Source organism: Schistocerca americana, chromosome 4 (assembly GCF_021461395.2).
Source record: "Schistocerca americana isolate TAMUIC-IGC-003095 chromosome 4, iqSchAmer2.1, whole genome shotgun sequence".
Classification (NCBI taxonomy): domain Eukaryota; kingdom Metazoa; phylum Arthropoda; class Insecta; order Orthoptera; family Acrididae; genus Schistocerca; species Schistocerca americana.
This window is the reverse complement of record NC_060122.1, coordinates 270530534-270818891: the sequence shown is the minus strand read 5'-3', so window position 1 is coordinate 270818891 and position 288358 is coordinate 270530534.

Sequence of the window (288358 nt, the reverse complement as noted above, 5' to 3'; positions counted from 1 at the left end):
CCAAGTTACCACTTAGAATGTCTGTTAATTCATTACACAGTAGTGCTGATAATCTATGCTCATTCTAACTATTATTTCTCAGTTTACTTTGGAGCCTAGTGTTATGTTTTTCACACGCCATTATTGTCACAATATTTCACATGATAACACAGAAAAGCACAATTTGAAGAGCAAAATAAGAAAACACATTAACATAGCACTGAAAATAATAACTAGTTAATTGCAAGCGCAGCTGCAAAATACTTGGTGCAAATCTACATGCATGCCACAACTGTATTACTGTACAACAATGAAAAACTACAACTACAAAGGGAATTCTCTCTATAATCATGTGCTAGCAATAAACAATAGCTACACTAATTACAGAAACTACAAGGAAAAAATCAGAAGATTCCAGTAAGGTATCCTGGCAGGGTCGCCATATAAAACATCCCCTTGGGAAACTTAATGAATTACTATGCAGATAAAGCTCTTACATTATTTGATTTTCAAACAGCAGAGCAGAGCTGAACGTAGTCAGACATTTCTCTCTTTACTTATTCTGATCAACAGTAAACTGACACACAATATTTTTGGCGCAACACAATCTGACTTTCAAAAATCCCTACAAAAGAATAGCCCTGACTAACATTAACCTATACCTTTCACAAATCACTTACCTCACAAAAATCTTCGTTACTCGGACTACTGCAATACAGCGAGCGCCAATACTGCTAGCTAAATAAGAGATTCTAACTACTGAAGGCACTAACTACTGATAGGCATAGTTAGCAAATGAGAGATTTTGATAGGGAACAAGCAATGTATTTACCTTAATAGTGTTCAAAAGTCATAATATATATATCAGTCCATAATATCCAATACGACAAATTCACTCTTTCTGATCAAACGTCCAGATCGGCCGCTCTCAAAATTCCGTCATCTCTCTCCCCACATCCACCACTATTGGCGGCTCACCTCCAACTCTGCAACGCTACGCGCTGTTAACAGCCAACTGCCCAACACTACAATGGCGAATATTACTCCAACAATGCAAACCAACCACAGCCTTCACGCTCAGTGATTTTCATATAGAGCGCTACATGGCGTTACCAACATAAAAACCTAAACAGCCTACTTATATCACTTCTTCAGAAGGCACCACATTTTTACTCTGGGTCGTCTTTCGCTTCAAGGCTTCTCTTCTGGTTTCTTGTTGTCTGTCTTCTTTCCTTTACAAGGTCTTCAACTGACTTTTCAGCTGCAGAGACGCGCTGTAGATCTATTTTTCTCAGGATGTCTTGAGTAAAATTTCGTATCTTTAAGCCATTTCTTTCTAATAGCTTCAGCTTCCCTACGTTCCCATTATTAAATACAATAACAGCATCATAAGTTGCAATTCTGAGAATTGTAGCAGATGCAGATGTGTTTTTTGGGCATCGTTTCCATATGAGTGAGTTTTGAGACGCATTTGGATTTTGGATTTTGCCATGAACACACTTTCTGAGAAGTTCAGTATCGGCCAAAGATGATCTATAAAACCCAAGAGTATGTATCACGGCCTTCTAGACGTACCCCGCACACGTTTGGTTGAAAGTAATACACAGAATCCTTGTTCACTGAGCAGGTATTGAAGTTCTGCTTGAAAACGTGGGCTTGGCAGGGAGGCCGCGTCACACTTTTAATTAATTTTCAGGCACTTCTGATGCGATTTCAACATTGAAACTTGCGAACTTATTGTCCGTAAGTTGTACTAACAAATAAGAAATAAATCGAAAATTGACATTTTTGGTCAATTTCATCAACGTCCCCCCCTCAAAGTGATGCAACTCCCAACTGTAACTGTCGTATGGCAGCGAAACTCTGATGCGTTAATAAGAAACAGATTTACTCTGGAAAGAAATTAATTCCAATTTTGGACACCAGGTGCAAATCTGACACTTAAATGCAAAAGAGGCGCACAGAAATGTTTCCATATGTAATGGATTAGGAAAGGGACATGGGAAGGAAATGTCAAAAAAGTGAGAAAGGTATAATGTTGAATTTATTATTAACCGCCGCCTACACAGTTTGTTCAGTATAAGTACCGGAGAAGTCGATCCGTGAAACGTCGTGGTCAGGAGTTGCTCGCATCAGTTCCAGCCTTCACATACGTAGAGGCCGACGTCAGTGACTTACACACAGCTGCGCTCTTCCAAGGGAAGAATCATATGCTGTACAAGGAGAAGTCGACAACTGCAGACTCACGGTACACCTGAGAGGTCCTTTGGGTGCGTTCTCTTCAAAGAAGAATAGATCGAAAATAAAGATGCTTGAGAACGCACACCACACAGTCACATACGTCGAGTACAATGGCTCTTCGTGCACAACATGCAAATTCGGTAGTTCTGTGTATTCACTAGATCCTCTGGTGTAAAATGTGCCTTGTCTCTCCACAGAATATTTCGCGGCCACATGTCATCAAATTCGATCTGTGCGAGAAACCCAAGAGCAAATTCAGAACGTTGCTGCGGATCATGAGGTGTCAGTTGCTGCACCGTCTGGACCTTGTAGGTGTATTAGTATGAAATAGACCGCAAATCTTACCGTGCTGTTGATCATAGGATGGACAACTTTCACGACACTGCATGAACACTAGTACTACCCGGGGCAAGCACTGCACAGTCAGTAACAGCAACAGAAACTTCGTCAATAATTTCCGCTTGGATAGGACGCCTTGCTCTTCCGAATTTCGTTATCATCTTCTTCAAACCGCTTAGCGACATCGGGCCTCTCCTCAGACTTTTTGGTCTCCGATACTCTCTCAATTCTGCACCGTAATAGCAGCCTTTCGCATGACACAGTTTCTCTTCTTGTTAAATTTTTCGCTCATGTTATAGCTTGTCAAACGACAGAGTGGGTGTCATAACGGCGAAGAAAAAGCGTAGAGCGCCGGATTTGCACCTGGTGGCCAAATTAGGAACAAATTTTTTCCGTATTAAATCTGTTCCGTATTAATACCTTAGCGTATGTACAAAGTTTCTCTGCCATATGATAATTACAGCCCTCACAGGACCTCCTCGAGTAGCTGCATTTTAATTACAACCACCTGGCACACAGCGTGAAATTACAGTGTTTCCACAAAATCGGTGCAGGGAAACTGAGTTGCAGCTAGCTCTTTCAGTCGCTAAATAGTGAGAATACAGGAAGAGTAAACATAGCTACTAATATTTCGCAAGGTATCACTACTTCAGAAACACGTGCAAGAAGGAGAAGAAAATCAGTTATTATTAGTTTTCCCTCTAGGGCTGACTGCAATTTATTTGAAGAGAATTCCAACAAAACTTTTATTTATAGAGCATCTTCCGTGGTTATTCAGCAAGATTCACACATGCACTAAGCAATTTTTGCCATTCTGCAATATTTCTTGCTCTGCATTATTTACACTTCACTTTTCTAATTTGAGTGTTGCCAACCTGTGGAACTACATTCTTAAATTTTCTTTTTAATCGTTTGTAAGTCTGTGTGTGTGTGTGTGTGTGTGTGTGTGTGTGTGTGTGTGTTTGTGTGTGTATGTGAGTTGGAGTAAATTAGTGACATTTCTTGTATGTGAAGCAGAAATGTGAGAGAAGGTGGTGATGGGGGGGTTTGATTGCAAGATTTATTTAATGTGTGGCGGAGGCGGGGGAAGGATGGGCCTGGATGGTGATTATACCTGTTTTTAGACAATACTAACAAACCTCCCTGGTATCATTAAGTATCTATAACTGGGTGACTTTTCTGTCTTTCCTATAATTTCGTTTACAAATAGTTAAAATGGCAAGGGGCACTATGGGACTTAACTTCTGAGGTCATCAGCCCCCTAGAACTTAGAACTACGTAAACCTAACTAACCTAAGGGTATCACACACATCCATGTCCGAGGCAGAATTCGAACCTGCAACCGTAGCGGTGGCGCGGTTCCAGGCTGTAGCGTCTAGAACCACACGGCCACTTCGGCCGGCTTTTCGTTTACAGGTCACCGCATAGAATAATGATCAAAATTCGAGGAGCAGCATAATCACTTTCATATAACTTAAGCAGCACACACAAGGAAAATTTTCCGGAGGCACGAATGATATCTGCTCCACCTTTCATTGGTGTTTGGAGTGACGTCTCATGGCTCGACGCCACTTACTCTGCCAGTCGAGCGCGCGATGCCGATGAGTGCGGACAACGGAGCGCGCGCGTCCGAGACAGCCGGCTGGGTCGCGCCGGGGCCGGCAGCTGGCCGGTCAGTGGGGCTGCCCCGCCGGCCGTCCCGGCGGCCGCTCCCCACAGGACGGATACAGTGGCGACGACCCCTGCAACGAGAACGGATTCTGAAAGGCAACACAATGAGGACAGGACCACGACGAGCGATATGCGAATGCAGAGCGGAGGACAACATACGTAAACCCCTGTGACGAGAGAAATCAGCTAACACAGAACGATCAGCAACAACGGGAACTAAGACGTGAAATACAACACATGATTCTGCAAAGTCAGCAAGTATACGACAACCGCACTAGCGCACTAGTACAGTTCCTACTTCACAGCCTGAAGAACAATTTTCTCCACCAGAAGACGACGACGAAATGGAGGGAGTCTCCTCTGAAGAAGTTTGGACCATGCAGCCCACCGACGGAGAGGGCGATTTTACACTAGTTCGCCAAAGAAAACGACTCAACGCTTCTCCTAAGCAGAACAACTCTCAGAAGCGACAACGCCCAGAAGAACTGAAAACTTCCAACAGTTATGCGGCTATTGCGACGGAAGATAATACGGATGCTCCAGAACGTATGGACCACACGAGTGATGTCAATCTCGCAGCAGATAAAGAGGGGACAGATGGCTCTGGTCGGAACTTACTACGCAAAGTACCGCCCGTTACTATTTACCATGTCAAGAACTACATGGAACTCAACAAGGCGCTGAAAGCGAATATCGACGGCAGTCTTAAGGCCATCTACCAACGAGACAGGATCAAATATCACTTCGACTCCTATGAAGATCAACGGCGGGCCATCAATTTCTTTGTGTCGAATGACATCCACTTTTTTACACATCAGGCCGCAGAGGACAAGGACCTCAAAGTGGTTGTCAAACGTCTACCTGCCGAAGTTACGGAGGAAGAACTGAAAGCCGCTCTGATAGAGAAGGGTTTCCCCGTCATCAACGTCCACCAGTTTAAAAATCGAGACGACCGCACGAAGGAATTACGACCTCAAGATGCTTACTGTGTCACGTTGCCAGCCCAAAAGGAAAACTACAAGATTTACGACATCAAATACCTTCTATATACTAAAGTCGTTAATGAAACCTACAACAGACAAGAAGGACCTGTTCAATGTCGCCACTGCCAGCGATTCGAACATACGGCTAATTATTGCAGCTTGCCTGCTGGCTGCATTCGATGTGGAGGGCAACACCGATCTTCAGCATGTACTCATCGCCGAGGGGCTCCGCCGAAATGTGCTAACTGTGAAAAGGACCATCTTGCCACATGGCGTGGTTGCCAGAAATACCAGGAACTTCTCAGGAAATACAGACAACGGTCTTCGCCGCAGCCCTCTCAACGGAGGACTCGTGTCATACGGAACTCCAACCTGACGCCACACCCTCCGCCCCACCGGCAGCAGAAGCCACAAGAACAGCCGGCGGCGACACGGCAGCCAGTAACACAGCCTCCTCCTGAAGCACTTCCACCTCGACAGTACCGCCAGCATTATTCATATGCCCACGCAGCATCACCACGCCGACCGGAACCGGAAACCTACGTCCCACCAGCTCATTTGATGTATTCTATAGCTCCAGCCCTCTCTGATGTCGCCAAATTTCTCACCGCCGTGCAGCAACAACTAATGGGGATACTTTCTTTAATCGAAAGTGTATTGAAGGCCTTTGGAACATCTTAAGATGGATCGCCCTGGGACCACGAGAAACCTGAAAATCTGTATATGGAACGCCAACGGAATGAAACACAAGAAAACAGAATTCACTGAATTTTTACAACGTCACAAAATCGACATCGCACTTGTCTCTGAGACGCACCTTCGTCCAATAACTGAGCTCAGATTTCGTAACATGTACGTCTATAGAACGGACAGACAAGGCCAACTAGGTGGAGGGACCGCAGTTCTGCTTAAAAGGGAACTGCGGCACCATCATGAAACGTCACCACACCTCCAACATCTGGAGGCAACAGCAGTAACGGTTCGATCGGCGGCAGGCAACATCACTTTCATTGCCGCGTACAACAGCCCCGGTAAAAACCTGGTGCCAGACGACCTAAGGAGTATCTTCACCAATTTTGACAAAATCTTCCAAGGAGTTGACCTTAACAGCAAGCACGTCGCGTGGAATTCCCGGCGTACGAACCCTCGTGGACGAACTTTGATTGCCATGGAAGAAGAACTGGGCATCACAGTCCATGGCCCACGAGAGCCCACACGGATTCCTTACGTCGATCGACAAGAAGCAGACGTCCTAGATATTGCAATCATCAAAAATATCGAGACGAACCTCCAGCTCCGCACTGTCGACGATCTTTCGTCTGACCACCGACCTGTTATCAGCATAGTGGAAAACGCAACGGCCAACCTTCCGCCCCCAACCTCACAAACTCGGAACTGGGGTCAATTTCGGACATATCTTGACAACAATATCTGCCCGACGCAGGACGTTTCAACACCGAAAACCATCGACATCGAGGTACAAACTTTGACGCAGAAGATAAAGGTAGCCAAACGGGGGGCAACTACTCACACGGTCTACCCTGTAGTAGCTTTCGACGAGTTCCCGCCTCTACTCCTAGAACTGAAGACACAGAGAAACAGGAGCAGGCGACGTTGGCTCCCCTACAGAAACCCGATCGATCGACGAGAAACACACGTCTTAACACGAGAACTGCACAGGAGAGTAGCCGAGTGGCGACAGCAGGTCTGGGAAGATAAGATGGATGAATTCTTACTTCGAACCAAGAACGAATGGCAGGTAGTCAAGAACATACGACACCAGCGGCCACCTAAACGAGCCATCCGAGGACCAGATGGCCTCCTCTATGACGAACTCGCCCAGGCGGAGCTGTATGCTACGACTTACCAAGAACAGATGTCTACACCAGCGGCCCCCGTGAACGACGTCCGCCTGCAAGAACAGGAAGCCATCGTTACAGCAGAATGGACTGCTTTTCGTACTGCGCCTGTGCAGAGCCGCCCACTACTCACCACACCAGCAGACATACGTAAAATTATCCGGAAGACTTGGAATAATGCGCCGGCCAACGACTCCATAAGCAACACCGATTTGAAACACTTGCCCAGGAAGCCAACTGTGCTCCTTACCCGAATTCTCAACAGCTGCCTTCTGCAGGGATATTTTCCTACGGCGTGGAAGACGGCTCGAGTAGTTCCAGTACCCAAGCCAGGTAAAGACCCAGCAGAATCCAACAGTTACCGGTCAATTAGCCTCTTGCCGACCCTTGGCAAGGTGCTCGAGAGAGTGCTGTTGAAGAGGCTCCATGACACGCTTACAGCGCATGATGTTATACGACCCGAACAATTCGGTTTCAAGGACAAGTTATCTGCCAAACTTCAACTTCTGCGGGTCACCGAACGGATACAAGACGGATACAACAAGCAGCACTTCACGATTGGTGTCTTCCTCGACATCGAAAAAGCTTACGATAAGGTGTGGCGGCCCAACCTTATCGTCAAAATGCATCGCACTACCCCTATTGCGGATTGTTACATTAGACTCATAGACAGCTTTCTGCAGGACAGGAAACTGTATGTCCGAGTCGACGATAGAAACTCCGAAATGAAACTGATCTCCGCAGGAATTCCGCAGGGCTCTGTCATTTCGCCTCTGCTTTTCAACTTATATATAAATGACATCCCAACAGTCCCCCTTGTTACGGCGAGTTTTTATGCGGACGATACGGCCTTTCTGGCAACTGGACGACACTTGGACCAGCTAATCGCTATGATGCAACGGCAACTTGCTGTAATGGAACGCTGGGCGCTGCAAAATAAGATAACTATCAACCCGACGAAGACGGCAGCCGTTCTATTCACACGGAGAAAACCAGTTCTGAACGACAGACTCCAAATAACTGACCAATTTATCCCATGATCGCCGGGAGTGAAGTATCTCGGTGTCTACCTTGACAAAAAATTACTCTTTACACAGCATATTGACGACAAGAAGACGGCAGCCCAGAAGATGGCCAGGTCATTGATTTCGTTCCTGAAGAGTAAGGATATCAACCCTAAGACTAAACTCATATTGTATAAGGCATCGGTGGAACCCACAATGTTATATGGCTCCACCTCGTGGGGAACTACGTGCGTCTCCAACCACAACAAACTGCAAGCGCTGCAAAACATTTGCTGTCGATGGATCACAGGAGCTCCATGGTGGACAAGAAACGTCGACATCCGCACCGCACTCCACGAGACCACTATACAAGAGAAGGTCCATGACAAGGCTCTACGAGTTTTTGACAAGATCGATGCCCTTAGGGACGAAGTTCGACAATTAGAATCGGTAGGAGCGGTAAACCCTGCAAGATGGCACAAGTATAGAGTACCGAAGTCAATAACGTTTCACCCCCTATAGGCAATCTGTCATAACACGAGGAAGCAGTCACACATAACAGCCTTGACACATTTCACCCTCCACAAGAGATAGACATCACCAAAGACAGCAGGCTAAAGGACCCATTGCGTGTCCAAGCCTAACTGAATGTGCAATAAATAAAGTGTTTTCCTTTTATCCTTACATCCCATCCTAGAAGAATAAGTCATCAAGGATGATCTCTTCAGTCCACACTACACACTAAAAAAAAAAAAAAAAAAAAAAATACTCTGCCGATTGCAGCGCCAGTTTACCGCGAGCTACGCCCACTTTCCATCCAACCGTCCGTCTACAGCGCCAGAACGGCGCAATCCACTAGAACGCAACGAAGTTCATTGTGAGCCATGGCCACTTGCCAGCTACCCGATTCCAACACTAATCGGGACAAGTTACATTTTCTGTGAGACCATCTTCTGCATTTCCTTCCACACCTCGTAAACAATTAAATGTAACCGGAAATGTCTGTTCTTATCACCTTTTTGTATGATACATCTTGCGTGACAGGTTATTTAGGATGTCGACCTAAGCTCGCGCCGGGCTGGCACTGCAGTTGAGCTGGCGCTAAGTCTGCCTGCTGTGCCCATAAACCTTCCTTATGAATCAGTCTGTCTGTTAGTGATAACCGCATGAAAAGTCCTACAGTAGTTCCTGAGATTAGCCTTCAAATACAGAAGGAAAAACGCGCTGGTGGCTTTAATTTATAATGTGTACAGTTGATTCCAAGAAGTTCTGTCATCCACTGCTAGGTGGCAACAGCATCTGTTCACAGCGCTGGAGAACTTTAATTCATCGTAAATTACACAATTCACACCAAATATTTACAGCTTACATACGCAAACTTTACTGCTGAATCAGTCTACAAGTGAAAACGGCATCAAAATACCCACAGTGTTTTCTGTCATTTGCCTGAACACAGGCAGAAGAAATGGCGAGGAATTTATATACGAGTACTAGCTGACAAACCCGACATCGCCCGGGCCTTCATTTCGCCAATTTTCTATTCGAAACTTAAACAAACAATGAATTGTGTTTAGTAAAGTATCGAAAAAATTTAATTCCTTTTATTCGTGAAAACATCTTTCAAATTATAAAACTGTTGTACAAAGAAATATGCGTAACGTTCAAATATATAAGTGTAAAGCCGGAATTAAATAACGTGGACATTTTCTATACGCTGGGCGCAGCTGCTTGGGGTCACTTCATCGAAATTTTTTCAGCGGCATACGTGGATACACTACACGAAATATGTTGCGAATAGAAATAGTAACAAAGAAGTAGCAAATTTAAATGTCATTTTTGATGTGGCAGTTTTTCATGCAGTTCAGTGTTTACGACGTCATATCTCCTGATCTACGTGCCATGCAACGATGTAATTTTGTAGGTACCCTCAGCGACATGTATGGAAACAGTAAACAAAATGACCTCCGAATAGATTTAGCAGAAAAACAGTAATAAATGTAAACGAATTAACAATGCGGCTGTTCTTCACGCCACTCATTGTTTATAACATCGTATGTCCTGAACTATATGTGGTACTAAGACATACTTTTGTAGGTGCATTAAGCGGCATATGTCGATACAACCTGCGAAATTTATTGCGAAAACAGTACCACCGAATAAATTCCTTCAAACTTCGTGCATGATGTAGCAGATTTTCAGGCATCTCGTTTTTTATGACCTCATATTTCCTAAATTATGATAGGTAGATGGGCACAGCGTTTGTTGCCTTATAGTAAGTGGTATGTGAACTAAGTTTGGTTGAAATCGGTCCAGTGTTTTAGGAGTAGATGTGGATCATACACACACACACACACACACACACACACACACACACGCACACACACACGTACATTAATGGGTATTGCCAAACAGGTTGTCAGGGCATTGACATATCTTAGCAAGCAATATTGGCTACTGAGCTTCATTTTCACCCACCTTTTATTTCCTTTCTTTCTGTTTTGCTTTTTGGTATTCCCTTCTCACAGTGCATGGTTGATGCTTCATTTGTAAGACTGTTTCTTTTCCAGTGTCGGAGTGAAAAACTATTGATTTTGTACATATATATTTGTCTAATTATTGATTATAGGGCCTATTGGTATATTCTATCATTATGGTTGCAGATTTGCTAGCCATAATTTACATCTTATGTCAGACACACATTTTTTCATGGGCGCTCATAGACAGCACTGTAACACCCCACCCATCACTTATCTGGTTTTGGTGTGTGTTCTCCTCAGGTAATTGACTAACAGATCAACAGAGAGTGCAAAACTGCCGCAATGTAGGATAACGCAAAGAAAGTAATAAGGCCCTGTGACTCCTGATTGAACTGTGGTGGCAGTGTTGACATTAATTGGTTCATAATTGATCCCTTTTAACTAAAAAGGGGTGCACATTGATGTTATATTCAGCTATTGAACACCAGATGCAAATGTTGAACATAAAATTAATTAAGAAAGTGACATGGGATTTCAACTACTTGATTGAAAACAGATGCAGTCGATTAGCATAAGATTTATTTTTTAACTCCCGACCTTCAATCATCACATTACAAGACTCTCCTATCAGGCAGTGGTAATAAATTGCATTTGTGTGGAGTAAAGTGCGACAACTCAAAAGTAATTTCTATCGACTGACCTAGGCGTAATGCGAAGTGTGAGAAGAATTCTATGATACACGGCCCATGAAATCCTCGTGGAAACTTTGCCAACGTGATTCAACAAATTAATCAGTGGCCAGAGTGGGCGCAATATCACCGAATACAGCGTGGCAGAGCGGCGTCATTGTGTGGATGTTGGCTGACCTTGTGGTGCTGCAAGGCTGCGCTCGTCTATTCACTCCTAGCTATCTTGCTCAGTACATAGCTGAACCAAAACTTTCTATCTCCAAGCTCAATCGTTCCATTTGCTAAGTCCTAAACTGCAGAGATGCTCACTCTTTCTCAGGCAAGCTGAGTAAAGAATGCCACGTCCGCACTCTAGGCAAGCTGGGAATGGAAGACCTCTATGGAGACTTCTCACAGTCCGCTCTTCGCCTCAGTTTCCCTTCCAGCAAAATCACTTACGCCAATTGCAGCGCAATTCACGTTAATTATGCATCGCTTCCCAGCGCCGACCAATACCTGCTCTGGGAAGTGAACAAATTCCCACAAAATTTCCCTTCCTCTCAACTTCTGTTATTTAGCTCCTCCCAGGCCACCCACCAAGGTTAGCATCTGCACAACACCAAGTTTTCCGGAATTCTGACTCCCAGGAGAGTACTTCAAATTCCTTGGTCCTACGTTCCCATCAGAGGCTGGCGTATTTCATTCTGTCGCTCTTCACCTGATTTGCTTCAGACTCTGTGGACAGTGAATTCCGCGTGAAGTTGCTATAGTCAGGAACACGCATATTTTGACCTCTGTTGACCGCTCCACCGTAGCTTTGTGCGGCTTTCTCACATGTTTCACAGAAAACGGGATGACGTACATTTGTCAACAGGCATATAAGTTCTCTGTCTGTTTCCCGGTACACCAGCATGGAGTCAGGGTCAACCACCCACTCACTGTCACTATTCTCAAGGCGGCTGGATGCCGTGCCCCGTTACCGCTTTCTCAGAGTTTGAGCCGCCCTAAGCAGCCTATTGTTGCTTCCCTTAGCCGCTCCCCCGGTGGCCATGGTCAATTCTTAGTACTTCCCTGTGGTAAACTAGCCTCCAGTTAATCGACGCATTTCCACAAAGTTTCCATGTCGTGTGAATTACTTTAAAACTATCACTCGACATTAATTATTCCAATACGTCCATACTATACCCTCTACAACATGCATTGTGCCTTGTCAGTCATTTTTGTTCAGCCCTACTGTTCGCTCAACGTGAGTTAGGTGATCTTTAATGACTTCATGTAAGGGGCATAGTTCTTGCCATCTTACAGCAGACCGCGCCAGGTACACACGGTGCTCAGGGACCACAGCACAGCTACGACACCTGCAGATGGGCTTATAACAGTCTAAAACCAGCCATGTGAAAATAATTTACAACTGAAGCGGTATTTTCAACCTCTGCTCATGGGATTTAGTTTCTAAGCTGCACATTCCCTAAAGCACGTCAGTCATTCAAACAGAGCCCCCACCACTACCATCATCCTCTCCGCTACATAGCCATGCGCGCAGCTATAGGGCACACTACCCATCTTGTGAGCGCAGTGATAATGTAAGAATGGAAAAAATTCATGTTTCCAGAATTTATTCGAACATATGCAAACATGCATAAATTTGAAAGGTGAATATTTTGAAACAGAAATTTGGAAATTTTTGTGGTAAATTCCCATGGGACTAAACTGCTGAGGTTAACGGTCCCTAGGCTTACACACTACTTAATCTAACTTTAATCAACTTACGGTAAGGACAACACACTCACCCATGCCCGAGGGAGGACGAACCTCCGACGGCACGAGCCGCGTGAACCGAGCAAGGCGCCTGAGACCGCGCGGCTTGAAAAAGAATAAAAATGGTGTAGTGGCTACGATACCTCCCTTTCTCCCATGAGTCTCTCATGAGTCCTGGATTCGATTTCCAGTATAGGTACGTGATTTTTGTGCACGTCACCAGCTGCACAGTCAGTGAGGCACATTGCTAACTGAAGGGACCCGGGTTGCATCCCCAGCTGGGTCAGAGATTTTCACTGCTCGGGAATTGGATGTTGTGTTGTCCTGACATAAAACTCGCCTGTATGGCGTCAGATGGCAAGTCTATGCGTGTGTAACTTCATATCAGTATTGAGCTTGACCCTGATGAATATTTTGTATGTCCATCCTTTTAGCAGGAAGTCTCTGGGACGACGGCCGTTTACTATTGTGAAACGTAAATAAAAACACCTATAGCCGTCGTTATGATTTTATTTCATTTTGTCGCTACCAGTTTCAACTCTTCATTGCGTCATCTTCAGGCTGTTTTTGATGCGATACTGGTTGATATGATCCCCATGCATACCACATCTGTTGCCAGCATTACTGGATGCACAGATAATGTATCAGCACTTGGTTGGCAGTTGATAGTTGGAGTGCTGACACATCTCTGCATATCCGGTAATGCTGGCAACAAAGGTGGTATGCATGGTGTCATATCAACCTGTATTGCATCAAAAACAGCCTGAAGATAACACAATGAAGCGTTGAGACTGGTAGCGACAGAATAAAATAAAATCATAAGGACGGCTGTAGGTGTTTTTATTTACTTGTCACTGATGAATATTGTCGCATCTTCTAGTGCTGAGATGCCTATATGGGCGGAATTAAATTTATGTATACAGGGTGTCCCAGCTATCTTGTCCACCCAAAATATTTCTGGAACAATAACAGCTATTGGAAAACGACTTTCACCGGTATCAATGTAGGGCTGGGGCCCATGAATTTACATATTTGGAAACATTCTAAAACGAAAGCATATGTGTTTTTTAACACAAACTTATGTTTTTTTTAAATGGACCTCCTATATTTTTTCTTCAGCAATCCATAGCATGACAAAGCACAAACACAGTGGCGTTGATTGAATCGCAATATTCCCATTACATCCCGAGATATTGAGACGCGAAGTTGACGCTTGAAATACCCGACATGTGCTGCTAGCGCACGTCCTGAGGCTCAGGCGTGAACCCCATGCTGCCCGTAATCGCAATGTGATTGACATGTGTAATCACATCTCCATACTTATCAAGAGGTCCGAAACGAATAATACCGTCTGCTGCCATCAACTCTCATAAGCACATAATGGTTTCCCTCTTGCACGTTTTACGTATCTACGTACACAATATGAACCAGTACCGATCGGTGTACACCCGTCAGGTTGTCTTATTTATCCTGCACACCCAAAATAAGGTTTATCTAATGCGTTATATGACCCATTGTGCGTGTCGCGCAGGGCCTGGCTCTACCTAGTCTAGTGTCCAACGTAGTTCCCACTACTGCCACAGTTACCACTTCGCCTTGTTTATGATTTGCGACCCATGCAAACTCCTGTACTCCACCACCCTCCGAGCATCCCATTTGTGTTGCTTTGGCGTGCAGTACACCGCTTGCCAGTGTAGTCGTGCATCAGAGTAATCTAGTGAGGGCACGGAGCTAGTACACATTGTGAATAAACGTTGTGTTGTGGAACTTATACTATACAGTATAATGTACACACATAAAGATATGGTAGAAATGCTGCTGATCTATGGAGAATGTACGTTGACGGGAAATACGTTATGAGATTGCTTGTTTGTTGATAGTACTGTTAGCGAACATTATGATTATTAAGTTAATATGTCTGTTTTCTACCCTACTCTACATACTTGTACTGTACCCTGTTGTAGGTGGACGAAATGCTGTTCAGGCAGAACGACTGTACAGAAGACGATTCCCTGACAAGCCATCGCCTTCGCGCCGGATGTTTGGTCGTCTCACATCTCGTCTACGTGAAACGGGAAGCTTAAATCCAAGACCTCGACATCGTCCTAGAACACGCACAGATGAACGTGCTGAAGTTGCTGTGCTCGCTACCATAGCTGTGAATCCTCAAATCAGCACACGTCAAATTGAACGTGAAGTTGGTGTGTCTATATCAAGTGCACAGCGTATTCTTAAACGTCACAAATTTCATCCATACCATGTTCATTTACACCAGAATCTTCATGGAAATTACTTCCGCTATAGGGTAACATTTTGTCGGTGGGCTCAGCAAAGACTTCTGACTAATTCAATTTTTTTTGCAGATGTTCTCTTTACCGACGAGGCATCATTCTCCAACAAAGGAATTGTCAATATGAGGAATATGCATTATTGGTCCGCAGACAATCCAAAATGGCTCCGTCAGGTAGAGCATCAACGTCCGTGGAAAGTTAATGTTTGGTGTGGGATTATTGGAGATACCATTATCGGACCTTTCTTTATAAATGGCATCCAAAATGGCAGACAATACTCCAGATTTATTCGACACAATCTTCCTGCTCTCTTGGACACCGTACCTCTGAACCGGAGAGTGGTCATGTGGTATCAGCATGACGGATGCCCTGCACATAACGCCTTACGAGCACGACGACTTCTGAACCGGAAGTTCCCTGGTAGGTTGATTGGACGAGGTGGCCCAGTTAGGTGGCCTGCCCGATCTCCGGACCTTACACCGCTGGATTATTTTCTTTGGGGAGCAGTGAAGGATGCTGTTTACCAACATGAACCAACAACACCAGAAGACATGAAGCAACGCATTATTGATGCTTGTACAGCCATCAAAGAGGAAACAGTAGCACGAAGTAGGGCATCCTTCATCCGCAGAGTGACCCTATGTATGCTAGCCAATGGGCATCACTTTGAGCATGAGATGTGAACGCTATGTTTAGTATGTAGTGCTGGTATCACAGTGGAAGTTTCTACAAAGGGCCATTTTACCCAGTGATGTTAAGAAACATTTGTTGGCAACAATTTGTCATTTAACGCATTAGATAAACATAACATTGATAATTATGTGTAATAAAACTAATTGGTTAAACATGTTTACATTCATCTTCTATGTACTACCTGAACTTCCCAAATCAAAACATTTTTACCTAAACAACGGTAAAACTTTTAGTCCACTTGCTCGTTTCACTAAAACCATCAACATGAATTTTACTATTACGAGTGAATGATTAACTGTCACTTGCGCTAGATCTACAGTAAAGTAAAGTTTTAACGTAGAACGGCATTACCTTTTTAGTAACGGATTAACGATAAGCGAAGTTAACTTTGTGACTAACGTTGCGGTACACAGATATGTTACAGAACCGCATCACCCCTACCCTATGGGATAAATACCTGCTGGAGTGTACGACGTTAATGCAGGATGGCAGCAGACCGTATTATTCGTTTCGGACCTCTTGACGCATTCGGGAGGACGACGGCTCAATCCCGTCTCCAGCCATCCTGATTTAGGTTTTCCGTGATTTCCCTAAATCGTTTCAGGCAAATGCCGGGATGGTTCCTTTGAAAGGGCACGGCCGATTTCCTTCCCAATCCTTCCCTAACCCGAGCTTGCGCTCCGTCTCTAATGACCTCGTTGTCGACGGGACGTTAATCACTAACCACCACCATCGGACCTCTTGATAAGTATGGAAGTGTGATTACACATGTCAATCACATCGCGATTACGGGCAGCATGGGGTTCACGCCTGAGCCTCAGGACGTGCGCTAGCAGCGCATGTCGGGTGTTTCAAGCTTCAACTTCGCGTCTTAATATCTCGGGATGTAATGGGAATATTGCGATGGAATCAACGCCATTGTGTATGTGCTTTGTCATGCTATGGATTGCTGAAGAAAAAATATAGGAGGTCCATTTAAAAAAAAACATAAGTTTGTGTTAAAAAACACATATGCTTTCGTTTTAGAATGTTTCCAAATATGTACATTCATGGGCCCCAGACCTAAATTGATACCGATGAAAGTCGTTTTCCAATAGCTGTTATTGTTCCAGAGATATTTTGGGTGGACAAGATAGCTGGGACACCCTGTATAATTAACGTTAATTCCCTGTTAAAGAAAGCGTTAACGCACAATCAATTTTCATGGTACTTTTTTCTCTTCTTCTTCTCAAAACCTCTCATATATTCACTGTGTTTCTTCTTTCTCTCTTCTGTCCACTTCTTTCCAGTTTCCTTCTCTTTGGGTGCTTCGCAGAAATGTCTGATTTTTTTTTTTCTCTGTATTCTTCCCTGTCTGTCATGTCTTCTGTGGAAATGTTGAATTTCTTGAGGTTTCCCATGGTTTCCTTCCCCTTGTCGGATTTTACTGTATTACCAGAATGAGATTTTCACTCTGTAGCGGAGTGTGCGCTGATATGAAACTTCCTGGCAGATTAAAACTGTGTACCCGACCGAGACTCGAACTCGGGACCTTTGCCTTTCGTGGGCAAGTGCTCTACCATCTGAGCTACCGAAGCACAACCCACGCCCAGTACCCACAGCCTTACTTCTACCAGTATCTCGTCTCCTACCTTCCAAACTTTACAGAAACTCTTCTGCGAACCTGGAGAACTAGCACTCCTGAAAGAAAGGATACTGCGGAGACATGGCTTAGCCACAGCCTGGGGGATGTTTCCAGAATGAGATTTTCACTCTGCAGCGGAGTGTGCGCTGATATGAAACTTCATGGCAGATTAAAACTGTGTGCCCGACCGAGACTCGAACTTGTTACCTTTGCCTTTCGAGGGCAGGTGCTCTACCATCTGAGCTACCGAAGCAGGACCCACGCCCCGTACCCACAGCCTTACTTCTGCCAGTATCTCGTCTCCTACCTTCCAAACTTTACTGAAGAGCTTCTGTAAAGTTTGGAAGGTAGGAGACGAGATACTGGCAGAAGTAAGGCTGTGGGTACGGGGCGTGGGTCGTGCTTCGGTAGCTCAGATGGTAGAGCACTTGCCCCCGAAAGGCAAAGGTCCCGAGTTCGTGTCTCGGTCGGGTACACAGTTTTAATCTGCCAGGAAGTTTTACTGTATTAGTTGTCAGTGTATATATAGTGAAATGTCTGTATGGGTGAGATCCAATAAAATTTATTGCTTTTATAAAAAATTAAAAGGCGGTCCTCAGACGGTCGCGGGTTCGAATCCTGCCTCGGGCATGGATGTGTGTAATGTCCTTAGGTTAGTTAGGTATAAATAGTTCTAAGTTCTAAGGGACTGATGAGCTCAGAAGTTAAGTTCCATAATGCTCAGAGCCATTTGAACCATCCTCGAAGGTTGTCACGACTTTCTCCTAGCAGCTAGCGTTCCGCAGATGACACGTGAAGCAAAGAGTGTAAAGAAAACGGGAAGAATTAGCTTCCCCTCACAGGCCGACATGCAGTATCTGCGAGCGTCTCCGCAGCCGCCGCTTAAACCGTAGGGATAATGAAACTGGGCGGCTCACAATATTATCGCTGGCCGGCCCCGGCGGTTCCTTTGTCCGAGTCGGCGGATTTGTCTCCGATCCGGCGCGTCCATTGTAGACGCACGCACGTGCTGGCGCGCGCATGCGCAGACCGCCGCCCGCTGATTGCTCGGCCAGCTCGCTGCCTACGCTAATTAAATTGCCTCCGCCTAAGCTCGGCGTGACCCCCGCGAGGTTCTGAAGATTATTATTACATCCTTTGAAGGGATCGCATTAATAACGTTCGACGCACAGTTGTTGCCTACTCCGGCCGGCGACGGGCCGATCTCGGGAGTTATAATTAACCGATATGAAATTCTGGTCCCACGGCGCCTGCGGACAACGTTTTGCCCGCTCTTACGACACAGTCGGCAGCAGAGGCTTGGCCAGAATACCGTTTACGTCGTTGCCAACACGTTCTCGCGTTTAATTTCGTATTTCAAGCACTCGGCTATTGCGAGCAGAGCCGCTGTTGGTAGTGACTCTCGCAGACATTCCAGTGGCATCGAGGTTTCTTTTTTTTTTTTAATTTTTTTTGGTATTTTATAATCGATAACATGTGACGCGACTCAGTTTATGGGAGATGTACAGGTGATTAGTGTTAACATTAAGGAACACACTTTTCTAGTCCTTCTCATGTAACTACACTCAAAAACAACATTTCTGTTACAGGCTACCAGTCAGATTAAAAATTTGCGTTGCTGACTGTCAAACATTTTATGTTATTCGGCAACTCTAGTAATGGGTCATAAGGGTCAATTTTCCTTCTAGTGTTGTAAATATGGATCTCACTGTCATTCTCAAATCGTAATGGAATATTTATGACGAATTTCGATCGTGATATTTAAAACGCCTAGCTGATCGAATAGGTCCGTGGGTTAAGGACATACATTATTTTATTCTTATTGCTCGTTTTTATGCGATCTCTGCTTTCTTTCAGAGTGGTAATACTCCAGAAACTTAGTCCATCAGACATTACTGAGTGGAAATATGCAATATATGTCAGGAGTACGATTAGGTTGTTTCCAAAATTATCAGTGACACCAAGACCAAAAGTAACCTAGCTTAACTGTTTGAGAAAGTCAGTAATATACTTCATCTAGTTCAACTTTTCATCAATAGTACACTCGAAAACAGAGCATTCTACTCTGTTTACTGACTTCGTGTTTTACATCAGTTGTTTTTTTTCTTCTTTCTTTTCAAAATATAGGAAGACTTGATGTTTAGACAACCATTCAATAATTCTTTTAAAAACATCATCAAAAATCTCTTATGTTGGTGTCTCTCCAACACGTTTTTTTTTTTTTTTTTTTTTTTTTTTGTATATGTAACACTACTATTGTCTCTAAAAGGTGCCAATTCTTCTCGTTGAGTATTAGGCTGAAGGTCATTCAAGTATATGAGGAATAGCAGTGGACCAAAAATTGAGTCGTGAGCGACTCCCTGTGTGATTCTTTTTCCCCAGTCACTAAAGTTTTCCACCCTTCCAGAATTGTTTGAGTTACTGAACACAGGTTTTTGAAATCTGTTTGTTAAGTATGGTTCAAACAAGCTGTGTGTAAGCTGTCAGTTCCACAAAACTCTAGTTTTTCTTGGAGAATAACGTGATTTGCAGAGTTAAACGCCTTGGAAAATCTCAGAAAATACCAACTAGTCGTATCTTATTACTTAAGTCTCGTACAGTATGATGAGTGAATGTATAAACAGTTTTCTCAGTCGAGCAATCGTTCTGGAATCCAACAGTAAGTAAATCCTTTCTAGGCATGTGTGTTTCTACTCTTGGGTACATTACTTTTTCGAATATATTGTAAAAAGATATCAGTAACGAAACTCGACGATAATTGCTCAAGTCATTCTTGTTACCCTTCCTATGAAGAAGTTTAACAACTGCACATTTTAACCGGCCTGGAAATATTCCAGCCGGCCGCAGTGGCCGAGCGGTTCTAGGCGCTACAGTCTGCAACCGCGCGACCGCTACGGTCACAGGTTCGAATCCTGCCTCTGGCATGGATGTTTGTGATGTCCGTAGCTTAGTTAGGTTTAAGTAGTTCTAATTTCTAGGGGACTGATTACCTCAGAAGTTAAGTCCCATAGTTCTCAGAGCCATTTGAAACATTTTTGAAATATTCTATTTGCGAGTGATGCAATACATATATCATTAAGGATATTGCTTATTAAATTGAAACAAGTTTTCACGATTCTGTTTGACATTAACACCAGAGGGTCACTCTCGACTGGGGGAAAGTTAGTTGCAAGGCCCCAGGCGGCTGTTTGCTATCTATTATTAATAACTTTCATTTTGTTGATATTGGTCAGAGACGTAAGTGGAGCATCCTTCTGCTAAATAATAATAATAATAATGCTTATGGCCAACTGCCAGGTGCCAGTCTTTCAATCGGACGCCACTTCGTGTCCCTGAGCCAACACCACCTGGCGTATGCAAACAATCGCCAAACGAACAAACAACTGGTCCTGACAATCAAAAGTAGCTCTGAGCACTATGGGACTTAACATCTTAGATCATCGGTCCCCTAGATTAGAATTACTAAAACCTAACTAACCTAAGGACGTCACACAAATCCATGTCCGAGGCAGGATTCTAACCTGCGACTGCAGCAGCAGCGCGGTTCCGGACTGAAGTGTCTAGAACCGCTCGGCCACGGTCCTGACATTCATCTGCATATGGTGACAGGGAGAGAACCGATGTTTCCAGTGTGGCAAGATCGTTGACAGCCTTCAGGCCTTCAGGTGGCATAATAATATTTGTCTAGAGACAAATCTCAGTTTGTTTAGGAACAAATGGAAAAATTTTAATTAAAATTTCATTTACTGCTGAAACTGAAGCAGACAGTGCAGACATTTAGCTGGTGGTTAAAATGTTCCCACACAAGGATGCCGATTTCGGGATTGCTCATGGTCGTTGTCTCACACGTCAGTGCTCAAGAGTTGGGTGACATGCAGGGGTGGTTCCCAGATGCCGCTCGATGTGTTATGAAATTTCAGTTGCTGCGAGTTAATGCGTGAAGCGTGGTCGTAACGTTGACTTCGCCCTCAAGTGGCCATTTGAGATGTATCAGATATCCATTCAACATGGATGTCAACAAGAGTCCTCCCGTTTCCGTGAAACTTGAGAAATTTAGTATCGGGTATCCATTCAACATGGATGTCAATAAGAGTCCTCCCTTTCCGTTTCCGTGAAACTTGATAAATTTAGCATCTTCTCGTCAGTATCTCATGTTTAGCCAATCCTTAGTATTGCCTCCTAGACACTGTGTATGCTTCGTCAAGCAGTAGTAAAAGACCTGTCAAACTCGATATCAAACACAGAAATCGTTGATGCTTATTAGTGCACCATATCAGGGAAAATTTAACAGCTATTCCCACTCTTTTCATGCTTCTTTGTCACGTTGGCTACTAGCATGACGTCGCCCCTCCAGCGGAGTTCGGGCTGAGAACAAAGAACTTGGTGTTTCTATCAGTCTTTTCCTGGGGGTCGTCCCGTGGGATTGCGATTCGCTTTCTAGCTAGTGTTCCGTGCTGACTGATGTTTATGTCGCTTTTTGCTATAGCATGAAGTGTTAGTTTCATGTCTCAGAGTCAGTGCTCTGAGTAGCTCGCATTTATCTGGTTTCTTGTGCAGTTTGGATGAGGAGTTCATTAGGTTATTTTTCTAGTTTTTTGAAAATGCGAGGTACGCAGTTGAGGAGCTCTGATTCGTTCTTCTTTCAGTCACCCTTACGATGTTGATCGAAGTCTCACGTGATTAGTTTCAGTTTTTCATGTTAATTTTCTTTGTTTTGATTTTCCAAGAGCATTATTGGAATAAGATTCCGCGTGTTTAATAAATTTGAATAAAAATTTAGTAATTTGTGAAATCGACTTCCTTTGATGAAACCTACTTCCTGCCAATTCTTACAGGATATGGTGACCAAGCGTATATCCTCGTATAAACCAGATGTTAGTACAAAAACTTATATCATTTACAATGAGCGCTATGAATCAAGTTCCCTAACGAATTTTTTTTCTCTTAGTATCATATCCGCTCCAGTTATATCCTGTTAAGGAGAATTACACAACGAGAATCCAGCGCAGACACATTAGAAAGTTCAAGCCCATCTGAAATATCTCACATACGCTTATTTTTGTTTTATACACAACCAAATAATATAACGATGATAACGGGTTCAGACACATGATGGCCTTCTCCTGTTTCTACTACAGACAAAGAAGAAAAAAACCTACATACAAAATTTGACTGAATTTACGACTTGTGAATCTGCAGACGTTAACTGTCTGTTACACAGTATTCTTTCTTCAGCGACGTTTGCGTCTGTACACGCTATATTAATTAGCTTCCAAACATCTGTCGTGCAACAACTGCAGAGTATTCCACACACGTGACGTTGATGGCACTAAAACTGTGTTAGTGTTTCAATCCGCTTTTATTTGATTTCTATGTTTCAACATAGGATAATTCTCTTCTATGACAGGCTAACGCTCAAGATAAATCTCTGAGCTACAACCTAGGAATATACAGGGTGGTCCATTGATAGTGACCAGGCCAAATATCTCACCAAATAAGCATCAAACGAAAAAACTACAAAGAACGAAACTTGTCTAGCTTGAAGGGGGAAACCAGATGGCGCTATAGTTGGCCCGCTAGATGGCGTTGCCATAAGTCAAACGGATATCAACTGCGTTTTTTAAAATAGGAACTCCCATTTTATTACATATTCGTATAGTACGTAAAGAAATATAAATGTTTTCGTTGGACCACTTTTTTCGCTTTGTTATGGATGGCGCTGTAATAGTCACAAACGTATAAGTACGTGGTATCACATAACATTCCGCCAGTGCGGACGGTAATTGTTTCTTGATACCTTACCCGCGTTAAAATGGACCGTTTACCAATTGCGGAAAATGTCGATATCGTGTTGATGTATGGCTATTGTGACCAAAATGCCCAACGGGCGTGTGCTATGTATGCTGCTCGGTAAGCTGGACGACATCATCCAAGTGTCCGGACCGTTCGATGGATAGTTACGTTATTTAAGGAAACAGGAAGTGTTCAGCCACATGTGAAGCGTCAACCACGACCTGCAACAAGTGATGATGCCCAAGTAGGTGTCTTAGCTGCTGTCGCGGCTAATCTGTAGATCAGTAACAGACAAACTGCGCGAGAATCGGGAAGCTCAAAAACGTCGGTGTTGAGAATGCTACATCAACATTGATTGCACCCGTACCATATTTCTATGCACCAGGAATTGCATGGCGATGACTTTGAACGTCATGTACAGTTCTGCCACTGGGCGCAAGAGAAATTACGGGACGATGACAGATTTTTTGCACGCGTTCTATTTAGCGACGAAGCGTCATTCACCAACAGCGGCTTAATATGCACTATTGGGCAACAGAAAATCCACGATGGCTACGACAAGTGGAACATCAGCGACCTTGGCGGGTTAATGTATGGTGCGGCATTATGGGAGGAAGGATAATTGGCCCCCATTTTATCGATGGCAATCTAAATGGTGCAATGTATGCTGATTTCTTACGTATTGTTCTACCGATGTTACTACAAGATATTTCACTGCATGACAGAATGGCGATGTACTTCCAACATGATGGATATTCGGCACATAGCTCGCGCGCGTTTGAAGCGGTATTGAATAGCATATTTCATGACAAGTAAATTAGTCGTCGAAGCACCATACCGTGGCCCAAACGTTCACCGGATCTGATGTCCCCGGATTTTTTTCTGTGGGGAAAGTTGAAAGATATTTGCCATCATGATCCACCGACAACGCCTGACAACATGCGTCAGTGCATTGTCAGTGCATGTGAGAACATTACGAAAGCCGGACTACTCGCCATTGAGAGTTGAAATGGTTCAAATGGCTCTGAGCACTATGGGACTTAACTGCTGAGGTCATCAGTCCCCTAGAACTTAAAACTACTTAAACCTAACGAACCTAAGGACATCACACACATCCATGCCCGAGGCAGGATTCGAACCTGCGACCGTAGCGGTCGCGCGGTTCCAGACTGTAGCGCCTAGAACCGCTCGGCCACACCGGCCGGCCGCTATTGAGAGGAATGTCGTTACACGTATTGCCAAATGCATAGAGGTTGACGGACGTCATTTTGAGCATTTATTGCCTTAATGTGGTATTTACAAGTAATCACGCTGTTACGGCATGCGTTCTCAAAAATGAAAAGTTCACAAAGGTACTTGTATCACATTCGAGCAACCGAAATAAAATGTTCAAACGTACCTACGTTCTGTATTTTAATTTAAATAACCTACCTGTTACCAACTGTTCGTCTAAAATTGTGAGCCATATGTTTGTGACTATTACAGTGCCATCTATCAGAAAGCGAAAAATGTTGTCCAACTAAAACATTGATCTTTCTTTACGTACTATATGAATATGTAATAAAAGTGATGGTTCCTATTTAAAAACACGCAGTTGATATCCGTTTGACTTATAGTAGCGCCATCTGGGGGGCCAACCAGTGCCCCATCTGGTTTCCCCCTTCAAGCTAGACAAATTTCGTTCTTTGCAGTTTTTTCGTTTGACGCTTATTTCGTGAGATATTTGGCCCGGTAATGATCAATAGACCACCCTGTATACAAGGGGGCCTTCTTAAAAGTCGCTCGTGTTTCGGCAGATACTTGTAATTTAGTTTTCAGAACGTGTAACTGAAGTCAGCCCAAAGAAATACCGCTTATCAAGTCTGTCATGTAACGCCCAGCGTCGGTTGAAAGCGTTCGTTTGTTTCCCGTTGCAAACAAAGTGATTTTTAAAGTGGAATTTTACGTGTCCATTCGACAGAGAGGTTCAACATTAGTCTAGCACGATATTCGTTTTATCGATCTGTATTAAGAGAGACAGTAAAATGTGAATAAAAACCAAAACTCCAGCAGCCACAGCTACCGACAACCGGAAGGGCAAAGAAGTCGCTCCTGGAGTGTTTTACTGCTCCTGTAAAATAAGTATAAAAATATAATTTTTCACTGACAGTATGAGAACTGAAACGTTTCTGCACCCAGTTAACATGGAAATAGTTAAAAAATTTCGAGATCGAGTCGTCGTTTGCTCTCTGACTCCATTCCGTGGTTTCTCTCACTCTACAGTCTTTCCCAGTGCACCCATGAAGAACCTGTGCCATTTCTCAGTAGTTTATGCTAATAGGATGTTTCGTATGTTAGCCTTCGTCATACCTTGTGTTCTTATCTGATTTAGGGAATAGAATGGGCGTATATAGAGTGTCTCTCCTATGGATCGTCAGGCGCAATTCTTTTTTTTTGTGTTTTTGACAGGTATTTGAAATCTGGTTTTTGCAACGTTTATCTGGAGTTAGCCCACAAAAATCACTCCTTCATACGACAGCCAACGTCCATCGAATGCGACGGTTTGTTTCCCATTATAAAGAAAATTATTTTTAAATCGAAATTTTGTGTGCCCATTCGGTAAAGCGGTGGAAAATCTGTGTAGTGCGTTATTTGCTTTTTTTTTTTTTTTTTTTTTTTTTTTTTGATTCATCAGTCTTCTGAGTGGTTTGATGTGGCCCGCCAATAATTCCTCTCCTCGCTCTACAGCTCCCTCTACTACCACGGAAGGCATCGCCTGATGTCTTAACAGATGTCCTATCATCCTGTCCCTTCTCATTGTCAATGTTTTCCCCATATTCCTTTCTTCTCCGATTCTACGCAGAACCGCCACATTCCTTACCTTATCAGCTCACCTAATTTTCAACATAACTCTGTAGAACCACATCTCAACTGCTTCGATTCTCTTTTTTCCGATTTTCCCAGAGTCCATGTTTCACTACCATACAATGATGCGCTCCAAACGTGCGTTCTCAGAAATTTCTTCCTCAGATTAAGGCTTGTCTTTGATACTAGTAGACTTCTCTTGGCCAGAAGTTCCCTTTTTGCCAGTGCTAGTCTGCTATTGATGTCCTCCTTACTTGGTCCGCCATTGGTTATTTTGCTGCCTAGGCAGCAGAATTCCTTAACTTCATCTACTTCATGACCATCAACCCTTATGTTATGTTTCTCTCTGTTCTTATTTCTGCCACTTCTCATTACTTCTCTTTCTCCGATTTACTATCAATCCGTATTCTCTACTTATTACACTGTTCATTCCATTCAGCAGATAATGTAATACTTCTTCACTTTCACTAAGGATAGCAGTTCATCAACAAATCGTATCATTAGTATCCTTCACCTTGAATTTTAATTCCGCTACTGAACCTTTCTTTTATTTCCACCATTGCTTCTTCGATGTACAAATTGAACAGTAGAAACGAAAGACTACATCCCTGTCTTTCACCCTTTTCAATCCGAGAACTTCGTTCTTGGTCATCCACTCTTATTATGCCCTCTTGGTTCTTGTTACATATTGTATATAACCAGTCTCTACCTATAGCTTACTCCTATCTTTCTCAGAATTTCGAACATTTTGCACCATTTTACGTTGTCGAACGCTTTTTCCAGGTCGACGAATCCTATGTTTTTCTTTAGCCTTGGTTCTATTATCAACCGCAACTTTAGAATTGCCTCTCTGGTACCCTTACATTTCCTAAAGCCAATCTGATCATCATCCAACACAACCTCGATTGCCGGCCAGTGTGGCCACGCGGTTAAAGGCGCTTCAGTCTGGAACCGCGCGACCGCTACGGTCGCAGGTACGAATCCTGCCTCGGGCATGGATGTGTGTGATGTCCTTAGGTTAGTTAGGTTTAAGTAGTTATAAGTTCTAGGGGACTGATGACCTCAGATGTTAAGTCCCATAGTGCTCAGAGCCATTTGAACCATTTTTGAACAACCTCGATTTTCTTTTCCATTAGTCTGTATATTATTCTTGTCATCAACTTGGATGCATGAGCTTTTAAGCAGATTGGGCGATAATTCTCGCGCTTGTCAACTTTTGCAGTCTTCGGAATTGTGTGGATAATATTTTTCCGGAAGTCAGATGGTATGTAGCTAGACTTATAAATTCTACACACCAAAGTAAATAGTTGTTTTGTTGCCACTTCCCTCAATGTCTTTATAAATTGTTCAACCATTTTTTGGTTTTAAGTCCCCCAAAGCTCTCTTCAATTCTGACGCTAATATTGGATCCACTGTCTCCTCTAAATCGATCCCTGTTTTTCTTTCATCACATCAGACAAATCTTCCACCTGATAGAGGTCTTCAGTGTACTCTTTCCACCTATCTGCTCTTTTCTCTGCATTTAACAGTGGCATTCCCGTCGCACTCTTAATATTACCACCCTTGGTTTTAATTTCACAGAAGGCTGTTTTCGCTTTCCTGTATCCATCCGACAGTCATTTCTTTTTCAATTTCTTCACATTTTTCATGTAGCCATGTCGTCTTAGCTTCCCTGAACGTCCTGTTTATTTCATTCTTCAGCGACTTGTTCCTCTGTAGTCTTGAATTTCCCTGATCGTTTTTGTACTTCCTTTTTTCATCGATCAACTGAAGTTTTTCTCCTGTTACCCACGGTTTCTTCGCAGTTACCTTCTGTGATTGCCCTTTTTACAGACGTCCATTACTCTTCACCTGTACTACCTACAGGACTATTCCTTCTTATTGCTGTATCTATAGCGTTAGAGAACTTCAAACGTATTTCGTCAATCCTTAGTACTTCCTTATCCCACTTCTTTGCGTATTGATTCTTCCTGACAAGTCTCTCAAACTTCAGCCTACTCTTCATCACTACTACATCGCGATCTGAGTCTGTATCTGCCCCTGGGTACGCCTTACAGTACAGTATCTCATTTAGGAATCTCTGTCTGACTGTGATGTAATCTAACTGAAATCTTCCCATATCACCCTACCCCTACCAAGTGTACCTCCTCCTCCCGTGATTCTTGAACAGAGTATTCGCTATTACTGGCTGCAATTTATTACAGAACTCAATTAGTCTTTCTTGTCTTTCGCTCCTTGTCACCAGCTTATATTCCCTTGTAGCCATTTCTTCTGTTCCTTCCCCTAGATCTGCATTCCAGTCTCCCATGACTATTAGATTTTCATCTCCCTTAACGTACTACATTACCCTTTCAGTATCTTATATACTGTCTCTATCCCTTCATCTTCAGCTCGCGACGTCGGCCTGAGTACCTGAACTATCGTTGTCGATGTTGGTTTGCTGTCGATTCTGATAAAAGCAACCCCATCACTGAACTGTTCACAATAACACACTCTCTGTCCTACCTTCCTATTCATAACGAATCCTATTCCCGTTATACCATTTTCTGCTGCTATTGGTGTCATCCTATATTCACTCGACCAGAAACCCTTGTCTTCTTTCCACCTCACCTCACTGACATTTACTGTATCTAGATTGAGCCTTGGCATTTCGCTTTTCTGATTTTGTAGCTTCCCTATCACTTTCAAGCTTCTGACATTCCGCTCTCCGAGCCGCACTACGTTATCCTTCCGTTGATTATTAAATCTTTCTCTCACGGTCACTACCTCCTTGGCAATCCCCTCCCGGAGATCCGAATGGGGGACTATTCCGGAATCCTTTGCCAAGGGAAAGATCATTATGACACTTTTTCAATGGCAGGCCACATGTCCTGTGGATAAACGACATGTGTCTTTAATGCAGTGGATTCTTCCGGCTTTATGGGCAGTTTTCCGCGCGAATAGCAAGACAGTGCCCTGAACATCTGTCCGCTCTTCCGCCATCTTTGACAAGGCCGTTGCGAAATGAGGGTGACTTTTTATGCCGGAATCCTTTGGCCGCCGGTGCTCATTATTAATCAAAGCTTTAGCTGTGGCAGGTTTCGAACTCGGGACCGAGGACGCTTTGATTACCAATCAAAGACGCTACCCCTAGGCATCGGGTGCATGTGTCGTTTCATCGAGACATCGAGACTATTAGTTACCGTTGATTGGATGTTGAAGCACCCTGTATTCTGTAAAAGATTCATTACGTTTATTTCAGAATACTGTGCACATCAACTCCAATCAACGGTTACTAATCAATCTACATGACTCCCACACTGCTGCAGACAATTAATATATGCACCATCTGATGATTAATCGCTAGGCAGTTTGAAATCGGTAATGCAACAATAAAAAAAATTGAAGAACAAAACAAAAATCGACTGGTTGCAGTAATTTTAAGACACTTTTATTCATCACAGTCAAAGTGGATGAGCCATAATGGACAAAAGATGTATTTACTGTTCTTCTGAGACATAACAATAAACTAAAATGTGATTTTTTTGTATGGCAAGGAGCAGTGACACTTTATCTACTGTACAGACAGTACACACACAGTAAAGAAAACAGTACAACTCACATACATTATGTTCAAAAAACAATGTAACTGCCACATATGGAGTGCAAAATAACAATATAACTCACACACATGGTATGCAAACAGCATACTCACCCACTTACATAAACATTATGCAATCACAAACCACACACACACACACACACACACACACACACACAGACATGTACTCACCAATCTACATCTACATCTACATCTACATGACTACTCTGTAATTCACAAATAACTGCCTGGCAAAGAGTTCATCAAACCACCTGCGAAACTATTTTTCTGCTTTTCCACTCTCGACCAGTACGTGGGGAAAACGAAAATTTAAATATTTCTGTGCGAGCTCTGATTTTTCCTATTTCTTCATATGCGGTTGGGCGCCAAAAATATATTTACGCACTACGAGGAGAAAGAGGATTCTGCCACAATGTAAAACACCTCTGTTTTAATGATTCCATCGTAATTCACATATAATATTTGTGATACTCACTCCCGTACGAGCTGCCTTGTTTTAAACAATTTCGATGTCCTCCGTCAGTCCTGTGATGCAGATCCCACATTGCACCGCAGTACTCCAGAAGGGGACAGACAAGTGAAGTGTTGGGAGTCTCTCAGGTTTAGTAGACCATTTGCATCTTCCAAGAATTCTGCCAATAAGTCACAGTCTTTAGTTTGCGTCCGCCACAACGTACCTATGTGATCATTCCAATTTAAGTTACTCTTAACTGTAATATCTAAGTATTTAGTTGAATTCACGACCTTTAGACCTATGCGATTTATTGTATAACCTAAATTTAATAGATTCCTTTCAGTGACTTCACACATTTCATTATTTAGAGTCAAATGGTTCAAATGGCTCTAAGCACTATGGGACTTAACATCTGAGGTCATCATTCCCTATTTAGAGTCAACTTACACTTTTCGCGCTATGCAGAAATCTTGCCAAAATCTTTTGCAATTGGATTTGACTATCTGATGACTTCACAGGATAGTAAATGACAGCATCATCTGCGAACACTGTAAGAAGGCTGCTCAGACTATCTCCTAAATCGTTTATATAGATCAGAAACAGCAGAAGGCCTATAACACTTCCATGGGGAATGCCGGATATCACAATGACCTTCCATCAGTTACTTTCTGACAGGAAATCACGAATCCAGTCACACAATACTGAGGTCTGTGCTATACAATCTATATCATCTGTTAACAACTGCTTTGTGATGCGCGAATAGAACATCAATCAGAACATAATTAAACTATATTGATAACTGAAGTTGTACGCAACACTAACCTAGCGATGACTCCAGGTAGCAACAAGATATACACCAATGGAAAATGTTCCATTCAGTTACACACAAATCTTTGGTATAATTATTATAATTCGTTACCTGCACACATGTCAGAGTCCTTTACAGTTCCCCCTTTTTGTAACATTACAATGATATACACTTAGAAGTGCTGTATACAGAAGAAGTAATTGGAATTTCCAACAGTAGTTGTAGTCTTTTAATGTAAACTACAGATGTAAAATAGAGATGAGACAATATACGAGAACTTCAATAGACGAATGATGAAACATTCCAAGTTATATAACAAATTACATAGTCCATAGTTCAAATAAATGATGTAAACGTGAGTTGCCAAATAATATTACGTTACTTGGGAACCGGGATGACGCCGCATACCAATATTTTAAAAACGAATGATGAAACATTCTGAGTTATACATCAGATTACGTATTCCTTGGTTTGAATGAATGATGTAAGCATCGCCAAATAAAATTATGCTTTAATGTAGAAGGGTGATGACAACACATATGTGAGTTTTAATAAATATACGACACTAAACATTTCCTACACGGGGAGGGCGGGAACAAATAACAAACTTTCTCTTATTTCGTTATGATTACTATTTTTTCCTATGAAGGAGAGGTTCATCAAAACAGTTTTGCATTGTTTTAATGATTGTCATCCCTCGGTACTCTACCTCCTGTATACTCAACCTCCTGTACAGATACATCCAAAAGTTATTTACAAGCAACCAGGTTTCTTATCGTAATATGCAAGATGGTTACAAATGTAGCGTCTTGAACAAAAATATCATTTTTACCTTTCTACCCAAAATAAACAACATTATTTCCATGCCTAAATTATCTGTATTAATCTGTCAAAAAACTTACATCAGAGTCATTCACACTTTATAATGTCCACATGCTCGGGTAATCTGATGTTGACATGTGGCCAGTAATACCCTTCATATGGTCTATACAGTTACTGTGTGGGATGTAACGTTCACTTGAAATGACATCTTTCATTAAAATGAAATTAATACCGATATTTTAATAAATATACAACACTGAATTTCAGCTTAAGTTACACTGTGAGCACAAGAAATACAAGCATGTTGCTTGTGTTTCCAATCTTGTAAAATGCCCTTATATATATCTTCCTTACTAAAGAGTATTAGGCTGCTGTTTATAACTTCATGGAGGTGCTAGGTATTTTTTGTACTAATGTACAATATTTTTGCAATGTACCCCATTCCAGATGCTTCTTCAGAGTTCTGTTGTTAAGACAGACTTGTGCCACATAGCTCCATTACAACTGTTAACGCGTGCTTTGTGTTGTGGGAATAGCAGTCCAGAGGCAACTTGTACACCCCATTAACCTAGTAATGACTCGAGGCCACAACGAATACAAAGCATGGAAAACATCTGATTTCACAAAAGTCTCCGCAACTTAACAACTTCAATTCGTTGCCTACACCCATTACCATGATACCTTACAAAACTTTCCGTGTTAGTAGTATTACGCTGATTTATAGGTAGAGTAGGGAAAGTTAGTATACAGACGAAGTAATAATATTTTACAGCAGAAGCTGTGGAGCCTTACCTAACGTAAACACTACATAGACGAAGGAAATGGCACTCTATATCTGTACTTAGTGCTAAAAATTTCCTCGATCTGCTGTGAAGTACACGACAAAACTTAACCAGAGATGTATTAAGATTTCAGAATTATGTCCTAAAGAAAATATTTCTGATCGGATCATCTCAAAATCCACGGCTATGTACCAAAGAAGCCGATCTTGTGTCTAAGTAGATTTATACAAACGATTTCTTTAGGATTTTCTGTAGTATTCTCAGTTACAGTAAATCAAACAGAATTGGGACAATTTACTCCATACAACGCTATGTTACAGCAAAATTTTAAAAAATTATATGCTGGTAGTAAAATCATGATGTGTAGTAGAATACTACACCAGCTGCAAATTAGAACTGCATCGCTGTCTGTTGTACGGATACTGTGTGCCGATGGTAAATGCAAGGTTTTTAAGAATGAAAAACAGCAGCATTGCCCTTTTTCTTAAAACTGAAGTCACTATCGCTTTTATAAGCAAAAGAATCAGTGGCAGTGTGACAATTCTCTATAAATAATTAAGTCGGGAACGGCTTACGTCGCTTCCTGCAAGGAAAAATCATTCTTTAGTGAAAGTTTTTAAAATATGCTACGTAGTCCAGAATATGATTCCGAGACCCGGAACTCACCACAAGTCTTTATAATTTATTCACCATCCGGGGGCACTCTGTCAGTCACTCAATGCAGTATGGATGTCTAGCTACCATATAAGTGTCACTTTAACATATATACATCGCTAAATTTCCTCCCTAAAACACACACAGGTTGCTTACCGCAGTATGCACGTATGAGGACAGATCTCTGTACATGAACGAAAAAAAAATCGATGCTGTATCAGGTAAAATTGTCTGTGTTATTATTAATCAAAATACATAATATTTCGAATGGAAGACGCATGTGGTACTATTGTCATAAGTTATTTGTTTATAGAAGTAAAATATTACACATGTATCACATATTGACACTACTGATGACGAATTGCATTATGTAATTGACTGATAGAAGCTTACCCTCGTCTAATCCATATAAATATAAATGATCCACTGGATGATGTCGGACGCTAAATGAAATAGGTCACAGATGATATAAGTCACCTATAAGAAGGTGGCGAAGCTGGAAGACTGTAGTGGAGTGCAGGAAGGAAGAGGATCAGTAATTGGCAGTGGACCTAGAAGTCGGACTAGATGCAAGTAAATATAACGTACTCTGGATAACCAGTCAAAAACTACTGATCTGTACAGATACGGAAGCAACTGCATTCTACAGTCACAGCGAGATGTACAAGAGGGGAAGTCTCTTCAGAAATGTGGATTGACTATTACGGTCTCTTTTCTTAACCATGAGCTGAAGTATTTCTCAGCCAACCAGTCTCAGATGACAAGAAGAAGAAGACTGGTGAAATCAAGAGGACTTAACTTGCTACACACAGATCAAGACAATATTGCCATGTCGTTGAAGCCATGTTGTTGAACACAGAGTAGAGGCGTGTGATTATTTTGAAGATGATTCTCTTTTATATATTTAAGTGTAAGACTTACATCGAAGAAATGCAATTGTTACACCATTGTGTTCTGCCATGGCACCTTAAAGTATTATAAGCAATAATGAAATCAAAACTTTCGGTAAAATACAGGAACGGAATGCCATTGTTACAGTTGCCAATTTATAATTTTTGCCATGATATCACATGACTTTTTTTTACGATATTCGTATTATAGCAAGAATTACACAATAAGATGAAAGGTTCTTTGAGAGAAATGAAAACAAGATATTTGCTTTTGAAAATCATTCAAAGCTAGCTGAACATATCCGAATGATTCATGCAAATGAGAACATGTGAACATTTAAATGTATCTTTTAAAGAAATATTATCATCGTAGATCTGATTTACAGATGTAAGCTGCTTTTGTCAAAAAAAGCAAAAGTTTTTGTATTGCAATATGTTACTTTCATTCATATGTATGCCTTTAAGACGTTTAATCTTGATAGTGGAAAACTGCATTTAGTGAACACGTTCGTCTTTGCTTGTCACCTCCTCATACGTGGTCGTTATGAAGATGCTAAACAACATCCAGTGGTAGATGCACACAAGAGAAGCATTGTGCATCACGGGAAGGTTTAGTGTTGAAAAAAAAATTCTAAGAGAGTTCGTTCCAGGCATCATATTACTTTTTCGAACTTGCAGTTCATGAAATTACCATAACAAGAAATTAGAGTTAATACAGTGTTTGCCGACAATAACTCCTTCCACATGAGTGGAGCAAGGTGGGACCTAGATGATGGAAGTACTCTCCACCATACTTCATGAGATGCTATGAATGTGTTACGCATCCGATTTTCGGCAGAGTCCTCTGACTGGGAGAAACTTTGTGGTGAGTAGAAGACCATCTATTGGAAACAGTAGAGAGAGCAAAACCGTGAATTGGGTGGGGATGCGGGATAAATTGTTCATGTCATTCTCTAAGCCTAAGGGATTAGTGAATTTTGTATGTACTTTAGCGGTTTATTTTTCTAATTGTGATATCGGTCTCCACAGGCAGCGACAGATCGGTGGTCGAAACAGCTTCCTGTCTAAAGGAATGGTACTGCTGCATTGTGGTTTGATTCTAAGGGAATCACCAAGAATATTATGCCACATTACATCGAAATAGAACTCTTAAAATGCATAGAATATCATTTATAACCCTGAGACTAGAAACCGAAACCTGTCCAGGAATTATTTGGATATCCAAACAACTCACAGGCTGACCTACGTACCAGAAAAATTGTCGAAAATTTCATGTGATTGCCTCAATCTTGCCAGCCGTGATTTTCTTTTTCAGTGATCATCGGTAAGCTTGCTACTCCTTGACGAAAGACGAAAACCTGCATCGTAGTCATCCATATAAAAGATTCCACTCTTGAATGGCCTGCAGGAAGAATTAACGGGCGTGTAACAAACCAAAAAAAGTTCGTATCACACTCTTTCTTTAAAACCGGCATCATTATTGCCTTTATAACCCACGAAATCATTTTCAGTGTGACAATGCTTCATAAATAACAACCTGAAAGACATGCTGAGCAGCTCATGATTGATTGCTAATATGGTACTCTGTAAAACATAATTGCTGATGCGTATTGCACATTAGATATATTGAGAAAGCATGAATTTTAGGAGAATTACATGTGACAGTGATCAAAGCCAGTACCTAACAACACTACCGTTTGTGGAAATTGTAACACCAAGAAGGAAACGCATGAATTCAATTAACAAATGATTACCTTTTCAAATCTGTACATATCCTTTGAGCCCTACTATTCAGTATGTCGTGTGGCCACCATGCGCTGCAGTTAGAGCTGCTATACGACGTGACATTGAATCAATAATGTTCTGAATATGTTCCTGAGGGATTTTCCTCCATGCAGTTTGTATCCGAGCCCACAAATCCGTGACACCTGTTACTAGAGGACCGTGACGCACCAGGTGCCGACCAACCATATCCCAGACATGTTCGATGGGTGACATGTCCGGCGAACGTGCAGGCCAGGGAAGCAATAGTAATCGTCGCTCTTCGAAGAAGGCCTGTACATTCCTCGAAATATGTGGCCGGAAATTGTCCTGTTGAAATGTGGCCTGTGGAGATGCCTGAAGCAGGGGGAGTACCTCAGGCTCAACAGCCTCCGTTAGGTACCGGTTGTTGTTCAAAGTGCACGTAATACGTACGATGCGAGATCGGTTGTTGTAATCAATGGCGCCCCAAACCATCACACCTGTTGTTTGTCTGCTTTGCCGCTCCACAATGCAGCCCCCCCAGGTTGCGCTCACCACGGTACCGCCGGAAACGTATGCGGCCATCACTGTAGGCCACTTTGAAGCGGGACTCATCGAAAAAGATTGCAAGTTGCCACTCAGCACCCCAGTGACGGTGTTCACGTGCCCATTGAAGTCGGAGGAGCTTTTGGTTTCTGGACAATGGAAGCCGATGTAATGGCATGCGTGCAACCAGTCCAACCTGCAGCAGACGGCGACGAACCGTCGATGCAGACAAGTTCACACCTGTAGCAGTGCTCCAGCGACGAGTTAACACTGTGGATGGCGCTGTACGGTCCATAATGGCCATGCGAACAAGATGACGGTCATCCCGTGCTGTGGTCATGTTCCGAGGTCCAGTTTCCCGTTCGCCGCTGCGTACGACCTTCCTCTATCCACTGCTTCCCCACACGCATCACTGTCGTAGCAGCATGCCCTGTGCGAGGCGAAATGTCACCCCGTTCGAACTCGCTCACATGCCGATATGGCTCCCTTTGACGTCGGCGAGGCATACTGGCACTCACTGTATTGTTTCCACCTCGTGTGACAGCTCTGCACCGACTACACTAGGCGCAGCAACGACCCTGTTGGACCGACACGAGAGGGCTCTGCTCGGCCTTCGTGTACCCCATCTCGCTGCAAAACGTATCACGTATTGCTTACACACTCGTCGCCAGTTCCACCACAGTGGCGCTGTTCGCGTAATTCCTTATCGGTGTTGCACTTTTCAGAAACGGTAGTGTATTTCAGTGAAGTCCACGACCTCAATGTCATCGTCAGAGTAAGGATTACCCACCAATAGTTTATTCCTACAAATCATGCAGAAGTATCTTGTAAGGCTTGACTGCAGGACCTGGCAGTGGCGATATGAGTGTCGGCGGTAGCTAACTTGAAGATATTTGTCTGCTACTGGTGTCGAGTAGAATGATTAACGTGTTTTCATTCAGCTGTGCTACTATCAGCTCCTCCAGTCTCACGTGGTGCAGCTGGGCCACGTGTCCCGGCAGTGCACTCTCGGCTCCAGTGACCTGCTCATGACGGTTTGGTAGCACAGCGATCGATTTTTTAAATTTTTTATTAATTTTTTGTTTTTCTTACAGGATGTAGCCAATTATAGTCTGTTTAGAAACCTAACACACAGGTACAATCTTTCTCTTCTTACTTATTTTACCAGAACGTTATATGTTGGCAGGTGGCATGTCTCTATTCATCTGATTTACCCTCCTGGGTTGTGAATTTTGTTGTTGAACAGGACTTTTTGCTATATTGATCAGTTGCCTGAAACGTTCCCTCTCCTTTATGGTGTCTTCTGTGACGTTAAGTCCCATCTTCTCTCTTCCAGTTATCCCATGGTGTTTTCAATTTGGAAATGAAATTAAAATATTTTCTTCGTTAGACTGTTGTCCATCATTCTGCAAATATGAGCCTAAAAATTTAAACTACACTTTCTTATTGTGTCTGTGTTTGTTTCTATGTTTCTGTGTAGATACTCATTTCTCCTTTTCGTCCAGCTGTTATCTTCGTTCTTTTGTGGTTCTAAATTTTTTCTGAGTATTTTTCTTTTTATCTTTTCAGTTCTTCTTGTTAAACTGTTCCATTCGGTGTTAGTTGTTCTATTGCGTAGTGTTTTAGTTTTGCCTGGAGTGATAGTGATCTTTTATTAGACCTGTTTTAGGTGAATTTGTACGCTAACTCAATTTTCTTGGATCTAACCCATTTGTTTCCATTCTCCCACATACTTCAACTTGTCAACTCTTTTGATGTTTTCATGTTGTGTATGTATATATTTTTATCTCTTCTGTTCGTGTTCGGTGTATTACGTTTTCTCATATGATATTTGTAATCAGGTTTTACCTGCTATTTCGTGAAGTGCTAGCGTCATTATTTTTGCCTCTGTTTTTTTTTTTTCTTTAGATATTACTGTAATATTACCAGAAAAAGCGAGGTATTTCACCACGTATCTTCCTCTTCCTTGTCCTAGATGGATTTCTTCGATGTTTTCCTCTTGAAGTTCTTTATCCCCACTGTCTCATGACCTTGTCCAATACTAGACAAGAGAACCTTAGAGCCCATAGCTCTGCCAGGCATCTGTAATAATTTTGAAGGGTTCAGAAACTTCTAGAAATTTAACTTTATTGGTTGTTTCTGTTCGACCAGTTGCGTGGTGGTTTTGTCGATACCTGCTCCTTCCATTGTTAGCGGTACTGTTTGCCGGTCTACAGAATCGTAATCTTTTTTTTAAACTAATGAATGACACAAGTGTGTTAATGTTCCGCATTGTGCTGATCCTCAGGATAGTTATCAGGCTAAAAATTTGCCCTGGGCACTATCTGTTTTTCCTGAAGACTTCTTGGTAGTCGACAGTTGTGTGTTCTGCTTTATCTTCTGTCTTATTCAGCAGTGCTTTGGATATAACTTCATAGTGACTTGAAGCAGAGATATGCCTCGGCAATTGTTGGTGTTTGTCTTGTCATCCTTCTTATTTAGAGGATGGATTACGGCTTTTTTCCACAACTCTGGTATTTTATCTCTATCCCAGCGATTATTAATAACCTCATAAATTGTTTCAGCTGCACGCTTCCTTCCCAATTTGCACTTCTCAGCTAATACCCCGTATTCATCTGGCGTTTTATTGTTTTTCAGCTGGCCAATGTATTATTTAATTTGATGCAATGATGGTGTTTCCGAAGGTGTGTTTTGTATTGAGGCTGTCTAAAAATTAGTCGTTGTGCTGGTTTCTTCAGTTTAGAAGTATTTTGAAGAATTTTGCTAGTGATGCTCAGTTATCTTTGCTGTTAGTAATCATTTTGCCTGTAGAATCTTTGAAGTGTAGGCTCATCTCCTTGTGTCCTGTTACTTCTTCTTTGAAAACTTTGTAGAAGTCGCTAGTGTTGTTCCATCTGTTGTTCTCGTTTTCTGTTGTATTTCCGCTTCTCTGTTCGAATAATTTTTTATGTCTGTTTTCTGATCTCACTGAATGTGTTCCAGTCTCCGTTCTTTTTGAAGAGTTCTATTTCTCCGAAGCTGTTAGCCTATGCTCTATCGCTTCATCATATATGCTTATTCCACCACCTATGTTTCCTTCTTCTTCGTAGTTTTTCTAATTCTTTCACCGTTTCTATCATCGTTTCTCTAATTTCATCGTAATTTTCCGTCTTCTTTGTGTGAAGCTTCTTAGCGGATTCACTCTTGTTGTCTGACAGAAAATTGGCATCAATTCTATTGACTTCTTTAATTTTGGTGTTTGGTTTTTAGATTGAAACATGGCTTTGATTTCTGTTAAAAAGTTAGAATCTTTGCCTACTCTTCTGGTCCATACATTCATGATTTCTCTATGGTTTTGTTCGGTTATTGCCCCATGATCCAGTAGATCTCTTTGGTAACTTTCTGAAATAATTTGACATTAGTTTTAAGTCGAATTATCTGAAGAAGTTGATAAGCCTTTCTCCATTCTTATTGATGCGTTTGTATCCAGGAAAATTTTTCACTATTCCTTTGCATTTCTCTTTTCTGCTGATCTGTGCGCTGAAATCTCCTACGAGTAGTTTCATGTAGTGCTTTGGTATTTTTGATGTCTCATTTTTCTAGTGTTTCCTAAAAATTATCTATTTCTTCTGGATTCTTTTGTTGTCCTTGTTAGTCAAAAAAAAAAAAAAAAGTTTCAAATGGCTCTGAGCACTATGGGACTTAACATCTGAGGTCATCAATCCCCTAGAACTTAGAACTACTTAAACCTAACTAACCTAAGGACATCACACACATCCATGCCAGAGGCAGAATTGGAACCTGCGACCGTAGCGGTCGCGCGGTTCCAGACTGAAGCGCCTAGAACCTCTCGGCCACACCGGCCGGCCCTTGTTAGTCGGTGCATGGGCATTTATGATGGTATAGCCCTTGTTTGCTGACCTAAAAGAGATAAGTTATATTCGTTCAGATGGGGACGTAAAATTTTTGCAGATTACGTTCGATTCCATTTGATCATGAAAGCAGTTCCAAGCACATTCTTTCTGTTTATTCTTTATTGATGGTTTTCGTTTAAAATTCCTGAAGTCCTCTGATTCAAATTCGTTCTCATCACCGCATCTGATTTCATTAAGTGCTAGCGCGAGTATTCTGCGTCTCTTTACCACATCCGTCAATTGTTTAAGTTTCCCAGTCTTTGTTAAGGTGCTGAAGTTTAATGTTCCTAACAGATGTTTCCTCTTAGGCCATATGAGAGAAGTACTAGAAAGCTCCGACTCTTCCTTACATGATGTTCTAAGCTCTCCAGAATCCGATGGCCTAGTTGCATCATTGTGTCCAGTGATGAAGGATTGTTCACATCCTGGACTAACTACCATCCTGTCTTGGTTGAAAGTAAAACAGGAATTGGATGTTACATCTGTGATCGAAACGCCAGATGTGCCTTAAACAGAGCATCCAATATGGAAACAGACTCCCTTCGTAACCGATCGCTTTGCCAACAGACACCGCAATCAACATGAAGACAGACACTGAGCACATAGTCGATTGTTGCATGTCAGACGTGACGTGGATTTTTGTTCTGCTTGATGAATTACCTCCTCTGCTAGATCCGAAGTACTGAGGTCCGGCCTCTCCCCTTTTACTACCGCTGAGGTATCGTTGTCAAGAGGAAATGACTAAACCGCCTTCTTTGACGTTGAGATTAATATCTTCATACACCTCAGAAGCCATTGATCCTCTTCACCTTGTCTCCCACGTTGCTGACTAATTGGCTTCGTTTCACCTCTCACCAAGCTACCAGCTATTAGAAAATACTGCCCAGCACTCGTCGTCTGGATCATTCAGTACTGAGCCCGCCTCCACGTCAGGGCTTAGTCCTTATAGAAAAAAAAGAAAAGGATTCATAATTGTTTGAATGATTCGTACGAAAATGGTGGAACTGCACGTTGATTTTAAGCACAGTATCATGGGATATCAGTGTAGTTTGTTTATCCAGCTCCACAGTGTAATAAAGAGATGCAATGTGAGGAAGCTGCACCTTGTTTTTAATGTAATACTACAACATACATGACTGGAGCGAACCAGAAACATTCCTACACATATAGGGCACGCTGTCTCACTTGGAATTCGTTTAATTTTATGAAATTCTACACATTCAGTGTAATGTCATATTGAAAGACCTATCTCTGGCAACCTAATAGTGATGTCATGGTTTGGTGACCATATGGGGTCATAAATTATACTCATTTTAACACAAGACTATCTTGGAAAAACATCATGCAGCCATATTGAGTCGCAAAATATAGCGATAAAGTTTAAGGTGACATGAATTAGCAACAGCATACTTGGTAGCATTAACAATAATTAATTGGGTAGTAAATTAATACCTAAATAAACATCATCACCTTCTTTCCAATCAATAGGAAGCGTCTCAGTGACATAAATTAGATCCTAAACAAACAGAATAACAACACAGGTGGTCTGCTTTGAGATGGTGAGGAGAGGAGGGAGAAGGGGCTGACCTCAAAAATGACAGCTGCAGTTTGTTTGCATACGGGTCTCTCTTGGTCCTACTACTGAGGCGAAGTAGTTAAGTTACGAACATCTTAGGAAAACCTGGGAAGATGAAAGCAGTCTGTTCACCTACATCTGCTGTTGGCAAGAAGTCATGTATTAATAAAGAAGACCACTGTGTTTCGTTCCAGCGGTTTTTCTGAATCCATGCTAGTTCTTTGTGAGAAGCTAGGTGCGTCATACTTTTTGACTGTCGACTGTAGTGACATATTTCCGGTCCCTTTGTTAATCCAGCGATAATTAAGTTGCGTAGAATTTATCTTCGTGGACACTCTGCAAATACAGCGTCGTAAACTTCATTAGTCAATGGAGATATGTAACGATCATTCAGCACTAGCAGCATGTATTTTGGCGAAACATCCGCTACGAATACAAATATTTAGACATATCTGATGAGAGTAAAATTTTCTAAAAGCCTCAAAGATCATGCGACTCTCATTTCCCAGTACTCATTTAAGACTGCATTCTCGATGCCATTTCGCAGCAAAAGGAGTTATTTAGCCAGCCCTTTCAAATGCAGCTTTGAATCGTGCGTAATCTGTCCTAAGTCCCTCTAGACATTTGCTATGACGTTTCACAGAGAGATTGGAAGCTATCTAATGTCACCTCAACCTCGGAAGCAAATGTTACTCACGCTAATACCTCGCAGCACACCTAGTAGCCGAGTTTCTGAACCTCACATCAAGGAATGAAACTCACTGTTGTAAATATTCTACAGCATCTTTTGTAGGAACAACCGCAGCTGTAAGCAGACATCTTGAATAATAGCCGCTTGGCGGCTCTTTTAAGTACCTCTTTGTGAGTTACGTCAAAGACGGGAGGGTCCCCAGTTTAGAACTCAACATTGGTTTAAATGTGGGCCAGATGAGCTTTGAGACTTATTGAAAGGCGACCACAACGGATATAGTCATTCACAGAAAATCATGTCACCCTATTCAACATAAGAAAGCCGCCTTTAGGTATCTGTTACATAAGACCCATTCTCTACCCCTGTCTAAAAAAATCTTCGGGAAAGAGTAAAAGATTATTTTCTTCATTGCTCTTAGAAATGGCTATGATAGGAAGTTTGTTGATGACATTAGCCTTAGTACGGCTAATTTTACAAAAAAGAAGAAGGTCATTATTCCATACACTAACTTTGAGTGCGTATGACAAAAGAAATGAAAATATAAAAAAAAGTACGCCTCACAAGATCCCTTATTTGGTACTGCCTCAGGAAGAATAATTGGTCAGTAGTTGCGCGGAAAAATATCTAACTTTACTTTTTTTCGCTAATAAAGTAGGTGACAGGTAAATGCATTGAGAACACTCTACAAGTTCTAAATTCAATGCAACACGCTTGTACGGAATTGCGTGTAACGAGCGTCAAAAATGTTGCATAGGTTGCAGACCGGCACTAAGTGCCCACTTTCGGGAAAAATGCAAACAGCTATGGATCTGACGTCAAACTTGTACATTTTGCATTGAGAACGTAAGAGGAACATATTTAACGTCCTTGACGAGGTCAGAATTGTGAGGTCTATTATGCAATATCCTGAGCAGACACTAAACATACTACTGGAGCTACTTCAGCGTAACGTTCTGGAGAATTTGTTTGTCTTCCTTTTTTGCTAATAGAAGTGTCAGTTAAGGGTGACTATATCTGTACTTCGTAGTTTCCTTAGCTATGGATAAATGATTACATATTTTCATTGATTCAGTATACCTTACTTTATCGCTTTATGGTTTGGACTTCGGTATCACTGGTTTTACTACAAACTATTTTTAGCAAGGGCTGTACTGTTTAAGCAATATGTTTCCGTTGTCCACTAAAATGTTCAGTAATATTCTTGATTTAATTATCAATTATTTCCTATAATATGCTCTAGCAGGCACGCTGCAAATAATAATTTATACGTTTATATTCTGATAATGATCTTTCCCAGTATTATTTTCAGTAGGTGCTTCATTGACATACGACAAATAGTATTATTTTCTGTTCATGGTATTTGTCATTTGTAATTATTCTGGTATGTTATTCGTAGCAGGATCCTAACACGTTTTTCTACAAATGGGACCAGCCACGCAAATTTTTGTAGATCACATTGCTCCACTGCGCAAGCACAGAACCGATTTTCGGCACCGACACGGATTATCACTCAGTCCATAGCTGGCCACTTTCCCGCCTCCATCTACATGCACTGCGGTATGCTGGATTTATGGTATGTCGTTTTCACACAAATTTACCCACCACTTATAGTCTTCATAGTGTTTTCATTTGTAACATGGGGAGAGCAAAACTTAGGAAATTCAGGTTGGAATGATGGTTGGTTGGCTCTTAGCTTACTTAAACGGTGTTATCCTGTAGCAGCAGTAAAATGCAAATTCCCAGAAAAAAGGTATCAAAGTTTTACATACACCGCATAAACGGCAGAACTTTTGTAAAAACAGCTCATTGGCAAACTGCTTGGATTTTAATGTGTTGATCCAGCTTCAATCCCAGCTTCCACCAAAAATTTTTTCTTTATTTATAATGAGAAGGATTTTTAGATCAAATTAATAACCAAAACTATCATAAATAAAGTCAATAATGATTTCATTTTATATATGATGCAACTGTTTGTTAGACCTAATGAAACGATTTAAAACTAATATTGAATTTTAAAACCGTTAAATAAAATTTTATTCCAGTTATAACAGATCATCTGATAGAAAAAACATCTTTACTTTACAACTCCTTTGCGTCTTTTTACATACCAGAACGTGAATGATAACTATCATAAAAACTATGCAGACATCTGGCATTATTTACAAAAGATGAATTTTTGCATGAACAAAGCTTTATAAATTATCTACGAGAAAGTACACTTCACTGACATTCGTAAAAATTCCTCTTTCATCAAAAAGCCATACCGGATCATTTCATTAAAAGTTAGCGACGATGTTATACTATTGACATTATTTTTATACAGTCCTCACGACAATTTATTTCTCTGTGATTTTCAGTGAGATAAGTACAATTTTGTGTATGTTTTGTTGGATTTTTTACTTGCGGATAAAAGTAGACGTCACAAGGATGAACAAGAGTACATTTAGGGTGGGGAATAACTTTAGTTGTGCCACTTGGTGACCTTTCCTCATCTCGAAAGGCCTCATCATATGATTCAGGCTTTGTTTGTCCACTCCAGGAATCGATAACCAACATAAATTTTTCTTTCCCATATAAAGCATCAGACAACCGTTAAGGAAGTCGACGTACAATCCTGTTAGCTTTCCAGATTCCGACGACATTATTATAACGTCTGTATATTTTTGGCAATATTCGTTTACTGCTTGCTGAGCTCAAGAGCCAAATTTACCAGTTGGTTCATGAAGTGAAACAAATACTATGGACAGATATTTCCCAGACAGAGTTAGAGAATACTGCGCAGCGTAACTATGTGTAACTTAATTCCTTTCATGCCTCTGTGTAATGACCATTTTCGTTCCTTTTTTCGCAAGAATTCTTTTGTAGACTGACTGGCACTGACATTCTCTAAAGGGAAATCATAATAAATATATTTTATTGAGGCTGAAAAAATAGAGCAAAATTTTTAAAATAACCTGTGGTAATTTATCTGTCTGGTCAGTCTTAATACCGAAATCTTTATTTAAAGAAGGTATTAATTTCAATGTCAGCGTTCGAATAACTCCTGCAGGTACCAAGATTTGTTCCATAGTTGTGGTTTTGTTTTTTTAAATAAATGTTGTCACTTTCCGTTGTCGAATCCCATGCTTACATTTGAACTTCTTGACCCATATTTCAGAGGCTTTAAATCCAAAATATGCAAATTGCCCTGCTGCTGTCAAGGCCCACTGTTGTAAATCCCATGTAGTCACTTGTTGACAATTTTCTCTAGCTTACAGAACACGATTGTATATCCAAGAATGACTGCATGCTTATCAAAATGATTCCCACTTTTTTTAAAAATTCTCCTTCCTATTTGAATACAAATTCCTTCTTTTTTAAGAGGCTGCATAATTTTTTGGCAGTGTTAACAGATTGCGTGTAGGATGAGCTTTTACAATTTTTAGAACTTTTTTATAATCTAGAGAGAGATATGCTGGCACTTTCCTTTTTTCCCTTCTGGTTCATATTCATCTGATGGTCTATTATGCCGAATTCCTTCGAAAGGTTCACCACAGTTCTCATTTTCGTGGATGAGTTCTTGGTCAATAACAAACATTTTTCAGCCAATATGTCCATATATTTCCTCACCTACCAACACTGTTTAACGAGAAATCTAAGTTGAAGATTGTGGTGCAATGAAATTATCAGTCAAGAAGCCTATGTAACGAGCAACCGCATTCCTCGACGGTAACTTCGACTTTTCACTGTGTAATTAGTCTTGAGTAGTTTCATTTCCTATTCCTGGTTTCCTTATTAATAGACATATTTACATGTGTTCATCAACAACAGATCAACAGTTAAACACTTTCACGAATAAACTTGTTATAAAAGATCCAATGAACAAATTGCACCCATTCATATATAACAATAATTTTAAAAACGATAATAATTTTTTAATGACAACAGTGCTGCATTAATGCTTACCTCTCCTCTAAAAATGGATTTACCACTACCTAACTATTTTAAAATACAGTATTAATTTTAAATCGTTTGATTAGGTCTAACAAACAGTTGCATCGTACATAAAACAAAATCATTAATGATTTCCTTTAACACAGTTTTCTTTATTCATGTTATTCAAAATTGCTTCTAATTACAACTAAAAAAAATTGTGGAAGCTGGGATTGAACCCAGATCAGCGGATTAAAATCAATACTTACAGCCAATGAGCTATTTTAACACAAGTGCCTGTGTTTATTAAATAGAAAAATAAATGATGGGTAAAACTCTGAAACCTCTTTTCTGAGAATTGGCTTGTCAATGTGTTTTACTACTGCTACAAGATAACACCCTTTAGGTAAACTATAAGCCAACCAAGTCTCATTCCAATCTGAATTTTCCGAGACGTGCCCTGTCCTCGTAAGTAGATTCTTGTCGATACCTCCCACATTTTCTTCAATTTTTAGGCACTCTGGATGGATTGTGCCCTCATACCTAATGCGTAACCGGTCATGTTCGGCCTACTGTCGTCCGTTTCGGATTCAAGGTAGGTGTTTTTAATTTATGATGTTTGGGTGTTGTAGCCTTTAACTGCTTTAACTGGTCTTTTCTCGAGGAACCGTGGACCAATACTTTCCGCGTACCCGACGATCCGCTAATTGCGTCATTTACTCATAGAAAAGGAATGTTCGGTACTGTCCATGTTGCTACTTTAATGTCATGATTCATCATGTAAGAAATTTTCTCTATTTCCCACTACTGGTTGTAACTATGTTCGACCACAATTTGAGCGAACGCTTTTTTTTTTTTTTAATTTAACAGATATAACGTAATGATCCGACTTCTAGGCTACGAAAGTGGTCGTTAAATAAATTATCTACAAGAGCAGCCAAGCGGTTTATTATTCAGAATTCTATAGCAGATAAAACCGTTTCTAACAGTCTTTGGAATTTTGCTTCCCTCTCCACTGTATTTTTTTCCTGTTTTTTCACTGGTTTGACGCGGTCCGCCACGAATTCCTCTACTGTGTGAACCTCTTCCTCTCAGAGTAATACATGCAACCAACGAGCTCAGTTATTTGCTGAATGAACTCCAATCTCTGTCTTGCCCTACAGTTTTTAGCTTCTACAGCTCTCTCTAGTAGGATTGAAGTTATTCTTTGACGTCTTAACAGATGTCCTAGCATCCTGTCCATCATTCTTGTAAGTGTTTTCCATATATTCCTTTCCTCAGAGATTCTGCGGAGACCTCCTCATTCCTTATCTTATCACTCCATCTAATTTTCAACATTATTCTGTGGCGCCACATCTCAAATGCTTTTCGATTCTCTTCTGTTGCAATTTTCTCACAATCCATGTTTCACTAACATCAGTGCTGTGCTCTAAACGTACATTCTTAGAATTTTCTTCCCCAAATTAAGACCTATGTTTGAAACCAGTAGACTCCTCTTGGCCAGGAATGCCCTTATTGCCAGTGCTAGTCTGTTTTTTATGTCTTCCTTGCTCTGCCCTTTATGCGTTATTTGCTGCCTACAATAGTAGAATTTCTTGACTCGGTCTACTCCGTGACACCCAATTCTGATGTTAAATTTCTCCCTGTTCTCATTCCTACTGCTTCTCGTTAAGTCTTTCTTCGATTTACTCTCAGCCCATATTCTGTAGCCATTATACTGTTCATTCCATTCAACAGATCCTGTATTTCTTCTTCATTTTCATCGAGGATAGCAATGTCATCGGCGAAATTTACGTCACCAGCGAATCTTATCATTATATCCTTGAACGTTTCCCTTATTTCCGTCATTTTTTCTTCGATGTATAGACTGAACAGAAGGGGCAAAGACTATATCACTGTCTTACACCGTTTTTAATACGAGTACTTTGTTCTTTGTGTCCCACTCTTATTTTTCCCTCTTAGTTCTTGTACTTGATGTACATTACCCGCCTCTGCCTATAGTTACCCATATTTTTTCCAGAATTTTGAACATTATCGAATGCTTTCTCCAGGCCGAGAAACATATGAACATGTCTAGATTTTTCTTCAGTCTTGCTTCCATTAATAACCGCAAAGTGAGAATTGCCTCTCCGGTGGATTTATCTTCCCTAAAGTCGAGCTGCTCGTCACCTAACAGATTCTCAATTTTCTTTTCCATTCTTCTGTATATTGCTCTTGTCAGTAACTTGAATGCATGGTCTGTTAAACTGATTGTGCGTTAATTCTCTCGCTTGTCAGCTCTTGCTATCTTCTTAATTGAGTGAATGATGTTTTTTCCGAAAATCCTACATTCTACACACCCACGTGAATAGTCATTTTGTTGTCACTTCCCACAATGATTTTAGAAATTCCGATGGAATATAACCTTCTGCCTTGTTTCATCTTAATCCTTCCAAAGCCCTTTTTAAATTCTGTTTGCGAACAGCCTGTTTGTGATCACTTTCAAAAATTAAATTTTACATGTTCATTTTCTGTTCAGTATATTCTATATGATCTACAACATAAAATCCTTTTTTCGCTATCTATCATAAACGTGTCTGTCACAGACATTTGTTGTCGTGCGTGGCTTATCTAGCGGTTCCCAGTGGCAATATTTCGCGTAATTATTGAGCGAAAGTAAGATATCTTAATCTACACCTTAAGAGCAAAAATCTTGCGTTGAGTTTAACACAACACCAGAACTACAATACAAACAGTGTATTTGTGTGAAGCTGATGGCGCACAAACAGTGTATCTATTCGAAAATGATAACACTTAGCGACTTCCAACAAAATTCACAAATAATTTCAAACGTTCGCTTAACTTTTTCTCGTTGACACTTCCCACAAAATGATGGAAGGAAAAAAGTTTACCTCTTACTTCGTTTTGGCTGTACATGCGGTCACACTTCCGCATCTGCTGTGACGCTTTTATTACTTCATTGTTACTAACTCTATTCGCAACGTATTTTCCATATAGTACGGTCATATATCACTGAATACACCTGAAAAATCATATCACCATACAGCACATAGTTCAGATGGAATGTCGTAATAGACACGTAGACGCATCAGAAACTAGCTTTTGCTTTCAGTGGCGTGCAGTAGAACATCAGCATCTGTCATTTCATTTCAATTTATTAATTCTTTACTACTAATGCTACTCCCAACACATTTTATATGTATTATCTACATATCTTATTGCATGCACCTGTAACGGTATATCTCTGTACAGCAAATAGTTCAGGAGATATGACGTCGTAGATAATGAGAATCGTCAAAAACGCACTTCTACCTAAAAACGGAGCGCAAATTTCCCATTCTATAATCATCCAGTGTTTCATAATGAGAGCACTTAGCGATTTCCAACAAATCTTAAGCATAATTATTTCAATCCTTCACCAAGCTTTTCCTCACTTATCGGCAAGAATAACGGTATCAGAGCGCTATTACGTGTAAAATAAACGTAAATCGTGAATGTACTGCACGTATTATGGATGTTATACATGAAAACGTGAACTCGAAATTTAAGTAATATGATAAATGTAACTTCAGTACAAAAACAATATTACCGTGTGAGTTTGCAAACCATGATCGAGAGAGCAAATTCTTATATATTGTTTTAGTACATATGCCTCACCTTCTGTATGATGAACGTCCCACCGTGATTTCTGCAGGACCTGCTGCTGTCGCAGAGTACAAATTAATAATTAGCTGCGTAACCGGTCGTTCAGCATCGGCGCCCCCGTGAAGCCGGCGCCCGTGTGCGGTGCACCCCTTGCACCCCAGGAGAGGCAGCCTCTGCATCTAACTGTAACACCCTTTGAAAATCGAAGACAACCTCGAAATTTTACACAAAACAGGAAAAATTAAAACAATGGACATCATGGAAGAAATGGAAATTTTCATACATAACACAAAGCATGGAGATAACATTCTTAATGAAATAACCGAATTCAAAAACTCAAAATTCTTCAACAGTCTTAAGCCAGTTCTAACTCAATAGATTCAAGAAATGTCAATGTAAATAACTGACTAGAACCAATAATATCGATACAAAACTTCGATAATCGATACAGACTCACATGCTACAGTTCGCCATCTTGTGTTGTATTCATAACATCGAAGCAATTTGTGCAGTGAATTACGTTGGCAGTCAGTGACAAAATATAATGTGCAATAGTGTAATGTCTACAACAGCTCCGCCATTACACCAGTGATGCAAGTGAAGCAGCAAGATGATGAAATTGTAAGTGATCAACTGTCATATAAAAGCCTTTCACACTATATTCGTAACACATAACTGATGCAAATATATCTGCATCCGATACAGGCTGTGATATACATAGTCAACAACAAAGAAGAAAACCAGCAGAAGACTTCGCTGATTTCGATTTCTAGATATACACTGCCCCCCCTCCTTCCCCCCAACTGCCACACCAGCAGCTACAGTAAAAAACAATGGACAAAGTGTTCTAGATTAATCTAGTTTAAGACTGTTTATCTTTAAGTAACATTTCTCTATGTATGTATAAACGCTTGAAGATGAACAGAACATGTTCGAAACGCGTTGCATTATGTTAGATTAAGCATAAAATAAAAAGTGACTGCTAGCATAAACTTGAAATAAATAATTATCCCACACAGTCACGGTTTGCAAACATAGCCATTATGGCTGAAAATAACACTAATTTGGGCGCCTCACCAGCTTTATACACAATATGCTACCCTTTCCATCTCTGATAAATGTTTTCTTCAGACCAATGAATCACGCGATGTGAACTCGACTTACACAAGCTATCGTTGTACGAGAATTAAAACAGTATGTACATTTTCTCTAAAGTTACACAGTTGATTGCGATGTGCTTATGTTCTCGTTGTTTCAGCTGCATGACCTAGCCACTCATTCATGATGCTGAAATGTAAAATAAAACTGTAAATCTGTTTTCCACGTTAGTTATCTAGCACCATATAAATGTTTGTATATATGTATACTTCCGTGCTGTGCATTGTATAAAGACCCCATACTACATCGCGCAAAACAGACGTAGAAACACAGTAGTCAGACATTCACAGTTTAAAATTTTCCCATTTTCTTGCAGAACGCTGTTCCAAGAAAGAAGATCGTCAGTTTGTAAGATGTGAAACGGTAGGAGTGGAACTGATTCCAGCGTGGGGGCTCTTGCACAGAAATCTGAAGTGAGCGTAATAGTTTCTTTTTTTTCCTTTATTGTAATTTCATGCCTCATACGAGGCACGCCTGCAGCGGTCTAGATACGCCGCTCTTCGGCCAAAAGTTACAACAGATAGATATAGAAGACAGAGATCTTTAAAATCATGGTAATATATGATGAACATTACATGACGGAAGGCACGATACGCAAAGGTGGTCACTAGTAGAACAGACGAAGACATTCAGTGGGAGACACGAACGTAGGAGGACACCGAGGAAAACACTGTAGCACAAAATGGAGAAACACTGATGCACGGGAACACTGGTGACGATGAGCGTAATACTGAACTTAACTTTAGTATCAGACAAACTTAAAATCTACAGAAAGAGAAACACCACACAACGATTATTTTAGCTTGACTCGGAGCTGTACATTCCCACTGTACTTCTGTTTCTGGTACCAAGCGACAATGTGGAAGTGGTCATGACAGTTCGCCTACGCTGATCAGCCAGAAAATTATAACCACCGACCTACTATCGATACAGACGGCCGGCCGGTGTGGCCGAGGGGTTCTAGGGGCTACAGTCTGGAACAGCGCGACCCCTACGCTCGCAGGTTCGAATCCTGCCTCGGGCATGGATGTGTGTGATGTCCTTAGGTTAGTTAGGTTTAAGTGGTTCTAAGTTCTAGGGGACCGATGACCTCAAAAGTTAAGTCCCATACTGCTCAGAGCCATTTGAACCATTTGATACAGACTCGCTCAGGCGACATCAGCGTCACCTGGCGAGGAAAATTTGCTAGTCAGACTCACGCATGGTGATTGTAGTATCAGTGAGCGTGCTATACGTGTATAGAATGGGGAAGGCGCGCTGCCTATCGGAGTTTACCGAGGGCAGATAGTGATGGCCCGGCGACTCGGCACGAGCATTTCGGGAACTGCACGGCTTCTCGGATGTTCGAGGAATGGCGTGGTGAACGTCTTCAACACGTGACGAAACCAGGGTAAAACCACATCCAGACGGCGCGTGGTTGAGCGGCCACCCCTCATTACACAGGTCGGACTTGGTAGACTGAGAAGACTGGCAAAATAGGACATGCGGCGAAATGTGGCGGAATTAACATCAGACTTTAATGCTGGGCAGCGTACGTGTCTGAACACACAGTACGCCGAGCACTCCTATCATTGGGCTTCCGCAGCAGACACCAATGCCTGTTCGAGTCCTCCCTCGGGCATGGATGTGTGGGTTTGTCCTTAGGATAATTTAGGTTAAGGAGTGTGTAAGCTTAGGGACTGATGACCTTAGCAGTTAAGTCCCATAAGATTTCACACACATTTGAACATAAGATTTCACCAATGCCTGTGCCAATCTTAACACCACGATATCGGCAACTGCGAATGAAATGAGCACGTGACCATCGGCAATGGACGTTGGCGCAGTGGCAGAGCGATGCAAGGTCTGATAAATCCCGACACCTTCTCCGTCATGCCGACGGGAGGGCGCAGACCCCTTGTCTTCCAGGGCAACAGCTCCTAGACATCTGTCTGTACTGCTGACAAGCTGGCGGCTCCATTATGCTCTGGGGAACATTCACGTGGGCATCCATTGGTCCACTGGAGCTCGTGCAAGGCACCATGACATCCAAGGCGTATGGTACACTGCTTACAAATCACGTACGCTCTTCATGACGATCGTGTTTTCCGTCGGCAGTAGCACTTATCAACTAGATAATGCGCCGTGTCAAAAGGCCAGGAGTGTTATGAAGTAGTTCGAGGAACACAGTGGCGAGTCCCAATTTATGTGCAGGCTCCCCAACTAGGCAGATCTGAACCCGATCGAACACATCTGGGATGCGACTGAACGTGGCGGAATTTACGGGAATTAGGTGACTTGTGTGTGCAGGTGTGGTACCAACTCCCTCCAGCACGTACCATTCATTGCTTCCACGCCACGAAGCGTCGCCGCTGTTATCAGTGGCAAAGGTGGACATACCGGCTGTTAGGTAGGTGGTGATAATGTTCTGGCTGGTCAGTGGACATTTGCGAATGGTTGACCTACCCAGACTGCATGCAGCAAGAGAGAGTGTCAACTGTCCCTCTGGCTATACTGTATTAGCATTATTGTAGTTTCCCCAAAACCACTTACGGCGAAAGTTTGAATCGTTTCATGGTCAATATATTACCCATTTGTGTTTTAGCCCGAGATTGTTCTCCGTCTGTAACGATGTAGTCATCGATGACTCTTTCTCCCATCGTTCTTGGCAGAAGACGGAAACAAATCACCTCTTCTATATGGTAAGATTTTGTATTCGCTAAGACATTTCATGGATATGGCTTCTTCGCAATGCTGCGGACGATGTTCTTTCCCTTCCTTCGCCCAAAGCAATGACATGGCTGTTGAAATCCAGCTACGGGGAGCATAAGTTAGCACACGGGACTCGCATTCGTGGGGAACACTTCAAATCCTTGTTCGACCATACTGGTTTAGGTGTTTCGCGACCTCCCTAAATCGGCCCAGGAAAATGTTGGAATTGTTCCTTTGAAAGGGCATGGTCGATTTACTCGACAGTTCTTGAAACGCTCCGAGCTTGTGCTCCGTCTCTAATGACTTCAATATCGACGGGATCTAAAACCATAATCTTCCTTCCTCAGGTGCTGGATGTGCAATAAATGCAACTTCTCATCCCAGATGATGTATGTTTATAGCGCTCGCAGTTTCACAGATGTGTTATCTTTTTAAATCAAGAATTTCCTGATGTCTTTACTGCACATCGCATTTCCACTTGTATTTCCCACGCGCTCGTGTAATGCTTGCTTCGACCGCAGGAAACACTCCCTCTAATAGGCTGCCGCAATGGTGCATTTGAGTCTGGTTGAAGCAAACAAGCGACCATTGTGCTCGTCATGACTCGCCATAGTTAATAAGGTAGAAGGGAGTGGGGTCCGTTACGTACGGAGCGGATTGGCAAAAGGAAGGATGTAGTGGTAAATTGTGCGGCTGTCATTATCATAAACAAGACGCGCCGTAACAGCTGCAATTGCGTTTACTCGAAGTGTATGCAGATGAGAGGAAACGTCGGAAAACCAAGTTAATGAGCGTGTTTGCGCTTCCGGTCCTAATACTGATAGCCATCTATTCCGAAATCGGTATTTCAATTAATTTCCTCCCACTTCCCTCCCTCCCCACTGCCGATTCGCGCTCCGCCGCTGCTATGCAAATGGCCTCATTTCGTGAATCTTGTCGAGAGAGTTTCACAACAGAGGCGGACGCATTGTCCGTGGCTCATGTTCGCTTTAGTGCGCATTCGCAGAGTGCTCGGGGAAGAGGGTCGTTATTTCGGCCAACTTCTGCGCGCCTTTCGATACGGTGGACCATTAGCGAAGAGCGGCGTCTGATTTAAATGCATAAGATCCTCTCAAACGTCGAGTAAAAATGAAATTCGCCTCCTGGCTGTTGAAGTCGCTGGGAAGAGCACAAGACCGAATTACTTGGAAGGAATGAGGACAATCGATATTTACCGAGCGAGGTGGCTCAGTGGCTAAGGGCAATGTGCTTGCTTCGCTGATGGAGATATATTAAAATACCCATTCGCTCACACTGTTGTAGATTTTTCATTGTTTCTCCACAATGACCTCTGACGGTTGAATACAGTTCACCTAAGAACGACACAGTAAATTTTTTCAGACATTTTAGATCAAATGAACTAGCTGCCACCTCTTGATCTCAGTTTCCACAGTACGCCACCCTCTAACATTCATTCCATTTCATTACTTACATCTATAGCACTTACAACAAGATTTATTTGTGAATATGGAATTAACAGCTTATACCAGCTTAGTCACTTTAATGGTGGTTGGGATTCGTGGCTCTGGATGAAGTTACTTGAAGAAATACAGCAACCAGCCAATCTGTAGATGGCATTATTTACGTCAAGACGAGTTTTCAGTTTCCAAATATCTTCAACTAGGATAATGCATTTATACCTTCTGCAATGTAATGTTTTCTTTCGGCTGCATTTTCCACGTTGCATGTGCCTTACATTCTCTATCTCCATTTCTGCACATAGATGTATTGCAGACACGCTTCTAGTTTCAGTGATGCATCAGGTCAACATATACAGTACCCTCCCCCCCCCCCCCCCCCCGCCCAAAAAAAAAGAAAAAACAAAAAAAAAAACCGACAGACTTAACTGATACGTTCCTTGTAAAAATGTGTGGTGAAATGGGTTCTAAACTCCATACCTTGAGAGGTATGAGCACAAATTCATCTTCGATATTATGACACAGATCTCTTCTCCTGCGAGGTCTTTTCTTTCTATATTTTGGGTGGAGGTAGTATTGATAAAAACAAGAAAAAGGTCTAGTAAACACGGGGCCTAAACTGCATACTTAAGCTCTATGGGAATTTGTTCATCTTCGCCAGTGTGAAACACATCTCTTCTACTAAACGTGTGCTCACATCCTTTAAGGTATGCGCTATAGAGCCATTGTTTACCAGACTCTTTTTCTTGTTTCGTGTAAGAAACCTGTCCCTAAAGTATGACGGTGATTTTGGGGACATCCTGCAACTTCATTAAGCCAAGTGGCGATTTGTAAAAGCCTTAAGCTATATAAAAAGTCACAGATTACAGTATTTCTTCAACTAACATCATTAATCCCCCCATAGTTACCCCTCGCCCCCAGCCATGGCCATCCCTAAACGTTAATGATCCTAAAGGACAATTTAGAGTATGAGATGTAATTTCAAATAAACCAGGTCAAATGTGTAGGAACACTATCGTAAAAAAGAACTATTTCATCATCGCCAATACATTAAGTAGGAGAATAATCCCTCGTACAAATTTCCAGGAGAGAAGGTACGTATTGCTTCTTCTAGTTATTCGTGAGACTGTCTGCCTTTGCAAGCTTTTTATTTGATGCCACTAAAGCATTTAAGCGTAGGAGCGTACGGCACCTGCTTTTCAGGATTTGGCAGATTTTGTTTGTAACTTTGCATTAGGATGCCCTTCCTGGCGCCACAGAGGTGAAGCTATAGTACGGCCATCTGTCAGTGAATCGTGTAAATTGTTTTCTTTGTGATATCGTATTTTAACTGTTTGTGTGTCGTATTGTCTGCGACGGAATTTGCTGACCAGTCCAGTATTTGCTGAACAGGCATGAGAAACTGTCTAAAAGCCAAACAGATGAGTATTCTGACATATTTTTAACTTGAGAGACGGAGGAAAGAGTGAATATTCGTTCCTCTCGGTTATCACCAAGATTACCGCTTCCCGTTCACACCCGATGGAGTATCGTCATGAACATTGCACCCTTCCCTCCATCCATATGTATTTGCAGAGACGTTTGAAATTTACATAAGATTATCATCTCCCCTCTTTTTAGTCAATCATTCGGGACATCCCGTAATTTGTCTTCACCTTCATTGAGGACTGGAATGTCATCAGCGAATCGTATCAGTGATATCCTTCGACGATGAGTTTTAATCCCATTCTTTAACCTTTCCTTTATTTCCGTCACTTCTTTTTCGGTTTACAGATTGAATAGCAGAGTCTTACATTCCTTTCAATCCGACCACATAGTTCTTAGTCTTCCAGTCGTACTGTTCCCTCTTGGTTCTTGGACATGTTGTATATTACCCGTCGTTCCCTACAGTTTTTCCCTATTTTTATCAGAATTTCGAGCATCTTGCACTATTTTACAGTGTCAAACCCTTTATCCAAGTCGACAGATCCTATGAACGTGTTTTGATTTTTTTTCACTATTGCTTCCATCATCAAGCGCTACGGCAGAGCTGCCTCTGATGGCCTTACCTTTCCGAAAGAAAACTGATCATCATCCAACAGATCCTCAATTTTTTTCCCATTCCTCTGCATATTAAATTTGCCAGCAACTTGGTTGCAATAGCTGTTAAGCTGATTGTGTGGTAATTCGCTAGCTATTCGCCTCTTCCTACGTTCGGAATAGTTTGGATGCTTATTTTTCCAAAAGTCGTATGGTATATCGTTAGTCTCATACATTCTACACACCAAGATGTCAGTCCTTAGTTGGCACTTCCCCAATAATTTTAGAAACTCCGATGGAATGTTATCTATACTTTCTGCCTCATTTGATCACCAGTCTTCCAAAGCTCTTTTGAAAAATGATTGTAATATTGGATCCTCGATCTCTTCCCTGTGGACTCCTGTTTCTCCTTCTATTACGTCATCAGATATGTCGTCTCCCTTATAGAGGCCTTCAGTGTACTCTTTTCCTCCTATCCGTTCTCTCATGAGCATTTAACAGTAGAACTCCCATTGCTCTCTTAATGTTACCGCCTTTGCTTTTAATTGCACCGAAGGTTGTTTTGACTTTTCTATACGCTGAGTCAGCCCTTTCGACAATCATTTCTATTTCGATTTCTTCACAATTTCATGCAGCCATTTCGCCTTATGCTCCCTGCACTTCCTATTCGTTTCATTCCTAAGTAAGCTGTATTTTTTATACCTGATTTAGCTGACCATTTTGGTACTTCCTTTTTCATTGATCAGCTTAAGTATTTCTTCTCTTACCCATTGTTTCGTCACAGTTACCTTCCTTGTACCTCAGTTCTTCATTCCCACTTTGTAGCTGACCTTTTGAGACGTGTCTGCTCCTCTTCCACAGAACTGCCTAGTGAGCTATTCAATCCACAGTATCTATAGACTCCGAGAATTTCAAGCGTCTCTCGTCATTGCTTAATTCATTCGTATCCCAATTCTTTACGCGTTGATTCTTCATGCCTAATCTTTTAAACTGCAGTCTGCTGTTCATCATTACTAAATTGTGATCTGTGCATATATTTGCCCCTGGGTACGCCATTGCATCTAATGTCCGATTTCGAAATTCTGCCTGACCACGATGTAATTTAACTGTCTTCGCGTATTTCCCAGCCTTTTCCAGGTATACCTACTCATCTTGCAATTATTGAACAGAGTATTCCCTATTACCATCTGAAATTTACTGCACAACTAAATTAGTCTTTCTCCTCTCTGTTTCTTACTACCAAGCCCAATTCTTCCGTAACGCTTTCTTCTACTTCTTTCCTCTACAGACCAGTTTCCCCATTTCTATTATATTTTCATCTGAATTACCCGCTCATTATCCTCATATACACTCCTGGAAATTGAAATAAGAACACCGTGAATTCATTGTCCCAGGAAGGGGAAACTTTATTGACACATTCCTGGGGTCAGATACATCACATGATCACACTGACAGAACCACAGGCACATAGGCAACAGAGCATGCACAATGTCGGCACTAGTACAGTGTATATCCACGTTTCGCAGCAATGCAGGCTGCTATTCTCCCATGGAGACGATCGTAGAGATGCTGGATGTAGTCCTGTGGAACGGCTTGCCATGCCATTTCCACCTGGCGCCTCAGTTGGACCAGCGTTCGTGCTGGACGTGCAGACCGCGTGAGACGACGCTTCATCCAGTCCCAAACATGCTCAATGGGGGACAGATCCGGAGATCTTGCTGGCCAGGGTAGTTGACTTACACCTTCTAGAGCACGTTGGGTGGCACGGGATACATGCGGACGTGCATTGTCCTGTTGGAACAGCAAGTTCCCTTGCCGGTCTAGGAATGGTAGAACGATGGGTTCGATGACGGTTTGGATGTACCGTGCACTATTCAGTGTCCCCTCGACGATCACCAGTGGTGTACGGCCAGTGTAGGAGATCGCTCCCCACACCATGATGCCGGGTGTTGGCCCTGTGTGCCTCGGTCGTATGCAGTCCTGATTGTGGCGCTCACCTGCACGGCGCCAAACACGCATACGACCATCATTGGCACCAAGGCAGAAGCGACTCTCATCGCTGAAGACGACACGTCTCCATTCGTCCCTCCATTCACGCCTGTCGCGACACCACTGGAGGCGGGCTGCACGATGTTGGGGCGTGAGCGGAAGACGGCCTAACGGTGTGCGGGACCGTAGCCCAGCTTCATGGAGACGGTTGCGAATGGTCCTCGCCGATACCCCAGGAGCAACAGTGTCCCTAATTTGCTGGGAAGTGGCGGTGCGGTCCCCTACGGCACTGCGTAGGATCCTACGGTCTTGGCGTGCATCCGTGCGTCGCTGCGGTCCGGTCCCAGGTCGACGGGCACGTGCACCTTCCGCGGACCACTGGCGACAACATCGATGTACTGTGGAGACCTCACGCCCCACGTGTTGAGCAATTCGGCGGTACGTCCACCCGGCCTCCCGCATGCCCACTATACGCCCTCGCTCAAAGTCCGTCAACTGCACATATGGTTCACGTCCACGCTGTCGCGGCATGCTACCAGTGTTAAAGACTGCGATGGAGCTCCGTATGCCACGGCAAACTGGCTGACACTGACGGCGGCGGTGCACAAATGCTGCGCAGCTAACGCCATTCGACGGCCAACACCGCGGTTCCTGGTGTGTCCGCTGTGCCGTGCGTGTGATCATTGCTTGTACAGCCCTCTCGCAGTGTCCGGAGCAAGTATGGTGGGTCTGACACACCGGTGTCAATGTGTTCTTTTTTCCATTTCCAGGAGTGTACTTTCTCTATCTCTATATCTTCTGCTTGCGACGTCGAGATGTACAACTGAACTATTGTTGTCGGTGTTGATTTGCTGTCGATTCTGATGGGATCAACCCTATCACTGAATTGTTCACAGTAATCGCTGTCTGCCCTACCTTTCTATTCATTACGAATCCTACTCCCGTTTTACCATTTTATGCTGTTGTTGATATTACACTATACTCGTCTGACTCGAAATCCTTTTCTTCTTTCCATTTCACTTTACTGACACACATTGCATCCAGATTGAGCGTTAGCACTCGCCATTCTAGGTTTTGAAGCTTCCCTACCACGTTCAGACTGCTGAAATTCCACGCATCGAGTAGTAGAACGCTGTCGCCTCGTTGGTTATGCAATCTTTTCCATTGGTCTTCTTCCTACTGGCAATAGCCTCCCGGAGATCCGAAAGGGGGACTAGTCCAGAATCTTTTGCCAGTGGAGAGATGATCATGACACTTTTTAGTTACAGGTCACATGTGATGTTGTACAGATTATGTGTCTTTAATGCACGGATTTCCATTGCCTTCTGCATCCTCATGCCGTTGAACATTGCTGATTCTTCCGGCTTTAGGGGCAGTGTCCTGAACCTGTCGCCAGTCTTGCGTCGTCTTTGACTGGCTTTTGGCAGAGCAAGGGTGACTTCTTACGCCGGTATTCTTCGGCCGCCGTTGCTTGTGACTTTTATTCGAAATTTAAGCAGTGGCAAGCTTCGAACGCGGGTACCAGGACATTTTAATTATTAGTCATAGACCACAGGGAGTCCATGCTAGTAGAACCTTAAGAAGAAGGAGGAAAATACTTCTGTGGTGAATAAAATTCTTCCAGTACAGATCTGACCGCGCTCAGGCTGCTGAAAGGCTGCCAAAATCCATCCGCCTAGAGGTTCATTCCGACGAGCAATGCGTAGTGGTTAGTATGTGCCGTATCACTTGCAATAAAATTCGTAGTTACCTTTTCACATCAAGAAATGGTGTATTTTCCTATATTCATCTTATACATCAATAAATCTCGTTCATATCAGTCTTATCACGACTTCAGAAAATCATTGAACATACACTCCTAGAAATTGAAATAAGAACACCGTGAATTCATTGTCCCTGGAAGGGGAAACTTTATTGACACATTCCTGGGGTCAGATACATCACATGATCACACTGACAGAACCACAGGCACATAGACACAGGCAACAGAGCATGCACAATGTCGGCACTAGTACAGTGTATATCCACCTTTCGCAGCAATGCAGGCCGCTATTCACCCATGGAGACAATCGTAGAGATGCTGGATGTAGTCCTGTGGAACGGCTTGCCATGCCATTTCCACCTGGCGCCTCAGTTGGACCAGCGTTCGTGCTGGACGTGCAGACCGCGTGAGACGACGCTTCATCCAGTCCCAAACATGCTCAATGGGGGACAGATCCGGAGATCTTGCTGGCCAGGGTAGTTGACTTACACCTTCTAGAGCACGTTGGGTGGCACGGGATGCATGCGGACGTGTATTGTCCTGTTGGAACAGCAAGTTCCCTTGCCGGTCTAGGAATGGTAGAACGATGGGTTCGATGACGGTTTGGATGTACCGTGCACTATTCAGTGTCCCCTCGACGATCACCAGTGGTGTACGGCCAGTGTAGGAGATCGCTCCCCACACCATGATGCCGGGTGTTGGCCCTGTGTGCCTCGGTCGTATGCAGTCCTGATTGTGGCGCTCACCTGCACGGCGCCAAACACGCATACGACCATCATTGGCACCAAGGCAGAAGCGACGCTCATCGCTGAAGACGACACGTCTCCATTCGTCCCTCCATTCACGCCTGTCGCGACACCACTGGAGGGGGGCTGCACGATGTTGGGGCGTGAGAGGAAGACGGCCTAACGGTGTGCGGGACCGTAGCCCAGCTTCATGGATACGGTTGCGAATGGTCCTCGCCGATACCCCAGGAGCAACAGTGTCCCTAATTTGCTGGGAAGTGGAGGTGCGGTCCCCTACGGCACTGCGTAGGATCCTACGGTCTTGGCGTGCATCCGTGCGTCGCTGCGGTCCGGGCCCAGATCGACGGGCACGTGCACCTTCCGCCGACCACTGGCGACAACATCGATGTACTGTGGAGACCTCACGCCCCACGTGTTGAGCAATTCGGCGGTACGTCCACCCGGCCTCCCGCATGCCCACTATACGCCCTCGCTCAAAGTCCGTCAACTGCACATACGGTTCACGTCCACGCTGTCGTGGCATGCTACCAGTGTTAAAGACTGCGATGGAGCTCCGTATGCCACGGCAAACTGGCTGACACTGACGGCGGCGGTGCACAAATGCTGCGCAGCTAGCGCCATTCGACGGCCAACACCGCGGTTCCTGGTGTGTCCGCTGTGCCGTGCGTGTGATCATTGCTTGTACAGCCCTCTCGCAGTGTCCGGAGCAAGTATGGTGGGTCTGACACACCGGTGTCAATGTGTTCTTTTTTCCATTTCCAGGAGTGTAGTAAATTGCAAATTGACTTTCAACAGTGCATCAAATTAGCTTGATACCAGAACTCATTACATGTCTATTGACTCACAAACTGGCACCATAGTGTCCTTTCCTCATTCGTTGATCGCTTATTAGCGAAGTCAAGAGAGAAGGGCTGCGCGCCACAGAGCGCATAATTTCTCTATCGGTGTCGTAAATCAGCGATTGTCCGTTATATACTAACTTAATTTAATGATTTCGAGAACTTCTCATTGTCGTGCACATCTCACATTGTTCCGGTGTAACGTGAAGTGCCGGCACGTCGAACAGGAACGTTACAGCAGAAAGGGCTCTGAGACGACGTCAGCCAATGGCACCATAACGGACCCCTCTCTAGGACGACACCGAGACAGGTGCGGCCTCTACAAAGAAAATGTAAGTGCCGCGCCGCCTACGACGGCCGGAGTCAAAGACGAACCGTCCTCCGAACGCTACAGCAGTGACTTATGAACTGTATTGTTTTGCTTGGCATTGGAATTATATATACCGACTATAATAAACTCCATCAATACGGCCGGCCGAAGTGGCCGAGCGGTTCTAGGCGCTGCAGTTTGGAACCGTGCGACCGCTACGGTCGCAGGTTCGAATCCTGCCTCGGGCATGGATGTGTGTAATGTCCTTTGGTTAGTTAGGTTTAAGTAGTTCTAAGTTCTAGGGGACTGATGACCTCCGCTGTTAAGTCCCATAGTGCTCAGAGCCATTTGAACCATTTTAAACCATTAATACGATTTGCTTGAATTGTTTTCCTAGGCATCCTATGTTAGACGAGTGGGCAGAATACAACACAACACAAATTGTTTCAAAAATAACATCGTCGCCTTGGAACTTCATTAATAGAAACGTAAACTTTACTGCTTTAAAAGCTGTAAATAAAGCTGCAATGTTGCAATGGATAAGAGAATGGCTGAGTGCACCTCGCTTGCCAACAGAGCTCGGCAGACGGGATGGTCACCATCCAAATGCTAGCCCAGTTCGACAGCACTTAATTTCAGTGATCTGACGGGAACCGTTGTTAAAATGATTAAAAGCTGTAGTAAAGAGAAGAGTGAGATGCTGCTCGTCGGAACTGAGGAATACCTAGGTGCAAGGGATATGAATTATCGAGGAGTATCGTTTATGACGATAAATGAAACAAGGATCTTGTAATAAGCAAATAATTAACACTTTCTTTAACAAACAGAAGTATTGGTAAGAAATTGAAGCAGAAGTTTTTCCTATCGTTGAACCAAGGCATTGCAACGAAGCGCAGATAACCGCAAATTTGATCAGAACGACTAAATTTGCGTCATTTAAAGTATATTAAAAATTAAGTCTGTAGTTTACGAAGTAAAGTAGTATTGCAAAAAGAAAGCTAGAAACGACGTATGTGGAAAATCCTTTTACATGAAAGGGCAGTTTACTGAGATGTCCAGGACATTGGAAGACGGGACGGAATACTGAATCGAACTGGGTAGCAAATTGGTCGCGTACTTTTGAAAGTAACCATCGCCACATTTGACTTTGGCGATTTAGAAAAACCACAAAAGACCTAAATCTGCATGGTCAAATGATGATCTGAGCCGTCAGGCTTTGAAAGGCGAGTCCAGTGTCCTATCATTTTGCCACATCGTACATTACCAAAAGAAAAACTATATGAGCAGACCACGATTAAAATATGAAAAACGTACGGGGTAGACGAAAACACGAAACATCACAAACTCAACACGTTGCCATGTCTAATACGGTGTAGGAAAACACGTAGCGTTCAAAACTCCTTCTGGTCGTCTCAGAACGGATAAATAAGGTTTCTGTACAGTTTTTTAAAGAAGCCTACACCAGTCATCTTGCAAAGTAGTCGTAAGTTAGGCCAACGATATGGAGGTACATAGAGAAAATGCACCCTTCTGTCCAAAGCAGACCACCAAGCCAAGAGAGATATGACACTTCATTCTCATGCTTCCAAATTCAGTCCTGGCCAATGCAAGTTCTGTAAACAGGGGCCAGTCATCTTGGAACATCCCATAACCATTGCGGAACATACGTTGTACTACGGATGGGCGTGATCAGCCCAAATGGCCAGATAATCTTTGTCAGTAATGCGACATTGCAAAGTTTTGCGGCCCATGGAATACCACGATATATCTGCCATATCATCAACGAACCCACGCCATTTTTCGCTCTTGGGACGTAAACTAGACCAGAAACTCAAAACAATATACGACAAGACTCATCCGGCTAAATGATTATCTTCCATAACTCCATAGTCCAGGTTTTAAAACATCGGCGTCACGTTTTTCCGTTACTGATATTTGCATCATTTATTTTCGAGTTTTGCATTTCAGCTCGCCTTTCAGTTCCCTGCTCCTGGACTTGTTTCACGTTGTTTTGGCGCCGATAGGATTCGTGAGTGCGACATTAAGTTTTGCAATGACATTTGCTCCTGCGTCCTTTTGTTTTTTGTCACAATCCTCTTCAATGACCGTTCGGTATGATCACGTCAGAATCCCCTTGAATGACCGTCCGCTACGATCACTCAATATTCTCTTTCCTCCGAGCTGTGACTCAGTGGATCAAGTTTTTACGATTTCCCTGCATGCGGTATGAATATCCTGTACTGTGTCTCTCGGAACACCAAACACTTGGGCTGCCTTGGTTACGGAAGCATCCACCTTATAAACACCAACAATTTGCCCACGTCGGAATTCACTTATCTCCAACATAATGCAATAACAGGCACACAGAATACTGTTCTGGTCACGACTGACACTTGTAACGTACTGAGGGCATTCCATAGGCGCCTTTCGTTATCAAATACAATAGCTCAGTCTGCGGGCTTGAGTAGCATTTGCATTTATGTTCAACCTTTGTGTTACAGCGTACGTTCTCTGTACACAGATACTAAAGATGTGATAAAAAAGAAGACTGAGACGGAGAATTCAACTGAACAATCCCTAAGACTGGCTGTCTCAAAAAAACTGAAAGCAAAAAACAAAAACAAAAAGGTACAAATAGCTCTGAGCAGTATGGGACCTAACATCTGAAGTCATCAGTCCCCTAGAACTTAGAACTACTTAAACCTAACTAACCTAAGCACATCACACACATCCATGCCTGAGGCAGGATTCGAACCTGCGATCGCAGCGGTCGCGCGGTTCCAGACTGTAGCGCCTAGAGCCGCTCGGCAACCCCGTCCGGCAAACTGAAAGCAAGTTTTGTATAATAAACCTTCCAACAATCAGGAAACAGGGTAATATAATGTTCCGAATTTCTACTCTGTGACTGTTTGCTACTATCCCGATAACAAATCTATTAAAACACAATTACTCAAATGCGTTTCTTTTTTTAAAAAGGGTATCTCTTAATATAATTTGTCTTAAACATTTACAGAACGTGTGGGGTCGGCTAGTTGTTGGAGTGAACATGTGCTTAGTGACATTACACAATGAAAAAACTCAAGTCGCATCAGACACTAATGAAGGGGCAAATATGAAGAGTCGTCTGCAGAAGTGGAGAGCCTTCTATTCCATCTAACAGCGCCGAACACTTAGGCGAATGATACAGCGCATAAGAAATGCATTAAGTATCTGCGACCTCTTTTTAGAGGCGAAGTGGCAGAGCACGTCTGTTCGGCAGACGCCGCGACGTCGTGGGAGAGAGAGAGAGAGAGAGAGAGAGAGAGAGAGAGAGAGACAGCAAGAGAAAGAGATAACTGTCCCATCAGGCGCGGGAAATGTCACCGTCAGCACACGGCCTTGTCCCACATAGTCACTCTGCACTCTTACAAGTCGCAGCGTTCACGAGAAATCACTAGCTACCAACACGTTTTTTCACCTAATCGGTAGTCTTCTCACTGTACTTTGCGGACACGTCAACAGGGCTTCCCACCAACATTAAACAGACAGTGACGTGAAAATTTTTAACTAGTGTATTTCCGTCGTCCACAGTGCGAGCAGATACTGTATTCTCGAACAAAACACATTCAGTAACGACCTCAGTTATTAGAGCTTAAAACATTATAACATACCACCTCCTCTTCTCTTCATTGTCCATGCGCCATCCGGTTAGCGCGAATACGCTGTGGTATCTGGGTGAAAGACATACGAGGGCAGTTCAATAAGTAATGCAACACATTTTTTTTCTGAAACAGGTGTTGTTTTATGCAGCATTGAAATACACCAGGTTATTCCCCAATCTTTTAGCTACACAACACTATTTTTCAATGTATTCTCCATTCAATGTTACGGCCTTACGACACCTTGAAATGAGGGCCTGTATGCCTGCACGGTACCATTCCACTGGTCGATGTCGGAGCCAACGTCGTACTGCATCAATAACTTCTTCATCATCCGCGTAGTGCCTCCCACGGATTGCGTCCTTCATTGGGCCAAACATATGGAAATCCGACGGTGCGAGATCGGGGCTGTAGGGTGCATGAGGAAGAACAGTCCACTGAAGTTTTGTGAGCTTCTCTCGGGTGCGAAGACTTGTGTGAGGTCTTGCGTTGTCATGAAGAAGGAGAAGTTCGTTCAGATTTTTGTGCCTACGAACACGCTGAAGTCGTTTCTTCAATTTCTGAAGAGTAGCACAATACACTTCAGAGTTGATCGTTTGACCATGGGGATGGACATCGAATAACCCCTTCAGCATCCCTGAAGACTGTAATCATGACTTTACCGGCTGAGGGTATGGCTTTAAACTTTTTCTTGGTAGGGGAGTGGGTGTGGCGCCACTCCATTGATTGCCGTTTTGTTTCAGGTTCGAAATGATGAACCCATGTTTCATCGCCTGTAACAATCTTTGACAAGTAATTGTCACCCTCAGCCACATGACGAGCAAGCAATTCCGCACAGATGGTTCTCCTTTGCTCTTTATGGTGTTCGGTTAGACAACGAGGGACCCAGCGGGAACAAACCTTTGAATATCCCAACTGCTGAACAATTGTGACAGCACTACCAACAGAGATGTCAAGTTGAGCACTGAGTTGTTTGATGGTGATCCGTCGATCATCTCGAACGAGTGTGTTCGCACGCTCCGCCATTGCAGGAGTCACAGCTGTGCACGGCCGGCCCGCACGCGGGAGATCAGACAGTCTTGCTTGACCTTGCGGCGATGATGACACACGCTTTGCCCAACGACTCACCGTGCTTTTGTCCACTGTCAGATCACCGTAGACATTCTGCAAGCGCCTATGAATATCTGAGATGCCCTGGTTTTCCGCCAAAAGAAACTCGATCACTGCCCATTGTTTGCAACGCACATCCGTTACAGACGCCATTTTAACAGCGCCGTACAGCGCTGCCACCTGTCGGAAGTCAATGAAACTATACGAGACGAAGCGGGAATGTTTGAAAATATTCCACAAGAAATTTCCGGTTTTTTCAACCAAAATTGGCCGAGAAAAAAAATGTGTTGCATTACTTATTGAACTGCCCTCGTATTTTATTGATGGACCCGGATTCATCTCTTACAGTCCTAAGCTTGTAATTTTATTTTCATAACCATTGTACGTCTCAAATTGATATATGAAACGTAATGAATAAGTCGCAACTCTGCATCTATCTGACTGTCTCAATTACTATATTATCTAGACCACACTTACAGCTAGAGTCATTCTACTTTTATTCTATTCATTTTATGATTACAGGAACTTTGTAAAACAACGGAACGTCATGCTAATGTATGCCCAGTGTTACTGCGTGGGAAACAATGTAGTTGGTACCTCTGGAAAATTTAAGGAAAAAGTAACTAGAAATGGGTAGTGAAAGCTGGTTGGAATGGATATGCCCCATCTGTGGTTTGCGGTGGAGGAGAACATGCACATTACGTGAACAAACAGTGTTACCACAAAAATCACACACAGTTCTCGTAATATAAATATGAAGTTCTAGCAAGAGCATCAGTGAAATGTCTCGTGCCATTTACCTAGTGGAAAACGAAGTATACAAACCAACAAACCACAAAAAGAAATATCGACGAGTAGTGACCAGACGCCCTTTAAGCTGTGAATACATTAGAGGAAACGCACATTTTGGCAGGCAGACGAATTACTAACATAGTTACTAAAGACGTCTTTAACACAAAATTGCAAAAACCGGCTGGAAAGTAAATAAATACCACAAAATTCCTGGGATATTAAAACTGTGTGCTGGACCATAACTCGAGCCTGGGAGCGTTCGTTTTTCACGGGCAAGTACACTATCGACTGAGTGTCTTCTTTTTTACTGGACAGAAATACAACGAACTGCAGCATTTTAGAAATGTTGATGCGTAGCTTAACCATCATCAATACATGCTTGAAGTCATTTACATTATCTATGGATTTTGTATCCACAAGAACACTTTATTTATAAACAAATAATATGAACTGTATTTAAGTTCTTCTTGCAGAACATTTTCTTTATGCCTTATCAATATACCGTCTCAATTACTTTTAGACGTAAATAAGAGAAATTAAACAACAGAATAGCAACAAGTGCTGAAGTATTTAGTTTATTCCTGAAACAAGAAACTGACATGTACTTCAAGAAATTAAATATGTGATATTTATGTTAATGTATATATGACTGATTAAACTTTTCTGTAGGAGAAATTGTTTTGTCCAGTTCTTGTTAATTAAAGTTCATACGCAATAAAATGAGACATGTGACACAAAACAAATCACTTTCTTCTCGAAGACTTAAAGAAAAAATGATTTAAAAGTAAAAAAACAACACTAGAGAAATGCTTTGTCTTTGTTAGACTCTCGTATGTTGTTTCAAAACAGTCTGCAACTTAAGCGTAATTTTTGATAATTCTAATAGCTGTTTTGCTCCATCAAATGATTGTCTTAGTGACTAGAATGGGTCATTTTCAGTTCTAAAGCTGCCTCGAGAATGACAGTCAGATAATTGCGCAGTGTCAGTCCACATTTGTCTCCTAGATGAGATTTAGGGGGCCAATGTTCTAATGAAAAATACTTTATGAATTCCTAAATATCATTATCCTTTATTTTACCGAGAAAAAAAAGTCAGGTGACCGATAAGCCTGGCAGGCAGGGTTATTGTGATTAGTGTCAGCGAAAAATTTCCATTCTATTCGTAAAACTCAGATTTTCTTACCAACAGCTATGTAGGTTGGTTGATGACGTATAGCCACAAAGCTCTAATATTTGTGGGTAAAACCTTTGCCCAATGATTTCTGCAAGCTTGTGACCAACAGTACGAGTGTGATTGATTCCTTTGGAGCGAGCCGAATTAATTGTTGATGGACTCTCGCAGACGATTGCTTCTATTTAGCCATTCCTTCCCTTGCTATGCAACTCATTTCCATGTAATAGAGTCAACCAGATGTGTAAATTTTGCATTCTGCACTGATGTAAATCGACGGCCTTAAATCTAAGGGTCGGATCATTTGGAACCTCTTTTCAGTGACGCTTCTTGTGCCTTCCCTTAATATCTAGCTTCTGTGCTTTAGAAATGCGATAGGGAAGTTCTATGTACTGACTTTGCAGAAAATCTAAGAAATTTTGGTCTGATGTTAAAGCGGTAGGTGGATCAAAACAAAATGTCCAGACACTCTGTGACCAAAATGGTACTGAAACGGAGGATGACAGACTAAAGGCCGAAATACTAAATGTCTTTTTCCAATGCTGTTTCACAGAGGAAGACTGCACTGTAGTTCCTTCTCTAGATTGTAGCACAGATGACAAAATGGTAGATATCGAAATAGACGACAGAGGAATAGAGAAACAATTAAAATCGCTCAAAAGAGGAAAGGCCGCTGGACCTGATGGGATGCCAGTTCGATTTTACACAGAGTACGCGAAGAAACTTGCCCCCCTTCTTGCAGCGGTGTACCCTAAGTCTCTAGAAGAGCGTAGCGTTCCAAAGGATGAAAAAGGGCACAGGTCATCCCCGTTTTCAAGAAGGGACGTCGAACAGATGTGCAGAACTATAGACCAATATCTCTAACGTCGATTAGTTGTAGAATTTTGGAACACGTATTATGTTCGAGTATAATGACTTTTCTGGAGACTAGAAATCTACTCTGTAGGAATCAGCATGGGTTTCGAAAAATACGATCGTGTGAAACCCAGCTCGCGCTCTTCGTCCACGAGACTCAGAGGGATATAGACACGGGTTCCCAGGTAGATGCCGTGTTTCTTGACTTTCGCAAGGCGTTCGATACAGTTCCCCACACTCTTTTAATGAACAAAATTAGAGCATGTGGACTATCAGACCAATTGTGTGATTGAATTGAAGAGTTCCTAGATAACAGAACGTAGCATGTCATTCTCAATGGAGATAAGTCTTCCGAAGTAAGAGTGGTTTCAGGTGCGCCGCAGGGGAGTGTCGTAGGACCGTTGCTATTCACAATATACATAAATGACCTTGTGGATGACATTGGAAGTTCACTGAGGCTTTCTGCGGATGTTGCTGTGGTATATCGAGAGGTTGTAACAATGGAAAATTGTACAAAAATTCAGAAAGATCTGCAGCGAATTGACGCATGGTGCAGGGAATGGCAACTGAACCTCAATGTAGACAAGTGTAATGTGCTGCGAATACATAGAAAGAAAGATCCTTTATCATTTAGCTACATTATAGCAGGTCAGCAACTGGAACCAGTTAATTCCATAAATTATCTGGGAGTACGCATTAGGAGTGATTTAAAATGGAATGATCATATAAAGTTGATCGTCGGTAAAGCAGATGCCAGACTGAGATTCATTGGAAGAATCCTAAGGAAATGCAATCCGAAAATAAAGGAAGTAGGTTACAGTAAGCTTGTTCACCCACTGCTTGAATACTGCTCAGCAGTGTGGGATCCGTACCAGATAGGGTTGATAGAAGAGATAGAGAAGATCCAACGGAGAGCAGCGCGCTTCGTTACAGGATCATTTAGTAAACGCGAAAGCGTTACGAAGATGATAGATAAACTCCAGTGGAAGACTCTGCAGGAGAGACGCTCGGTACGGGGTTTTGTTGAAGGTTCGAGAACATACCTTCACCGAGGAGTCAAGCAGTATATTGCTCCCTCCCACGTATATCTCGCGAAGAGACCATGAAGAGAAAATCAAAGAGATTAGAGCCCACACAGAGGCATACCGACAATCCTTTTTTCCGCGAATAATACGAGACTGGAATAGAAGGGAGAACCGATAGAGGTACTCAAGGTACCCTCCGTCACACACCGTCAGGTGGCTTGCGGATTATGGATATGGATGTAGATGTGCTGATTTCTCAACCACAAAAACGGAGATGATGCTTGGGGCGGCTTGGAGCTCAGTGTGTTGAGAAAATCGAGTTTGAATGAACTGAACTTCCATACATGGTACGCGGCCACGGAAAGTTCGTAGGGTCCCCTTGTGAGCTGTACAACTACACAATCGTCTACGTTGAACAAAAATAAGGAAGGCAAACTCACAGCACATTACCACACCTACTATGGTGTAGGATACCCACTGTCATTCAAAAACACTTTCAGTCATCTCGAAAAGGGTAAATATAGCTCCTGTGCGGTTTTCAGGGGAATCTTATACCATTCTGCCTACAAAATACCGCCAAGTGCCGGTAACATAGATGGACGTCGATATCGATCACGTACCGTTCTCTCAAAAGCAGGCCACAAGGGCTCTATAGTGCTGAGTGGTGGTCGCGAGGGAAGCGACAATTCATCCTCGTGCTCATGAAAGCAATCCTGCAATATGAAAACTGTGTGGACAGAGTCCCTATCGCCTTGAAACACAGCATCACCACTGGCGAGTAAACACTGTACAATGGAATGAAGCTGATCAGTCAAAATGATCATATAATCCTTGGCAGAAAAATCATAGGTCTCACGGAATACTACGATATGGCTGTCCGTATCATCACCGAAACCCAGTCATGCTTCACTCTTTTGACGTAACCTCAGCCACAAGTTAGAAATAGTGTCAAATAAAACTCATTCGACCAAATGACTTTCCTCCATTATTCCACAGACCAGGCTGTATGACTTCAAATGGTTCTGAGCACTATGGGACTTAACATCTGAGGTCATCAGTCCCCTAGAACTTAGAATTACTTAAACCTAACTAACCTAAGGACATCACACACATCCATGCACGAGGCAGGATTCGAACCCGCGACCGTAGCGGTCGCGCGGTTCCAGACTGAAGCGCCTAGAACCTCTCGGCCACACCAGCCGGCTATATGGCTTCGGCACGATATTTTCTTATTATGATTATTTGTATCACTGATGTGCGGATTTGGAATTATAGCATGCCACGCAATTCCCTGCTTCTGGAGCTTCGTTGTGATGTTATTGTGCTGGCAGGGTTCATCAGTACAACATTCAGTTCTGCAGTAAGTTTCGCAGCTGTTGTCCTCTTTCTTTTCGTCACAATCCTTTCCGATGACCGTCTGTCACGATAACACAACACACACTTCAGTACGCGTTGGTAAATCTTCGAAACGATGCCTCTTGAAACACTAAACATTTCGGTTATCTTGGTTTCGGAAGCATCCACAATATGAGCACCAACAATAATTCCCACGTTCGAATTCACTTAGGTCCAACATAATGCCCTCACGCCTGCACAGAACACTGTTCTGACCACGAACGGCCCTTGCAGCGTATTGAGGTCATTGCCCTGGTGCCGCTTGCGGTCATACGCAACAGCGCAACCTGCAGATTTGGACAGCACCTGCGCTGATGATCAAGTATGTTTTTCTCGCGGTGCTTCTGTATTTTTGTCCAGTTCCTGTAGTGCTTGTCCTGTCTCGATGCAGCGTTTGAGCACATGTGCGGGGATGTTAAGCTTATCGACGACTTCTTTTGCAATGATGACAGTTGTTACATCTCGTAGGGCTCACAATTTAGGGTATTACTCTTGGTATCCTTGGCTCGCATTACACATCCAAAATTGCGCAGATGGGTCGGTAAGGTAAGGGAGTTACTTAAATAACAGGTGGGAGTCTCATGGGAAAAAGTTTGTGTAGTCTTTCTTGTTCAGTCTGGACGGGGTATGTACGTTTACGCGGGTAACATCATTTAAGACTACTTTATCCACGCAGCCGCCAGGATTAAACAGAGGTTGTCTCATTTCCCGACCTCCCTTTGTTAAGACAGCATCACTGCGTCTATTTCCTCCCACATTATTGTGGATATTATATGCTGATGTAACTATGATATACTGATTTCATCAAGTTTTACGAATTTCCCAAAACTTCCCATCTGGACGAGGTGATAATACCCGAGGTATTGAGAGGATTGTAATAAATCGATAGACGTTCATATAGGAAATGATTTACACTGTGTGATCAAAAGTTCCCAGACACCCCAAAAAACATACGATTTTCATATTTGGTGCATTGTGCTGCCTACTATTGCCAGGTAATGCATATCAAAGACCTCAGCACTCATTAGACAACGTGAGAGAGCAGAAGGGGGCGATCCGCGGAGCTCACGGACGTCGAACGTTGTCAGGTGATTGGGTGTCACTTGTGTCATACGTTTGTACGCGAGATTTCCACACTCCTAAACATCCCTAGGTCCACTGTTTCCGATGTTATTGTGAAGTGGAAACGTGAAGGGACACCTACAGCACAAAAGCGTACAGGCCGACTTCAGCTGTTAATAGACAGAGACCGTCGATAGTTGAGGAGGGTCGTAATGTGCAATAGGCAGATATCTATCCGGACCATCACACAGGAATTCCAAACTGCATCAGCATCCATTGCAAGTACTATGACAGGCGGGAATGAGAAAACTTGGATTTCATGGTCGAGCGGCTGATCATAAGCCACACATCACGTCGGTAAATGCCAAACGACGCCTCGCCTACTGTAAGGAACGTAAACACTGGACGATTGAATAGTGGAGAAACATTGGAGTGACGAATCACGGTACACAATGTGGCGATCCGATGGCAGTGTGTGGGTACGGCGAATGCCCGGTGAACGTCATCCGCCAGCGTGTGTAGTGGCAACAGTAAAATTCGGAGGCGGTGGTGTTATGGTATGGTCGTGTTTTTCATGGAGGGGTCTTGCGCCCCTTGTTGTTTTGCGTGAGTGCACAGGCCTACATTGAGGTTTTATCTTGCTTCCCACTGTTGCAGAGCAATTCGGAGATGGTGACTACATCTTTTAACACGATCGAGCACCTGTTCACAATGCACGGCCTGTGTCGGAGCGGTTACACGACAATAACATCCCTGTAATGGACTGGCCTGCACAAAGGCCTGACCTGAATTATATAGAATACCTTTGGGATGTTTTGGAACGCCGACTTCGTGCCAGGCCTCACCGACCGGCATCGATACCTCTCCTCAGTGCAGCACTCCGTGAAGAATCGGCTGCCATTTCCCAAGAAACCTTCCAGCACCTGACTGAACGTAGGCCTGCGGGAGTGGAAGCTGTCATCGAAGCTAAGGTTGGGCCAACACCATACTGAATTCCAGCATTACTGATGCAGCGCGCCACGAACTTGTAAGTCACTTTTAGCTAGGCGTCCGGATACTTTTGATCATATAGTGTATGAGTCATGATCTAAATATTCAGGTACATTTGCAGTTTGTATCTAGATCAGTTTAGCGCTTATTTCTGGCACCGGTACACGTGCATCTTCTAGATCATGCTGTGTCTGATCATCCTTAGTTTTGCCCTGTTGGAGTTGGCTTCTTTTGGTGGGTACAGTGGGTCCTCTGCTCAGGTTGCAATCTTTTCTTCACCAGCCGTTCTTTACAGCGCATGGAATTGCTTGACATGCAACACAGGTTGGCACGATTTCATCGACCTTTCCTTACCTTTTATGTTTGTTTATATTCCAGAGATGAATTTGCATTTTTTCTTCAGCTTTTTCGCTGCTAGCCGCGCGTACTATTATGGTTTTGTACCTTCGAAATGAGGATTCTGAAGATAGTCGCTGTGTAGAAGATTATTTGTTACTACACCTACAATACTAGTGTACGGTTTTCGTGAAGTGATGCCTTCATCGATCAGAGATTCATCGTCGCATTGATTCTCACTATTTTGAGAATATCTAGTTTCACTGTTTTCCAGATGTACACTGTCTTCACTAACGCCATCTACACATTTCTTCCATTGCTTTAGGTGAATTCCGATGTACCTTATCATATCCATTATTTATGACACTGATAGCAACCTCGTAGGTTGACTTACTTTTGTTGTCGGCTTTATCGCTCTTCATTCCATTCCCTTCCTCTTCGGCCGTAGTTTCTGTAGCTTTCTCATTTACATTTCTCTCGTTTCCAGCTCCTGATGTACACATAGTCGAGTCAGCCCGCCCTGACAGAATGTCTAAATACTTCATTATTCCCGACTATCTTTTTTCAGTGGCAATAGTACACAGTCACATAAGAGCGTATGATTTTTTTTCTAATTTTAGTTTAGATGTTCGATTGCTATTTAGTTTGCCATGCCAAATCTTTTCAGACCACACTTCTTCTCTGATATCGTAAACTCTGGCGTACAAATGAAGCCCATCTCTAAGCTTTTCGAGTAGCTCTTCGAACGATAAATTACTTACCCCAACACTTGCACAGGTCATTAATTCTGTGCTGACAGATCTGTCATTACGTTTAAGTTTTACTCTACCATCAGTGTTCCTGACTATTCTCTCATAAACTACCTCATAGAAAATTCACAGCATCGTAAATTTGGATACCTATCACTTCGTCATCGAGAAAATTTACATCATTTCAGAATAGCGAGGGGAGTAGGATTGTCAAAATTAATTTTTAGTGTCTTTCATCGAGAAAGAAATGTTACTTACAGTTAAACTGACACTTTCTTGGACACAGATAGCACTCCGCACTAAACAAGCCGTCCGCTGCACACAACTGCATCGTACTTCCGCACGCCACGGCGTCCAAATACGACCTTCCCTGTCCAAGTGCAACTCGCTAACCGCCCACACAGCCTCGCTTCTGCCAGAAACTCATCTCCGAAGTAGCAGAATGACAGCTGTGTGGAGACGCTATGTCTCACTCTTGGATAGCTCAACCGGCAAAGTAATTGTCCGTGATAGGCAGAGAGCGCAGGTTCGTTATCTAGCCGGAACACTGTTTTATTCTGGCAGGGAGTTTCGAACCAGCACACACTATACTGCAGACTTAAAATTAATTTTCTAAATAAGTATTAGATTGGAAAAAAAAGCTTTTGAAGTTGTAAAACGAATATTTATATATTTGCCGCGGAAAATGACAACACCGATAAAGTGATTATACGTAACCACTCACTCAGTCCACTCATCATCGACAAGAGATATTTTTTTCTGTTTGTGGTATTTACCTCTCTCAGATCGTTCCTTTTACTGCAGAAGTTCTTCTAATCTGTTCTCTCATGTCTTCATCAGCCAATCTCGTCCTCTCCCCCATCTGTCTCTATTCCCCTCATAACATTTGACAGGCAAACTTTCCACGTAATCAGCACATTATCACAAAATGTTTATCATATGTTCACAATTTGCTAGAAAATATTCGAAAAGTTACTAATTAAAAACAACAGGAAGTTGGAAATGAGGACACTCTTCGTACTTGAGTCACAATATAGATCCTTTTATTGTTGATGATGTCAAATGGCTCTGAGCACTACGGGACTTAACGTCAGAGGTCATCAGCCCCTAGAACTTACAACTATTTAAGCCCAACTAACCGTAGCAGTGGCGCGGTTCCGGACTGAAGGGCCTAGAACCGATCGGCCACCGCAGCCGGCTTTTATTGTTGACCGGTTTCAAAAGTCTTATGCTGCCTTCTAAGGGAAGACGTGAAGGTAAGGGGGGGCGGGGGAGGGGAGAGAGCGGGCTTGGGAGGGGTACACTTCTTACAGACGTACCATGTTATATTACATGAAATCAAAGCACAAAAGGCACTCCATATATATACATATCTTGATTAAAAAACAAACATTTGATAAGATGCGCCCAGCTGATAACGTCCTCGTACCATCCATGCATACCGGCGTCGGACATAACCCTCCCGAGCGCCAGCCGGAGTGGCCGAGCGGTTCTAGGCGCTAAAGTCTGGAACCGCTAGACCGCTACGGTCGCAGGTTCGAATCCTGCCTTGGGCATGGATGTGTGTGATGTCCTTAGGTTAGTTAGGTTTAAGTAGTCCTAAGTTCTAGGGGACTGATGACTTCAGAAGTTAAGTCCCATAGTGCTCAGAGCCTTTAACCCTTCCGAGCTTGCTGCACAACACTACGCTAAAGGCGCAGAGTTCACATAGAGACGGCAGATCCGCTATGAAGTTACCTGTCTTGCCGTTGGGTGGCGTAAGCACCCTACGTTAAATGATCACATGCTTAGGTTACAAGCAATGAATAGGGGGACACCAGAAATAAAGCTGGATATTTCAAAATGCCCGATGTAACAACACGGAAACCCGACTGACCATACATTTAAAATTACCATGGACTTAAGCACCATATAAAATCTATAACCACACAGCCGGCCGGAATGGCCGAGCGGTTCCAGCCGCTACAGTCTGGAATCGCGCGACCGGTACGGTCGCAGGTTCGAGTCCTGCCTCGGGCATGGATGTGTGTGATGTCCTTAGGTTAGTTAGGTTTAAGTAGTTCTAAGTCTAGGGGACTGATGACCTCAGAAGTTAAGTCCCATAGTGCTCAGTTCCATTTGAACCATTTTATAGCCACACATATTGTTTGCTTCCTGTACAGTGAGGAAATTACAGTAATAATCAAAAAAATTTAAGAATTTAAAAGTAAATCTTCAGTTAACCAAGCAAGATGGCGAGAAAACCGCAGTTATCAAATTTTACACTTTATTTTTACCATTTCTTGAGATAGGAATATGTGTGGAGCGCCTTTCCTGCTTCGACTTCATATAATGTAACTTAACACTAATAACAAGTTCCGTAAGGCACGTGATAGTTTGTATTTTATATAACAAGAGAAATTACTTGTTGTCTGTGCCTACCGCCCCCTCTCCCCATCCAATCCTTCATTTTCTCCCACTACATCAGACAATGGTACCGTAAGACTGTTGAAACCGGACACCTTGGAACAAAAAAGTTTCTATACTGCTAGTGCGGCGTACGAAGTGTGCTTTACATCCAGCCATACAGCACAACACGTGTACTTCGCAAAACTACAGAGAAAGTGGTGGGATTTTTTTGTTTAAATTACATTTGTCATAGAAACAGAGATATAGTCGTGAGAAAATCCGAAAGCAAATTACATAGAAGAATATTTAACTGTACTCGGTTACTGCTCTTGTGGCACGTGTGCAGTGATGGAACAAAAATAAATTATTACGCCATGCATTAAGCGAGACTGTGATCGTAAAGTAGTTCGTTTACCGTTTTCGCACAGCATCTGAAATAGGACTCTTGATTTTTTTTAAAATATCGGTGGGCCGATATATAGATATTTTAGTCATGTCATCATCGGCCCCCGAAATGCCGAAGATGCGTGTCGACATATCATTATGTCGGAGGGAAAGATATTAACCTAATGGTCTATAAAACTATCGGCTGCACATTTTAAATATACTGCCAGCTTCATCAAACATCAACATACAGCCATCAACAAGGTAGCAGCGTGCTTATCCCCTTTAGAGCAAGATTTGAAAGGAAAACGATCGGATTTGTCTGGAATACTTCATGTCGGCTTCTCTGTTTTTTCCCATTTTTGGAGACGCCAGCGACCTAGCACGTATAGTGTCAAAATTGCGTGGTGAAATTAAATGTTGCAGTTTGTGGTGATAGCGCCGAGCGAAGGTTACGTCAGCTATTCCCGTCACACATCTTCGCAGACCACAAAGACCAGTTTCGTCGTTTAGACCTTTGTTCACCATTTTCAGTAACTGTTTTTGAAGAATACCGAAGGGACGAAAAGCACGCTAGTTGGGTTAAAAATTGTTTTCTTAACGGAACTGGTGTGCTGTTTCTTCACATCGGAAATCTTGTTATTCCAGTCACACCGCCTTCCCCCAGTACTGTCGGACTGCTTCTTTGTGATACCTGTACTTGTTTCACACAGTCAAAGACGAAGACTGGACGTGATGAAAGCTCAAAAAGTGATAAGACTCCTACACACAGTGAAAGCAAAATTACGTTTTACTACAATTTCAAAAGAACAGTTTCAAATATTTACCGAAAACTGAGAGAAAATACAATATAAAATTAAAATATCGGCTCTCAGTATTACGATTTTACATCAATATACTGGTAGAAAGGCCGTCGAGATATATCGATGTCATTGGAAATAAAGTAGGTATACCGATATTTTATAAAAAGCCATAATTTGAAGGATGAACGCGATGTCTGTAACTTGTCTGCTCAGTTTTGAAGGGTGACTGCGAGGGGAAGGCACGATGACGAGGAATCTCAGTAGCTGTTCAGATTCCAGCTAAACAATGTTTGTTTGACACTAATAAGAAAGGGACAAGATTTCGCAGCTGTTCACGCCCCGTTGTGTAAATTACTCTCTGCTGTGACAGGAGAGAGCCGCGAGATGGCAGTTTGTTATCACAGGACACCCTCGAGAGGCGAGAACGCAACAGAGGGGTCCCCCTGCCGTAAGGTTTCGCGCCCCGTTCGTCGTTACACAAAGCGACGCCAAATTTCTTTGAGCTGCGCGAGCAACGTTGGCGAACGGAAAGGGGGGGCTACGTTAAGCTCGGTCAGCCGGCTGTGTTGTGGCGAGAAAATCCGAAAGCAGATTATAAAGAAGCATATTTCGTGTCTGTATACCCAATCAGTCAAAGTGGGCGACCCCGAGGGAAAAGCTGTTTATAGGGGTTGCGATAACAGCGTCGCGGTAGAGCAGTGGCCGCCATTGTCGTGAGTGAGGACCGCCGTCGGAGGAATCGTTCCCATTGAACTCGCAGTGGGGCAGCACGCTTGGATAATCCCTTATAAAGTAAATATTATCTCCGCCTGGAGGATTATATTTCTGAGGAGCCTCCAGCGTTCCGAAGAGGGAAGATACCGGCATTGTGCGTGTCTTATAAACGTCCAGAGCTTCGCGGGAAGCATTATGAAATGAGAGAGGCTTCTAGTTCCCATCATCAGTGATTACTCAGATAGGAAATATTAATAAATTTGTGCACCTGGAGCGGTGAACAGGATTCTAATCAAGTCAGGAACGAGAAACGGTGGAGCAAGCATGGCATCCAGGGCGTCTACTTCACAGCGTTTCGATAGAGGAACTTTAACCGAGAAGTAAGAAGTCAGTGAAGCGAAGCAGTAGTTTCTAAAGATCAATAGACATTCAAATGAAAAACATCAATGACTGAATCTCTAAAGTTATTACAATACTGAAGAGCACCGGAAACTAGCATACCTGCTACTACAGTGTAGGTTCCCCGTGAACACGCAAAAGTGCCACAACACGATGTGGTATGGACTGGACCAATGTCTGAAATAGTACTGGAGGAAACTGACACCATGAATCCTGCAGGGCTGTCCATAAATCCGTAAGAGTACGATGGGGTCGAGAACTCTTCTGAACAGCAAGTTGCAATGCATCACAGATATGTTCAGTAATGTTCTTATCAGGGGAATCTGGTGGCCAGCGGAATTTTTTAAACACAGAAGAGTATTCCTGGAGCCACTCTGTAGCAATTTTCGGTGTGTACGGTGCCGTATTGCCCTACTGGAATTGCCCAAATCTGTCGGAACGCTCCTATGTCGATGTTGAGGGGCCCAGGCGAGGAGTAAAACTGTGTCGTGCAGTCATCAAGGGTACAAGAGTGGGCCTTCGGCTCCGAAAGCCATCTACGGATTCGGAAACAACCTCAGGAATCCATGGACTTTGCATGTCAGCAGGGGACTGTTCAAGCCGGCGGGGGGTCTGTAATGGTGTGAGGCGTGTGCAGTTGCAGTGATATGGGACGACTGATACGTCTAGATACAACTCTGACAGGTCACACGTACGTAAGCATCCTGCCCGATCACCTGCATCCATTCACGTTCATTGTGCATTCTGACAGACTCAGAAAATTCCAGCAGGACAGAGCGCCACCGTACACGTCCAGAATTGCTACAGGGTTGCTCCAAGAACTCTCTTCTGAGTTTAAATACTTTCGCTGCCCACCAAACTCCCCAGACATGAACATTCTTGAGCATATCTGGGATGCCTTGCGACGTGCTGTTCAGATGAGATCTCCATCCCGTCATACTCTTACGAATTCGTGGACAGTCCTGCAAGATTCCTGGCGTCAGTTCCCTCCAGCAGTATTTCAGAGATTACTCGAGTCCATGCCACATCGTGTTGCGGCACTTCTGCGCGCTCGCGGGGGCCCTACACGATATTAAGCACGTGTAACAGTTTCGTTGGCTTTACGGTGTATGTCACCAAGAAAAAGCGCCCATTGTAATCGACACTAATCAAAATCTCGATTTTTTTTTTAAATTCCAAAATTGTTTTGTGTTTAATTTCATTATCTTCTGTTATCATGTAAATAGTATCTATTTCAGATAAATTCATGGCAATTGACGTCATGTCTCCGGAGGATGTTATATATATTAAAATATATAGCTTAAGTCCGTCCGAATAGTCATTAGAGAATTGTGTAAAAATTTGAATCAAGTCGGTCAAGAAGTTTTCATGATTTTTGGTAATACCTTTCCCCTTTATGTACTACACATGTATTCGAACACAATGTTCTGGCGAAATTACGAAGCAGCTGGTGCAGAACATTCGTAGATGAACGATTTTGTGCATGCAAAACAAACACCATCCGAACACACCTTGAAGGCTCAAAGGTACCAACCGGCCGCCGTGTCATCCTCCGGCGGTAGGCGTCACCGGACGTGGATACAGAGGGTCATGTGTTCAGCCCACCACTCTCCAGGCCGTTATCAGTTTTCGTAACTGGAATCGCTAACTCTCAGTCAAATAGCTCCTCAATTGGTCTCACGACGGCTGAGTGCACTCCCCTTGCCAACAAATGGCTCTGAGCACTATGGGACTTAACTTCTGAGGTCATCAGTCCCCTAGAACTTAGAACTACTTAAACCTAACTAACCTAAGGACATTATACACATCCATGCCCGTGGCAGGATTCGAAACTGCGACCGTAGAGGTCTCGCGGTTCCAGACTGTAGCGCCTAGTACCGCTCGGCCACCCTGGCCGGCGCTTGCCAATACCACTCGGTTTTGTACATGCAAACATTTACATTTTTACTTATACAGATTATAGCGCAAGCTGACAGTGAATAAAAAAGACTGGTAACGGCTTATCAGAATTAATCAGGTAATCTACAGTGAAAGCTCCATATCATGCACTACCGTAAACAAAAACAGCAACTAATTGTTGCATTGATTCGATTTCGAAGAGTGTCAAAATCTTCTGATTCTCTCTTGAGGCAAGTTGGTCCACAACTGTTCCAACTGGTCGTTGATGTCCTGGCTACTGCCACTGTTACGGCGCTGGTCTCGCACATGATGCGTCAGGGACAGATCTGGAGATCTCGCTGGGCACGGGACTCCCTCAGTTTCTCTCAGACAGTTAATAGAGACACTTGCCACGTGTGGAGAATCAGTGCCGCGTTCAAAAATGGCATCATGATGCTGCCCCATGAGAAATCACTCATGAGAGCGCAGGGTGTCTGTGACGTACCGCTGCGCCCTCAGAGTTCCGCCAATCACCTTCAGGCGTGACCTCAAGTGACACCTGAACCTTACTCACACCATGTTCTTAGGAGTAACACCGCTGTGCCTCTCCAAAACACTGGAAGAATGGGGTCTCTCCTGGGTCGCAACCAACTCGCCGACGATGGTCGTCCAGGTAGTGGGGAACCGCGATTTCGCGATTCACCTCTTCACACATGAGACGTCATTCATCAGGAGTCCATGCTTCCAAGTCACGGCACCACTCCAAACGGAGGTGTTTACGCCGTGCTGTTAACGGCAACCTATGCATGGGACGTTATTTCCCTAGTGCGCCTACTTCTAACCTACAAGCAACGGAACCAGATGACGCAGAATCTTATAGGGAGGACTTTACTTGTTCGCTGATGACAGGGACAGCCGGCCGGGGTGGTCGAGCGGTTCTAGGCACTACAGTCTGGAACCGCGCGACCGCTACGGTGGCAGGTTCGAATCCTGCCTCGGGCATGGATGTGTGTGATGTCCTCAGGTGAGTTAGGTTTAAGTAGTTCTAAGTTCTAGGGATCGGATGACCTCAGAAGTCGAGTCCCATAGTGCTCAGAACCATTTGAACCATTTTGACAGGGACAGATGAAGGGATTCTGATGTGCTTGGTGCACAGTATGACGGTTCTCCCTTGTGGCGGGCAGACAAGGTCCACTGGAACCTATTCGACGAGTATGCCTGCTCTCACGTTCCCAATCAGTCCAACATCGGGCCACCTCTGTATAGCGCACGTGTCGACCAGCCGGCTAGTTGGAGACCCGCTGTGATGCCCGTTTCAAACTGTGTCTAGTACTATCAACGCTCTCCCAGAAGAGTACGCTGTATCTTCGTGGTCCTCACATTGGTCATTCAACATCTGACGCTGTTCACGCCCATTTATACACTCTACGAGGCCTGAAACTACAGTAAACATGAATCAACTAATGCACTTTAATGGCTGTTCCACCTTTCACAAGGAATTGCAGCTCTAGTGATTTACATTCCCACCAATGATGTGTATTTGTTTCATCTTACACTGATTCCGACCATGCCTTCTGTGTTCTTCGTTTTCTTTGTCAAGCAATATATATCTAATACACAGAAATTTCTGAGACAGTGCTTTCAAAGCATGTACGTGAGGTATGGTGATAGGTGTCTTGTACACACATCAAAAAGAGTTTTGAATCATCTGTGTTCCCAGACGTCCTGAAGACAGACGTTGCCTGTGTATATTGTATCAATATTGTATCACAGACATCACAGAGATGTCACTAAACCCGCCCAAAGATGTAAACAACCATGGATGAGCAGCGCCTATTAGACGGAGGGCGTCCGACAGAATATCAGTTCCAGTCATTCCACGAGCAAGGAGCAACCTGGCTCGTGTTGTCTGTAGTTCAGCCAAGCCTAGACGGTCAATACCGCGGTTCGATCGCGTCCGCATTGTTACTCTGTGCCAAGAAGGGCTCTCAGCAAGGGACGTGTCTAGGCGTCTCGGAGTGAACCAAAGCGATGTTGTTCGGACATGCAGGGGATACAAAGAGACAGGAACAGTCGATGGCATGCCTTGCTCAGGCCGCCCAAGGGCTACTATTGCAGTGGATGACCGCTACCTACGGATCACGGCTCGGAGGAACCCTGACAGCAACACCACCATGTTGAATAATGCTTTTCATGCAGCCACAGGACGCCGTGTTACGATTCAACCTGTGCGCAATAGGCTGCATATGCGCAACTTCACTCCCAACGTCCATCGCGAGGTCCATCTTTACAACCACGACACCATGCAGCGCGGTACAGATGGGCCCAACAACATGCCAAATGCCCCGCTCAGGATTGGCATCACGTTGTCTTCACCAATGAGTGTCGCATATGCCTTCAACCAGACAATCGTCGGATACGTGTTTGGAGGCAACCCGGTCACGCTGAACGTCTTGGACACACTATCCAACGAGTGCACTAAGATGGTTTCCCTGCTGTTTTGGGGTGGCGTTATGTGGGGCCGACGTACGCCGCTGGTGGTCATGAAAGGCGCCGTCCTCCCAACGATAGTGCAACCATATTGGCACCATGTTGACGAGACATTCGTCTTCATGGACTACAATTCGCGCCAACATCGTGCACATCTTGTGAATGACTGCCTTCAGGATAACGGCTTCGCTCGACCAGAGTGGTCAGCATGTTCTCCAGACATGAACCCTATCGAACATGCCTGGGATAGAATGAAAAGGGCGGTTTGTGGACGACGTGACCCATCAACATCTCTGAGGGATCTACGCTGAATCGCCGTTGAGGAGCGGGACAATCTGGACCAACAGAGCCTTGATGAACTTGTGGTTAGTATGGCCTACGAGTACAGGCATGCATCATTGCAAGAGGACGTGCTTCTGGGTATTAGAGGACCTCTAAAGGTCTCGTTGTATGGCGGTACAACGTGCAATGTAGGGTTTTCATGGACAATAAAAAGCGCAGAAACGATGTTTATGTTAATCTCTATTCCAGTTTTCTGTACTGGTTTCAGAACTCTCGGAACTGAGGTAACGCAAATCTTTTTTGAAGGGTTTATAATTTTGGTATTTAAATCGATTTTGAGAGCGAGCAGCGATGCTGTAAAGCTGTATCGCAGAAGTTAAGTTAGTATCTCTGATGTGCGTGAGGGTAGTGGACCAGACGATGTTTAGTTGTGTTAGAGTGTGGAGCAGACAATATTAAGCTGTGTTAGAGTGAAGAAGAAATGGCAATATTATGTTCCAAATTCAAAGTTTCAATTTATCAATTTGTTCTATCAGCATGATTATATCAAGATCGTAACGAATACTGGTTTTTCAAGGAAGGAGTCTAATGGAATGACAGGTAAATATTATAATGGTGTTACTTTTTTTCACTACTGCTGCGTCATGCGACTAACTTGGCTTGTACAGAGAGTTTCTAGATTTGAGAGATAGGAAAGTGTATTGTTTGGATGTTGAGAAGTTCATTAAATTTAAAATCTTCCTCGAGCACTATTTCACAGTATACAAAGAAATTAGTGTTGTCATTTATGCACATATTTCATTTTTTAACCAACCTTTCTCTTACAGTTTTTGATGGATCGTGGCACCAAGTGGGTTCTAAAACCAGTTCTATTTGCAATTAACAGAAAACTCGTTGAACTTCTCGAGTGTCGCTGTGTAGATACAGTAATTTGCAGCTTTAGCGTAGCGGCGCCAAAGACAGAGCAGTACTGCAGACCGTTATCAAAATTTGTGCAGAATATAGGTAAGGACAAAATATTTTAATTTTTTTTATTTATTCAATCATGGCCGAGTTATGTTATTCAGAAATAGTTCTGTGATCACTCTTGCAAAACCAATTATTATAGGTTTCATGTCAAAGTTCATTATTTAGGCAGTTTATACTGTTGAAAATTCTTGCAGTCAGATTAATATCTTTTACAGTATGAAATACTTCCCTTTACATTACGACAGTTAATTACTATTACAGTGCAGCTTTGCTTTCTCATTACGACAGAACAAGTTTCACTACGACAGTTCATTTGTTACTTCAGCTCAGAGCTTATAATCAGAAACAGAGCTACAGTTACTTTTTTTATTATTTAAAAGAGAACTTTCACTAATATTTGTAATTATTTTAAAGATAACTATCAACGGACTGAGGGAAAACCGGATAAGAAGAGATTTGAAGCGCTTGAGATGTGAGGCTATGGAAATATTTTAACCATTAGAAAATTGGATGGTCAGATACGATATGAAGTGAGAAGGCTCTCTGCACAATCCGAGAGAAGAAGAATATGTAAAGAACATCGACAAGAGGAAGAGACGGGACGATACATGTGCTAAAACATCGCGGAACATTTACCGTTGTCACAATCTGGGACATTGTCTCGAATAAAACAGTGACCCGAATATAGAATAAATTACCTTTACTTTACGTCTATGGTCACAAACTTTTTGTCAACAGATTACAGGTTTCGGTCTATAATGACCATCTTCAGATCTGTTTTACAAAAACAATGTCCTAATGTACTGCAGCCATAGTGGAATCGTCAAATGTTAATCGCAAAATCAACACCAGAATCGTCAAGTATGTATAAATAACAGCAGATGCAGGAGTCATCTTGTCAGCAGCACTAGTGCTAACCTGCCGCCTCCCGCATCACCTCACACCGCGGAGAATTAAGTAACCTTGTTTAAGGTTTCTTTCGCAACAATTGTAATATTTTTGTTTCGTTTCATATTTAAAAAATTGTCGTATTTCGTGTTGTAATTAACGTGAGATTAAAGAGTCTCACTCCGCTTGGTTAATGTTTTGGATGGTCCTGGACGGCCATTGGCAGGGTTGTTATAGTTCCATAAATTTTATTATTTGGCACTGCCAGGTTTAAACTTTTGAAGAGCCGAGATTGGCTGTTTATTAATTTCTTAAATTTCTTAAGGTTTCATTATCCGACATTGTCCAAGTTATCTTATTTAAAGGGGCTTTTAGATGTAGAGGCAATACTTCAATTGGATGCATTTATAAGTAATTGTCCTTACTATTCATCATGTTCCTGGTTTTACTTTAGTCTGGATCCCATTCGTAGATCTCAGTTTTGGTATAAAAATCTAGAATGACAGCCGTCCTCTTTATCAGAATAATTACGCCGCATGTTGACATTCATAGTTCTTTTCCTCTTCCTAAATACTTAAACTAAAATTAGAGGAAATTTTGTATATTCAGAAAGTCTGCCTGTTGTGAAATTTCATGTTTGCACTTTATAATATTTTGTAATAAATGTCTTTCAAATGATGAGTGATGAATGGTTAGCCGCCCCGGTCCAGTCCTTCCACACAATTTATCCTGAGTACCTGGGTGTCATTTGAGAGTATAGAGCTCTTCAAAACTCATGCTCACAAATGAACTTGCATCATCATGTGCCATTTCCAAGGGTGCATTACCTAGCTGTAATGTTTGGCATTGGAACAATCTCTTATCCTGTTCTTTGTACACTGCTCCTATAATCCCCAAACCAGTTATTTGCATTGCAAATGGAAGTAAAATGCTCCGTAACCTGTCTGAAAGTTATTATATTTAGTAGCCGCAGCTTGGAACTTTTTTCCCAGCTGTGTGCCAAGCGCATTTAACAACAATGCGGAAGTGCCACACTATGAGAAATAGTTTAATTCAGAGGCAGGTCAGTTTTCAAAGCCTTCCATAAACAGAGAACATTACGTTAATTAGGTTAGTAAGTCTGCTCCAACTTACAGGTACCCAAAATGAGATGTAAATTAAACCAATTTTTGTGGAATTTTGAATATTATTCGCTGGAATATTTAAAATCTGAACTGAAATAAGATACAATATTTACCACTATAATCTACCTATCGCCTTGTTTTAACACTTCAGTTATAAATTACAATTAAATGCCTGCCTCAATTTTCGATAAATGAAAATTATTTATTGTAACAAAAACATACGATGTAAAGAAATGCCAGATATGTCACTGTACTAACTAAAAGGAATGTTATGGGGTCCGGACATTTCCTACTTATGTAGCTTACATGGCAGCTCGCTAAATTGCGAGACAAGGAGGTGATACAGATGCAGATTGAATCCGCGCGGCGTACAAACGACCGTTGATCTGATACTTCCGCTAACCTCAGTGTGTTTTTTCAGGTGGTTTTCCACACTCAGCAAAGTGAATGCATGGCTTGTACACTATTCCTGCCTTAGTAGATACAACATACGAACAAATAAAATACGGTAACGTACAGAACAACGTTCTCACTATTTTCAGACAGCTGGTGCACACGACTTCCCTCCTCAGCTAACTGTGGCAACAGGTAGGGCATCCGCCCACACAAAGTTGAAAGTGGACAACTTACGAAGGAATAAACTCTACTAAAGAGATATTTAGCTTACTTGGTTTAAAGATTGTGATTGCCTGAAAATGTTAGAAAACTGAGGATACCATTGGGTAGTGAATAAATTGCTCATCGTAGCTGGTATGTTGTATTTACGTATATGCAAGTAAGATTTAAACACTTCATTCTGATTTTTATATAATTATTCATGAGCGAAAATCAACAATTATTTGTGTTTTGTATAGCGTGATGTCGAAATTAATTACAACATAAGCATAAGCCAGTTCTGTATATCACACAATGTGTTAAACGTAAATAGAAAAAGTTTTTATAATTTCATTTACGCAAATGACCTTTATGTAACAATCGGTGACCTCAGAAAGCCATGAACATTTAAGAACAAAGTTTCATCTCACATCGAAGCATATTATGGAGCGCCTTGAGTGAGATGATTCAGCTGGTAAAATTTCACGAACGTGCAGAGATATATGAAATTTTCTGACAATAAACTTAATGGTGTTATCCCATACACCGATGTTACTACAGAAATGTGTGTTCAAACTCTTTAGCTGAAGTCGTAGATGGACTTCTGATTTGTTGAAAAATAGAAGTAGTACTGCCTACAGGACTGTAATTTCAGGCTGAAGTAGGGACTAAAATTTGACCTAATATTTGATCGGAGGTGCTAGTCTGTGACATCAAGAGATGGGAGGGTTTAACGACAGAAATAAACTGCTATATATAGTCTGTTCGCAGCATCACGAGACAATTATTTAAAACAACTACACAAACAGATTTCTTAATGACACTAGCACTAACCTTCGAGGTACATCTTTCCGTATTAGTCTTTACCGGGACCAACCCTTTTACTGTCGTATTAGATTGATCAGCCGCTTTACGCTGCGTTGCTTCTTGCCTCAAATTGCCCCGTTACAATTAGCTTTATTCACACAGCCAGTCGTGTTCCACAGGCGAAATAGCATTTCCAGAATCAAGCAACGCAAGACTGGCTCATTACTAACAGTATAACAAATGAAAGGCAAATTCATTAGCTCGCCTTCCCTCAACGCTAAAATTACCTTTCCTTCACCCTCCTTTTGTTGCAGTAATTGTCAAATCTCCTGATTCAATTACATACTATTATACACAGTCATATCGCCAATTATTTTACATTTCATGTCAACACCTTTACCACGCACAAAAACACAAACATTATCATCACGACCAAGCTTACAAGACCTACTAGTTCTAACACACAACGGTTTATCAATAAAATAATTTGTCGATGTTTCTTCAACACCACGAACTCGAGACAGAGTGATCATAAAAGTTCTATAAGCAAGAACATCACGTGGAGAAAGCTGCTCCAATGACGTAGCTTATAGAACTTTTATGATCTCTCTCTCTCTCTCTCTCTCTCTCTCTCTCAAGTTCGTGGTGTTGGAGAAACATCGACAAATTTTTTTATTGATAAACCATTGTGTGTTAGAACTCGTAGGTCTTGTAAACTTGGTCATGATGATAATGTTTGTGTTTTCTGTGTCCCAGTTCACCAGACCCCCAAAAACACTATTGCTTTCTCCTCTTTCTTCTGAGAATAAGACCCAACCTCTGATGTATGGGTACAGCCTCTACAGTGATGGCCTGTACTACCACAACTGAAACATTACAAGTTCCGACTGCCTTCATTTTCCTCATCTCGTTAACTGATTATCCAGCCCAAAACATGCATCCCCTACACCCTTCTTAAATCTACATATTCCATTAGTTGAACATTTCGTACCAACTTCTCCAACTGTGCCAAGGCCTCAGGAATTTCCATGTTACAAAATACTGTTGATTGTCTGCCTACGAGCGTGAAACAGTGGAGGATGTGTTGGACATTTTTTTTTTTCAGTATATAGCAATCACAACGCAATCACAGCGCCAATGCGTTTTTTTCTGACTCTCTCCGCATATTTAACAACAGGTTCGTGAAAAGCTCCTTCTCATATTAATCGTAAATGAGTTCCTGCAAAACCCGAGGAGGCACAGAGCGGGCAGCACGTGGCAGCTCCGGCGCGCTGCAGGAGCGAGAGACGTCGGGTGGCACGAGGGACCGTAACCACGTTTTAAACTGTCGCTTCTGCCCTCCTGGAAGTGCCTAGGATCCGTCATTGCTTCCACTTCATATCCAAAGATCGCCATCATGCCCTGTTTAGGGTGTAGCCTTTGTCTCGGTTTGTTTCAGTTTATTCTCATCTCGGCCACCTGCTTTATAGCGGAGTCCCACCAGCAAATACCAGTTGCTTAAACAGCTGCTAACTTTAATACCTCTAGATCTTTGTCTACTGCCCGGATTTTCTGTTCCGAATACGCAGACACAAAGAACGAAAGATTATTTTAATGAAATTTAACGATAAAACAATGAAGTTCTTGCAACAGGTTCAAAAACTTCGCGAACAAATTATCTGGGATCGTTGACCACTCTCCTACTATCCCACTACACCAATAGGCTCGCTTATTGCTCTAACCGTACAACGGACTCACTCACTCTCATTTTACGAACCCTTTAATATGTTCCTTCTCTCACAGGTCCACATACTACAAGTCCTCTAATCGATCTGTAGCCGACGTTTTGAATGGAGTATGGTCTTTGCTCGGGGCTGTGCAGGCGTGGGCATATTTTATAAAAGCATTCAGTAGCGATGTAATTATTGGTTCAAATGGCTCTGAGCACTATGAAACTCAACTTCTGAGGTCATTAGTCCTCTAGAACTTAGAACTAGTTAAACCTAACTAACCTAAGGACAGCACACACATCCATGCCCGACGCAGGATTCGAACCTGCGACCGTAGCGGTCTCGCGGTTCCAGACTGCAGCGCCTAGAACCGCACCGCCACTTCGGCCGGCGATGTAATTATTCTCACACAAACTCAATGATATGAAATGAACAATATTCTGCCCAGAATTAACGCTAGAGTAATAATGGACATACATAAAAATGAAAAAAAGAAAAAAACAGAAATCTACCTAAGCAGTACAGCACAACTGAAGACTGTTTCTGTCCTGTGACACAAAAGCTGGCACTAATCAACAACAACACAACAGAAGGCATAGTGCATAATAACCGGGCAATCGTATAAAACTAGTAATATAAACGAATTTAATCAGAATATGATATACCTCTACTACCAAGGTCCTTACCAGCGCTGATTACTGCTACGTACCATTGGGTTACCAAATCCACCTAGTCAAAGGATATAAATCGCAACCTGAAATTTGGGAAACTTATAGCTATATATAACAACATGTGGTGTCACCGCCAGACACCACACTTGCTAGGTGGTAGCCTTTAAATCGGCCGCGGTCCTTTAGTATACGTCGGACCCGCGTGTCGCCACTGTCAGTGATTGCAGACCGAGCGCCACCACACGGCAGGTCTAGAGAGACTTACTAGCACTCGCCCCAGTTGTACAGCCGACTTTGCTAGCGAAGCTACACTGACCAATACGCTCTCATTTGCCGAGACGATAGTTAGCTTAGCGTTCAGCTACGTCATTTGCTACGACCTAGTAAGGCGCCATTACCAGTTTATATTCAGTGTAATAATGTCTAAACAAGAGCGATGTTCTCCAATTGTGGATTAAAGTATTCCAAGAACTACGTTCTTTTCTTTATAGGATAATTACTTTACCTTGTTCCAGACCTCACGCCAACCTGCGTGAGCTTAACGCGTGCCTTTTGGCTACCTCCGAGTGGCTTGGCTGTCTTGCCACGCCACTACACAACATATAAGCTTTCGGCGTGATTACTAACAGAATATGGAACTCCCTCGTACAGCAGTAGAACACGTCCTCAGAATGGCACACTCTTACACCCCGACGGCCGTGCTGTGTAATATTCAAACTTGCAATGGACACGTAATATTCAGAAGACTTACTCCAGCCACTTGCTGTACCCACTGTACACTCTATTCGCCGTGCAATAATCCCAGCCTGACAACTTATCAGCTACCCACCAAACACAGCAGGCCACAGAAACACATTTTCTAATTCTCTGTGTATCACAGCAGAAACAGAACCAATGTTCTCCCTATTTGGCTGAGTTTTTCGTCTTCTTATCCACCGTGTAAAGACACACCCGACCTTCAGGTAGACGATGTCAGTGACAGCTATGCCGCACACTGATTCCCCCCCCCCCCCCCCCCCTACGGATCCAGGGGTTAGAATAGGCCCAAGGTATTCCTGCCTGTCGTAAGAGGCGACTAAAAGGAGTCTCACACTTTACGGCCCAATAAATTCAGGTCCCATTTCATGGTTTGACCTGCCCTTTCCAAATTCTTCAGAAGTGCGGGCCGTTTGGGGAAGGACTCCTTACTTGGGGCATGAGTTATCCATAGTGCCCTTAGATTCGATCTCCTGAACCACTTGTCGTCATGGGTTTGCACTTCCATCTGCCATTCAACTATTTGGGTGAAGACACTTTCTGGGGTATGACATCTTGTGTAAAATCTTATGGGAATTAACTGCTAAGGTCATCAGTCCCTAAGCTTACACACTACTTAACCTAAATTATCCTAAGAACAAACACACACACACCCATACCCAAAGAAGGACTCGAACCTCCGCTGGGACCAGCCGCACAGTCCATGACTGCAGTGCCCTAGACCGCACGGCTAATCCCACGCGGCTATGACATTGAAACGTCCCCTTAGAAAAATTATACATGACTTTGCTTAAACTGACACACAATATTTTTTAGCGCAACGCAGTCTGACTTTCAATAATCCCTACGAAAGAATGGCCCTGACTAAAATTAACCTATACCTTTCACAAATCACTTACTTCACAAAAATCTTCGTTACTCGAACCACTGCAATACAGCGAGCGTCACTACTGCCAGCTAAATAAAAGATTCAAACTACTGAAGGCACTAACTACTGAAAGGCATAGTTAGCAAATGAAAGTTTTTGATAGAGAACAAACAATATATTTGCCTTAAAAGTGTTCAAAAGTCATAATATATATCAGTTCATGACATCCATTATTACAAATGTACTGTTTCTGATGGACACACGTCCAGATCATCCGCTCTCAAAAATCCGCCATCTCACTTCCTCACATCCACCACTGCTGGCGGCTCACCTCCAACTGCGCAACGCTACGCGCTGTTAACAGCCAACAGCCCAACACTGCAATGGCAGACAACAATGCAAATTAGCCACAGACTGCACACAGCACAGCCAGTGATTTTCTTACAGAGCGCTACGTGGCGTTACCAATAAGAAAACCTAAACACCCTACTTACAACATCTTCATCCGTTGTCTCCTGTCCCCTTTCGCCCCCATGATAGTACTGGATTTCTCTGCGCCCAATATCCAACATAGAAGCCACTCGGTTGTGGTGGGGCCATCTTGTACCCATTTGGTGCTAGCATCCTCACAACACAGGGATCGCACTGCTGATGCCTGAGCTGTAAACTCCCCACGTATGCCAAGGAGTAGATGCCTATCTTTCTGGGGCATCAGAACTCCCAGCAACAGCCATTATGCCAGTTGGCCTTTGCTGTGGCTGAGTGGCGCCCATGGGGAGAGTCCCTGATCGGAGTGGGTGGCATGAGGGCAGGTGTCCCGCAATGAAGCGGACTAAGTCATCTCTTGCTGGTGACCGTACGGCGCCAGCAGTGTCTAAGAAGGGCAAGATCGAGTTCAATGCTGACAGGTATGACCCTAAATCGCTTCCCTCCCTCGCTACACCATGGGAGGAACATAGGGCTACAGAAAGAAGAGAGCTATGTTAGCCTCGGTATTTAGTATGTAGCAGAATGTACAGGGACTCCTTTCTATCTATGAAGCCTCAATTTTTTATTGAACATCTTGAAGATAAGTTTTGTCCAAGCTGTCCAAGATGAGAAGCAGTGCAGTCTTGATTCAGACAGCATTCCCAGCTCAATCCCAGGCGTTACTCGTTTGTGACTGCCTGGGGGATATTCCTGTTTCCGTCACTCCCCACAAAAGCCTCAACATTGTGCAGGGGATTATTTTCCATCACGACTTCCTCTTTCGGTCTGACGACGAGCTCAGCGCCAATCTAGAACAGCAGGGTGTTCATTTCATCCGACTTGTTTGCAGGGGACGTAACGACAACAAGGTTGCTACCAGTGCCTTCATCTTGGTCTTTGAGGGTGATTCATTGCCTGAAAAGGTCAAGGTGATGGTTTACCGCTGTGACGTTAATCCATGCATCCTTCCCCCTGTGTGGTGCTTAAGTGCTCGAAACTTGGGCACATGGCTTTCCACTGCACTTCTAGCGCCACATGTCGAGACTAGGGACTCCACTGCATCGAGATACTCCATGTGCACCTCCACCCATTGTATCAACTGTGGAGAGCTGCACTCTCCCTGCTCGCCAAACCGCACAGTACTACACAAGGAGAGGAAAATCATGGAGCACAAGACCCTGGATCAGTTGATTTACCAAGAGGTTACGTGTAAATATGAACTATTACAACCTATTCGGTTGATATCCACATATGCTGTAGCTACGTTACCATTGCCATCAAAAGTACCAGTCATACCACACTCTGCACCATGAACAGTGGGCCGTCCAGGCCTCCAGAATACACGTGCCCCCTTGGTGGTACGGGGAAAATCTCCTTCTGTTCCTCCCAAAGTACCTACTTCGGGAGCAAGGCTCCCCCAAGTGCAGGGGACATCCATCTCCTCCCCCAGCTAGAGAAGCAACAGCCTCGTCCGGCTCCTCTCTTGTGAAAGGGGTCTGTTGGGACCCTCTCTCCCAAGGTCTCCACTAATGCCACAATGGACACTCACCAGCAAGCCCCTAAAGAGAAGCGAGAGGGCAAGCAAACAAAGAAGAAGTCTGCTAAGCACAAAGACCCTCTGGTGGTTCCAACACCACTACTCCCTACCAATTCTGCATCTGAGGATGAGGTGTGGATGTTAAGTGTCCCCTGAGGACCTGGATCTCACCGATGCCTCATCCACAGTAGGAATGGATACACATATTTAATCGGTGGCAGCAGGTGATCCTGAGGCATAACCTGCCTTCTTGCAAGCTTCATGCCTTCCCAGCCTCATGATAACGTGATCTTCCAGTGAAATTGCTGCGGTTTTTCCACCACCTGGTTGAGCTACGGCAACTGTTGAAGCTCTCCACATGCTTTCTGCATTGCTCTCCAGGAAACGTGGTTCCCAGCAATGTAGACCCCTACCCTCCGAGGCTATAGGGGATATTACAAGAACCGTAGTGACTATAATAGTGTGTCAGGTGGAGTTTGTGTCTATGTCCTGAACTCAGTATGCAGTGAACCTGTGCCCCTTCAAAACCCTCTTGAAGTTGTGGCTGTCAGGATAAGGACGACGCAGGAAATAACTGTCTGCAACATATATCTTCCTCCAGATGGTGCAGTATCCCAGCATGCATTGACTGCACTGATTCATCAACTCCATAAACCTTTCCTACATTTGGGAGAGTTTAACGTCAATAACCCCTTGTGGGGTGGCACTGTGCTTACTGGCTAAGGTAGAGATGTCGAAACTTTACTGTCTCAACTCGTCCCCTGCCTCTTAAATACTGGGGCTCCCACACATTTCAGTGTGGCTCATGGCACTTACTCGGCCATTAATCTATCCCTCTGCAGCTCAGGACTTCTCCCATCGGTCCACTGGAGAGCCCACAATGACTTGTGTGGTAGTGACCAATTTGTCACTCCCCCAGCGCCATTCCTCCCAATGTCTACCCAGATGGTCCTCAAAACTAGGTACACTGGGAAGCTTTCACCTCTGCTGTCATCGTTGAATCTCTCCCACATGGTACCATCGATGTGGTAGTCCTGCGGGTCACTAGAACGATCGTTTCTGTGGCGGAAAAAAAGATCCCTTGTACCTTGTACTTTGATAGTCGCCGGAAATCACTGACGCCATTAAAGAGCGTCGGCGAGCTCTACAGCGCCATAAGCGGCACTCTTCGCTAGAGCACCTAATAGCCTTTAAATGGCTGTTTTCACGCGTTCGCCAGCTCATGGAAAGAGGAAACAGGAATGTTTCGAGAAGTACGTCTCGACCATTGGGTGCCATACGTCACCTTCCCAAGTCTGGACGAAGATCAGGCATGTTTGTGGGTACCAGACCCCGACAGGTGTCACTGGCATTAACATCAATGGCGTGTTATCTACCGACGCAAACGTAATCGCTGCGTCGTGGAATTATCCGCCAGCCTTTCGCACCCTCAAACAGCGGATGCAAAGAAAAGCCCTCTCGTTCATTGAACGTCATAGTGAACCCTATAATGTTCCATTTACAGTGTGGGAGCTCCTCAGAATCCTTGCACATTGCCCCAACACAGCTCCTGGGCCAGATCGGATCCACAGTCAGATGATCAAACGTCTCTCGTCCGACTACAAGTGACATCTCCTCGTCATCTTCAACGAGATCTGGTGCAGTGGCGTCTTTCCATCGCAATGGCGGGAGAGCACCATCATTCCAGTGCTCAAACACGGCAAATACCCGCTTGATGTGGATAGCTATCGGCACATTAGCCTCACCAAAGTTCTTTGTAAGTTGTTAGAATGTATGGTAAGTCGGCGGTTGTGTTGGGTCCTGGAGTCACATGGCCTACTGGCTCCATACCAGGGCGGTTTCCGCCAGGGTCGATCTACCACTGATAATCTAGTTTCCCTCGAGTCTGCCATCCGAACAGCCTTTTCCAGACGCCAACACATGGTTGTCGTCTTTTTTGATTTACGAAAAGCTTACAAGACCTGGCGACATCATATCGTTGCCACATTATTTGAGTGGGGTCTCCGGGGCCCGCTCTCGATTTTTATCCAAAACTTCCTATCGCTCCGTACTTCCCGTGTCCAAGTTGGTGCCTCCAGTACTTCCCCGCATATCCAGGAGAATGGGACCCAGCAGTGCTCTGTATTGAGTGTTTGACTGTTTTAGTAGCCATTAACGGTCTAGCAGCATCTGTCGGGCCGTCCGTCTCACCTTCTCTGTATGCAGAGAACTTCTACATTTCGTACTGCTCCACCAGTACTGGTGTTGCTGAGTGGCGCCTATAGGGAGCCATCCACAAGGCGCAGTCATGGGCTCTAGCCCACCCCTTCCAGTTTTCAGCCGCGAAGTCGTGTGTCATGCACTTCTCTCGGCGTCGTACCGTTCATCCGGAAAGGATAGGAGTGATAAGAATATTATAAATTTAATTTCAGTTTTTATGTTTCTCGCCGAGTTTATTTGGTTTATAAAGAACAAACTTATTTGCTTCGATAGTAAATCTAAAAATAATATTAGTAAAGAATAAATAATAAAATATAGTTCTCAAATGTTTCCTCTAACGACCTTAATGACGATCCTCTCACTGTAGTGGAGACATATCGATTCTTAGAACTGGTTCCGACGCCCGATTGACGTGGCTTCCTCGTCTTCGTCAGCTGAAGCAGAAGTGATGGCAGCACCTCAATGCTCTCCACTGCCGGAGTAACACCAACTGGGTTGCAGATCTCTCTACGCTGCTGCAGCTCTACAGAGCCCTTGTTCAATCCAGCCTTGACTATGGGAGTGTGTTTTATGGTTCGGTGGCACTCTCAGCATTACCTTTACTCGACCCAGTGTCCCACTGGGCATTCGACCGGCGAGTCCGGTGACCAGCATTCTGGTGGAGGCCAGAGTTCCTCCACTGAAGGTTAGGCGTGCACAACTGCTCGCCAGTTACGATGCACACATTCGTAGTTCTCCTGAGTATCCGAGTTACCACCTCATTTTCCCACCCACGGTGGTTCATCTAACGCATCAGCGGCCTGGGTCAGAGCTTACGATTGCGGTTCGTGTCCGATCTCTTCTGTCTGAAGTGGAGTGCTTGCCTTTACCACTGTACTCGAGGCTCATTCACGTACATCTCCATCGTGTACACCTAGGCCGAAGCTTCGCCTGGACATTTCACGTAGCCCTAGGGACTCAGTTAACCCCACAGCTCTCCATTCGCACTTCCTCTCGATTCTTGACACGTACCGAGGCCATTAAGTGGTTTACACCGAGGGCTTGATGGCTGACGGTCACGTTGGCTTCGCGTATGTTCATGGAGGGCATAGTGAACAGCACTCCTTGCCAGATGGCTGCAGTGTTTTCACAGCAGAGCCGGCGGCCATTTCTCGTGCTCTTGAGCACATCCGCTCATGCTCTGACGAGTCATTTTTCCTCTGTACTGACTCCCTGAGCAGCCTACAAGCTATCGACCAGTGCTACCCATGCCAATCTTTGGTAGCGACCATCCAAGAGTCCCACTATGCCCTGGAACGGTCCAGCCGTTCCGTGGTGTTTGTGTGGACCTCAAGCGACGTCGGAATCCCAGGAAACGAACTTGACAAGAGGCTGGCCAAACAGGCTACACGGAAACTACTTCTGGAGATCGGCATCCCCATAATTGACCTGCGATCATCATTACTCCACAAAGTTTTTCAGCTTTGGGGGGTGAAATGGCATAATCTCAGTACGCACAACGAACTGCTTGCCATTAAGAAGACAACAAATGTGTGGAAGTCCTCGATGGTGCCTGTTGCAGGGACTCTGTGGTTCTCTGATGGCTCCACATTGGCCATACGTAGCTAACATATGGTTACCTCCTCTCTCGCGAGGACTCACCTCGGTGTCATTGTGGCTCACATATGATTGTCGTCCACATCTTGTTCGATTGCCCACTTTTAGCCCCTCTGCAGCGGATTTTTAACCTTCGCAGCACCCTACCTTCGGTGTTGGGCAACAATGACTCAACAGCAGATTTAGTTTTACGTTTTATTCGTGAGGGGGGTTTTATCGTACCATCAATGGGTGGGCATTTAGCCTTCTCTCAGAGGCCATCAACCCTCCCTCCATTTTAACTCTGTCGCCCTGTCGCCCGTCGCTCTAGCCGCAGCATCTTCTGGCAGTGACTGAAGCTGTAGTCATCGGCCGCTGTGACCGAGCGGTCCTAGGCGCTTCAGTCCGGAAGCGCGCTGCTGCTATGGTCGCAGGTTCGAATCGTGCCTAGGGCATGGATGTGTGTGATGTCCTTAGGTAAGTTAGGTTTAAGTACTTCTAAGTCAGCGGGACTGATGACCTCAGTTGTTAAGTCCCATAGTGCTTAGAGCCATTTGGCCCATTTGAAGTTGTAGTCACCGCATCTCCATGTTCTGCTGACCGACACACATCCAGGCCACCTCAGCCACCACGCCAAGCCCAGGCCTCGACATGCCACACGCTAGACTGCCGCTTCCATAGTGGAGGTGGCCTTGGGGTCTATACAGTGTTGTCGTTACCACTCGCTGCAACTGTCTCTTCCTCACTGCAACACTTCAGGCCCGTTCTGCCGTTACGTACGCCTTGAACGCCTCGTCAATCCGGCGTCTGGCGATGCGCAGCCGTCTCGCCCGCCGCTACCACTGCAGTGACGGCGCTGTCCTGCAGAAGACGTTGTCGGTTACACTTGCTGCAGCTGACCATCTTCTTCCGTCTGGCGCCGAACGCCGCTGTTGCAACTCAAGACACCACCAGCTGCCCCTCTGGCCAAACTATTGGCGCTAGACTAGCCACCGGCGGCCGGAGGGGGAAGGATGACAACTGCATCCCACGAAATTCAGTCTGAGGGCACAAACTCCCTCCCCTCCCCCCTCTCTCACACCCCAGCAGTAAAGGGAAGACAAAAACAGATGTCACAATAATTACAAACACCAAGCATAACAGTACAACCACGACAAGCCATGACAGTAATCTGTCACCCCGACAGACACACACTTAAAAAAATGCAACCAATGTGGCGACTATGAGATGTGGAAACTGATTGTGCTTTCCTAGTCCAGAGCAGGGAACAACATCCCGCACAGCACCCAAATGAGAACAACAAAAACCCAACAGGTAGAGAACCGAACAGCATACTGGCATGGATTCTGAGACCTCAACTATTTCACACTACACCCCTTAATACAATATAACAAACCATCCTGGAAATCAGTGCAAATGACTCAAACAAAGACAGTGCCTACCAGCACTTTAATTCATTTACAGCGTGCCCACTTTCTCCTTGCTTCATTGAAAGTAACTGATAACTACTACGAGAAGGTATGTGTCTTTCAGAAAACAGTAGTATCACTTCTATGAGTAATGATTTGCGTGAATTTTTTTCTTCATGGTGTTAATGCAAATGTGAAATCTTTTCTCAGAGAAGGAAATTTGTAACATTTGAACTTTCTATTGACTTTCAAAAACAAATTTGTTGAGGGCATGTTCACTAAGGCAGCTGAGAATGGGAAAGTAGAAAGTTCGTTAAAGCGTGAAGTTGTGTAGTATATAGGAAAGAATCTTGTACTTAGAAAAATCTGTTCCACATTCTGCAATCCACGGTCAGGTACACATATTATGGTTTCATCGTGTCCCATTTGCCTAAGGAAGGTGGAAAGAGTGACTGAATAAACGCCTATGTGCGTGCTGTAACTAGCTTTATCTTGTACTTGTGGATGCTACAGGAGTGATACGTGGGAGCTTCAATATATTCCTACATTTGTCACATAATGCTCGACCTCGAAACGTTGTATGCAGGCGTCCACAAGATAAATTGCAGTCTTCCTTCAAGTGTCGGCCAGCTCTGGTTTTGCAGAATCACTGTGCAGCTGTCCGGTGAGTGAAAGAAACATGTGACTATTCGCGACACTTGTCTTATCATGCGTTAAATATCCCCTCTTAGTCCTGATTGATATGGGTACTAAACATTTCAGAATTATTTAAAGATAGGTCACACGAGTAGTCTCATTTCAAAACAGATTTATTCCAATATAAGAACGTGACAGGCAGGTGGAGACACCGTGCTAAGTGAACGGCAGCGTGATAGTTCCAGCGTGACGGTGATCACACAAAGGCAGGAGGGAGTGATAGGTCGGAGAGGTGGCAATGACTGGAGTGTGCTCACCGTCGAAAGTGAAATCACGTCGAGATGCGACAAAGGCGTGTCATGAATGGATAACTGGCTGAGAACTGTGATTACCTGTTTCCACCAGAATGTCTAACGTTATTGATGTTTTTCTATCTTCTTACATAATTATCGTAAGGAGTGTAACCAAAATGTAACAATAGCGAAGCCATAATCACAGTACATAAATCCTTTTCCTTAAAATGAAAGGATAACATAACCGGTTTCAGCGAACAGCGTTGTCATTTTCAAGTGTAAACATCAGTTGGAGAATATACAGGGTGTTACAAAAAGGTACTGCCAAACTTTCAGGAAACATTCCTCACACACAAAGAAAGAAAATATGGTATGTGGACATGTGTCCGGAAACGCTTACTTTCCATGTTAGAGCTCATTTTATTACTTCTCTTCAAATCACATTAATCATGGAATGGAAACACACAGCAACAGAACGTACCAGCGTGACTTCAAACACTTTGTTACAGGAAATGTTCAAAATGTCCTCCGTTAGCGAGGATACATGCATTCACCCCTCCGTCGCATTGAATCCCTGATGCGCTGATGCAGCCCTGGAGAATGGCGTATTGTATCACAGCCGTCCACGATACGAGCACGAAGAGTCTCTAGATTTTGTACCGGGGTTGCGTAGACAGGAGCTTTCAAATACCCAAGTAAATGAAAGTCAAGAGGGTTGAGGTCAGGAGATCGTGAAGGCCATGGGACTGGTCCGCCTCTACCAATCCATCGGTCACCGAATCTGTTGTTGAGAAGCGTACGAACACTTCGACTGAAATGTGCAGGAGCTCCATCGTGCATGAACCACATGTTGTGTCGTACTTGTAAAGGCACATGTTATAGCAGCGCAGGTAGAGTATCCCGTATGAAATCATGATAACGTGTCCCATTGAGCGTAGGTGGAAGAACATGGGGCCCAATCAAAACATCACCAACAATGCCTGCCCAAACGTTCACAGAAAATCTGTGTTGATGTCGTGATTGCACAACTGCGTGCGGATTCTCGTCAACCCACACATGTTGATTGTGAAAATTTATAATTTGATCACGTTGGAATGAACCCTCATCCGTAATGAGAACATTTGCACTGAAATGAGGATTGACACATTGTTGGATGAACCATTCGCAGAAGTGTACCCGAGGAGGCCAATCAGCTGCTGATAGTGCCTGCACACGCTGTACATGGTACGGAAACAACTGGTTTTCCCGTAGCACTCTCCATACAGTGACGTGGTCAACGTTACCTTGTACAGCAGCAACTTCTCTGATGCTCACATTAGGGTTATCGTCAACTGCACGAAGAATTGCCTCGTCAATTGCAGGTGTCCTCGTCGTTCTGGGCCGTCCCCAGTCGCGAATCATAGGCTGGAATGTTCCGTGCTCCCTAAGACGCCAATCAATTGCTTCGAACGTCTTCCTGTTGGGAAATCTGTCTCGATACAAACGTACCGCGCCACGGCTATTGCCCCGTGCTAATCCATACATCAAATGGGCGTCTGCCAACTCCGCATTTGTAAACATTGCACTGACTGCAAAACCACGTTCGTGATGCTGCGGACTGATGTGCTTGATGCTAGTACTGAAGAGCAATGAGTCGCGTGTCAACACAAGCACCGAAGACAACATTACCTTCCTTCAATTGGGCCAACTGGCGGTGAATCGAGGAAGTACAGTACACACTGACGAAACTAAAATGAGCTCTAAGATGGAAATTAAGCGTTTCCGGACACATGTCCACATAACATCTTCTCTTTATTTGTGTGTGAGGAATGTTTCCTGAAAGTTTGGCCGTACCTGTTTGTAACACCCTGTATAATGGGAATTATGACCATGCATCTGACAACAATTACGAGAAATAATGAGACCATGCAATTGAGGCAATGGTGGCACAACCAGGTCACTACAAGCTATGCCCATGCTTGCCCAAACGTTCATTCGATGTTGTAATGTAGAGTAGGTAAGAACTACACCGTGGTGAAAATTGCCAACAATTCTTGCAATGTGCCATGTAGTGACACAACGATCGTGTGGCTGATATAAATTCACAAGTGGTAAGCGTATCAAGAAAAACGAAGATAATGAGAAGTAGCAGAAATGAGAACAGCGAGAAACTTATCATCAGGATTGATGGTCACGAAGTAAATGGAGTTAAGGAATTATACCACCTGGCCAGCAAAATAACCAATGACGGAGGAAGAGAGGAGGACATCAAAAGCGGACTAGCACTGGCAAAAATGACATTCCTGGCCAAAAGAACTCTACTAATGTCAAATGTAAGCCTTAATTTGAGGAATAAATTTCTGAGATTGTGTGTTTGGAGCACATCATTGTATGGTAGTGAAACATAGACTATGAGAAAACCGGAGCAGAAGAGAATCTAAGCATTTGCGACGTATTGCTACAGATGAATGTTGAAAATTAGGTGGACTGATAAAGTAAGGAATTAGTAGTTTCTGCGCAGTACCGGAGAGGAGAAGGGACAGGATGACAGGACATCTGTTAAGACAGCAGGGAATAATTTACATGGTACTAGAAGGAGCTGTAGAGGGTAAAAGCTGTAGATAAAGACAGAGACTGAATACATCCAGCAGATAATTGAGGACGTAGATTGCAGGTGCTACTCTGAGATGAAGAGGTTGGCACAGGAGAGGTATTCGTGGAGGGCCGCATCAAACCAGTCAGAAGCCTGGTGACTCAAAAAAATTGCTGCAACAGGTGTGACACCAGCCCTGGAACATACTAAAAACTAGGGCTCTGTTTCAACAAGACTCGAACTGTTCGAACAATTTATGTCAAAATTTAGGAAATCGTGGGTACTGTTCGATCTTTTGATCGGCCTGCGATCTAATGACTTTTGTAGGTACTATCACAACGATCTGTCTTGGCGTTTTTAATGCACTGTGGATTTTGGCAACAAAAATAACAGCGAAACACGGGCTGAAGTATCTTCTAGGCTGCATGTCACGCGTTACAACGGCAGCTAATAAACAAATAAAATATTACAATCATGACTGGGTGTAATTTTCGAGCTTTCGCTCGTCCTCGAGTCTAGTGAGGTCTGATGGTACTATTTCTAAGACGGGTCATCCCACTGTAATTTGTTCTCGTGATAAAAATTACAGTCACTTTATTACGATACATTTCGTTTGTTCGGCGTTTAATTCTTGATTACTTGTCCATTTCGCAGGTTCGAATCCTGCCTCGGGCATAGATGGGTGTAATGTCCTTAGGGTTAATTAGGTTTAAGTAGTTCTAAGTTCTAGGGGACTGATGACCTCAGATGTTAAGTCGCATAATGCTCAGAGCCATTTGAACCATTTGGTTGTCCATTCTTTGATCTGAATGTTGCCGCCTTGTCTTCAAACTGATTAAAATCTAGTAAAATTTTTATCTGTTATTTTTATGTATAAACAGGGACTGATAGACTATTTTCCTGTGTAAAAATTTGGTTCTGATTGTTGTTATTCGGAGAGGTTATAATATTCATATCGCACTTACAGTCAATATTCTCACAAAAATCTCTCTTATTAAAGCTTAAAAACCATTAAGTATCAAGATTTGGTCAGGTGATCGAAGAGGGTCTATTATTGGCTGACGTCACGGAACAGCAGAAAGACGAAGTTATATGCGTGTTACAGGAGTGTCAGCCGAGGTTACTAGTTTAAGCAATTTTTCTGCAAATAGTTCAACTATTTAGTGACGGAAAACGCATTTACACCTTTTAAGTAACAATAGAAAGGAATTTTATGAACGCTGATACTGGAAACCATACGAAAATTGATGCGCTTATGCACCACTCATTTACAGCGGCGATATGTGTAAGGACGAACTTTCTTTTCCCTGTTGCACGCAACATCATTAAACCTGCTCAGAACTAAGGAATTGTGAAACTTCCGTAAATGGGTGCGTATCTTATATCTAGATTGTCGATCATCAGTCATGAAATACCACCCAAAGCATAATAAAATTACTCTTGATAAATCGTAGTGCTGATTTCCGGTATATAACCTATGCAGCAGCTGTACTACAAGAAGTAAGCGCTCTGTAGCGGATAGTGTCTTTGACTGCGTTTAGGAGGTGAGCAGATTCGAATCCTAGAGGGGCGATGTTTGTACGAAGTTTTACACGAAATAAGACAATAGCCTTAGAAGAACCCATCGTAGCAGCTGTTTCGATGTTAGAATGTATTGTATGTAGCTTCAAATTAACCTTAGTCTGAGAAACGGACACCTGATGATAAATGCATCTACTTTGCTTATAAACAATTACCTTTTTTAGAAAGCATTGGCACGTGCAATGTAAATCGGAGGATCTATCAGCAGAAAACACGCAGATATGTATACACGACCTCACGAAAAGCATAGACTGACCCAAACTGCAGAAGACAGTGATGGAATTATAATAATAACGCTTCGCTGTGAATGTCCAGAACACGATTTGCTGCAATCAGGTCCAAGATTACTTCAAGCACAAAGACTCAGAACTTTGAAACACCATGCCTGAATATAAGTTCAGCTTCGCAATTTATAGCTCGTTTAATACACATATAACTCTTATGTTCAAATGGATGTCGAATATTCGTGATATCGTGAAACATGTCACAATACCTACGGCGTCCGCATCTCGTGGTCGTGCGGTAGCGTTCCCGCTTCCCACGCCCGGGTTCCCGGGTTCGATTCCCGGCGGGGTCAGGGATTTTCTCTGCCTCGTGATGGCTGAGTGTTGTGTGATGTCCTTAGGTTAGTTAGGTTTAAGTAGTTCTAAGTTCTAGGGGACTGATGACCATAGATGTTAAGTCCCATAGTGCTCAGGGGCATTTGAACCATACCTACGGCCTGGGCAAAACGACAAGTGACGGTTCTAGCGTGACGTTTTACTGACATGACACGCTTTAATCCACCTGGGAACAATGTCCTCGCTTGCTTTTGGCTAAGAACGGCTCTAATATATTTGAATATAGCACGAAAATTTACGGTGATTAGCCGACATGCTTGTGCCAGGAGCTCACCTGTGTCTGCAGGAACTCCGGTTTCTTTCGCTGTCAGAGTCAGTTTGGTAGCGGGAGCCACCGTGGACAGTCGTAATGGTGGTGGCTTTCGCCAATTGTGTTAATGGTCATGGAAAATATTGTTGACTAAGAGTCTGGTGGAGGCAGCCACAGAGACCGATCGTTTGTTACTAGCCACAGTGTGTAAGTGGGCAGTTGTTGTAAAATAGTATTAACTGCTCATTAATGGGAATATCGGGAAAAACGATAAAGTAAACGAGAGAGATTGTGTTGCCAATAGTCAACTGTTATGAAAAATCATGTTTTTAAACGTGACGTGATCCGACGCGAATGTTTCGGTCAGAGCTTATCGACGCCGCTCAGAATAAGTTTGACTAAAGAGTGGACTAGGACGATCAAATTACTATACAGTGTGGTTAAGAATTATTGGGTTAATGAACAAACAAGTGACACGTGTGACTGTAATCACAGGAAGCAGATATAAACTTCGTTTGAACACGTTGCTGTGGCAAGACTAGTAGACCGTAATGAAGCACAGCAGGCCATAAATGAGATTACATGTTTTTTAATGCGGATTAGCTTCTACTTTCCTAACGACGTAACAGCGCTAAAACATCTCACGGAGGCCACCTATCTTTAGGTAACTTTCGGTATTTGCAGAAGACACCAGGTAGGCCTAGGTGTTTTCTAGGGAAAATTTGTGAGGTGCGCCGAATTTGCACACCTCCAACCACAGCTCTCACGTGTACAGTTTGTATGCTACAGCCAGCCACCGCGGAGTGTAACTTGTTAACACAGGAAAGCGTTGTACGCGAAATTAATGGAAATAAGATATAGCACATAAGCACCATACGGCTGAACTGATTGCAAAACCTTGCCTGCGAGCAACTCTTTCGAATAAATGAAACATTATCGTCAGCAACTACAAACACTCCGTGCAGCATATGACCTCCGACCGTCCACGACAAGCCTCTTGGAGCAAGTGTGTTTCAAAAGCTGTCGAGTAGCGTGCACATTTAAATGTCAGCTTGCTGATTGGCTGAATGCCCCCGTAAGTTGCTCCCACTTCAACATCTCAAACGGACGGTTAACACTTATCTCACAAGATCTCCTACAGATGTGACGTCATTTTGACGTAACAGGGAGTATCGGAAACCGCAAGAATTCTTATCGACTTCGTAACAAGCAAAATATGAATTTTATTGCTTCTCGTTCTATTCGCAGCAATTAAAGCTGTCCTCTTAGGTTCCTGCTTAACCAAACACTCGGAAATTGCCGCGTATTGGGACATAAACGGGGAAATATTTGGGAAAAGGGAGAATATGAACTTCATTGCAGCTCGTTTCAATCGCAGCAATTAAAGTTGTCCTCACGTTCCTACCTAACCCAACTCGGAAATCGCCACATATTCGGAAACAAACAGCGAAATATTTGTGACAAGAAAGAACACGAATTTTGTTGCTGTTCGTCTGAGTCGCAGCTATAAAAGCTCTGCTCTTAGGTTCTTGACTAATCACACACGCGGATATCGCCGAATACGTATTTCATATTTCGCCCTGTAATCACACGGAAACGTAAATAACATCGAATATTGCATTCATAAGAAAGTCTCAGAATGTGTCAATAACTCTAAGGCGAAAAAGAATTTTAGTATGAAGTAGGATGCGAACCTACATCCTTTGAATCCATGAGCACACATTATACATTACGCTAGCGCTTGGCGGTGCGGTAGTAGCATCTTGTCTTGCTTAACATCATGTAAAGGCTTATGTAGTTGATTCTACATATAGTGACAGTTTTTGTGTTAAATTGTTAATGCGCCATTGTCTTGAAACGGAATACTGCAAGTTATAACAAAAAAAAATGTAACTATGCCAAAATGAATATGGCGCCCGCCGAATCCATTGTCGATATTGCTTGTGACGTCAACATGAGGCCATGTTTGCAGAAAATTTTGTGAAATGAGTACAGTTGCGCTCTACCAAAAGTGTGGTTCGGTAGTTTTGGCACAACATAAATTACGTAGTAAATAGTAGGTTTACCGGAAGTATTAGTAGGTAGGGGAACGACATAAATGAACAGAACGTAAACTTCATTTCGTAAGTAGTAAAAATTAGTTGATCGTGTACCTCCTGCGCATTTATGTAACTAAAGCAATTTCTTTTAATGCAAGAACAGTTTACATGCACAAATTTATAATACATATGTAACTTTTCTTTTTATTTTATACTCAATAGAACGTTCCTTATCTTGATCAAAGGCAAGAATTTCCTGTTGTTATTGATAGATCCGAAAGTGGTTTATGAGTAACAAAAATGGTTCAAATCGCTCTGAGCACTATGGGACTTAACATCTATGGTCATAAGTCCCCTAGAACTTAGAACTACTTAAACCTAACTAACCTAAGGACATCACACAACGCCCAGCCATCACGAGGCAGAGAAAATCCCTGACCCCGGCGGGAATCGAACCCGGGAACCCGAGCGTTGGAAGCGAGAACGCTACCGCACGACCACGAGATGCGGGCTAAGAGTAACAGAAACATGTCATATACAGGGTGTCCCATCTATCTTGTCCACCCAAAATATCTCTGGAACAATAACAGCTATTGGAAAACGACTTTCACCGGTATCAATGTAGGGCTGGGGCCCATGTACGTACATATTTGGAAACATTCTAAAACGAAAGCATATGTGTTTTTTAACACAAACTTATATTTTTTTAAATGAACCTCCTATGTTTTTTCTTCAGCAATCCATAGCATGACAAAGCACATACACAATGGCGTTGACTGCATCGCAATATTCCCATTGTATCCCGAGATATTGAGACGCGAAGTTGGCGCTTGAAACACCCGACATGCGCTGCTAGCGCGCGCCCTGAGGCTCAGGCGTGAAACCCATGCTGCCCGTAATCGCGATGTGATTGAAATGTGTAATCACACCTCCATACTTACCAAGAGGTCCGAAACGAATAATACGGTCTGCTGCCATCAACTCTCATAAGCACATAATGGTTTCCCTCATGCACGTTTTACGTATCTACGTACACAATGTGAACCAGTACCGATCGGTGTACACCCGTCAGGTTGTCTTATTTATCCTGCACACCCAAAATAAGGTTTATCTAATGCGTTATATGACCCATTTTGCCTGTCGCGCAGGGCCTGGCTGTACCTAGTCTAGTGTCCAACGTAGTTCCCACTACTGCCTCAGTTACCACTTCGCCTTGTTTATGATTTGCGACCCATGCAAACTCCTGTACTCCACCACCCTCCGAGCATCCCATTTGTGTTGCTTTGGCGTGCAGTACACCACTTGCCAGTGTAGTCGCGCATCAGAGTAATCTAGTGAGGGCACGGAGGTAGTACACATTGTGAATAAACGTTGTGTTGTGGAACTTATAATATACAGTATAATGTACACACATAAAGATATGGTAGAAATGCTGCTGATCTATGGAGAATGTACGTTGACGGGATATACGTTATGAGATTGCTTGTTTGTTGATAGTACTGTTAGCGAACATTATGATTATTAAGTTAATATGTCTGTTTTCTACCCTACTCTACATACTTGTACTGTACCCTGTTGTAGGTGGACGAAATGCTGTTCAGGCAGAACGACTGTACAGAAGACGATTCCCTGACAAGCCATCGCCTTCGCGCCGGATGTTTGGTCGTCTCACATCTCGTCTACGTGAAACGGGAAGCTTAAATCCAAGACCTCGACATCGTCCTAGAACACGCACAGATGAACGTGCTGAAGTTGCTGTGCTCGCTACCATAGCTGTGAATCCTCAAATCAGCACGCGTCAAATTGAACGTGAAGTTGGTGTGTCTAAATCAAGTGCACAGCGTATTCTTAAACGTCACAAATTTCATCCATACCATGTTCATTTACACCAGGATCATCATGGAAATGACTTCCGCAATAGGGTAACATTTTGTCGGTGGGCTCAGCTAAGACTTCTGACTAATTCAAATTTTTTTGCAGATGTTCTCTTTACCGACGAGGCATCATTCTCCAACAAAGGAATTGTCAATATGAGGAATATGCATTATTGGTCCGCAGACAATCCAAAATGGCTCCGTCAGGTAGAGCATCAACGTCCGTGGAAAGTTAATGCTTGGTGTGGGATTATTGGAGATACCATTATCGGACCTTTCTTTATAAATGGCATCCAAAATGGCAGACAATACTCCAGATTTATTCGACACAATCTTCCTGCTCTCTTGGACACCGTACCTCTGAACCGGAGAATGGTCATGTGGTATCAGCATGACGGATGCCCTGCACATAACACCTTACGAGCACGACGACTTCTGAACCGTAAGTTCCCTGGTAGGTGGATTGGACGAGGTGGCCCAGTTAGGTGGCCTGCCCGATCTCCGGACCTTACACCGCTGGATTATTTTCTTTGGGGAGCAGTGAAGGATGCTGTTTACCAACATGAACCAACAAAACCAGAGGACAGGAAGCAACGCATTATTGATGCTTGTACAGCCATCAAAGAGGAAACAGTAGCACGAAGTAGGGCATCCTTCATCCGCAGTGTGACCCTATGTATGCAAGCCAATGGGCATCACTTTGAGCATGAGATGTGAACGCTATGTTTTGTATGTAGTGCTGGTATCACAGTAAAAGTTTCTACAAAGGGCCATTTTACCCAATGATGTTAAGAAACATTTGTTTGCAACAATTTGTCATTTAACGCATTAGATAAACATAACATTGATAATTATGTGATAGTAAAACTAATTAGTTAAACATGTTTACATTCATCTTCTATGTCCTACCTGAACTTCCCAAATCAAAACATTTTTAACTAAACAACGGTAAAACTTTTAGTCCACTTGCTCGTTTCACTAAAACCATCAACATGAATTTTACTATTACGAGTGAATGATTAACTGTCACTTGCGCTAGATCTACAGTAAAGTAAAGTTTTAACGTTGAACGGCATTACCTTTTTAGTAACGGATTAACAATAAGCGAAGTTAACTTTGTGACTAACGTTGCGGTACACAGATATGTTACAAAACCGCATCACCCCTAGCCTATGGGATAAATACCTGCTGGAATGTACGACGTTAATGCAGGATGGCAGCAGATCGTATTATTCGTTTCGGACCTCTTGATAAGTATGGAAGTGTGATTACGCATGTCAATCACATCGCGATTACGGGCAGCATGGGGTTCACGCCTGAGCCTCAGGACGTGCGCTAGCAGCGCATGTCGGGTGTTCCAAGCGTCAACTTCGCTTCTTAATATCTCGGGATGTAAGGGGAATATTGCGATGCAATCAACGCCATTGTGTATGTGCTTTGTCATTCTATGGATTTCTGAAGAAAAAATATAGGAGGTTCATTTAAAAAAACATAAGTTTGTGTTAAAAACCACATATGCTTTCGTTTTAGAATGTTTCCAAATATGAACATTCATGGGCCCCAGCCCTACATTGATACCGGTGAAAGTCGTTTTCCAATATCTGTTATTGTTCCAGAGATATTTTGGGTGGACAAGATAGCTGGGACACCCTGTATAAGCTCGACGAGGTACTGAAGCGATGTTTAATATGTTTTTGTTTCGAGGTTTTTTGTTTTACCTTTTGTTGAAAAAATTGTGTTTCCTTGAGTTATCTGTAACTCTGTACTGTTTTCTTTATTTCTACGTCTTCGTCACTCTGTTTCATATTACAGATCAACAATTTCGAAAAAAAGCTGAATTAATGTTTGACAATTTCAGGTTTGCTATAAATACTGTTTATTATTTCATAGCAGACAGGAGGATAACTATGTGGAACAAAAATGCTTCGTAGGTTACACAGTCCTTTACATATGCTCACTGAGTTTCTAAGTGGTTCACCGCTTCCAGTTTTTAGCGGAATTTAGTAAGACGCTGATCTCATGCGTAAAAAAAAGCGATTGTTGTGAGGTAACGTCCAATAAGTATGCAGCACACCCAACGTACAGGTAATGAAGTCACGACCTTACCTGATCTAAGCACTAGGAAATGGTTCAAATGGCTCTGAGCACTATGGGACTTAACATCTGAGGTCATCAGTCCCCTAGAACTTAGAACCACTTAAACCTAACTAACCTAAGGACATCACACAAGTCCATGCCCGAGGCAGGATTCGATCCTGCGACCGTAGCAGTCGCGCGGTTTGCGGACTGAAGCGCCTAGAACCGCTCGGCCACCGCGGCCGGCGGACGCTGATTGAGGGGTTCTGAATAGAGGCGAAAATTTTACGAAATAATCGTTGAAACTTGATCGTAAAGTGCCACAAAGTTGACGCGATCGTGTGAAAAAATATTAACATGTGAAATTCCGATTTTAATATGTAAACTCCGACTTTTGAATAACGAATATCCGCGTGGTGTGCTGTGAAAGGCGCACCCGAGAGACTGAACATTCGTAGCGGTCACACTGTGTAATATTGGAGGGAGCATTCTGTCACAGACAAGTCGTTTGTTAATCCTTTTGGTAACGGGTTTGGTGGTTACCACAAGCTGACTATCACGAGTGTGTGTGATGTATGTGTGAAATCGTATGGGACTTAACTGCTAATGTCATCAGTCCCTAAGCTTACACACTACTTAACCTCAATTATCCTAAGGACAAACACACACAACCATGCCCGAGGGAGGACTCGAACCTCCGCCGGGACCAGACACACAGTTCATGACTACAGCGCCCTAGACCGCTCGGCTAATCCCGCGCGGCTTATTACGAGTGAGTGTGATTGCGTGTGAATGACGAAACTGCACCTTAAGGTTAGAACGGGCTTGGTGGTGTTTTGTATCAAACGAGTGCCAATATATCGAAGTTTTCATTCACACACTACTTTCAATGAAGTGCTCAGTTAACCTGATACTGAAAAACAATTGCCGCGCGAGATTAGCCGAGCGATCTAAGGCGCTGCAGTCGTGGACTGTGCGGCTGGTCCCGGCGGAGGTTCGAGTCCTCCCTCGGGCATGGGTGTGTGTGCTTGTCCTTAGGATCATTTAGGTTAAGTAGTGTGTAAGCTTAAGGACTGATGACCTTAGCAGTTAAGTCCCATAAGATTTCACACACATTTGAACATTTTTTTTAAACAATTCTTGGACCCGTTGGATTTGTACATTGCTATTGGTTCTACTACAGCTTTTCCAGTACAGGAACGCTATTCGCTTTCAACAGGGAAGACGTGGGGACCGGAGTGCAGAAGAAGAAATTACCACAAGGTGAGTGAACATTATTTCTGTAGGACGGAACACAAATGAGCGCGACGTTACACAGGGTAAAACCAAGAATTTTGTTCCATGTGCTATTATGCATGGCTTTCCGTGCTAACTAGATAGTCTGTACCCGCCTGCTGCAGGGCTACGAACAGCTGCATGGAATCTGGAACACGGGGGACTGACTCCACAGAGCAACAGGTCCCCCCGCGCCCGCCAGGCCAGTTCGTCGCCGCCGTAATTATCGTCTGCGCCTCGGCTCGGGAGCCGGCGAGCCCGGAATGCCCACCCGCTGTCTTATTGATTGCTGGCCCGCGACCGGTAGCCTGGCCTACAACACTCCCCGCCGCGGACTTCTGTTCACCAACGCGCTCCTCTTATTGTATTGTGTTCCCTCTTCTTTTTAAAGCTTTTTTTTTTTCAAGCGTCCTCCTCTGGCTCTTTCGGAGTCCCTTGTCCGATTGCTGCCGCCGCCACGAACGCTACAGGAGAAAATAGTCAGCCCGGGCGATCGTCTAGTCTGACAGTACAACAATTGGTTCGGGAAACGAGTGAAACGTTTACAATTAAATCGTCCGCACGTCTGGAATTTCACTTGTCTGAAGTGCTAAGGACAGGACGTAAATTGAAATTTCCCTGGTACAAGATTTTATCTCGCCACTTCATTTCGATCGTGAATGTTATAATTCAGCAGCTGGCAACGCTTGAGTGTGGCAATGTTGCACTCGAAATAATGCTCTCTGCCACTTTTCCTTTCTTTTTGGTAGTATTCGTTTATTTCTGCACAAGTTGCTAGTGCCACTTATTGGAAGCTAATTTCGATTTTCAGTTTTACTTGACACGACAACTGCTTCATCTTCCCCTTGAAAAATGTGCTTCAGTGGACCTTCTATAGTAAGTTCCTAAATCTACGCTGCCGGGAAAAAAATTTAGCACTGTTAAGGACCAGGTCTTTCTATTGACAATCCGGGTGACAGGTAGTTCTTAATTGTACGAGCATATGTTGAAAGTTGGACATTAACACTTGTTTGTAAAGTTGACCAGTGATTCTGTTGGCGTGCATACACATCAACTCTGAGTCTGAGATATCGCTATAGTAGCGATAGTAGTTGAGAGGAGTCGGAAGTGGTCGGACGCAGCCTGCGATGGAGAAAAGCCGCGCTGCATGAGACGTGGCAGCGTGCCGTGATCGTGCTAGTAGTGCCGGAGGAGACTTTGGTATTAACTGAGAATTCTTTGGTATTTTGCTTTTTCGTTGCACGTAGGTGTTGCTTGCTTGCGCACAAGAAGGATTTTCTCAGATTTATGTAAGTATACACTGAAAGTAATATTCGTACTATGAAACGTCCCCTTTGAAAAATTATAAATGACTGTGCTTAAACTGACACACAATATTTTTAGCGCAACGCAATCTGACTTTCAAAAATCCCTATAAAAGAATGGTCCTGACTAACAATAACCTAGACGTTTCACAAATCACTTACCTCACAAAAATCTTCGTTACTCGAACTACTGCAATACAGCGTGCGCCAATACTGCCAGCAGAATAAAAGATTCTAACTACTGAAGGTACTAATTACTGATAGGCATACTTAGCAAATGAAAGATTTTAATAGAGAACAAACAATGTATTTACCTTAATAGTGTTCAAAAGTCATTATATATATATATATATATATATATATATATATATATATATATATATATATATATATATATATATAAAAAATCAGTTAATGACATACAGTCTTACAAATTTACTCCCTCTGATGAACATACGTCCGTATCATCCGCTCTCAAAACTCCGCCATCTCACTCACCACATCCACCACTACTGGTGGCTCACCTCCAACTGCGCAACGCTACGCGCTGTTAACAGCCAACTGCCCAACACTACAATAGCGACTATTCCAACAATACCAACCAGTCACAGACTTCACACAGCACAGTCAGTGATTTTCATATACAGTAGAGCGCTGCGTGGCGTTACCAACATAAAAACCTAAACAGCCTACTTACAGTACCTTTGTTGTGGCCAGAGACGTGTTTATTGAGTATTGTCATTGTGGAATAATTAAGGTGCGTGTAAAGTATGCCAGTGTTTAAATAATCTATTTTGAGGGTATAGTAAATTTAAGTCTTTATTGATTTCTTTCATTTCTTTTACACCGTTGAAGGCTAGTTGACCAAACAGCTTCTGACCATTCAGTCTCTCTACACAAAAAAGAAATACTGAATGGCAGTGGTTGCTGCAATTACTATGACAATGCATTGCACTTTGCATCAATCGCAGTTTTACTTTGGAAATATTTCTAGCACGTTACAGATCACGCAGTTGCAGCGGGAAGACGAGGTAAGTAGTCCGTTGCGTACAGAAGCATTTCAGAACAGTTGTTAGAAATTGTTAGAGAACATTTTAACTTGATTCTTGAGAACTGATTTCCTTGTGGTTTGTAGGATGCAACCTTACAAAGTTCCGCACGTCTTTAGCAGAACAAACAATAATAGAAAATACGCACAAGTTTAGAAAAATGATTAGGAATCTGTTTCAATGACAATAAATTCAGACCAAATGCAGCACAGATATCACAGTAAATTGCCCCCAAACAGTCGCATCAATGCACATTCTACCCTACTCTGACGGAAACGCCGGAATGTATTCTCGCATCTAAACGATCATAAAGGTGGAGAATAGCATCCTGCGATAGACTGTCCCAAGCATCTTGCATTTTTAGTTGCAATTCGGCAATGGTTCTTGCAAGCCTTGGAGAACGAGTAAGATCCTGGTGATCTTGCTGAGCAGGGCAGCTGCTGGACACCACGAAGAGCTCGTTGCGTCGTAGCATGCGTGCGTAGTCGTGCATTGTTCTGCTGCAAAAGCATATCAGTTTTCTGACGAAGAAATGGCCGTAGCACGTGGATAACAGTCCTTAGAATGCACTGGTTACTTTCCTTTGCAGAAACGCCAAACGTGACTTCGAGCTGTGATTGATGGACTCCCCAACCATGAAGCCTGCGAATGCATTCTGTAATAGACAGCTTGTAAGTAGGCTGTTTAGGTTTTTATGTTGGTAACGCCACGTAGCGCTCTGTATGAAAATCACTGACTGTGCTGTGTGCAGTCTGTGGCTGGTTGGCATTGTTGGAATATTCGCTATTGTAGTGTTGGGCAGTTGGATGTGAACAGTGCATATCGTTGGGTAGTCGGAGGTGAGCCGCCAGCAGTGGTGGATGTGGAGAGAGAGCTGCCAGAGTTTTGAGAGGTTGCTATAAGCTGACGAACTGGACCTCCACCAGAAAAAGGAATTTGTAAAGATGGATATGACGACTTTTGAACATTATTAAGGTAAATATATTGTTTGTTCTCTATCAAAATCATTCATTTAGCTGGCAGTATTGGTGCTCGCTGTATCGCAGTAATTCGAGTAACGAAGATTTTTGTGAGGTAAGTGATTCATGAAAGGTATAGGTTATTGTTAGTCAGGGCCATTCTTTTGTAGGGTTTATTGAAAGTCAGATCGCGTTGCGCTAAAAAAAATATTGTGTCAGTTTAGTGATGACCAGAATAAGTAAAGAGAGAACTGTCTGAGTACGTTCAGTTTTACTCAGCTGTCTTTGTATCAAATAACGTAGAAGTTTACCAGCATAGTCATTTATAATTTTTCTAAGGAGTCGTTTCAAGCTCACCAGGTCTACGCTATACATGTGTACGACCACCAGTCGCATACACACGGAAGTTACTCTCATGAGTGACGACAACAGAGAGCCATTTCACTCTTCAGCCAACTCTTTTACGACACAAGAGTAGCCTTGCTCGGTAGTGTCATAGTGTCAGTGATATCCTCGCCAGAGCCACAGGTGATCTTAACCCTACTGCAAGCAGACTGTCTCGAATAGTCCCTGACAATCCAGCAAGTGCAAACATGCCCGGATTTTATCCGGGGATGATGTTCGGTCGGCCACTGTTGTTCGCAAAGTGCATATCGATCTTGAAGTTCGTGTGTACTACGCGGAAGTCCAGAACCCGGTAAACAAGTGGGGTAATGCTCCACAGACCACGGTTGAAAGCAATGAAATACCAGCAGGTGCAGCAATCCGTCGATGCTTGCATCCAGCTTTTTGCAGGCACACAATGAGATCTCATTTAAACGCCTGAAGTTTTTCACAGGAGTATGTACTCGTCCATGGGCAGCGTTGTGTCCTAGATTGTATGTTGCAAGCAGTGTTCACGCCTAAACTCAATACAGTTACTGTCAAAACATAGGGTGCACAGACAGGTCTCCTGAGTGCCATGTAACCGCTGATGACAGTGACAAATGAACCACTAACATTACAACCCACCAACTTACAGTACAACACACTGAACAAAGTGTTATTTTTTTCTGACAGTATGCGTGTATGATGTTATAGGCCTTTGTGATGTCTTAAATACACCTTTCATACGCCCTTACATGTCCGTATACTGGCTCTGCAGAAACTGCGAAATTTGGAAGAATGTCGATTTTGTTTTTTATGGTATGGATTTTGTCTTTAAAAGTGAGATCCTGGCAGGTATATGACGCGTCGTTAACGTTCAGATTCTCGACAAGTGCGAACGTCGAACTGAAGCTGCCAATCCCACACATACGAAATGTACCTGGTCTTCAACTAACAAGAAAGACGGAAACATAGGTGCTCCATCTCAGCGAACAATCACGTGACAGATTGGCCATCCACACTACCAGTTAAGAGATTATGTTCTACATTATTGTACTTTACGTTATGTCCCTATATTGTCATGAACGTAGTCTCGAAGTTAATTTTAATCACTTGTATCCTACATGATGAACTAATTTTCTCTAACGCATGCATAGATCACACGAATAAATACTACACTAAATTTCGTAAATGACAGTACTTGAACTAAGGTTGTCAAAACGCTAAAGACTTTTTTCAACTTGCCGCTCAAACACGTTACTGAATGCCGGCGTCACTAGAATTTCGCAGTGTCTTAATGATGTCGGTATGGGGAAAGTGTCGGTGGCATCCCTCGACACCAAACTGCCGAGTAGTGAACTGTGTATAAATTACCATTTAGAGGCTGTATGTAATTCAGATGCTATTTGTCTTATATTATTTACTTGCAGGGTGGTTTTTACTGACGTTTAGAAACCTCTGAAGCATGAAGGTGACGCTGAGACAAGTAATTTGACGTAAGGCACAGGGGATTTTAAATGTCGGGAAATATCCCAAAAGAGGATGGCAAATGTTCAACACGTGACGTCACCAGATGAAGTTCCTCGCCGCAAGTGCTGCGGTTCAGCACACCGGTCTGTCGCACCTTATCATCACAACCAAAATATTCACGTGGACCCACTTGGACGACTTGAGGGTGCGGGGCGGGGGGCTATAGGTTGCATCCAGTTGCTTTCATTTTTTGCATTAAACACTCATGTGTTTGCATTGAGGTAAGGTTTATTATTTTATTTGCTTGCCTCACAGTCTCCGCTGGCTTATTGTAAAGTACAACAAAAACCTACCGTACTGTGTCACAAGTAAACGAGTATAAGCTTCCGAACTGCGTCTTACCAGTAAAAGAATTACGTTTTCTTTACTAAATAATGCCTGTAAACGAAAAAAGACGGGACAGAAGTACAGAAACACAAAATAAGAATAGTTTTTACTTAGCTAAAGCGAGGACAATAATTTTTACAACAGATCACATTTACAAAAGGTGTTCGAAATTTGCACCGTTTGCTCGAATGCAAGTATTGCTGCACGCAATCATCCTTTCATGCCCAAGCTCAACCGCTGCACGTGTGGGAGGTACGTTATCTTGTGCACTCACATATCCAACATTTCTCATCCATTTTTGGGGTATTTCCCGACATTTGCGACCCCATGTGTCTCATACTAAATTACTTGCGTCAGTGTCATCTACGTCGCTTCAGGAGTTTTCAACGTTGATAAAATTTACCTATTATTATTGCTCTGTTTCATTTTTAAGCAATTATTATAGTTTAAGACACACCTTCACGTACAGATTGGATAACGTTGGAAGAGGCTGCAACATAGTCTCCCTTCTCAACTATTACTTTGTCCGTGTCCTTCGACTCTTACATATACAGTCTGGTTCCTGTTTAAAAAAATACCGATGGCATTGCAATTATATCTGAGGTTGCAAAACACTTGGCACGGCAAAGTAGTGGAATGGATGTTGTTTTCAAAATAGGTTCCAAAAAAATGGTTAAAATGGCTCTGAGCACTATGCGACTTCTGAGGTCATCAGTCGCCTAGAACTTAGAACTAATTAAACCTAACTAACCTAAGGACATCACACATATCCATGTTCGAGGCAGGATTCGAACCTGCGACCGTAGCGGTCGCTCAGCTCCAGACTGTAGCGCCTAGAACCGGACGGCCACTCCGGCCGGCAAATAGGTTACAAGAAGAAACATTAATAACAGTAAAATAAGGATAGCTTAATGTACTTGAATTAAATCAGGCATTGCTGATGGAATTAGATTAGGAAATGAGACAGCGAAAGTAGTAGTTGATCTATGCTATTTGGGCAGATAAATAACGGAATAGAGAATTAGTTCAAAAATGGTTCAGATGGCTCCGAGCACTATGGGACTTAACTTCTGAGGTCACCAGTCCCCTAGAACTTAGAACTACTTAAACCTAACTAACCTCAGGACATCACACACATTCATGTCCGAGGCAGGATTCGAACCTGCGACCGTAGCGGTCGCGCGTTTCCGGACTGTAGCGCCTAGAACCGCTCGGCCACCCGGCCGACAATAGAGAATTAAAATGCAGACTGCCAATAATAAGGAAAACATACCTGAAAAAGTGAAACGTTAACATCGAATAAGAGGGTAAACCCTTAACTCACAAGGTATGGTCTATCAGATTCCGTGAGAATTTTCTAACTCGGAGTGACTTCTATCGGAATGTTTCTACATCCTCCCTACGCTCCGTAAGTCGCCAACTCTTCAGTGCGTTATTGTCAGCTGCATTATTGCCTTATTTGTTAGTTGTTGACGTGTGTTGGGTTCTACTAGACCGCGTCTCGTGTGCTACGTAGCTGTCTCCGTCAGTACAGCACAAAAAGTGTTCAAAGGGTTCACAAGAACGTTTCGCATTTACGCAACCTAAGTTTGTCGAAATTGTTAGTTTATGGACAGGGGATGATATCAGTGATATAGTACAAGAAATAGACGAAGAAGACAATGAATTTTCAGTAGGAAATGGTCAAAATTCTGATGTCAAAATTCTGATGTCGAGCAAGAGGATCTTTCAGAAGAAGAACTTCAGTACAATGACGATGATGACTTTTCTCCTTCTCTGATAATATACTTAACGTTTTAGTTAAAATCGAATGTGTTCTGAGTGGTGGTAAGGAAAATGTAGGTTACAGCCTTGAAAATAAATTTCGCAGACGTTGTTTATGTGCTCAAAGAGTTCAGTTTTTATGTACAAGCATAAACCCCAGCATTTAGTGTTTTGTTGCCCGCATCTCGTGGTCGTGCGGTAGCGTTCTCGCTTCCCACGCCCGGGTTCCCGGGTTCGATTCCCGGCGGGGTCAGGGATTTTCTCTACCTCGTGATGGCTGGGTGTTGTGTGCTGTCCTTAGGTTAGTTAGGTTTAAGTAGTTCTAAGTTCTAGGGGACTTATGACCACAGCAGTTGAGTCCCATAGTGCTCAGAGCCATTTGAACCATTTTTTAGTGTTTTGCGAAAATCTACTTGTTACAAGTATACTACAGTATTTGAGAACGATAATTTCATTTCTCTAACAGTTCATTCATGTGTACTACTGAAAAAGCCGCACCAAAGTATGTGATTTTCCATGAAAAAAGCTAAATACTGCGGGCTTTAATTAACGCAATTAAATCAAAAAGGATTATTGAAACAACATAAACGTTGTATAACATTTGTTGAAATTTTTAGATGACTTATGCTTAAATCTCGGTTTAAAGATGGAGCTCCCATAGGCTGCACTTCGTAGTGTCCATTACAGAAAAGTCATTTCGTGAGTTAGGGTAGTTTAGTGTTAGGAAGCGTTTTCTGTGTGAAATGTGTTACGGAAGAATGCTGGAGATCGGATACGTAGATCGAAAAACTAACGAGGAAGTACTGAAGCGAATTATGAACGAAAGAAATAAGCGGGATGTCTAAAAGGAGGGTGTCTATTGACAGGGCTCTCTCTGAAATATAAAAGAATCTTCAGTTTGATAGTGGATGGAAGTAAGGTGGTGTGGGTGTAAAAATTTGGGCCCAAGGCATGATTACAGTACGTTGTTTCAAATGGATGTGGTTTGCGTTAGTTATGCAGAGGTGTTTGTGGAGCATAGCTTGGCGAGATGTATCAAAATACACTGAGTTGACAAAATTCATGGGATACCTACTAATTTAGGTCGGACCTCCTTTTGCCCAGCGTAGTGCAGCAAATCGACAAGGCATGTACTCAACAAATCGTTCGAAGACCGCTGCAAAAATATTGAGCCATGCTGCCTCTATAGCCGCCCACAACTGCGAAAGTGTTACCATTTTTTTTGGTGCACGAATTGACCTCTCAATTAACCCCCATAAATGTTTGACGATATTCATGTCGGGCGGTGGATAATCTGGGTTGCCAGATCTTTCACTCGAATTGTCCAGAACGTTCTTCAAACGAATTGCGAACAACTGTTGCCTGATGACATGGCGCACTGCCATTCATTAAAGTTCCATCGTTTTATGGGAACAAAAAGCCAGCGAATGGGTGCAAATGGTGTCCAAGTAGCTGAACATAACCATTTACGTCAATGATCGGTTCACTTGGATCAGAGGTCCCAGTCTTTTCCAGGTAAACTCAGCCCAGACCATTAGGGAGCAACCGCCAGCTTGTAAAGTACGTTGTCAACATTTTCGGTCCATTAATGTAAATTGATTATTACAAAGAATACGACAGAAACCATCCACTTAATACTGCCACACTGCTGGCCATTAAAATTGCTACACCAAGAAGAAATGCAGATGTCAAACGGATATTCATTGGACAAATATATTATACTAGAACTGACATGTCATTACATTTTCACTCAATTTGGGTGCATAGATCCGGAGAAATCAGTACCCATAACAACCACCTCTGGCCGTAATAACGGCCTTGATACGCCTGAGCGTTGAGTCAAACAGAGCTTGGATGGCGTGTACAGGTACAGCTGCCCATGCAGCTTCAACACGATACCACAGTTCATCAAGAGTAGTGACTGGCATATTGTGACGAGCCAGTTGCTCGGCCACCATTGACCAGACGTTTTCAATTGGTGAGAGATCTGGAGAATGTGCTGATCAGGGCAGCAGTCGAACATTTTCTGTATCCAGAAAGGCCCGTACAGTACCTGCAACATGCGGTCGTGCATTATCCTGCTGAAATGTAGGGTTTCGCAGGGATCGAATGAAAGGTAGAGCCACGGGTCGTAACACATCTGAAATGTAACGGCCACTGTTCAAAGTGCTGTCAATGCGTACAAGAGGTGACCGAGACGTGTAACAAACGGCACCCCATACCATCACGCTGGGTGATACGCCAGTATGGCGATGACGAATACACGATTCCAATGTGCGTTCACCGCGATGTCGCCAAACACGGATGCGACCATCATGACGCTGTAAACAGAACCTTGATTCATCCGAAAAAATGACGTTTTGCCATTCGTGCACCCAGGTCCGTCGTTGAGTACACCATCGCAGGCGCTCCTGTCTGTGATGCAGCGTCAAGGGTAACCGCAGCCATTGAGCTTATAGTCCATGCTGCTGCTAACGTCGTCGAACTGTTCGTGAATATGGTTGTTGTCTTGCAAACGTCCCCATCTGTTGCCTCAAGGATCGAGACGTGGCTGCACGATCCGTTACAGCTATGCGGATAAGATGCCTGTCATCTCGACTGCTAGTGACACGAGGCCGTTGGGATCCAGCTAGGCGTTCCGTATTACCCTCCTGAACCCACCGATTCCACATTCTGGTAGCAGTCATCGGATCTCGACCAACGCGAGCAGAAATGTCGCGATACGGTAAACTGCAATCGCGATAGGCTACAATCCGACCTTTATCAAAGTCGGAAACGTGATGGTACGCATTTCTCCTCCTTACACGAGGCATCACTACAACGTTTCACCAGGCAACGCCGGTCAACTGCTATTTGTGTATGAAAAATCGGTTGGAAACTTTCCTCATGTCAGCATGTTGTAGGTGCCGCTACCGGCGCCAACCTTGTGTGAATGCTCTGAACAGCTAATCATTTGCATATCACAGCATCTTCTTCCTGTCTGTTACATTTTGCGCCTGTAGCACGTCATCTTCATGGTGTAGCAATTTCAATGCCCAGTAGTGTATTTATTTAAGTAAATAGCGCCGTCACCGGTTTTGAACTGACAAGTTAATCATCAGACGGCTGTTCACAAGATTTACAAGATGCACTTCACATAATCGTCAGTTTTCGATTATGTAAATTGCATCTTGTAAATCTTGTGAACAGCGGTCTGATGATGAACTTGTCAGTTCGAAAGCGGTTACGGCGCTATTTACTTAAATAAAAAGCAGTATTAACAGTGGCTGGTTGCTGTATTCTTCTTCGTAAGGATCAACCTACATCAACTGTACACAGCCACGGTCTCACCATATCAGTTTTAGACAAAATAGCATCTTCGGTCCATGGTTTCTTGTCGTCTTCGCCGCACTCTAACCCTACCATCAGCTCTTACCAACTGGAATCTGGTCTCATCTGACCAGGCCACGATCTTCCAGTCGTTCAGGTTGCATCCGACATGATCACAAGCCCTGCGGCGTTATCGTGCTGTTAGCAAAGGCTCTCGCGTCGGTCGTCTGCTGCCATAGACACTGTCCTAACGGATACATTCGTCGTACATCCCACATCCAGTTCTGCGGTTATTTCGAGCAGTGTTGCTTGTCTGTTAGCACTGACAACTCCACGCAAACGCCGCTGCTCTCGGTCGCTACTTGAAGACTGTTCTCCACTGCGCCCTCTGCGGTAAGAGCTGGTGTTACTATTCTCGACACACTCTTGACACTGTGGATCTCGGAATACTGAATTCCCCTGTTATTTCCGAAATGGAATGTGCATCTAGCACCAATTACCATTCCGCGTTCAGAGTCTGTTAATTCCCGTCATGTGGCCATAACGGCGTCGGAAATTTTTTCACATGAATTACTTGAGTACGTATGATACCTCCGCCAATGCAGGGCCCTTTCATAGGTTGTGTACACGATACCACCGCCATCTGTATAAGTGCGTATCGTCATCCCATGAGATTTGTCACCCCAGTGTAGTCTTCGGCCTGAAGGCCACAACAATAACGCGAATAATCAATTAATTTGTGAAAGAAATTTCTGAGAATGTACGTCTCGAGCACAGCGTTGTATGGTAGTGAAACAAGGACTGTGGTAATACCGGAACAGAACGGAATCGAAGCATCTGAGATGTGGTGCTACGGACAAATGTCGAAAATTAGGTGGACCGATAAGAATTAACTGGTGAAATTGCAAACGATGTTTTTCACTAAATCATTAAGTGGTTTTCTGCAAATGGGCTCTCATTAAACTTTGACAAAACACAGTATATACAGTTCCACACAGTAAATGGAATGACCCCATTAATAAATATAGACATCGATCAGAAATCGGTAGCTAAGGTAGAATATTCAAAATTTCTAGGTGTATGCATTGATGAGTGGTTAAACTGGAAAACACACTGAGGATCTGCTGAAACGTTTGAGTTCAGCTACTTATGCTATTAGGGTCATTGCAAATTTCGGCGATATACATCTGAGTAAATTAGCTTACCACGCCTATTTTCATTCTCTGCTTTCGTATGGCATCATATTCTGGGGTAACTCATCACTGAGTAAAAGAGTGTTCATTGCACAAAAGCGTGTAATCAGAATAATTGCTGGAGCTCATCCAAGATCATCCTGCAGACACTTATTTAAAGAGCTAGGGATCTTCACTGTAGCCTCACAATATATATATATTCAATTATGAAATTTGTTATTAACAATCCGAACGAATTCAAAAGTAATAGCAGTGTACATGGCTACAACACTAGGAGAAAGGATGATCTTCACTACTCAAGGTTAAATCTAACTTTGGCTCAGAAGGGGGTAAATTATGCTGCCACAAAATTCTTTGGTCACTTACCTAATAGCATCAAAAGTCTGACAGATAGCCATATAGCATTTAAAAGGAAATTAAAAGAATTTCTTAATGGCAACTCCTTCTACTCATTAGATAAATTTTTGGATACAGTAAGTGGGTAATTTCCCAACCTCCACAAAAAAATAAATAAATAAATATTGAGTGTCATATAATATTTTGTCTAATGTAATATCTTCTATAGACACCTTTTATTAACCTGACACGTTCCAGATCATTACGAAGTGTCGTATTCGTGATCTATGGAACAAGTACTAATCTAATCTAATCTAATCTAGGTGGCTCTGCGCAGAATCGGAGTTGAAAGGAATATGTGGAAGGCACTGACAAGGAAAAGGGACGGGATGATAGGCCATCTGTTAACACATCAGGGAATGACTTCCATGGTACTAGAGGGAGCTGTAGAGGGCAAAAACTATAGAGGAAGACAGAGATTGGAGTATATTCAGTAAATAATTGTGGTCGTAGGTTTGAAGTGCTAGTCTGAGATGCAGAGGTTGGAACAGGAGTGGAATTCTTAGTGGGTAGCACCAAAAATAAATAAATAACATAAAAATAAAAAAATCATTGCAATGCTGATAGTCCCGAAATCGATGCCATAACAAAAAGTTAGAGTTTGACTCAACGGCAGCGTTGTCGGTGACAGTACGAACACGACAATGCACCACCGGCGCTACACAGACACTTCCCGGAAGGGACGGCGCTGCCTCCTTCGGAAGCGCCCGGAAACTGGCTGAAGAGCGGCCCGGCTGCAGCAGCGGGCCTTTGATGTGGGCGCACCGCCGCCAGCCTCTGCACGCTCCATCGGCGCCACAAAGGTGTCTGGAATCCCCGCATACCGCCGCGCCGCTAACACAGTACACACCCCGCGCGGGGTCGGCCGGTCTCGGCTACAGTCTTCCCGTTCGCGCCGCTGCGTCCTCGTCCCTCGTTATTTATCCCGTACCGCGCGACAATGGGAGCTCTGTATCGCTTTCAAAGTCCGATCGGGCGAGTCTCGACCTGTTTATTGGGCCGATCTGCTTGTCAGAAAAAGTACCTCCGCACCAAATAAAGCCACACAAACTCGTTTCGAGAGGCTGCTCATTCAAGGTGTTTGAGTAAATTCGAGGATTCAGCTTCAAGTGCTCTATGCCGACACTTTGTGTTAAGAGAAATATCCTTTCTTCATCTCTGTTTATGTGTCAGTTTTTCAGAAATGGTTCAAATGGCTCTGAGCACTATGGGACTTAACTTCTGAAGTAATCAGTCCCCTAGAACTTAGAACTACTTAAACCAAATTAACCTAAGGACATCACACACATCCATGCACGAGGGAGGATGCGAACCTGCGACCGTAGCGGTCGCGCGGTTCCAGACTGTAGCGCCTAGAACCGTTCGGCCACTCCGGCCGGCTGTCAGTTTTTGAGAGCCATTCCGAACGCGTAGATCAAGAAATGGCAGTTCCTTACTTTCTGAAAGAATTTCCTCTTGTTGCTGCCTTTTAATTGAATGTATCGTCTGGGATCAGTGAGGGCACAAGGATATGTTTTGAAAAATGTCTGGTGTTCACATGCTGTCCTTTAATGCGAACGTTAGCGTGTTACGCGCTAGTATTCTGTTTTCGTGCCAAAGTATCGTAGTTCCACGTTCTGTCAGGCAGCATTTCTCTGGGCAGCTTCCTGCAGATTCTCTGGGCAGTTGCACATGTCGCTCAGTTCAAAATATTTGCCTTGAGGGAGTCAGTCAGGGGTAATGCGGCAAAAATTCGGTTTAAGTTTGTGATGTAGTCAAAGAGGAAAGCACTCGTGGAGCGACCGCTCTGGTTCTAGTTTACGGACGTACAGTGAATACCTGCAGATTTAATACAGTGTTTCACATATTACGGCGCATGCTTTTGGCTTAATCTCTGCCTTTCACGCACATTGTAACTGTACAATGTAGTAATCCAGTGGCTGCCATCACAGGATGTGTGCTCACTGCCGCATAGAGGCGTGAGTAATGCGCATAGAAGGCTCCTAAAATGTCTTGTTGCAGCTCTGAAACCTACACTGACGGATAAAGAGATGTAAGGAGTAAGGTAAGGGCCCATGTACCATCATGTGTCACTTCCTGTTACTATCTTATTAACATAAATAGCTCTGAAACATGTAGGTCTTCGGCAATCACAGTTTCAGCTAATTACAACGCATATTATGATGTCAGATCTCAATAATAGGACAATGAAAATAGGTGGGCCTTGATTAATAAGATTTTCTGCTAACCCAAATTATGAAACAGCTCTTAATGTAACAAAATGGCAATAGGCAGGCCTTCAATGATAACAGCTTCAATTAAGTAAAATTACCAAATAGAAAACAGGCAGGCCTTCTTTAATAACAGCTCCAGTTAAATAACCAAGAGTTTGAATTGCCTCCTCACAAGGGGTTCACCACATCTCTTATACGCAAGGAGCACAAGACTACACCAAACAGGACGGCCAAGAAAGGTTTCAACGCGAGGACCGGCCTTCAAAGGCCCTTTTCGTTTGGTATAGACAGGTAAAAGAAATATTAACACAACAAGGTTAGTTACGTGAAAGCAACAATAACTAACCAAACTGTATACCCGCGTCGCTGCAAGATACCGCCTCTACAACTACGGCGAAACGCCCTAAAGAAAACTAGGCTGCCAAATCCAATTACATAGCCTTTTGAGATCCAGGAATCTTCTAAGCCAAACTAATTAACAGAGCGATGACGTCTGCAATGCCCAAAGGTATCTCGAAACCAGCACCCGGCCATGTTACAAGAGAAAGGTACTTATCTGGTGTTCGAAGACGTTTGACAAGGAGGTCGGCTAAAACCTAATCATCTAGGTTAGGTACTGGTAACAGGAAAAGCGAACAACAGCCACAGTTCCTGGAATCAACTGGTGGTGAAACCGATCAGCTAAGAAATCGCAATGATCGCAGCAGACCTATAGGCGACAATACGAAAATAATTGTTAAGATCCCACAATCCAAAACTTAACTGAAGTTCACGAATCGAAGCTGAAGCTTGCCAGTTCCATAGGGTCCCTGAATTCAGCACAACACTCTCACACCATCTCACATCGTCCTCGTCTCTCCGTTACTACTCCCTGCGCCACAACACGCCCTGTTCCCGTCAACAACGTCGAGCAAACACCTAAGTGGCCTCAAACCTGGGACATCACACGAGAGACGCCAAAAATTCTAAAGCCGACGCCAGCAATCTCAGCTCTACAAGTTGGCCATCATCAGTAAGCAAGTTATCCACCAGCGCTCTCGAGTGCTTTTTATGCTCTAAGTTAATATGGTGCATCAAAGGTTGTTCCTCAACACGCAAACATGAGCTCGCAACCTTGCAGTGGTATCGTGTTGCTGAAGGCTCACCTGGGCTGAAGTGTGATTCATCAGCATCTGGCGACCTGCTGAAGGTGGCATATTCATTGCTCATAGGATGGTATAATAAAAGTCGACCTTATGTCCTCTCCACATTGCTTCGTCCATACCATATGCCACCAAAGACTGCCAGAGAGCAGGCTTGGCACATTCAATCTAGCAAGTTAATGCTGATCTGAAGTGAGCACGTCGGTCGATGACTTGGTACCATGTTGTCTCCACCACTTCTCCACATACCTGTAAGATGACTCCTCCAAATGTGAAGAGGATGGAGGACAATAGCATAGATATATGCCAGTATTGGAGAAAGGGGGGTTCTGACCCAAAGTACCACTATCCAAGATGGCGGTTGTGACATCATCCAAGATTGCGGATTAGAGGGAAGTTTGAATTTTGGCTGGAAGATAGGTCAATTGCGCAACCTCCACTAATCTAACCCCCCTCCCCTCCCCAGAAAAATGGTGGAAAGTTCAAATTCCAACAGGATAATGCATCACACCACGGTTATCTCTACTAACCTAAGAAAATCGTGGGAAGATAGGTAACTCGGGTTACCTCCACTAACCTAAGTCGTCCAACCGCCACCTCATCCTAGGAACTGGCGCCAAGTTTCAATTTTGATGGTAAAGAAAGGTCAATTGGGCTATCACTACTAACCTGAGAAACTGTCGGGAAAGAAAGGTCACTTCTACTACCTCCACTAACCTAAGTCATCCGACCACCACCTCTTCCTAGGGATTCGTGGGGAAAAAGACCCAGCCTGCACTGGGCTGCTAGAGAGAGGAAGGAGTGTACTCTATTTATTTTGGGACAGTTTATTTAGGGGCAGATTTTGAGAGATAGTATACTTATCACAGTGATACAGAACACATGCTCTGACATGCCACACAGCCTACAGACCTGTAAACCATTCATAAAAAATGCAATACATTTATGTCCAGAGAGCCAAATAACTCGTGAATTGTCAAAATAATAATCCATCTAAAAGACTCTGCAAACATGCTTGCTTATCGTCAAATGTCGAAATCATGCACCAGTTTTTATTTAAACAATTAGAGGCACTGCCGCAATATAGTGTGTTCGCCATGAGGCCTATAGCCCAAGTGACCTAGTACACAGTTCCACCACCAGAGGGCACTGTCGTCCATTCTGTGATGTAATGGAAGATGGCAGTCGTGACATCAGCTAATGACACAAGGTGGCGGCAAACAGTGTGTTCACTACATGGTACAGAGTCCAACTGGTTTAGTACACAGTACTGTCACCAGAGGGCGCAGTTGTATATTCCGTGATGTAATCTAAGATGGTGGGAGAAATGGCGGTAAACAGTGTACTATTTAGGGATGGAGTATATTTATCACACTGCTACAAAATACACGCTCTGACATGCTTGGGATCATGCCACACAGCCCACAGATCTGTAAACTACTCCTAAATAACAGACACAAAAGCAACTCGTAAACTGTTCAATTAGCGGATAACACAGCCTGCAGGTTCTAGGCGCTACAGTCTGAAACAGCGCGACCGCTACGGTCCCAGGTTCGAATCCTGCCTCGGGCATGGATGTGTGTGATGTCCTTAGGTTAGTTAGGTTTAAGTAGTTCTCAGTTCTAGGGGACTGATGACCTCAGAAGTCAAGTCCCATAGTGCTCAGAGCCATTTGAACCATTTGAACAGCCTGCAATCCTGCTCGCATAATAATGTAACAGACACACTCAGGCACCACCCACTGCCCCCTGCCCACTAGACCGCACAGGAGTCTGTCAGCAATCGAGATGCACCTATAACCTCTGTGAAGTGAAGCGACTGTAAGCCACCGAGTCTCGCACAGGTGCCCACAAGAATGAGGCAGTGACATCTCGTTCATACTTGGTACCTGAGAAATTCCCATCGAAATACATGTTCACCTAACCACTGTTGCTGGTGCGAGCAGATGGGAGGGAAGATCTATTTGCAGAGCGTATCGACGCCAGATGCAAGCCAGAGCGACCCATCACTCTCACTCCACTGCTGATGGGATGTGAATGTTCTTCGAATGTTATACTGACTTCACATTTCTATCTAAATAACCATCAAGTCATCCCCGGGACTGCCTGCGCATGTGTTTACCGTTGCTGGCACAATGATGCATAGCTGTGGGTGCAGTGGGAGCACCATTTGCCATTGTTTTCTGCAGATGAGACTTTCAGCTGTAAAATTATTTTGCACAGATTGCTAAAATGCACTGACGGTTAAACCCGCAAAGTTGTCTACAGATCAACAAATATGTATGAGACTCACAAGAATTTTGGAAGTCAGGAACATATTTACCAGTCTAACTACAATAAAATATTATGATTACTGCTACAGTCTGAAACTGATCGTTGAACAGGTAATGTCTCCTCTTGACAGTTGTGCTTCTGGAATGAATCTCAATATCTGTAGTGCACATAATTTTCCACATAAAAATCTCTCTCATAACTTCACGGTTATCGATGTGCTGAATCTATACACCCCTCATTATAGGATACACAGTCATCCTCTCTATTCATGCCACAACATAAACCACAGTAACTTTACAATGCAATATACACACATTTTACACAACATAAACCACAGTAACTTTACAATGCAATGTATACATATTTTATACAAACAGTACAGTTATGTTTTATATCTGTACAGAACCTGAAAAAATTATGGTATGCCTACACTCACACCGGCTCTGTCACTATTCTCCTCAGTCCTAGGGAAGCACCATCTGCATTTTCTTTCTTTCTACAGATGTGACTTTCAGCAGCAAAAAAACTATTTTACACTGATTAACATATTGCACTGACAACTAAACCTCTTAAAGTGTCATACATATTGTCAAATACGGAAAGACTCTTACTCAATTGCACTGCTCTCCCACTGAGGACAGGAGCTTGAATATTAGAGCACGAAACCGATCTCCAACCCAGCAATATATCGCCGTGTACTGTGTCGATGTAATAAGTATACAGTTCATATCCCCCACCATACAAAATTATTCTGTTTACATCATAAAGCTCTCAATGGGTCGAAGTCACTCTCAGAACTGTTGTGCAAAGACTGGCTCGTTAACCCCCTCAGTACAAAACCGTTATTGTTTCTGGTCCAGACCTGCCTGCTTACTCGCATTTATACACCCACCTCTAAACTCTGGGATTACAAGAACACATGTATTTTTGCATGGGTTAGCATAATATTATACCATTTTAGTGGTACTTCTTGATATCGAGCACATAGCAATATAGCCTGCATATCAATATTGTCCTAGTAACATAATTCCGAAGATACAGACTGGAAATCATTTCTATACGAACCCAAAACTTTAGCATTTATCCTGCCTGCGAAGACCTTTACGTGAGAACTCAAAACAAACAGATGAAAAATGATATGTCCACTCATGAATGCTGATCTCGGTGATGTAACAGATTCGAAATCATCCCTATAATTTATGAAGTCAACTAGGATGTTCCTGTTTGTAGAGAACCAGCAAACATGTCTTTCACCTGCTACACACATACACCACAATCCATGGTCCCTCAACAAAATAAAGGTGCGAAATGTGTAGAAGCAATGAACTGAACAATTTACTTGGACAGGAATAATGGCCAATCGCAAACACAAGTCCATATTGAATCTTCTCCAATTTCTGTGTGATCACAAAAGCTATTAGATCGCTGTTCTGTCGTCTAGAGGACGACGCAGTTAACTCAGCTACATTCTTGCATTCCAACAGACCTTTACATTCAGACGGCTCCTGTTGTTAGCTGGAAACGTGAATCACTCACACCACAGGCCCAACATAGAATCATCCAAGAAAACCGATCACATACATGTTTTATCATTGTACTTACAATTAAATGTTACGATTGCGGTCTCAGTTGAATGACATTCGACAATGAGCTAAATACCAGAAATACACCATGCTGACGACTGGGGCTCTGGAAATAAAAATACCACTACGTTTCTCATGACTTGACATACTCTTCCCTCTGCTTTCACAGTATTCCACAGTCACCTCCTTTGCACATGTGATTACACAAACACATACTTTATAAGCCTGATGGTCAAGGTGAACCTATCACGCATCTTATACTACTACTACTACTAAGTATAATACTTCGTCGGTAACTGATTTGCTACAATACAAATTAATACTGAGAGAATCATCGATGGGAGGACATGTATAATAAGTTTTTCTTGTGAGTGATACCACTGTGTCTTGGAAAGATAGCCATAATCGTCTCATATGTTAAACAAACCCGATCGCAACAACTACTGTATGTTACTACCACAGGCGGTCTTGGTTCTACAAGTGCACACAAGTACCTATATTAAAAGCTATACGGGCTTTATAAATCGAGGGATGGCATTACCTCCGAATAGTGGTTTTTTGTCCACACAAATACTGAGACGATGACTGTAGGAGTGTATATTACCATACCAGCAGCCCGGTTACAAGTAACCCGTGATGCAACCTCCTAATAAAATTGCTGAAGTTTGATAGTGACTCGATTAAGAAACAGGGTAGGTAACCGGTATATGCAACTCCCTCACGCCACTAGATATTTCTGTATTATTTGTAACGTGTTCTGTCTCGATACCACGTCAGAGATTCTGCGATATATCCACTGAGCTATAGGTGATGGTTGATTGAGAAGGACGACAGACAGTAGTAGATGGTGTGTTGAATGAGGTCGTATGAAATGTACACCAGCTTTCAGATAGCTAGTGTTACACTATCCGCTGGAAATGATGTCTATGATTTGGAATCAAGTCCTCCCATTCAATCACATACCTGCATGGGCTCCTACTGAGAATTCCTTTATTACAACCAGTACTCAATCATATATCTGGCACTTGCATATCTCGAAACGAGTCACCTTTCTCGAACCTGTCTGCTGCAGTAAAATTCCAACCTGATTTTAGTCAGCCCTACACATCTTGCAACTGCTCCCACTTCTACAACTTTGCGCATGAGATCGTTCCAGTTTAAGTCGGAACTGAGCAGAAGTCGGATAAAGACATATCCACCACCTTCTGCAGCGCGTGTAGGAACAGAACGACCTGACTTAGTGCAACAGGATCGTGTTTTGACCATTCGGTGGAAATGCGTGTATTGTGGTGCGTCTCCAAACTAGATGCAGATACTACAGTCCGAAGCAGATCCACGTCAATTCAAATCTATCAGCCCAACATGCTGTCATCGTTATTCTATACCACCCAACAGAGAAAAATTAAGAACTATAGAAGTTCCACTAACTTCATTCAATATACAACTCACCCAGGTACCGTCTCTCGTGCGATGAGTCATAGCTGTGGTGCGGTCCAGCACGGAGAGAGAGAGATTTCGCAATGCTTGCCAGAATAGCACAGCATGCATCCCTCCTAGCATTCCAAATGGAACACACCATCCCTCACTGAATGTACACCTCAAACTGCTGCTGCAGCTGCTGGTGATGTCGAACGATCCTATTAAATACATAGGTATTGATCCATTGCAGAGGGCAGTTTAAAGTTTCATCACCTGTACTGAAGGATAATGACCGTATCCCACAGAATATACTGTAAATCGCAAGAGATGCTCCCTGTTGCCCTGTCTCGTTGTTTGAAGCATTATTTTCTAACACACTTTGTACACTGCCATACATTTTGTTTTTCTCCCATGACTTCGAGATCTGTGTCAGGTCCTAAACAGACATTAAGACGCTCTGATCCTCGGCCTCTCACAGAAAACTAGACATCGCACAGTCTAAATCATTTTGTTACTGCAGCTACCATAACACGTGATGCATGGTGAATGATTTTAAATAAAAGACAGTTACAACATAAGGAAACTAGAAGAATTTATCTGCGTTGTGGAGAGTTTCCAAACTGATGCCCAAAAGTAATTCACGAGCTCTACATTTAAACTCATCTGTCACAGTGATGGAAAATACGATGGCTCTGCGTTCCCTTTGGACTGATTCCTCATATTGCGCTCATGCTCGTGATCACTGCTTCAGTGCTAGCAACCCCCAGAAGATGTCACACACCCACAAAACTCATTCCCCAACTCAAACAAGCAATGTCAGTCAATCATTATGTGGTAACCAACAGCACGCCAAAGCATGGTTGGGATGGAAAATGACACCACCGATGTACTGTAATAATAAGCATCACAGTTGATAGCGCAAACAATTTTAGCAATTTTACAGTAATTTCAACTCTGGCCAATGATGCGACAGCATATTTCCACAATTTCAGTATCATAGCTAAACCACCCCTTCTCTACTTTGCGAGTATCATTGCGAATGTAGATAGAAGAGTGCACAGTACGTCCATTCAGTGTTAATTCTCGAAACACAAATCATCAAAGTATACCAGACGTAGCTCTACATATTTCTAACACCTCGAGCACAGTGCTTAATTCACGATAAGAGTCACAGAGGATTCTCACTGTCTTAGGGTGAAATTAGAGAGTGAAAGACCCTCATCACACTGTCATTGGCAACCCGCACTGCAGCACCGTTACCGAATCAATCTGCAACCGATCAGAAGTAGACAGCTACATGCCACGTCTCATGAATGAATGGAGCTTTCCGAGTCCTCACCATCCAAGTGCACGAGATTTCTCGAGAGGCGCCCATGTCGAGGAGCTTAGCACTTCTTTTGATGTATAGTAACAGATTTCAAAGTCTCGTGATGTAGTAGCAGATGGTTAAGAAGAACAAGAAACGAATGATTTTTATGCAAGATGGAGCTCCAGACAGATGGAGTTCCACGCATTTTTACGGAAATCAACCAAGCTATCAACTGTAAAGTATTGTTCTAGAGTCTAGGACCGGTACCTGGAAGGTATTGGTAAGAGAGAACATAAACGCAAGCACTCCTAAGTCTACAACGTTCCGCACTTAAAATGGGCTATAATGCTAGATCTCTTGCGTTTCTGACCTACCAGTCGTATGGAATGTAGCGCTGTTAATATTCCAATGTAAGAAATATATTTCAATCGTATGACATAGATCCTTCTTCCTGGTTTCTCTACAATATACAGTTTTGAATTAAACCTTGATTAAACATTAACAGTTTCACTTTTGCTATGATAACTGTTTATTTTTAAGTAAAAGAAAGGAGTATAACTATATAGGAGAAGAGTGTTGAATACGTTACCAGAACCTTTATATATCCTCATTCAGTTTCTAGATGGTCCATCACCCCGAGAATCTAACAAGACACTGATCACAAACGTAAAGAGAGTAATCGCTATGAGGTAATCCCCGATAGGTGCGCAACATACAGGTAACACAGGTTGTAACCTCCCCACAACAATTTTATTTTGTATTTAAAAATATGAACCATGTGTAACCTTCCTACAAAATAATAATAAAAATATGAATCAAGTGTAACCTCCCCAGAGAAATATTTTATAAGAGACACCATGAACCAGGAACCAAGTGTAACCTCCCCACAGAATTATAATAATGAAAATGGACCAAGCGTAAACTCCCCACAAAAATAATGATTAAAATGAATTTTTTTTAATATTGTAACCTCTGAACAAAATTAATTTTAATGTAATCTCTGAACAAAATTGGCTCCTATTTATAATCTGTGTGCAGAAATGCATTCACATTTAATGTTCCCACAAAATTCTTTTCTCATTTAATGTTAAGTTCGAAACAGAAAAATTCCTAAACACCAAAAATAATTAAAAAAATTAGTAACCTGGTAAATTTTATGAGTATAGCAGCACTGCCCTTCAGCCCTGTATTCTGAATTAAAAAAAAGCTAAAATTCTTACCTCAATAAAAACTGCGAATATATCTGCTCTTATGTAGAAATTTTTTTTGACACAGCTTCGTGCAATGCTGGCGTATATTTTTTTTTTTTTTTTTGATTCTTGGAAGGAATGATCATGCATTGGAAATATTCTTTAAATTGAAATGAATGCTTTTCTTTAAAAAAGTTGCTTTATATTATAAAAATTATTATTGGGGCATTTTTTGAAAGAAATCAAATGACAATATACATTACTAGGTATGCGCAAGGCTGTTTCTTTACCTTCTACAACAACACTCATCTTCCAGAGTCCTGACCAGCCCGCATCTCGTGGTCGTGCGGTAGCGTTCTCGCTTCCCACGCCCGGGTTCCCGGGTTCGATTCCCGGCGGGGTCAGGGATTTTCTCTGCCTCGTGACGGCTGGGTGTTGTGTGATGTCCTTAGGTTAGTTAGGTTTAAGTAGTTCTAAGTTCTAGGGGACTGATGACCATAGATGTTAAGTCCCATAGTGCTCAGAGCCATTTGAACCATTTAGTCCTGACCAGAGTCCCGAGCAGACTACCCACACGCGCACGCACGCGCCGACTACTGCAGACTAGCACAGACTGAAGACTAGCACAGACTGAACACTAAAGCCGACTGACTACTACTCGCGACAAGCAATAACTCTGGTCAGAGACTCTGCCGTGCCTCGCCCATCGCCGGCAACGCATACGTCTTACAAGGTGCAACATTAACTGACCGAAGCTACTAGAAAAATTACCTTATTGTACGATACCTTAGTCTGTGATTGTTTTATAACTCTAGTAAGAATATGAGGGTGAGTCAAATGAAAACCTTAAATTTGTAATAACAAATCGAAATTTCGCTCCGTTATCCTGTAAGTTGGTAAGCGTGCTACAAACAGCGTGCAGAATGGCCTGTAGGTGGCAGCATAGTGCAGATGCACGCATACCAACGCAGTATCAGTATAAATATGGCCGCCCCACTTGCGACTTGCACCAGGGAAGAACACCGTTCTGTTATTCAGTTTTTGCGTAGTGAAGGTGTGAAACCTATTGAAATTCATCGACGAATGAAGGGTCAGTACGGTGATGCATGTTTGTCACAGCAGCAAGTCTACGAATGGAGTAGGAAGTTCGCAAATGGTGTGACTTCAGTGGAAGATGCTCTTCGTGCAGGTCAGGCACAACGAGTTGTGACTCAACAGAACATTGCAGCAGTTGAAGCCATAGTGAAGGAAAACCGCCGAGTGACACTAAATGACACTGCAGCATGTTTGCAGATTAGTCATGGGTCAGCACACCACATCGTGCATGATGTGCTCCAGTTTCACAAAGTGTCTGCAAGATGGGTGCCAAGGCAGCTGACTCCTGAAATGAGAGAACGACGTGTTGATGTTTGTGGAGAACTTCTTCGGTGCTTTGAATGAGAAGGTGACGGCTTCCTTGCAAGAATCGTTACTGGGGACGAAACCTGGGTTCACTTACACCAACTGGAAACGAAGAGAGCAAGCAAGGAATGGCGCTATTCCTCATGATCAAGTGATTGGACCACTCAAAGGGGTTCTGATGAAGTGATGCGCCACGCGGTGCATGAGTGGTTGCGCGGACTACCAAGAGAATTTTTTCTAAAGGAATTTATGCACTTTGTAAGCGGTGGAGGACTTGCATTGAGCATGGGGGAGATTATGTTGAAAAGTGGTACAGCTTTGTACCACTTCTGCGCAATGAATAATATTTAAAAAGTATTTAAGGTTTTCATTTGACTCACCCTCGTATATTTACCGAAAACATACACTGGTAACATTAAAGGAAGAAGGAAAGTTCGTTCTTTTACACTGTGAAAAATTGATATCCCTTGTTGTCATTTAAATTCTCAGAAAGTATAAACAGATGTTCCCGCAACAGTCTAATTTCTTAGGTGCTTCATCTTGCTACGAAGTAGGGATGGGTTTAGAAGAAAACCCTAAGGATGGTCGGTGGAACTAGTGCCTCGTTACCCCGGTTTCTGCGGGCCAGCGGCTTTTACAATCCCGAGACGGCAGTCGAACGGCCGCAGGCGGGTCACGCTCGCGGGGAACGACAATAAGAGCAGGAAATTAGCAAATAGTCTCCTCGTGAGGCGGCGACGACGGCGCGACCGGCGGCCGTTCGGCCGTCCTGCGAGAGCCTCTGCCGCCGCCGCCCGGCCTCCCCAGGGGCAAAAAGGCCGTAAAAGACGGCCGCTCCGTTTCGGCGGCGCGCGAAGTGGCGTCATCAGCGGGAATATAATAAAACGGGCGAGGGCCGCGCGCTCAAGTTATGCCCCTGGGGGGCGCTGCGGGCCCAGATGGCGCTACGGCGCTGCAGAAGGGGGTGGGAGTGGGGGGGGGGGGGGGGAGGGGAATGCTTCTCCGCAGTCGGCAGACGTCCAGGAGGTGCCACGTCCACCCACTCACCCGGGACACTTAAGGAGGCTGCAGTGAACACGGTGTGGCCCCACATACCACCAGTGCTCACCTAGCTGAAAAGTAAGTGCAGCGATCATCTAGATAGTGAAAGATGTGCGTGCATGTTGTAAGGTGGCGTGGTCTCCGACCTCACCATCGTATTCTGCGTATGAAGACGTTTCATTCGAGCCCAAACTCGATAGGGTAGAATCAATTTTACGTATTTCCATTTAATCGATATGCAAATCCAATAAATAAATCACAAATGCGCACCGAGATTAAAAAAAGTCGAGGCTGGCCTGCACAAACATTCAAGACACGACGGCCACAGTAATTTTTGTTCAGTGGAGGCAATCAGCTGGCTGTAAAGTCTGTAGGAGGATGAGTTAGCATGCAGCTGCGCCGGCCAGGCGACCGCCCACGGACCAAAACAGTTTTTGCCAGAGAAAAGGGATAATGGCCTCCGTGTTCACCTGAAAAGCAAAACCCGCTGTATTGTTTGGGAGAGCCCCGGCATACGCATTTTTTGACGGCCCTAGTGCGCAGATTCAGAGTTCTCACAAGTGGGCAGTAAATGCCTAACGCAGATGCTACATATTTCCGTATTGGTCGGCTTAGCCATTCTCCCATTTGTAAGAGTAAGGCTATATTGGTGGACTATTTCTGAAGCAATGAGCCGGAGGAGTGAGGAAAAGACAGCAGATGATATACCCTTTCGCTTTTTGCGTGGAGGGAAGTCGTTCCAGTGATGCTCTTGTAGCGGGAACACGTAGTGGGAGCGAGTGGGCTCATGTATGTACGCAGAGAGCGAGGAACAAAGTCTCTACTGAGTACTGTACTGAGAGAGCACCTCTGTCGCTAGCGAATCGGATTGATACTCTATACTGAGTCGTTCACAATTAAGCGTTTCTTCACTGTGTTGGCCACGACACTCAATGTGCGGTGTGAACACAGACAGAGTTAGTTAGCTCCTGCGAACTAACATTGAGTGGCGTCGCGGTGGACTGGTTATCTGAATGGTGTACCACGCCAATAGTTAGACTAGGGACAGATAGGAGCCCTTGACTTCATCAAGGCGTAGTGAGAGTTCGACTGGCGAAGATCAATCCAGATAGAAAGAGATAGTTTTATTATTTTTCAGTGGCGGGCGACGCAGGCAGTAGTCGTCGCATCTCACGGTATTGTGCACTCCAGCATAGGCGAGCCCCATCTTTCTTCCATTAGAAATAACATACTTCATTCACGTCACTCCATTACATTTCTCACGCAACAGCCTCGACTGTACTTTGAAAATTTCAATCGGATACTTATTCAAGTTGAGTAGGCGCGGCTCTCAGACATTCTGCCGAGTAAATAACAATCTTAAAGGAAATGGATAAAAGAGCTTTCCCACACTTTGTATATAAATGTCATTAATAGGATTCCTATCCATAAGGGGTAACCTCCTATTCCAAAAAGTACCCAGAAATTTGTGTATCAGTTTATAAATAAAAGTTTCACTTTATTTTCTTAAATTTTGCAATAAATGATATTTTCTGTTCGTTTAATGTTTCTCTTACACTAAGTAGCAATACTCCAGTACCCAAGTATCCCACTAGTCACGTAAGAAAATAGAATATTTTTGTGTCTTTTCCTTACAGCGGACAACTGCAGAAGATATTTATTGCTGAAAGTTTTTCAGGCAATTCTTTTTGGTACCTTAGGAGCGTCTGTCTGACTTCCGTAGTAGCGTGGGGTTGAAATTGCTTCTTGCAAGAGTCAAAGGGTACTTGTCAGATCAATCCGCTGCGCAACTCGTCAACATAAGACCCACCACACACTGACAGTGTGTGTGTGTGTGTGAGTGTGTTTTAAAAACTTCAGTTACTATAAAATGTAAACTTTCACGGTCAGAACTGCCTTCATCAATAAAGCACGAGTAGTCTGGGCTATTAAGCCGTATTCGGATGGATTTCACATTAAAAGCCAACGTTTCGGCCCCATCTGTGGAGGATATTTTCAAGGCAGAGCACAACTTCCTTTAGTGTCTGATTCATACCCTAGCTCGCTATTCACTGCAGAAAAATTCCGTTTATGCGTGCTCCCGCGCAGTGGCGTTGACGCCAGTGGCTTTGGATTCCAGGTCACAAAAAATGGTTCAAATGGCTCCGAGCACTATGGGACTTAACTGCTGAGGTCATCAGTCCGCTAGAACTTAGAACTACTTAAACCTAAATAACCTAAGGACATCACACACAGCCATGCCCGAGGCAGGATTCGAACCTGCGACCATAGTGACCCGGACACAATTGGCCGTGATCGGTTGCCGTCGTCCGCTGCTGCTATTACACCATGGTTGAAGACTCGTACACATCGCCTTCAGTAGCGGGATCCAGATGTCATTCGATTTCGCACCCTCCTCCTTGCTGCTGAAATTCCTTGGGTGTTTTACGTGTTCTCCTGGCTGCAAAGCATGTTCCGCAACAGCAGATATGGTCAGTGACTACCCCTTGGGCTCTTCTAGTCGTTTTTCTAACGGTTCTTTTTGTAGAGTGCCACAACTGTTGGAGTCCTACAAATTCTTGCTTCTTCCATAGGTTTGCGAGCATCCTTGGCCAATTTTAGGTGATCCTGTAACTTCCGGGTGGAGTTCTAGATTACTCAAAAAATGGCTCTGAGCACTATGGGACTTAACTGCTGAGGTCATCAGTCCCCTAGAACTTAGAACTACGTAAACCTAACTAAGGACATCACAAACATCCATTCCCGAGGCAGGATTCGAACCTGCGACCGTAGCAGTCGCGCAGCTCCAGACTGTACCGCCTAGAACCGCTTGGCCACGCTGGCCGGCCTCTAGATTACTGCCATGTTCCATTTTCTCAAGGTTTTTGCTATACCGTCAGTAACGTCCTTAACGAAGGGCAGGAATACTTTAGATTTCACAAGCGCTTGTTCATCACTGTGATCTCTGCGCAGAGGTCTTAATGCTCTTTTTATGTCAGCGGGATAGTAACCATTCTTGAGTAATGCGTTGGTGAGGTCTTTTAAATCCGCATCAAGCAGCTCTGGGTCGCAAGTGTTCCCTGCTTTATCCGCTAACGTTTTTGTGATGCCTCGGTTTTGTTATGTATAGTAGTTCGAATCCTGCTGTAGGTAACAGTTTGTATCGGTGGGTTTATGGTAAACTGATGTGTAGAATTCTTCCACAGCGGACAACCGCAACCGACAACGGCCAGTTGCGCTTAGATATTCAAAGCATGTGGTGACACGCCTCTGCGCGGAAGCACACATAAAAGGAAATTTTGCTTAAGTCAGTACCGTGCCAGGGTGTGAATCTGACACTCAAAGAAGCTACGATCGCCCTTCAAAATGACCCCCGAAGATGGAGACGAAAACATTGAGTTTTAATGTGAAATACAGCCGACCACGGTATAACGGCCCGGAATACTTTATTAATTGCTTAAGTCACTGTCATAGGTGGTGATCACTAGCCCTGATATTCTAGTGATGTAAGTGTGATTCCATGATGACGATGCAAGCTTTCGGGGATGTTGGACAAGGATAAATGTATCAGCAAACTGACCCTCGTCTGGAAATGACCGAGTCGAAAGTTGTACACAAAAATCGTTCTGATTCCTCTGCAGGTGAACCTCTTTTACTGTAAGCTCTTTGCTATCCAGATTCTGAAAGGAGGTATATGGACCAGACGAAGCAAAAAATTGTCTCTTTAACATAAGTTCTAAAAGCTTAACAGTTAGGTGCACTTGTTCAGAAGAAGAAATGTGTTTCACAGTGGCAAAGAACAAGTGCTCATAGCTCTTACGGCCTGATCTGTAGAGCCCATGTGTAGTGTCTTTTATTTTTTTCCCTCCTTTACGTCCATACCACCGCCTGTCACAATATAGAAGGAAAATAGCTTGCAGTAGAAGGTATCCATTGTCAGAGGCCGGAGTGGCCGAGCGGTTCTAGGCACTTCAGTCTGGAACCGTGCGACCGCTACGGTCGCAGGTTCGAATCCTGCCTCGTGCATGGATGTATGTGATGTCCTTAGGTTAGTTAGGTGTAAGTAGTTCTAAGTTCTAGGGGACTGACGACCTCAGATGTTAAGTCCCATAATGCTCAGATCCATTTGAACCATTGTCAGAGGAATCATAATGATTTTCTGTAGCTTTCGCCTCGGTCGTTTCAGGGGCAGAATTGATACATTTACGCTTCTCCATCATCCTTCATGTAATGGTCATGAAAAAATTTCTAATTCTATCAGATTCTATTAAACATTTGTAAAGTAGACACACACGAAACTACACTCGTCCGGTCATAACAGTGAGTCTTTGATGGCTCTGCGAGACGGTTGATCAGTACTGCAACATATGGAACATTATTTCACATTATTACAATATTGATAAAAAGATTTACTTAATTTTATACAATCCATTGCCACAAGAGTGTGTCGAATATTTACAGCTGTCCTTGATGATGATGATGATGTTTGTTTGTGGGCCGCTCAATTGCGCGGTCATCAGCGCCCGTACAAAGAACCAATTTTTACACGGTCCAAGTGAGCCATTGTCACGAATGATCAGTGATGATAAAATGATGAGTGCAACACAAACACCCAGTCCCAGGGCAGAGAAAATCCCCAACCCGGCCGGGAATCGAACCCAGGACCCCCTGATCAAGAGGCGGCAACTCTAGCCACAGACCACGAGCTGCGGACACTCCAGTCTATGAAAACCTGATGCATAAAACTACGTTCTCTTAAAGTACGACTTCAGTCTTTAGAAAAATACGGTTCCATCTCAGACTTGAATAGGACTGATGACCTAGCTAGGTTTTGTTGATCGTTTTATCGGCGTTCACGAAATGGGGCACAGCGAGTCCATGGTTCAAAAATAGTTCTGAGCACAATGGGACTTAACATCTGAGGTCATCAGTCCCCTAGACTTAGAACTACTTAAACCTAACTAACCTAAGGACATCACACACATCCATGCCCGAGGCAGGATTCGAACCTGCGACCGTAGCAGAAGCGCGGTTCCAGACTGAAGCGACTAGAACCGCTCGGCCACAACGGCCGGCGAGACCATGCTCGGCTCTATACCGACCTCCGTGCAATGTTCAAATGGTTCAAATGCCTCTGAGCACTATGGGACTTAACATCTAGGGTCATCAGTCCCCTAGAACTTAGAACTGCTTAAACCTAACTAACCTAAGGACATCACACAACACCCAGTCATCACGAGGCAGAGAAAATCCCTGACCCCGCCGGGAATCGAACCCGGGAACCCGGGGTGCAATGTTGCTGCGGTGCTGAGAGAGAGGGCGTTTCTTCAAGAGCACCTCCCATTCGCCATGGGGGACATACTAATGTCTGTGGTATCGATGAGCGTTGGCAACTTCGGGGTGGTACCGTGATTTTTGGACGATACCTCACATAGCACACACTTTCATACAAATTAGGACAGTGGGATGAAAGGAACCTGCACAGAGTACCTAAGTGAATGGCTTTGTGAAGGCAGCAAGTTGTACAGGCATATGTTAGCTTCTCGATTATAGAGATCTGCTGCACCATGGGGCAGCTTCCCCAACTCCTTACACATCTATTCAGGGTGAATGTAGTAGTTAACGATGTGAAAAATCATTTAATAGTGCTTCAGTATCTCTCGTACGGAAATTGTGATAGTTCAGTGACACAGTGTCACCACATGTAACACACCAGTGACACAGCAACATAAATCATCTTCCCCTGCTCGGTTCCTGCAGAATTAGCTAGCATGCAAAGATAATTTACTCCATTTTATCGTTAGCCTCCAACCACTGTACGTACACGTAATCAAAAGAATGACTTTCGGCTCAACCACCACTTTGTCTAAAAACATTATAACAAGATGACAGCTCCCTATTTAAGACACATTCAAGAAAGGTGCGAATAAAAGGGATGATCTTTCTGGTAAATCACTATTCAACGTTGTTGATAGCAAACGCATTATTTCTCTTAAGCATGGACAGAAAAGTATAATCTCGTGATTAGAATTCTATCTACATTTGGGCCTACTCTTTACAAATCCAAACTTCTACTTGTCACAAAAGTAATCCAGTATCATCCATACCAAACAGACCTCGCACTTTTTGCATCTTAAACATGGGAGAATAGAACATATAATGAAATGAAATTAAGTTCAAATGATACAGCAACCAATCTCCAAATGCTTAATAATTCGCAACCTCTTCGATCCTGCTCTTCCTCATGTGACTATATGAAAGTATATCGGCACACGGCATGATACAAATGGACGACCTGACCAACCTCAAACTACAGAAAATATTTCAGCACTAAATGTAAATCAGAATGATATTCTCGGTCGTCTGTCACTGCAATAAGTGAAAGTTAAAATTCCCTTTTTTAACATAGAGGATCAGAAGGAGAGCAAAAAAAATGACGAACTGTGAAAGAAAAAACAACGCAGAAAACCACAGTATGTGGTAACATGACATAAAATTTAAAAAACACATTGAATATGCTACAACTTCAGCGAAACGCGTCTGGGTAAGAAACAAAATTGTATTCTTAAGGCGTAACCTATCCAAAAATAAAGAGGGTTAAAATGAATTCAGCATTTTTCTTCTAAGGTAGTGCACTTAACGCCGTCCGCGGTTCAACCGCTGTGTGTTGCTGTTGCAGATCCGTAATGGTAGGTCATAGATAACTCGATGGTAGTACACAGTAAGAAATGAGAAGCGCTCAGTAGTATAATCTTGGTTGTCACAGATATCTGTTTTATCCGATATGTCACGATTTCCGAGGTTGTGCCTAGGCTAGAACCTAATATCACATGTAGATTTATAGTCTTCGTTGTTACAAATTTTTATTGCCTTCGGAATAAAACGCAATTTTCGACGTGGTGGGGCTAATAGCTCGGCTTAAATTGACGCCAGTAAAACAAAGTCCCAGATAACGTCATTTATGAAGCGTAGGACATTGCAAACGAACACGTTTTCACATCCCTTTACTCATCAGGAGAACCGTTGCCAACAAAAGGAAACAACGTAAAAGCGACAGAGTTATCCCGTATAGGCTGTATTTTTTAAAATTTTCAAGGCTATTTAATGGTTTTTAAGCCATTACTTAACGTTCAGCTAGGGGCAATACATATCAACACAGGCGCTTATTCACATTACGTGATTCGTTCATTTTACCTATAAGTTAAACTGTTACTTATGGTGTGATAGTTGGTAGCCACGGGGTAGGAAATGTGCGCCTTTTCCAACTAAATACAGGATAATGGCTTAACAATCCGAAAATAGTCGTCTCAGTTTAAATACACTGCGCAACAAAATTAAAGGACAATTTTTTCGGTACCTCTTAACTGTCTCTCATTGCGACGCTTAAGTTTGAAAATTGACTCCAAGGTGCATGCACCCTTCTTGTGCAGTGGTGGAAAAGAACGACGCCCTGTGATATCACTGTAGGTCCCGGCGACACTTCTAACACAAGACTACGGTTTAGAACTTCATATGAGATGTAAAGTGAGCTAATGATGTCACATTAGCATGTCACATTAGCACCAAATCTCCACACAATTCTGCTTAACGTTATTGTGGACATGTGAATCGATGGAGAGGTCGTCACAACCCCTCTTATCCACAAAATAACACGGTTTTCCACTGGGTGCCTGAGGAAAACATTTCAGATACACAGCTGCTCAGAATTGACGGGTAAAGCCCTCAGAAGGTGGTATTTTTAAAGTCTCAACAAAGGTGCGTGGGTGTCACTGACGGTGTTCGCAAACTGGGAGATCTTAGACGGACGCATATCGCAATGTTGCATCTCCGCCCCCTCCCGCCCTTCCCCGTGATCGCAATATTGCAGAGCACGAAACAGAAAGGCTGAAAAGCGTAAACACCCTTTGTTGCTTCGGATGACTTTCAAACATAGTCGAATGGTTCTGAACGGTCCCTAGTGGTTCCAACCTGTATAAAAGAATAAAATTACGGTCACACTACACTTCAGAGGGGTCGTATAAATGAGGTTGCAGCGCCTCGGCGTCTTTTGGGTAAGGCTGAATCGTCTGGAGTGGGCCGGGTGGGTGAATGGGGGTGGGGGGGGGGGGGGGGAGGGGAGGCGGGGGGCTGGCAGTGTCGAACGTTACCAAGAACGTTGTCCTGTTGCTTATCGCACTCCTAACTGTCATTTTCGACTGCGAAATGTGTGGGAATCAATGACTCAAGAGACGGGATGGTTTGATTGTTGCAGACCGAGCGCCGCCACACGGCAGGTCCAGAGGGACTTCCTAGCACTCGCCCCAGTTGTACAGCCGACTTTGCTAGCGATGGTTCACTGACAAATTACGCTCTCATTTGCCGAGACGATAGTTAGCATAGCCTTCAGCTACGTCAATTGCTACGACCTAGCAAGGCGCCATTATCATTTGCTATTTATCTTGTGATGCATGTACCGTCAGACCGATGTTCACCAATTATGGATTAAAGTTAAGTATTCCAGAAGATACGTACCTTTTTTTGCTAGTATAATTACTTTACCTGTTCCAGACCTCACGCCAGCCTGCGTGAGCTTAAACGCGTGCCTTTCGGCTTCCTCTCATAGTGGCTTGGCTGTCTTGCCAAGTCACAACAAAAGCTATAGACCTTGGAGCCAAATTTCAAACTTAGGGGTGGAATGATAGACAGTTAAAGGATTTCGAAAATGTTGTCTTTTAAATGTGTTGCCGAGTGTAAGTTCACTCTGGAAATACCCACAATGATAAAGATAAGAAGGAGAAACCACAAGTAACTGATCAAGAGGCTTTATTTGAAAACCAGCGTCTGACACATTTACGAAAACATAAATGATTGTTAAACAATGCATGGTGAGTCTCAGTTGCATGCCTTGACAGGAATAATCACATTGAAAAAGTATTAACTGAACCTGCCATTCTATCTGATACTGGATCTGTATCTCAAGATAAAAGTTAGCTTGCCTGAAGCTCTTCTGTCTCCTTGAGGGTGGTAGAATCCCCTAGATAGAACCTGCAACAGGTGTTTCAGAACCGAAAAGTAGCAAATAAACATAATTTAGAATATGAGGTAGCTTTTACACCCTTGGACGATATAAGTGCACAATTCTGGATTACTAGTCGTACACCCTGCACTCCACTGAATTAGAGATTACGAGAGAAAAATTATCAAACGAGAAATTAATGTTCATGGAATAACATGGGAATCCAACTTGAAAGGAAGACGGACGATTTTGTTGACCATGAGAGATACGACATTTGAATACAAAGGGTGGCAAGTATGAAAATTCTTACCCAAGCAGCATAGCTGTGAGGTGTGCAGTCAACTCACAGAGGATGCTGCGTGTGCGCACAATTACGGCAATCGCGTACTATTGTGGTGCGGCTGGAGTCTTACTCATGTGCTTCTACACACAACTAACTTAACATCATATTAAGCAAATGATAATTAGTTAAAACCCTCATCTGCCGACAGGTGTTGATGTACCTAGATGGGGACAGCTGAAAATGTGTGCCCCGACCGGGACTCGAACCCGAGATTTCCTGCTTACATGGCAGACGCTCTATCCATCTGAGCCACCGAGGACACAGATGAACGCGACTGCAGGGACTTATCCCTTGCTTCCCGGGAGACTCACATTCCCAACTGTCCACAATCTACATACGTAATGTACCTAATAGATATTTGCCCGTCCACTCATTACTCGCTCACACTAATGTGACGATTCCCGTAAGAGTTCGGGCAACCTGCGCGTCCCGGTCGGGGCACACATTCTCAACTGTCCCCATCGAGGTATATCAACAACACCTGTTGGCAGCTGAGGGTTTCATCTAATTATCATTTATTCTGGAGGAGCTGCACGGTCATCAATGTTATCTGTTCTTTCGAGAACAGTTACTATCTTGATATATATTAAGCAAAGATGGTAGAATCTTCCATTCTAATTCGCTCTATCAGTTTAAGATCCAAATAGCACCGTCGATAACCTACATCAGAAGTGGCGCGAAGGTGGTGCGTCTATGTGGTTTTATTGCCTCAGTGGAAAAACATTAAAGTGCCTACACTCCCTGCAGCCAAACCTAACGGGAAGGGTTTGCTGACCATTGCTGCATATTCTTAGGCAGAGTGAGCCAGCCGGTGTGGCCGTGCGGTTCTAAGCGCTTCAGTTTGGAACCGCGTGACCGCTACGGTCGCAGGTTCGAATCCTGCCTCGGGCATGGATGTGTGTGATTTCCTTAGGTTACTTAGGTTTAAGTAGTTCTAAGTTCTAGGGGAGTGACGACCTCAGGAGTTAAGTCCCATAGTGCTCAGAGCCAGTTCAACCATTTTAGGCAGAGTGGTTTGGAGACATCCAGACTCTCAGGTTAAATCATTCTGCAGTGTTTTATTTAATGATTATGCCACCTTGTGCCTTTCTGAAGCGATGTGTTTCGTGGTTCATCTCACCATCCGACTGTGCTGTATCCAAGCAGCACACCGCTGAGTTCAGATTACAGAGGAAAATCGACGTGTTATGAAAAATTTGCACATGAAGTTTTCCGACCTTTTAAATATTAACAGTCGACCCATGATTGCAGTCATTCCTCCTGCGTGTATCTGTGATCGACTGGTAGGTGCACTTTGTTTACAAGGGCTAGTCGAAACAATCGCTATAGGCTACCTATAGCAGATGCACCTTCGCCTGGATGCCCCGGTCCCATGGGAAAGCGCTGGGACAGCCTGTTGTTTGCCATTATGAAAGAAGTATAGCTACCAAAAGCACTTGTCATAACTTGCAGGGTTTCGTGCCCATTACCACTGAAGTTAAAATCCTCTGGGTTGTTAGCCAGCGTCACCTTTCTTCAGTCGACGTTTCGATCTCTCCTGTAGAAGATCCCAGCAGATGGGTTGGAACTCCAATTGTCTGAAGAAATACGATGCGGCCTAGCAACCCAGAAGATTTTAACTTCACTTTTGATAATGCGTACAACATCTGACACGCGGATCTAGCAAATACTGTAAACAGCAGAACAAAAGTAAATTAGTATTATGTCACCAGGAATAATAACGCAAAATAAATCTATTCAGATTTCGCGCCATCGCATACGAGTGGCGCCAGTAGCGCCACTATGAGGATGCAAATTAGGTTTCCTTCAGATACATGCCGTAACGGAAGTGAGTGTCCTTTCAGATTGAACGTGGTGAGTTCATGTTAGTCAAGAATGTCTTTACTGCGGTAAAGGGGCCATTACCAACACCTAATTGAGTTTGAAAGAGGTCGCGCAACTTGACTACGAGATGCTGCAACATTGTAGATGTGGTGTCACCGCCAGACACCACACTTGCTAGGTGGTAGCTTAAATCGGCCGCGGTCCATTTAGTACATGTCGGACCCGCGTGTCGCCACTGTGTGATCGCAGACCGAGCGCCACCACAAGGCAGGTCTCGAGATACGGACTAGCACTCGCCCCAGTTGTACGGACGACTTTGCTAGCGACTACACAGACGAAGCCTTTCTCTCATTTGCCGAGACACAGTGGGGGCCGATAGGCACGCTATAAGCTCACGCAGAATATCTTGAACTCTGAAACAGGACGCTCAATGAATTGCTATAAAGAAAAGTACGTTGCTTTGGGAATACTTAACTTTTAATCCGTCATTGGTTTACAACGTTCTTGATGAGACATTTCATACGATAACTATCAAACTATGTAAGGCTAATGGCGCCTTGCTAGGTCGTAGCCATGGACTTAGCTAAAGGCTATTCTAACTATCTGCTCGGCTAATGAGCGATGCTTCGTCAGTGTAGTCACTAGCAAAGTCGTCCGTACAACTGGGGCGAGTGCTAGTCCGTATGTCGAGACCTGCCTTGTGGTGGCGCTCGGTCTGCGATCACACAGTGGCGACACGTGGGTCCGACATATACTAAATGGACCGCGGCCGATTTAAGCTACCACCTAGCAAGTGTGGTGTCTGGCGGTGACACCACAGTAGAAAGACTTGGTAGGAATGTAGCCACTGTACATGAGTGCTGTCAGCGGTGGTCACCAGAACGTATGGTAGCAAGAAGAACAAGCTCTGCACGGCTACGTGGCACCACCGAGAGGGAAGACCGTAGTGTTAGACGTATGGCTCTGGCTCACCGTACCGCATCTGCAGCAGCCATTCCAGCAGCAGTTGGCACCACAGTGGCACGACGAAATGTTACAAATCGGTTACTTCAAGGACACCACAGAGCGCACGTCCTGTAGCGTGCATTCCACTGACCCTACACCAGAGTCGTTTGTGACTTCAGCCGTGTCAAGCGAGAGCTCCGTGGAGAAATGAGTGGAAGTCTGTTGTGTTTTCGGAAGAAAGTTGGTTTTGCCTAGGTGCCAGTGACGGCCGTGTGTTGTTTAGAAAGATGCCAGTTGAGTGCCCGCTACCAACGTGTCTGCGTGCTAGACGCACTGGACCTACACCTGGAGCTATGGTGTGGGGCGCGACTTCGTATGACAGCAGGAGCATCCTCTTGCCTATCCCATGCATCCCGAGTGCAAATTTGTACGCTGATCGGACGATTAGGCCTGTTCTGCTGCCATTCATGAAAAGCGTTCCAGGGGGTGTTCCAACAGGATAAAGGTCGCCCTTATAGCTCTCTGTGATCCTACGTGCTCTACAGAGTGCCGACATGTTGCCTTGGCCTGCTAGATCAGTCGAGTGCATATGGGACATCATCGAACTCCAGCATCATCCATAAACAGCATTAGCCGCCCCTGTACTGGCCGACCAACTGCAACAGGCATGAAATTCCATCCCACAAAATGACAACCGTAGTCTGTACAACACAATGCTTGCGCGTTTACATGGTTGCATTCAACATTTTGGCGGATACACCGTTCGTTAATGTACCAGTATTTAACATTCGCGCTGGCTTATCTCGCCTTTACAGTAACCTGTGGTCTTGAAACGTTAATGGCCTAAATGCGTTTTCAAGATGAGTGTATTCCCAAATTTCATTACCCTACATTACATGTTTTCTGGTGTTGCGATTTCTTTCCGTCAGAGTACAATGTTTCACCAAGAATCTACGGCTGAATCAATTAAAATGTTGCTGTGTGACTTATTATAAGTATAATGGGAAGAAAATATGATTAAATTTGTAGACGATCTGGCAAGTATACAGGCTGCAAAACATGGTACACAGAGCCGCCCCCTCTGGCAGCAGCAGGGGCTATAACCGGCTGGGGCCGGCCGCTGTGGCCGAGCGGTTCTAGGCGCTGCAGTCCGGAACCGCGTTGCTGGTACGGTCACAGGTTCGAATCCTGCCTCAGGCATGGATGTGTGTGATGTTCTTAGTTAGCTTTAAGTAATTCCAAGTATAGGGGACTGATGACCTCTGACGTTCAGTCCCATAGAGCATAGAGCCATTTGAACCATTTTCTAACCGGATGGACATCCCAGGTTGGACGAGAGATTCGGGTACATAACTCCATGCAGCATCATTTCTGCATCAGAGTTCATCAATAGTAGTGGCCGCTGAGTGATAGCATGCCGGACTCTGAACAACCAGTGACCAGATGTTTTCTGTGGCTGAGAGTTCTACACAGTAGGTTGACTTGGACAGCACTCAGACACCCACCTTATAGAGGTAGGTCGTAATAGCTCGGGCAAAATACGGTCATGCCTTCTCTGTTTAAAAAATTATGTCACAGAGACGTTGAATTTTGAGCACAGTCTCCAGCCTTGACACAGCAGTAAAATGGGCTGCTACGCGAACGAGAGGTGATCCTGTTATTTAACCCATGGCATCCCATACCAACACGTTATGAGCTAGAGCCATTGGTTCCCGATCTTTCTGAGGCCATTACCACTGTGTGCAACCACATGTTGCCTTGAAACCTCCCCCCTCTGCCCCCCCCCCCGCCCTCCACCGCAAATCAGTAATATTACCACCTGACTAAACTGTGGATGAAAAAGAATTTTCATTGAACACTTATACTTTCAAAATGACGAAACGTAAATTAATTAATTTTTGTATGTGTCTTTTTAAATCGTGAACTAATGAGTTAATGAAGCAATTGGTATTGCTTATTCCTAATAACCTTTATTTATAGAATGGTGAAGCAAGTGTCAGTGTATCGCGAGTGCTACCTACAGGTCCTCTGAAAAGAAAGCTAACTATCAGCAGTAGCAACAAAGCATGCTACTTCAGCACCTGTTTTCCCCTTAGCGACATTTGCGTCATCCACATCCTGTGCCCACATTTAAAATCAACCAGGTTAAAACGGGTGTACTATACTTACTGTTAAATTGCTGGACTTGTTTCAGTCGGCCAGTGTGGCCGAGCGGCTCTACGCGCTTCGGTCTGGAACCGCGCGACCGCTACGGTCGCAGGTTCGAATCCTGCCTCAGGTATGGATGTATGTGATGCCTTTAGGTTATTTAGATTTAAGTAGTTCTAAGTTCTAGGGGGCTGATGACCTCAGAAGTTAAGTCGCATAGTGCTCAGAGCCATTTGAACCAATTTTTGACTCGTTACATCTGAATTGGCGGAAGTTCGAAGACATTAAGCTGCCGATGCCTTGTGTCAGATTACTGCCACTAGTGATAATAACAACAATAATATTGTGTAATGACGAACTGAGAAACTAAAAGATGACTACAGCATTGTGGAAGGCTGGAAACATCTACAATAAATCGTGCTTATCATGTAAACTGATAGCGGGACATTACAATACTGTCATCAAAGGAGAAACATTGTACTCATGAAAAAGTTGATAATGCTTCGGAGAAGTCCACTAGAAAAATTAAGAAACTAGAAAGAATAATTACCAGAAAAATACTAGAACCCAATAAGATAGAAGAAGGCTACAGACTGGTGAGTAGACAAGAGACGGAACAGATTTCTAAAGCAGTATGCGACAGGAAGAACCATAAACTGAAATTTTACTGGATTTACCAAACGAGTGCTGGACACCTGACTAACCAAACAGTACGTTTACGAGACAGTAGCATAATTACCTTCGTAGTCCTCCGTGGTCCTTCTCACGAAGGACGGCGAAAGTTTTTCGTAGTCCTTCTCACGACCAACGTTCCGATGTCATATTGGCGATCACTCAGCTTTTCTAAAACCCAGTCAATTACCCTACAGGCCTGATGGAGGCTTGAACTGTTTGACGAAGACGCTGTCCATCATCCGCCTTCGAGAGAGGCTACTGATCCTGTTCCTGTGGCAGGCACCGATGCTACTGTCTCCTAAACAGGAGCTGAGAGCCACCCCTTCGAACCAGAAAGTACTTCAGGTGGACCTACGTCCGCACTCCTGAGCAAATATCTTCGAAGTCAACGAGTGAACTTTGGAGACTGATATGTAGAGCTGGAGGCCGCCGGATTTCGCGGGTCGACAGCCGTCCTGTGACATAACAGCCACCACCCGATGCTTCACTGTGCTGGCACTACTACAAGTCGGGAACACACCGGCATTCCACTGCTGGCAAGGCACTACTCCGCCGTCCCAGCTGTCGCGCGGCGTTTTAGAGGACAGTTATATATTCACTGCCTAGTAAATATGATACTGTCAGTGATGTTTTCTCGCCGCTCTCATGCTTAACTAAGTCTTTAACAGTGCTCTCTCCTGACGATTGTAGGTGTCTGGCACCTGACTTCTATAGTGGACTGACCACATAAAACGAAGAGTAGGAGAAGGAGGTGTCAGACGGAGGGTTCATAGCAAGAATCTTAATGAAACGGGTTACAAGGCGCTGGTTCGGCCGATTCTTGAATATTGTTCCTCAGTCAGGAATCCTCATCACATACAAATGACAAAAGAGATAGAGAAAATCCAACGAAGAACGGTAGGTTTCGTCACGGGATCGTCTAGTCCGGTGAGAGCGTTACAGAAATGCTCAGTTAACTCCAGTGGCGGACGTTACAACAGAGGCGTTCTGTATTACAGAGAGGCTTACTACTGAAATACCGAGAGAATGCTTTCCGGAAAGAGTCGGAATACGTATTACACTACTGTCCATTAAAATTGCTACACCAAGAAGAAATATAGATCATAAACGGGTATTCATTGGACAAATATATCATACTAGAACTGTCATGTGATTACATTTTCACACAATTTGGGTGCATAAATCCTGAGAAATCAGTACCCAGAACTACCACCTCTCGCCGTAATAACGGCCTTGATACGCCTGCGCATTGAGTCAAACAGAGCTTGGATGGCGTGTACAGGTACAGCTGCCCATGCAGCTTCAACACGATACCACGGTTCATCAAGAGTAGTGACTGGAGTATTGTGACGAGCCAGTTGCTCGGCCACCATTGACCAGACGTTTTCAATTGGTGAGAGATCTGGAGAATGTGCTGGCCAGGGCAGCAGTCGAACATTTTCTGTATCCAGGAAGGCCCCTACTGGACCTGCAACACGCGATCTTGCATTATCCTGCGGAAATGTAGGGTTCATCTACATCTACATCACTACTCTGCAATTCACATTTAAGTGCTTGGCAGAGGGTTCATCGAACCACAATCATACTATCTCTCTACCATTCCACTCCCGAACAGCGCGTGGGAAAAACGAACACCTAAACCTTTTTGTTCGAGCTCTGATTTCTCTTATTTTATTTTGATGTTCATTCCTACCTATGTAGGTTGGGCTCAACAAAACATTTTCGCATTCGGAACAGATAGTTGGTGATTGAAATTTCGTAAACGTCTTTGCTTTAATGACTTCCATCCCAACTCGCGTATCATATCTGCCACTCTCTCTCCCCTATTACGTGATAATACAAACGACCTGCCCTTTTTTTTCGCAGGGATCGAATGAAGGGTAGAGCCACGGGTCGTAACACATCTGAAATGTAACGTCCACTGTTCAAAGTGCCGTCAATGCGAACAAGAGGTGACCGAGACGTGTAACCAATGGCAGCCCATACCATCACGTCGGGTGAAACGCCAGTATAGCGATGACGAATACACGCTACCAAGTGCGTTCACTGCGATGTCGACAAACACCGATGCAACCATCATGATGCTGTAAACATAACCTGGATTCATCCGAAAAAAAGACGTTTTGCCATTCGTGCACCCAGGTTCGCCGTTGAGTACACCATCGCAGGCGCCCCTGCCTGTGATGCAGCGTCAAGGGTAACCGCAGCCATGGTCTCCGAGGAGATATTCCATGCTGCTGCAAACGTCGTCGAACTGTTCGTGCAGATGGTTGTTGTCTTGCAAACGTCCCCATCTATTGACTCAGGGATCGAGACGTGGCTGCACGATCCGTTACAGCCATGCGGATAAGATATCTGTCATCTCGACTGCTAGTGATACGAGGCCGTTGGGATCCAGCAAGGTGTTCCGTATTACCCTCCTGGACCCACCGATTCCATATTCTGCTAACAGTCATTGGATCTCGACCAACGCGAGCAGCAATGTCTCGATACGATAAACTACAATCGCGATAGGCTACAATCCGACCTTTATCAAAGTCGGAAACGTGATGGTACGCATTTCTCCTCCTTACACGAGGCATCACAACAACGTTTCACCTGGCAACGCCGGTCAACTGCTGTTTGTGTATGAGAAATCGGTTGGAGACTTTCCTGATGTCAGCACGTTGTAGGTGACGCCACCGGCGTCAACCTTGTGTGAAGGCTCTGAAAAGCTAAGAATTTGCATATCACAGCATCTTCTTCCTGTCGGTTACATTTCGCGTCTGTAGCATGTCATCTTCGTGGTGTAGCAATTTTAATGGCCAGTAGTGTACTTCCTGGCGCATACGTTTCGCGAAAAGACCACAAACGATAAAATTTGAGAAAATTGCGCTAATACAGAGGCTTACCGACAGTCATTCTAACCAAGCGCCATTCGCAAGTGGAACAGGGAAAAGGGGATAAGTTAGTGATACGAGAAGTACTATTCACCACACACAGTTAGGTGGCTTGGGGAGCATGCTAAGGATTTAGATGAAAACAAAACACGTAAGTTTAAGCAGATTAACTGTCACACAAGGTGATAAACATACAATGCAACAAATAGCAGTCATGCAAGTAGCAAAGAGACTGACAAATGCAAATACGACATAGAACGACAACTGTTTAAAAGTTTCAGATTAATATTAATGACGATATCACATACTGAAAACGGGTCTCTCACCTGCTGGTCCCACTGTCTTCTGCGTTGCGTATTAGTTTTCACGAGCGGGTCCTCTACCATTGTTTTGGAAATGTCAAAGATACGAAGCTTTACCATGGTTTGCAGTCAACGTTAACCAGTTGGGTTGGGTTGTTTCGGGGAGAAAACCAGACAGCGAGGTCATCGGTCTCATCGGATTAGGGAAGGACGGGGAAGGAAGTCGGCCGTGCCCTTTCAAAGGAACCATCCCGGCATTTACCTAGAGCGATTTAGGGAAATCACTGAAAACCTAAATCAGGATGGCCGGACGCAGTATTGAACCGTCGTCCTCCCGAATGCGAGTCCAGTGTGCTAGCCACTGCGCCACTTTGTACGGTCCATTAACCAATAAATTCCGCTATAACTGCAGAAGTCCATTCGGAAGTCAGAGAAAAACAAAGGTAACATCCCTCTAATAGGATCACGCCTAATACCTAAGTGTGATGTTGAAACGAATCTTCTGACTGGTAACAGATTTAGTTTACATTCATAGCATTAAAAGTTCGTCATAATTGGGAGACAACATTAAAAAATCAGTGGAACCTCAGGAAACTGTGCAATGAATGACAGAATTGTTTCCAGACCAGATGTGTTTTTATAGATAACTGAATGTGTAATCCAACCAGAAAGACTGAGATACGCGCACCATCATTCGTCCATAACTGTTAGAATGCTATCAACCTGCAGCCGATTCGCATATCCCATCGTTCCGTCGCCTCTTGTTATCCAGTAGCTTCCCTCCATATAAAAGAGCAACGCACCGGGGAGCACATTTTCCACTCAGCGATTGTGCATCGTATAATCAGCAATCCAATCAGCTTCAGTTGCTGATTTTCTTTACGCATGAGCACATTTAATTATAGTGGGGTATTAATTTTTTGTGCGCGACCGCCTGGCAATCTCGTTAATTGAAGTAAGAGTTTTAACTCCTGATTTTACACTGGGATGTAGCGGGGCGCATCCGACCCGCCGAAGGGGTGGCGCCGGATCGGCACAACTGCAATGCGTGTGAATGTGTGAGAGAGACAGAGAGAGAAAGGAAGGGAGAGGGAGAGAATGAGAGAGAGGGTTGGGGGAGAGGGGCTGTGGGATTCAGAGGACGAGGACAGACAAGGGAAAGAGAGAAAGAGGAAAGCCAAAGGGCCAAAGTGTGTAAGGAAGCGGGAGGGGGAAAGTATGTCCAGGGTGGTAGCCGGAACAATGTTTTCGGATTCGTGCGGTGAAATGTGAGAGAGGAAGAAGGAATGGTTTTCCGCACCTTTGTTCGCGGCCGCAGCAGTAAAGTGCAGGACTTATGGAGGGGTGCACAAAGCTGGAATCAGGGCCACGGCAGCGACGCTACGGGCCGGTTTATTGGTTTCCATTAGGAAATTGGTGGGGCGCAAATTTGTCTTAATAGCCGCTAAATTATCCTGGGGCCAAACGGTCGAGGTCGAAGGAGCGGCAGACGATTTCCGTGTTCAGTGAAAATTAGGTTTATGTTACTTGTCAGAAGTTCACACGCCTACAAAAGAATAATGTAATTTTAGTTTTCATATTTGCCAAACCCAAGAGCACAGAGTCACAACTTTCTTCCGATAACTAACAACCTAACAATTTCGAACCAATTTTTTTTTTTCATTTTTCCCTTCACACAGTGTGAGTGATCACAAAGTACTACTTCAATATATTTTTGTGTTAACGTTATTAGAGATGAATATGGAATAAAAAGGACGACGAAAATGAATCACTTTTAGCGACAGGACGGGTATGATTATTACATTGTCTAGTATGAAAAAAACAAATAGGTTAAATATATTTGAATTTTTTTTTATTTTAATCTGATAATTACATATATATTGTGTTTCATACTAGAATGTCGTGTTCCCAGTTTGGCACAGTTTTGCCACAAGAAACACGAAAGCGGTCGAAGACGTCCGTCTTCTGGTCGGCTCCTGATCGCTGTCAGAAGGAGGCTAGTTTTTTGATTACGCAAAGACTTCTATTATTTGGAAAAGAACAACCCGGATTTCTTTACGTAATCAGTATGAAATTTATAATCGCCTAAGGGACCTTTAACAATGAACAATAAAAAAATTGCATTTGCAAATGAAATCATTAATAAATGGGGCAGCTCTGAGTTGTATAGAAGACAAAGAGCGGCCTTCTGTCTACGACCATGATGCCGCAGTATTTTCTGCTGTAGTAAAGGCTGTTTGATTTTTACAAAAATAATATGACATGGAGGTAAAAAAAAATGTAAAGGAAAAGAATAGAATAAGAAATCTGGTAAACACTAAATATATTCAAACAATTCTCACTAGCAAATTAGGGCTTATTTATAAGCAGTATAACTTACAGAAGTACTTTTCTACTGTATGATGCGATCAGATTTCAGCCTGTTCTGTGCTAGCTCCTTGGTTCACGTTTTTGTCACAAATGACAGTCATTACTTTTCTCCTTCCTTCAAGACAATTCTTGCAGCGTTCAACACTTTCATAAAAATAACTTGCCGGTTTACAGTATCGAACATAAATTACTCGAATTATATTAATTGATAATGTTGTCTGCACGCTGGCAAGACCGCTCACTTTTATTCCTTAAAGACGACCTTCTTGTCGCTTTCACGTTACAAGCGGAAGCATGATAAAATCTGAAGATCTACAAAAGTTTTACCGTCATCTTTTATTTCGATCGAAGCGGAACGTTCAAAAAATGGTTCAAATGGCTCTGAGAATTATGGGACTTAACAGCTATGGTCATCAGTCCCCTATAAATTAGAACTACTTAAACCTAACTAACCTAAGGACATCACACACATCCATGCCCGAGGCAGGATTCGAACCTGCGACCGTAGCGGTCACGCGGTTCCAGACTAAAGCGCCTAGAACCGCACGGCCACACCGGCCGGCTGAAGCGGAACGTTCAGTTCAGCTTCTGTTAAAATGTTTCTTTGACTGCGCAATCGATGTATTAGCGTCCGCGCTAGATGCGCATCTTTACAGTTACGCAAATTATATAAAACAAATGTCTTTCAAAGAATAGGTCTCATCTGAGCCTTTTTGTTGGTCTTTTTCACTGACGCACATGTGCATTACCATGTGGGGTGAGGTACACGTTCGACGGGCGTTTCATAGGACGTGGAAGACGCATAAATTGGCCAGCCCGTTCTCCTGATCTTACACCTCTGGACATCTTTCTGTGGGGTACGTTAAAGGAGAATGTGTACCGTGATGTGCCTACAACCCCAGAGGATATGAAACAACGTATTGTGGCGGCCTGCGGCGACATTACATCAGATGTACTGCGGCGCGTACGACATTCATTACGCCAGAGATTGTAATTGTGTGCAGCAAATGATGGCCACCACATTGAACATATATTGGCCTGACATGTCGGGACACACTCTATTCCACTCCGTAATTGAAAACGGAAACCACGTGTGTACGCGTACCTCACCCCTCATGGTAATGTACATGTGCGTCAGTGAAAAAGACCAATAAAAAGGTGTTAGCATGTGGACGTAATGTGCTGTTCCAGTCTCTTCTGTACCTAAGGTCCATCACCGTTCCCTTTGGATCCCTACGTAATTCGGTGCTCTCCGATACCCACGATCGAACAGCGGAGGAGTGGTACTCAAGCGTCAACTTTAGCTTACAATATCTCCGGATGTAATTAACATTTTACAATGCAACAAACGGCACTGATTACATATTTGTTTATATGTTCAGGTGTGCTAACAAAACTAACGGGGTTCCATTTAAAAAAACGTAGGTTTGTGTTAAAAAACATACTTCCGTGCATTTTTTTATGGTTTGTATTAACCAATTACACTAGCCCCTCTCCTCACGTTCGGTCTGTGGAATCGATTCGTCAGTATTTGATGTGGTTTTCGAAATATATCCAGCGGTAACGTTAGGTGACTCATCCTGTATATATATATATATATATATATATATATATATATATATATATATATATATATATATATGTCGCAGCACTTTGCCTCAGGTACCTCACACCTTCCTTAGTGGATAATGACCTTACGCTGTCTTCCTTCTTATTCCATACTGATCAGTTTCTACAGTAATATTTTGTGATCAACACAATCAAACGCATTAGTTAAATCAAAGAAGACGCCTAGTACTCGTAACTTTTTGTTTAAATCGTTCAGTACCTTTCCGAGAATGAGAATTTCAGTTGTTAAATCTTTTCTGATACTAAACTGTTCACCTCACAGCGTGTTATATGAACTGAAATGATCAATTATCCTTATATAAAAAACCTTTTTAGTAACTTACAAACACCGATGGCATAGAAATAAATTTAAAATTGTTTACATTACCCCTTTGACCTTTGTATAAAACGATTTAATCGTTCAGGAAAGCGACCACTTCTAAAGGAAAAATTACAAAGGTGGCTAAGTACTAACATATGCAACACAGTGATTTGTTATCCTGCTTAGACTCATCGTTATATCCCTGAAAGTCCTTAGTCTGTAGCAATTTAATTACTGACTCATTCCCCTCACTGTCATTATAATGGAGGTGTAGTTCTGATAGCAGACCTGGAAAGCCATTTTCTGAGAGAATTACATGATTCCCCGTAGAAAAAAGTTCTTATTTAATTCACCTTCAGAAAGTTATCGTAAATGCTGTACATACGAGGGTTGGAACTTTAATAGTGGCAACTATATACTCACAGGCCGTACAAAATAGATATGTGTTTCAAAGTTTTACTGACCTTCAAAGTAGTCACCAACATTGTCTACGACCCGTTGCCAGCGATGTGGAAGTCGTAGGATACTCTTAGCAGTGCCAGTTGTGTTGACAGTTCGAGCGGCGTGGTCTATTGCCCGACGAATTTGTAGCAGTTCTGAAGCGAATGCCGTGAAGTGTTTCCTTCAGTTTAGAAATCCAATTGAACTCACGAGGGCTTAAGTCAGGGTAGTGTAGTAGCTGGTATAGCAATGAGCAGCCCCATCAGTCAAACAAATCAGTAATAGCTTGCACTGTACGTGCTTGAGCATTGTCCTGCAAGATTATGGTCAGGTCCTGCAGAAAGTGTCATCACTTCTGTCTCTGTGCTGTTCATTTTTGGCCACTGTTAAAATTCCAACCCTCGTATATCTGACTTACCAATACCAAGAACATTTTTACTGCATATTGACCTTGTATCCTCGAGCTTGCCAGACATTTCCTTCACGACTGACCATATGATTTTAATCTAATCCTAAGAATTAGTTATTTTCTTTGTATGCCACATACTTTTTGTCTTCAAAATGACGTTTTCAAACATCTTAGAATATTGTTTGTAATGGACCACAGCAGTTCGATTATTACTGCCCCAAAAGTTTTGATCAAATTTCCACTTTGTTCTACATAAAATCCTTTCCCCGTTACTCATCCATTCAGGTTGCGTGTTGCTTACGGTACCCTGTTTTAAACTTTACAACGGAAAGAAACTTTCAAAGAGCGTGAGAAATATTATCAGGAAAAAATATTTGTCGTTTGTATTGTCTGCATTATAAACTTCTTGCCTTGTATTTTAACGAGGTCCAAAAAAGAGACTGTTGCCATTGGGTGAACATTTCAAAATAGTTTGAAATCGTATTTAACGTGTTTGTGCATGCAAAAATCACATGTGATGTTAAAATTTGTGAATCATGGTCTGAAAGGCCATTTATTCGTTTGTTAACGGCACTCTAGTGATTTAGAATGAACAAAAATTTTGTCTGTTGCTCTACTACTGTTCCCCTGCACTCTGGTTTGAAAGAATACAGTCTGCATCAAACGATATGAATTTAGAAAGTTTTCCAAATTCTTTTCCTTACGCTGTTACTTATATAATTTGTATTAAAGACACCACACACAACTAATTTTTGATGGTAAATGTAATGTAAACCGAGAACTCTATCTAACGTTAACAGTAATGTTCTGCGATCAGAGCTAGGGGACCAGTAGATAACTGCAAATAAAAGTGGCCCGGACATTCTGAAACCTTTAGTGGCAGAATTAACGGGGGAAGAAAAGATGTACAGTTACTTCCAACAGGATAGAGCAACTACTCATGCAGCCGGCCGAACTTTAGAGCACATTTACACAATGTTCACGCCTGACATAGTTGTTAGCAGAGGTCAATCTGGTCACGGCCCCAGCTGGCCACCCAGGTCACGTGATCTGTCAGAGTGCGATTTCTTTGTCTGGGGAGCCCACAAGTCTAAGGTGAATCGCAACATTCCTCTTAGTCTTCATAACATTTCGGATGAGTCTGCAGGAATTCCAGCAGCCAAGCTTCGATCCGCCTTCAGCAACTTGTTGACCGGAAACCAAAAGTGCCAAGAGATAAATGGTGGTCAAAATGGTTCAAATGGTTCTGAGCACTATGGGACTCAACTTCTGAGGTCATCAGTCCCCTAGAACTTAGAGCTACTTAAACCTAACTAACCTAAGGACATCACACACATCCATGCCCGAGGCAGGGTTCGAACCTGCGACCGTAGCGGTCGCGCTGTTCCAGACTGTAGCGTCTAGAACCGCTCGGCCACTCCAGCCGGCAAGTGGTGGTCACTTTCATCAACTGCTGTAATGAGATTAGTATTGTTTTCCCTTCCTCCGCTGTGTTCGTTTGTATTCTGGAACTCTGTTTTCAGGGCCACTTTTATTTGCCCCTCCTTGTACAATTAAAAATCGACTTCCCAAAATTCAACTGCTCCTGTGCCCCATTCATTGACGTATTCAGTGCAGCTTTTTGATACGTCAATAGGTTCGAGTGGATCACCGTACTCCACGTACACGGCCACTCCCCCTGTCTCAAAACAGGTCCTGGAGAAGTAGCCAGCTAATCTGTACCACAATACAGGAAGTCTTTGAGCTGTCACATTGTTTAAGTGGTGCCGTGATGTACAAACAATGTCAGAGTCAGCATCTACAAGAATTTCGCTAATTTTATATCTAATACTTCTTACATTTTGATGCAATGTGCTAATTTTCTGATCAGATGCATTCATTCTACAAAAGTTACAGCTCTAACATCTGTTACTATAGGAATATTTCTTTGAATGGTCCCAACACGTCCCACTACGCTGCCGCCTAGATACTTCGCCAATCTCTCCTTCCCATACCTAGTGCGGTGCACACAATGCCCAGTAGAGCCCAATTCATCGATAGACTAGACTGACACCGCTAGAGTGTAAGCTACCCTCCGTCATCGGTACCTTCTCATGCCTTACGTTCACACGCCAAGCAGCTGTATTGGGATGTGGCTGGTAATGATTCTGAAAGAGCTGCAGCAAATGCTCTTCTGTGACATCAGTTTGAGTGGTTATCTTTTCTGTGTCACCACTAAATACGACTCCTTGTTCCTATTAGCTCACCTATGCTATCACTTATCTGAGCCACCCCTGCACTCAGATCCATAATGCTGGTGACCAGCAACTAACTCCCCAACACCTCCTGCAGTTGTTAGCCTATACCTCTCCCATGAAAACAGCAGAACCTTCTTCATTCTGTTTGAATTTACAGCTGACTTAGGCTTCTTAACTGAAAGGCCTGCTGCACATTTCCTACATCTACAGATACAAGAGACTCATCTCCTCTTAACTCTGACAGCTGGTCAAAAGTGCTGGTGTACGTCAAGTGAAATTATCTGGATATAATCTTCTCATTGCAGCTTTCTTACCAACTGCAGTTCCAATTTTCCAGTTCCTTTCTCCTTCCTCATCTCTTCTAGCTCGTCCCTTGTGCTTTCTAACTGAACAAATCTTGCGCTTCTGCTCTTCAATTAAATTTTTTCGCTATATATCCTAAAATTGCTGGAAAGGATTTACACAGAATCCTCTCTGCTTCCCTACTGTATTACCCCCAATGAAAGTAGGTTTTACAGACTGCCACCGTAGGTAACCCTCTACTCCCGAACTTACGACAAAGCACACACTTCTTATTGATGGTTAAATTTTCACAGCTGTCAAAGAAAAAAATACCGATACGTCTACATTACATGCTAGATTATTAAAAGATTTTATGAGCTAACTACAGTGATTTCAAATATTAGTCTCTAGAAAGAATTAAGTACATCTATTGACATCACTGCTCCACCACTAATACTACTACCACAAAACATTTAATTTGATTACTTGTTTAAAACAAAAATTACACGTGTCGACTGGTACACTCAGTGAAAATTTAACCCTACACAGTGAGCAAAATTTTTCGAAAGTTTACGGTTGCCATAGAAATAACAAGAAGCGTTTTATTATTTTAGAGGTCGGGCAACCGCAGCCAGAGCTGCACATGATGAATAAAATCTTCCTCACTGGCTGCTAAAATTCTTTTGTTTAAAAGTAACGACCGGTTTGACATCAGTGGAGATGCATCTTCATGTGATAAGTTTATTTTTTAAACAGTTATAGCGCGCAAGGTAAATGCTACAGGCCAAGTCCCATCGCTCATCGTCAAGATTAAAACAATAACGCGCTAAAAGCGGTTACTTACCATCAGGCCGAAAGGGCTCGCTCTACTCTATGCCTTGGATATCATAGGCCTGTGCATGGCGCCAGCGTAAACAGTACTGGTCCAAAGCGACCGGTGTGCTTTTTCACGTGCTTGATATATATTATGTCTGGTGAACTTCCAGAGGCTGTAGATGGGACTCGGCAGATAAAATCTGAGAAATTTTCTTTTTCCTGTTACGACTTTGAGCGTACCCCATAAGAGAGTCATAGGATCATTACTATTCACAAGATATGTAAATGTACAGGGCAGTTCTGATACCTCTACCACTGAGTTTTATGCAACCTGACACGCATTCAATAACCACACACGCTTTAGTACATTCGAAGACTAATGCCACCAGCGAAAATGTACCCAGTACAAAATTAAATTAAATTAGAATTGTGAACACAAAATAAGCAGTCTCGCATATGCGGATGACTTAGTTGTGATGGCAGATTCGATTGAAAGTTTGCGAAGTAATATTTCAGAGCTAGATCAGAAATTTAAGGACTACGGTATGAAGATTAGCATCTCCAAAACGAAAGTAATGTCAATGGGAAAGAGATACAAACGGATTGAGTGCCAAATAGGAGGAACGAAGTTAGAACAGGTGGACGGTTTCAAGTACTTAGGATGCATATTCTCACAGGATGGCAACATAGTGAAAGAACTGGAAGCAAGGTGTAGCAAAGCTAATGCAGCGAGCCCTCAGCTACGAACTACTCTCTTCTGCAAGAAGGAAGTCAGTACCGAGACTAAGTTATCTGTGCATCGTTCAATCTTTCGACCAACTTTGTTGTATGGGAGCGAAAGCTGGGTGGATTCAGGTTACCTTATCAATAAGGTTGAGGTTACGGACATGAAAGTAGCTAGGATGATTGCAGGTACTGGTAGATGGGAACAATGGCAGGAGGGTGTCCACAATGAGGAAATCAAAGAAAAATTGGGATGAACTCTATAGATTTAGCAGTCAGGGCGAACATGCTTAGATGGTGCGGTCATGTTACGCGCATGGGAGAAGCAAGGTTACCCAAGGGACTCATGGGTTCAGCAGTAGAGGGTAGGAGGAGTCGGGCTAGACCAAGGAGAAGGTATCTGGATTCGGTTAAGAATGATTTTGAAGTAATAGGCTTAACATCAGAAGAGGCACCAATGTTAGGGCTGAATAGGGGATCATGGAGGAATTTTATAAGGGGGACTATGCTCCAGACTGAACGCTGAAAGGCATAATCAGTCTTAAATGATGATGATGATGATGATAAAATTTTCTACAAAAAGTTCATGTTCATTTTTTCTGTAAGCTGGGCTATAAACACTGACGTGATAAAAGTCATGGGTTACCTCATAATACATTGTCGGACCTCATGTTGCCCGGCGTAGTGCAGCAACTTGGCGTAGCATGGACTCAACAAGTCGTTGGAAGTCCCCTGCAGAAATATTGAGCTATGCTGTCTTCATAGCTGTCCATAATTGCGGAAGTGTTGCCAGTGCAGGTCTTTGTGCACGAACTGACATCTCGATTATGTCCCATAATTAATCTGTGGGAATCATGTCACCCTTACTGGGTGGCCAAACCATTCTCTCGAATTGTCCAGAATGATCTTCAAATCAAACTCGGATAATTGTAAACCAGTGACATGGTACATTGTCATCCATAAAAATTACAAAAAATTCCATTGTTGTTTGGGGACATTATTTCCATAAAAGGCTGCAGATGGTCTTCAGGTAGGAAAACACAATCATTTTCAATCAATAAACTGAACTTGAGGAGAGGCTGGAGGATTGGAGGAAGGCACAAGAAGAAAGAGGGATGAAAATTAGCAGGACAAAGTCAGAATATTTAGCACTGAAGGATGTGCAGATGAGATCTTGCAAGATCCAGGATGATGAGCTGAAATCGGTCTGCAAATTTATATACCTGGGGTCGTACATACAGAGGGACGATGGACTGGAAAGCGAGATACAACACCGAATAAATTGCGGTTGGAACAATTGGAGGAAAATGAGTGGAGTGTTGTGTGACAAGAAGGTGACCATTGGGTTGAAAGGGAAAGTTTACAAGTCGGTGGTAAGGTCTGCTATGATATACGGGGCAGAGACATGGCCAATCACAGTAGCCCAGGAAAGGAAGATAGCGGAAATGAGGATGCTGAGGTGGATGTGTCGGGTAACAAGGAAGGATAGGATTAGAAATGAATTTGTTAGACTAGCTGTGAAAGTGGGACCCATGGGGAAAAAGATACAAGAGAGTAGACTTAGGTGATGCGGACACTTAAAGAGAAAAGGGGAAGAGTATATCGGAAACGGAGTTCAACATATAAAGATTGAAGGAACGAGAGTGAGAGGAAGACCAAAGATGAGGTGGAAGGGTAAGGTATCCGGGGACCTAAGGGAGAAAGGATGGAAGAAGGAAGAGGCAATGGATAGAGTACTATGGAGGAGAAGGATCCAGAAGAGCAACGCCGACTCTACGTGACGTGGGACAAGACGACGATAAAGAAGAAGAAGAAGAAGAAACTGGTGAGTTGGACCAGAGGACCAAGATCCTTGTAAACACAGTCCACATCATTATGGAGTCACCATCAGCTCACACAGTACCTCCTTGACAACTTGGGTCCGTGGCTTCGTGGAGTCTGCACCACACTGGAACCCTACCACCAGGTCTTATTAACTGAAATCAGGACTCATCTGACCAGGCCTCGGTTTTCCACCCTTCTAGTGTCCAAACGGTATGGTCACGAGTCCAAGAGAGGCGCTGCAGGCGATGTAGTTCTCTTAGCAAAGGCTCTCGCGTCGGTCGTCTGCTGCCATACCCCATTAGCACTAAATTTTGCCGCGCTGTTCTAAGGGGTATGTTCATCGTAAGTCCCAAACTGATTTCTGCGGTTATATTACACACTGTCGCTTGTCTGTTAGCACTGACTACTCTATGCAACATCTGTATTTACAGGGTGTTAGGTAATTACAGATATTTCTATTGATGACTGAGGACTGAGTACTGAACAACATTTCATCTGTATTTACTTTATTTACAGACTAATAATTATAAGTCTTACAGGTAGTATGCTTTTAGTTTGGTAAGTGCCTCCAAGTACGTGCAGCAGAAGCAGGCCATAAATGTTTTCTTTCCCCTGGGCAGTAGAAGTCAGATACTGAAGTGTTGGTGCGTGAAAGCAACAAGGATACTCGATAATGACGGGTGTAGTCCACTTCGCAGTGAGGTTATGACACTGCAGAAAACGTAAAGTTACAAATTATGTGATGTGTTCTTGCTAAGACCTACTCGCAGAGAAAAAAATGAACTAACACATTGAATTGCGTAGGTATTAAAGTACCAATGATTACAATACCTCTCGCTAATCCCCTGTATACATATCATATAATTTACGTAATATGTGATATATGTAGCACATAAGTTACTGCCTGATGTTCTCTCCACAGTCGTAACTGTGCCGGGGCTTGGGCTACCGCTGTCTGTACAGACTGTCAGTTTCGCCACAACGGGTCGACACTGCAGTAACTGTTGTTCGGTTGAAAATAAATATTAATGGCCTGTTTGTGCAACTCAAACTTGGAGATAATTACCAACCTAAAAACATATTACGCGTGGTAGCTGTGACTATTAGTCTGCAAATGAAGTATATAGTGATGTAATGCTGTTCAGTACACTGTCCTCTGTCATCAATAGAAACATCTGCTCTTATAACTCCTAACACCCAGTGTATGTGACATCTGAAGTTCGGTGAGGCTTTTCGAGGATGAGGCAGAGAAATGCAGGAAAACCTCCTACAAAGGATCGACGGTTGCTACAGGGACAGGCAACTAATCCTCAGATGTCACCTACTGCCCATAAATATTCAGAAATATCCGTGACTGTATGACTAAACAATTGCAAGACAATCAATGGTCGCAGCCACATCCACTAAATACACTATGTGATCAAAAGTATCCGGACACCCCCAAAACATACGTTTTTCATATTAGGTGCATTGTCCTGTCTACTACTGCCAGGTACTCCATATCAGCGACCTCAGTGAGACATCGTGAGAGACAAAATGGGCCGCTCCGCGGAGCTCACGGACTTCGAACGTGGTCAGGCAATTGGGTGTCACTTGTGTCATACGTCTGCAGGCGAAATTTCCACACTCCTAAACATCCCTACGTCCACTGTTTCCGGTGTGATAGTGAAGTGGAAACGTGAAGGACTCGTACAGCACAAAAGCGGAGAGGCCGACCTCGTCTGTTGACTGACAGAGATCGCCGGTAGTTGAAGAGGGTCATCACGCTTTATAGGCAGACATCTATCAAGACCATCGCACAGGAATCCCAAACTCCATCAGGATCCACTGCAAGTACTATGGCAGTTAGACGGGAAGTGAGAAAACTTGGATTTCATGGTCGAGTGGCTGCTCATAAGCCACACATCATGCCAGTAAATGCCAAACGACGCTTCGCTTAGTGTAAGGAGCATAAACATTGGACGATTGAACAGTGGAAAAACGTTGCGTGAAGTGACGAATCACGGTACATGGCAGGTTGTCGGTATGGCTAATGCCCGGTGAACGTCATCTGCCACCGTCTATAGTGCCAACAGTAAAATTCGCAAGCGGTGGTGTTATGTTGCGGTAGTGTTTTTCGTGGAGGGAGCCTTGTACCCCTTGTTGTTTTGCGTGGCATTAACACAGCACAGGCCTACATTGATGTTTTAAGCACCTTTTAACTTCCCACTGTTGAAGAGCAATCCGGGGATGGCGACTGCATCTTTCAACTCGATGGAGCACCTGTTCATAATGCACGGCCTGTAGCGTAGTCGGCCCGGGCGAAGTGGCCAAGTGGTTCTAGGCGCTACAGTCGGGAACCACGCGACCGCTACTGTCGCAGGTTCGAATCCAGCCTCGGGCATGGGTGTGTGTGATGTCCTTAGGTTAGTTAGGTTTAAGTAGTTCTAAGTTCTAGGGGAGTGACGACCACAGCAGTTAAGTCCCATAGTGCTCAGAGCCATTTGAACCATTTTTGTAGCGGAGTGGTTACACGATAATAACATTCCTGTAATGGACTGGCCTGCACAGAGTCCTGACCTGAATGCTATATAGCACCCTTGGGATGTTTTGGAACGCCGACTTCGTGCCAGGCCTCACCGAGTGACGTTGATACCTCTCCTCAGTGCAGCACTTCGTGAAGAATGGGCTGCCACTCCCCAAGAAACCCTCCAGCACCTGATCGAACGTATGCCTGCGAGAGTGAAAGCTGTCATCAGTGCTAATGGTGGACCAACACATACCAAAGCTTTGGACTAAACGTCAGGGATAGAAGAGTTCCATGGACCACGGCCATACAACCCGGAAGAATTCTCGGTAGCTGAAACACCAGTTCGTGAGAGCCTTCATTGTTTGATCAACACCTTACTAAATTCTAGCATTAGCGAAGGAGGGTGCTACGAACTTGTAAGTCATTTTCAGCCAGGTGGCCGGATATTTTTGATCACATAGTGTATCTAGGAGGATGCATACGAAGCAGTTTAACGGGAGTGAATACATAATTGAATCGAAGGTGGATTCTACAATGACACGCTTCTGATAGTCGCAAGCTAGACAGGAAGTTCACCAACAAATCAAGTTACTAACGAAACTCTTGTTCGACCAGTACTTGAATACTGCTCAACAGTCTGCGGCCCATACTGGATAGGACTGATACAGGGAATAGAGAAGATCCACAGAATAGCAACACGTATAGTTACAGATTCATTTATTAAGAGCGAAAGCGCCACAGTTAAGCTCAGCCAATTCCTGTGGCAGACACTGCACGAGTAAAGTTCTGAATCTTGTAGTTTAGTCTTAAATTCCCGAGAGTATATTTTGCTAGAAGGGTCAACCGATATGTTGCTTTCTCCTGCCTATAACCGCTGAAATTCCATGACAGGAAAATTAAAGAGATTCGGCCTCATGCAGGGGCTTACGAACATTCATTCTCCCCTTGGACCATTCGTGACTGGAGCAGGAAAAACACCATAGTGTTGCTTGCAGTGTACGGATGTAAATGTAGACTCGCGTTTTCAAGTATCGTGGATAATCTCAAAGTTTCTTATACCAGGTGGTTATAATTAATGTGAAGCTGTACACAGGCGTCTATTGTGAAACTGTAATCACCGTATAACAGCGAAATGTTTTCATATGTAATGGATTGGGAACAGGTTATGGACAGAAAAGTTCAAGCAAGTGAGAACGGCATAATGTTGATTTTATTATTAACTATCACTTACACAGTTGCACAATATAAACACCAGAGACGTCGACGAGATGCTGTACAGCGCCAGATTTGCACCTGGCTGCCAAAATTGGAACTAATTTTTTTCTGTATAAATCGGTTCCGCATTAACGCGTTAGTATGTCTACCAAGTTTTCGCTTTGATACGATAATTACAGCGCACAGTGGACCTGCTTGAACACCTGCAGTGTTGTCACGATCCAGTCCAATAAAGTACAAAACTGCGAGATATTACGGTCGCTATATTCGCTGCAAAAATTATATTTAGGCCGAAATTCCGATAAAACTGATTAGTAATATCTGATATATTGAATTTTTTCTGCACTACACATAATCTGTGCAGCCAGATCGTCGTTCAAGAGATTATGCCTCCTCCTGCAGCCGTAAAGATCTTTGGATTTCGGGTGTCAAGATGAGTTCCACGTGGCTTGAGCTACTTCTCTTCGGATGTTGTGTGTAGGTAACGTCGGACAGGAACAGCGAAATGTAGTGGCGTGGTACTGTTTTGAAACCACGTGCTTTGCAGCATGCTGGATGTAACGTCTTCCATGGAGTATCAAAGCTTTTTGCGCTAGCTGTTATTCGCAGAGGAATCTGTAGGACTCAATAAAGCCACCTCGACACCTTCCTGTAGGTAGATGACATCCATTAATTGTATTGTGAAAGCATTTAGTGGGGGCTACCTCCTCACAGTAACTTTAGGACAAAAGGGAGAACATCCTCCAATAACTGGTTTGAGAACACAAAGACTACGACCGTCCCTGCACCGATAGCTGAAGAATAGAGGAAATAAATTTTTCACTCAGGAATAAGGGCCTTTTTCGAATGCGGCTGAAACCTGCTGATAATAACGGAAATAGTAACGAAAAACTTAGAAAAACACGTGACTACTATGACTGCACGTTTAATATTAACTTGGTTTCCTCGCGAAAAAGTGTAAATTGGGAGATGCAGGCGTTTTTCGTCTTGGTAAGTCGTATCAAAAAATTACGTGACAGCCGTGTGAGAACTGATACAGTAATTGTATGAAGACTTCTAGTCCGAGGCTGCGAATTCTTATGGTACTAGTTTTTCTACTATGGTATTAGTTTTTCTACAGAATTTCTTGTTAAATGCCTATTTTTCAACATTGTTTGAGGTCAAATGCTAATTCTCAAAGAGAGTCGCTTTCTGGCACTCAGAGGCATTTGACAGCACAGGAGAAATTCGTTTCATACTAAATCTACACAAACACCCGAGGAAAACCGAAGATATTTCTTCTACTTATGTACGAACATAATCTACAATGAATTCCAAGAAAATTTACGTGCGATTTCCGTTCTGCTGACAGCTGCTGTGAAATGGCGTAGAACTTCTTGGACTTTACGAGGGAAGAAACAACACGCCAGCGTTTGTGAAGGGTAATTGCAAGACGAATCTGGGATAATGTGAATAGGAACGTAGATGGCGGGGGAGAGGGGACACGAGCAAGATGGCTGCGCCGTTTTACGGCCTGAGCGGCTGGTAGGGCCGGAGGAATTCTCAAGTGAACGGTAATACCCTCAGCGCTAATGAATTCTGCCGAGACTCCCGAGACGCTGCCCGCGCTGTGGGAATTGTAAGCTCGCCGAACTGACGGGGTCCAGGCAGCGGAGCGGCGCAAACCGAAGTGGCTTAGTAGCAAATGCGCTTCAGGTTATTCCGTTTTCGCGATGATTTTGTCGGAGACAGGAAGAAATATGCACAAACTCGTACCGAGACACAGATCAGTTACTTGTACTGACAGAACCATCTTATTAAACGTATATTAAATATCGGGGATATTCTAAAATCAAACAGAACACATTTCTGACCTTGTGATTTGTAACTGGAAAACAGATTCGCTGTTGTTATGAACATATGTCCGTTGTGAACTTCAGTCCAAAGACAGGTTTGATACACTTCTTCGCACTAGTCCGTGGTGTGCACTTCTGCATGACCTGCTCCCCGCCGTGACATGACCATCATACTGGTGTCAAAATTTTGGTCTTTCTTCACTGTTTTCACCTCTCTTCCCCCCAAACTTCCTACCATCCCCCCAAACTTCCTCCCCTCCCACCATTAACAAATTAACTGTTCCTTGCTGACTCAGAAACTTCAAACTAGTAGATTCCTACTCAAGCTGTATACACTTTTATCTTGGTTTTTATTCAGTGCTTCTCCACTCATTAACTCAACACTTCCTTTGATCGTCGACGCTCTACTTTAGCACAACATTTCAAAATTTTCTATTCTCTTATTCTCTAACATGTTTATCGTTTTTCCCCATCATCCTGTCCCTTCTCCTTGTCAATGTTTTCCACATATTCCTTTCCTACCGATTCTGCATAGAACCACTCATTCCTCACCTCATCAGTCCACCTAATTTTCAACAATCGTCAGTAGCGCTACATCTCAAATACTTCGATTCTCTTCTCTCGCGGTTTTCCCACGTTCCATGTTTCACTACCATACTTGACTACAGTACAATGCTGTGCCCCAAACGTACATTCTCTGAAATTTCTTCCTCACATCAAGGGCTATGTCTGATACTAGTAGACTTCTCTTGGCCAGGAATGCCCTTCTGCCAGTGCTATTCTGCTTTTGATGTCCTCCTTGCTCCGTTCGTCAATGGTTATTTTGCTGCTTAGGCAGTTTAATTCCTTAACTTCATCTACTTTGTCATCATCAATCCCGATTTTAAGTTTCTTGTTGTTCTCATTTCTGCTACTTCTCATTACTTTCGTCTTTCTTCGATTTACTCTCAGTCCATACTCTTTGCTCATAAGATTGTTCGTTCCATTCGGCAGATCATGTACTTCTTATTTACTTTCACTCAGTATAGGAATGTCATCAGCGAATCGTGTTACTGATATCCTTTCACCCTGAATTTTAATTCCACTCCTGAACCTTTCGTTTATTTCCATAATTGCTTCTTCGGTGTACTGACTGAACAGTCGTGGCGAAAGACTACATCCCTGTCTTACACCCTTTTTGATCCGAGCACTTCGTTCTTGGTCGTCCACTCTTATTGTATATTACCCTGTAACTTACCCATATTTTCCTCAGAATTTCGAATATCTTGCAACATTTTACGTTGTCGAACGCATTTTCTAGGCCGACAGACCCTATGAACGTGTCTTGATTTTTTTAGGTTTGCTGCCTTTATCAACCGCAACGTCAGAATTGTCTCCCTGGTGCTTTTACATTACCTGAAGCCAAAAATCATCTAACACATCCTCAATTTTCTGTTCCATTCTTCTGTATATTATGTTTTAAGCAACTTGGCTGCATGAGCTGTTAAGCTGATTGTGCGATAATTCTCGCACTTGTCGTCTCTTGAAGTCTTCGGAATGTGTGGAGTTGACGTAGAAAGACAGAAAGTCCCGCGACATATTTTTGTATTAACAGAACCTTCTTACTAAATATATCCGGCATTTCTGAAGAGTAGAGTACCAACCTACCTCATTATTAAAATACGTATATTCTAAAATCAGATATCACGTATTTCTAACTTCCCCATTAGTAAATAAAGAAGTAATTAAGAGAGAAAAACACAATAATTTGCCGCGCGTGGTATCCACGAGGTCTATGGGTGCCGTGCCACTCTCGGGCATGGGTATGTGTGCTGTCCTTAGCGTAAGTTTGTTTTAGATTATGTAGTGTGTAAGCCCAGAGATCGATGACCTCAGCAGTTTGGTCCTATAGGAACTAACCATAAGCTTCCAAATTTCCAATAATTTCATGACATTTGTTCGTAAATGTATACGAGATTACGTTGTCTGAAATTTGACGATGACTGAGAAGTACAAATTCATCTACATCTACATATCTACACATATACTCCGCTAGCCATCAAGCGGTGTATGGCGGAAGGCTCTATTCGCACCAAAGTCATATTTCCCCGCTCAGTTTCACTCGCGGATCGCGCGAGGGGAAAACGACTGTCTGAACGCCTCATTACGAGCTCTAATTTCCCTTATCTTTGAATGGTGATCATTGCGCGATCTGAAAGTTGGTGGTAATATTATATGCTCTACCTCCTCGGCGAAGATGGAATTTTGGAATGTAGTGAGCTGCCTCTTCCGTTTAGTGCGTCGTCTATCTGCAAGTGTGTCCCACATCAAACGTTGTATGAGATGAATCATTTACGGCTCCGACAGTTTAACAGGAATAAAAAATGTAGAATATCATATAAAAGAAACTAAAGAAGGTACTAATGATAGCTGCAGTTTCTTCTTCTTCTTCTTCTTAATTATCGTATTGACCTGGCAGATCACATGCGTCCTGTACATTTGTCCACCAATCATTTCCGTTCCTAAATTTCGTGGTCCATTCGCCTTTACTCACGCCCATCGCCCCCGTATCCCTGTTGATATTACCCTTCCGTTTTGACCATAGCCTTCCTCAACCTCCACAGATCCCGAGGAAGCTACTGGTGGTAGTCCCCCCTCTCCCGTCATAACTAGTTGTCCTGCCCACATCAATCTTTTTCCTTCATCCTTCGGACAATATCAACTTGTGAGTATAGATCTACCAGTTCCTTGTTTTTGATATCTTCCATTCCAGTGACTGGGGTCGCTCTTGGGTCCAAATAATTCCTTCGTATTCTTACAAGCCTCGAGCTCAGGGGTTGTAATATGTCACAATGACTGAGAGGTATGGTTTGGGAGAAACGGATGATTCACGCCGAAGCGTGCAAAGAAACACAGGCAAGTGTGTCATCGACTTTATTACATCGAAGGTACACAGCCGGCCTCGTGCTGAACTCGGCGATGGCGCAGCGCATCTTGCGTGTCGGAATCTGTAGCGTCTTCGTCCGGTTCCCAGCCTTGCGGGTGGAGCGAGCCTACTAGCGCCACGGCTTAGTGGCGCCACATGCGTTAACTGTGCCCGTGACTGGATTATGGCGGACTGCTCCCTCAAGCGTGACTCGTGGACCCCATGCAGAGCGGTGAAGCGAAGCATCCGACTGCCGTCATTGTCGTGAGCCTTAGCAGCTCCCCAAGTGCCCGCAGACAGCTCTGTGCCCGGGAGGCCGCGAGTTCGCGCCCCGCCGACCTGAGAGGCCGAGCGGTTCTAGGCGCTACAGTCTGGAACCGCGCGACCGCTACGGTCGCAGGTTCGAATCCTGCCTCGGGCATGGACGTGTGTGGTGTCCTTAGGTTACTTAGGTTTAAGTAGTTCTAAGTTCTAGGGGACTGATGACCTCAGAAGTTAAGTCCCATAGTGCTCAGAGCCATTTGAACCATTTAGTTCGCGCCCCGGGCCTGTCCCTGCGGACGGCAGCTTGCAGTCCGCCAGACGATTCTACCGGGAGAGCGGAGGCTACCAGCCTTCTTTATCTCCGCGCTGGTGTGGCTCCAAGGTGTGACGTGCCCCGCCACAGCAATGATGGGTCCGTGGAGCGGAGGTTGGAGGTAGCTGCAATGGGGCGATTGGTCGCCAATACCCATCACCAAAACGTCGTCGTTGTTGGCCTGCAACTTAAACAATCTTCATTCCCTCCGGTTCAAGACACAGATAGAATGGCGATACGACAGCCTGATTTGAGCCTTCGGGCTCGCTTATTTATACTTTTCCCTACGCCTCTGGAGGGGGCAAATGGAGTGCTCTTTGCTAATTACAACGTCAGCTCTCCTCAGCCAACTTCGGCGCCTGCGCACAGGTCACTAGGTACTGTAAGTGCTACGTATGGAATCTTCACAGCACGTCAGTGACCTGTGCTGTCTTGATTATTTCACATTTGTATATAGTAACCGCAGGGCCATGCCTCCAATCTGTGAGTGGTGTCGTAAACCTGCCTAGCAGATTCGTTTGCAAAATATAAACATCGCCCGCGTCTGCCATCCGATGTGCCAAACGGTCCCTAAACTACTGCCTTCCAGGCATAGCTGCGCGAGACTTATAAGAATTCCCCAAATCCACGCAAGTTCTCATTCGTGGTGCAGCAATATCTTTCTCTCGAAGACTACCAGTTTTTGTTCATCTATTTCCCTTAATGTAAATATTTCAGAGCCATAGAAACTGCTCTGCTGCACAGCACGCTCCGTAAGCCAAAACATGATCTATCTCACGTTGCGATACTTCCATTCATCTCAATGTCCATTCTATTTAATATTTAAATATTTCTACTATTTTAAAAGTGAATTCCTCAGCTATTAATGCGGTTTGATTGTGTGTGTGAAATCTTATGGGACTTAACTGCTAAGGTCATCAGTCCCTAAGCTTACACACTACTTAACCAAAATTATCCTAAGGACAAACACACACACCCACGCTCGAATCTCCGCGGTTTGATTATTGGGTGCCTTGTTCACGACCATATGCTCAGTTTTCTCCTTGCTGTGTAGTGACTGTACTTCCCTTGTAATATTTCTGTCAGGACTTGTCAAGAGCTGCAATTTCTCGTTGCTGCCACTTATTAGAACATCATCTTCCGCCTATGCAAGCAGATTTATTGTGATATCATGCAGTTTCTCTCCAGCTTGGTTTACTTTTTGATGTCCTCTGTCTATTTTTTACCAAAATTAAATTAAAAAGTTTCGGAGATAACGCTTCTCCTTGTCTAAGACGAGTTATCATTTCCAAATACCCTGATGTTATTTCCGCTGCAATAGGTTTCCTCTCCGCCTAGATTTATTAAGTTTTGTGTAAAATGAAACACTTTCAGTACACTGGTGGCTGTTCGACTTTGTAGGTTGTCGTATGCGTTCGTAAAATCTACAAAAACCATGTGAATATCAACGTTATAATCTCAACATTTCTCAGTTACCTTTTTGAGTATAAAAAGACGATCCATAGTTGACCTGTTACTTGTGAAACCACACTAATAGTCCGCAGGCTTCCACAGCAGGTGTCATTTTAGGTATAATTTTGGGTATTGGGCTGCGTCATTGTAACTACTGTCCTGATGAGGACCGCAGGAAGTCGGTCGGAACGTCAGCAATTTAGCTGCTTTTAGTAGTTACGACGATGCGCTCCAATAGCTAAAATTATTTTACTCACATTGATAGTGGTCTATAGCTCCTTCCGCAGTTGGGATCAATCTCTTAAGTAGAGACTGTAACAGAATTTTGTAACTTACGTTAAGCAGTGCAATTCCTGTATAATTATCAGGTACCAAAGTGTCATTCGTTTGTAGTACAGGGCATATTACTGCCATTCTCCAGTCTTAAGACAATGTTTCATATTCCCAAATATTCTTTAAAAGTATTATAAATATTTCGACCAGTACTGGTTCTCCAACCTTTATTACCTCTTGTGCAATTTGATCTTCACCGAAAGTTTAATTATATTTATGTTTGTCGTATTTCTTCTTCGTCGCTTGTCTCTTTTCTGCTGTCTAGGGTGTCGGGTACATCAGATGGAAGACACTCAATGGAGTTATCACAATTTAGTAATACTGTGAAGTATTCTGCTCATTGCCTTTCTATTTCATTGTCGCTTGGAGGATGCTCCCCTGCGTGTGTTTAACACCTGTTCCTTTTTCCTTATATTTCTGTCTTAATTTCTATACGTTCTGGCACATTTGTCTTGCTCTGTGAAGGATACAGTCATCTTCGGGTTCTTCTATTAGATCCTTGTATTATACGAGTATTCCGCTTCTCCTGCCTTAGTACAGTTGCCGTTTCCTTGTTCATTCTGGTATACCCGTCTTCTGACTCCTGATATCTCATATTTTCTACAACAGAGCGTAGCGCCATTTTTATAACAACTCCTGCAGCACAGTTCTTATGATAATTTTTCAGTAACGTATATTTTAGCAACAAACACTCTTTTGTTTATTCCCCATAGTCGTCACAATAAAACGAAGCGTCATTCGAATGACGAAAAGAAAAATTTTCCTTACACCACGCACACCAGATTAAAGAGAAATTATTACTTTCAGGTACTTCACAAAAATTACTATTTTTATTTAGACAGAACTGCGGTGGAGTAAGAAAATGGTCCTGACCATTCTTCTGCATACTGTGCTGAATGCCAAGCGTATTTAAAGCAATTGGTAAAATGTACCGATGAAAATGATAATGCACAATGATTCGGATTTAAGAAAACTGTTCTCCCGATAAACCTCGAAGGACACCAATCTATCAGAAATTATATTCACGCATAGTTTACTTAAAGATACCTTCCACAGTCGAAAAAATTCTTTATCGAGAGTCGCATTGATTGTTCCTACTTTCTTTTGGGGAGGGGAGGGTTATCAGTCTAATGACTGATTTGATGCTGTCCGCCACGAATTCCACCTGTGCAAACCTTTTCATCTCAGATTAGCACTTGCGACCCACGCCCCCAACTATTTGCCGGGTGTATGCCAATCTCTGCCTTTCTCTACAGTTTTTTCGCTTTACAGCTCCCTCTAGCACCATGGAACTCCTTCCCTCATGTCTTAACAGATATCCCATCGTCCTGTCCCTTCTCCTTGTCAGTGTTTTCCGCATAATCCTTTCCGATTCTGCACAGAACATCCTCATTACTTACCTTATCAGTCCACCTAATTTTCAACATTCGTCTGTAGCACCACGTCTCAAATGCTTCGATTCTCTTCTGAATCGATTTGCCCACAGCCCATGTTTCGATACCATGCAATGCTGTACTCCATACGTACATTCTCAGAAATTTCTTCATCAATAAATAAAAAAAAAGAAAGAAAAAAAAGGTTCAGATGGCTCCGAGCACAATGGGACTTAACTTCTGAGGTCATCAGTCCCCTATAACCCAGAACTACTTAAACCTAAATAACATAAGGAGATCACACACACACACCCATGCGTAGCGGTCGCGCGGTTCCAGACTGTAGCGCCTAGAACAGCTCGGCCACCCCAGCCAGCATTTCTTCCTCCTCAAATTAAGGCTTACTTTTGATACTAGTAGACTTCTCTTAGTGAGAAATGCTCTTTTTCCCAGTGATAGTCTGCTTTTGATGTCCTGGTTGCTCCGTCCGTCATTGGTTATTTTCTACCCAGTTAGCAGAATTCCATAACTTCATCTACTTCGTGACCATCAATCCTGATGTTACGTTTCACGCTGTCCTCATTTTTGCTGCTTCCCATAACTCATGTCTTTCTTCGATTTACTCTCAATGCATGTTCCGTTCTCATTAGGCTGTTAATTCCATACAGCATATCATGTAATTCTTCTTCACTTTCATTCAGGATAGCTATGCCATCATCGAACCGTATCACTGATATCTTTTCAACTTGAATTTTAATTGCGCTCCTGAATCTTTCTTTTCTTTTCCATCGGTGCTTCTTCGATGTACAGATGGAACAGTAGGATGAAAGATTACATCCCTGGCTTGTACCCTTTTCAATCAGAGCACTTCGTTCTTCGTCGTCCACTCTTACAATTCCTTCTTGGCTCTTGTACATATTGTATATCACCCGTCTGTCCCTATAGCTTACCCCTATTTTTCTCAGAATTTCAAGCACTTTGTACCATTTTACTTCGTCGAACGCTTTTTCTAGGTCGACGAATTCTATGAAAGTGTCTTAATTTTTCTTCAGTCTTGCTTCCATTATCCCACGCAACGTCCAAATTGCCTGTCTGGTGCTTTTACCTGTCGTAAAGCCCCCCCCCCTCCCCCCGGTAGCTGAGTGGTCAGCCCGACAGAATGTCAACCCTAAGGGCCCGGGTTCGATTCCCAGCTGGATCGGAGATTTTCTCCGCTCAGGAATTGGGTGTTGTGTTGTCCTAATCATCATAATTTCATCACCATCGACACGCAAGTAGCTGAAGTGGCGTCAAATCGAAAGACTTGCACCCGGCTAACGGTCTATCCGCCGGGACGCCCTAGTCACACGACATTTACATTTACCTGTCCTAAAGCCAAACTGATAGTCATCTAACACATGTTCCGTTTTCTTTTCTACTCTCCTGTATATTATTCTTGTCAGAAACTTGGATGCATGATCTGTTAAGCTGATTGTGCGATAATTGTCGCACTTATGAGCTCTAGCAGTCTTCAGAACTGTGTGGATAAAATTTTTCTGAAATCCAAATGGTATGTCGCCCGACTTATTCATTCTAAACACCAATGGTTTTGTTAGACTCTTGGCCTGGACATATCCATACCTCTGCCTTTCAGAAGGACGACGGACAGATTACTGATATAATTTGGATTCACCTACAACAACCACCACCACGTTGGTGATTGTTGTAGGTGAATCCAAATTATATCAGTAATCTGATATACAAACGTCTCAAAAATGAGATCGACAGGAAGTGCTAAATGGCTAAGCAGGGATGGCTAGAGGACAAATGTAAGGATGTAGAGGCTTACCTCACTAGGGGTAAGATAGATACTGTCTACAGGAAAATTAAAGAAACCTTTGCAGAAAAGAGAGCCACTTGTACGAATATCAAGAGCTCAGATGGAAACCCAGTTCTAAACAAAGAAGGGAAAGCAGAAAGGTGGAAGGAGTATATAGAGGGTCTATACAAGGGCGATGTATATGAGGACTATATTATGGAAATGGATGTAGATGAAGATGAAATGGGAGATATGATACTGTGTGAAGAGTTTGACAGAGCACTGAAAGACCTAAGTCGAAACAAGACCCCAGGAGTAGACAACATTCCATTAGAACTACTGACATCCTTGGGAGAGCCAGTCCTGACAAAACTCTACCATCTGGTGAACAAAATGTATGAGACAGGCGAAATACCCTCAGACTTCAAGAAGAATATAATAATTCCAATCCCAAAGAAAGCAGGCGTTGACAGATGTGAAAATTACCGAACTATCAGTTTAATAAGTCACGGCTGGAAAATACTATTGCGTATTATTTACAGACGAATGGAAAAACTAGTAGAAGCCGACCTCGGGGAAGATCAGTTTGGATTCCATAGAAATATGGGAACACGTGAGGCAATACTGACCCTACGACTTATCTCAGAAGCTAGATTAAGAAAAGGCAAACCTACGTTTCTAGCATTTGCAGACTTGGAGAAAGCTTTTGACAATGTTGACTGGAATACTCTCTTGCAAATTCTGAAGGTGGCAGGGGTAAACTACAGGGAGCGAAGAGCTATTTACAATTTGTACAGAAACCAGATGGCAGCTATAAGAGTCGAGGGACATAAAAGGGAAGCAGTGGTTGGGAAGGGAGTGAGACAGGGTTGTAGCCTCATCCCGATGTTATTCAATCTGTATATTGAGCAAGCAGTTAAGGAAACAAAAGAAAAATTCGGAGTGGGTACTAAAATTCATGGAGAATAAATAAAAACTTTGAGGTTCGCCGATGACATTGTAATTCTGTCAGAGACAACAAAGGACTTGGAAGAGCAGTTGAACGGAATGGATCGTGTCTTTAAGGGAGGATATAAGATGAACATCAACAATAGCAAAACGAGGATAATGGAATGAAGTCGAATTAAGTCGGGTGATGCTGAGGGAATTAGATTATGAAATGAGACACTTAAAGTAGTAAAGGAGTTTTGCTATTTGGGGTGCAAAATAACTGATGATGGTCGAAGTAGAGAAGATATAAAATGTAGAGGGCAATGGCAAGGAAAGCGATTCTGAAGAAGAGAAATTTGTTAACATCGAGTATAGATTTAAGTGTCAGGAAGTCGTTTCTGAAAGTATTTGTATGGAGTGTAGCCATGTATGGAAGTGAAACATGGACGATAAATAGTTTGGACAAGAAGAGAATAGAAGCTTTTGAAATGTGGTGCTGCAGAAGAATGCTGAAGATTAAATGGGTAGATCATATAACTAATGAGGAGGTATTGAATAGGATTGGGGAGAAGAGGAGTTTGTGGCACAACTCGACAAGAAGAAGGGATCGGTTGGTAGGACATGTTCTGAGGCATCAAGGGATCACCAGTTTAGTATTGGAGGGCAGCGTAGAGGGTAAAAATTGTATAGGGAGACCAAGAGATGAATACACTAAACAGATTCAGAAGGATGTAGGCTGCAGTAGATACTGGGAGATGAAGAAGCTTGCACAGGATAGAGTAGCATGGAGAGATGCATCGAACCAGTGTCAGGTCTGAAGACCATAAAAACAACAACAACAACATCAGTAATCTGTCCGTCGTCCTCCTGAAATACAGAGGTATTGTTATGTCCAGGCCAAGAGTCCAACAGAAGCAATGAATTAAGTTATGCAGTTGTTTAGAAAGCGACTCGAATGAAATTTCAAGAATTATTCTTTCCTATTCTGCAGATTCTGATTGCTCGATTGTAAGATTTTTTCCATAAGCAACCCTGTACAGTAAAGCTTTCGAATGGGTTTTCTTCACTGTTTTGGGAGTTTCATTTTACGGATGATTATTACTTCGTGCAAATCTTTCTTCCATTTATACCGATCGTGATCATATTTTAAGAAGCAAACCGGTTTTCTACACTGCTTAAAATCAAGTGTTAAACACAACGAATAATTCAGTGCTATCTCCATTGTTAAGAGTGACACTGACGTAAAAGCAACTGGTCATTATGATGGATATGAAATGTCTTACTAATTTGAGTGAAGAGTAACTGTGGACAGCTGTTTCATAGCAACTATCAATGGAAACCGAAATTCGCTGAACAAATTACGATAGTGCTGAGCTACTTTATCTTTTTACCAGTTCGCCGTGAACCAAGAATATACGCCTGTCGTATTGCACAAGCGCAGTCCACTGCATGGGTGTATATTTCTCCAACTGCCTGGTGAGCTACTAATATTGTAATTTCCAACATGTAAAAAAAAATACTTGCACTACGTCTTAGCAGCAGAAGGTCTGACACGGTGTTTCTTTTGATGATTTGTTCACGTACATGAAATTTCAGGGCATGTTTCGGCAAGTCAGATAGGACTTTTCCTTTGTCAGTGACGTCCAAGAATTGCTCAGCGGAAATGATATAATGCCAGAGTTCACTTCTCGCACCCTTGTAGCTGTGGAACTGTAATCAAAGCGCTCCAACTTTTTTCCGTATTTTTTAACTTACAATCTCTCTTGTGTGTGGAGAGGATGGGCTAATGAGAGAACCTATGACCTTCTCAGACATATGTTTGAATGTACCGTCTGCTCTCTATTTATTTGTGAATGGAGAGAAAGGAAATTTGTCTATTGTTATAGTTTGATTTTTATTTTGATTCTGGTTATTATTGATTCTAAGTGGCATTTCAGCGTAATGCCGGCATTTGCCTTACAAACTGACGTGACCCAGTTATGCAATGGTGTGATGTACAGCTCGCTGGCGAGATTATTCCATTGCTCATGGTCGGACAATAGGTCGCTGTATCACTCACTAGTATCAGTGGGTCTTCCCTAAAGACAAGTTTCCCTACACGAGACTATCTAAATCACTTGCCTGAACCTTGCTCTTTCGGCGAGCGGACTCCGAGGCATCATGAAATTTTCGATGCTCTCGTATCCACACTCACGACAATTTATGAGTCCAAGATGCAACCTTCTACGTTACGAGCGTCCAGTGGTGGTATTAAGCTGTGATCTGCGGAAAATGTAGGTACAAGTGTGCTGCTATGACTGTGGTCTCCCGAAAAGAGGAGGATTTTGAACATTACGTGTACTCATTGACGTAGACCGAGTGCTTTTCCACTGTGGTCCACCTATCCGCGATATTCGACACAAGTGGTGTTTAGAATACCTGGCTGGACGTCCTAGTTCGTTTCCAGAATGAGATTTTCACTCTGCAGCGGAGTGTACGCTGATATAAAACTTCCTGGCAGATTAAAACTGTGTGTCAGACCGAGACTCGAACTCGGGACCTTTGCCTTTCGCGGGCAAGTAGAAAGGTAGAGCACTTGCCCGCGAAAGGCAAACGTCCCGAGTTCGAGTCTCGGTCCGGCACACTATTTTAATCTCCCAGGAAGTTTCATATCAGCGTACACTCCGCTGCAGAGAGAAAATCTCGTTTTGGAAACATCCCCCAGGCTGTGGCTATGCCATGTCTCCGCAATATTCTTTCTTTCAGGAGTGCTAGTTCTGCAAGGTTCGCAGGAGAGCTTCTGTAAAGTTTGGAAGGAAGGAGACGAGGTACTGGCAGAAGTAAAGCTGTGAGGACGGGGCGTGAGCCGTGCTTGGCTAGCTCAGTTGGTAGAGCACTTGCCCGCGAAAGGTAAAGGTCCCGAGTTCGAATCTCGGTCCGGCACACAGTTTTAATCTACCAGGAAGTTTGATCCTAGTTCGTGTTTATCGTGATTTCTCTTACCAGTCCCACGCAAATCCTCTGTGATGTAGTGGGATGGTTTAAGCTTCTTATGCTGAAGGTATCGTGTTCTGTTCCCACCCAAGGCTAATTTAAATAAGCTCCAAAAGCCCTCATTCACTTCTGCCGTTACCAAACGATTAACGCTGGGCTCCCGATATTTGGAATCTATGTTAAACTTGCTGTCTCCCTCTAATGATATCACCATCAACAACTTAGCGACCCACCTAAAGTCCGTCTCCTCTCTCTGCTGTGCTTAAGGTGAAAAATTTGTAGTACTAACTACTGTCGATAGTTCACTTTCCGTCGTGAAATTTACGGGATTTCATGTAATGTAAGTACCACTTCCTCTAATGTGTCAGAAACGTCCAATATGTTCGAATTTGGTATCTCAAGACTCACATCTGCATAGTTCACTAAAACTATAAGGACAGGGCTGTAGAGAATATGGGGTAACTTGTGAAAAGCTTAAAACGTCGCGAGAAAAATAATATTGCTAAGCAATTCGAAAACACGTTACCGAGGCCCACATTGTGTCGTACAGTAAAGCGCACAGCACGAAGAAGGTTGTTATTAATGGCTACGTTGCTCCTATATGACTGTTTCTTCTTGAAGAATACTGACTTTTTCGTTAAATGGTTAATGTTAAAAAGTCTTTCTTTGTTAATCCCTAACTATGGTCCATTATCTGAATTTTTTCCCTGAGAGTTATCTTTGGACCTATGAGTTTGCCTTTCCACTGTGTCTCCCTCCCCTATAATGCTGTTCAACAAGCAGCAAAGTTTTGCAGTTATGCATAACGAAAAGGTGAGGTGTCTCGAACATTCTGTCCTCGCTTGTACAAGCATAGCCCGCTAGTATGCTCTTATCGCAAGTACACTTAACAGCATACTAGCGGGCTATGGTACAAGAGACTAGCTTTTAACCTTTTATCATGTAGCATTTTACGTAGATTCCTCTCACCCTCAGATTTTAGTATGTTTCTAACGTTTGAACTACTGTGTGACTATCTTCCTGCCTTGAAAGACTCATTTATGTCTCGTCTAGGATAGGTTTAAAATGGCCATGGGAACGAAACTGGCCAATAGAAATAAGTACAGTGCTGAAAAACAGCCTCTACGGTACAACGACTTCCATTAACCTACACCTAACCCTCATAGACCATTCCACTCTCTGCATCACTGTCCCCATCTAGGATTTCACGAGGAGTTGAGTGAACAATAAAAGAGGTCGTGAGTGGGAGACAGAACTGGATAAGTAAAGTGCAGAATGACAACTTAACATATATTAACTACTAAGTATCGAACATGTACGTTTACAGTAACTTAACTGATTGTTGCCTGCAGCAAATCTGTTAGAATGGGAATGGCATGCTATCATGTATTTTATCTCTTCGCTTATGCGCTTTGCCCTGTACTGAACTTTCCTGTCAATAACTTTAAACTAAACCAAAACTGCATGAATTTACGTAACACAAAACCTGAATCTGATGCAACACTATTGATTTGAAATTGGCCCTGGTAATAAAATTTGATGAATTTGAAAATAATGGTCTCTGTGCTTAATGAATGGTATTCCTGAAATAATAAGATCTTTATCTGCACAGTGGTAACGCTCTTCGCACTGCTCTCTGTTAGTACTTCAAATTGTATAGTTAGCATACAGCTAATGTGCAGGGCTGTTGCTTATCATACATGTTAATCGAATAACTTCTTGAGCAAAATAGTTAATCAAAAACTACATGGATCTGAGAACTGGTATTGACTTGTCGTAAGTAACAATATTGCACTGACTTTAAAACTTGTATTTTAACTCTTAGAAAATTAATAATACTCACAATTAACACACAATAAACTGATTATACATTAATAATTAGCTATACAAAATCACATTGAATTTGAGTACTACACATTGTCTTAATCATCACTTATGAATATACGCATTGCATTGGTAACAAAACAACTTTCTTTACCTCCATTATTTGCAGAATGGTATCTTGCGAATAAAACTCATTACTGCCCGTAACGAGTAAGTATGTATCCAGCACACGTTAGATACAATACGTCTTTACACTTGAGAGTCCTCCATACACATCTCCATCTAAAATTACTCCAACACGTTACCCATAACAACCTGAACCACCGATCGCTGTTGAGCAGCGATGCTACTACACTATCTATGTTACATTTGACCATCTCTGATTCAATATAAAATTTTCTTACAAAATTTTATGCTGTCTATATACCTTTCAGGTATTACAAAGTTTTTGGATGAAAATTAAATAACTTCTTGCCACAATGAACCCTCACACACCAACACGACAGTTTACACGGAATGCAATGAGCAGCTGCCTTCACTTTTTGGAAATGAAATGAACGTTGTTGCGCACCTTACAGTCAGTCATTTACGTATGGTTCTTGCTGAACCCACTTAAATACTATACACAACTGACACTCAGCTCATCAAGAATAGAGATCATGTTAGAATTTGGCCATGGTAGAAGTACTATCATGATCCCTGCTATGCTCTCAGGCATGGGACAGTTAAATTCCTTCTAGCCGCAAGTTTAAGACACATGATATTTTAGTAACTCCCTCCCCGCTTTAAGGTAAAATTTAAATAGCCATGCTAGTAAACAAGCTTAAAGTAACACGTCATAAAATTACTAACATGTCCAGCATCATATAAACCTTCAGAACCCCAACCACATATAACGTCGAATTAATTACAAACAACAAAATTTTTGCTTAAAATAAATGCATCTATGAAGTATATTAAGACTTACCGATCACTTCTATGACTCAAAATTTTAAGTACTCGTACTTTTAACACAGAACTCACAAGGGTTAACTCCTGTCCAGTGTAAAACTGCCTAATAATGGGCAATGACCATTCACACACGACACCCACACTGACAACAGTTTCCATCGTACAACTGACTGTAACAAACCAAGAGTGGCACTATCTGAGATCTGTGCTCTAGGTTACTCGAGCAAGCAAACATCATTAATCAGGAAACAAATCAGATACCACCGTGACAGATCCAAGTCCGAAAGCTGTGAAGAGGTGATACTTCACAAACACGATCCACAATTAAGAAGAAATGGCTAGATCACATAACTAATGAGGAGGTACTGAACTGAACTGGGAAGAAAAGAAATTTGTGGCACAACCTGAAAAGAAGGGGTCGGTTGGCAGAACACATTCTCAGACATCAAGGAATCACCAATTTAGTATTGGAGGAAAAAGAGGGGGGGGGGGGGTTAAAAACATCAATGGATCACCAATTTAGTGTTGGAAGGAAAAAGAGGGGGGGGGGGGGTTAAAAATCGGAGAGGGAGCTCAAGAGATGAAATAGTGATCAGACTCAGAAGGATGTAGGTTGCAGTAGCTACTCGGAGATCAAGAGGCCTGCACAAGATAGAGTAGAATGGAGAGCTGCATCAAGCCAGTCTAAGCACTGACGACCACAACAACAGGCAGTTCAAAAATGGCTCTGAGCACTATGGGACTCAACTGCTGAGGTCATTAGTCCCCTAGAACTTAGAACTAGTTAAACCTAACTAACCTAAGAGCATCACAAACATCCATGCCCGAGGCAGGATTCGAACCTGCGACCGTAGCGGTCCTACGGTTCCAGACTGCAGCGCCTTTAACCGCACGGCCAACAACAGGCAGTGAACAACCAGGATGTACCACCTGCAATCCGTACATGGTTGAGTGGATGGCATCTATTCACAATATATCCCACCCCTTCTCCTCTGTAAATTAGAATACTCTCAAATAGAAGCACCACGGTTTACGTTGATTTCGTACATCCACTGCACAGCGCCCTACGCTAATTTGCAGGGCAGATGAAAACAAACGGCGTGGTTCAGGTTGCTTTGCAATCAGTAACTGTAACGAGGATTCTCTTTGGCCCAAACGACAATGTTTCTAGCACGTTAGTTGTGACAAACGACTTGTTCACCTGAAAACATAAACTTGGCATTGTTCATTGCATTTGGAAATTGAATTAACCCATAGCCGGCGGCTGTGGCCAAGCGGTACTAGGCGCTTCAGTCCGGAACCGCGCTGCTGCTATGGTCGCAGGTTCGATCCTGCCTCGGGTATGGATGTGTGTTATGTCCTTAGGTTAATTAGGTTTAAGTAGGTCTAAGTATAGGGGACTGATGACCTCAGATGTTAAGTCCCATAGTGCTCAGAGCCCTTTGAACCATTAACTCATCACGCCATGCAAAAACGCGCTCATTCCGGTTTATACACTCCTGGAAATGGAAAAAAGAACACATTGACACCGGTGTGTCAGACCCACCATACTTGCTCCGGACACTGCGAGAGGGCTGTACAAGCAATGCTCACACGCACGGCACAGCGGACACACCAGGAACCGCGGTGTTGGCCGTCGAATGGCGCTAGCTGCGCAGCATTTGTGCACCGCCGCCGTCAGTGTCAGCCAGGTTGCCGTGGCATACGGAGCTCCATCGCAGTCTTTAACACTGGTAGCATGCCGCGACAGCGTGGACGTGAACCGTATGTGCAGTTGACGGACTTTGAGCGAGGGCGTATAGTGGGCATGCGGGAGGCCGGGTGGACGTACCGCCGAATTGCTCAACACGTGGGGCGTCAGGTCTCCACAGTACATCGATGTTGTCGCCAGTGGTCGGCGGAAGGTGCACGTGCCCGTCGACCTGGGACCGGACCGCAGCGACGCACGGATGCACGCCAAGACCGTAGGATCCTACGCAGTGCCGTAGGGGACCGCACCGCCACTTCCCAACAAATTAGGGACACTGTTGCTCCTGGGGTATCGGCGAGGACCATTCGCAACCGTCTCCATGAAGCTGGGCTACGGTCCCGCACACCGTTAGGCCGTCTTCCGCTCACGCCCCAACATCATGCAGCCCGCCTCCAGTGATGTCGCGACAGGCGTGAATGGAGGGACGAATGGAGACGTGTCGTCTTCAGCGATGAGAGTCGCTTCTGCCTTGGTGCCAATGATGGTCGTATGCGTGTTTGGCGCCGTGCAGGTGAGCGCCACAATCAGGACTGCATACGACCGAGGCACACAGGGCCAACACCCGGCATCATGGTGTGGGGAGCGATCTCCTACACTGGCCGTACACCACTGGTGATCGTCGAGGGGACACTGAATAGTGCACGGTACATCCAAACCGTCGTCGAACCCATCATTCTACCATTCCTAGACCGGCAAGGGAACTTGCTGTTCCAACAGGACAATGCACGTCCGCATGTATCCCGTGCCCCCCAACATGCTCTAGAAGGTGTAAGTCAACTACCCTGGCCAGCAAGATCTCCGGATCTGTCCCCCATTGAGCATGTTTGGGACTGGATGAAGCGTCGTCTCACGCGGTCTGCACGTCCAGCACGAACGCTGGTCCAACTGAGGCGCCAGGTGGAAATGGCATGGCAAGCCGTTCCACAGGACTACATCCAGCATCTCTACGATCGTCTCCATGGGAGAATAGCAGCCTGCATTGCTGCGAAAGGTGGATATACACTGTACTAGTGCCGACATTGTGCATGCTCTGTTGCCTGTGTCTATGTGCCTGTGGTTCTGTCAGTGTGATCATGTGATGTATCTGACCCCAGGAATGTGTCAATAAAGTTTCCCCTTCCTGGGACACTGAATTCACGGTGTTCTTATTTCAATTTCCAGGAGTGTATGTGATAAAACGAACGACGGTCGAAAAGTTGTGACCTTAAGGTCCTTTTCATGTGATCTTGCATTTTTTTCCTCGGCATACCGAGTTCCGAATTACGATCACGTGTTGATTTCATAGATGTTTGTTCAATCGAAGCAGACTCCGACACATTTTTCTTCTCATGTGTCCTCCTTCCACTTGACGGTCTGTCTTTAACATTGCCAATAGCAAAAGTACGTCTTTCCCAATCCAGAAATGTTGGCTTTCCCGCTGGAGCCTTATTGAATATTACCTGGAATACTTCCATAATCTGTGTTATTGCCTGCTCTGTGTTTTATCGTTCGTGCACTCATGCACTTGTCACTAAGCGCTCCTCAATAGCGCAACGACGACCGCTCAGATCTACCATGGCTACAAATTAAAACTTGACCGCTACTGCGACTGCGAAAACAAGTAAATATGGATCTACCAATTGATTCCAACAACTGATAAGAAGTAACGTAGCTACTAACCTGTATAATGACATTTGATACTAAACAGGGGTTACAGCAGTACGAGAACTTCTCACCCAACCCGTACACAGGGAGAAATGATCATCGTAATAAAATAACAGAAATCATAGCTTGCACAGAAAGACTTAAGCGTTCATTTTTCCGACGCGCTGTTAGAGAATGGATCGGTAGGGAAATGGCATGAAGGTTTCGAAGAACACCTCCCAGACACTTAAGTATGAAACGCAGAGTAATCACATAGATGTACATGCAGATGTAGTACCCTCCGGGTCCAGTGGCTCGCTCGCGCAGCAGAACGACAAACGAACTCAAACAAGTGTCGATGGCGGGGGCGTCCGGAGCTGACACAGCACTGCAGATCGCGGCAGGGGCAAAGCAATTAGGCCGAAACAGCGGCCGTACAAAGGCCGGCGCCGGCTTTGTCTCCCGCTGCCCGCCATAATTGAAGCTGCGCGCGCCGATCGCCGATCGCTGGCGCACAATAACTCCACCCGCGCTGCATTGTGGACTGGCGCCACTGCGCCGCCAGTCCTTCCGGAATGCACACACTGGCACCCGCACCTTCCTTTCACTGACACCCCGCGCCAGATCGACGCTGGTCCGTTATCTCGCCGCACCAGCCAAATGATACCGTCCGAAAAACTTGCAAGTTTCTCAGCGGCGTGGATTAAACTGAGGGAAAATAACAATATTGCAACATGGGCATCTTGACAGAACGCAATCAAATTGATACACTAGTACATCCGTGCCTGCAGGATGGGTTGACTAAAATTTCAACTTTACGTGAGATTATTTTCACAGTTCTCTGTACAGAATAATTATAGATGGTTCAAATGGCTCTGAGCACTATGGGACTTAACTTCTGAGGTCATCAGTCTCCTAGAATTTAGAACTACTTAGACCTAACTAACCTAAGGACACCACACACATCCATGCCCGAGGCAGGATTCGAACCTGCGACCGTAGTGGTCACGCGGTTCCGCACTGTAGTGCCTAGAGCCGCTCGGCCAACCCGGCCGGCAATAATTATAGAAATAAAAACTAAAACGTATAGAGGGAATAAAAAGTATAAAACAATTTCTCCCAGCCCCGTACATGTTCCTAAGACCAAATAAAAATCCGCTCGTATGTGGCCAGCTATTATCAAGGCTATAGGCGGTGTTGCACAGTTCTAGCGTGATGTTTCCTGGTGGTGGGTTCCGAAAGTGACTGCAGTGTCGCCCTGTCGCAGTGTTCTTAAGCACAAGGTGTGGCAGCGTACAGAGGTCCCGTTGTCACACCAAAATTAGTAATGTGAATGGATACGACAGACATTAGCGAGGGCTCGCCGCAAACCGCAGCGGCGAATGGGACGGGCTCCTGAAGTACACTGCTCACCTCTCAGCATAACAGCAGTGCCCAACGCTGAAGTCAGTACAGTGTCGAGCCAGCAAGAGCTCTGCTGCAGTTCGAGACGCAGCTGCAGCAGTCAGTATTGTAGTACAGCACCAACGAGTAGCTGAAGTTCTCTGTGAGGGGTCCACTTGTACGTGGAGCCCGATTTTGGAGTATAATAACATTAAAAACGACCTGAAACGGTTTTCATATGTAGAAAGGTTGCATCTTTGACACCACTGAACCAATTATGTTGCCTGAGTGGCAGAATCGAATGTAAGTAAGAGAACGCGGAGTGCAGTGGCTATTGCCGTTGCACTCTGTCATAGGTTGGATATAAGTCTTAAAGCAAGTGGCTAGCTGTGAAAATTCAACTGTTGGTCTACCGAAGCAGAATAATACAGTTTTTATAAAAAGAAGTGATGAATGATATTGTTTATGCTCAGACAGAGCCAGTGAATGTTAGGCCGTAGTTATTTCTATAAAAGTGTAAAGTGTGTGTTGTTAATTTGTGAGGCTATAAGATTATCAAGAACTGAAGTGATACTAATCGTTAACAAATATTGACCATTGTCCTTGGCAGTTATAGAAGAGTAATGAATTTATACTGTAACTCAAAGCGAAAGCAACTCGAACAAATTTGCAATGAAATTTTGTATATTTAGTTTTAAGTATGCAGCAATCCGATATGTAGATTTGGCTGAATTTTACAGTAGTGACCCGTGAATGTAGGAACCAAGTATTTTCCGTCAGCTTTGACGTATGGGTTGACTAATATCCGACTTGTAATATTTAGTGTGTTTTGTAATCCTGATATAGAGAAGCTAAATCTTGAAATCTGTTTTGTCAAACGATGTCAGACTCTTTCTCATGTAACAACCCAAGTGTTTCCAGTTTCGACAGTAAGTGAGAACTGTAGAACAGTTGAGAAGTTCACTGATTTTGAAGTTAAAGTGAAATGCTTCATATCAGATTTTGTGAAGGTCAAACTTTATTTTGAATATAGTTTTCAAACTGAAGCATTCAGTCTTAGCATATCCTCTTATCAGTGTCATGTTTATTTAAATCCAATGAATATTTTCCTAAAAGAAATCATTTTGCAATCAGAATCACAAAAATATGAATGTGCCAGAATAGAAAAGTATTAATGTTTGTAACAGTTTCAATGCGGGCAGCATTGCACAGCGCTGAGCCAATATCCAGTATTTTCGCTGCACATTGGCAGGGTTATTCAGTAATCAGCCAATCTACTGATATTATTTGAATGAAGGCATCTTACTGCCGGCATTGCACTTCGGTAAGTAGGCTGCTTAGGTTTTTATGTTGGTAACGCCACGTAGCGCTCTGTACGAAAATCGCTGACTGCACTGTGTGCAGTCTGTGGCTGGTTGGACTCATTGTTGGAATATTCGCTTGTGCTGTGTTGGGCAGTTGGATGTGAAGAGCGCTGAGCGCGTAACGTTGGGCAGTTGGAGGTGAGCCACCAGCAGTGGTGGCTGTGGGGAGAGAGGTGCCATAGTTTTGAGAGGTTACTATGAGCGGACGATCTGGACGTGTGTCCGTCAAAAAAAAGAAGTTTATTTACATGGGTATCACAAAATTAAGGTAAATAAATTTTTTGTTCTCTATCAAAATCTTTCATTTGGTAACTACTCCTATCAGTAGTTAGTGCCTCCAGTATTTAGAAACTTTTATTTAGCTGACAGCATTGGCGCTCGCTGTATTGCAGTTGTTCGAGCAACGAAGATTTTTGTGAGGTAAGTGATTCATGAAAGGTATAAGTTGTTGTTAGCCAGGGCTGTTCTTTTGTAGGGATTATTGAAAGTCAGAATGCATTGCAGTAAAATATTGTATGTCAGTTTAGTGATGATCAGAATAAGTAAAGATAAAACTGGCTGAGTACGTTCAGTTTTACTCAGCTGTTTGTGTATCAAATAACGCAGAAGTTTACCAGCACAGTCATTCTTAATTTTCAAAGCGGACGTTTCAGACTCAATATTTTCTATGGCTACTATGATGAAAACAGAATACCAAGATTATAGCCGGCCGGTGTGGGCGAGCGGTTCTAGGCGCTACAGTCTGGAACCGCGCGACCGCTACGGTCGCAGGTTCGAATCCTGCCTCGGGCATGGATGTGTGTGATATCGTTAGGTTTAGGTAGTTCTAAGCTCTAGGGGACTGATGACCTCAGATGTTAGGTCCCATAGTGCTCAGAGCCATTTGAACCAACCAAGATTATATCCGTTGCAACCCTAGGGCTAAGGAAAATTTGTTTCATTGCTTATTTCCACAGGGAATTTTTTCGGTTTATTGTACAGGGCCACAGAACTCGGCGCTCACGAGACTGGTTACATTTCAAAGGGACCGATTTCATTATGGATCTTGCGCATTGGTTTTCCAGATTAAGTTGTTTAATTTTTTTGGATTACAGTAAAACTGATTAAGCACATCATTTGCTCAACAATATATCACACGGTAATTTGCATAACACCAACATTACGTATTTCATATTCAATGGCAAACAAATACACAAATGTTTTAAAGAACGTTACACTATTGTAGAGAACGTTATAGTTTCAGATGAACTTGTAGTGTTGTTAATATTGAACATTATACCTCGTGAGAACAGTTCGTTAATTAGTTTCTTGTGTTCAGGCGTAACCACAAACGCCGGAACGAAGAACGCAAGAACAAACTAAAACTAAACTCCTTCCGAACAGGCCATGCAGGCCAAATGGTACCGACCGGCCGCCATGTCATCCTCAGCCCATAGGCGTCACTCGATGCGGATATGGAGGGCCATGTGGTCAGCACACCGCTCTCCCCCCGTGTGTCAGTGTACGAGACCGGAGCCGCAACTTCTCAGTCAAGTAGTGACTCAGTTTGCCTCATAAGGGCTGAGTGTACCTCACTTGCCAACAGCGCTCGGTAGACCGAATGGTCGCCCATCCAAGTACTAGCCCAGCCCGAGAGCGCTTAACTTCGGTGGTCTGACGGGAACTGGTGGTACCACTGCTGCAAGGCCGTTGGCCATGAACAGAGAAGCAGGTGAGGAAACGCCAGCCAGTAGCCCGCTGACAAGGAGCGCGCCGCGCCAGGAGCGCGCTCTGCAAGAAGTGAATATACGCCCCGCTCCTGCCAGCCTCGGCCGCACAGGTCGGCTCCGTATGCGGGCATCAGTGGACGGTAATAGACCAGCACTCGCAGAACAGATTGTAGTGATCCGTATCAAGTGCTTACACCGAGTTTGTCTACAGCGAAGACTATTACTGTTTGCATGTCGATTTCGACACGGATGTAAATCCAAAGTTAAGTACTGTCAATTCTGCTTTATAGAACTAAAACTACTAATGTTATTTGCTTGAATTGTTGCATAGCATTCCGAGAACGCTGCATCCCTTAGGCATCCTATATACGACGAGTATGAGACAGGCGAAATACTCACAGACTTCAAGAAGAATATAGTAATTCCAATCCCAAAGAAAGCAGGTGTTGACAGATGTGAAAATTACCGAACTATCAGTTTAATAAGTCACAGCTGCAAAGTACTAACGCGAATTCTTTACAGACGAATGGAAAAACTGGTAGAAGCGGACCTCGGGGAAGATCAGTTTGGATTCCGTAGAAATGTTGGAACACGTGAGGCAATACTAACCTTACGACTTATCTTAGAAGAAAGATTAAGAAAAGGCAAACCTACGTTTCTAGCATTTGTAGACTTAGAGAAAGCTTTTGACAACGTTAACTGGGATACCCTCTTTCAAATTCTGAAGGTGGCAGGGGTCAAATTCAGGGAGCGAAAGGCTATTTACAATTTGTACAGAAACCAGATGGCAGTTATAAGAGTCGATGGGGCATGAAAGGGAAGCAGTGGTTGGGAAAGGAGTGTGACAGGGTTGTAGCCTCTCCCCGATGTTATTCAATCTGTATATTGAGCAAGCAGTAAAGGAAACAAAAGAAAAATTCGGAGTAGGTATTAAAATTCATGGAGAAGAAGTAAAAACTTTGAGGTTCGCCGATGACATTGTAATTCTGTCAGAGACAGCAAAGGACTTGGAAGGGCAGTTGGACGGAATGGACAGTGTCTTGAAAGGAGGATATAAGATGAACATCAACAAAAGCAAAACGAGGATAATGGAATGTAGTCAAATTAAATCGGGTGATGCTGAGGGGATTAGATTAGGAAATGAGACACTTAAAGTAGTAAAGGAGTTTTGCTATTTAGGGAGTAAAATAACTGATGATGGTCGAAGTAGAGAGGATGTAAAATGTAGACTGGCAATGGCAAGGAAAGCGTTTCTGAAGAAGAGAAATTTGTTAATATCGAGTATAGATTTAAGTGTCAGGAAGTCGTTTCTGAAAGTATTTGTATGGAGTGTAGCCATGTATGGATGTGAAACATGGACGATAACCAGTTTGGACAAGAAGAGAATAGAAGCTTTCGAAATGTGGTGCTACAGAAGAATGCTGAAGATAAGGTGGGTAGATCACGTAACTAATGATGAGGTATTGAATAGGATTGGGGAGAAGAGAAGTTTGTGGCACAACTTGACTAGAAGAAGGGATCGGTTGGTAGGACATGTTTTGAAGCATCAAGGGATCACAAATTTAGCATTGGAGGGCAGCGTGGAGGGTAAAAATCGTAGAGGGAGACCAAGAGATCAATACACTAAACAGATTCAGAAGGATGTAGGTTGCAGTAGGTACTGGGAGATGAAGAAGCTTGCACAGTATAGAGTAGCATGGAGAGCTGCATCAAACCAGTCTCAGGACTGAAGACCACAACAACAACAACAACAACAAGCGACGAGTGGGCAAGATCCAAGATTCTGCTAGTCCGTGACAGTTGTAAATTTCCAGTTCTCCTGTGGCAAATAGTTGTGTCAAAGTTAAGCAAATCGTTTGTTCATTTGTGTAATAAAGTGAACTAATATTTCATACATTGAAGTGCTCAGGAAAATCTACGAGAATTCTTCAGCTTATGTTAACATCGGCGAATCAGCTCAAGAATTCCGCATCATGAGGGGTGTCAAGCAAGGCGATCCCATCTCCACAAAACTGTTCTCTGCTGTATTGGAAATGGCTATGTCAAAGCTGAGCTGGGAAGGTAAGGGAATTAGAATTAATGGAAGAAGGTCTACCAACTTGAGATTAGCTGATGATATTGCCTTACTGACCAAAGACTTCACTGAGCTCCAAAACTTAGTTACAGATCTTGTATCGGAATGTCAGCAGGTTGGCTTGAACATGAACCTTTCCAAAACAAAAGTAAAGTCCAACAAATGGGTCCCAGCTGGAGATGTGAAAGTCAAGGACAGCCTATTAGAAGAGGTCAGTGAATATGTCTACCTTGGCCAGATTATAAATATGAAGGGAGACATAAGGCCACAAATCTAGCGACGCATCAAGCTTGGCTGGCAAGCATTTGGGAAGGATTCAACAGTACTCAGATCAAAAATGTCAGTAAATCCGAAGAACGCAGTATTCGATCAATGCTTTATTCCTGTGAAGACGTATGGCTGCGAGACATGGACACTGAACTCATTTACAAAAGGGAAACTTAGGACAGCACAGAGAGCCACGGAGAGATCAATGCTGGGCTATACAAGAAAGGATAGGAAAAGGGCAGATGACATCCGGTCTGTGACGGAGGTTAATAACATCTTAGAGACAGTAGGTTCCTTGGAGTGGGCTGGCCACGTCGCAAGAAGAAAAGACAACCGATGGACGAAGCTAGTACTGGAGTGGAGTCAGAGAGAGCACCGGAGGCCTAGAGGAAAACCACCAGACAGATGGGACAAAGACATCAAGAAGATCGCTTGTAACAACTGGCTGAGAACTGCCCAAGACCGTCCCACTTGGAGAATACTGCTGAAAGCCTACCTGAATCCACGACTCGAAGAGGCCACATCATTTAATGATTGAAATGGCTGATGATGGTGATGATGATGAATATTTCATATGTTCTAGTTTGATATGCCACCTCTCCAAGCAAAGAAGCCACAGTTACGGCCAGCCGAAAGTAGTTTCGCCTCGTCGCCAAACAACGTTCTAGTCAAAGGCAGAAAAATCCTGTAATTTATGATTTGATGCAGTAACTGATTCTGCAGGCCACCATACGGCTTGTTAGTTTCACGTACCACTCGAGATACAAAACTGACTACCTGTCGCGGACTTCCCAAAGTTCCAGTTCCCGGAGACCCAATTAGCAGCGGTGCACACGGTCAGTAAACACGTATTTCTCAAGCGGCCACAAGCCGGTACGCACGTGACGATCGGCAGGTCCGACGGAAGGAGCGATAACCCGCGGACCGTATCTGCGGGATCGCGCTGCGCCCGCCCGGGCGGAAGTTGATATGTATTTCTGTTTCGCCGCGGCGAGTCTCGGCGAGTCTCGCCCAAGTGGACACAGGTAATTGATACCGAGATGGGCTCGCCGCGATACGGGTGGAGGCGGCGCAGTCTGGGAAACGGGTCGCGCGCGCATTGCAGCGTGGAGGACCCGGCCGCGTTTGTTAGGCTGGTGAGCCGAGCGCTCTCCGCCCGCTCCCAGTCGTTAACTGTCTGTCGTCTGGGCGCAGGTATGGGCCCACATAAATCACTGTACGGCAGAGGAAAAAGCCGACTCCCCAAACAGTATCAGCTCTGAGTGGGCGCGAACACACGCGCTGTCAAGCGTATGTTTCGGCAAAGGCGTTGTTTCTTTTTCCGTTTAAGAATTCATATTGGCTTTAGCTGACGAACAGGACAGCGGAAGGCATAAATTTTATCAATAAAAGTCAGTCAACATCCTGCATTTCAGATTCTTTTTTATGCAGATTTCTGAATGGAAGAGTCCACCTTCAAGGTTAAGCAAAGCGTACCGAACTAACAACACTATACAAAACACAATAGAAGGCAAGCCACCAACACTGATAAACAGAGCCAATGAGGCACATACAGATTAACTCGTACCTGTTATCAATCTGTATATGTGGACAAAAAATACAGGAATTTTAGAACCACATATGCAGAACACCTCAGAGCATTGGAAAGTTATAGCACCCATTCAACATTTTCTCACCACCTACCAGTACAAAATCACTACCCAACGAACATATAAACTGATTTAAAAGTTCTTGAAACTGGTAACAGCTTATATCAAAGATTAACAATAGAGGATATTTCTCACAGTCAAAAATCAATAGCTCTAGGAAAGCAATGTCTAAATGAATACATATCACTCTGCAACAAAACACTATTGGCCAAAATAGAAGAACTGTATAAACAACCCCCCCCCCCCCTTACAGCAAATGGTTATTTCCAAATTAAATTCTGCCGCCCATTCTCCTCTACACCATTCACTACCCCTCCCACTCAATAACCTTATTCCTTCCCCGTCTCTCTCCCATCCTCCCTCTCCTCCCTCTCTCCTCTCTCTCACTCACACACTCACTTTCTGTCACTCCTTCTCTCTCACCGATCGAGGTGACGCAGTCGTTAGCACACTGGACTCGTATTCGGGGGACGACGGCTCAATCCCGTGCCTGGCCATCCTGATTTAGGTTTTCCGTAATTTCCCTAATACACTCCAGGCAAATGCCGGCATGGTTCCTTTGAAAGGGCACGGCTGACTTCCCTCCCCGTCCTTCCCAAACAACCCATTCCAACTCTCTCTCCCTCTCCCTCTCTCTCTCGCTGTCGCTCTCCCTCTCCCTCTCTCTCTCTCCCTCACTCTCTCTGTTTCAGACACACACACACACACACACACACACACACACACACACACACATACCAGTTAAGCTTATCGGCCGGCAAGGGTGGCCGAGCGGTTAAAGGCGCTACAGTCTCGAACCGCGCGAAGGCTACAGTCGCAGGTTCGAATTCTGCCTCGGGCTTGGATGTGTGTGATGTCCTTAGGTTAGTTAGGTTTAAGTAGTACTAAGTTCTAGGGGACTGATGACCTTAGAAGTTAAGTCCCATAGTGCTCCAGAGCCATTTGAACCATTTTTTTAAGCTTATCGAATGTCAACAACACTTTGAAATCGTGCGTCACACCCCAAACAAACACGAAACGAAGCAAATTAATACCTACAACAACACGCGAAATTTCGGCAGAAAGCCTATGATTCGCTGATAAATGATGTAAAATGCCGGTGCAACAGCAAGAAACGACAACCGCAGAGAGAAATAAGGACGTCGATACGTCACAAACAAGAAAAGCAATACCACAACATCAAAAAATATCGCTTTTATAGCCTTCTCTGTAGGAAGCAAACTACTTTCAGAGAAACAGAAAACACTTTAGTTGTTTTCTGATGACAAGCTGAAGGATGTATGGTAGGCATACATTGATCAGCCAGAACATTATGACCATCTACGTAATAGCCGATATGCCTATATTCCGCACGGATAAGAGCGACGATGCGTTGTGGCAAGGAAGCAATGAGGCCTTGCTAGGTCGCTGGAGGGATTGGCACCACATCTGCACACACAAATCACCCGTAAATTACGGGGAAGGAGGTGATGAGCTCGGTGCCACAGCAGTCACATACCAGACGTGTTCCATTGGGTTCAGATATGGCTGGTTGGGTGGTCAGCACATCAACTGGAACTCGTCACTGTGTTCCTCCAACCACTCCATCACAACCATGGTCTTTTTACATGGCGCACTTGTTGAAAAATGCCACTGCCATTGGGAAACATGATCGTCATGAAGGAGCGTACGTGGTATGAAAACCAGTGTACGATTCCCCATGGCCATCACTACGCCTTGCACGGGTTTCATTATACCCATGGATGCCTGTGCATGTTCTTCAGGGCATAATGGAGCAGCCGTCAGCTTGTCTCCATCCCGAAGTACTGGGGTCAAGCAGCTGTTCGCCTGGACGATAACGGATTCGCGCAATCCCATCGTGATGATGAAGAAGGTGTCGGGATTCATCAGACCATGCAACGCTCTGCCACTTCACCGACGTCCAATGCCGATGGTCAAGAATTCATTTTAGTTGTAGTTTCCGATATCGTGGTGTTAACATTGGCAATGCATGGATTTTCGGCTGCGAAAGCCCATAGTTAGGAGTGTTCGGTGCACTGTGTGTTCAGACAGACTTGTACTTAGCACAGCAATAAAGTCTGATGTTAGTTTTGCCAGCCTGTCCTGTTTTTCCAGTCTGCCCGGCTTACGACGTCCAACGTCTGCAATGAAGTGTGGCCGTCCACCGCCACGACGTCTGGATGTGTGTTCACCATTGTTTCGCCACTTTTTGAGGACACTCACCACAGCACTCCTCGAACATCCGACAAGTTGTGTAGTTTCCGAAATGCCCGTGCTGACCCTCCGAGTTGTCACAGTCTGCCCTCACTCAAATATAGATAGATCGCGCGCCTTCCTCATTCTACACAGACAGCTCGCTCACTGATACTACATGCACCGTGCGTGGCTTACTAGCAGTCATTCTTTGCCAGGTGACACAGCTATCGCCTGGGCGGATCTGTATCGACATTAGTTCAATGGTCATAATGTAAAGCTACCAGCCTAAAGGAATAACAACGGCATTTTAGTATATACAAACAAATATACACACGAAACTTCCTGGCAGATTAAAACTGTGTGCCGGCGAGACTCGAAGTCGGGACCTTTGTCTTTCGCGGGCAAGTGCTGTACCGTCCTTTTTTTTCCGCTTTAGTTCGTTGCATCTGCTCGGGGCGGACGTCGTAAGGCATCCATTTAAGTTCGTTGTTGATCTATTAACTCAGTTTTTTTATTACAGAGGGCACATTACCCTCTGACTGAACACGCTGAGCTACCGTGCCGGCACCGCTAGGCTACCCAAGCACGACTCACGCCCTCTCCTCACAGCCTTACTTCCGCCAGTACCTCGTCTCCTACTTTCGCAGGAGAGCTCCTGTGAAGTCTGGAAAGTAGGAGACGATGTACTGGTGGAAGTAAGGCTGTGAGGAGGGGGCGTGAGTCGTGCTTGGGTAGCTCAGACGGTGGAGCACTTGCCCGCGAAAGGCAAAGGTCCCGAGTTCGAGTCTCGGTCTGGCACACAGTTTTAATCTGCCAGGAAGTTTCATATCAGCGCACACTCCGCTGCAGAGTGTAACCTCCCACCGCAATTTTTTTTTAAGAAAATATATAGCAATACTTAATAGAAATGGGAGCCAAGTGTAACCTCCCCACCGCAATTTTTTATAAGAAAATATAGCAATACTTAATAGAAATGGGAGCCAAGTGTAACCTCCCCACAAAAATTTTAAAAGAAAATAACGATACTAATTAGAAATGCTGATGGACATGGCTCTATGCGTAACCTGCCTACAATCAAATGTACTGACAATGGCAACAAATGTGAAATTCGCAATCTGACTCAATTATAAATCCTTCAAAAAATTAAAGTCCATTCAGTGACAAGAAAATTCAATTAAACCGAAATATCGGTTTTTGGCCCTGTGTAAAAACAATCAGAATTAAAGTCTTACCTCAGAATAAATGGATGTCACATATCTGCTCTTGTTGTTGCGCACCACTTGGAGGAACTACATTGCAAATAATAATATTCTCCTTTCTTTTGTAATTCTAGTGAAATTTTTCTTCAAAAAGAAGTGGAATGAAATGGGAAGTGCAACGAGATCTTTAGTTCAAAAAAAATTAAACTTTTGAGAAAATGCTTTTGAAATAAAAAATTATTATTGGGAGACTTGTTGGAGAATAATTACAATAAATAAAATTTTTCATTATCTAATGATTATATTAATTAACAGTATACCTTATTCCTCATCTTGACCATTGTTGCCGACCGCCTACATCACACAACCGCACTGGGCTGCTACTACTGACCGACCGCTCTGCATGACGACTACAGACTGAGTACTGTTCTCAACTAGACAGAGCTACAGACTCGCAACGACTGACTAACGGACTGCTACTCTGCATAGCGACAACTAACTCGCAAAGACTACTACTGACTGAGAACCGCTCGCAACACTCGCGCGGTCAAGCGCATACTCTCTGGTCACAGATGCTACAATGCCTCGCCATCGCTGCTGCGTTACATACGTGTTTCATAACCCTCCACTCGGGGGGCAAAAATTTGGCAGCGATGGTGAGTCATTTGGACTTGCCAAGCGCGGCAAAATTTTTCTTTGTTTAATTGAATTTTCTTGTCACTGAATGGACTTTAATTTTTTGAAGGATTTATAATTGAGTCAGATTGCGAATTTCACATTTGTTGCCATTGTCAGTACATTTGATTGTAATAAATGGATGTCACATATCTGCTCTTGTTGTTGCGCACCACTTGGAGGAACTACATTGCAAATAATAATATTCTCCTTTTTTTTGTAATTCTAGTGAAATTTTTCTTCAAAAAGAAGTGGAATGAAATGGGAAGTGCAACGAGATCTTTAGTTCAAAAAAAATTAAACTTCTGAGAAAATGCTTTTGAAATAAAAAATTATTATTGGGAGACTTGTTGGAGAATAATTACAATAAATAAAATTTTTCATTATCTAATGATTATATTAATTAACAGTATACCTTATTCCTCATCTTGACCATTGTTGCCGACCGCCTACATCACACAACCGCACTGGGCTGCTACTACTGACCGACCGCTCTGCATGACGACTACAGACTGAGTACTGCTCTCAACTAGACAGAGTTACAGACTCGCAACGACTGACTGACTGCTACTCTGCATAGCGACAACTAACTCGCAAAGACTACTACTGACTGAGAACCGCTCGCAACACTCGCGCGGTCAAGCGCATACTCTCTGGTCACAGATGCTACAATGCCTCGCCATCGCTGCTGCGTTACATACGTGTTTCATAACCCTCCACTCGGGGGGCAAAAATTTGGCAGCGATGGTGAGTCATTTGGACTTGCCAAGCGCGGCAAAATTTTTCTTTAATTAACAAAATCCTACAACTTACAGAATATTTAAATGTTGTGCACACGCACTAAGTACAAAATATATCAGACAAGGACAAAATGTGAATACTAAACATAGTAGCAAATCAGAAAAAAGTATATACAAACTTTTTGACAGATAAAGTGCACAGGCACTGAAAAAATTCTTTAGCATATGCAGAACAAATAAACAGACTGGCAAAAAATATTATGTTGACAAGTGTACATGCACTGAAAAATGTCTTTAGCATTTTCACAACAAATAAACATAATGGCAAAAAAAAATTCATGTCCAAAGTGCACATGCACTGAAAAATGTCTTTAGTATTTTCACAACAAATAAACATAATGGCAAACATCATGTCGACCAGTGACATAAGTGTACTCACACTGGAGTTTAGCGAATCGAAAAATGTATAACCTATGAACATAAATGATGTTACCAAAAAAAAATTTTTTCTTTATGTGACAAGAATCAGGATAGGAAAGGGAAGGATTGCATCATGGTTGTAGCACTTTAGATTGCACACAGCTGCTCTGAAAGTCCATATCTTTCCACAGTAGTACAACACCAAGTGACACAACTTGAAGTTCTTTTCCCATCAGAATTTATCAGTGTAGCCAAGACACTGAACTGTCGTAGTAATGTTCCATGTTTTCATTTTGGCAGTACATTAGGTACACCAAACAGTGGGACCATAATAATGTCTTCATCGCTCATGGTGGTGGACAGCATGTCGTGTCAACACCACACTCTTACAAGGCACACCAACGTAGAATTAGTGCAAAACCAAATATAGTGCTCCATGATCACTGGGATAAACAGGACAAATGGACATTGCAGTAATTCAGGGTAGTCAGCTTATGAGGTGAAGGACATCAAGTCACATAATATTGACAATTACAGTCTTCATTGATAGTTCGTGGCATTCATAGCCCAGTTATTGAACATTTCTGTACCAAGTATGTAGTATTACAGAAAAATGTTCATTAATTGTTTTACACAGAATCAGTAGCCTTCTTTTCCTGGTTACAAAGCATTATGAAATAATCGCATTCTTTTCAGTTACAGAGTATAATCAAGAATCATTAACCTTCTCCTAATTACAGTTAATTAATCATTTGTCTTTAATTAATCATTTGTCTAATTACAGTTAATTAATCATTTGTATAATTACAGTTAATTAATCATTTGTCGTTAATTAATCATTTGTCTAATTACAGTTAATTAATCATTTGTCGTTAATTAATCATTTGTCTAATTACAGTTAATTAATTAATCATTTGTCATTTCAATATACTAAGAATTATTAGCCTTAATTAATTACAAAGCATTATTAAACAGTACCATAGTTAATTAATTATGTGTCATTCCAATCTATTAAGAATCATTAGTCTTTTCCTAATTACAAAGCATTATGAAACAGTCACATTCATTTCCAATTACAAAGTATGAACATTGAAAACAAGAGTTAATTAATGGCATAATTAATAACAATTTCGTTGATTGACATTAATTATTGGCACTCAGTGGCCATCAAGTATTGAATAGAATAAAACATAGTTCATCATTCAGTATTATTCAGATCATTACAAAGTCATTATTAAAAATCAGTTAATTACAGTCAAATCATTAGTAATCACAGGCATTACAATAAACAGTGGCAGTTATTAGCTAGTGACAAAGCATTATTAAGAGGTCATTACTCGAGTGACGTGCTATTCAGAGTTGATCAGTATTATTCAGAATTATCATAAACTAGTGACATTATGTGGGACTGGTAATACATTTTTTTGGTAGCAATGCATTGCGTTGGGATCGATAATTAATTGCTGAGGCATAATACTTTTTGCTTTTGACCTATTGCTGCAAATGAGGATAGGTAACGTCATTCGTCATGAGTCAGCTGTAGCAAGATTATGTAACAAGGCAGTACATGTGATCACATTTATAAATGATAAACACAAATGGGTAAAAAATATAAAAATGCAAGTACTAGAACAGGTATAATAAGTAACAGGTTTAGTAAGTGTCATGAAAAACTTCTCCTGGAAAAAATACAAAAACGGATTATTGACCTGAAAGAAGAAACGCACACTATGCTGAAAAGTAGTGAACTTCGAATTAACAAGTAGTGAAATGTGTATAAAATGTGTTCCATAGCTGTCCTTTCCAAAACTTTCCGTCATCCTACTATGCAATGTAACACCTGCTGTCAAAGCAAACCGCAACAAATACTTAAATAACTACGTGGCATAAAGAAAAAAAAACTTCATTATCCATATCATCATAACTTCACCATTATCATCACCTGTAGAGAAAAACTTCATTATTCATAATACCATTTCCTTCATCATTATTCATCAGTATTCACTATCATCTGCAAAAAATCACTTCATTACTCATTACATAACTATTCCTTATCTCTAGCATATTTCATCACTAAAACTAAGATGTGTAGTTCTCTCTGACAGCCTGCATCAATCACCTTGTATTCTGAAAGAAAAAATTAGTTAAGACTGCTATTCTGTGATGAGTATAGTATAGTCTTGTTAATGCTTGTTAATCCTGATCCCTTTACTCTTCCTCATAAAGTTATTGCATCTCCTTTCGTTTATTCCGTAGGTGAAATTCCCATTTATGTTAAATTTATTTCTTAGAATCATCATTCCTTTCTGAAATTGATGAACAAAGATTAATGTCTTGCATTTAAATCCTATACCCACTAAATAATGACTGGTTTATGGTGACACAATTAACCATACAGCATAACATGACAGAAAACGTAATGTGTCCAAGACATTGACAGTGTTCGGATGCGAAAAAATGTACACAGAATAATACAATGCAGTAGCAAAAAAAATGTGAAACAGTCACGATGTTGAGATGTCATAAGGCAAAAAAAAAAATGTCAAAGTCGACTGGTGTGTGTTATATCTTAACTATTTCATAGTGCATACAAACAAAACTGGAGTACAGTCATATACACAAAAAAAATGGAAAATGTGCACGGTCTGATGTGTAACGACAAGAAAAGCGACCTGCTAACCTTACCTTGCCGGGCACTTGCCAAGAAAAAAAATACGATAATCATCAATAAGTAGTCACATAAATATAATTGCAGAAATAGTCGTAAATGTGTAAATTCATCTGGAAAAATATGCACGGTCTGATGTGTAACGACAAGAAGAGCGACCTGCTAACCTTACCTTGCCGGGCACTTGCCAAGAAAAAAAAATACGATAATCATCAATAAGTAGTCACATAAATATAATTGCAGAAATAGTCGTAAATGTGTAAATTCATCTGGAAAAATATGCATGGTCTGATGTGTGACGACAAGAAAAGCGACCTGCTAACCTTACCTTGCCGGGCACTTGCCAAGAAAAAAATACGATAATCATCAATAAGTAGTCAGGTGAATTAATTGCATTAGTAAATGGCATCATAGTGTGTTGAATCATACAGTGGTTTCACTCAATAAACGGTTTAATGTTTGAGATATGGTGATTGCCTTTCGATTTTCTGGTTCTCAAAGTTTCGACGTGTACAACATTGGGGTGAGGGATGCTGCGAATCCGATACGGACCTGCGTATAGAAGTTCAAATTTACTGCACTTACCTTTTAATTTGCTGGATAAATAGTGTGTACGTACTAATATCTTCTGTCCAACGTGAAAGTCGCGGCGTGTACAAACCTGTTTTTGCTGTCTTCTCCGGCGCTCTGCGGCACGTTTGATGTTGTTCAGCGCAATGTCAATTATTTCGTGGTGTCGTAGGCGACGATTTTTGGGGAATTCTATTAATTCTTTAATTTTGTTCGGTGGTTCAACGTTTTTCAGTATAACAGTCGGAGATAGCATAGTGGATTCATTTGGAATGGAATTAATTACATCTTGGAATGAGAGTATGTGTGTATCCCAATCAATATGTCTTTTGTGGCAGTATATTCTGCACAGCTTACCAATTTCCTTCATTAATCTTTCACAAGGGTTCGAAGAAGCGTGGTACTTGGATATATAGATCGGAGAAATGTTTCTAGCTCGTAACATGCGTGTCCATACGCTACTACGAAATTGAGATCCATTATCAGAAATTACTTTCATTACATGCCCTACATGAAATAGAAAATGTTTTACAAATGCTTTCGAAACAGTTTTAGCAGTAGCTTTGCGTAACGGAGTGAAAGTAACAAATTTTGAAGTGAGCTCAACAGCGACAAAAATGTAGCAAAAACCTCTGTTAGTTCTCGGAATCGGACCAAAAATATCTACTGCGGCCATGTGTCTTAATTTCACAGGTATAATGGGATATAAAGGAGGAATATGTGAAGTGGTGTCTGATTTAGCTTTCTGGCAAATTTTACAAGACGCTAAAACTCGTCGTATACGTTTTTCCATGTTGGTAAAATAACAGTTCTGTCTCAGTATAAGAAAACATTTTCGTGCTCCGTAATGTGCGTAACTTAAATGAGTGTACCAAATTAGTTTGTTAACCAGTTCGTCAGGAATGCATAATAACCAAATGTTGCTGTCAGGATGAGAGCGGCGAAACAGAATGTCATTGCGTACAGTGTAGTGGTTCCTAATCGTAACATTTTTCCTATCTTGCCAAAGGTGTTTAATTTCTTTCCACACATTGTCCTTATTTTGTTCTTGTGCTATGTCCTGTAATGACGATGAAATAAAATTTTCAAATGCAACCTGCTGAATGTACATGACACTGAAATTTGCTTTGCAGAAGTTGGTTGCTACGTCTTGCTGATTGTTACTGAGAGAACGCGATAGTGCGTCTGCTATAACATTTTGCGTACCGGGAATGTGAACTATTGTAAAATTAAATTCCTGTAAATATAGTTTCCATCTGCTTAACCTGTCGTGAGTGAATTTAGCTGAAAGTAAAAATTGTATCGCTCTATGGTCTGTGTAGACGGTGGTATGTCTGCCGTAAAGAAAGTGCCTAAATCTCGTGAAAGCCCATACAACACATAATGTTTCAAGTTCTGTGACGGAATAATTTCGTTCAGCAGGTGACAAAATGCGACTTGCAAATGCGATGTTTTTAATTACTGTAGAACCATCTTCTTCTATTTCCTGGAAAATGTGTACGCCTAAGGCGGTGTTGGAACTGTCGGTGGCAATGGAAAAATTTCTAGTAAGATCTGGGTGCGATAAAAGTGGTGCATTCAACAAAGCATTTTTCAAATAACATTCTCGTGAGCAAAATTCTGCGTGTCAAAAGTAATGTTTGCGTTACTGTAATATGCAATCTGTGCTGTATCTGGTTAAAATCTATCGTACGTGTTATTATTTACGGGAGAATGTTGTGGCATATCCACTATATGAACTGTTCTGTTATTTCTTACTGACGTGTTACGCTATGGATGACACCTATTGTCTGTTTTATTCATGATAATGTGTTGTTGCTAATGTTCTTGCTGCTGAAAAGATCGACTGTTATTAAATGTACGCTGAAAATTGTGCTCATCATTTTTACGTCTGTCATGATAGTAATTTCTATACGGCGCATAGCGATGCGAGTTGAAATAGTGTGTTGTCTGTACGTAGTTATTTCTTTGCTGCCATGCGTTACTATTTGTTGGAGCTGGAACTATACGTGCACGCGGCGAAACATTAAAGCCTGGTTGACCTTGTAGACTGCATTGTTGGTTAGGTATGCTAAGCGGCTGACTTTCATGCTATTGTGGTGGAAAACGTCTATTGTTACCAAAAAATGCGTTTGCTGTTAATTTTACACATACTGATGATTACGATTTTTATCTGTTATTTAAGTTCTCGTGATTCTGGAGTGCCTACTGAAAATTGTCACATTCGGTAAAAGTTTGTCACATCGGATATTCATTACATGTTTCTTAATACTACAAAGAGCAATAGTTAAAGAGCAGTTTGGATAGATATAAAGGATAGTAGAAGAGAAGGCAGCAGTGCAGAAAACTAAAGATGAAACAGCACTACTACAGCTCGGGGCCCTATGCTCGCTACGGCACATATTCATTAAAGCGTAATGAATCCCCTGAGGTCATTTACGCACTGCAAATAAATTTTAGCCTTTGTGTTACAGGCAATGGCGGTAAAATTCCAAAAGTAAATCGCTGTATTCTTGCTAATTCCAGTTTCTGCATAATACGTAATGCTGATGAAAATACAATAGCAAATTGTTGCATCAGGTTCAAAGCTAATTTCTGCATTACAGGTAATAGCGGTGAATGTACAAAGATAAATTGTCGTATACAGTGCAAATCGTGTATCTGTGTTCTGCCATTATTAAATTCCTTACATTTTCTTACAAATGCTAATTGCTTATAATCAACTTTCTCGTCATTGAATTTGATAACACGTTCAGGTTTGTGTGTGAATCTGTTCGTCTGTGTCGTTTCGTACTTCAAGTTACGTAGCTTTTCAGATTTTAAGTCGCGTGGCTTTTCGGATTTTAAGTCGCGTAGTTCCTGTAAATTGCTCACATTATACACGCTGCGTGAGTCTGATACATGTTCATAAAGTGGCGTCTGTTGTGTATTATTAACAGAAGTGTTTTTCATTTCTGTTACTTCTTGTTGTAAATTTGATAACTTCCTACGTAACGTGTTGTTAGATGAATCAATCTCATTAATTGTCTGCTGTAAATTTTGAAATTCAGGTGTTTGGATAAAAAAAACCGGTGCAGTATCGTCTGATTTATTGTCATTAGTATTTTCGATAACATCAATACGACTGGCCAATTCATCACATTTTTCAGTCAGTATTTTAACCTGATCATCGGTTTTAGAATCAGACGCATTAATCTGTTTTTGCAACTCGCGCGTAGTTTCGCTCAGTTTTTTAACATCAGCTTTGATGACATCGCAATCCTGTGTTAGATCTAGTTGTTCGAATCTATCTGTCACTGTTTGAATATTTACTGTGTGTGTATCCGTTTTTGCTTTAAGATCAGAAATTTCATCCCGTAATTCCGCGTTCAATTGTTCTATGGTATTAATTTTGTCGGACACTGTAGTAATATTATTGTCTACATACGTCTTCGCTTTCGCGAATATTTTACGTTTGTCCTCTTGTCTCTGTGCAGTGATTGTTTCCATGACTTGTCGTTTTACTTTGTTTTGATCTTGAATAAATCTGCGGAAACGCGTATCACTGTTCTGTATGTGCTGACTAAAGCGCTCGTTAATCTGAGTGTTCTGCTGTTCGAATTTCGCGTCTATCTTTGCGTCCATAGTGCGCGAAAGTTCTACCGTCATTGCTTTAAATTCGTCCCGTAATTGTGCAGCTTTTTTAGAGCATTGTTTAGCGACTCTGCTAATTTCGTCTCTGAGTGTATTTGTCGCGGCTGTTTGCATTTCCCTTAATTCTTGCGCAACAGACTTTATTTCTTCGCTATTTTTTTGTGAACAAGCCTCAATTTCCACGCGCAACTGTTCCTTAGTGTCATGGCACTGCGCAGCAACGGCTGTAATTTGTTCACTAAGTTGTTTGAAATTTTCGTCATTATTGTCAAGTTTTTCATTTAAGTGTTTGTTATCTTCCCTAAGTTGTTTAAAATTTTCATCAATTTTATTAAATTTTTTGTCCATTTTCTCACTTTGCTGTTGTATCAAACTTGTCATAATTCGTACCAAGTCAAAATTAGCGTTTATATTATCTGTACTGTTTAGTGGTGGATCTGGAATTGTCTCCTTTTCTGCAACCATTTGGTTATTCTGAGATTTACAAAAAGGTTTGCCAGTTAAACATACACTGTCAGTCCCTATTTCGGAATTAAATAAATCCGTCCTACTTTGTGTGATCTGTTCATTTTCATTAGACAGATTTGTCTGTACATTGCTTGAGTTTTCCGAATCGGATGTGTTAAGCTCTACAGCGCTCATTACCATAGAGCATTCTGCGTCATCAATTGTCGTCAAGTTAACAGACGAGACAATTGAGTTCGTTTGTTCATCATTAAGGTGAAAGTCATCATTAGTGGTTGGAATGCACTGATTGTTAGTGAACGCAGGATTGTCATCATTACGTTGCGTATCACAATTACTATCGGTCACATTGTTTAAGTCGGTAATTTCATTCACAATACTTCGCGATACACTATTCACAGTCTTTCGCGGCATTTTTACAATAGTCAAAATTTTTCACAAAGCAAATAAGCACAATGCAAAAGCAACACACAAATACAACAAAGCAGCAAATTGCCGTTGACCTGTAGAAAGAAAGTCACAATATTATTAAAAGCGTTGCGCCAAATCCTAATTATCTAAGCAAATAAGAGCAGATATCTGACTGTCGCTCAAAAGACTCTCAACGAAATACGATCCTGGACTGGGTGTCGCCAAGTGTAACCTCCCCACCGTAATTTTATAAGAAATAAAGATAATGGACAATACTTAATAGAAATGTGGGCCAAGTGTAACCTCCCCACCGCAATTTTTTATAAGAAAATATAGCAATACTTAATAGAAATGGGAGCCAAGTGTAACCTCCCCACCGCAATTTTTTATAAGAAAATATAGCAATACTTAATAGAAATGGGAGCCAAGTGTAACCTCCCCACAAAAATTTTAAAAGAAAATAACGATACTAATTAGAAATGCTGATGGACATGGCTCTATGCGTAACCTGCCTACAATCAAATGTACTGACAATGGCAACAAATGTGAAATTCGCAATCTGACTCAATTATAAATCCTTCAAAAAATTAAAGTCCATTCAGTGACAAGAAAATTCAATTAAACCGAAATATCGGTTTTTGGCCCTGTGTAAAAACAATCAGAATTAAAGTCTTACCTCAGAATAAATGGATGTCACATATCTGCTCTTGTTGTTGCGCACCACTTGGAGGAACTACATTGCAAATAATAATATTCTCCTTTCTTTTGTAATTCTAGTGAAATTTTTCTTCAAAAAGAAGTGGAATGAAATGGGAAGTGCAACGAGATCTTTAGTTCAAAAAAAATTAAACTTTTGAGAAAATGCTTTTGAAATAAAAAATTATTATTGGGAGACTTGTTGGAGAATAATTACAATAAATAAAATTTTTCATTATCTAATGATTATATTAATTAACAGTATACCTTATTCCTCATCTTGACCATTGTTGCCGACCGCCTACATCACACAACCGCACTGGGCTGCTACTACTGACCGACCGCTCTGCATGACGACTACAGACTGAGTACTGTTCTCAACTAGACAGAGCTACAGACTCGCAACGACTGACTAACGGACTGCTACTCTGCATAGCGACAACTAACTCGCAAAGACTACTACTGACTGAGAACCGCTCGCAACACTCGCGCGGTCAAGCGCATACTCTCTGGTCACAGATGCTACAATGCCTCGCCATCGCTGCTGCGTTACATACGTGTTTCAAGAGTGAAAATCTCATTCTGGAAATATACACACGTGTTATTACCAAATTTAATACACGACCGAAATTTTTAAGCAAATCTCAATATAAGGCCTCAGCTCAGTGACATACGCTTTAGCGGCATGTCATAAGTAGACTAATATAAAATATTTGACACCTAATAATCTCTCCTTTTGGAAATGCAAATACTTTTGAGCTGAAAATTCACGTAATTTACGCTTGTAACAATAATTTTTCGGAAATAAAGTAAAGAAAATGTCCCACTGAACGTAGCACATAAAGTACTGAAACATATTTGAATAACAACAAGAATATAAAACGCTGCCTTGAGGCGGAATTCCTAGCCAGTTTTACAACGTTCAGTTATTTCATGTTTTCCACCATAGTTTACTTAGACGTTTACCCAAAACTCCGTAAGCTGCTGTAGATCGCATAGCAGATAGTACCTCATAGCAACATTACCACGTTCCTTCCAGCACCATTCGCGTATTGGGGAAGGGAAAAATGAATCTGAATGCCACTGTACATCCCCCAAACTCTCTTACCTTCTTCTGCTGAACCCTGGGCGGGATATACGTATGATGCCACCACAATGGTCGCACTGTCTCCTTTGACTGCAGATTCTCAAAATTTACTCAACAGGGTTTCGCGGGAACTACATGCTCTTCATATTCTCCGAGTATTTCCGTTACACATTCTTACGGGTCATAACAACGTAATCGGATTCTAGCAGATCCTCTTTGAATTCGTTCGACGTCTCTAGTTATGCCTAATTGATAAGGATTCCAAACATGGCAACAGTATTCTAGATCTGGTCGCTTCAATTTCTTTTATGCGATTTCCTGTGCAGATGCACCGCACTTCTGTTGAAAGCTTCCAACAAATAACATTCTTCTATACACGTTCCCTCATACCCGTGATCGTCCCACCCCATACGGCTTCTTAGTACTACTCTTAAATATTTACACGATGTGACGTCCTACAAATGATCGGTACTAATATTTCGGTACTAATATTCTAATCAGAAACTACACCAGTCCTCCCCTGTGTTACAGACACTGCCTCACGCTTATTCACTCTGAATGACAGCTGTCATTCATTACACCAAGTGGAAATTTGCCCAAGTTAAGCTTGTATTCCTTATGATTGTCAGATGATATTTTCCTGCACACAACTGCATCATTAAAAGTCTTATAGTGCACCTGCACCTAACTAATTAGTTCGTCACATAGGGTATTTCAGAAATAATTTTACAAACTCAGGGGACAGGTTCCTTACACCAAAATCAGAAAAACCGTTCATAAAAACACCTTTCGGAAAATCCTTTGTTTTCGAGTTATTAATAAAAGTTGACATTCTAGGTTGAGCCCGACAACGTCACTTATCTATGCATGCATTTGACTCATTGTATTCTAGATAGAGTTGTATCGCCAGGGAGACTTGTTTACATTTTTCCTTTCGTCTGTTTCCAACGCATCCATTATGTGCAGGCACTGCAGGTAGTGAGTTAACTGAAAGCTCTCGATTCAAACGTAACAGGATATTCACTTAAAAAGTCAAATTTCCAGGTTTATTTTAGTTTTGCCACCAGTTTCAGTGTTACATTACGCCATCTTCAGGCCCCATTACGACATGTAAGAAGAATCCCATATCCTGTACAATCATGGGTATCCGTAGACTTGTTTTAGAAAAGCACAGGGGTACACAAGAGGTGGGATTCTCCCCATACGTCGGTCAGGAGCCTGATGACAGCGCAATGTAACGCCTAAACAGGTAACTAAAGCAAAATAAAACTGTAAATATAAATGGATGAAGGTGCCTTGATTTGCCATTTTATATTGAACAGCCAAAGTATTACAACCATCCAGTGTAAAGATTGAGCCGGCATCAGTGGCCGAGCGTTTGTAGGCGCTTCAGTCCGGAACCGCGCGACTGCTACGGTCGCAGGTTCGAATCCTGCCTCGGGCATGGATGCGTGTGATGTCCTGAGGTTAGTTAGGTTTAAGTAGTTCTAAGTTCTAGGGGACTGATGACCTTCGATGTTAAGTCCCTTAGTGCTCAGAGCCATTTGAACCATTATCTAGGGGCTGATGACCTCAGATGTTAAGTCCCATAGTGCTCAGAGTGATTTTGTAAAGAGTGAGTTACAGAGATATTATTTCGTGAGCAAGTAGACACGATTTTTATGTACGGCGACATGACTGGTAATGGAAAAGAGGCTGCGTGGCTGTATCAGACAGCGTTTCCAAAAAGAACAGAGTTATCCAACCTTTGGGGTAATGTACCCCGCTTTGTCGAGACAGAATCCATAACACCACAAACTATGAATCGAGGAAGACCATATGTTCCTCATACGCCTGACCAGAAAGAGCATGTTCTACTGGCTGTCGAAGAACTGACAAGACAAGTGACCCTGGACAGTAGTGCATCTCTAAATTCAGTATGAAGGACTCTTCACCAGTGACTCTTCAATGTGTACAGGGCCCTGCGCCTGCCGATCACTCACCACGGGAGAAGTTTTGCCGATGGTTTGTTGCACAAAATGCCAATTCTCTGTTTATCTCCATCAGTTTTGTTTAAAGACGAGAAATATTTTTCAAGAGATGGAATAATAGATTTCCACAAACAGCACATACGGGCCGATCGGAATCCACATGCTACAGTACAGACTACACATAAGCGCCAGTTTCAGACTAATGTGTGGGATGGAATTGTGACTCTCTGGTCGGGCCATACGTTTCCCCAGCACGTCTTACAGGTGATGTTTATAGACACTCTAGTCAAAACCACCCCCAAAACATACTAGAAGGCGTGCACCTGCAAATAAAAGGAAACATGTGTTTTATGTATGATGGAGAATCAGAGTAGAGCATCAGGGTAGTGGTCTCTTTTGAACAGCACGTTGCAAGGCATCCCAGACATCAGGCGTCTTAGCGTTCGAGATACACTAGTTGGTGTCTGCCTGTCATGACTGATGGATAGGTAGAGAATTACCAGTTCCATGCCCTGCAAGGTCCATCGACCTCAGTCCTATGGATTATTATCTCCGGGGTAATCTTAAACAGTTGGTCTACGCAGTACATCACCGGAATGCAGAAGCTCTTCATGGACGTGTCATGGAAGACTGTGAAACCATTAGAAACCATCAAGGGGTATGTGAAAGGATGCAACAGTCTATGTTTCTCACTTCATCGCAACCTCGGAGATGCTGTGTCGCATCGGTCGTGCGCCGGCTGTAACATCAAGTTCAAACTCACTTCAATCTTGATAACCTGCCATAGTGGCAGCAGTAACCGATCTAACAACTGCACCAGATACTTGTCTTATATACGAGTTGCCGACCGCAGCGCCGTATTCTGCCTATTCACACATCTCTGTATTCGAATATGCATGCTTATACCAGTTTCTTTGGCGCTTCAGTGTAGGCACACAATTAAATATGCACTATCACACCATGGGGAACATCTCTGATCAAATAGAGTTATTAAACAGGGCGGACAAGGGAGTTACTATAAGCTTGTTCCAGGAAACTGAAATATTCAGTGGGAAGCTTGTATACCCAGGAAGGATACTTGATAAATTGATAAAAAACAAAAGTTATCTCAACAACTTTATTGACACCAAAAAAATGTTGGCCGCCAGATTAATTAATTAATTTATTTATTTAACCTGGTTTGATTAGGGCCATCACACACTCTCTTACCTCGGACCAGGGCTTCACACACACAAACGTTTCTGATTATTCTAATATGGCAAATAGAATTAAAACGATGTATTTGTCTGAAGTGGTAATGTGAATCAATACAATTGAATATGAACCAATAAAGTTAACACTGGCATTACTTGCACTACTGCGGCTACTGCCACTATTAGTGACACCAATAATAATTATAATAATGACATTAATAACAATAATGATAATTTCAGTTCTGAAAAGAGTTTATAAGTGTACAAATCAGATGTTTTCTGACATAGCGAGTTCTGCGGAAACGAAATCTAAGAAGACTGCACCAGCTAAGAATACTATGCAATCAGGAAGATCTGGTTGGAAAGGGTCATATCAAGAGTAACAATTGCTTTCAGGGACAATGGTAATCCTTATTGTTGCTTTAGTAGATATGTCATTAACTGTCTTCTGAAGCTGAAGAGGTTATTCAGTTCTCTGATTTAATGCGGAAGTTTGTTCCAGACTCGGGTTCCCACTACCGAAAAAGATTTCGAGAAAGTGGCTGAACGATGGAGTGGGACGAAGTATTTTGCTCTAATTGGATCGGGTGTTTCTGCAGCGTTCTTCAGATTAAAGCGTTAAGATCGAGGAGAGATGTGAGGGACAGTGTTCGTTGATGAAACAGTAGAGAGGAAAGAGGATATGGAAAGCTCTGCGCTTGTCTGCACGCAGCCAGGATAGCTATGCATATGATCGTTAACTGTCATCAAAGAGTCGAACATCACAGATGCAACGAACAGAGGCATTCACAAATAGTTCCAGGTGCCTGAGCTTTCCTAAGAAATGCCTTGCAGGATAACGTCGCTGTACTCAATAACTGGAAGGGTAAGCGTTTGTACAAGTTTCTTTTTCAGATAAAGAAGAACGAGCTGTTTATATTCTTGTAGAGCATAGAGATATAATGATGCCTTCATGCACGCTACAGTTAAGTGCTCTGTCCAATTTAAATTTTCATCTATTATTACCCTCATTCTCCCTGCTGAAGAAGGGAAGTTGATATTTGTCCTGTTTAGGGTTAATGATTGTACGGATCCCCGATATTTCGGGCTAATTGGCCTAGAATGATCAACCAGTGCCACTTGGGTATTGGATGGGTTGAGCTTTAACCCTGCGTCCAGTTGATAGTGCACAGACTTCGGTATTGAGATTCTTGACAGCTGTCTTCTGGTTTATTATTGGTTACAAATGGAGGTCATCGGCCTACCTGTGATACTTTCAGTAGGACAAAACCTATGATACATCATTGACGTACAATGAAAAGACTGTAGAATCTAATACAGAATCCTCAGAACGTCTGATACGACCCGCCTACATTATGACTTTTTGGTGCCGGACATGGCACACCGCTGACGAGACGTCAAGTATGAGCGAAACCATTGCACTGCACTTGGCGGGAAATTTAGGCTGCTAATGTTGACAAGTAAGATGTCACGGTCAACAGCGTCAAAAACTTTGCTGAAGTCTGAGAAGCTGCCTCGTGTGCATCCATGGCAAGCTTCAGGTCATCTGTTGCCTTTATTAAGGCAGATGTGCTACGATGTTTAGGGAAACATGTCTTGTATTCGTGTAGTAAGTTGTTTGTCAGCTGGTCGTAGCCTAAATATTCTGAGGCACTGGACAGTGCTGGAAGAACGGAAATAGGTCGGTAATCAGTGTGTGATGCAGCATCGTTCATTTTAGGTAGTGGTTTAACAAATCGCTGTTTCCAGACCTTGGTGAAGACACTTGTGGTTAAGGAGTTGTTGAAGATGGAGATACCTGTTACAGTGGAGAGTGTTGGGTCAATAATAAGTTTCATCATTTGGACTGTGATGCCATCGTGTCCATTAGACATTGATCTGATACGCATGATGGCTTTCTTGACGGTATTGCAAGTGCAATGTCTTAGATAGAATGTTTCGCATAGCTACAGTCGTTTACCACCGTGAAGTGATCAGTTTGTGGTTCAATTGTGGTTGTATGTAATGTAAGATATTAGTTCAGTTTTTCGGCTGGGACAGTGTAATAAGCTGTAGCTGGTCTACTTCTGTTGTCGGTTAGCATATCGGCATGCCTCAGTTTTGCCTTTCTCACAGCTTGACTTGTGCTTCTGCTTGTAAGCAATATGATTTCCAAGTGTGTGGAGCAGTTTGTATGCCAGATGTGCAGCGTGTCTGAGATTCATGAGCTGATTTAATTCTTGATTTAGCCACTATGCAGGTTTCCTTCGTACTTTTCCGGTCTCAAAAATGGTTCAAATGGCTCTGAGTACTATGGGACCGAGGTCATCAGTCTCCTAGACTTAGAACTACTTAAACCAAACTAACCTAAGGACATAACACACATCCATGCCCGAGGCAGGATTCTAACCTGCGACCATAGTAGCAGCGCGGTTCCGGACTGAAGAGCCTAGAACCGCTAGGCCACAGCGACCGGCTGTTTTCCGGTCTTTAGGGAACCATATTTGTCATGTCGTTGAATAACTTTGTCAATAAACAAATGAATTTTTTCGTTCATGACACAGAAGGGAATAGAAGACGTTGAAAATTAATGTGTTTGAAGTCTGAGTATGTAATCATCTGCGGTTTCTTTCTGGGATATTCTAGCGAGTCCGTCTTAAAATTTATATCATGGGCGGGAACGCCAGGTGCAAGTATTTGAGAGGGACGTATTACTGGTGGGAGTTTGACAAGCTTGAAGACGAAATCATCAGCTTAAATTTCACACTGGAAGGACTATTGCATGTAGAATTTATGTTAGTGTTACCCGTTATAATTATATGCTCGTATGTCGATTCGGGATTTGAAAGAACAATTTCGAAGCGGGAAAACCTGCCTACTTTAAGAGGTTTATAGGGGACACATATCAGGCTTTTTCTGCCGAGGGATTTTATCCCCAGGAACATATATTCCTCTTGTTTATTTTCATTATTGTTGGATGTGTGTAGCACAATAGGTAATAAAAAGCAGAACATATGCACGCTCATACTCTACCTCTTTAACATAATGGAGGCCCTGGGCACATTAGGATAGTGAGGCCCCTATGACCATCACAGAACACTGTTTTGTTAGAATACATTAAATGAATAGATAATATAATATAATCCACAAAAGTAACTCTTTTAGCATTCACCAGTTAGTGCTTAAAAATGTGTGTTGATTGAAGAGGCACCCTTCTAGACTTCAGATGGGAACAATCATTAATCACTTCTTCAAAATCTATATTTTTGGGCAAATCACAATCTATGGGCATCAGCGATAAACTGTTTAATCTCTCTTGAAGCATTGTACTTCTAAATTCTTTTTTTTTTTTTTTCAATTTGGAGAAGGAGCGTTCCGCACTGCAGTTGGTTAGCATCATGCTTAAAAAGATTCTCAATGCGATTTCTACATTTGGAAATGCGTCTTCAACTTTGTTTTCTTTCAAAATGTGGTACATTTCCAACATACTAGTTCCCCCATTTTTACTATGAACAATTTTCATGTATTCTCTCATATGCAGACACCCAGTTCCCAACTCTTGCTCGTTAAAGTCTTCATAATAAATTTCAGAAAATTCTTTGCAATTTCGTCGCAGCTCTTCGAAATTCAGAGTTTTCAAGCGAAAACATAAACCAAAACGTTGACTAATGTTCTCAAACGAACTTAATCGCTGTTTTAGATGAACGCTCAAGGTACCAGTTACGGGAAGAAAGGTTTCTACTTCGAGTTTATCTTTTCCGTTCAGTTGGACTGTCGGTGCAGAGCCTTCGAAAAAAGTCTGGCGTTAGCTTCTACGTTTTGTGCTTTGAGATCGTCATTGTAATCAGATTCCGGGTTTCTTTCTTTGGAGGACGATTCGAAGTCATCATATTTATCCCTGAGGTTAGTGATAAAAATTATCAAGTGAAGCGAACAAATTAGTTGCAACGTGCAGTGTTATTATTTCTTTCTGAACATAATTACTTGTTTTGTCTATTCTTTCCAACATAGAGCTTCAAATTTCCATTAGTATGATAAATTCTAGCTTTCCCATGTTCCTGGACAGACTAAGGGCTTCGTCTCTAGTTTCTCTTGCCTGTTCTGTATCTTTTGCGATGGACATCAAAGTTTATATAATTTGTTTATGACCTTCATTCAAGGCGCTTGGTTCATGAGCTCGGGCTGACCATCTGGTTTGTGAAAGATTTTTAACAACTTTTTTGGACCTAAATGTTCTGTCAGTATATTCCATCAGCGGGCAGATCTCGACAGAAAGTTGTACACTTTCTGAACTATTTCATAAATCTTCGTTGCCTCTGATACACACCCAGCTGCTTGATCACCTATCAAGTTTAGTGAATGTCCCGCACATGGTACGAAGGTAGCAGGTTCACATTTCTCCTTGATTCTTGTTTGTACACCAGTATACTTCCCGGTCATGTTTGAAACACTGTCGTAGCTTTGTTCTCTGCAATCATTTATGGAAATATCATGTTCATATTAATTTCTCTAGTCTTCTTCAACCTTCAGATCATTTCTCAGTGAGGTACACTCAAGAAATTACAGTGGAGCGTGTTTTGAAATAACTCTTTGTTACTTGTTAGTGTTGCCTCTCTTTTACATATCGAAAATGTACGTAACTCGAAGTGTGTTGACATCAAAAAATTTTGTACCCTTTGCTCTGAGTGCCCAAAACGCTCTCTTCTCGACATTATGGTCAATGAACATTATTCTTACTATAATTACATTTATCAGTAAATTTTATTAGTTCCTGCCCAGTGCCTACATCAGAATAAATACAGAATGTATTACGATCAACATAGCCTCATGCAATGGGACGGTTTATGTGATTCTAAGACATCAGTTACATTACCACACTGCGTACATATTGCTTACCATCATAACAGTTTCCAACAGCCAGCATTTCTTTCGCTTCCTCGTGTAAAAACACCGATACGAATGTTGAGTATACGCATACTTCATATTTCTGCCAGCTTTTCGAAGTATCATTCTGAGAGCCTGTTGGTTCGCAGTGCATTCACTCACACATTTCTCTTTCTTACAATTAGAAGCAAAATAAATTGTTCAAATGTGAGTCAATTTGCAGCTCTACAAACAGCGAAGCACACACAATATTCGTGGGGATGGAAAGAACATACTATAGCCCACAAACCGAATGTCTCCATATTTGACATTTAATATCATGTGACTGGTTATGAGTGCAAAACAGAAAATTTATGTGTGGCTTGGAAATTATGTAGCCATAGCTACGTGTTTAAAAAATCATGTCAAGTAAGTTACACACAGAACAATAAACAGAGTATTGGGGTAATGGATACAGATATTATGATCGTTGGTACATTAATATGTACTAACTTCAACGTGTAAGTTACTTTTTTCTGCATCTAACAGTCTTCTCGCAAACACGTCCCTTAATTCAGTACTTGATGTTTTCTTCACGCTCATAACTACACCGTGAAGTAGATAACGCCTTTCAGTATAGACTATCTTTAGTCTCCACACATCCGCGCTTCAGTACCTGACCTGCTGACCTGGGGAAAATAAACTTTAATGGCTTGCTTGTGCTAGGCGTACTTGGAGGTATTAACCAACTTAGAAACATACTACTCGTAATAGCTATAATTATTAGTCCGCAGATGAAGTGAGTACTGACGTAATGGGGTAGAGCGCACTTTTCTCAGTCGTTATTGGAAATATCTACAGTTATATACCTAACGCCCTGTGTTTGTAATTAGGCTCTTACAGGTAACATGTGGCTCGAAGTAAAGATGAGATATCAGTTCCCAGAAGTTGGTTGTGTGTCATAATTCTGTAGCATCTCCGTTTTTGCTAGGTTGTACTTGAAGAAATTTGACCACATTTGTGACTTCATATAACCTAATGGGTTATTCCAGTTGTTCCAGGTTGTAGCAGGAGTGAAAGAAATGTTGAAGAACACAGTCGCAACAATTATTTCGAATATTGTTCTATGTCTATAACTGGGTGCGTAAAGGATACCTCGTGAGTAAATACAATTAATGAATCCGCATCTTCTTCTGCCTGTAGCACTTGAATACCCCACCTTCAAATTTCCGAATGAATATCAAAATCAAGAGGTACTTGTCGCTCCCATTTGCGATCAACTTCTCCTGTGTGACTGCAGCATTTTCATCTTCATCTAAAATAATATCTGATGAAGAACCTGGTGTCCTTAAACGGCGAAATCTTTTAGAAGACTTTGTTCCCCTTTGCGGAGCCTCACTTGGGTACCCATCGAAAATAACTGTGGTTTTGGATATGTGGTGTTTTCTCAAATAGGTTTCATGTTTCATACAGCTGGTTCCAAACTTTTCTTTGGTGCCAAACAACCTTATGGAGCCGGTGACCACATCCATAACAAAGCTTTTTACTTTAGGTACTTCATTCTGCTGGAGAGGTGCGAGTGCATCATAGAGAGATGACTTCGTACGCTTATTGATACGGTCTTCTGCGAACGACGACATGGAGTTTGGGGAAAGTCAAAATGAGAGACAGAACTTCAAGTCTTTATCAGATTGCTTGATAACACACAGTCTGTGAAAAAATGTTAATAGGTTTATGGTAGGAATCCAATTTTTCCTATCTTCAGAGCAGGATGCAAGTATTATAACTTTATGGTTGCGTTGAAATGAGAAGTTTTTAAAGTTTACTCTTTTAATTCTGGTGATCCTTTACTTCCTTCTACTGATGCCTCATGGCAATTTACCGATTCGTCACCAAGTACTCCACTGCTTGATGAAATAAGCACATTTCATTTTGGAAAAAGTGGATGTTTTAACAGCCAATCATTCAGTTTGTCAATGTCTGCCGCATTACATTTTCGGTGTGAATCTCTTAAATCCACATGTTGCTCGCTTTTTCATGTTGATTTACCACAGAATTCTTCAACTCTTTGACATCCTGTAAGGATGTCATCCCTGAAGTCCACTGTGAGCACCGAATTTGAAACCCACATTCGAGAATTAATTCGCATTTCGCTTTCATTGGCTTCGTTACAGTTTCCTCTATTGTCATATCAGCCCGTCTCCCACACCAACTTTTATCACTTGGTCTAATGGTGAAGCAGCAGTAGTAAACTTGTTGAATTCATATGTATCCATTCGGTCTTCCAATATGAGCACAGTACAGGACTTTTTGTTTATTTGTTTTGTCAAAGTCGATCTAATCAGTTTTGAGTTATTGTACTTCTCCTGACACGAACAGTGAACTTCAGCTTCAACTTCTTTGATCATACGAGAAGGCATTGTATTTTAATAAACACTGCCAATTGATACACAGTTGGGAAAAGCTTAGCAGGCTTCTCTTTGAAAAGCGAAATATTGTTCACGAAGTGATTAAACGTGAATTTAGAGATCCTGGACTAGAAAGACTACACGCTGCTAACTTACTAAGGTGCCAGGCCCACGTAAGCCTTATAAAACGAATGTTATTGCTCCGTTTGAACCCCAAGACGTTTAATAGTGTCTATAACTGAAAAACGAGATGCTTTTTTTAACGTGGAATTTCATGCTCTACAACTTGACATTTTTAATCTGGAGATTTTGAGTTACAGGCGCCGGAGCCGACTCGTTAAGACAAGCTGGTAAAAATTATCGAAATTTGATGGCTGATTGCGGCCTAACGGCTGCACCAATTTTGACTTTTAAGTTGTCATTCAAAGTAAAATTTAATGCCCTTTCATTTTCGTAATAGTATCATTTCTACTAAGATATATAATTTCTTAGTAATAGGCAAAAATCTGAAAAAAGTGCCAAAATTCCGCGGTATTTTTTTTTTTTTTTTTTTTTGATTTGCCACAAAATGTTGTCCCGAGGCTTCTGAAGGTCTATAACTTGGATTATACATACTCTCAACTATATACACAAAACAGAGAAGCAATATCTTCTACCTCATTTTCTGCAAGCAAAGGGCATTTTTTGTGAAGCCGTTACTGGACTAAAATATTCATAAGAGTGTGAGTGTGAGTGACTGACGTAGGTTACAAAACCAAAGTTAAATGAAACACAGGTAGTAAATATAGTGACCGATATTTAACAGCGCTGCAAAAGTATCAGACGAGATACTACTTTACCAAGTTCACCGTGTGTCTGGTTCATCTGTTCTGTAAACGGCGTTCAGTATTTCTTTCAAATCATTTATTATATTTAACTATAAAGTGCATGCTCCTCTGTAAGGAACATTTGGTGACAAATTCATTAGCATGAAGCAATCATGAATGGTAGTCACTACACGGATATAGGCTTAAGCCCGGTACCATTCACAGCTAAAAATATCTTGGTACCAAAAATTGAGTTTGGATTCTGTCTGTTTTGATGGAGATATATTAGTAACCATAAGCTGTCGTATCCTCAACCCAATTAAGACTATTGACATAATGTGAGAGCTCCGGAGATAAATGAGGGTAGTACTGTTCTACAAACTGGAATATCGACCAGACGTTTACTTTTATGCCCATGTTACATGACACGTTGTCGATTCACTATAACAAATTTGGATGTTACATCTTGTAAGCAGGCTGTTCAACCTGGGGTGCCTTCTTGACTCTAGGACAAAGTACAGTACCGAACCTTCGCCCAGCCGTTTGTTCCTTCGTTTGTTCTTCTTGTAGTATACATGTTACAATCGTTTGACAGTTTAAAATAGCGTAAACCACAACGTTAGAAATACGCTAATTGTGGTCCTAACGAAGTTTCTGTCTTATATTTATCATGATGTGTTGGTAAATGTGCCAACACCTTGTAGATAGAGGAGGCCGAAATGGAAGCTATCTAACGCAGACGGGCGTGAATTCTGGAACAGGATAAGTAGTGAATGGTATGCAAGAAAAGTATGCAGCTCCTCGAATACTTAACTTTTAATTATCCTTGTGGTACATCGCTCTTGATAATACAAATAAGACTATCTTCAGATACGGTTAATGGCGCCTTGCTAGGTCGTAGCCATGGACTTAGCTGAAGGCTATTCTAACTGTCTCTCGGCAAATGAGAGAAGGTTTCAAAGTGTAATCGCTAGCAAAGTCGTCGTACAACTGGGGCGAGTGCTCTCTCTTATCTCGAGACCTGCCTTGTGGTGGCGCTCGGTCTGCGATCACACAGTGGCGACACGCGGGTCCGACATGTACTAAATTGACCGCGGCCGATTTAAGCTACCACCTAGCAAGTGTGGTGTCTGGCGGTGACACCACATATCAAACTTTTCATCCTGTGCAGATGGTATCATCGCCACATTTCCGACGCCTTTGAATGCCGCGCGCAGCCTTTCCACGCCGGTACTACAGTGTGGGGCGACCAGCGTCACTCAGAAGTCGCCCTCTGCCGGCTGCCACGAGGGACGGCCGGAGCCACCTACGGAGAGAGCGGTTGCAACCAGGTAGCTAGACGGAAGAGCGGAGCCCCGGACTGCGTCAAACTGCTACATTACTTGTTACAGACAGAAGAAGCCTTTGGCCGGTATCGATGACACCGTGGATAGTACTGATCATTAACCTTTTGGAGTTATAGTGAGCTGTCGTGATTGGAACGCTCGTCGCCCAGGGTTCTGAATACCGCACGGGTTCTGTGTGGCTCAGCTGTGGCGTATATTTAACTAAGAGAACTCAGACGGAGGGGATTCCCAAAACTTGTCATGCTACTCATATGTACTGTATTTAGAGGTTATTTTCGGGTCCCTTTCACAGACAAATCATCATATTTGTGTTTTCTTTTGTAACTGTTTACATTGAGCAAAGATAGATGAATGAGAAATTGCAGTAATTTTGATAGGATGAGCACAATGTGTAAGATTCATTTCTAGTTGCCAAGTTTTTCTTGGCCAAGGTATCACATTAAATTAAATTAAACGTTTCATTGTAAAGTTTTTTTGACATATTGCTTTAAATCAATTACTTCGTGTTGTTTTTAAAATTTTGGTTTTAAGAGTATCAGTGGATTTTACTGGATGCTTAGAACTGTTGTATTACGGCTACCTCCTCATCCACAGCCCTTCCACTTAATGCTCTGTTAGACATCCAATCACGTATGTCACAACATCGAAATTCCAGGTGAAGTATAAGATGGCACTGTTTTCATACATATGACTCTCTGCGGGAAGATAGAGTCACATTAAATTCTAAGAAGAAATCGTAAAACCGATGGGTGATGTCCTCATATTTATTACTAATTTAGCAGTTAACTTCTGTTTAATTTATCTAGTCACGTTTACCACCCCAGTGTTATTTCCATTGTATAATATTGTTCATATCGCTGGTATTGTAACATCAGCGTACTGTTGTATAGAGAAGTTTTCCGTCCGGAATATCAGAACTAAATCCTGTACATTTTGCTCACAATCATTCAGTAAAACTTCCTTCGCAGTGACGTTTTTATTTATTTATTTATTAAAACGACAGGTTGTGTAATACTTGGACAGATTATATTCACACATAAAGTGAATGCAGAGGTGACGTTCTTCAACGAGGAGAGTGTCTAGGTCTCAAATAACAGCTACGGGGAGAAACCTCTCTATCATAACCCAAGAGATCCGTTGTTTGAATTTCACTGAAGTTTATCCCATTCTTATTATTTACTGAATATAACATGTCTGCAAGATTTAGATCTTAATATTCCAATCATTACTGTTCGTATCTGTTCTATTACTTAGTACCAGAGTCCCTTTCGCTCTGTATTTGGACTGAAATCGTTGCAGACTATTGCCTACATTATTAAAACACACGATCTGTTGTAATATTTCCGGATGATAATACGACCATCTACAATTATTTTTGCGAGCACTCTCGGAAGTCCTACTAAGTACAACGCTGCAAAATTCGTCAGAACTTTTAAAAAGCTTTTCAGATTGTATTTGTGGAAGCTCATGAGTCGTGCCCTTGTACTAGCGTAACTATCAATAACGTCGTCTTGCACATTGTTACTAAGAGAGAAGAGAAAAACTTTTTTTACAGTACGCAGAAGAAAGCGGTATTGTGTTGTTTTGTGCGATAAAGTTGTCGTAGAATTTCTCTCGAGCTCTGTGAGCAACAGCTATGAAGCCCTCCCTCTTTCCATCGTTTTGTCCTTTTATACATCCCTCTCGGAAGCGGCAATGGTAGGAACTCTCTGTGGTAAAACAGAGGACAAACAGTTCTTCTTCTACATCTCGCTTTGTGTGAAAACAGAGTGCTGTGTAAAAATTGCATGCTGTCGCGCATCTATATCTGATTTCATGTCGTTTCGTCTTTTAATGTTCATGTTTGTCCACAACAGTAGGTAATTCTTCCTTTGCATCTGCAATGAGCAGCCAGTATTTCCTTTACCAGTGCATTTAATGACAGAGTCAGAACTTTCTTGTGTAGCCTTGCTGTTCTACCAAAGTCTAAAAGATAGCTTTCTTTCTAAGAACTGCGAGATATTCCCGTCAGATTATCAATCTGTAACCGCATATAAAGACAAATAAGTTTTGCTTCTGTTTGCGTAAAACTGCTACTGACTTTTTTTAGGTAACCTCCTATGCGTTTCTGTTTTTACTTTCTGTCCTGACGGCAAAGAAAAGATAGCCTTTCCACTACCACAAAACAGCTTCAAGAAGAGAATAGTGTAGTTTTTTACTGAGACATTTGTACAGGAATTTTGCGGTGAGCTGATTATAAAGACTGATATTCGTCTTCCGAGTTGAAGTACGGAAGAGACCCAAAAAATGTTCGATTAATGAAAATAAGGGGAGAATTTACAAGCAGAATACCTTTACTCACCTTCAGACTAATCGGCAGTGCCCACAAAACACTTTGATGATGTTTGTAACTCAATTGGAAACTATCAGCGATTACGTCTTGAGAGAATCGATCGAAAAAATTTGATTAAACAACTGTGAATATGATATATGTCTCTGACACATATTAAACCCTTTATGATTTCTTCGAAGTGGGAGAAGAAAAACCAATCAGTAGGCTCCACATTAGGGAAATACGGTGGATACTGGAGAACAATTATACGCACTACAAACGGCGGGGACTACAGCGATCAAACTAGCTGGATGCTGAGTCACAACAATTTGAAAACATTTAATCTTGACAGTTCGACGTTCAACAAGAAATTCGCTACTGTTGAACGGGAACGTAAATGACCTTACCGTCAAAAAATTTCAGGCTTTGTATGTTGTAGCAAAATAACATTTTCAATCCAATCTATTGCTCGATTTATTTTTCACTATATTTGGTAGACTATAAGAAGGTCTCTTAATATGGTGTATGATGTGCAGTCCCCTTTTCTTTTTTTGTTTTTGCTGCTTTTCACATGTCGTTTGTTCACAGTTGATGTTAATATTGGTGGATTTTGTGCGAATTAGTGTGATTTACAGGGTGTTATCATCTCTCGTCATAACAATATACAAACTGTCAGAAAAAAATATCCGTCAAGAATTTTTCAATTGTTAAAAAAAATGCATGACATACATATGTTAAACCGTCTTTTATTATAAAAATTTGTTTCACGTTACACCATCATCACGATATAAAAAATCAAATATAAATCGAATGTCAAAACATAGCACATCGATAGTTATCATTTTAACCACACCGTTTGCAAATGTAAATACTTTGGAGCGTCATATAATCTACACAAGAGTTTAACATGTAATGCTAGTGCTTTTAAAAAGAAAAAATAAATCCCACTGAAGATAGCACATGAGCCGGTCGGAGTGGCCGTGCGGTTCTGGGCGCTACAGTCTGGAGCCGAGCGACCGCTACGGTCGCAGGTTCGAATCCTGCCTCGGGCATGGATGTGTGTGACGTCCTTAGGTTAGTTAGGTTTAATTAGTTCTAAGTTCTAGGCGACTGATGACCACAGAAGTTGAGTCGCATAGTGCTCAGAGCCATTTGAATCACTTTTTTTGATAGCACATGAAGTACGGAGGCGAGTCTGTACAGTAAGAAAATGATAAACCGGTGACTTGCATAAGGCAGAATTCCTCCCAGTTTACGGCATCCACACGCAGGGATACCTGTTTGATTCTATATATGTGTGTGAACGAGTATTCACTTGTCGACCCATCATGTGCCACGGGTGCTTGTTGGAGACGTACCCGGAGAACATTCTGATCAGTTAAACTGCTTCATGTGTTTGCAGAGCACGTTGAGTTTCACGGGCAACGTGTGAGCAAGCAGTATCCTGTTGGAACACCACATCAACTTGCCCTTGTTAGAACGGTGGAAGAACTGGCCGATCAATATTGCGCACTTATCGAGCGCTGTTCAGCGTACCTTCCATAAACACCAAAGTGGACGAGCGTTGTACGTTATCGCACCCCAGACCGTAGGCTCTCCGTTGGGAGCAGGGTGTCTCCGACAAATTCACCGTCCAAGACAGCGCTCACCATGTATACGTTGGACGCACGAACGACTGCCACTTGCTCGCAGACAAAGTGTGTTTTCATGTGAAAAATGGACTATGGGAAAACAGGAACAGAAGAGAATCAAAGCCTTTGAGACGTGGTGCTACAGAAGAATTAGGTGGACCTATAAGGTAATAAGGTAAGGAATGAGGAAGTTCTACATCTGCGTCGTTACTGCGCAAGCTATCTTCCGGCACATCGCGGAGAGTACCCTGTACCACTACTGATCATTTCCTTTCCTGTTCCATTCGTAAATAGAACGAGGAAAAAACGACTGTCTGTATGCCTCCGTAAGAGCCCAATCCGTCATACATGATCTTCGCGGTTCTTACGCGCATTGATTCTTGGAGATAACAGAATCGTTCTGTAGTTAGCTTCAGTTACCGGTTCTCTGAGTTTTCTCAATAGTGTTCCTCGAAATGTACGTCGTCTTCCCTCCAGCGGTTCACATTTGAGTTCCCGAAGCATCTTCGTAACACTGTGTTGCTGGAACCTGCCAGTAACAAGTCTAGCATCTCGCCTCTGAACTGTTTCGATGTCTTCCTCTAATTCGATGCGGTACGGGTCCCAGACACTTGAGCGGCACTCAAGAAAAGGTCGCAGTAGCTTCCTATATGTGGTCTCCTTTAAAAATGACCCACACTTTTCTAGAATTCTCGAAAGTTGACCATTCGCCTTTCCTACCACAAACCTCCCATCCTCGTTCCATTTGTTCCGTTCTGCAACATTACGCCCAGATATTTAAATGACATGAATGTGCAAGGTAGGACACTACTAATGCTTATCCGAAAATTACGGTTTTTCCCCCCACTCATCCGCAGTAACTTTTATTTTTCTAGCTGGCATTCGTCATACCAACCAGAAATTTTTTCTAAGACATCACCTATGTTCCTACAACCACTCAACTTCGACATCTTACTGTGTACCAAACCATCATCAGCAAACAAATGCAGATTGCTGCCAACTCTGTACGCCGAATAATTTATGTATATAGCGATTAATAGCGGTCCTATTACGCTTGCCTTAAGAACCTTCGTCTCTGATGAACACTCACCGTCAACATAGTGGGTTCTATAACTCAAGAAGTCTTCGAGCCATTCACATATCTGTGAACCTGTTCCACACGCTCGTACCTTCTTTAACAGCCTGAAATGGGGCACCGTGTCAGATGATTTCCGAAAATTTAGAAACATGGAATCAGAAACTTCCTAGCAGATTAAAACTGTGTGCCGAACCGAGACTCGAACTCGGGACCTTTGCCTTTCACGGGCAAGTACTCTACCAACTGAGCTACCCAAGCACGACTCACGACCCGTCCTCACTGCTTCAATTCTGCCAGTACCTCGTCTCCTACCTTCCAAACTTGGTTGAGCACTTCCACTCGAAAGGCAAAGAACCCGAGTTCGAGTCTCGGTCCGGCACATAGTTTTAATCCAGCCAGGAAGTTTCATATCACTGCACATTCCACTGCAGAGTGAAAATTTCGTTCTGGAATATGGAATCTGCCTGTTGCCATTCGCGATATATCATGTGAGAAAATGATAAGCTGAGATTCGCATGAGCGATGTTTTATAAAACCATGCTGATTCGTGGACTTAAGCTTCTTGATCTCAAGAAAATTTATTGTATTTGAACTGAGGATTCTGCAACAAATCGAACGATGTTAGGGATATTGGTCTTTAATTTTGCGGTCCGTTCTTTTACCCTTCATATACACAGGACTCATTTGCACTTTTTTCCAGTCGCTTAGTACTTGGCACTAGGCAAGAGATTACCGATAAATGCAAGCTAAATAAGGCGCCAATGCCGTAGAGTACTCTTTGAAAAACATAACGGGGACTCCATCCTTATGTGGTGCTTATTTGTTTTCAAAACCTTCACTTGTTTCTCTACGCCAGCGACGCTTACTACTATGTAGTTGATACGGGAATCTGTGCTATTGTCAAATGTCGGTATGTTTGTACGATACTCCTGGGTGAACGAGCTCTTGAACATCAAATTTAAACTTCGGTTCTTTGCAGTAAGCAAACATGATATACTAGAAAGTCTTTGCATAGCTCGCTATTAGGGACGATTGCAGATGTTCCCGGTTACCTGTTTAGCCACTTAAGTTTCTCCAAATGCGTGACAAGGTAGATCCATCGCGTCTACCATTACAACTGCGTGCAGAAATATGTCACAGGTCATAGTTTAGGTCAGTTTTATTGACGCTTCAAGCGTGCAAAGCGATATTCCTGTTCGTACGGTCGGGCATGTAGTCGGTCGTCTACGTACCTCGCAGTGACGAGACATTTGTGAATAATATGGCTACACATATGCTGTCGAGCAGCAAAGTAGTGTCGACTGCTGTACTTCAACAGCAAAGACTTAAAAGACTCTAGTACACATCATCTCTGTTCATACTCGAGAACAGCCGTTCTGACATTGACTTACTACTGTTGTTTCACATGAATACCGGAACAGTCAATTCGCCATGGTCATGAGTCCCCATTCCTCTTTCTATCCAGCTAACAGCAACATTTCAATCGACATATCAGAGGGGCGCACGAGCCTAACTCAAATAGACTACTGAAATGGGGGCAATGTTCATCAATTCCTGCTGTCATGACTGTGAGCAGAATCATGCGTGTAGGCATGGCGTAACGATTGAGATCACTCACTCTGTACGGGATTTGTAACCACAGAAATGTTGAGTCCTTATACTTTCTTGCTTTCAAGTACTAGAATTAATTTAAAAATTCAAAATTATACATTAAATACTTTGCAAACTGAAATTCGGTGATAATTTGGAATCATGATTCAATGAATTGTATTGTACGTTGATGAGTGTGTGTGTGCGTTCCTCTGCACTGAATCGGCTTGTCAGAAACACCGAGTTACAAGGAACCTGCAGCTGCGAATACCACTAATGTGTCCATGGGTGTGACAGGAAAGTGCTTGTTATTATTTCATAAGTTTATTTTTAATTTACTCCGTCATTATTCCTTTTATGCTATTAATTGGCCGAAACATTCCCTCTTGAGCCATTTAAAATGTTGAATTAACTATGTAAAATTTATAAGAGAAAAATAAAAATCACTAAAAATAGTAACTGAGTGGTCAGAGCGTCTGACTGCCATGTGGAGGAGCCAGGTTCAATTTCCGGTACTGTCAGGGATTTCTCCTTTGTGGGAGGACCGGAATAAAGACATGTAGCATTTTGTTACAGCATCCAGGCCTGGCGTACCAGTCTTCTCATAGACATCAGTGTCGTCTACGAAAAGCTTCATGGATCATCCGATGTTATCCACTACATCCTTTATGTATACTGTAAAGGATCCAGTTCTTAGCAGCTAGTTCTCTGCGTATAGAGTGTAAGGTAACTATGTTCACGGTTGGGAGGCAACCTCTCAATTTCCTAGATGTTTCAACGAGTGGCATATTCTGCAGCAGAAAAACACAGTTCCTTAGCAGAAGCGAGGAATATTGGAGCATGGGAACACCATTTTATTTCTGCCTGTTTGCGAATCATATTATTTAGTATGAATACTTTCACTTTGTTATTCCTACAGTGGTCTTCGAAAGTAAGAGTTCTGTCATCCGTTTCTCCCACACATTTGGAGCGTGACCGTCTGTTATCGGGTTGCCGATCATAATACATGTGGCTGATCAAGAGCTGCTTTGTGGCGTAGATGAAATCCAGTGGCCTTCATTGTTCCGATTACAGTCCGCTGACAAGTTTCTGATGCCAGTTTTCATAATTCTCTTCATAGTGTCTAAGTTTTTTTTCTGTGCAGCAAGGCCTAGCCCACCTGCGCACAATAACCGGCTTGTGTTAAAATTTCGTAGTTAGTCGTTGGGATGGCAGTGAAGAAAAGTGAAGCTGAAGATTTTGTGAAAGGGTGTTGATACATTCTGTGGTATCAAGGAGTAGTGGGATACTGGGGATCTAGTGCAATTTTTACATAAAACTGATATGCAGTCCGCAGCTCGTGGTCATGCGGTAGCGTTCTTGCTTCCCGCGCCCGGGTTCCCGGGTTCGATTCCCAGCGGGGTCAGGGATTTTCTCTGCCTCGTGATGACTGGGTGTTGTGTGATGTCCTTAGGTTAGTTAGGTTTAAGTAGTTCTAAGTTCTAGGGGACTGATGACCATAGATGTTAAGTCCCATAGTGCTCAGAGCTATTTGAACCATTTTTTTTGAACTGGTATGCAACTTAATTACAATGGTCAATAATTTACACCCCCCTCCCAACCCCAACTCCCCCGCCCCCCAGATGACATCATGTGTTTTCCTCATCTGGCACGTTGGTCCCCGAAGCCTCCTCCCGATCCTCATTGCTCCCCCTCCCTCTCCACAACCTGCTCTATTGGCGGGAATTTCGAATTTTGGCGGAAATGGCAGAAGTTTCGAATTTTGGGCGGCAATTTCGAATTTTGCTGGGAATTTCTTTATCCCAGGGGTATTCTGATGTCCAACGCAACCCGCCACCCCCCCCCCCCCCCCGCCCCCCACCCGGGAACTGGCGGGAAATTAAAAATGGCAGTGCCCTTTCCAAGGCTCAATCCCTGGTCCTTACGGATGGAAAGTCCAAGTGCACCCCCATCACATGGTAACTGCCCAGATGCCGGAGAGGAAGGTCAGGTTAGGGTACTTCAGTTATTTTGCTTGGGAAGATGAAGCAGAGATCAGTCCTAATTATGTAATTAATCATAAAGATCGGACATAATTATGCAACTATATGTGTAGCGCTACACAAGGACTGCCTAAAATCGCAATCTGGCTCAAAAATTGACGAAGCTATGCAACTGGTGTTATCCTGCTGGCAAAAAAAAATTCACATTACGACTCAAAACTAGTGGCAGATGCTCAGAAACCTCACCTTCAAATAAAGCTGGTGGGAAAAAGCCTAGTGTGTACGGTCCTGTCTTTATTTATTTATTTATTTATTTTTGGCAGGAAATACGTTTAACTAATGAGATGCTGGTGTTGGATAGAGAGGAGTTTAGTACGTTTATTACCTCTAAACATAAAGCTGAGGGCTGTACCTACCGCAGTTTGATGTCACAGTTTGTTATAGAAGCCTGCTCGATAATTGCTCTGCAACCCAGGTAATGGAAGCAAATACATGCTACCACATCTGATGAAAAATACATCATTGTTCTAATTACCCATCGAAATTGTCGTGAAAAAAGCCAGCAGTCATAATCAATGAGTCATAATGAAACACATGTAGTGGGGCTCCAGAAAAAGACATCGTAATAATATAACTACCATTAAAACTTACCCCAGAAGATTGGAGATGGGTAGCAGTTGCAGCTGTGTCCTTCTCGATGGGTGCTCATGAACTAACCAATTTGGAAGCAGTCAAACCCCCCTCCTTTCCACCCCTCAATCCTTCCTCTCCTCACCATTTTCAACGTATACTCACCGCTCATGCTACTTGTTATTATTATTATTATTATCGTACGCATTAATTACAGTAATACACACTTAGCAAAACAAAGAAATATATACAAAAATGAACATGTGAAATTATACATAATACACAAGTTTTAAAATGGCTCAGACTACACTCGGATGTTGATGGACTCGACCCAGAGGAGTGCCTCGTGGGATGCTTGATGGAGCTTCTCAATACCACCAGGGAAGCGTCTAATTGAACAGTCATTCACAATGTGGCTCATTGTTTGGGTGTCACCACAGTCACACACACTGTCACTTGAAAGCCCCACTTGTGCATTTGTATTTGCACCTGCCCTCTTCAGTCCGATATCTGTTTAACTGAACCCACACCTCGCTTGGTTGGTGGAAGCCTGGAACTGGAACTGTTGGACTGTCTACATGTTCGTGGTTTCTGGTTCTTGTAGCTTGCCACTCACGTTTCCACTCTGCACCCTGGTCGAATCCTGTGGATAGCATTTGGACTCCCATTTCATATGCTGGTCTTCTAGATTTGAGGCGTTTCCTGGGCAGTGATAGTAAATCGTCATGAAGAGGGATCGAATTGTTTTCAGAAACTTGCTGATAGACGTTGTAAAGAGCAGCCTTTTGACGGAGGTCTGGTGGACAGATGTTTGAAAGCACTGGTAGCCAGCAAGTAGGTCTAGACCGGTCTGTACCACTAATTACTCTCATAACTGAGTTCAGTTGGACGTCTACTTTCACTACGTGGGCGCTTCGGAGCCAAACTGGTGCACAGTATTCTGCTGCAGAGTATACCAGAGCAAGGGATGCTCCTCGGAGGACAAATGTGGTAGCTCCCCATGTACTGCCTGCCAGTTTTCTCCAAAGTTCACTCGTGCTTGTATCTTCTTGACCAAGTTTGAAAGGTGTTTTTTGTATGTTGAAGTTCTCACCAGAGTGACTCCCAGGTATTTTGGGCTTTCGTTGTATCTGACTGTGCCAAGACGGCCAAACTGTGGACTGATCTTTGCTGGTGAAAGGCGATTAGAGAGGTGGAATAGGCTTACCTCGATTTTAGAAACATTTGGTCTCAGTCGCCATGTCTCAAAATACTCATACAGTTTAGCAAGACTGTTCGTTAGGTGTTCTTCACATTCAGAAAGGTCCTCACTCTGATATGAAGTTGCCAGGTCATCTGCATTTTGAAATTTTCGGCAGGTCAAATTTGGCAGGTCAGCTGTGTAGAGGTTGAATAACCCTGGAGCAAGAACAGAGCCCTGAGGTAATCCGTTATCGAGTACATGCCACCTGCTTTTCTCTTATCTTTGGTGTACTTTAAACCGCCTATTCCTTAACACGTTACTTGAGAGGTTGCCTAGAGTTTTGCAAGATATTGCTCTCAAAAATTTCAATAATAGGCCCTCGCGGCACACAGTGTCATAAGCTGCTGACAGGTCAATGAACACTACTCCAGTTTTAAGTTTCTTACGGTATCCAGATTCTATGTGAGTATTCAAGGAGAGCACTTGTTCACAGCAGCTTCTATAAGGTCTGAATCCAGCTTGTTCAAGTGGTATCATAGCATTAATTTGATCTTGGATTCGGTTTAGAATCATTCTTTCCAATAGCTTGTAAGCATAGCTAAGTAGAGACATTGGGCGGAAGTATTCTGCTACATCTTTTTATGTCGGAAACATGCATACTCTCAGTCACATTTCCCACGTTAATTATGTATATCATTAACAGTAGCAGTATCGGTTTTGACTGATGCAGCTGTGTCTCACTAGGAAAGAGAGCGAAGAAATATTTACAATAGCTAATACATTGATGTACCACCCACACCCTGTTGCACAACAATGCACACGAAGAAGCAGTAGCTTCTTATGAGGGAGTAAGCATCACGAGATGTAATAATCTTACTGCTGTTTACAGTAGCATCACCACAGCTCTGGTAGCATTCCTCTTGCACAAAGAAGTTCTGGTTTCATGTTAGGTAGTTTTGCTCATTTGTAGGATAATGTAGCAATTTCGTCCTAACATCACACCCGGGTTCCCGGGTTCGATTCCCGGCGGGGTCAGGGATTTTCTCTGCCTCGTGATGGCTGGGTGTTGTGTGCTGTCCTTAGGTTAGTTAGGTTTAAGTAGTTCTAAGTTCTAGGGGACTGATGACCATAGATGTTAAGTCCCATAGTGCTCAGAGCCATTTGAACTCTAACATCACACCTCACACTAGTAAAGCTGATACATGTGACACTGGTCCAGTCGCCTCCAGAACACTCTAGGGAATGGTTTAAATCTGATAAACACATTCATTCTTTTCCTTAATACTTAAGGAATGGCATTGTTTGCGAGAACCAGCCGTAATTCAGTAAAATACATAAATATTTGACTGCATGTGTGAGAAGACATTTATAGATCAGGATGCATATGTTTCGTCTGTTTTAATATGGCGCCGCTACGTAATACTTACGTCGCTTTTGTAGGGGTATGTGTTACGAAAACCCATGTAGTTTACAGTGGGAGGGGTGCATTAAAAGTGAATGCAGCCAGAGCATAATTTTTAACGTTTTCTCGGTCTTGCGATCTTGAGTGTCTGGGTACCCCCACCCCCCCTCCCAACCCACCTCAATTTCACCATTTCGTGGTACTTTTTCTCTAATTTTATGTGTTCTCTGTCAATATAAGTAATTTTTCATGTTTTTTCGCAATTTTACGTATTTCGTCGTATTTCCCCCATATTTAAGTATTTCCAAGCAATTTGTCGTAAGTATACTACGTTTTCCTAGATTTTTTATTGATTTTATGTCATTTGTTCGTATTTTTTATTTTTTCTTCCGTATGTATATGGTCATATTTGCGGCATAGCCATGCGCTCTTTGATCTTACACAAGAATATTTGTGTATCCTATACACCAGCCTACTAAAAAAATCCTATGAATTCCACACTTCCTGATGATCTACATGCATGAATTTTGGATAGAGGATGATGAGAAGTATAGTTGCACTCGCCTTGTGCCTAGACGAGAGTAAAAGAGCTATTTAGATTGGAAACTCAGTCTGGAAATAAATCCATGCACCACTACCGCACATCAGAGAGCTTGTCTGCAGACTCATGTAGTGATGCACTTGATGGAAACTCAAAGTCTGACACAGTTCTACACATTCATCAGTTTTCCACTCTGAGTTGACGTGTGTGCAGAGTTGCTTTCTGCTGATGCTCTTACATTTTTCCCCTTAAGTATATACGCTTATTGCCTACCACATCAACTTCGCTAGTTTTGTTTACACCTTGCAACACTAATACGTCCCGCAACCGTGTCAGGACATCTACTAAATGTAGATTTCGGGTTTTTTTGTATCCTATTAATAAGTTGTTCGTTGGTTGACAGTACTACGTTCCCCATTCTGGACCGTGAGACTTCTCCCTCCCCGTACCTACAGAGTGCGCACCCCCGACAACGTAATTAATAGACGAGCTGGTAGCAGGTTATGCACGCGAACCACAACCGTTCGCCACTGACAGCTCTACATACATACAACTATGGAACCATATCACCGATCGCGAAGTCTCGATTTCAGCGACTTGTACGTTATTTTCAACAGCGCTACAGCCCAGCAAAGAGCGAAAAACTCTTTGCAAAACGATTTTGTAGGGGATGCAAGCACATTTAATTTCATCCTGCTAAAGAGCATAACATCTTCGATGTAAGTTATATTACTGATAATTCGGACAATATTGTCTAGAGCATCAAGTAATAACAACGAACCATGGTATCCTACTGCGCCTATCACACCGCCTTTTATACTCTTAAAGTTCCACGATGAAGGCACGTAATCATCCCAATTCCACTATTTTGTGTGCTAGATGTCTGTCGGATGGAGGGAGACAGTCTTCGTGGGTATTATTCTTATGAAAGGTACAGAACAACACGTTAGTTGGGCTTGGTTCAGGTGTTTGAGGAGAGGACTGCAGCTGTGAGGGAGAAAAAAAGTTATGAGACAAACATCCTTTGTTTGCTGCTAAGTGACTATTCAACTGGACACATTTATCTTTAGAGAAACACACTTTGTTCATTCTGGGACAGACAGATAGCCTGGTTCGTGCAATGGCAGCTGCATCCCTCGAAATATGTTTTTGTTTTCGTTATTACGCATCTATGGGAGGAAGACACTAACCTTCGAAAACAAATCTATTGTTTGTGGTAGATGCCCAACAAAGCACGCCTTCAGAATGGCACTGTACATTACAATCATTTCCTGATTTCCAAATTTCAAACAGCCAGCTGCCAACCCCCCCCCCCCCCCGCCCCCTCTGGTATGGAAGCCTAGGAGACCGCAACTGAGGGTGGTCACCATGCAGGCTGCCGGACACCAAGCCAAGCAGCGCACGGTGTAAGTTAAGCCGTCTAAGGACGCCAGAGAGATGCCAGTGCGCTTGGTGCAGTGCCCTTTCATCTCAAGCCACAAAACAGGGCAAAGGCAGTATGTGGGTCTGGTGAACCAATAAACCTGACCCAGTCCTCCTCCTGGTGGACCCACCATGCATTATATGAGGAGCGGTGGCTAGAGAATGATCCACAATGCAGTACATCCAGGATAGGGTCCTCCTGGTGGACCCACCATGCATTACATCAGGCACGGTGTCTAGAGAATGATCCACAATGCAGTACATCCTGGATAGGGTCCTCCTGGTGGAGCCACCATGCATTACATCAGGCACGGTGTCCAGAGAATGATCCACAATGCAGTACATCCTGGATAGGGTCCTCCTGGTGGACCCACCATGCATTACATCAGGTGCGGTGTGTAGAGAATGATCCACAATGCAGTACATCCCGGATAGGGTTCTCCTGGTGGACCCACCATGCATTATATCAGGCGCAATGGCTAGAGAATGATCAAAAATGCAGTACATCCAAGATAGGGTCCTCCTGGTGGACCCACCATGAATTACATCAGGCACGGTGTCTAGACAAAGATCCACAATGGAGTACATCCTGGATAGGGTCCTCCTGGTGGATCCACCATGCATTACATCAGGTGCGGTGTGTGTACAGAATGATCCACAATGCAGTACATCCAGGATAGGGTTCTCCCGGTGGATCCACCATGCATTATATCATGCGCAATGGCTAGAGAATTATCAAAAATGCAGTACATCAGAGATAGGGTCCTCCAGGTGGACCCACCATGCATTATATCAGGCGCAATGGCTAGAGAATGATCTTAAATGCAGTACATCCAAGATAGGGTCCTCCTGGTGGACCCACCATGCATTACATCAGGCACGGTGTCCAGAGAATGATCCACAATGCAGTACATCCTGGATAGGGTCCTCCTGGTGGACCCACCATGCATTACATCAGATGTGGTGTGTAGAGAATGATCCACAATGCAGTACATCCAGGATAGGGTTCTCCCGGTGGATCCACCATGCATTATATCATGCGCAATGGCTAGAGAATTATCAAAAATGCAGTACATCAGAGATAGGGTCCTCCAGGTGGACCCACCATGCATTATATCAGGCGCAATGGCTAGAGAATGATCTTAAATGCAGTACATCCAAGATAGGGTCCTCCTGGTGGACCCACCATGCATTACATCAGGCACGGTGTCCAGAGAATGATCCACAATGCAGTACATCCAGGATAGGGTCCTCCTGGTGGACCCACCATGCATTACATCAGGCACGGTGTCTAGAGAATGATCCACAATGCAGTACATCCTGGATAGGGTCCTCCTGGTGGAGCCACCATGCATTACATCAGGCACGGTGTGTAGAGAATGATCCACAATGCAGTACATCCTGGATAGGGTTCTCCTGGTGGACCCACCATGCATTATATCAGGCGCAATGGCTAGAGAATGATCAAAAATGCAGTACATCCAAGATAGGGTCCTCCTGGTGGACCCACCATGCATTACATCAGGCACGGTGTCCAGAGAATGATCCACAATGCAGTGCATCCTGGATAGGGTCCTCCTGGTGGACCCACCATGCATTACATCAGATGTGGTGTGTAGAGAATGATCCACAATGCAGTACATCCAGGATAGGGTTCTCCAGGTGGACCCACCATGCATTATATCAGGCGCAATGGCTAGAGAATGATCATTAATGCAGTACATCCAAGACAGGGTCCTCCTGGTGGACCCACCATGCATACATCAGGCCCAGTGTCTAGAGTATGATCCACAATGCAGTACATCCTGGATAGGGTCCTCCTGGTGGATCCACCATGCATTACATCAGGTGCGGTGTGTAGAGAATGATCCACAATGCAGTACATCCAGGATAGGGTCCTCCTGGTGGACCCACCATGCATTACATCAGGCACGGTGTCTAGAGAATGATCCACAACGCAGTACATCCTGGATAGGGTCCTCCTGGTGGAGCCACCATGCATTACATCAGGCACGGTGTGTAGAGAATGATCCACAATGCAGTACATCCTGGATAGGGTTCTCCTGGTGGACCCACCATGCATTATATCAGGCGCAATGGCTAGAGAATGATCAAAAATGCAGTACATCCAAGATAGGGTCCTCCTGGTGGACCCACCATGAATTACATCAGGCACGGTGTCTAGAGAATGATCCACAATGGAGTACATCCTGGATAGGGTCCTCCTGGTGGACCCACCATGCATTACATCAGGTGCGGTGTGTGTACAGAATGATCCACAATGCAGTACATCCTGGATAGGGTTCTCCAGGTGGATCCACCATGCATTATATCATGCACAATGGCTAGAGAATTATCAAAAATGCAGTACATCAGAGATAGGGTCCTCCTGGTGGACCCACAACGCATTACATTAGGCACGGTGTCTAGAGAATGATCCACAATGCAGTACATCCAAGATAGGGTCCTCCTGGTGGACCCACCATGCATTACATCAGGTGCGGTGTGTACAGAATGATCCACAATGCAGTACATCCAGGATAGGGTTCTCCAGGTGGACCCACCATGCATTATATCAGGCGCAATGGCTAGAGAATGATCAAAAATGCAGTACATCCAAGACAGGGTACTCCTGGTGGACCCACCATGCATTACATCAGGCACAGTGTCTCGAGAATGATCCACAATGCAGTACATCCTGGATAGGGTCCTCCTGGTGGACCCACCATGCATTACATCAGGTGTGGTGTGTAGAGAATGATCCACAATGCAGTACATCAGGATAGGGTTCTCCTGGTGGACCCACCATGCATTATATCAGGCGCAATGGCTAGAGAATGATCTTAAATGCAGTACATCCAAGATAGGGTCCTCCTGGTGGACCCACCATGAATTACATCAGGCACGGTGTCTAGAGAATGATCCACAATGCAGTATATCCTGGATAGGGTAGTCCTGGTGGACCCAACATGCATTACATCAGGTGCGGTGTGTAGAGAATGATCCACAATGCAGTACATCCAGGATAGGGTTCTCCTGGTGGACCCACCATGCATTATATCAGGCGCAATGGCTAGAGAATGATCTTAAATGCAGTACATCCAAGATAGGGTCCTCCTGGTGGACCCACCATGAATTACATCAGGCACGGTGTCTAGAGAATGATCCACAATGCAGTACATCCTAGATAGGGTCCTCCTGGTGGACCCACCATGCATTACATCAGGCACGGTGTCTAGAGAATGATCTACAATGCAGTACATCCTGGATAGGGTCCTCTTGGTGGACCCACCATGCATTACATCAGGTGCGGTGTGTAGAGAATGATCCACAATGCAGTACATCCAGGATAGGGTTCTCCTGGTGGACCCACCATGCATTATATCAGGCGCAATGGCTAGAGAATGACCTTAAATGCAGTACATCCAAGATAGGGTCCTCCTGGTGGACCCACCATACATTACATCAGTCACGGTGTCTAGCGAATGATCCACAATGCAGTACATCCAAGATAAGTTTCGAAGGTGGATCCCCCAGTGAGAGGGCTGGGTGAGATTCATGGCAGTCATCCGCAACACGCGCATGTTCATAAAGACAAAAATGCAGAACAAATGCATTGCATCTGGTGAATATTTGGTTGTGAGTGTCTGGGCTCATTCGAGAACAGTGCTATACTATCCGACTAATGTGCTGTTCTGTACTGTACATAACAGTAATACCCATGAAGGACATAGAGCATAAAAAACAGCGGAATCGGAATGACTATGTGCCATCATCGTGGATCTCTATGAGTATAAAAGCATTTGTTGTGGGTGCAGCGGGATGCCTTGGTTTGTTTGTCATTACTAGAGAATTTAGACAATATTGTTACGAAATATGGGTAATGTAAGTTGCATCGAAGACGTTATGCTTACATCCCTTACCGAATCGTTTTTCGGAGAGTTTTTCACTCTTCGCATGGCTTTAGTACTGTCAAATGGTTCAAATGGCTCTGAGCGCTATGGGACTTAACATCTGTGGTCATCAGTCCCCTAGAACTTAGAACTACTTAAACCTAACTAACCTAAGGACATCACAAACACCCATGCCCGAGGCAGGATTCGAACCTGCGACCGTAGCAGTCGCTCGGTTCCGGATTGAGCGTCTAGAACCGCTAGACCACCGCGGCCGGCTTAGTACTGTTGAAAATAACGTAGAAGCAATTGAAATAGAGACTTCGCAACTGGTAATAGGCTTGCAAATTTGTAGGTGTTGTCAGCGGTGGACTCTTGCGGCTCGCATGCATAACTTGCTGACTGTTCGTCTATAAATTACATTGGCGGCAGTGTGTACTCAGTAGGTATGGGGAGGGGAAACTCTCCCGGTGCAGGATTCTAAGTGCAGTCGAGACACTGTCAATTAACGGATAGCTTATCACCAGGATAAATAAATACCCGAAATCTACCGTTTGTAGATGTCCAGACATGGTTGTGGGGACGTATCAGAGTTACAAGGTGCAAACAAAAATAGCGAAGCTAATCTGGTAGGCAATAAGAGTATATAGTTACAGGAAAAAACAATCAGAGTATCACCAGAAATGAGCTCTGTACACATGTCAGCTCCCTGTAGCAGATCAGTAAACGACAGAGTGGAAGTCTAACGAACGTGTGGAACTGTGCGAGACTTAGAGTTTCCCGCAAGTGCGTCACTATACGAGTCTGAAGACAAGCTCTCTGATGTGCCGCAGCAGTACACACATCTGTTTCCAGACTACGAGTTTCCAATTCGACCCTCGTGGACGCAAGCGACCCCCCTTTAAACCCTTCTCTTTGCCGATGCATAGCGATTACATCACTTTTAGTGTAAATGAATTGCTTCATATGTGTTCCTCCAAGAGGTTTTATCAGTAGAGTTCAGACTGTTTTCACACCAAACTAGTTAAATATGTACCAAGGAATTTCCGCAAAGAGGGGGAAACAACGACGCTCTACTGTCAACGTACGGCTACCGCCTTGTTTTCCTTTGTCTGTGCGCGGGCCTCTTTGCAGGCCGCTGGCTGGACAAAGCGTGCCTCCGCTTCCGCCCTTTTGTCACCGGCTCTCAGATCTCGCCCCACGCGTCGCGCGAGGGTCCCGCGTACGCACCTCTTACTAAAAGGTCTTTCACGAGACGGGCTAGCGTTAATAATTACGTACGCCTGCCCGGAATCGACGGAAAAACATTAAAACACTCCAACAAAGAGGGCCCCAACGTGAGAACAACGAAAGGGTAATTGAAAATATAATGAAGGAGAGAACAAAACAAAACTCACTGTATTCTCAGGCCCCTTTACGATCGGTCGCGGAGCTGGCCTCACGAAAGGGGAAAGTAATGCTAGAAAGGAATGAATGCGAGGATTTTATTGTCAATTAAAAGGGCCCATTCGCACCTGCAATTCCCGCGGTGCGCGGCTTAACGGCTCGCGAAGTGGCGGTCCGAGATGGTGGTTGCCTGCTGCCGTCGCAGCGCCGGCTAAGACGCGTTCAGACGCCCGCTATTGTTATCCCAGCGGGCCAAGTGCAGCGGCAGCCGCCTTGCACGTGCGACATTCTACACTCCGTGCCGAAGTGTCAGTGGCCGGGGCGGGCGTCTCACCGAGCTGGAAAGCAGATTTCAAGTCTTACCTAGAGAGTATAGCTGAAATGGTGCATCACACGCTCCCGTCATTGTAGTGTAATCTGTACCTCACACACCGCCAAGAAAAGTGACACGAGTCAGAAAATAAAAGCCATTGTTAGTTTATGTCACTGAAAAATTCACGTAAAGTGACCAAACGTGCACGAGAAACATCACATCTCTATCTTGCAATCTGTCCGCTACATGGCAGCGCTGTCATTTTTGTTGTAGGCTACTCCATGGTTCGTCACGACAACAACGGTGTAGTGTGAAAAAAAAAATGGTTCAAATGGCTCTGAGCACTATGGGACTTAACATCTTTGGTCATCAGTCCCCTAGAACTTAGTACTACCTAAATCTAACTAACCTAAGGACATCATACACATCCATGCTCGAGGCAGGATTCGAACCTGCGGTCGTAGCGGTCGCGCAGTTCCAGACTGAAGCGCGTAGAACCGCTGGGCCACACCGGCCGGCTGTTGTGTCAGCGTTGCTAATGACGTACATGGTCCACTCAAGGAGGAGGGCACATTTTGAATTGTGACACTCTTCATGTGTAAGTTGAATGTAGTTTGTAACAGCATTGATTATTACAGTGTCTATTTATACAGTGTCTGTATCTTACAACGTCCTGACATACTTCCATATCTGACGCCGGCCGTGGTGGCCGAGCGGTTCTAGGCGCCACAGTCTGAAACCGCGCGACCGATACGGTTGCAGGTTCGAATCCTGCCTCGGGCATGATCGATAAAAAAAACTGTAAATGTCGTGTGACTAGGGCCTCCCGTCTGGTACACCATTCGCTGGATTCAAGTCTTTCGATTTGACGCCACTTCGGTGACTTGCGCGTCGATGGGAATGAAATGAATGAAATGAGGATGATTGGGACAACACCCAGTAACTGAGCAGAGAAAATCTCCAACCAAGCCGGCAATCGAACCCGTGCCCTTATGTTTCACATTCTGTCACGCTGAACACCCAGCTACCGGGGGCGGACACATGATCGATGTACCTTATTAAATTTTATTAATTTTCACGAATTATAATGCTGCATTTTGTATTTTTCTAATAAGAAAATGTCAACTTGTTTTTCATATTCTATTCTATTCTAACTTAAGTAGTAATTTTTTGCTGACGGAGGTTCCAACGTGTTATCATATTGTAGTAAGTATATATAAAAAACCGGGTGCTGACAAGTGTGAAAATTACCGAACTATTAGTTTAATATGTCACCGCTGCAAAATACTTACACGAATTCCTTGCAGAAGAATGGAGAAACTGGTAGAAGCCGACCTCGGGGAAGATCAGTTTGGATTTCGGATAAATGTATGAACATGTGAGACAATATTGACCATACTACTTATAGAAGATAGATTAAGGAAAGACAAACCTACGTTTGAAGCATTTGTAGACGTAGAGAAAACTTTTGACAGTGCTGACTGGAATACTCTCTTTGAAATTCTGAGGGTAACAGGGCTAAAATACAGGGGCGGGAGGTTACGTACAACTTGCACAGAAACCAGACGGTAGTTATAAGAGTCGAGGGGCATGAAAGGGAAGCAGTGGTTGAGAACGGAGAGGGAGAAGATTGTAGCCTGTGCCTGGTGTTATTCAATCCGTACAGTGAGCAAGCACTAAACTAAACAAAAGAAAAGTTTGGAGTGGGAATTAAAGTCCAGCGATTAGAAATAAATAGTTTGAGTTTACCGATGACATTGTACTTCTCTCAGAGATGGGCAGTTGAACGGAATGGACAGGGTCTTGAAAGGAAGACATAAGATGAGTATCAATAAAAGCAAAACGAGGACAATGGAATATAGTCGAATTAAGTCACGTGATACCGAGGGAGTTAAATTAGAAAACGAGGCACTTAAACTAGTCGGTGAGTTTTGCTATTGGGGCAGCAAAATAACTGATTATCGCCGAGATAGAGAGAATATAAAATGTAGACAGGCAATGGGAAGAAAAGCGTCTCTGAAGAAGAAAATTTTGTCAACATCAAGCATAGATTTAAGTGCCAGGAGGTCTTTTCTGAAAGTATTTGTACGGAGTGTAGCCATGTATGGAAGTGAAACACGTACGATAAACAGTTAAGAGAAGAAGAGGAAGAAGCTTTTACAATGTGGTACTAAAGAAGAACGATGAAGATTAGATGCCGTTGGTAGGTTGGCATTGTGTAATAGGGATAGTGGCGTCTCGTTTTCTTCTTCTGTTTACTGTGTAACATCCCCTCAGAAAAATTATCAATGACTGTGCTTAAACTGACACACAATATTTTTAGCGCAACGCAATCTGACTTCCAGTAATCCCTACAAAAGAATGGCCCTGACTAACAATAACCTATACCTTTCATGAATCACTTACCTCACAAAAATCTTCGTTACTCAAACTACTGCAATACAGCGAGCGCCACTACTGTCAGCTAAATAAAAGATTCAAACTACTGAAGGCACTAACTACTGATAGGCAAAGTTAGCAAATGAAAGATTTTGATAGAGAACAAACAATGTATTTACCTTAATAGTGTTCAAAAGTCATAATATATATCAGTTCATGACATCCAGTCTTACAAATTTACTGTCTCTGTCCAGATCATCTGCTCTCAAAACTCCGCCATCTCACTGCCCACATCCACCACTGCTGGCGGCTCACCTCGAACTGCGCAATGCTACACGCTGTTAACAGCCAACTGCCCAACACTACAATAGCAAATTCCAACAATGCCACCCAGCCACAGACTGCACACAGCACAGCCAGTGATTTTCATACAGAGTGCTACGTGGCGGTGGCGTTACCAATATATGAACCTAAACAGCCTACTTACAACTGGCGCCACTACGTTTGCTAGTGTTGTCTGTCCGTGAGTGGCAGCAGCAGCGTTTATCGATATCTAGTACACGTACTATCTTTGGAAGGGCGTGGAGTGTTTTCCGGGTCGGGTGTGTCGGTAGTTCGGTTTGGACAGAGCAGCAGAGAAGTCCGGCAGCGCGCGGACATGCCAGGACCGCTGGCGGCATGAGGGGCTGTAGTTGGAAGGGCCACAACCTCGTTTTCCGCCGGACCCAGGACGGTGAGTTGAATGAACATTAATCCAGTAGTGAAACCTCCACTATTTGTGATCACGCCATTGATTCCTGCATTGCTGCTCGCAGTGTCGCTGTGAGAGGAACAGCAACAAGTGGAGCGTCTCGAGTTGGCGGAATCTATTACTCGTCTTCTACTGCCTGTTATCAGTTTTTTTAAATTTTGTTTTATTATTGGTGAAGTGCAACCAGCCACAGTTACCTGCCCTGGGGGTAATTGACATCCATGCACGACTCACCATACACTTCCGTCGCCGGCCGCGGTGGTCTCGCGGTTCAGGCGCTCAGTCCGGAACCGCGCGACTGCTACGGTCGCAGGTTCGAATCCTGCCTCGGGCATGGATGTGTGTGATGTCCTTAGGTTAGTTAGGTTTAAGTAGTTCTAAGTTCTAGGGGACTGATGACCACAGATGTTAAGTCCCATAGTGCTCAGAGCCAGAGCCACACTTCCGTCAATTGCTGATGGATTTCAATCGGCGCAGTGCCCTTTGCGTTCAAAAACCGAATAACTACGAGCAATTCGCACCTGGTGGTAACATCCAACTGGAGCTCCATTCTCAATGGCTGCCAAGCCAAGACAGAGAGCCTTAGCACGGCGTGCGCGTGTTAACACACAGCGCGTGACGCACGCTTCATAACAGTGTGACCAACTGCCACACGAACAGAGTTCTTTACTTATAAAAAATAGGAGACCTTGCTTTTGAGATTACCCTCGTAATATGGAAACTTCGTAATTCTTATTTGTCCATTCTGATGACAGTTTAAACAGAAAAAAACACATTTTGGTACTCCTAAACAATCTTCATCAGGGACAATTGCACTTCGACTAATTGCAAATCTTTAGCAGACATAAGTCAGCAAGGTGGTATATTTTGCATATGTTCCTTCATCAGTGTCGTGTGGAATAGTGTTTTGCGTTAACTGCTCTTAGCCGCGCGAAGTGGCCGCGCGGTTAGAAGCGTTATGTCACGGAGGGCGCTGCCTCTCCCGCCGGAGGTTCGAGTCCTCCCTCAGGCGCGTGTGTGTGTGTGTGTGTGTGTGTGTGTGTGTGTGTGTGTGTGTGTGTGTGTGTGTGTGTGTGTGTGTGTGTGTTTGTTCTTAGCATAAGTTAGTTTAAATTAGTTTACGTAGTTTGTACGTCTAGGGACCGATGACCTCATCAGTTTGGTCCCTTAGGAATTCATTTAACTCCTCTTTAAGAAAAAAAGCCCTCATGGCTAGAAAACATGCTGTACAATTGTATGATTACATAAATTATGAATATGTTGGCCTGCAGTAATGACGTCTAATGAACTTACGACACAAATATAGTTTGTGGCTGTTGTATCGCAGTATCGCTGTTAACAGGATGACTCCGTCGGCACTGTGGCCTAGTTTATACAATATTTTAAAAATATGTGACGATGTTAAGCTCATTTTGCTTGTATGTTTTGACGAAGCCACTATGGCTTAATTACGTCGGGACGTGTTTTAAAACAGGCAGTCCTTGCCATATTTTAAGCGCACTTTTTCCACACGCATGAAAGTAATAGTTTTCATCGTGGCTTATTTTATTGTTTGAAGCAGTACACTGTCCGGTAATTGTATTTGTTTTTCAAATATGTTTTCCTGCAGAGCTGAAGACGGTCATCGCTGGCAGGGACCGGTAGTCTAAGGACCAAACAATTATGTGATCATATATGGAAAAAAAGAAACTTATGAGGGTATTTTCGTTCTGTCGTTGCAACTAAAAGAAAATTTTGTTGTAGGTGCAATGATAGAACGATAATATATTCCGGGATCGTAAAGCAACTACGGAGAATATGACCACACGAATGAAGAAATTAAAAGAAATTTATCCTGAAGTTATAGTTCTTTGTCACTGGAAGTACTCAGTTCCTCACAAGTTTCTACCCCCAGTAATAAATTTCTTCTGATTGGGATGACGCTTTAGAGACACTTTTCTCTTCTGTACAATAATTCAGCTTTCCAGAAACTACCATGCTGCTGTACGTCGCATTAAAATCTTTGGAAACCATTCATGAACAGTAAACTACGATAAAGTCTACTGTGGACACATCACTAACGGTTTTCCACCCTTATTCAAAAGTATCGCCGACAACGTCGAGCATAACAGATTGTTGTGATAGATAAACATTTTATAGACATGTGCGTCACACACATTGCTCATTTAAAACGTGACACCATTTCAGATATCCATTTCGATCATTGGTTGCTAACCTACAATTAATCAGTTTACGAACCTCCACCATCTGTATAGTTTTGACCACAAAGGATCAATTTAACAGATCGCCCCATTAAGTGTTTGAATGAAACTGTACCTTGTAACATGACTTCATAACATGACCGCAATTGATTTTTAAAAAAGCAGAGGTCACCCTTGGCACTGACGTGTAAAGCCGTGTTTCCAAAGGCAACAGAAACCTGAATATGCATCCCCGCATCATCACCCCCCCCCCCCCTCATCGCCGGAGGCCAGTAGTTATTTTCAAAGAAAAAAAAAGGTTCAAATGTGTGTGAGATCTTATGGGACTTAACTGCTAAGGTCATCAGTCCCTAAGCTTACACACTACTTTAACCTAAATTGTCCTAAGGACAAACGCACACACCCATGCCCGAGGGAGGACTCGAGCCTCCGCCGGGACCAGCCGCTCAGTCCTCGACTGTAGGTATTTTCACAAGCGCAATTTGATTCTCTAGTGACACTGCATTCAAGACGCAAAATGGCGTCAAGTGAAATAAATAGTGCAAGTGCGAATGTAATTACGCTGGTTCCAGCTCACTAGCTTACAGAAACATTAAGGAAAAGGACAGGTTCTAATAATATTGATTACAAAAATGGATTTCTCTTAGAAATAATTTGGGAAACTCAAACATGCTGATAAAAGTTTAGCCGACAGACAGTGACGTGTCCCACAAGAAGTGAGTGAGCAAGTAAAACTGCTTTTGAATTCATTTTAAGCTATATTTTTTGCTCCACAGACAAACAAGATTTACGTGTGCGAGACAGCATGGCAGCTTGCGTTGAATTAGAAGTAACACCGAGATATTTCGGAACTGGTCACCTCTTTATCATCACTGTAGAATTTTTACTGAATTCCTAAAAGCACAACATCCATATTTTTTATCTGAAATTCTTGCGATGTTTTACAATACATCGGAAGGCAACGCTGCCATCACAGGAGATATGCTACACTATTGTTTCACAGTGTAAGTGGGCTGCTTCTGTGTTGGCAGCGCTGTGTAGCGCTTTGCATTGAATCTCTGACTGCGTTTCTTTGTAAGAGACTCTGTGGCCGGTTGGACTCGTTGAAAGTTAATCACCAGTAGTGTTGGGCAGTCGGAAGTTAGTCACCAGCAGTGATGGAGGTACTGTTGGGCAGTTGGAGGTGAACAGCCAGCAGTGATGGATGTTAGATGTGAGAAGTTAGCATTGATGGAGGGTAGAGGTCTAAAGTGTTAGCGTATACTAACGATCTGTACATGTTCGACTTGGAGATTGAATGTTATTCATGATTATATACCTTTGTACTAGATGTCAATGACGATTTATATTCGTTTTCGAACTGGATGTCACATTATTAAGGTAACAAATACATTATTTTCTTTGCAACAAAATCTTTCCTTTGCCAGCCACTTGCCTATTAGTAGTTTGTGGCTGTAGTAGTTACAGTATTTTATTTAGCTGACAGTATTGCTGCTCGCTGTATTGCAGTAGTTCGCGTAATGAAGATTTTTATGAGGTAAATGCTTAATGAAATGTATAGGTTATTGTTAGGATTTCTTTTTAGTCAGGCCCATTCTTCTGAATTAATTATTTAAAGTAATGTTGTAAGTTTTTTGAGCAGTCAGATTGCGTTGCGCTAGAATATTGTGGGCAGTGTTGACATGATAAGAAAAAGAAAAGAGAAAGTAGGCTCAGTTCGTTCAGTTTTACTCAGCTGTTTCAGAATCAGATAACGTAGAAGCTTTATCTTCTCAGTCGTTCTGAAATTTAAGTACAGACACACTCATTTAAATAAAGAAGTTTCAACAGTTAGTCGGAGTTTTGAGAGGTCACAGATGCTGGTAATATAATTTTTCCTGTACTTAATTTTGTCAGTAAATCTTGTAATAATTTATAGAACCATTCATCATGCATAACTGATCTAATAAGAAAAATACGAGTATTGTAATTACATTGGACTTTATTTTGTTGAAGAATAGCTTCACATCTGCGAAGGCACTAATACATTATCAATTTTTATTTCGTTGTAATATTTCCACTCAATGGTTAAGCCAAATACTTACTACCACTGCATTGAAATGAAAATAACTTTACAATGTTGACTTTTCTGCTGTAGTGTGAATCTCGGCAAGACTACACTCCCAGTTAAAATATTTTAATATACTTCTGAAGTATTCCTTCACTACGTTTTTAGGCGCCAACTATTCACGTACACGAACGACTGAAGACGACTGCATGCTATCGAGCGGACAAATGCAGAATGGGAGCAGATGGATGATTGTGGGAGAATGTGCATAAGGCCAGTAAGTTAAACGGATTTGTACTTACCTGTCGGCCCTGTTACCATGACAGTGAGCCATTTAGCCCAGTCAAAGAAAATCAAAACATTGGTACAGGGAAGAAATACATGTAGTTCAATTTTTTATGGAGTGGTAGGGGGAGTGATGTAACAAGATCTAAGAATTATAACCGGCAGGGTGATTGCCAAGGGGCCTGGCGGAGGCGAGAGGGGGAGTGGGGGAGTGGGGGGTGGTGGTGGGGGGAGGTCTTAAAACTTCACTTTTTACGTTTTTCCTGAATAACTCGAACATCTTAGGTTCTAGCGAAAATTTCTCCGAGTGCAAAATTAAACTATTCATTTTCTTTCTCTACAACTATTTGTTTCCACGTTGCAAGAAATGAAAAAAATTAGCGCTTTAATGGTATAAAACGGTCAAATTAATGGGGTAAGAGCAAATATTACACGTGTTTACCATTTATGAGTGCAGTAGAAAGTATTGCGCGGTAAACTGTGTTCCGAGGTTGTTACAGGGCGGAAGAAGGAGGCGAATGGTGGACGCGTGAGATAAGACAGGTTTCCGCATTGCGTTCATGCGCTGCCCTCCTTCTCAGATATGCAAACTCAAGCGGGAGCAGGCGGGAGCAAGAACTAACTAGAGGGTGTTTCACAGAGTTACATGACTGTTCCACTGCTCGCCTTGTGAAACACTGGCGATTCTGTGTCCAGACACGCCCGCGGATATTTGATTTCGACAAAGTGAAACACAGATATAAGTTATTAACAACTAACGCAATAACTGCATTGGAAAGATTGTGCATAGATTTCTGCACACTGTTCTACTTTTTTTTTTTTGGCAGGTTACTAATACACAGTGTCACCAGTTCAGTTCTGGTCCAGCTGTCTCGGTAGACAAGTAAGAGGAGACTCAAAGCAACGGCTGAATAACAGCCGAGCATAGCACTTTGAAAGTGTGACGGTGGAACTTTAAGTTCCGTGCCACCCTTAGACAGAGGAGGGGTGCAGTAACGCACCAATTCGGTGGTTAAGGAGAAAAGTGGCTGGACGTGAACAGGCCACTGCTAGTGACTGTACGAAACGGGAAGAAACGTGGTCGTATTGGGCCTATCGTCAGTCATAGCCCGAATCCGAGTCCTCCAGGATGGTGAGCGGAGCGGGATGTCGGTGCCAGCGCCATGGAGCTGTAGTGCCGATAGTTTGGAGTCCAGCGATTGTCTCACGGAGGACGTCCACTTTTCTGTACAGTTGGCGAGCCTTACGGCGAATGGTCGTCTTGAGAAGGGCTGTATTTGTCTCCTCATGCAGAGTGACAATCCTAGTGAGCGGAAGGGCGTGAAGACTCCACCTGAGAACTTTATTCTGTAGACGGTGGAGCGTCAGCATCAGGGACTTACTAATCGTGGCCCACGCAGAACCATACGTTAGTGAGGGTAGGACAACGGAGTGATACAGCCGGAGCTTGGTATCTAAATTCAGCTCTCATCTGGAGAAGAGCGGTACAATGCCTTTGTCAACTTTAACCCATTATGGGTGACGTATTCTGTGTGGCGGTGGAAGAAAAGATTTTTCTCCAACCAGATCCCGAGATACTTAGTAACTTGGGCCCGCGGGACCCGGACACCCCCGATTCCGATGTTGTTTCGGAGTATAGGGCGCCGTTTACTGAAATACACAGCCATGGCTTTGGCGGCATTCAGGGCCATTTTATTGGAACGACACCAGGTGACTGTTGCGTCCACTTGCCTTTGGAGGCGAGCAATGAGTTGATCAGGATTGCGGCCGCTAATATAAAGCGCCGTGTCATCGGCGTGTTGCGCCAGATGGCAGTGACGGATGACGGGCATGTCATTGACATAAAAAGAAGAGGGGACAGCACAGAGCCCTGAGGGGTACCCATTGACATGTGGCGTACACAGGAGCGCTTTCCCCGCTGAGCTACGACGAAGGTCTTCTGGCGAAGGAAATCATCCACGATCTTAACGATCAGAGATGGGCGTTTGCGTCGGCATCTTATACACCAGGTTGTCCTGCCACATCTTATCATAAGCATTCTGCACGTCCAAGAAGACCGCTGCCGTCGACATGCTGGAATTAAAACCCTTGCTGATGTGTCCGAGAACTTGCAATTCAGCGTACAGGTGGGAGGTAAATGTACTACATACAGCTAGAGAGGAATTTATTCTTAGTTACACCGTATAGCAGATGAAGCGTTCTTCCGAGAAAGTGTACCTCCCCTTCTCCATGAACGCTGATCGCTTTTCAGTTTACTGACTTACTAAACCTCACCAGTATTTCTTGTCCAATTCCGTTACGTGTGTAAACAAAATAACTTCACTGAGCTCGCGTTTACGTAGCGGAGTTACACTGATCAGCCAGAACACTATGACCAACGACCTACTATCGGTACACACCCGCCCAGGCGATAGCAGCGTTACCTGGCGATGAATGGCTGCTAGTCAGACACCAGTACGGTGCATGTAGTATCAGTGAGCGTGCTGTCCGTGTGTAGAATGAGGAAGACGCGCGATCTGTCTGAGTTTGACTGAGAGCAGATTTTGATGGTCTGGAGGGTAGGAACGAACATTTCGGAAACTGTACGACTTGTCGGATGTTCGAGGAGAGCTGTGGTGAGTGTCTTCAACAGGTGGCGATACTAAGGCGAAACCACGTTCAGACATCGTGGTGTTGGACAGCCACCCCTCGTAGATGTCGGACGTCGTAGGCTGGGCAGGAAGGTATATCAGAACAGATGGCGAACTGTGGCGGAACTGACATCAGACTTTAATGCTGGGCAGTGCACAAGTGTGTCTGAACACACAGTGCATCGAACACTCCTAACGATGGGCCTCCGCAGCCGACAACCCATGCATGTGCCAAAGTTAGCACTGCGACGTCGGCAACCGCGAATGAAATGGGTACGTGACCATTGGCACAGGACCTTGGTGCAGTGGGAGATGGCTGCATGATCTGATAATTCCCGATACCTTCTTCAACATGGTGATGGGAGAGCACGATCCGTCTTCTCCCTGGAGAGCAGCTCCTTGGCACCTGTACTGCCGGACGGTGACAAACTGACGGCGGCTCCTTTACGCTCTGGAGAACATTAACAGGCATCCATGAGTTCAGTGAAGCTCATGCAAGGCACCATGGCCACCAAGGGGCATCGTAAACTGGTTGCAGGCCGCTTACACTCCTTCATAACGATCATGGCAGTGGCATTTTGCAACAACTGCGCCATGTCACAAGACCAGGAGTGTGACGGAGTGGTTCGAGGGACACAATGACGAGTTTCAGTTGATACGATGGCCTCCAACTAGCCAGATCAGAACCCGTTCGAACACATCTGGCATGTGATTGAATGCGGCATCAGAGCTCATCAAACCCTCCCCGAAATTTACGGGAATCAGGTTACTTATGCATTACTACAGCGACCTATCAAGGCCCCATTGGTTCCATACAATAACGCGTGGTCGCCGTTTTCCATGCCGAAGGTGTACATACCGGCTGTTAAGTAGGTCGTTATTGTGTACTGGCTGATCAGTGCATTTTCAGTTTTGTAGCTTTTATGTAAAATATTTTCCTGTAAACAAGGGATAATGTTATCACTGATTCACGTGGTGTTGGCGGGAAATGGATTGGGTTGATAAATGAGTCACCATGCGAGTGTCTATCGTTGACAGCGTATCGTAGCTTGCTAACCGTGTCGTAGTCACTTCATTGTGAATCAGTGAATGACCAGAAGTTCACTGCACTTTATTTTTATTTACACGTCAAGTTCTGTAGGACCAAATTGAGGACCAAGTCTCCAGGGTCATGGAACGTGTGAGCACATAAAATTACAACGTATAAGTAATAACAGATAAAATCAAATGTTTATGAAACCAAAAAAGTCAAGCCATAAGTTTAAGTAAAAGTAATCAACAATACAACATAAGAATTAGCTTAATTTTTCAAGGAACTCCTCGACGGAATAGGAGTGACCCATGAGGAGACTCTTCAGTTTCGATTCTAAAGCGCGTGCATTGCTGCCAAGATTTTTGAATTCTGTGGTAACTTATTGAAAATGGACGCAGCAGTATACTGCACACCTTTCTGCACAACAATTAAAGAAGTCCGATCCAAATCCAGATTTGATTTCTGCTGAGTATTAACTGAGTGAAAGCTGCTTATTCTTGGAAATAAGCTGATATTGTTAACAAGAAATGATAGTAATTCATATATCTATTGAGAGGCCAATGTCAGAATACCCAGACTCGTGAACAGGGGTCGACAAGAGGTTCGTGAACTTACACCGCTCATTACACGAACCGCCTGTTTCTGAGCCAAAAATATCCTTGTTAGAGTTAACCCAAAATATAACACCATAAGACATAAGAGAATGAAAATAAGTAAAGTAGACTAATTTTCGCGTCGAACGATCACTTACTTCAGATACCGTTCGAATAGTAAAACTGGCAGCATTAAGTCTTTGAACAAGATACTGAACGTGTGCTTTCCACGTCAGTTTACTGTCTACCTAAATACCTAGAAATCTGAACTGTTCAATTTCACTAATCATATGTCCATTCTGTGAAATTAAAACGTCGGATTTTGTTGAATTGTGTGTTGGAAACTGTAAAAACTGTATCTTATTGTGATTTAGCCTTAGTTTATTTTCTACAAGCCATGACCTTATGTCATGAACTGCACTGTTTGAAACAGAGCCAATGTTGCACACAACATCCTTTACTACCAAGCTAGTGTCATCAGCAAACAGAAATATTTTAGGTTTACCCATAATACTAGAGAGCATATAATATATAAAAATAAAGAACAGGAGTGGCCCCAACACTGATCCCTGGGGCACCCCCCATTTGACCGTAGCCCACTCAGATCCCACATCAGAGCCATTCTCAACACTGTGAATAAGATCTTTTGCTGTCTGTTGCTAAAGTGGGAGGTGAACCAATTGTGAGCTACTCCACGTATTCCGTAATGGTCTATCATAGAAATAGGTCTAAAATTGTCTACATTATCACTTTCTCCCATTTTATGAAGCGGCGTTACTATTGAGTACTTTACTCGTTCAGGAAACTGACCATTCCTAAAGGAAAAGTTACAAATATGGCTAAATACCGGGATAGCACGTGCAGCACAGTTACTTTGATATTCTGCTAGGCACTCCATCATATCCATGAGAGTCCTAATTCTTTGGTTTTATTATTGGCTCACTCTCCCCCTTGTCTGTATCACAGAGGAATACTTCGGACATCAGTCTCGGAAAGGCATTTACTAAAAGAGTTATATGATTCCCTGTATAAACTAAATTTTTATTCAATTGACCAGCAATACCCAGAAAATAATTGTTACATACTGTACATATATCTGATTTATCAATAATAGAAATATTTTTACTACGAACTGACTTTATACCGTCGACCTTGTGCTGCTGCCCAGACACTTCCTTCACAACTGACCATATGGTTTTAATTTTATCCTGTGAATTAGCTATTACATTTTGCATACCACATACTCTTTGCCCTCCTAACAATACTTTTATGCACCTTACAATACTGTTCTTAATGAGCTACTGTAGATTCATTGTGAGTACTTCTAACATTCTGATATAATTCCCGCTTTGTTCTACATGATATCCTTATCCCACTAGTCAGCCACCCAGGCCGCTTTTTACTGCTAGTACCCCGTTTAGAAAGTTGTAATGGTAAGCAACTCTCAAAGAGCATGAGAAATGTGTTAAGGAAAGCATTATATTTGTCATCTATGTTATCGGCACTATAAACATCCAGCCACTCTTGTTCCTTAACGAGGTTTAAAAATCTCTCTATTGCCTTGGATTAACTTTCCTACACAGTTTGTAATTACATGTGACATTTGTTTGAGTACATTTGTGCATCATGATCTGAAAGGCCATTCACTCTTTTACTTACAGAATGCCCCTGTAGTAATAAAGAATGAATAAAAATATTGTCTATGGCTGTACCGCTGTTCCCCTGCAACCTAGTTGGAATAAACACAGTCTGCAACAGATCGTATGAAGATATACCGACATGCTTTTTCTTGTACAATCATATACAAAATTAATATTGAAGTCACCACATTTAACTAATTTCTGGTACTTCCTCTAAAGTGAATCAAGAACCTTCTCTAGCTTGAGCAGAAATGCTCTGAAGTCCGAGTTAGGGGACCTATAAACAACAAAAATTAGAAGTTTGGTTTCATTAAATTCAACTGCCCCTGCACAACATTCAAATATCCGTTCAGTGCAGTGCCGTGACTCAAATGGAATACTGTTTTTTACATACATGGCCACTCCCCTACTGCGCAAGGAACTCCTCGAAAAACAACAAGCTAATCTGTATCCTCACTGTTAATTGTCTTATTCGTAGGCTGCTTAAATCTCTTTCACTCTGGAATCGTTGGCTCGTGTAGAATGGACTGCACTAACTGGCGCCACTTAACACACACCACACATCCGCAGTACAGCGTGGTGACAAAAGTCGTAGGATACCTCCTAACACCGTGTCGGACCTTCTTTTGCCCGGCCTAGAGCAGAAACGTGACATGGACTCAGAAAGTCGTTGGCAGTCCCCTGCAGAAATACTGAACCGTGCTGCCCCTGCAGCCGTCCATAACTGCGGAAGCGTTACGCGCTGCAGTGTTTCGTGCACGTGTTGACATCCCGATTATATCCCACAAATATTATATAGGATTCATGTCGGCCTCTCTGGGTGGCCAAACCATTCGCTAGAATTGTCCAGAGAGATCTTCAAACCAAACACGAACAATTATGGTCCCTGTGACATGGTACATTGTCATCTATAAAAATTCCATTGCTGTTTGGGTACGTTATGCCCATGAAAGGCTGCAGAAGTAGCCAAGCGTAACCATATCCAGTCAATAATCGGGTCAGTTGGACCGGAATTCCCACATCATTATGCAGCCACCATCAGCTCGCACAGTGCTTTGTTGACAACTTGTGCCCATGGCTTCGTGGGGCCTGCGCCACACTCGAACACTACCTTCAGCTCTTACCATCCGAAATCGGATTCATCTGACCAGGCCACGGTTTTCCCGTCGTTTAGGGTCCAACACAGGAGAGGCGCAGCACAGGAGATGTCCTGATACTAAAGCAGGGCTTCACAACATACGTGCTCGCGGAGCAAGCTGTGAGCAGCAAGGCGCGAGCACGGAGCAGCGCGAGCACGCTACCCCCACTACCGGACCAGAGCGGAGAGTGGGGAGAGTCACGTGGGGTACACAACAGCTGCCGCCAGTCGATGTAAATCCGCGGCCACCTGCAGGGATATCACTCACGAATTATTACTGCGACAAATGAAACAAATAAAGGAGAATGTACACGTGCCACATAATTTTATTAGCTTAGTGTATGCCTCTACCATCTGTAGACACTGAAACTAAAGAATTCCACGACCATCATATATTTTCAACACTTTCTTCAACACTACTTAAAATATCACCTCCGGTTGGAGTGTTCTTCGTGGCTACTACATCGAGGAGCTCCTCCCTCACCTGAAGATCTCTATTAACACCTCTAATAAATATGGCAAGCTGCGCTGTTCCAGTGATATCAACACTTTCGTCCAGAGCTAGAGAATATGCATTAAATCTTTAAAGATATTTGCAAGCTGGCTCTGGACGTCGTCTGCCATGTTCTGTATGCGACGCATAATGGTCATGTTAGATAATGGCACAATACGAAACTGTTCAACTTGAGATGGACACAAATGTTCCACTGCAACTACCAAACATTCTTTTATTAAATCGCCATCAGTTAAGGGGCGCAGGGATTTTGCTAAAAGCAAAGCAATTTTGTAACCCACTCTGAGAGCTGCCTCAGTTGATTTTTCTTCGTCGTCCAGATCTTCTTCGGATAGCTTCCTTTTTAGTTTAACAACTTCCTGTGCACGATCTGGTCAATCACATTTTCCACGTCCGTAGTCTTTCGCGTGGTACGACATATAATGTCGCTGCAAATTAAATTTCGTAAAAGAATTCAGCGTTTTGTGACATACTAAACATTTTGCAACACCATCTTTTACTGTAAACAGATACAATTCCTCCTAATGGGGGTTGAACTGCGAAAGCATGGTTAGGGTTACACAACGGCGACTTCACATGACTCTTAACCAGCGAAGTGACTGTTAAGAGCTGATGGTAGTACTTTGAACGTTACACAGTCGGCGCGAATTCAATAGGCACGCTGCGGCCCTATTCAAACGTGCGCGCGCATTTCCCCTCCCTCCCCTCCCTCCCTACTCCGCGACCTCGCACCTGCTCGCGAGCAAGTGCCTGAGCAGATGAGAGTACTCGTGCTCAAAACCGGCCAGTTGTTAAGCCCTGTACTAAAGTCACTCGCGTCGGTCGTCTGCTGCCATGGCTCAGTAACGCCAAATTTCAACGCACTGTCGTAGCGGATACGTACGTTGTACGTCGCATATCGATTTCTGCAGCTATTTCACGCAGTGTTGCTTATCTGTCAGTAATGGCGACTCTCGGCAAACGCCGCTGCTCTCGTGAAGTGAAGGTGGCTGGCCACCACCTTGTGCGTGGTAAGAGATAGATATTCTCGCGCACACTATTGACCCTGTGGATCTCGGAATACTGAATTCGCTAACCATTCTGCGTTAAAAGTTTGTTAACACTCGTCGTGCGACCGTAATCAAGTCGGAAGCCTTTTCACATGAATCACCTTAGTACAAATGACAGCTATGCCAATGCACGGCCCTTTTATAGTTTGTGTACACTATACTAGCGCCATCTGTGTATGTTCATGTCACTACCTCAAGATTTTTGTCAACTCAATGTACATCGCAGAAGGTGGGTGTGAATATATCTGATGAAATGGCGCTGATAGTGTTCAAGTCCGGAACAATAGCTGCTGCAATGCACTACTTGACTTACGTTAAAAAAAAACTGAAGTTCTATAACACGTAAGTGACCTACTTCTGTTGCAGAGGGAGCCAATGTAAGCGTCTGGGCCTCTTCATATGTAAGGGGAGCTGAGACTGAGGTGGTAATTTTGATATCCCTCGTGCAGTGAAAAGTTTTCCACCCATTTATACTGAACATAATGAAATCGTGATAGTCGAATACATATTGACGGCATGTTACAGTTGAGACAGGCTCTTCACTGTGGTAGACAGCTGACAGCTCCAGATCTTGCACTTGTTTATGCTTGCTAGAGTGAAAAACACTAACTCAGTGGTGTCATTTTGTTTACTTAGATAAGAGAACTGAACAGAAAATGTTGGGGACGTATAGTCTGTCTGTAAACTGAAAAGTGAGCAGCGCTCACGGTGGAGGTTGTTTCTTGTCCCGGAAGAATGTTGCAGCTGTCATATAGGATGTCTGAGAAACAGTTTCCCCTCTAGTATTGTAGAACAGCGTGCAGACAATTACGTACAATCTGTTTACATGCGATTCTTGTGTTACTGTTATTAGTAACTCATACCTGTATTCCGTGTAGGTTAATGTACTTTGCGGAAAATAAACGTCCCCCGGCTTGTCTGCACACTGCGTTTCTTATGCTTCTGAAGGCGAGCTGGGTGAAGGTTGGTATAACTCTGTGAAAAATCCTGTAGTTGCCTCTCATGTGGGGTCAATGTTCCGCTTTTAACCCGCCCATGCTTGCCCGGTGACCAGGCGGGCAGGCCGCGGTGCGTTGTCAACAGAACGGGCAGGCTGCTTCACTCCCGGCCAAGCCAAGCAGAACCCAACCCGGGCAGGCTGCGGGAAACTTGCTTGCCTGCCCATATTACTGCTGAGCTACGCTACGCAGCCGTTTAGTCTGCGCGCGTCATTGTCGTATTATGAACGTTAATTAAAAGTTTTTATTTTACCTGAGCACCAAAAGACAAATTAATTTCAGGTCAAAAAATATTGGGTTTTATTTGTACATTCTTCCTTTACGCGTATATTTCGTGCTTATTATCTATATAAAGAAAAATGAATTGCCAAATGTGTTGATAAGCGTAAAACTCGAGAACTGCTGGACCAATTCGGCAATTTTTTGTTGTTGTGTTCGTAATTCTCAGGACAGGGTTTTTATGAAATAAATTTTTTGGAAAATCGACCGAAAAATTGGAAACTTTCAAAAAAACTGAAATTGCGTTTTCATTGTGTCTGTGTGTTTGTACTGCATACAATCTTGATGAAATTTTGCACACTGTACCTCGAAACCAAGAGGAAGGTCGCAGTCTACATAAAATTTCGTAGGGTGCATGGCAGAGGTTACTTTACTTAACGGAATTTGACAAATTGTACGTTTTTGTTCCGATCTTGATGAAATTTGGCACACTTGATATTCAAAGCAGAATGAAGGGCGCTGTCTGCTTAAAATTCTGAATGGTGCATGGCGGAGGGTACTTTACTTACACACTTCTACACCAACCTACAGTTTTATTCCAATCTTAAAGAAATTTTGTACACTTGAGCATCAAGAGGAACATCACTGTCTACATAATATTTCGGACAGTGCATGGAATAGAGTACCATACAAAAGTTTTTGACATCGTTTGCGGGTTACCATGAAATCCTTCTCCCTCTATACTGCTAAAAGGTCTTAGGTCCTTAGCACACATTTCGACGCACTTTTCGGCCACTAAAGCTTTGTCCTCTTTCAAGATATTTACGGAGTGAGGGAATTGCTTGTCAAATTTGCACACACATGTCGTAGCATACTCGAGATTCCCGAATAAGTACTTAAGAGCTTTTTACATAATTTGCATTGAGACACACCTACCGATTTATATGAAGCGGCCTCGTAAACACACGAAAGCTTTTCCCATGCGGCACTTGTGCTTTGTTTCGTTACCAGCATGTATTTGCCAGTTGTCAATTTTTTTTCAATCTCACTAAAGTTCGACCTATTCATTGCGCTGCCCCCACCGTTGCGATAAATGAACTGCGGGCTAACTACCTGGCTACTCTAGTCACGGTAGCTTGACACCGCATCCTGTTGTCAGGCGCAGCAAGCTGAGCGGGTCCCAGCGGGAGCCCAAGTCGGCCGCATTACCCACAATGCCCCAGTACACGCGCACTCTTGTGTTTGCGTCGCTTCAGGCTGACCTGCATGAATGGTTGCAGAGGAGCTAGGGGCAAGCTGGCTGCAAGGGGAATTTGTACACCTCTATGTGGGGTAGAGAGAGTGGGAAACAGGCTGTTCCGTCTTCAGTGTGCAACCCTATGATTTACTCAAGTGTGTGGCCATCTCTCACCGTCAACATTTCGTCCCCTTCCTATCCATCTTGCTACATCCCAAGGGCACAACTTATCCCTTAATAAGTTTCTACTTCTCCGAGATATTGTACATACATTTAATGTCCGTTCCAAACCAACTTCAGTCAACCATAAATATTAATTTCGTACTATTAAAAGAATGATTTTAATTATCTGCGACTTTTCTATCCTCTGTAACAGCGGACCATTAGTTCTGGAGAAAAGATCTACGGGACCTTTTCGTAAGAAATTTAATGCTTATATAGTTTGTGCCAGGAAGCATTTTCGCTAGAAGCCGCAGTATTCCAATTGTTCAAGAAAAACACGATAAAATTTCCTTGCAACGCCCACCCAGCCCCAGTCGGGGCCTTAAGTACGTTGTTCATAGTAGTCCGTCATTCCACTGTACAAAAATAGACTACATGAATTTGTCCCATAAGTCTTCTTCGTTGACTGGTCTAACTAGGAGGCCGGAGGAGAGAGGGATGTATGTGCAACTTTTTATTGCCTGTCGAAACGAGCGTTAGTGCTTATCCCGCTAGGATGAACTTCACTGCAACACAAAACGCCGTTCGAGGCACACTACGAGTCCAAGAAGCCTACACTCAGCATGGAGCGTAGCGCAGGCCTTATGAAGGGTGGCGGGGAGTCCTACGCCGCGGTCCCAGCGGCTCTGCGCCGCCTGTCTCTGCCGTAAACAACTTTGCGGGCTGGCCGAGCGCCATCGCGCGGGACTCCCCCCGCATCGCGGGGGACTTTCTCGGGCATCGCGGGGGATTTCCCCAGCGGCCGCGCGCGGCCCGCACGCATTCCGCGCACGTCGCCCGCCCGCGGCTCCAGCTGCCACCCCAGAGTATTTACAGGCGTGAAGGGCCGCTTGTCGGGGCGGCCGATACAAAAACTAGGCGCCGCCCGCACTACCCCCTGCGGCGCGGGCGCTGCCGGGGGTGCCGGAGCGCAGTCATCAAGCTTTCAGGAGCCTCAGTCCGGGAGGGATTTGAAGTGCGAGGAGGGGGTGCTTGCTGAACGCTAACCACAGATGCCGTAGAAACAAGGCGGGGAGGGTTCAGCCCCAAAAAACAATATCAGGTGGCTTCATTTACAATCAGCATCCCTTCATAACAAACTTATTTATTGTACTCCAGAGGGCGAAAATAAATTACATACTGTTTTCAGATAAACAAGCAATTTTTTCGTTTGATGAATCACTCATTACCAGTGCCAGCGGTCAAAACTAACTGTGCTGTTTGCGGCTGATGGAAGAAAGGGTCAGAAAGGACATTAAAAAATTCAGGATATGGTTCTTAGTAGGGTGTGTGATCACCCTCGACCATGTATGCCCTGCAGCGTGCTCCAACGCTGACCACTTCTTGTGGTAGGGCATTCCATTCCCCCAGCAGCGAGGTTGAAAACCTGCGGATGGTTGCTGGTGTATGCGGATGTGATACGATACACCTCCCCAATGCATTTCACGTGCGCTCGATGAGATTCAAGTCGGAGTAACGAGCAAACCAGTCCATTTGCCGAATATTCTCTCATTCCAAGAGCTCCTGCACCTTCTCAGTTCGATTCGATCACTCATTATCATCCATAAAAATGAAATCTGGTCCGAATGCACCCCTGAAAAGACACATTTGGGGAAGACGTGCAGCACCACAACTCTGACGAGCGAGTGTCCCGTGTTCGAAGATTTCGAGGTCGGTACGCTCTTGCAACTTTGTCTCCCCACGTCATAACACGTGGTCCGCCAAAGCAATCACGTCCGATAATTTTGAATGTACCCTTATATCGCGAAAGGTGGGGACACGTAATACATGCAGGGACACTGTTTAACATGACCACATTGATATTCTAGGTGTTATGGTGTAAGGAGCCACAATCGAACCTCTCTTGCATCTCATTGATGGGGACTCACACACCGACAGGGCCGTGGCATACGCCAATGACCTGTTAGCAGTGGATTCCACAGACCACCGGTCGCCACTAGAGAGCAAAGACAGTGGTCCTAACTCTATACAATATCGGTGCAACACAAACAAACTAAAAATCGCAGCACACAAGACAGCAGACATATTACTGAAAGACACATTACAGCGACACCCATAGATCAAAATGCAGAACATAAACATTAAAAGAGAAGCAGCTACCTGATAACTGGGAGTACACACTGGTGAAAAACGCAGTTTGACCCGACGTATTATGGCGTAACTACTGCTAAAGCAGAGACAATACTCTGCTAACTCGCGCGCATAAACACTACGCAGTGCACACTGCCAATCACACACGTCAGAACACACTAATGTGCACACTCTATGAACGGGTGACGAGCTCTGTAGCAAGCGTATGGGCACATAGGCTTGCTCCAGTGACCAACAGCACAGTATTGACGGGTGGACAAAGATATGTACTCTATAGGCTGTTGGAAGCACTCCGCAACAACTCAACAGAAGCACTACGTGTTGCTGGGTGTCTTCCCTATCACCGTAACGCTCAGATATTGGGAATCTTGCTACTGGTTTAAGAAGGTAAGACATGATCAGATCGAGGAATTAAAAGGGAAAATCGTAAGAACACAAATGTCAACTAAAGGCTTAGCAGTTAGCCTATATTCTGGCAACGTTAGTGGGACTAAACTGGCAAGGCTGTAGAGTGTACACCGCTTCCCCGACGGTCAGGGAACGGTTACTGAAGAATCATGCCAATACCGTCCATGACATGGATCATTTCCTGACTGGGGAAGGCTCATATCCAACGCACCTTCAGAACTTCTCACTTTCTGGAAACGGCAGGCGCTAATGCGGTTAATACGGATCACCTGAACACATTATGTTGTACTGTACAGTACAGTACTAATGCACACGGCGTAACGTAACAGAAATCACAACAGAAACTGTTGTGACTTAGCAAGACAGCCAAGTCACAACGAGAGGAAGCCGAAAGGCACGCGTTAAGCTCACGCAGATTGGCGTGAGGTCTGGAACAGTTAAAAGGAAATGAGAACTTAGAAAATGGACGCAGTTGCTGTAATACTTAACTTTAATCCACATTTGTAGAACATCGCTCTTGATGATACATGCTTCACAATATTAATTATCAATTGAATACGGCGCCTTGCTAGGTCGTAGCAAATGTAGCTGAAGGCTATGCTAACTATCGTCTCGGCAAATGAGAGCGTATCGGTCAGTGTAGCTTCGCTAGCAAAGTCGGCTGTACAACTGGGGCGAGTGCCAGTACGTCTCTCTAGACCTGCCGTGTGGTGGCGCTCGGTCTGCTATCACTGACAGTGGTGACACGCGGGTCCGACGTATACTAACGGCCCGCGGCCGATTAAAAGGCTACCACCTAGCAAGTGTCTGGCGGTGACACCACAGAAACACCACGAGAACGCTCAGCAACTCTCACAAATGGGGACAACTATAAGAACTAACGGACTACATCTCCAAGACAGAACACGCCATACATCTACAAATAAGGTCTTAGATGAGTGCTCTATTACTTCAGACACCAACAACACCGACGTAGGGGAGATAACACAGAAGGGAGAACGCGTTGACATCCAACTACAGCAACATTAAAAAGAGATCATACGAGAGAGACATACACTACGTGATCAAAAGAATCCGGACACCTGGCTGAAAATGACTTAGAAGTTCGTGTGGCGCCCTCCATCGGTAATGTTAAAATTCAATATGGTGTTGGTCCACACTTAGCTTTGATGACAGCTTCCACTCTCGGAGGCATACGTTCAATCAGGTGCTGGAAGGTTTCTTGGGCAATGGCAGCTCATTCTTCACGGAGTGCTGCACTGAGGAGAGGTAGCGATGTCGGTCGGTGAGGTCTGGCTTGAAGTCGGCGTTCCAAAACATCCTAAAGGTGTTCCACTGCATTCAGTTCAGGACTCCGTGCGGGCCACTCCATTACAGGGATGTTATTGTCGTTCCGCTACAAGCCGTGCATTATGAACAGGTGCTCGATCGTGTTGAAAGATGCAATCGCCATCCCCGAATTGCTCTTCAACAGTGGGAAGCAAGAAAGTGCTTAAAACACCAACGTAGGCCTGTGCTGTGACAGTGCCACGCAAGACGACAAGAGGTGCAAGCCCCACCATGGAAAACACAACCACACCATCGACTCCGAATTTTACTGTTGGTAATACACATGCTGGCAGATGACATTCACAGGGTATTCGTCATAACAACACCCTGCCATCGGATCGCCGCATTGTGTACCGTGATTCGTCACTCCACACAATGTTTTTCCACTGTTCAATCGTCCAAAGTTTATGCTCCTTACATCAAGCGAGGCGTCGTTTGACCATTACCGGCGTGATGTGTGGCTTATGTGTAGCCGCTCGGCCGGCCGGAGTGGCCGAGCGGTTAAAGGCGCTACAGTCTGGAACCGCACGACCACTACGGTCGCAGGTTCGAATCCTGCCTCGGGCATGGATGTGTGTGATGTCCTTAGGTTAGTTAGGTTTAAGTAGTTCTAAGTTCTAGGGGACTTATGACCACAGCAGTTGAGTCCCATAGTGCTCAGAGCCATTTGAACCATTTGTAGTCGCTCAACCATGAAATCCAAGTTTTCTAACCTCCCGCCTAACTGTCATAGCACTTCCACTGGATCCTGATGCAGTTTGGAATTCCTGTGGTATGTATAGAAGTCTGCCTACTACACATTACGACCCTCTTCAACTGTCAGCGGTCTCTGTCAGTCAACAGACGAGATTGTCCTGTTTCCACTTCACTGTCTCATAGGAAACGGTGGACCTAGGGATGTTTAGAAGTGTGGAAATCTCGCATATAGACGTATGACACAAGTGACACAGAGTCTAAAATTTTTGAAAGTATTATCAGCGATCTTATATTAATAAGATAATTAAAAAAAACAGTCTTGATCGCAGATTTCTTTTAATCGGAGTGACCGGTTTCAATCCCTAAGGATCATCTTCAGACTCCGAAATAACATACGTACAGATAGAGGGATCCTTACAGTATCGTATATACACTGAAATACAATTACAAACTACAAACTAAATGTGCGAATAAATTTGGGAAAGGAAAGTATATTACCTTTCGTAGGAAAAGGAAACTATATACCTTTCAAAAGTACAGGGAATAAGCAAAATAATGTGAGCACCTGTACTTACTTGGGAATGGTTTATTAATAAGGAGTTGGACCCTTATTTGCCCGTAATACAACTGCGATTCTCCTTGGAATACTGACATGTAATGACTGTATAGTCTCCAATGGAGTTATTATGCCGCTTTTAGATCAGATACTATTCTAACTCCTGTGGTGACGAGGGAGGCGGAAATCTGCCCCAGGGTCTGCGCTCCAATACCACCCTCAAATGTTCGATAATGCTCAAGTCCGAGGACTATGCTGCAGTTCAGTTGCATGCTCCTCGTACCACGATTGTACTGTCCTGGCTGTGTGAACGGGTGCATTATCGTCCTGAAATATGGCATCATTACTGCGAAACAACATTTGAATCATGGGGTGCATCTGATCACCTAATATGTTCACATAATCGTTGGCTGTAACACGGCCTTTGAGAGTAATGACGGGACCAGAAAAATACCATGACATCGCTGCCCACACCATCACACTTCCACCTCCATGCTTAACCGCTGGAATCAAGTAATCAGGAATACAGGTCGTTGACCCGTCGGACCATATAACGTGTTTCCACGGATCAGCCGTCCAGAATATCAGCTTCTGACACATGTTTTACGCTTCTTGGCGTTGGTTGCCGTCACTAATGGTTTCGTTATAGCAGCTCGTCCGTGAATATTCGCTTTATGAAGTTATCGGCGGACAATGTCGACAGATAAGGGGTCTCGAAGATGGCTATTGAGCTCTGCAGTCACTTTAGCCGCCGTAGTTTTGTGTTGTTTTGACACGATTCGTGTTAGCGTACGATGATTTCTGTCATTTAGCTTTGATTCGCGCCCACTATTACGTTTACACAGTGATATTTTTCCATGTTTTGTGTAGGCTGCGATGGCTGTTGAAACGGTTGCTCTTGAAACGTTCGATGAGTTGGCTGTCTTGGTTACTGATGCTCCAGCTAATCGGGCCACCATAATCTGCCCTCTTTGGAACTCTGTTAGATCTCTCATCGCATGTCGACCTTGGCTTCTGTATGCAAATACGAAATGTGCGCCGACCGAATTGGCCGAGTGGTTCTAGGCGCTACAGTCTGGACCCGCGCGACCGCTACGGTCGCAGATTCGAATCCTGCCTCGGGCATAGATGTGTGTGATGTCCTTAGGTTAGTTAGGTTTAAGTAGTTCTAAGTTCTAGGGGACTGATGACCTCAGATGTTAAGTCCCATAGTGCTCTGAGCCATTTGAACCATTCGAACGAAATGTGCACTACTCGTAAACAACCTGCACTGATGCCTAGTCCATACTGAACACGCGCAGTCCAGCGCGACACGTGCCTCAACTGCGTTGTTGACCGTCAAACACAACCATCCCATTACTACCACTGTTCACATTATTTAGCCTATCCCCTGTAAGTGGATATATTTGGATGTTTTGTATTAGGGACGCTCAGTCATAGGGCTTATATTTTCAGATGTAATACATCATTGAAATTGTAAGTAGGCTGTTTATGTTTTCTCTATGTAAGTAGGCTGTTTATGTTTTCTTATTGGCAACGTTACGTAGCGCTCAATATGAAAATCACTGGCTGTGCTGTGTGCAGTCTGTGGCTGCTTTGCATTGTTGTAATACTCGCCATTGTAGTGTTAGGCAGCTGGCTGTGAACAGCGCGTAGCGTTGCGCAGTTGGAGGTGAGCCGCCGGCAGTGGTGGATACGGGGAGAGAGATGGCGGAGATTTGTAATTTGTCATGAACTGCTATATTTATATATGATGATATCAAGGTAAACACATTGTTTTTTCTCTACTAATATCTTTCATTTGCTAACTATCCCTATCAGTAGTTAGTGCCTTCCATAGTTTGAATCTTTTATTTAGCTGGCAGTAGTGGCGCTCGCTGTATTGCAGTAGCTTGAGCAGCGAAGATTTTTGTGAGGTAAGTGATTTGTGAAAGGTATAGTTTAATGTTAGTCAGGGCCATTCTTTAGTAGGGAATTTTGAAAGTCAGATTGCGTTGCGCTAAAAACATTGTGTGTCAGTATAAGCACAGTCTTGTATAATTGTTCTAAGGGGACGTTTCATAAAATTTTTAACAGTAACTGCTACTTTTCGGCCGCACGACGAGAATTAACAGATCTTGAACGAAGAATGATAGATGGAACTAGGCACATGGGTCATATTTCGGAAATCACTAGGGAATTCATTATTCCGAAATCCACAGTGTGCCGATAATACGAAATCCACAGTGTGCCGAAAATACGAAATTTCAGGCATTATCTCTCACCACTGATAGACAGTGGCTGGCGTCCTTAACGACCGAGAGCAATGGCGTTCGTGTCGAGTCGTCAGTACTAGCAGCCAAACAACATTGCGTGAAATTACCGCAGAAATCAACATGGGACGTACGACGAACGTATCCGTTAGGGCAGTACGGCTTAATTTGGCGTTAATGGGCTACGGTGGCAGACGACCGACGCGAGTACCTTTACCAATTCACTACTGGCCATTAAAATTGCTACAACAAGAAGAAATGCTGATGATAAACGGGTATTCATTGGACAAATATAGTAGAACTGACATGTGATTGCATTTTCACACAATTTGGGTGCACGTATCCTGAGAAATCAGTACCCAGAACAACCACCTCTGGCCGTAATAACGGCCTTGATACGCCTCGGTATTGAGTTAAACACAGCTTGGATGGCGTGTACAGGTACAGCTGCCCATGCAGCTTCAACACGATACCACAGTTCATCAACAGTAGTGACTGGCGTATTGTGACGAGCCAGTTGCTCGGCCACCATTGACCAGACGGTTTCAGTTGGTGAGAGATCTGGAGAATGTACTGGCCAGGGCAGTAGTCGAACATTTCCTGTATCCAGAAAGGCCCGTACAGGACCTGCAACATGCGCCCGTGCATTATCCTGCTGAAACGTAGGGTTTTGCAGAGATCGAAGGAAGGTTAGAGCCACGGGTCGTAACACATCTGAAATGTAACGTCCACTGTTCAAAGTGCCATCAGTGCGAACAAGAGGTGACCGAGACGTGTAACCAGTGGCACCTCATACCATCACTCCGGGTGATACGCCAGTATGACGATGACGAATACGCGCTTCCAATGTGCGTTCACCGCGATGTCGCCAAACCGGATGCGACCATCATGATGCTGTAAGCAGAACATGGATTCATCCGAAAAAAATGGCGTTTTGCCATTCGTGCACCCAGGTTCGTCGTTGAGTACACCATCGCAGGCGCTCCTGTCTGTGATGCAGCGTCAAGGATAACCGCAGCCATGGTCTCCCAGATGATAGTCCATGCTGCTGCATACGTCGTCGAACTGTTCGCGCAGATGACGGTTGTCTTGCAAACGTCTCCATGTGTTGACTGAGGGATCGAGACGTGGCTGCACGATGCGTTACAGCCATGCGGATAAGATGCCTGTCATCTCGACTGCTAGTGATACGAGGCCGTTGAGATCCAGCACGGCGTATTAACCTCCTGAACCCACCGATTCCACATTCTGCTAACAGTCATTGGATCCCGACCAACTCGAGCAGCAATGTCGTGATACGATAAACCGCAATGGCGATAGGTTACAATCCGAGCTTTATCAAAGTCGAAAACGTGATTTTACGCATTTCTCCTCCTTACAGCGTTTCACCAAGCAACGCCGGTCAACTGCTGTTTGTGTATGAGAAATCGGTTAGAAACTTTCCTCATGTCAGCACGTTGTAGGTGTCGCCACCGGCGGCAACCTTGTGTGAATGCTCTGAAAAGCTAATCATTTGCATATCACAGCATCTTCTTCCTGTTGGTTAAATTTCGCATCTGTAACACGTCAACCTCGTGGTGTAGCAATTTTCACGGCCAGTAGTGTAGCACATCGTCAACAGCGGCTCTTCTGTGCCAGTGGCCATACCGGTTGGACCCTCAACGAATGGAAAACAGTGATCTGTTGAGTCCCCATTTCGTTTGGTAAGAGTTGATGGTAGAGTTCGAGTGTGGCTCTGATCCCACGAAGCCACGGAGCCAACTTGTCAACAAGGCACTGTGCAAGCCGGTGGTGGTTCCATAATGGTGTGGGTTGTCTTTGCATGGAATGGACTGAGTTCTCTGGACCACCAGACTCGATCATTGACGAGAAATGGCTATGTTCGACTACTTGGGGACCATTTACAGCCGTTCATGGAATTCATGTTTCCAAGCGATGGATTTTTGTGAATGACAATGCGCCATGTCGCTGGGCCACAATTGTTGGCGATTTGTTCGAAGAACATTCTGGACAATTCGAGCGAATGATCTGGCCATCCAGATCGCCCGATATTAATCCCTTCGAACATTTATGGGACGTAATCGAGAGTAGAGTCTTGCATGACCGAGTAAGCGAGCACAAAATACGAAATGAGGCGAGCACACCCTAACTGGATAGGCTGCCCGCACTAGTTCTAGTGACCGAGCATAGATGCCGTGACCGAATACGTAGCACGTAACGTCAAACACATTACACGTGTCATTATCCGTGTGGTGTGTCTCTCTCTCTCTGTAATCATGCCAGTGCAGTAAGATGTAAGACTGAAACCAATGTTTACACATTGAAGAAACTGGAAGGTCTAAAAAGCCTAGTATGGAGTAAATTTATGTTGGTTGTAGACGAAAACAGTGCGTCTACTGGGCACGTATCGTGCATAAACTGCTCCACATTATCGTGTTTCCAGTCGGGAACCACTCATTTAAAGAAACACAGTTGCAAGAAACCTCACAAAGATACAGCTCCTTCACGGATATCGGCAGTAAAAAAAAATAGTATTACAGCAAAGTGTGTTGAAATGTGTGCTAAAGATATGAGACCTTTTAATGCTGTTTCCGGTGAAGGTTTCAGAGAACTAGGCCAAGAATTAGCACGTCTAAGTGCGCATTATGGAGAAGTTAACGTGGCAGATGCCATGCCACATCCCTCTACTATAAGCAGACATGTCAAAGAACGAGCTGATGCAATACGAAACAGCATAATGCCTTCTGTTATTGCAGAAGTTATTAATAAAATATGTGCTGCGACAGATGATATGTGGACTCGTTCGCAAAATCTGGTGCACTGTTTAACGCTTACAACACATTACATTAACACAGATTGGTATGTTGTGAACAATGTTTTATTTACAACAAAATTCCCTGGAGTTAAGAAGACGGGAGTAAATATTATGACAGAAATTGAAGAGGGATGGGTGACTGGGACATTTCGCCGGACATGTTGCACAGTTTTGTTTTTGTCTCCGACCAGGGTGCCAATGTAAAAAGGCTTTGGAAAATCACGAAATGATGCCTTGTGCTGCTCACTGTATAAACACACAGTTAGCCATAGTTTCGATGAAGATAACTTCTTGCTAAATCATGCCCCGAACATCGCATCAACAATAAATACTGCAAAATGCATTATAAGGTACATTGAGTAGCCTCTGTTCGTCTTTGAAATCATCGTTGAAACTAGAGGCCTACACACGCTGGAACAGTTTGTACACTATGCTGGAATCCTTACACACTCTATTATCATAGATCCTTCAAGTACTATGTCATCACCACCCAGAAATAGAGTTCGTTTCAAGGAATGGAGGAACAACAGATCATCCGCAGCAGATGAAGTAGTAATGTACCCCGGAGATGATGATGACATCTTAAAGTGGGGGAGCAGACATGAAACAGATCTACCAGGCCTGGCTGCAGTTGCACGACGTATTTTCTGTATCCCAGCAACAAGCGCACCTAGTGAAAGATGCTTTAGTAAAGCCGGCATGTTACTAACAAATCGCCGCAGCCAATTAAATGCGGAACGCGTAAGTGATTTACTGCTGATAAACAATAACTATAATTTTGTTTCTGTTGCAAACATGTGAAAAGTACGACAAGTCACGTCTGTAAATGTTTAATGTTCTTTGTATGCTTTCTTTATGAAGATGGTTGTCTTCTAGATTACAGGGACAACACTTATTTAATGTTTCCTATTAATGAAAGGAGAAATATATCTTCTGCTTAGAAATGAGACTCGTCTTCTACCCACGATTGTATTGAAATATCATTTTACTTCCCAATTGCTATGAATTTAGCTGTGTCTCGTACCCGTTCTTGGAAACGTTACTTTTGTATTAAAAGAGAGAGAGACAGAGATAAATACATTGTGTGTGTGTGTGTGTGTGTGTGTGTGTGTGTGTGTGTGTGTGTAAGAGAGAGAGAGAGAGAGAGAGAGAGAGAGAGAGAGAGAGGGAGGGAGAGGCGTTGGATTTGCACAGTACGGTGCAGCGAGCCGGGGCGAGGCGAGGTGAGTCGTCAGCGGTGACCGGTCATGCTCGGTTATCCGCGTGTCCGGAATCCGGACAACAGACATGGGGCGAGTACGTGACCGAACCGAGTCGTATGGGGCCGGACACGAGCGGCTCGGTCCCCCTGTCAACAGGCGAGCAGTTACCGGTCAAACATTGAGCGTTGCAGCACTCTAATCGAGAGATCAGTTAGCGCACAAAATCCTGCAAGAAAACTCTTTCCCAATTATGAACGGCTGTAGAGGCATCTTGGCTCAGTTTTTCTGCAGGGGACTTCCAACGACTAGTTAAGTCCATGCCACGTCGAGTTTCAGCACTACGCCGGGTAAAAGGAGGACCAACACAATATTAGGTGGTATGGCGTGTAGCGTGTTCATTTTAACTGAATACATTGAAATATCTCGAAAACTATACATAGGATCAACAAAAGCTAACATTCCAATTTGTTTGTCTCGGATGGGGACATCCAGCGACAGCACACTCAAACAGCCACCCAACCCATTGTTCGGGTGGCGGGGGGCAACTTTGAAATCATCAATGGGAAACCCCGTTTTTTTATTCCAGATAACGATTCAACGGCAAGATGCACATACGTTTTGTCTGATGTATTTTCTTAGTTTCGCCACAGTTGGCGCTGTAATCGGAGGGATAGAAATGGGTACATAATCGTCATTTACGATAAGGTGCTCAAGGGCCGTTGAATATCGAATGGCATGTGGGACCCCACCTCCACACTGTGATTGTAGGACAGGTCACTATTTCATAGCTTCTAATTGAAACCCAATTCGCAGCGTTGTATTCCTCCGACATATCGAACAGGGGACTTCTCGAAACGCCATGTAGCGAACTACGACGTATCATGACAGGCAGTACACAGCGACCGGATCTCACGTATCGTGCAGACGTAGAGCAGATAGCGGCTCTAAACATTAAAATACTTGAGCAGTCTTTATTGCCTGCACATCTACCTATCATTTGCAGAAGACACATGCAAGTGAACGATTAATGTTGCAACAACAGAAGAAAAAACTGAAGCGATCCTGATTTACGGAGGATGTAGGGCAAATGTAGAGGCTGCTGTTGCTTTGTATTCCGAGAGTTTTCCAGAGAAGGCTCGCTCTCGTTCGTTCTTTTGCAAGATCGCGAACGCCTTTATGTCTGAAACGCCTTTATGTCTGAAACGCCTTTATGTCTGATTGCAGCGTACAGACCGGCAAAAGGAAACGAAACAAACGTGTTATAATAGAAGCTAATGAAATATCTGCACTAGCGGCAGCGCACCACAACCCACGTAAAAGCGCCCGGCAATTACACCGCCATTCCTGTGTGTCCGTGGGTGCTATTGTCGCACTGCTGCATCGTCGTCAGTATTATCCATACCACGTATCATTCCATCAAGAGCTTCACAGTGCCGATTTCCATAAATGAGAAGTGTTTTGTGACTGGACACGCCAACAAATGCAAAGGACCCTCACGCTCTTTGCCGACGCACTATTTTCCTATGAGTCTACATTCAGAAACCACGGTAGCGTTAACCAGCATAACATGCGCTACTGAAGTGTAGACAATCCTCACTGGGTACGGCAAGCTGACGATCAGCGTTCTTGTTCGGTTAACGTATGGTGTGGCATAAAGTGGAACAAACTCATTGGCCCGTATTTTATCGGCCCACGTTGAATGGACGAAAATACCGAACGTTTTTGGAACAGGAACTAGAGGTACTACTGCAGGATGTTGGCATGGACGTTCGAGAACGTATGTGGTTTCAGCACGTCGGTTGACTGCCGCATTGTGCAGCTGAAGCACGTATGGTATTAGACCTTGTTTACGCTGGCCGGTGGATCGCCAGAGATGGCCCTCTTCATTGGGCCGCTAGGTCGCCGGATTTGACGTCGCTGAAGTTTTTTCTGGAGGATATTTAAATGATAAGGTCCACCAGCAAGTGACAATAGGCCTTGAAGACATGATCGACTGCATCAGAAACTCCTGTGCTGACATTCCCACTTACTTACTTCTGTCCTATGTACGGAAATATGAAAAGCGGATCAGCAGGTGTGTTTAAGTTGGCGGTTACGTTTAAATACTTACTCTAATTGGAAAACTACAGTACTTTTGACTGTAAACATATATTGGTGAGCTCTGAAACCTTGTAATGACCCCAGAACACTCGCCATACGTTCATTACGTCAGTTAAAACTATGTTTACGCCTCAGACTGAATCTTACGTGCACATTTTAAGTAAAACTGATAATGATATAGAAAAAAGTATAAAGGTTTCGCGAAAACATCATCTACAAACATACGGTAAAAATTTCGACGCCTTGCCATGAATAGATATTACAGAAGTGGCCATCACCACAACTGGTACCTTTGGTACCACGGTTTTTAGAGTTGTACCTTGAAAATGGAAAGCGTTTTAAAAACGGTAAAAATGATGTTTCTAGAGAAATGTTTGAAGAATTCTGTGGTTAGTGATTTAGATAAATGTGGCTCACGGTGCCAAAATCGGTTAACAATCGATTTTTGGAGTTTTATTAGGAACTCCATGAACAAATGATGCTTTTATAAACCACCTGGAGTCCACCCTGGACCACAAGTATTCCAAAAGAACCAACCAATTTGCTCACTTTGGCGGAGTTGGAGGAAGTAAGTGAAGTTTAACTTTTGATTCTGTACTGTAGGATAACTACAGTATGCCGATTCTTCCGAAGGGTATAGAAATGGTCGCTAAGCCAAGGCTGTCCAAAACACACTCTATTATCAGTGGAACCCGAGATATGACGCCATGAAATCAGCATTTCTTCGTGAGGGATTTTCTACTTTTTTGTTATAGTTTTAGGGCGCAAAACTACTACTGTCATAAGCGCCCATTCTGTGAAGGGTAAAAAACCGAATTTTAAATCAGCAGCAACGGGAGCGAAATTCAAGGAGGGAAACTAGAAACGGAAGGAAACCTTAGAAAATCTGCTATTGAAGGGGATTGTTTTTACCGAAAAAGAACTTCAAATGACCTATGTCATCTCATTGGCACTGATAAACTGAAGGACCGTGCACTATAGTGCACGGACCGATAATAAAGATACATATGTGCTTCTCATCTTTAACTAATTAATCAGGAAACAATTTAAAATATAAAACATCTGGACAATGTGATGAAAGCTTATGAAGTGGGTTTTTTTTTACACCGAGCATGTGCAGTGAAGTGTAAGTATAAATATAGTAGTTTACCTCCCAACATAGATTAATGTCTCAGAAAGTAATATAAAAGCTGCAATGTGCCAACAGGGCAGAGAGACGTTTATCAAGCACCGTGAAGTTGGTGGACAGTATGTATTTTGTGCAAAGTACGTTTCTTCTGCATTGCCGACTACTATTAGTTCAACCGAAAAGTAGGCTGTAATATCTATATTCTGTTACACTATGATAGAAGAAGTTATTTCAAGAGGATAATCATGGTTTCAGGCACTAATGCGGATTACACTACCGGAATATTGTTCTACGAACACAAGCGTGGGATGACTGCACTCGTTCCTGACAGGAAAGTTTTCCAACAAACATTCTGACTGTTAGGAAGCTATCCTCTCATGAGTAGTCTGAAATATGCTTTGAATAATAAATCTATAGTTCTTTGCTGAACGTATTTATACAGATTCTTGCTGTTGTTACTTCTCTCACTTAAACTGTTTGCCAGATTTTTTATAAGCATCCCATGTTATTTCAGAAGATTAAACTGAAGCTTCTCATAGTAATAAAAATTCTATTTCTGATCACTTTCTTAATGATATTGCTTTAGTCCTACGACGTTTAACGTCCTACAATAGTAACTAAATTTTTCCTCTTCACATTATATTTGTCTTTCAGTACACTTGATATGTGGCAGTTTTCTTCCGAAAGTGTCCCATAACCTGTTTAATAACTCTGCAGAGCTGACAAGTAGATTAAATCTAATCACTAATGGTGCATGAGAGAATCAGGCAATAATAATAAATGCCAATGTTAGGAAATGTAATTAGCTCTGTCCAGTTCACTTTTGGTGTGTTGAAGGTCCCTTGAAATGTACTGCAGCCTGAGGCTTTTAGCTGGCTGGTGAAAGGGAAGAGGAAAATCGTAAGGACCATAAAAATATTTATGCTGAAGGCCATTTCCTGGCAAGGTACACGCTGAGAAGAGCACTCCGCCAACCGAATTTAGCAGGGGCGACAGGCAAAGAAGGCTCAACCCATTATGAAGTATTACTGTGCGCGAACCACAGTGGTTGCCTTTTAGCAAAGAAAAGATCTGAAGGAAAGAGAAAACACAACACTGCTAGTGTGGGATACATTCATTAGGCCCGAAGGAGACCAGATGGAATATTTGCTGAAAATTTAGTAAGCAATTCCATGGCTGGCTCTTAGCAGCCATTTTGGTATAGAAGGAAAGAACTTGCACATGTGTATGTGAAGACTCTTCCATTAGCCATAAGCAGAAATCTGCCACAAAGTGTTGGAGACTTCCTGCCTTCCTATCCACTCCAAGGGAGAAGTGAACTTCTTTGGTTAACCACAGCAGAATCCGTAAGAGTAGGGAATTTGTTAGCATGTTTATTAAATTATCATTGGTGTGAACTCACGATGTTTGTTGCAATTGGCCGCTGTGTTGTGTAGAGGGGAATAAGACAGCACTTGCTCCAGTGCCATCATAGTGAAGATTTCTTTATAGGGCATCGTAGAGAACACTTCTTGGCAAGGGCTGAGGCAGTACACTTCGGCTTAGAGCTGCACAGCAAGATGTCCCCAGCTTAGAGAAGAACTCAGATGCCGGTACCATTACTGCAGCCATTCTCTGCACACGTGCACCACTAGAGTGGCAAGTGTGGCTCGTATTTGCTTTCATTAATGTGAGATGAACGCAAAGTCATTTATCTTGGGTCAAAGTTTCATTTTATTGATCTAATTTTCACCTCCAGCTAGTTGCACCCACGATGCAGTTTGGTGTGTGTACTGGTGTTCAGGTAAGCTTTTCCAGGACTTCTCTGCAGCTCATTGCATTAATCACCAATCACTAAACATATTCGTGAACACGGTTTTTATATCATTTGTCTCACGTATCCATCCACCTGTGCCATGGCAACTTCACGTTTTCAGTTCGTTCTTTCCTCGATAGTTAATTGTATTCTTGATTCAGTGAAGAAAAAATTTTGGTGTCATTTAGCAATAAATCAGACTGTTATAATGACCATTAGTTTCTTTCCGTAGTTTAATAGATCCTGTTATCAATATGTCTTTATGAGATGTGGTACCCATATTTCTGATTCGGCCATCCCTGGTAATTTAATTAGACAAGATGTTTTCCGTTGTGCAACTCTGTTTGCTTTTAATTTTCATGGTATTACTGGAGGCTGTCTATCACTGTATGTCACCGGGGATAGACTCTTTAGCATCTCAGGTGTATGCTAAATGCTCAAACAACACCTCATGCGCGTAAATACGAGTATCTGCGTTTTTTTAAGAGTGTCACTTCTTTGTTTCTGTGTTTACGCATAATTCCGATAAAAGTTTATGATACATGATGTAATGTGTTAATAAAATAGATGTAGAAGAAAATCCAATATTAAGCCAGTTGGCCATAGACAGTTACAAAATTGTGGGTGGATTTTCATTAGTGAATCATTCAGCCACTGTGTAAACATTAAATCAGACAGTTTCATGTTGATTAGTCGGTTCACTTCTAAGAAACGGTCATTCCACAATATTTCAAAGCAAGTGACGGATACTGTCTAACTCTTGTGGTGAATACCAGTAGGACTTCTTTCCAAATCTTTGTAACATTCTGTGAATTTTGTTAACTCTCTGATGTTGTCGAAAGTAAACGACTCATGATTTCACGTTTCTACTTCGCGTGACACGACTTTTCTGCTTATTGAAGAGAGGGATCAGCTGGGCCTACACATAAACTACATCTACAGTCTTAATTCCTTATTGGTCGTTTGTTATTCTAAAGATACTCTGAATTTCGAATCATTTGGATCAGTAGTTTGGGATTTGCTATAGCCCTATCCTGCCCAAGCTACAAATACTGTATCGAAGGTCTCAATATTTGGGAAGACTTTTACCAATGCATTGAAAATAGAGTAGAACAATTTTCTTCCCTCATGTACAAAATAGAAGTGGGACTCTGAGTGCTGTAAGGATACAATTATTGTTCTAGAACAGGTAAATTAATATCACTCATGGAAATACCTATAAAAAGAGCAGAGCAGGATTTCACGATTAAATGCCATGATACAAATACAAACACGATTTTTTCTCGTTGAAGCATAAGAAAAGCTTATTGTGTGACCTATTTTACATGCTGTCACTCTCAGTCTTATTACTCGCACAGACTTTACATTGTCTTCTGGTTTTTACAAACATTGGTTAGTGCAGTTAAGGTCAGTGAGCTAAGGTCCTTAAGGTAAGGGAAATTTATCTCTTTTCTTCTCTTTGTTTTCTTCAAGATGGCTCGACCATCTCTTGGCAATATGTATGAACTTCTTTTACCTGGTCTTCGATTATCAACCGTTGTGCCACCTGTCTTCTAAATGGTAGCAGAGATATTTTTAGAAATAAAAGACAATTTTGTTGATAAATGATTCATCAACACCGTTTTAGTGTTTTAGAATCAATATTGTAGAACGATCTAAGTGTATCTGTATACTACTCATTATTTCTTTATTACAGACTATAACTGTGATGAGACAAGAGATATTTGCTTTTGTGCCCTCTTTTACTTTCCAGCAGTACTATTCGTTTCGTTTTCTAGGTAATTAAATGAAAAGGTCACTATTCTATCTTTCCACTTCAACACTAATATGCCCAAATGAGAAATTCTGTGATAAGAAATATTTATTTATAATTGCTTGTCCTCTGCACATCATTTCTCTCCTAACTGCTATCTGTCCCACTGGTGAGTATTGTTGCTTTGTTTGTTTTCGGTACTTCAAGCAATCTAAGGGATATAAAGTAAATACTTAAATAAATAACTGAGGTTTTGTTTCTCAAATTTTTTGTCAGCTTCAAAACGACAGAATTGCTTTCTTCTCTTCCTGCATACATAAGTAAATCAAATCTAATTTCACTGTTGTCATGTCACGTAGGCTACATAACTTGCTTTATTCAGTAAATGGTCCGTTTTCATAGAGCTTCGACATTTGAAGAATACTATACTCTGATCTACAGCGACACATCTTGTGAGAGCATGAATTGTCGATAAAAGAGCGCAATTTATTCAGATTCCCTTTACGATCTGTGCGATTGGCTTGGTTGCCATTAACACGCAACATTGAGAAAGTACTTGCAAAATAGTTTCTACTCAAATATTTCCCTATTCATGGATCATCCAAATCAGAAGATAATGACCAGTAATCTTTCTGTGATGGGAGAGAGCTGTACCCCCTAAAAATGAATTCTGATGAAACTGAGTAATGAATAAATCTAAGTTCAGAGTCTTATTCTCATGCAAACAATACAAGTTTGACTGGTAGGTTATACTTCTTGTAACCGGATCTAGAAGAATGCAAAATCTAAATGTAGATGATTCACAAGCAGCTAACAGCTCTTCAGCCGGCCTGTAAAGCAAAAATGTAGCTTTGTACAAGCTATTTTATTGTATATAAAAATAACAAACAAGAAATCCTAAACTATATGTACTTTCGTGAACTGCATACTCTGATACTTCCGTGTAGCATCTACCGTCTTCTATTACTTGCTTGTTTCAGGAGATGTTGACTGAACTTTAAAAGGGGCTTGCTCAGGAGGAACACTGCTTTCCCCAACAAGTGGTGTGTGATTCTTTATGGGCGCTCAAGGCCGTGCTTATCAGCGCCCTTGCCAGGTTGCATGTAGCACGGACATATATAAACATAATGCATTCAAGAACATAACTATTAAAGCTCCGTAATGTTCAAATCAATCTCCGTGTTCATTACTGCTTCACTTATGATGAGGAAATCATCGACTCGTTTTATTTTGCTTCAGATATTTAAATACCTGACAAAATCCCTTATTACGCAGGTTCTTTGTGGGGAAAGAGGTTCAAACGTAAAACTGAATTCGAACACACCCAAAACTAGGGTCATAGAAACTAATACGTACAAATGACCTACAGGATTAGACCGGAAGCTCCATGAGGCCGTCGGTCGATAATGCTGTTATGTACAAAGAAGTCGCAACGCTAGAAAATTGCAGAGAAATGCAAGAATACTTGTGGAGTATCGACTCTTGCAACAGGACTTAGGAGTTGAACCCCACCATAAACGAAAGTACCGTGTTGAGCATAAGTAGTTGGAAAGAGCCATTATTGTACGATTCAATAATTGCGCAACAGTCACTAGAAGGAGAAACATCCATTAAATATCTGTGTGCGCACCACCGATCTAAAGTTTTCGATCACCTACCACAACTACGGATTTGTGGTTAAACAGGGATTTTGTTTTGAATATTCTATCGCGTCCCCATTCTGATAATATAATCAGTATAAACATGTAGCTTCTACGTGATTCTGTTGTGTATTTGGTTGTCCCCATAGAGGGGCGCTGATGAGTATCCACAACAGTGATGTGCCGAAGACCGTTCCATTTGAATAGGCCTCACTCCTTCTGACGTCTGTGTGGAAATCAGTTCGTCTTAGTTTACAGTACATTGTGTGCGTCTAGCAGCGTGTCCATGTTACTTTCTAAGAGGATGGCAGCAGGAGTTTGCAACTGAAGAACGTGCTCTGCATCAGGAAGGCTATTCTGTTAGGACAATAGCAACTAAGTTGGCAAGCCTATTTTACAGTGGTCTATACATTGCAGCGGTTCAAGCAAACTGCTTCCAATGCAAGTGTTTCGCGATCTGGTAGCTTCGGAGGAACATCACACAGGGAACATAAGTACGAGGGCAGTTCAATAAGTAATGCAACACATTTTTTTTCTGAAACAGAGGTTGTTTTATTCAGCATTGAAATACACCAGGTTATTCCCCAATCTTTTAGCTACACAACACTATTTTTCAACGTAATCTCCATGCAATGCTACGGCCTTACGCCACCTTGAAATGAGGGCCTGTATGCCTGCACGGTACCATTCCACTGGTCGATGTCGGAGCCAACGTCGTACTGCATCAATAACTTCTTCATCATCCGCGTAGTGCCTCCCACGGATTGCGTCCTTCATTGGGCCAAACATATGGAAATCAGACGGTGCGAGATCGGGGCTGTAGGATGCATGAGGAAGAACAGTCCACTGAAGTTTTGCGAGCTCCTCTCGGGTGCGAAGACTTGAGTGAGGTCTTGCGTTGTCATGAAGAAGGAGAAGTTCGTTCAGATTTTTGTGCCTACGAACACGCTGAAGTCGTTTCTTCAATTTCTGAAGAGTAGCACAATACACTTCAGAGTTGATCGTTTGACCATGGGGAAGGACATCGAACAGAATAACCCCTTCAGCGTCCCAGAAGACTGTAACCATGACTTTACCGGCTGAGGGTATGGCTTTAAACTTTTTCTTGGTAGGGGAGTGGGT